Source organism: Pristiophorus japonicus, chromosome 17, assembly GCF_044704955.1.
Source record: "Pristiophorus japonicus isolate sPriJap1 chromosome 17, sPriJap1.hap1, whole genome shotgun sequence".
NCBI lineage: Eukaryota > Metazoa > Chordata > Chondrichthyes > Pristiophoridae > Pristiophorus > Pristiophorus japonicus.
In genome coordinates, this window is record NC_091993.1 from 124,859,000 (window position 1) to 125,147,357 (window position 288,358).

Below are 288,358 nucleotides of genomic sequence, written 5' to 3' on the forward strand. Positions count from 1 at the left end.
TAGGGGGGGTAGTGCTGGTCAGGCTAATGGGACTCAAGGTAGACAAGTCCTCTGGTCCTGATGAAATGCATTCCAGGGTATTAAAAGAGATGGTGGAAGTTATAGCAGATGCATTCGTTATAATCTACCAAAATTCTCTGGACTCTGGGGAGGTACCAGCGGATTGGAAAGCAGCTAATGTCACGCCTCTGTTTAAAAAAGGGGCAGACAAAAGGCAGGTAACTATAGGCCAGATAGTTTAACACCTGTAGTGGGGAAAATGCTTGAAGCTATCATTCAGGAAGAAATAGCAGGACATCTAGATAGGAATAGTGCAATCAAGCAGTATGGATTCATGAAGGGGAAATCATGTTTAACTAATTTACTGGAATTCTTTGATATAACGAGCATGGTGGATAGAGGTGTACCGATGGATGTGGTGTATTTAGATTTTCAAAAGGCATTCGATAAGGTGCCACACAAAAGGTTACTGCAGAAGATAAAAGGTACACGGAGTCACTGGAAATGTATTAGCATGGATCGAGAATTGGCTGGCTAACAGAAAGCAGAGAGTCGGGATAAATGGGTCCTTTTCGGGTTGGAAATCGGTGGTTAGTGGTGTACCACAGGGATCGGTGCTGGGACCACAACTGTTTACAATATACATAGATGACCTGGAAGAGGGGACAGAGTGTAGTGTAACAAAATTTGCAGATGACACAAAGATTAGTGGGAGAGCGGGTTGTGTAGAGGACACAGAGAAGCTGCAAAGAGATTTAGATAGGTTAAGGGAATGGGCTAAGGTTTGGCAGATGGAATACAATGTCAGAAAGTGTGAGGTCATCCACCTTGGGAAAAAACAGTAAAAGGGAATACTATTTGAATGGGGAGAAATTACAACATGCTGAGGTGCAGAGGGACCTGGGGGTCCTTGTGCATGAATCCCAAAACGTTAGTTTGCAGGTGCAACAGGTAATCAGGAAGGCGAATGGAATGTTGGCCTTCATTGCGAGAGGGATGGAGTACAAAAGCAGGGAGGTCCTTCTGATACTGTATAGGGTATTGGTGAGGCCGCACCTGGAGTACTGTGTGCAGTTTTGGTCACCTTACTTAAGGATATACTAGCTTTGGAGGGGGTAGAGACGATTCACTAGGCTGATTCCGGAGATGAGGGGGTTACCTTATGATGATAGATTGAGTAGACTGGGTCTTTACTCGTTGGAGTTCAGAAGGATGAGGGTGATCTTATTGAAACATTTAAAATACTGAAAGGGATAGACAAGATAGAGGCAGAGAGGTTGTTTCCACTGGTCAGGGAGACTAGAACTAGGGGGCACAGCCTCAAAATACAGGGGAGCCAATTTAAAACCGAGTTGAGAAGGAATTTCTTCTCCCAGAGGGTTGTGAATCTGTGGAATTCTCTGCCCAAGGAAGCAGTTGAGGCGAGCTCATTGAATGTATTCAAGTCACAGATAGATAGATTTTTAAACCAATAAGGGAATTAAGGGTTACGGGGAGCAGGCGGGTAAGTGGAGCAGAGTCCACGGCCAGATCAGCCATGATCTTGTTGAATGGCGGAGCGGGCTCGAGGGGCTAGATGGCCTACTCCTGTTCCTAATTCTTATGTTCTTATGTTCTTATATGGAGTTAGGTTGCAGATCAGCCACGATCTCATTGAATGACAGAACAGGTTCGAGGGGCTGAATGACCTATTCCCTTTCCTATGACATGGTTATTATGCGAAAGTTGCCTCCATCAGGGAGTCGAATTCACAACAGCTGCTGTGTATGTCCATGTACTGTGATATTTAATTCAAGTCTGGCCTCATCTCACCAACAGTTATCTCAATCTGCCTGCGGAGAGATGAAAGCACAGGTGTGAACCACATGAATGTCCAGTTCAGCTCAAAACAGGATATTGTTACACTTCTGGGCTCATGCTATTGTATAGTTAGAGTTTGCCACAACTCAAACTCGTTACATCCAGACCGTTTATGGACGGGACGAGCATCACAGTACCCAAGAATATTACATATGACATACACACAGACACGGGCCATTTGGCTCCATGAGCTTCTGCACACCATACTTCATATAACCCTACCAACATAACCTATTCCTTTCTGTGTCATGTATTTAGAATAGATGCAATTGAGACACTTGATATTTGCCTGAACCACTCCATGTGGTAGCAAGTTCCACATTCTAACCAGTCTGGGTAAAGAAGTTTCTCCTGAATTCCTCATTAGATTTATTAGTGCCCATCTTGTATTTCTGAACTGCCTCCAACGCAAGTATATCCTTTCTAAATATGGAAAGGAAAACTGCATGCAGTACTCCAGGTGTGGCCTCACCAATAACCTGTATAACTGTAGCAAGACTTCCCTGTTTTTATACTCCATCCCCTTTGCAATAAAAGGGAAGATTCCATTGGCCTTCCTGATCACTTGCTGTACCTGCATACTATCCTTTTGAGATTCATGCACCAGGACCTCCAGGTCCCGCTGTACTGCAGCACTTTGCAACTTTTCTCCATTTATATAATAACTTGCTCTTCGATTTTTTTCTGCTAAAGTGCATAACCTCAAACTTTCCAACATTATACTCCATCTGCCAAATTTCTGCCCACTCACTTAGTCTGCCTTTTGCAGGTTTTTGTGTGCCCTCTTCTTTCACTGCTTTTCCTCCCATCTTTGTCTCATCAACAAGACACTCGGTCCCTTCATCCAAGTAGTTAATAGATTGTAAATAGTTGGGGTCCCAGCACCGATCCCTGCTGCACCCCAGAGATCCCCGAGGTCATCCTTCAGCCTTCTCTTTTCTAGCGAATAGAGTCGCAGCCCGTTCAATATTTCCTGATGGTTAATAACCTCAGTTCTGGTATAATCCTTGTAAATCTTTTTCTGCACCTTCTCCAATGCTAGAATATCCAAGGCAAGATCCTAAACATGCACTACATTAATAGCAATTCGGGTGAGGTATATAGCAGCCAAATCTTGAGATTGAGAGGAAAGAAAACCACACGAACATTAGCAATTGTGGTACAAATCGCTGCAGGTTTAGAGTGGTAAACCTGCCGTTCCTTAGACACATTATTCAAAGGTGGTTGAGTGTAATAGTACGACGAGAAACAAACGTCAGCCTAAGCAGAACCTTTCAGCCCAATTGGAATAGATTCATGAACTTGTCCACTTTATTTGTGAATTCACAATAAATCTTAGTCAGTACAATTAGAAAACTTTAAAAAGATAAACTAGACATCCAGAGTGATATTCCAATTAGACATGGCAGACAGGACGCCAAGAAATGAAAGGTGATCTTAGCGAAACATAAGATAATGAGGGGGCTTGATAAGGTGGATGCAGAGAGGATATTTCCACTCATTGGGGAAATTAAAACTAGGGGACATAGTATCAGAATAAGGGGCTGTCCATTTAAAACTATGAGGAGGAATTTCTTCGAGGGTTATAAAGCTATGGAATTCCCTGCCCCAAAGAGCTGTGGAGGCTGAGTCATTGAATATATTTAAGGCGGAGATAGACAATGTTTTTTTTTTGAACGATAAAGGGAGTCGAGGGTGATGGGGAGCCGGCAGGGAAGTGAAGCCGAGTCCATGATCAGATCAACCATGGTCTTATTAAATGGCAGAGCAGGCTTGAGGGGTCAGGTGGCCAACTCCTGCTCCTATTTCTGATGTTCTTATGTCAAGATTGAACAGTCCTCAATAAAATAGTCAGCCCAGTATTGATGTGTCACTGGAATATCTATTAGAGATAGCAAAGATGTATGATAGACATTACTTCTGCATCTTATCGGAATTTAGCCCAATATTGGATTAGTAATGGTATGGGAGGCTTAAAGAAAAAAATTGTACTCAAGCCAATATATTTTAATATTGTGTAATGCTGTTAGTTCATCTTCCATAATCCACAAATTGCCCCCATCACAAGGCCATTAACTGCTGTATTGCTATTTTAGCGCAAACAGAATGGTTACATAGCATGGAAGGTGGCCATTCGAGCCCATGTCGACTCTCAGCTAGTCCCACTCCCCCGCCTTTATCCTGTAGCCCTGGAAATGTTTTCCTTTACTTATCCAACTCCCTTTTGAAAGGCCGTGCATTCCAGATCCCAAGCACTCGCCGAGTAAAAAAGTTTAATTTCTTACCTCACCTTTAGTTCTTCTGCCAATCGCCTTTAAATCTGTGTCCTCTGGTTCTCGACCCTTCCACCAATGGGAACAGTTTCTCTCGATCTACTCTGTCCAGACCCCTCATGATTTTGAACACCTCGATCAAATCTCCTCTCAACCTTCTCTGCTCCAAGGAGAACAACCCCAGCTTCTCCAGTCTATCCACGGAACTGAAGTCCCTCATTCCTGGAATCATTCTCGTAAATCTTTTCTGCACCCTCTCTACGGCCTTCACATCCTTCCTAAAGTGCGGTGCTCAGAATTGGACACAGTACTCCAGTTAGGGCCGAACAGCATTTTATACAGGTTCATCATAACTTCCACACTTTTGTACTCTTATACCTCTATTTATGAAGCCGAGGATCCCGTAAGCCTTTTCAACTACTTGCTCATCTTGCCTTGCCACCTTCAACGATTTGTGCACATGTATCCCCACCCACTCACACCAGGCAACACAAAATCTATAGCACTACAGGGTGCTCATCACATTTGTCCTAAAAGTCTTAGTGGAAATTTCACAGAACATTAAAATCTTAGCGACAGCACTGGTTCAGAATGAAATTTCATCAAGGATACTGAAGTTGGAACAATTTGGAGGTGTAAAAATGTTGATCTATTTACTATAAACTGCATTCGAGACAAACTTTCAAACTCACGCCCCCAAATTCAAAGCCTACTGCATTTCAGGAAAGCATGCAGCTGAGAATTAAGCCCAGCATTGTCTGTGGGGAAGGAGGCACACTGTGCATGCAGCACACCAGTGCCAGAATCTCCAAGGGACCCAGATCCTAGAGTGAAACATCCTGCCATATTCACAGTGCAACACTGACGTACATTTTTGGTTACGGACCGAGAGCTGGTAATTGGGATTACACTGGTTAACCTCTTGTTGACCAGCGCAGATGTAATGGTAAGTACTGCAGGGAATCGAATACGGCCAGGGCGATCTCCTGGACTAGTTTCGACCGCCTGGATGGGTCGGAGAGGAATTTTACCAGATTTTTTCCCCCCCCCCCAAATTGACCTGGGTTTTTAAAATCTGATTTTTGCCTCTCCCAGGAGATCACATGGCTCCGGTTGGGGTGGTGTGTAGAATGTTTCAGTATAAGGGATGTCGCAGTTGTGTGGGGGGGGACTGGTTGGGATGGGTGCGCTTTACCTTTCTGCCATTGTTCATTGGTTTATCGGTAACCTTCAGGGGCTGCTGACCGAGGGCCATAAGGCTCTTTGTCGGCCGGCGCAGACACAGTGGGCCGAAATGGCCTCCTTCAGCGCTGTAAATTTCTACAAAAAATAAACCTAGATTGGAAGGGAAACAAATGAGACCCAGGAAGCCAGTTTAGAGTTGGTTTAGTATAATATATTTCAGCTTTGAGAGAGACATAGAAATCAGCTTTCCACAGTTTTCCTATAAAAGACCCATTTTTCCAAAGCATTATGCACAAAACATCTTTAATCAGAATACAATTGTATAGTGAAAGTAAGGTGATCTTGTAACTTCCCAATATAAAACGGAGTCACAATGACCAAAAGTAGATGTTAACTGTTGGGATAAGTCCATCAAGGATCAAAATGGACTAAAAATGTCAAAAACTATCATCGAACTATTAGTGCTTGATAGGGAGAGGTGCAATGATAAAAGGCCAATATGTAATCAACTCTTAATTTCACTGGCAACTTCTACAACATTGGAAATGTGTCCATGCTTTTTTTTGTATAATCATACAACTAAACTCATATCATTAAATCCACATTGGCTATAACCACTATGCAAAAAGGTGAAAATACTGTCTGTTCAAGCGATGCACATGGCAAATTTCAGGAACAGTATGTGCAAACTGTCGTCTGGAGATCTCTTTAAATCAAAGATATAAAAACGGGTGAAGCCTCTTCAGATATGTTAATTTTTTTTTTGAAATTGGAATGCTGGCATTTCCAATTAGGCAACAGTTCTTCATACCTGGAAAATATCAAAAACAGCACAGCTCGTCACGCACAACCACAGATTCACATTTAAAACAAACAAGTTTAATAGAGAGAACACGAGACATAAAGGAGGAGTAGGCCACACAGCCCCTCGAGCCTGCTCCGCCATTTGATAAGATCATGGCTGATCTTATAACTCAACTCCACTTTCCCACCTGATCTCCATATCCCTCGATTCCCCTAGAGTAGGTCTTGAATATTCGCAATGATTCAGCATCCACAGCCCTCTGAGGTAGAGAATTCCAATGATTCACAACCCTCAGTGAAGAAGTTCCTCATCTCACTCCTAAATGGCCGACCCCTTATCCAGAGACTGTGCCCTAGTTCTAGACACTCCAGACAGGAGAAACAACCTCAGCATCTACCCTGTCAATCCCCCTCAGAATCTTGTGTTTCAATGAGATGAGATCACCTCATTCTTCTAAACTCAAGAGTAGAGGCCCAATCTACTCCATCTCTTTTCTCTCATCCCAGCAATCAATCTAAAAAAAAAGAGATTAGACACAACCTCGTAAATGCTGTCTGCACTGGTTAATTCATCGGAAAACTTAGTAGCTTCAACAACCAAGATCACCACAGCATACAGAAGTGGGAAAAGGGACTCATTTAAAATAAACTTTTGGTGTCCGGTTTATATATTAGACATTTACAAACACCTCACTCAAAAACAGTGTCCAAAATGATCACAATCTTGATAGCGGGCCCGGGCTGCTAATTAAGAATTCTTCATCAAGTCTCCGAATGGATGGCCAATGGTCAAAGGTCAGGCAGAACTGGTTGAACCAGTAACTAAATTCAAGAGGAACTGGATGGATAGTTGGCAGAGAAAACAACTGAGGGTTACGAGAGACATGAGAATTTTTGAAGGATTAGACAGAATGATAGTGTTTTCCTCTGACCCTGAACACTCCCACACAAATACTAATACCAGAGAAGCTCTAGTTATCCAGAGTGCTTGATACAGCTGGTTCCTGTCGAAGGGGAGGGTTGGTCAATCTGAAGCGGTGGTAAGATGGAGCCAGTGGTAGTGGGAGGGCTAACACAAACAAACAGCGTTCACTTTGTTCTTTGCAGCAAGTTAAACATAGGAAGTTGTTCATATGATCAGGGCGTTTACATACTGCTACATGTCAAAACACCGATCAGCCTAATCACTGGATCACCGGAGATCAGCAAACTGGAATTAAGAGTTAATTCTGAACCAGCTCTGAAAATCCAATCAGGAATTTTATACCACTAACCTCACCAGGATACGATACAGTTTTGAGATGTACCAAGTTATTCAAAATATGTCTACAGGAAGTGACTAGAAAGCAGAGGGCGCTGCACATCACAATATGAACTGTAGATAAAACACATTCTTGCTTCTGACTTTTCTTCAAGGTCTCTGTGCAGTGCTACATTTTAATCAAAGCACGAGACCAGTGACACAGCTCAAATTCACACCAGTTATGCAAAAAGTGGCAAATGTATTCAGCACATAAGTCAAAAAAAGGACAGAACATGGCCTAGATACATTAATAGTACAGCACCACCATTATACAATGGCCCAACACTCCGATCTCTGCCCTCCTCCAACTCTGGCCTTTTGCACATCCCCAATTTTCCTCACCCCACCACTGCCGGCCGTGCCTTCAGCTGCCTGGCTCTTAACTCTGGAATTCCCTCTCTCAACATCGCTGCACCTTAAAGCTGCTTCTTAAAATCTCTGACCAGCTTTTGGTCACCTGTCCTAATATCTCATGTGATGCGGTGATAATCGCTTCTTGGGACATTTTACTACGCCAAAGGGGCTATATAAATGTGGGTCGTTGACGTGGATAGATTCAGCTAGTTTCGCTATGGTCAGCTGCCGTACCAAGCATGGTACACAGTGTGCCAACATTTGCTAGCTTCTGCGACACAGGACATTTCACCACTGTGTCTGGGAAAAATCATTTTCAATACTGTCAGCTTAGTTCAGCTGGTGGTTCTCTCTCCTCTGAAGGTTGTAGGGCCAAGCTCATGCAATGACTGGAGTGGGTGAGTACACAGTGCAGTACTGAGGGAGTGCCGCACAGTCACTTTGGGCCCCAATCTGGTGGATTAAGTGGACAATGAAAACCCCTTGGCACTATTTTAGAGAGCAGGGAATTCCGTCCAGTGCCCTGGACAAGAATTAATTCACCATGGGCTGCTTGGGTGGGGGGGCATATATGTAGGCAAACAGATCAGCCATTTTCTTTGCACTGCAGTGACTACACCTCAAAACAATCCCTTGTACGTGAAGCACTCCAGGGGGTCTGGGAGACAAGTTTCTCCTTTGTTATTTGAATAGAATTTCAATTTTGACATTCTATTCTGCCTCAACTTGCCAGTGCGAAAATTGAAGTAGATTCCTTCAAATGAAGCATAAAGCAGTTTATACCAGGAACTAGTATTCGAGCACTGTGCATGAAACACAATGTACCCTTTTACAGCCTCCCAATCTCCTTCGGTCTGGCATAATTAAAAAGAGAGAATACGCCAGCTCTGTCAGCCGGTGTGGACACGATGGGCTTAAATGGCCTCCTTCTGTGCTGTAAATTTCTATGTTTCTACATCTGGGAGAAACACAGTAAGCCAATCAGCATCAAAAAAGGCAGGGGGGGGGGGGTACCTTCATCAGAACTGGTCAAGTGCTGTTCCAGAAGGTACAGTACGAGTGATCTGTTCCTCAAACAGTTCTTGGTGTTTGCTCTGACCCCTGGACCTGAAGCCTAGACAGCAGCATAGCCAATCGAGAACCCACCCGGTCAAAAATAAAAAGTTGAAATGAACTGAAATTTTGCAAAGTGAAGAAGAATTGCAGCCAAAGCTGTGCCCCCCACACAAACAACATTGCATGGTCATAGTTAGACAAGAGTTATTCCAACAGTAATCCCTGGTGTGATGAACAATGACCCCAATACATCCTCACCTGGCTCAGACCTGCTGCATAGCAGAAGTTTAAAGCAGCATACATTGGGATTTCTTCTTTTTACACTTTTCCACCGGCGCTTTCCTATTGATCTGTCTGACCAGGTCATAAAAGATCTGCAGAGAGGAAAACACATTTTGTTTTGTACACAAACAAGATTGAGGATGGGGGCAAGGTTTCACTCCAAACTCTATGATGGGGCAAGGTGCTGCACATCATTTTGCCGTATAACGAGGCGGCAGTGTAGAAACACTTCATCTAAGCAAAATCAAGGCGTCCTTCCTACGTTACCACAGTGACCAGACTTCTAAACTATCTCATCGGCTCAGATGCATTTAGAAACAAACCAGTCATGAAAAGCACTAGATAAATGCAAGTCTTTCTTCGGATCAATAACCTGTTAAGTGGCAACTAACACATTTTAAAAGATGATTTTACCTGAACTACCTACTTGACATTTCTGAAGTAACACCCCTATAATGTTGGAGAGCTCTATGATATGGTATACATAGATTTCTAAATAGTTGAAGAGCGCAAGGGAGAGCACGTGCAATGGCAATGGGGGAAATGATGTTGGTCTTGGGAGATGTCTCAGGGATTAGGCTGGAAGCTCTATGTTTGCTTATTGACAAAAATAACTTCGATAATTTTATGTGGTAGATCTGCAGTCGACACTAAACTAGGGGGCAAGGAATCTGATGAAGCATCCAAGTAGCTACAGAAGGGCCTACACAATATTTGCAATGGAACAGACCTGTGGCAGATGAAATGCAATATGTCTCATCCTCCACACTGGAAGAAGCAATGGGGAACATGAATGGTGAGGAATTAGTTACAGAAGTTGAAAGTGATCTGGGAATGATAGCTGGCTTTACGTAGACCACAGAGTCATTGCAAAGTGATGATTAAAGTTAAAGAATATATTACCAAGTTAGTAGAGGCTTCCATCCTAAAGCTGAATAGTGCTGTGGTCAGGCTGAGCCTTACCAGTGCTCACCCAGATTGAAACAGCCAAGCACTGCCAGCCGAGGGGGCCCCACAAGATTGTTCCTGTGTTGTCAAAGGAAAGTTTTTTAAAAAAATTCCCGAAAATTATTTCGGATCACCCAAGTGTCGTAAGATTCTGAGGGGGATTGACAGGGTAGATGCCGAGAGGTTGTTTCCCCTGGCTGGAGAGTCTAGAACTAGGGGTTAGGGTCTCAGGATAAGGGGTCGGCCATTTAGGACTGAGATGAGGAGGAATTTCTTCACTCAGAGGGTGGTGAATCTTTGGAATTCTCTGCCCCAGAGGGCTGCGGATGCTGAGTCGTTGAGTATATTCAAGGCTGCGATCGATAGATTTTTGGATAGTAAGGGAATCTTGGGATATGGGGATAGTGCAGGAAAGTGGGGTTGAGGTCGAAGATCAGCCAGGATTTTATTGAATGGCGAAGCAGGCTCAAGGGGTAGCTCAGAATCATTATGTTCTTACTCAAATGGAATGGAAACGGTTAATCCAGGGAATTATTTGAAGATCCAACTGTTGGATAAAGGGGACAAAAGCACAAACAGGAAAGAGGCAAATTCAGGACGAGTGGCAAGTAGTACGGAGAAGGCAAAAGGTGCCATCATCTTGCCCAAGAATGGGAACGGCAAGGCAAGCACAAACTCACGCATTTCCAGTACATGCCACACAACACGAGAAACACTTAATCAGCATCACCCACATTATGCCATGCTGCGTCAAACCATGGCACTCTAGCACAAGACCGTACACATGGAGGTCAGCTTTACCAAGTTCACATTAAAATATATTGCACCCTTCGACTAAAAATAGTTTGTGAGCTTGCTGCCCAATGGCTGTAAAGGATACTCTGTACTGGAGAAGGCAGCAGTCATTCACCTTGTACCTGATGGGAACTTAAGGACATATAGTGCTCAATGCACTATAATCATAAATGTTGTGCCAGGGTGAAGTTTTCTGTCTGCACGGTTAGTGTAAGGAGACAGTCACTGGGGAATACAGTGCCTTCCATTGTGCGCACCAAGTGTCAGCAGTAAGCACTCCCAGGCTAGGTACAGCATGGTTAGATATAAAAAGTGAAGCTCCCCTTTCTCCCCCCACCCACCTATGTGCCCTAACCCAACCTATTGCACCAGTGTGACAATTCCCCATTTCTCACATCGTCCGTGCTCTTTCCTCTCGGAATGAGATTACCAATGACCCCAAGGAACAATTCTGGACCGAGACCAGCCAAACTCACTTCAGAGTGAACCGCAACACCCTGGTGTGGGCATTTGACCTTACCTCATTAACATTGATCTTTGACTTTGCAGAGGACTCTAAAAAGGCACAGTTGTTCCATTGTCTTGCTAGGTTCTGGCCCTGTTCTTTGCCCACTACTCGCTCATCTTCCAAGTCGCATTTGTTGCCGACCAGAATCATGGGAACCTGGAGAGAAATGCAAGCACCGTCAGGCTATTGTTACTAATGAGGCAGAGACTCGGAGGTGTCAAATTTCAACATCCAAAATCCAGAGATTTATATCACATCAATTTTACCGATCTGTACGATTTGGTTAATGGGTGAAATTAAAAGCCGAATGCTCTATACTCTACTTACTGGAATACTCCCATCCCAATGGCCTTCAATTCTAAAGAAGAAGTGTCAGAGATTCAAAGCTATGGTGGATGCCTAAATGACCAGACTCCCATCAGACGCAGCAAGCCCCATGGTATCAACTAAATTACTTGATTTTTCTCTTTTTTCCAAATTAGAATGTGAAATTAAGGAGGGAGTTGCATTTATTTTAACTGGAAATCTTAGCACTAAGTTTCCCAGAACAAGGTATCCAATTACCACATAACTCAATAATCGCATCACCAATTAGATGGCTGGTGAAATAGGCCAACATTCCGGCAAACCTACATTAACAGACGGCCTGTTCCTGAAATGACTGCAGTGGAATTGCTGCCTGGTTTCTCCAACGTGAGTTCGTTCAGGCACTGGAGAGACATTCCGATCAATTTTGCTCATACCAAAGCCTTGGTTATTGCAACACAAGCACCTCACAGTTGCAGCACTAATTGGTTTGGGCAAGCTTCAGTCATAAAACGTCAAGCCTTGTATCCATTTACTGAGAACAGCAATCCAAAATTTAGATGAGGGTTTGCATCGCCGGTCTACAGCACAGCGTGGCAACCTTCCTAGATAAGTCGTCCCACTGGCTTGAGCTTACAAGGGTTCTAATGAGCTTCTGTGGACCAGGCAGTGAGTTAATAAATCTCCGGGTACATGACCATTCCCGAGAGAACAGGCCTCTCCTGATTTACGACGACTTGAATATGGATCAAAATCTCTTGGCACGAAACTGCCATTAAGGCTAAAAACTGGTACCAATTTAAAACAACACATTTCTCATGATGAAATCTTGGATGTGGGTTGCATGAATGCTGCATTTATTGCCCATCCCCAATTGTCCAGGAGGTGGTGGTGATGCCATTTCCCCGTGAACAACTGCAGTCCGTGTTGCTGATGATCCCTTGATGGCCATTCAATATTGGGATTGCGTTCTGCAGCAATTGATTTACAACTGAACGGAAGCTGGCGAGGCCACTTCACAGTACATCAATAGTCAATTATATACTGTAGACTGGAGTCACCTGTAGGTCAGAGGGCTGGGGCAACAGATGCAGTTCTCTATATGAAGTTAGTAAACCAGTTGGAGCTTTAATGATAATCCAGCAAATTTCGTGATCTTTTATCTTGCTTCTAGCCCATAAAATATCAAATTTATTGAATTAAATTTAACTGGTCATAGTGGGAAATGTACTGATGGCCCCTGGGTTATGAGTCCAGTAATCATTATGCGGTCACACGTTTTCCTCCCCCAAATTGAATTTTTTTTTTTAATTAAAAAGCACTGTCACTTTAAAATGGAAGGTAGGAACACAAACAAATTTTAATATATAATTGAAAGATTTTTGACTCCAGTAAGAAAAATGGTTAGAATATAATACTTTTGGATGAGATGCTAAAGCAAAGCCCTGTCTGCTCTCAGGTGAACGTAAAAGATCCCATGGCACTATTGTGATATGGGGAATGCCCCTTGGTGTCCTGTTCAATATTTATCCTTTAATCAACGTCACTAATTATCCAGTCATTATCACATTGCTGTTTGTGGGAACTTGCTGTGCGCAAATTGGCTGCCACGTTTCCCACATTATAAGTGACTACACTTTGTTTTAATACAAGGTAGTTCATTGGTTGTAAAGTGCTTTGGGATGTCAGGTGGTTGTGAAAGGTGCTTACAATAGCTAGAGGGTATACACTGCACGTTGAATATCTGCATGGAGATTTTGGATTTCCACCAATACAGCATTGCAGTATAATTCCAGAATCAGGGCTCGAACCTGCCTTCAGACTGATACAGTGCGAGGCATTTCCTGGGGAGAGGATGGAGTCACCTTGCATTGCTCTGCTTTGACACCATCCAGTGCTTTGCCAAACCGATAAGGTGCTGGATAGTCAGTCAGGGCGAGCTTTAAAACTTGCCTTACCTCAACTCTAATATCGCGAGCAGGGACACTTCCTTCCCCACTCAACATTTAAATCTCTAGCTGTTGGGACACAGTTCTGCAGCACCAGCTAAATCCATGACCTCTACCACCTAAAAGGACAAAGTGCATGGGAACACCACCTCCAAGTTCCACTCAAATGTCACACCATCCTGGCTTGGAAATTTATCGGCCAGTCATCGTCACTGGGTCAGAATCCTGGAACTCCCTCCCCAACAGCACTATGGGAGCACCTTCACCACACGGACTGCAGCGGTTCAAGGCAGCGGTTCACCACCACCTGCTCAAGGGCAATAAATGTCGGCCTTGCCGATGCCCACACCCCATGAATTAATTTATTTTAAACTCTGCACCTATAGGTGCTCAGACACGTGCAAAGTTTTCTTCTATACAGGACAGCTAAAGTTCCAGCTAGGCAGGAGCCAAGTGGTGCAAACCAAGTTCATCCTGGCTGGAACCTGAACTGCAGTGACAAAGCTCCCTAAATATACTCTGACAAACAGAATAGGAGGAACTGGACAGCAAGGCAAAAACAGGTAAAGTCTTTGTATTTGTTTCTTGCATGTAATTACAGGAACCTCGATCACTAGTACATTTTTTCAGCATTACTGCACAAACTGAAAACTTACATAACCAGTCGAGCCGTGGGCAGGTCTATGGCATAAGCCAGCACAATGAACAGTTTTAAAACAGCACGTATGAGTCAACATTTCAAGATTTTTCCTTAATCTGTTTTGCTGCACTTTAATCCCATGGAAGATTTAAACAATAATAGCTGTATCACTTTTTAGATACTTCATTAAATGGAAATTGAAAGAGAGGCCTGTGATTTGTGCATGGGTCATTTTCTACAAATAAAAAAATCCTTTGCACAGCCGCTAGGATCAGCCCTGTGGCAGATCCTAAATAGTTCACTTACTTCATTTGCAGAGTTATGGGGATAAAGCTCGGGTGTGGGACTAAAATGGACAGCTCTTTCAAAGAGCCAGCATACACATGACAGGCCAAATGGACCCCTCTGGTAAAGACTACAATTTAGATGCCAAGAGGTTGTTTCCCCAGGCTGGAGTGTCTAGAACTAGGGGGCAGAGTCTCAGGATAAGGGGTTGGCCAAGACAGAGATGAGCAGGAATTTCTTCACTCAGGAGGGTTGTGAATCTTTGGAATTCTCTGCCCCAGAGGGCTGTAGATTCCGAGTCTCTGAATATATTCATGGCCAAGATCGCTAGATTTTTGGAGACTAAGGGAATCAAGGGATACGGAGATCGGGCGGGAAAGTGGTGTTGAGGTCGATGATCAACCATAATCTTCTTGAATGGCGGAGCAGGCATGAGGGTTTGTATGGCCGACTCCTGCTCCTAATTCTTATGTTCTTATACTGGAGCCTCTCTCAGACTTGAAGAATTGTGTAACCGAGCCCTTTATAAACAGATGTACAATTTTGTTAGTTGTGTCGTGGAGGAAATCGCCTTTCACCCCAGTCCAACACATAGCGAAAGCTCATCCTCTTTCTCCCACCCCACCACGAACAGATCAGATATTATAGCTGATGCAAGAAGTGAACTCAGTCACCAGTCAGTCAATATCTACTCCTTTCGAACAGTCACTGCGTGCATCCGGTAATTTTAAACTTCCCTAATCACATCTAAAAAAATCAAACTGCTTTTTGATTTTAATCAGAAACTGAAATGAGGAAGTTGGCAGAATCTTTGAAATGTGTAGACCAAGCCAATGTCCCAGCTCTAAGTAACCCAGTTAAACCCATCCCGAAATCTTTTCAGAAATGAACATTTCAAAACAAAATGTAAAAATGCAAACTGCACCGTATTCCAACAAACTTTACTCGTTCTGGATAAAATAGTCAGCTTGGCAGAAAGCGGTGATCTTTATGAAAAAAATGACAATTATATCAAAATATACTTTAAATACACCAAGCTTCTTCCAGAATTCCAAGTCAGTCAACAGCAGAGCTAAATCTCTGGTGACTACATTCCATTTTAATCTAAGAGCAGATTGACACATGAAGCAGTAGTTTTTAAAGACCACATAATTCAACCAGTGATTTAATTGTGCGTTAGGATAGACGAGACTAAAATGCAATTCTCCATAATGTATGCTAACATATCAAACTCTCAACTTGCTCCAAAGACTGCCATTTAAAATTGCCTCTTGCATCTCTGTCAGAGATACACACTGCATTATTTACAACTCGAGAACCAAGAACCAGTTTAGTGTCAGCTGTGGCTCAGTGGGCAGTAGACTCCCCTCGGAGTCAGAAGGTTGTTGGTTCAAGTCCCACTCGAGCATACAAAAAAAAAGAGGCTGACACTAGTGCAGTGCTGAAGGAGCCCTGTCTTTCGGATGAGACGTTAAACCAAGGCCCCATCTGTCCCCTCAGGTGATCGTAAAAGATCCACTGCCACTATTTTGAAGAGCAGGGGAGTTATCCTCGGTGGTCAATATTTATTCCTTAATCAACATAAAAACACATTATCTGGTCATTATCACATTGCTGTCCGTAGGAGCTTGCTGTGTGCAAATTGGCTGCCACGTTTCCCACATTACAACAGTGACTATACTCCAAAAGTATTTCACTGGCTGTAAAGCATTTTGAGACGTCCAGTAGTCATGAAAGGAGCTGTATAAATTCAAGTCTTTCTTTCAAGTCAGCAAGAACCTCCTTCTACCTCAGCTTCACCATGCTGTTTGCATAGATCTGCTCAACTTTTAAACTAAATGCAGTAAATGAGTGGACTATGAGATGTACAGCTGGCAAGATTGCTTCAGTCCTTACTTTTAGGAAACCTTACCTGCCAAGAAAGCCACACAGACAGCACAGTTCAGAGAACTTTGTGTTACTAGTTTTTACTCATTGCCCTAATTAGAGTCAAATAGGACAGGATTTGCACACATTCTACCAGCAGACTTACCACAACAAGAGCTACAAATGATTCACAATATTCAAAGGGCTGACTGAACATCCATACATATTACTCTTCAATTGTTCCATTATAAAATCCTATATCCATCATCATCATAGGCAATCCCTCAGAATCGAGGAAGACTTGCTTCCACTCTTAGCATGAGTTTTTAAGTGACTGTACAGTCCAATACGAGAACCACAATCTCGGTCATGGGTCGGACAGATAGTCGTTGAGGGAAAGGGTGGGCAGGGAGCCTGGTTTGCCGCACGCTCCTTCCGCTGCCTGCACTTGGCGACGATACTCAGAGCTCAGCGCCCTCTCAAATGCACTTCCTCCACTTTGGGTGGCCTATGGCCAAGGACACCAAGGTCAATATAGATAATCTATATCCATATAGATAACGGAGACTGCCTTTGTAAACTATCACATCAGCCAGGGCAGCTGCAGCACCTATACGGGCGAGAGAGCAATTATAGCATTAACAAGTTAGCATAGGCAGGCTCCATCAAAGTGGACACAGGAAATTTATAATGGTATTCAAACCGGACATTAAAATGGCAACTGAATTGTGTTTTGAAAGTTTGCTCAAAGGGTAAAATTCTGAATTCGCGGCCTCTACGGGCGCACAGTGCGAAGCGCATGTCCTAAACCCAGAACTTGATCGGTCAAGAATCTTGTCAGACCCACCGCATCCGAAGGAAAAATGGCCTCCGTGGTCGGAGAGTTGCTCAGCAAATGCCCTTCAAAGAGCTGTGGAAGCTGGGACATTGAATAAATTTAAGACAGAGATAGACAGTTTCTTAACCGATAAGGGGTTATGGGGAGCGTGCAGGAAAGTGGAGCTGAGTCCATGATCGGATCAGCCATGATCGTATTAAATGGCGGAGCAGGCTCGAGGGGCTGTATGGCCTACTCCTACTCCTATTTATGTTCTTATGTAAATTCTTACACCTGGTAAAAGCAGATACAAGGCCTGCTTTGACCAGTGTAGGAGCTTTAAAAAATATATAATGTGATCACTCATTTATATATTAAAAACCCTGTCCATTGAGGCAAGTTTATTTTTAGCCCTGTTATAACTTTTAATTCAAAAAAATAAATTGTATAATATTTAATTAAATTGCATTTTAAATAAGTAATGTGGTTTTTTTTTTTAAATGTATGTAATGTGTGTGTCTATTTATGGCAGCTCCATAGAAACAGAACTCACCAAAAGTAATAATGGGAATAGCCCCATTTTGATGGATCACGTGGGTCAGCCCACATGATCCCAGCGATGCGTACGAACCGCTCACGTCCCTGGGGTAGGTGGACCTCTACGCAGGCCTATACATACATAGAGGCCCCGAACTAGAGGTGTCCGAACCTCCGGGACCAGTAGGTACTTCCGTAGAAATGCTTGCGGTCGGCGGCAGCCGCCTGTGGGAAGCAGACTGCAAATTCTGGGCCAATATTTAACCGTATCACATTAACCAATTAAAACCAACAGTGTAGGATTTGCAAAAAGAAGAACACGCAAGAGCCACGGAATAGGAGGACACGATGCCTCAAGGTCTTGAGCCACACCATGTCTGATCTCAGAAACTCGTGCATCACCTAGCAATAGGTTAGGCAGTGACACTGGCAGAAGCTTGAGAGTTAGTCACCCTCCCAATACAGGAGAAATAAATCCACGCAGAAAAGCCAGCAATTCAGCATTGCCAATACAGACCCCTGTCGGGGCACAGATCAGGTTTTGCAGCTGAATTAAGTTAGTCAATAGTTGGCTCACTGGCAAACTGGCCCCATCAGGACAATCATAAAATGGAACAATCCTTACCAAAATATCGAAGGACTAAGAAACTGATACACTCTGCCTGCAGCTTTGCTGTCAAATATTAATACAGCCACTGGAAACAATTATTACATTAGTGATTACACTTCAAAAGTACTTAACTGGTTATAAAGCATCAAGGTTATGAAAGGAGCTAAATGAATGCAAGTCTTTAAGAATGTATCCCAATGTCACATGAAACAATTCACCTGGAGACTAACTGGATAATGCAAAACATGGAGTTATCTTCACCGGTGACGTGACCGCTTCATGCCCTTGATCTTTGGAGGCATCGTAGAAAAAGGCTTCTCAATCAGGGGAATCCGCCTCTCTCCTCCTCCCTCCCCCGAGGGGTCCACCAGAGAACGTCCAGTAACTCTGGGCAGGATCTATCTGGGGAAGGCCGTGGCTGGGGGGGGCGGGGCTTTGGTCAGGTCGAGGGACCAATCGCAGGGGAGGTTGCAGTTGGGCAGGTTCAGAGTTCAATGTCCCTGTGGGATGGTGGCAGGTAAATGCAGCCTGGGACTGGGGCAGACAGTGCAGGCTTGGTGAGGGTCCCTGGCTGCCTGACTGGTTTCATTGGGCCATGCGCTGGATACAGAGTCCGTGGCCCCAGCTTGGCAATTCAGAAACCCTTACTGGGAAGCTCCAGTAACTGAATGTTTGACTGGAACGCTGCACCTTTCCCTGCGCCCACCCAAAAGATACTAGTTTAGATAAAGGCGACAGGAAATTTGATCCATTGTACGGAAGCGTTTCTGGCCTTGGAGTTTGTGTGTAAATACAGAATCCAATAGGCAAACTTACTCCCCATCACCATGGAACCCCAAGGATTTTTTTTTTTTAGGGGGGGAAGCAGAGAAAGAGTCGCAATCCATTCCTACAGTGCAAACGCAGTCACTTCCTGCAGCAAACGAGAGAATAACCTGGTCTCCATTTACAGTGCAGTGTAAATTAACCAAGGTTCAGCAGAAAAGTCTTTTGGCATTACAATTATTGCAGAGGTCTGCACCCATTGAGCAACAATTGTGTACGAGTCAAAGACATACACATTAAACTATGGAATCTTTCTGCACAAGAACATAATAGGAGCAGGAGTAGGCCATTCGGCCTAGTGAGCCTGCTCCGCCATTTAATGAGATCATGGCTGATCATCAACCTCAACTCCACATCCCTCGATTCCCCATGGCTCCAAAAATCTCTCAGCCTTGAATATATTCGGTGACTCCGCATCCACAGCCCTCTGGGGCAGAATTCCAAAAATTCACAACCCTCAAGAAATTCCTCCTCATTTCAATCTTAAATGGCCTACCCCTTATCCGGAGAATGTTCCCTTCGTTCTAGACGCTTCAGCTAGGGGAAACAACCTCAACATCTATCCTGCCAATCCCCTTTAGAATCTTGTCTGTTTCAATGAGATCACCTCTTATTCTTCTAAACTCCAGAGTATAGGCCCATTCTACACAATATCAAAAGACAGCCCTTTTATCCCAGGCATCAATCTAGTGAACCATTGCACCGCCTCCAAGGTAAGTAAATCCTCCCTTAGATAAGGAGACAAAAACTGCATACAATACTCCAGGTGTAGTCTCACCAAAGCCCTGTACAATTGTAGCAAGACTTCCTTACTCTTATATGTCAATCCCCTTGCAATAAAGGACAACGTGCCATTTGCCTTCCTTATTGCTTGCTGTACCTGCATGCTAGCTGTGTTTCTTGCACAAGGACACCCAAATCTCTCTGAACATCAACATTTAAAAGTTTCTCGCCATTTAAAAAATATTCTATTTTTCTATTCTACCCACCAACGTGAATAACCTCACATTTCTCTACATTATACTCCATCTGCCACCTAATTGCCCACTCACTTAGTCTATCTATATCCCTTTGCAGACACTGTTCTCGTGTCCACATAAGGAGCTAGACTGCAGAGTCTTACTGTATTTGGAATAAATGATGGGACTCTGCTGGTGCAGTGTTACGAAGCAGAGCTTATGAATTGAAGATAAATAGTGCCTGGTTTGCCTTCATCAGCACAATATGACACCGTCAAATTAAAATAATTTATATCTGTAAACTGAATTGGACATTAACTCAACATATATCTTATACTGCATGTGGACTGAATGTACAAAACTGGTATCTTTCACTTGGTTGTACAATACAAACAGCACCCTTTGAAACTGCCATGTTATAGCACTAACACTTAATCAAAGCCTTCCATGTTCATTTTATGATTGTTCTAAATCTTGACCGCTTTTGTTTTTAATGATGCGACACCAGCAATGTTGCCTCTGATTTTTTGGGTGCACAGTCCCTTTAACTGGCTGCGTGGTCCATTTAAAATTCCATGCATGCGTGGGTTCCATTTAAAAGCCGGCAAGCTGGCTGCATGGGACCTCCAGAGCACTGCACGGTCACACATCTTAAAGGGAACACTGAATACCAGTCAACCTACCTTCATGAACTCACCAACTACTTTTCACAAGCATGCAGCTGTCTTCTGTGACTGCAAGTTCCCACAAAATGAAACCTCAGTTTTAATAAGACCGAATAGAAGTGGTCAACACATTGCATGAACTCGAAGATGGGACTTAGTTTAGAAAACGAGGGGGGAATCTCCCCATGACTGCCTCTGCATCAATTTAAGACAGATTTGCAAGAGTTAATACTACTGTACAGTTATACTGTACAGCATCTGCAGTCATTAGAAGGTGTATGTATAATCCAGTCTGAGCTACACTAACTTGCTAGCAATGTTATTGCCAGCATCATTTGTTTCACACACCTGGAAGCTCTTTGAATCTTAGGATATGCTAATGTCATGTCAATAAACACTGCCTTGAATCTTAGGATATACTAATGTCAGTAAATACTGACTCACCAAACCTTATATCTGGTAGAATTCTGTGCCTTTCAAAATTACAGAACTGTTCAAGTATCAGAACATTTTGGGCGGGGAATGAGTGACACTGCATTCTCTACTGGACCCTGGGAATATTGCAGTCGTAAGATGCAAAAACCAAAGTACTAAAGTTTTATCAAGGTAATGCACTAAAATCTGGTCTGGAAGTTGGATCTCTGTGGATGGTTTTATGCCCTTATAAATAGAACACATAGGCAACAGAATGCAATTTATACACCCCTTTTGAAACCAAATACACATGCAAAGCACTTAAGATATAGCCCCATTCTTCGTGATCAAACTTTTTCAAAACTGGCACCTGCCGTGGAAACAAAGCCACCACCACAAGTTCCTGGCACCCGTCGGCACAACCTAGAAACCTACACAATGCTAGTAAATGAAAGGTGCAGCTCATCCTGCAGGGCAGATGATTACAATATTGTGCTATGAAAAGGTTAAAAGGCTATCAGAATCTACTGTCATTCCTCCCAGAAGGATAGGAACAGCTATAGCTCGTATCCACAATGGAAGAGTTGCTGCTGCACTCCAGTGAAATGGCACCCAATGGGAATGGTTCCTCCGTCAGAAGGTTGTGGGTTCAAACCGCATTAGAGTTGAATACATTATCTAGGCTCACACTCCAATGCAGTGTCTAGGGGGGTGCTGCATTGTTAGAGGCGGCGCTCATAGGAGCAGCATTCCTGAGACGAGCAGCATAATTAAATTCTCGCACTGGAACAAACGTTACCATGTTTAGAACATGGTGTGGATGGGCTGAATGGGCACCTCCTGTGCTGTACAGTAGCATTGTGAACAGTGAGTGAAATAGCATTCAAATTTACAATTTAATTTGAAACCGAACTAGTACAGAAGTTCCAGAGCAGTGTCGGTAGGGAAGGAGAGAAGGCTGCCACACTGAAGAACTGCTTCGTGGTACTAAGAGGCGGCTTGCAGAGCTAATACATCTGGCTTACAATTACAGCACAAGGAGGCCATTCGGCCCATCGTGCCTTTGCCAACTCAGTGATCCAATTAGTCCCACTCCCCATAGCCCTGCAAATTTTTCTTTCCAGTACATAGCCACTTCCCTTTTGAGAGTTACTATTGAATCTGCTTCCACCATCCTTTTCAGGCAGTGTGTTCCAGATCATAACTCACCAAGTAAAAACATCTCTCCCCCGGGATTATTTTGCCAATTATCTTAAATCTGTATCCTCTGGTTACCGGCCCTCCTACTAATGGAAACAGTTTCTCTATCTACTCTATCAAAACCACTCATCATTTTGATCACCTCTGCTCAAAGAACAATCCCAGCTTCTCCAGTCTCTAAATTCCTGCTAAATTTCCTCTGTACCCTCCCCCAAGGCATGGCTATCCTTTTCAAAACGTGGTGCCCAGAATTGAGCACAATACTCCAGTTGGTTTCACCCATGCATCCAGACCAGAGCGACTTGGTAATGGACCCAATAATGCTGCTGTGCAGTGAACAGCAGGAACGGTGTGTGTAAGTCAGTGACTTGCCCTGTGACCCCATTCTGTGGAGTGGTGATTGGGGGAGGGGGGTTAACAAAGAGAGGTTCCAAGTTGTTAGTGCCCATTACACAGAACGAAAAAGCGTTTGAGGCCAACCGTATGAGGGAGCTAAACATACACAAGGCTAAAGCACCTTGGGTGAGTGACCATATACCAGTATCAGTTCAACCCCCTTGCAGAGCAACTCCAAGCCAGTTCTCCCAATGACATTAGCACCAATTCTCCTGGATTGCTGCCTTTGCCGCTAGGTACCTCACATGCACAGAAATTTAAAGGGCTCACGCAGTAAAAGAAACCGGCCGCAGAGAACGGCTTATTGGGAACATTGATTAGCACCTTATGGTTTTGAAAGTTTAAAAGAATGAATAAGCTGAATCAATTACCAAGGAACCAGTGTTAACATCTTAATGGCGAGCGATCCACAATATTCCATTTGTTTTACACAAACTGTGGCAGCGGAGCGTATCGGTTTGTTTAATGAAGGTTTAAGGAGGCAGGTGCTAGAGGAAATGGAGATTGTGTTTTCTGCCCACAGTAATGCTGGCAATCAAGGAGATTTTTTTTTTTTTTTAAATGCAGAAACCAAGCTCGTACAACCAGCCACACAAAGGCAGATGTTCACAGTAGAGTATCAGCATCAAAGCACTTTGCAGTCACAGAAGACCCGAGCCCACTCCAGGGCAAATTTCCGACAATTAAAATAAAAACCATTTCCCTTGGGCTGCCCATCATCAAATTCTCATCCTGTCCCATGGAATTTCGGTATTGGTTTTCATGAAATTTTTTACATGAACAAAGATGCAATGTCTGGCAGAGTGTAAAGGCTGGGCTAAGGACACCCTTGTGTAATTAAAGTTTCAAGAGTTAAATTTGGACAGCCGAGTTTTACTTGCACAATCTAATTTAAACGTCACTGACAATCTACAAGGGACTTCCCCTTTTCCACTTGAACGGTCTTGCTGAACGAGACTGCAAACTGAATAGATTTTAGAAATGTGCTGAGATTCAGCCTAATACATCAGAGAGAACAGTCCATTCACTTTTCTCGCCACACAAGCACTTGAACAAAATTAGCTGCTTGTAACCACTGGGCAAACGTGAGGTTTATATTTCATCAGATTTAGGAGCAAGACCAAAACTGGGATAGAGGAAAGAGGAGAACAGTACAAGTTTTAGTGCGGCAGCTTCGAAATCAATTGTGCGTGCAACATGAAGGCATGCGCTCGATTAGCATCAATACTACACAGAAATAATGGAAGGACTTGGTGGATTCTTTAGATTCTCCGAGGTTTGCTCACAAGCAAACACAGCATGCCTCCTCTTGATTCACAGAACTTGCAATGTCCCAGTTTTATCTGTTACAAATACATTCTTGAGGAAACCAAGATCTCTCACAGGCCCAAGTGTCAGAGGTAATGCATTGCTTCACATTTCATAACTGCGCAGCTAGGCTCACACTGCTGTTGAGGGATACAGGAGATAATTACACGGGACAGGTGATTCAGCCCAACCAGTCCATGCCGGCATTTATGCTCTACTCGAGCCTCCTCCAGTCTTTCCTCATCTAAATCTATCCACACAACCCTCTATTCCCTTCTCCCCCATATGCTTGTCCAGCCTCCCCTTAAATGCATCGATACTATTTGCTTCAACCACTCCGTGGTAGCGAGTTCCACATTCTCACCACTCTCTGGGTAAAGAAGTTTCTTCTGAATTCCCTATTGCATTTCTTGGTGACTTATCTTATATTGATGGCCTCTAGTTCTGCTCTTCCCCACAAGTGGAAACATTCATTCTGTATCCTCTCTATCAAAACCTTTCATAATTTTAAAGACCTCTATTAGGTCACCCCTCAGCCTTCTTTTTTCCAAGAGAAAAGAGACCCAGCCTGTTCATCCTTACCTAGTAATCAAAGATAGGCACATTTTTGATTAATACATTTTTGGGGGGCATTGAGTGATAAAATATTTGTGTTGATAGGGAAAACTAGGTTAAGAGGAAATTTCCTCCAGTGAATATATGAATTTAATTATTAAATGCCAAACCGAATCACTGATGAATCTTTCCTGAACACTACTTGTTGAATGTTTCTTGCTTTCTGCTGCACTTTGACAACCATTAGCCTTTTATCCATTAACTCCTCTTCCTGCCTCTTTCCAGGCTCTCTTTCTCCCCCCCCCCCCCCCCCCCAAAGAAGGACATTAGAAGTGACAAAGCTAGAAAGTTCAGAGGAGCACTGATGGTAGTAATGATTTTAAAATGGAGAAAGGCCAATGGCTCTCGGCGAGAGTGAGCTGGAGATATGTGAAAGATGGGTTGCCCCTCAGACTCGTTTTCTTGTATCCTCAGTTTAGGAAAGGTGCTAGTGTTGCCTTTCCACATGTCTCCTGCGACTGAAGTGTAACACTCTCAACGCCACTATTATTAAAGCTTCTGCCAAGAAGCTAGTTTCCTCATTCAGCACAAACACTTATTTTCCCATCGAGAGCTCTTAACTCTGAAGGCCAAGCCGACTAGAGGCTGGACTACAGCTCCCACATGTGGAAAGGCAACACTAGCACCTTTCCTAAACTGAGGATACAAGAAAACGGGTCTGAGGGGCGACCCATCTTTCACCGATAACCTCCAGCTCACTCTCGCCGAGAACCATTGGCCTTTCTCCATTTTAAAATCATTACTACCATCAGTGCTCCTCTGAACTTTCTAGCTTTGTCACTTCTAATGATGTCCTTCTTGGGGGGGGGGGGGGGGGCTGGAAAGAGGCAGGAAGGAGTGGAGTGAGAGCGCAAGCAAATACAAACATTACATGCCATAATTCTGGTGGTCCTCGAACTGTCAAAAGCTTACTCTTATGAAATTTCAATCCACATCCACAACAAATCCAGAATGATGCAACCCGAGCCAGCTTACATTATTTTAATAAATTCTCGACTCCTCTTGCAGTAAGGCTGTGTGGAAATGAAAACTGGCGAATACATCCCTTTCTCCTTATTTAAAAAAATAAAGCTGGTCGGAGTTATTTTACCAACACGGAAGAAATTCTGGAAGGTACTGGCAACAAGATGTGTTTGGAGGTAGGAGGCAGAACCAGAGAGATTTCAGTGTGGTGCTTGCGGATCAGAAGCAGACGCAGAATCTGCATTCCAGTACTTTTAGAAGTTTAATACCAGCCCGGGCATCTATGCAACCAAGTTTGGAGTTTGATTTTTATCAAAAATTACTGGTTGTGGTGGGGTGAGGGGGTGTGGGCAAACAAGCTCGTTGCATTTGAAGTAATAAAACCCGTTGATTATGAAAACTTTTTCATCCTTACCATTTCAACAGTTAAAGTGGGCTTTAAGTCTGCATTCGACACTGGAGCATGAAAAAAGAAATCTAGGCTGACACACCAGTACAGTACTGAGGGAGTGCTGCACTGTTGGAGGGGCAGTACTGAGGGAGTGCTGCACTGTCGGAGGGGCCATCTTTCAGATGAGACATTAAACTGAGGCCCCGTCTGCTCTCAGGTGGACATAAAAGATCCCACGCGCTATTTCGAAGAGCTGGGGAGTTCTCTCCGATGTCCTGGGGCCAATATTTTTCCCTCAATCATCACTTTAAAAAAAAAAAAAATTCTGGTCATCACACTGCTGATTGTGGGAGCTTGCTGTGCACAAACTAACTGTCGTGTTTCTTGCATTACAATAGTGACTACACTACAAAAAGTATTTAATTGGTTGTAAAGCGCTTTGGGATGTCCGCTATGAGAAGTGCTATGTAAATGCAAGTCTTTCTTTTTTCTAAAAGGGCAAGTGATTTTTTCAAAGCTGCACGTGAGGCGTATTAGTTTCCCAAGTTTCTCTGCAGAGCAGGTAATGGGGCTGAAGGGGCAACACATTTGAATATACAGCAGCTGTGACCGATTGTGACAGAAAAATGGCTGCTGTTTGTAATGCATGAGCTGCTGATGTTCAAAGACACCCAAAGCAGGAAACGTCGACAGTGCCTCGGCCAGATGGGACACGCCCTAGTCAACTTCAAAACAAAACAGAGGCTCTGGTAAGAGCTGTGACACAGAATAGTGAATGCTATCCTATTTAAAATAAAAGGAACACCTGAACATTATAGTTCAGTTAGCCTAAAATGTTTAGCGAAAAATATTTCAGCATATTGTACGCGATGCTGTTAACGCCCCTTACAGATAAATCCGAGGCAGCATTCTCCATCGACAGAAGCAATAGATGGTGCCTCAACTAAACTGCTGGGATTCTATTGCGGCGACAACTCAACAAGGGGATGAGGGACACCAGTGACTATAATTTACTTGGATCTTCAAGAGGACACTTGATAAGGTTCCATATAAACACACAGCCCTTCTAAACAAAGTTAAACTCATGCTACTGAATAGCAAACCAGCTCACAGGACTAAACTGCCTTGGCAACACGTAGGTGGTGGTGAAGAATGGAAATGGTTGTGGAGTTGGGGGGCATGAGGGGAAGGAGGCAGTGACCACTGCAACTTCAGGGAGATCTGTTGAGTCTTTTCTTCATTCAAAAATAAAAACTGGAGAAAAACACACCCCATATTTAAAACATTTGTTGTTACCAAGCTATGTGACAATTACTTACAGCATTAAAGAACAGATGGACCGATTAAGCAGATCGCCATAGTGGATGATATCAGCAAAGTAACACACAGGGGCAGGAAACAGCAGACACGTGCACACGATGAAAGGTTGCCCTTTTGTAAGGGTGGATGTGCCTGCTATTATGAATTTGAGGTATGAATACTTCCTGCACACAACAGGAAATCTTGAGTTAAGCTCTGCTGAAAACCTGCAGCTTTCTCAGTTTTCAGATTTAGAAGACCCCCTCCATGTTGTGCGATACAAAACAAAAGCACCATCTTTTGCACAGAACAATCCCTTGGGACACTGCCAATTAACAAACAGGCCCAATAAACACATTAATTTGTATCCGAATGTGTTCTATACTTGTGGCTCATCTGGAATTAGCCGAACGAGTCTGTAATCTTGAAACACAGATTCTACACACACACACACACACACACAGAAAGCACCACAAGTGCTAAATGTTTATAAATGCCCAAACAGAAGTATGGCAAATGCCCGAGTTAGAAGGTACACTGCACTGTCAAATACTCAGTCTCATAATTTGAACAGAATATGCTGATCACAATACAAAGCTAAATATAGGAACACAGGGTAAAGCCCAGTGCAAGGTCAGCATTAGGTCGGTATTTAGGCCTTGGAAAACAATGATAGTTGCTACAAACTTAAAGTGAATTACTTTCTCCTCCTTTCCCCTTCCCCCCCCCCCCCAACCCGGAGCAGAAGAGCACATAGGCATAAAAAGCAACAGAGCCACACGCTATTTCTCCTCCACTTATTCAGCACCAGAATCAGCAGAGAACACGAGTATTCTCCCACCCGGGGCAGCTGAATTAAGTGCACCCCCACACTGGACCTTTCGTGAAAGAGAACATTAGAAGGGTCACCGGTGACTTCATCTTACTGCGACGTGGGCTGTTAACATGGCAAAGAAACACGAGAGAACCTCATGAACCTTTAAAATGCTTTCACGGGCAATTCTAAAAAAATAAATGTATCGTTTGGAGCAATGTTTCCTTAGAAAAATAAATTTGTGGTGCCCGCTCAAACTTCCTCACATGCGCAGCTTTTCCATTCAAAAGCCGGCGAGACGGCTGTGCGAGACTTTAGACAGTGGGAATATTGGTTTGGAGAGTTTAACAGTCTACCCTGATCTTCAGATACTCTACAGTTCTCTGGTCAAGCTGCCCAAGCAACTAGAACAATGAAGGAAGCAGGGGATGGGGTCAATTGGCCAATCGATTTTCCCTCTCCGCTGGGAGACCTGGATTTTATATTTGGTGTTTAGTTTGTATTATGGTATGCCTGGACTTCTCATTATGAACCACAAATATTTGGAATTACAAATACTTGGAGTGAAATCAGTTTAGAATCACAATCATTGGTCCAATTGCAGCACAGAAATGCCGCTCTGTGGCTTGCAAGAGAGCTCAAGATTAGATTGTTTCCCCGGACAACTGAAAAAGATACAAGAATGAGTTGAACCATTGCACGCAAGTCAAAAGAATCTGACCAGCATCCTGTGCTCTCCCATCCCCCAGAAACGTGGCGATCCAACTCGAGTCAGTGGCACTTCGCGTGAGTGTCAGAGGTTTATCGCGAGGGTTTATGATCGGCTCAACTAGCTTACCCACTACGTCTTTTCATTGATTCACAAGAATGTCATTAGCAGCAGGAGCAGGCCATTCGGCCCCTCGAGCCTGCTCCACTATTCAATGAGATCGTGGCTGATCTTCGACCTCAACTCCACTTTCCTGCACTGTCCCCCATATCCCTTGATATTCAAAAATCTATCGACCTCAGACTTGAATATACTCAAAGACTGAGCCTCCACAGCCCTCTGGGGTAGAGAATTTCAAAGATTCATCACCCTCAGAGAAGTTTCTAATCAGTCCTAAATGGTCAATCCCTTATTCCTGGTTCTTGACTCCCCAGCCAGAGGAAACATCCTTCCTGCATCTTTGGAATTCTCTATCCAAAGAATTCTGAATCATCGAGTTTATTCAAGGATGAGAGAGTTAGATTTTTGGACTCTTAGGGAAATCAAGGGATATGGGGATAGTGCGGGAAAGTGGAGTTGAGGTTGAAGATCAGCCATGATCTTATTCAATGATGGAGCAGGCACAAGGGGCTGTATGGCCTACTCCTAATTGTTATGTTACCTTATGCAAGAGCTGGAAATCAAATTACTCAGTTTAAAGATGGGCGAGGATGTCAGTTAAATAGTTAAACTATTTGCACCAGTTATTGTAGGTCTGCCTCTTCACTCTGGGCTGGGTCGAAATCGACTGGAAACCCACGATGAACGCAAGCCTCCCCCCCCCCCCCTAAACCCCTTGACAAGGATCTGGCCTTTTTCAATCGGCATTATACATAACTAATTCTGCCCGGCTGGATCGTGTACTGAGGCTGCATGCTTCAATTTCTCAAAGCACTGAAGAATGAGCTTAATGGAGTTGTCATTTCAGACAAAACTTGGATTTTTTTTTTTTTTTTTTTTACAGCTACTTTTGAAGGGGATTCATTGCAAGAGGGGCAGGAAATGCCTTCATGTACAGCCATTGAACTCTGCCAATTCTGAGCACTCAGCAGCAATGGTGCAATAAGTTGAGCCAGGAAATCTGCTTATATTATCCCATCAGAATACAAATACAGAAACTCTGAAACCACACCCACTTTAACCCTGCATATTAACAGATTCCAATGCTTTTCAAACTAGTCACATCCATTTAATGAAGTTGTTTTTGTAGATTAAAGTTAAATTTGAAACATTATAATAAAGTGCAGCCAAGAAACTTCTCTAAGTATCAAGTTACAAGTTTTTTGCCTGGACAGCAAGTGCTAACAAAGAGAAGGAAAAGGAACTAGAGCAATTAAATAATGAGTGAATGGAACTTGATTGAGAAATAAAAAGTAATGTGAAATGCAGATACAATTACTAAATGTGCATTATACATTTAGTCAGGATGACTGAAGTGCCAAAATGTGGAGCAAAAGTTTCTCGGTCAGTTCAAGACACGAGTTGCAATGGTAAACATAGCGTTATATGTCACAGGTAAACAATCAAGGGAGTGGCAGAGGTTGTGTGTTATTTATCAGTGAGATCAGACATAAAACCGTATACATTCGAGTTTGGAACTATATGGTTCAAAGGGAGGGACAGCGTGTTTGGAAGAGTGTTTTTGAACTGCGAAGGTGGGACTGGGGTTATTTCTCACGGAGAAGACTGGGGAAACTTGATCCAATTTGACTCGTCCCCTTCCCACCAAGGCAGGAACTCCTGTTGGGATGGGGGGTCACTGGCAGCCCTCCAGCCTGATCCTGAACTCCCTCAAAGATCGGCTGTGGGTTTTCCATCCCCGCCCAGCTGAGATTTTCCAACTCAAGGCAAACCAAAACTTGGCTGCCCGTGTCCTAACTCGCACCAAGTCCCATGTATATAAATACAAAAATTGACGACTCTTCAATTCTCAACTGCTTAAAAAGAGTCAAAAAATAAACTCCATAGGAAATAAACCTGAAATGTCTAAATATTTAAAAAAAAATATACCTGGTCAGAAACATATTATAATCCTAATTAAGTTTGTCCTGAAATTCAACTGCAGTCAAGAGGCAAAATTAAATCAAGTGTACTTACATCTTCAGTGTCCTTGACTCGTAGGATCTGTTCTCTCAGGTCCTGTAAGTCATTAAACGTTGACTGTGCGGTTATAGAATATACTAGTGCAAACCCCTGGCCGTTCTTCATATACAGATCTCTCATTGCCGTGAATTGCTCCTGCAATGGACAAGGGATAAATTTAATGTTTGATCAACTGCTGAGACCGTACATACAAATTTCTGTAGTATACACCTTATAAATCCCATTGGTCGATAGCACAGCAAAACCCAACTGGTAGAAGGAATCAAAGGATACTGGAAATTTGGAATGTGCTCAATTTGTTGCCATCTTTCTTCTAGATGTTGTATAGAGATTGATTCTTGGGATGAGAGGGTTGTCCTATAAGAGACTGGACCTATAATCTCTGAAGTTTAGAAGAGTGGGAGGTGATCTCATTGAAATATACAAGATTCTGAGGTGGATTTGACAGGGTAGATGGAGAGGTCGTTTCCCCTGGCTGAAGAGACTAGAACTGGGGAAGGGGGGGGGGGGGGAATGCACACAGGAAGAGAAAAAGAAATGGGCAGAGTCTCAGGATAAGGGGTCGGCCATTTAAGACGGAGATGAGGAGGAATTTCTTCACTCAGGATTGTAAATCTATGGAATTCTCTGCCCTCAAGGGGCTGTGGATGCTGAATCATTAAATATATTCAAGGCTGAGATTGACTGATTTTTGGACTCGAGGGATATGGAGATCGGGCAGGAAAGTGGAGTTGGGGGTCGAAGATCAGCCATGATCTTATTGAATGGTGATCAATAGGCTCGAGCTGCTGTTTGGCTTACTCCTAATTCTTATGTTCTTGCGTATCTTCACATTCTGGCTGTAAACCAACTTCATAGCCGCTCGTCCTATACAATGGGGGTTGGGGTGGACTCCCACAACCCATATGATGGGTCCACCCACACACCAGATGTGTATCCCTCTGGAGGTCAAGCCAGGTCTGTGTGGAGTTCGAGCCCTACACCTGCTGACTCGGGCAGGAATGCGGTCAGCGAGCCAAAGGCTGGCTCCCCGACTGAACCAGATCGAGCCCTCTTTGGACAGCGTATGGCTGAAGGGAATTCTGATCGTGAATGTACTTGATTTTTAACTTGTCTAAAAAAGTTAAAGCAAGCTTTAACAGTAACTTGTGACTAAAGCAGAGCGATAAGTTAGCTGCGCACATCTTAAAACTTTCACAGCACAGGTTGGCAGCTTTGGTTCTTCCTCATGTAGCAAAGTTTCAGCCCCGCAATGATGACAGCTCTCTCCACCCCCTCCCAGTCACACGGGGCATCGAGCTAAGGATCGCCCACATTCAGCTGGGAACAATTTGTGACGCTGGAAGAAAATATTTACAAAAATCTCTTCTATTTAAACTTTAGACAAGTACAGAAGTCTTTAACTCAAATGGAAAATTAAATATTAAGTGGCAATACCAAGCCAGGGTAGGACTACAGCAACGGTTCCTGATCACAGTCAGAAGCCCACAGCCAATAGCCTCAAAACTGTATTAGATCCCCTGGAAGGCTGCATGAACAACATGACTACTGCACAGCTAATAAGCAGCTTATGGATTTAACGAGACCCTAGGAAAAGGTTCTGGTGCCATAATAGTGGAGGAAATGCACATTTTAACTGCACGTGTTTGATTAAAACTTCTTTGGCCAGAGTTCCTTTTAAATGTGAAGAAAAAAAAAGTCAGAATGCAGCAACTGTTCGAATGAGGCTTGTAAGTTGGAGAGTCAGCATTAAAGCTTTGAAAAAAACCTGAAGTTGGAATGCTGCAGTGTCTGGCTTAACACCAGAGGGAGTATTGGACGCATCGTTTGTGAAGTGTCAGCAAGCTACAGTATTCTGCTAACTTCAGGTCTTGCAGCAATGTGTTCACGAAGGCTGTGACCCCAGGCCCTCCCCAAGAACAGTAGAGCCTTGAATTATCCACGAACCAGACCAGAAGTCAGGGCGGGGGCAGGTCAGGTCCAACGTTTTAGTTAAGCTGTGCTGCCGCGCAGCAGTCTGAAAGTCCCGCGCAAGCCGCTCACCAGCTTTTAAAATGGGAAAAATGCGCATGCGCAAACATTTAAATGGGCCACGCAGCCAGTTAAAGGGGCCGCGCACCCCCCCAAAAAAGATTGAGGGAACATTGGTCGTGTCATTCAACTGCTGGGCTGCAACTTCAAAAATCGGGTCTTGCCCTTCCTTCAAACCTAAATTTCATGCACAACTGCGCTGCACCGAATTCTCTGGGACAACTGGGGGTAGGCCATGCCTTTAGCAGATTTTATCTGCTCGACTGCCACTTCAGTTGGTCCTTTATCTACAACCCGAATAGCTACCGCTTTTGATCATTCACTAGCGCCGCCCCATTATGTAGAACAAGCAACTGTTTCAGCACCAGAACCCAATTCCATTGGAGTAGAGTCTAGATCCAAGAATTCTGAAGAAAATTCATTGCCTGAACACTACACTCCCAGAGAAGAGATTAAGAAAATTGTTACCTAATTATAACTTTTTGGATTCAAACATGAAGGCATTAATAAATTCAGAACTGCAATTAAAAAATATTTGGAATCCTGAATGCTCCAGAGAAGGAAAGTCTGCACCAAGGAAAATTCAAACAGAAATGGAGTTTGAGGGTTACTCTGATCTCTAGCGGGGTCTCTGTGGTCACTTAGAAGGTATTGTGATTATCGAGACTAAAGTGTCAAGATTTAGCACAACTTATTTTAAAAAAGATAAGAAAGACACTTGGGTTTGCTGGCCTTTACTGTATTATGTCAGATTATCTACAACACAAGATAATTCAACTCAAGTATACATGGAAAGGAACTATGCAGGGTATACGCTACATCAACAGATGCTCAAGACTGGCAAGAAGCAGACTCTAGTATGGTTTGTACCTGATGCAATTGCCGTGCTTCAGCTGTATTGGGGCAATCTCTCTAACTGGCTACAAAGCTTCATCTAGTTGAACACCCTGTGTCTCCATTAGCCTTTGCAAAATGAACCTTTCTAGAGACCCTCTCAAGTTGGTTAAAAATGCTGACAACGTTCATTTTAATCCGCACAACAGCCTCCTTGTAATGTAGACATGTTGCGCACATATGGCGAGGAGTAGCTAGCTATGCAGCCGAACCAGGTAGCACTTCATGGCAAGGAGCAGCTTCTAGGCCAAGGGTTAAATTACGAGGAGAGTGTACAAAAACTAGTGTTGTATGCTCTGGAATTAAGCGTAAGAGGCAATTCGATCGAAGTTTCGGATATTAGGGGGAACTGAGAGGGTAGAAGAGGAGAAACTATTTCCATTGGTTGGGAAGTCTAGGACTAGGGGGCACAGTCTAAAAATGAGACCCAGACTTTTCAGGAGTGAAATTAGGAAACACTTCTACACCCACCACACACACGTAGTAATTTCAAGCTTACCTTCCAAAACTGCAAATTGACACGAGATCAATTGTTAATTTTAAAATCAGAGATGGATAGCTTTTTGGGAACCAAAGATATTAAGGGATATGGGGCAAAGGCGGGTATATGGAGTTAGGTCACAGATCACCCGTGATCTCATTGAATGGTGGAACAGGCTGGAGGGGCTAAATGGTCTCCTCCTGTTCCTAGTGTATGCATGGTGAGGAATCGCTATGCTTTAAGATAGAAGGTCCAGGTATAGAGGCATAGCGGGTTTGCTGCAGACGCAAGTTCAAATCCCACTAGCAAGGAAAGTTATGAAATTTAATTCAGTAACTCCAGTCATTTGAGAGCTGGCATCACAAAAGCTGGTGGTTTGTTATAAAAAACTAAATGATTCATGAAATGTCCTTCAAGGACCCTCCACCTATTAGTTGGATTCTTAATGCCCAGAGACTGGAATACAAAAATCTAAGCTGACACTCCAGTGCAGTGCTGAGGGAGCCCTGCACTGTCAAAGGTGCCGTCTTTCAAATGAGACGTTAAATCGAGGCCCCGTCTGCTCTCAGGTGGATGTGAAAGATCCCATGGCACTACTTCAAAAGAGCAGGGGAGTTATCCCCAGTGTCCTGGGCCAGAATTTATCCCTCAACCAACACCACTAAAAAAAATCATCTGATCATCATCACATTGGTGTATGTGGGTACACTGGCTGCCGTGTTTCCTGCATTACAACAGCGACTACAGTTCAAAACGTACTTCATTGGCTGTAAAGCGCTTTGGGACACCCTGGGGTCATGAAAGGCGCTATACAAATGCAAATCTGGCTTTCTTTCAGGGAAATAAATACGGCTTTGCCAATGTTGCCCAATCTTAACAAATAAGAGTTAGTCAAGTTGAAGATACAATTTATCTGACCAACTTTTTAAAGATGTAACCAGATATTCACTGACTGATTACACTTTACAGGGATATCTTGGAGGGTAAACCTCATCACTAGAACAGAACGGAAGAAAGTTCCACAATGAGGGACCTGCATAACTAGCACTTTCTGCCTTTCATACCTATTCCAGCTACTGGTAATAAACTTCGAGGGGGGAGTGGGGGAAAAAAAAAGCTATGCACACGTTTCTAACTGTTGCCAGGGTTGTCATATGTATATAGTGACCAATTTATGTGAGTTGTTTGCAGACTATCCATGGAATGTTATAAAATGCAGTATAATAAAATGGCATTAAGGTGGGCAGCCACTCAAAATTTGTACGAAAGAAGATTTCTTACTGTTCCTGCTGTGTCGAGGATTTCAAGCATACACTGTTGGCAGTCTACTTCAACTTGCTGCAAAGGGAAAACAGAATAAATTTTAACCAAACCACATTTAAATGCTTAAGCAACAATTATAACAGTACCCTTGTGCATTCATAACCTAATTCCGCATAACACTCACATTGACACCTATCATAGTTGGATATGAACTGGAGTAGGTCATTCAGTCTCTTCAGCCTGCTCCGTCCGCCATTCAGATCAGATAATGGCTGGTGTGCCCCAACCAATGTTGCTTATTTTTTTGGGGGGGTGCATGGTCCCTTTAAGGGACTGCCCGGCCCATTAAAAATACCGCACATGTGCAACTTTTTGCATTGAAAAGCCGACAAGCCAGCTGCGTGGGAGATCCCAAGAACTGCATGGCCGCGCAACTTACAGGGAACATTGGCTGCAACCCCATTTACCAGCTTTTGATCTACAATCCCGAGATACCCTCGCCTTACGTATATCCGTCGATCTCAGTCTTGAACATTTCCAAATGACCTCCAGCATCTACAGGCTTTTTGGGGGAAAAGTGATCCAGATTTGCACCATCCTGTGTGAAAAAATGCCTCGTCTAATTTTAAGATTATGCCCCCTCACGACAGGGAGATCACCTCACTTCGACTCAAGCTTAAACTATATATAGTTTTAGAATACTTCGCATGTTCCGCCAAAGCTTAGCCTCGCAATTAAGACCACTGTCAGTCTACCTTACTTATGAGTCATGTCATATCTGGGTCTGTTGTAAACTAACAAACCAGATGGACATTGGTCTTATCATCCAGCAATTCCTATGTTCCTATGTGCAAGGACAGAAGGCAAATTTGTTTTGGTAGCAGTCGTATATTTTATAGCCTAGCTGTTTGCTTGGGGCAATGAATCAGGATTTTATTTTAAATTAAATATGATTGGAGATTATTTTGCACTTAAGATGAAGGACTTTGGTTGAGGAGAATGGAACAATTTCCATGTTGGGCCTCTAGCGTCAGTATCAAATATCTGGGTCAGGTTAAATACGCATGGTTAGATAGATGAGTGACCTTCAGGAGCACCCACTACTGCACAGAGATGCAATGGTTTCCCCATGTGCTACATCAGCCATCCATGCGGCCCCGAGCAAGACTGCCAATTGAAGCTCAATTAGGGCGAGGGGAGCTTTGTGCTGAGCAGTAATGTCTGCTCAATTTACGGTCATTTAGATTATATATTTACAATAGCGTGGGATCTTCAGAGACCCTTTTAATGCTGTGCCATGTCAGATGGTCACAGTCTTGCTCGGGAACGATTATTCTCCATGACCTCTAGTTACAGTAACTTCCAGATAGATCACACTGGAAATATTTCTCTTGTTTAAATCCATTATCGGTTTAAATCAATATTTATTCAAACCAGTTTCACTTCTGCACAGCAAGTCAGAAATGAAAGCAGTAAGCCCATCCGGGGGGGGGGGGGGGGGGGGGGAGGAGTTTAAACACAGTCCAATGTGTCAGATTTACTTCGACACAGTTTCAACTGAAAAAAGATTAGGAAAAGGGAAGTTAGTCGATAGGAAAGCTTTCAGAAAAATGATATAATGGGTCTACATAACTGGTATACTAGAACTGAGCGTCTGTGGGGTGACCACCATCCCAGCTGCATTTCTTTAAAATTTAGCAGGAAGTCTGTGGCTCTGCTGTCACATGCCTCTCCTGGAAGCACTGACTGGAGCTGGAATACAATCCCAAACGCACCGGCGACCTTCTGGCACTTTGCACAAGTGAAGCTTTATGCGTGAGCCGGGACATCGGGTTGCTGGAGGCTTTGGGCCACGGTGGGCACCGCTGCCAAGCCTGACCCTGCCCTCACTAAATCTCCGGCGGCCGCATGAATAATAATGAGGAACAGGAAGAGAGAAAAATCAGGTCAACCACCAGCTCAAACAAAACAGGAGAGCTGGCCGATTGTTAGCACGACTTGAAACAGAAAAAGTCCCCACTTGGTTCCCTGTATTAGAAATCACCACCATGCGATCAAATGAAAATGGTGGCACAGGATCCCATTCCAGTTCACAAGATTCAAAGACCAAGACAGACAGCAAGGGAAGGTATCTTTCCTTGCTCACTTAAAGTTCGATACGATACCCAGGCACCATATCTTCCCCTCCTCCTCCTCTTTCTCTCTCCTCTCCCACCCCCAAGAATCCTCCAATGTAAAGCATTTAGTGGAGCAGTGACTGCTTAGTTCACGGTATAGTATTGCCATACCACTCCAGGGAGCAGTACGTGCTGGAGCAGGAGTGCAATGGCAGTGAAAAGGGACGTCACCAAGATCCAGGTCGGTGATTGGAGCGTGGGCAGGTACAGCAGGAGCGGCGAGGTCAGGACGAAGGAGCAGTGAGAGATTGCAGAGCGGTGTGATCGGGGCCCAGGAGAGGAGTGAGTTCACGGTCCAGAAGAGGCAAGGGCCCGGGGCAGCGCACACTGCAATGTGCGCGCGCGCACAGGGTCCGTGCAGCAGAGTTGGTCTCCAGTCGTCCTGGTTAACCCTTGCCACTGGACCAAGACCTCGCTCGGTCAAGCCCGTGTGGTGGCTGGTATGCAACGGCCATCCCATGTTAAAAAATCCACGCACAGGCAACTTCCACCCTTCAACATGCAGTTCGGGACCTGGAATATATTAGGTCCTTCATTGAAACACCTGTGAACTTTTTGATATGGAAGCAAGTCATCCTTGACTCGAGGGACTGCCTATGATAATGATGATGCCCCGTAACCTATTTAAGGGGAAGCTAGTTAAGTACACGAGAAAGAAATGAATAGAAGGATATGCAAATAGCAATATTGTCACTTCATCACAGCAGGTTCCATGCCGGCCGCTCACCGGCTTTAACATTGCAAATACCGCACATGCGCAGAAATTGAAAGGGACCACGCATTAAAAGAAACGGGTTGTGCGGAACACAGCGCAGTTCACGGGAAACACTGGCCATTAGGATGAAAGTTGCGTGGAGCATAAATGCTGACGAGACCAGGTGGGCTGATGTCAGTGCTGTAACTTGTATTTAATTCCCTGTAATTGAGGACAGCGTGATTGAAAAACTCAACTGTAGGTCAAGTCCTTCAATCCTCAATTGCAATTTGCTGCACACCCACTTGTTCATTACTAATGACACCATTGATATATTTAGTTTTCTTGTACTGTTAAGGCTCTGCATCCCAGCCTGTGCACTGATCGAGAAGGACACAGCATGACACTAATTACAGGGAATTCAAATTGAACTGCCCTTCAATTAGAAGTGAAGGGCAATCAAACAAACAAATCATATTCTATTACTGACTACTGATAGCAGCTTACATCACCCCACCACACAGCAGTTAAGAAAGGACAACCCCTAGTTCGTTCACAATTCAGGCTCTGGGCTGTTACTCATTTTCATGGGTCAGAACATCATTTTGGAATGAAGTTAGTTATGATTCATGCCAAATTCCCTCAATTCTAGTCTGCAATATGTTAGCATAGGCTGCAGTCAGTTTTTAAAAACTGGGGCCCAGAAGAGGCAAGGGCCCAGGGACAGCATGGGCCAGCCCACACTGCGATGTGTGCACGCGCTCAGTCTGTGCAGCAGAGCTGGTCTCCAGTTAGTCTTGGGTAATCCTTGCCACTGGACCAAGACCGAGCTCTGTCAAGCCCGTGTGGTGGCTGGTGTGCAACAGCCACCCCACGTTAAAAAAATCCAAGCACAGGCATCTTCCACCCTTCACGATGTAGTTCGGGATCTGGAATATTAGGTCCTTCATTGAAACACCTGTGAACTCATCCTTTTTGGCGTGGAAGCAAGTCATCCTCTTCGAGGGACTGCCAATGATGGAGTTTTTAAAAATATGGCATAAAAAAGGGGAGCACTAATTTGGAAAAGCAACTAAAAGGTTTATACCTTAGAGGCGGAGTGGCACAATGGTTTAGGCCAGGGCTGTCCAATTGGAAATCCTGATGTGGCTAATTGCATTTCTGATTAGCAAATTTTAAAAATGAGTAATAGACAGGTGATCTCAATACTCATATTTGCATAGTGTATGGATGGGATGCAATGTACAAGATACAGAGGCTTCTCCCAGCCTTCATGCTCACACAAGCTTATACCGAGAGAGCCAAAAGGTAACTTAGTCATTGCAGCCACTCATGAATGTCTATGTGGAAAGGCTGTGCACCTACATGTACTGATACCACTACAGGGCAGGGAAGTGAAGTTGAGGCCAAGATCAGATCAGCCATGATCTTATTGAATGGCGGAGCAGGTTCAAGGGGCTAAATGGCAGACTCCTGCTCCTATATTATATTAACCACACCTCCCTCCCTCCTCGCCCCAGCACCCTCCAACCAATTCCCATCAACTCTCACCTTTCTGTAGGAGTCTTCTATTGTTGGGTCATACTTTTCAACAAATATTCCCTGAACAAACTGTACAGTCTGAAAGAGAAAAAACCCACAAAATGTCAGTACTATGTACACCAATATAAATATAAAACAGTTCAGCCCCAGCTGGAGTATTGCGTCCCATTCGAAGCACCACATTTTGAAGATGTGAAGGCTTTGGAAAAGGGTACAGAAGAGGTTTACTCGAATGGTTCCAGGAATGAGGGATTACAGTTGTGTGGACAGACTGAGAAGTTGGGGTTGTTCTTCCTGGAGCGGAGAAGGCCAAGAGGAGATGTGATAAAGGTGTTTAAAATTATGAAGAGTTTAGGTAGAGTAAATAAAGAGAAATGGTTTCCAGTGGCTGAAGGATCAATGGGGCAGAGATTTACAATTATTGGCAAACGACCCAGGGGCGACATGAGGAAAAACTTATGATGGATTAGAATTTGGAATGCACTGCCCGATAGGGTGGTGGATACAGATTCAATTGTAGCGGTCAAAAGAAAATTGGACAAATATTTGAATAATAAAAGATTGGAGAGCTATAGGGAGAAGAGCAGGAAAGTGGGACTAACTGGATTGCTCTTTGAAAGAGCCACACAGGCTCCATGGGCTGAACGGCTTCCTTCTATGCTGTACTATTCTATGATTCTAAATCAGAGCATCCTGCAGGGAAAAGGGAGAAAAACCACAAGACTGAAATGCTTAAGCTGCCGAGCCAGAAGTACCACCTATACATCCTGTCTACCAAGCACCAAAGGTGAATGGTAAACAGGCGCATTAATAATCACTGCTATAGTTATTTTTTAAAAAACAAATTCAAGGAAACAATTGTTAGAATGAAAATCCACAGAAAAGACAAAGGTCAAAACTTGATCAGCTTGCAGGTGCTGTTCTGTATGGATTGTGTTCATTATTGTAGTGGCCTGTAAACTCCAGCTGAGGTATGCATTACCAAACACACCACTAGTCTACGAGCCACATTGATTTTACTCCAAGAACAAAACAGCGATGACATTTGACAGGTAGGGGTGAAATCTCAAATCAATAGATTGGTGCCGACATGAATGATAACTGTAGGGAAGCTTCAACAGGCTGTAATGTTTTCTTTCAAAAAATAAGGCATGGCAATCAAAGATTAAACACATTGGCCTGGGTTTCCTAACTATAATATAATAGTTCCAGGAACAAGGGAATACAGTTACATGGATAGACTGGAGAAGCTGGAGTTGTTCTCCTTGGAGCAGAGAAGATTTGATAGAGGGGTTTAAAATCATGAAGGGTTTAGATTGAGTAAATAGAGAAACTGTCTCCAGTGGCTGAAGGGTCAATAATGGAGGGCAGAGATTGAAGGTGATTGGTAAAAGAACCAGAGGCGACATGAGGAAAAACATTTTACACACGAGTGGTTAGGATCAAACGCACTGCCCGATAGGGTGGTGGAGGCAGATTCAATAGCAGCCTTCAAAAAGGGAATTGGATAAATACTTGAACAACTTCAGGGATGAGGAATGAGTAAGGGAGTGGAGCTAACCAATTGCTTTTCGAAAGAGCCAGCACAGATTCGATGGGCTGTACTATTCTAGAATGCTGATGAGTAACCACCCAATGGGCCCAAGTTTCCACAAGAAAAAAAACAGGCGCCCCTCCAAGCTGGGCGCCCGTTTTTCAGCACCTACTTGCAGGTCCTCTGCGCAGCCAGCACGAGCTGTGGGGGGCGGAGCCAGGTCCCGGCACTGTTTTCAGCGCCGGGACCTCTGCACATGCGCGCTACAGTCGGCACGCAAGTGCAGTAGCTCCAGGCGCCGAACTGTGTGGGAGGGGCCCAAAGCACGCAGCCCCTGGCCACACTCACACTCACACTCACACTCACACTCACACTCACACTCACACTCACACTCACACTCACACTCACACTCACACTCACACTCACACTCACACTCACACTCACACTCACACTCAGCTTATAAATGGCTATTCAGGTTGGATTTATTTGTATAATATTTGTAGAAGTATAAATAAGGATTTATTGTAGAATTTAATGAGTTCCCCTCCCCCCCACCTCGTTCTGGGCGCCCAATTTGTAACCTGTGCCTGATTTTTTAATGTGTAGAACAGGTTTTTTCAGTTCTACAAAAATCTTCACTGGCTCCATTCTACTTTAGTTTGGAGTAAGTTGTCACTGTGGAAACTTTCAAATCAGGCGTCAGTGGCCGGACACGCCCCCTTTTGAAGAAAAAATTCTGTTCCAAAGTAGAACTGTTTTACCTGACTAGAACTGCAGAAAAAAAAAAGAGGAGAATTGCAATTGCTAAGATAGTCCATTCTCCACCAGTTGCTCCTAAAAATCAGGCGCAAATCATGTGGAAACTTGGGCTCTATGTGTCACTGTCAGGCAAATACTAAAGTCACTAAGCATTCAATAAACTCTAAGGGCAATTGGTCGCTTTTTTGTTTTAAAAAAAAAGTGATTCTCAACTATGTAAAGTTTGAAATTTAAAAAAAAACAGTGCTGGAAACACTCAGCAGGTCAAGCAGCATCTGTGGAGGGAGGAAGTAGTTAACCGTTACAGGGCAACGATTGGGAGATAGATTTGAGCGACTGAGGGGAGTTCTATGTAAAGTTTTAATTGAACAATTCAATTCAGTGCAAACTAATGTTTCTGCAAATGTCAGCCATTCTGTGACTCAGATAGCAAGGTGCACACTGATCCTTTGTGGTTAAATGGCATCAGACTGTCCACGAACTGTACTGCTGCTCTTTTCTAGGTCATTGTTGAGTTCCTTATTTATTTTTGCAGGCGTAAAAATTTTACCATATCCTGTACAAGTGCCAACACACAAAAAACGTGCGGCAATGAAACACGCAGGAGCGAGACCTGCCCGGGTATGCTGCTTCAGATATCAGACTGCCTATGGTTTCAATACAAGGCCTTGCATGCATTGGGCAAATATGGAACTATTGCACTAAGATAGGAGCAGCAATGTTCATTGGCAGGATCTGCAAAGATGCTACAGGAGCTGTCAAGGCTGGGTCCACAAAAATGTCAGGAAAATTAATTATAGAAAAAAAAGGAGTGGACCTCAATACCAGAGTGAGACACGGTCAGGTCAGTGTTGTCGGGTGACCCAAGATAGGTGCAATGAAGTTTGACTATAAATTGTACCGCACTGAAGGAATATATTAGTTCACTTCTATTTATTCAGCAGTAGTATTTCAGATCAACGAACTATTCACAATATTTAGAGCACAGTTGCCAACAAATGTAAATAGAATGGAATCCGAGCCATTTGGTGCTTACAACAGTTACGCACTACAATGCATTGAATGTTAAAACAATGTGCATCAGGCTCGGAGAAACTGCTAGGCAAATCGACTTGATCTCTAAGCAAATGATTCACGCCTGCTTCGCAAGTTAGTGATGTTTACAAACGGGTACCCAACCAGCTGTTAATGCAGTATGAACAAAGCTGAACATAGCTAACAACCACTGGGTGGATGTTCTCCGCAATCTAGGCTGCAACAGCAACATTCTTACAAATATTTTTGGTTGAAGCACCCAGGACATGTGGTGGAGTTTAACCACCATCATTGGGGTAGTATAATTAAGCTTCATTTTATTCACAGTGAAGTTCTGGCAAGGGACACTCAGGGAAAATCTCAAGATTACATCGAGCTTTAAGAATAACTAACGATGTAAACCAAACTAGTCTTAAAAAGATCTTCACGATTAAATCCTACTTGGATTGCACTGGAGTAGTATCCTTGTTCCCCCAATAACCAGGAGAGATTACAGAGTGCAACTTGAAAGCAACCACAAGTCAGGCTTATGATGTAGATGGGGAACAGTGCAGAGATTCTCAACTTTAGGAGGCATTTTGAGGGACTAAAGGGTCTCAAGAGGGACTGGACTAGATCATAAATAAATTACAGCAAATACAAAGTAGTCAGAGTAACAGAGAGAGAAGCCAATGTGGGTAACGAGAGAAGCAATATGGTGGCCAAGAGCCAAAATAGTATCAATGACCAAGGGAAGGTCAGTGTACAAAGGATATCAAACATTTCATTCCCAATACAGGAGGTAGAATTTTCAGGTTGAGACAAGAAAAGAAACGATAGACCACAAGTGGTTAGTGACCTGTCCCTGATGGACTGCTTAATGCAAGGATATTGCCAGTGAGGTTGAAAAAAAGTCAGTCACATCCTGGCAGATATCATTAGGGAATCACTGGAAACAGGACGGGAAGTGTGAGGATTGGAGAAAGGTAAAGGGAAGCAGTGCTGGAAACTCTACGCCAGCAATCCCAATATCTGCAATAAGTGGAATAATTGAGGGAATCCTTAAGGAAGGAATATTGAATCAAACCAGAAGCTGCTTCTGCCCAACGTGGCCACCACTTCATGAATGCAGGGACCACAGCCAGTGGATTGAAAACCAGCAGTGACAATAGTTTCCCAACTCCTAATTCACAGCAGTTTAGGAAAAGTCAGAAACTGGACTAGTTACCACTTACTATACTGACATGTTCCACATTAGAACAGAGTCAATGCACAAACATTACAATCCTTGGAACAGTTGGGCACTGTGTCACGATTCGCAGACTTTAAAAAAAAACATTTAGAAATCCAAAAATTTGTGTACCAAATGGATTGTGGATCTTATGTTGACAGGAAAGCAAGTGGGGGGGGGGGGGGGGGGGAAGAGGAGGAGGAGGAAAGAAAGAAAAAAGTAACAGGAAGAAAATATTCCAATTTAATTATGCAGAGGCAAAGTGCGAGTTTTATTTCAGTTAATGATCAAACTCCAATTAATGTGGAAGCTTCAGTGATGTGCTTTATCAAAGCATATTATCTGTTGTTTCAACTAAATGAAACTCATCTCAGGATAGATGTAATGAGGTATAATACTAAATAATTAATATGACTACAAGCCATACTGTCATGCCTCAAGTGCAGTTTAGTTTATTGGCACATTCTTTAAGATGCTCTGCTTATTAGCCCGACAATATTTTATTAACCAGCTTACATTTATGGAGCATTTCATATCCTCAGATTAACCATTTTACATCTAATGGCTAACTTTATGTCGTGCAGTCGCTTATGAAAGAAAAAAGTGGCAGCCGATTTGCATGTAGCAAGTTCCCACAGTCATTAAACGAATGGCCAATCGGTTTTGGCCATTTTGTTTGGGACAACTCACTTCTCTTCCAATAACATCCACCCAAGTCGACAAATGGTTCTCAAAACATTACAAGGCAATGATGTACACTTAACCATGCACATGTGCAGGTGAGGGGTCTTGACCACATTTCCAAGTCACTGGTTATGTGCAAGGATACTGGCTCATGAATGTACTGCTCAACATCAGGCACATGTCAAGAGAGTCTCAGCAGCCACTGTGGGACTGATTCAGATCAGTCCATGTAGGGCAAGACACAACCTGCTCCCCCTCAATCCCTTCATAGCAAGACTAACTGCAAGAGAACTGCACTGGTCAAGGTAAAGAAAGAAAGAGATGCATTTATATAGTGCCTTTCACAACAATCAGATGTTGCTTCAAGGGTTCTTTGCTTAAGAAGTTATAGCAACACAGTTAATAAGAACTAGTTGGTTTATTATTTAAATGGAGAAAGATTGCAAAGTGCCGCAGTACAGCGGGACAGGAGGGTACTTGTGCATGAATAAAGACAATGACTCAATTATGAAAATCCTCACCACCCTTCCTCAAATCAATAAGTTTTTAAAAAGACAAACCTTCACCTAATCAGAAGATCAATGCATGCTCAACTGTGCTTTTCAATCTTGGGATGCCCAATTGAAAAGGCAATTCCTGTTTTTTTTTCCTCCCCCAGCAAATTAAATACACAGATAAAGAAACATTCTCTCTCCCTTCTGCCCCCCCACCCCCAGCTGGTGTTGCTTACAATTCCACAAAACCAGCAGCTCTCCAGTACCTTTTTGCAGTGGCCATTCTTCATCTGCAAGCCCAGTATGAGTTCCAGCAGGCTATTCAATTGTTGGCATCATAATGGAGAATTTGTATTTGCACTCAAGATCCATCCATGCACATGCACTTCTAGTGGGGGCACAGAGATAGTCACCAAAAGCAGGGACTCACCAGTTTATTTTCCATCTCCCTAGGCCAGACTAAGAGTAGGGGTCAGCTAACTGAAGCAGAGCCCAGGGATTATTATATATTTTGTACAACTCACACAGCATTTGCTCGTGAGTCACTGGAGGAGCCTGCCAAGGCCTGGTTTTGCTTGTGTTACAATTCTAATAAAAAAAAGAAGAGCGCCATTTCCTCTTTCTTACTGCCCAGTTAGGTGTCAGTTTATAAAACACGCCCTCTTTCCATCATGTGATAAGTCCACAAGGGTAAAAAAAAAGACAAAAGTAGATGACAGCCCCGTGTCCAAAAGTTTGCAGAACGGCATAAAGTACTTTTTTTTTTAAAAAGTGGAAGTGCTTTGCACAAATTACGTGGTCGGGATTGCCTGTGATTTTCTGGTCTTAAAATCACTGACTGGCAAGCGCACAACATGCATTTATATCACGCCTTTAATGTAATACAACAGCCAAGGCAGTTCATAGAAGCATTAATATTTGACACCAAGCCACACAAGATTAGAACAGATGGACAAAAAGTTTGGTCGAAGACGTCGGAGTGAAGGAGCAACTTAAAAAAGGAGGAGCGGGAGAGGTGGAGGTTTTGGAAAGGAATTCTAGAACTTAAGGCCTATGCAGCTGAAGGCACAGCTAGCAATGATGGAGCGATGAAAATCAGGATTGAGCAAGAGGCCAGAATCGGAAGAGTGCAGATATCTGACGGTTGTAGGGATAGAGGAGGTTACAGATAGGGAAGTATTTGAAAACCAGAATGATGATTTTTTTTTTAAATTAAGATGTTGCCAGAATAGGAGCCAATGCAGATCAGCAAGCACTGGGTTGAACAAGACTTGGTGTGAGTTAGGATGCGGGCACCAGAGTTTTGGATGAGCTAAAGTTTAGAGAACTAAAAGTGAGAGGCCGGCCAGGAGAGCGTTGGAATAGTGGAGTCTGGAGGTAACAAATACAGAGATGAGGGTTTCAGCACACCGATAGGCTGAGGCACGGGCGATATTACGGAGGTGACCTTGGTGATGGCGAGGATGAGGTCAGAAACTCAGTTCAGGGTCACAAGTGGGAAAATCCCACTCCAGTTTCACTCAAAGCAACATCTGAAAAGTTACAGCTTTCGCATCCGAAATCTGGAGTTCCAAAATTCAGAATGTTCCAGAATCAGTGGTGGGAAATCCAGACACCCCCCCCCCCCGGCGGCCCGACTTCACCCGCCCCGGCCCCTCCTTCTCCCCTGGCCACCCCCTCTCCCTGCTGCTAGACCCCACCTACCTCGACCCAGGCAAAGATGTTCCAAAATCCGGAAATACCCAGAATCCAGAACGGCCTTGGGTCCTGAGGTTTCCGGACAGTCAACCTGTACTCTTATGTGGACTGGAGTAAAATGCAATTAGAAAAAGGATAATTTGAGATAGCGTGTGCTTTTATTGGTACTCACCAGCGCAGACTTCCCCACACCTCCTGAGCCGAGGACAACCAGTTTGTATTCGCGCATCCTGCGACGTTCCTAAACAGCGTCACTATCTGCAAGACAAAAAAGGGACAGCCCGATTAGAAACAAAAAGATGCAACCCACAAAACACACACATTGTGTTCGGCTTCCACAAACAAGTTAGCCTGCTTGGAAATCATCTGCATTTGCCAACATTACTGACAAACTGAACCGTTGGACACAAAAACCAAACGGAGGAGAAACAGCAGATGAAGAATGTATACTCTCCAGCCAAGCACTCTGCTGAAATATGCCAGGTTTTTAATACTTTCTGCTCATCACATATTAAAATCGACAAAATCCTAAACAAAAGTTCTGATTTTCCACATCCTTGAGCACATGTGGAAATTTGCCCTTAAAGACTGGTGAGCATTACATGTCGAGGAAGAATTGCACGCCTACAGTGCCGACTCCTGCTACCTGCCTATGAAGTTATTCTTTTGTGCCTCTCTATGGGAGAACTAGAGTCTCCAGATACTAACAATGCTGCAATGTCAAGCAGAACAGCATGCTCGATAAAATGCAGGCCACCTCACTACAAGCAGCCGAGGCCTGATTAGATGAAACTAGGAACGGCAAAGATAGGCTGCCCCAGAACTGAAATCTGATCAATGATGCCAAACTTACAAGGCTGTTGAATCAACCACGCTTCCAAACCACTTAACATTTGGTGCGAAATGACTAGCCATCTAAAAAGCAGTTAGCAAAATAAGCAACTCTGAACTGCATTTTACTGGAATTAAAATTGGAGTGGGAGGCTGAACATGAAGATGGAAAAAAAAAGACAAGTCCAAAAATTCACCCAAATATCCTGTACTTACAAGGATATTTCAAGCTAACAGCTACAGGATTATCGTGTACTTCATACCCCACAGGCAAATCACAATCACGTAAAGCACTGTCAAATCAACCATCGGCTCATACACATCCCACAAAACGCAGCATTTATGCACATGTACGAATACATGCAAGGAACAAACATCCCCAGAGTTCAAGTTATGGTCAGTACCAGAATGGGAAGAACATTGTTCATGACAGCTCTTTCCCAGAACAGCATCTGCACACATGCAGCAAAAACACTTTACTGGTGCAAGTACATCTCAGTTAAAATCTCCATCCTGTCACCTGACTGCACCCTGATCTTGTGCCCTGTTAAAACACACTCTTCCTGTCACATCGTGTGGGAGCCCACATCAAGAGCTGGCAGCCATAATCACCAGTGGCAACAGAAGATAAAATTCTGAAAGAGCCTGCTGTGCACAGAGCCTGTTCTGAAAAGAACATAATCCACTGCTTAAAAGGCTTTAAAATAATCAAACAGTCTTGACGCCAGATAAGTATGCTCCTAGGCCTAGTGGTGTCATTAGGTTTACTGAGCATATTAGTAACAATGAACTACAGGAAAGAAATATACTTAGACCAATACCCTGGAGGGGATTTGTGTGTATATAAATGCAGTGAATTGTTGTAATCTGGAATGCACTGCCTGAAAGGACAGTGGAAGCAGAGGCAACAGAAAATTTCAAAGAGAATTGGATAAATAAATAAATACTCGAGAAAATATTGTAGGGCTATGGGAAAAGAGTGGAGTGGGACTAATTGGATCGCTCTTTCAAAGTCAGCACAGGCACGATGGGCCGAATGATCTCCTTCAGTGTTTGAATATCATGACTCAATTCATCAACTCAAACTTAGACCACCACCAGCAACAGACTTATAGTCCTAGTGTCACACAAGTCTAGATAACAAGGTCGGAAGAGCAAAAAAAAAAAAATCTATAAATGCTTTAAAATGTTTTTCACTTTCAAATGGACACAGTAAAGGCATCTGACATACCCATTGTGCTGTTGATAATATTGCTAGGTTAAAGAACAAAATAAATTAAACTAGGTCACTTCTCAACCATTACCCTTTGCTTCCTACCTCTAAGCCAATTTTGGATCCAACTTGTCACTTTGCTCTGGATCCCATGGGCTTTTACCTTTGTGACCAGTCTGCCATGTGAGACCTTCTCAAAAGCTTTGGGAAAGTCCATATACACTACATTGTATGCACTACGCTCATTGACCCTCCTGGTTACCTCCTTGAAAAATTCAATCTGGTCAAACACTATCTTCCCTTAACAAATCTGTGCTGACTGTCCCAAATTAATCCTTGCCTTTCTAAAATGTAGATTTATCCTGTCTTTCAGAATTTTTTCCAATAAGTTTACCACTGAGGTTAGGCGGACAGGCCTGTAATTACTCAGCCTATCCCTTTCTCCCTTCTTAAACAAGGGTACCACAATAGCAGTCCTCCGGCACCCTGCCCGAATCCAAAGAGGACTGGAAAATGATGGTCAAGGCCTCTGCTAGTTCCTCTTTTCCTTCGCTCAACAGCCTGGGATGCATTTCATCTGGGCCTGGGGACTTATCTACTTTCAAAGCTGCTAAACCCCCTAATACCTCCTCTTACTAGGTTTATTTCATCCCGAATTTCACACCACTCAGCAGTATCTGCATTGCTCCTTTCCTTTGTGAAAACAGACGCAAAGTATTCATTAAGAACCATACCCACATCTTCCGCCTCCACACATGGTCTCCGATAGGTCCTGCCCTTTCTTTAGTCATCCTCTTGCTCTTAATATATTTCTAGAACATCTTTGGGTTTTCCTTACCAAGAATTTTTCATGCTCTCTCTTAGCATTCCCAATATCCTTTTTAATTTCAGCTCTGAATAGTCTCCAGAGATTCTACAGTATTTAGATGTCTGTATATGACATAAGCTTCCCTTTTTTTCCTTATCCTCCCCTGTAAGTCCCTAGACATCAACAGGCTCTAGAATTGTTATTTCCACCTTTTTTCTTTAAGGGCACATGTTTGGCCGGAGCCCTCCAGATCTCCTCCTTGAATGCCTCCCATTGTTCCGACACGGATTTACCTTCAAATAGCTGTTTCCAGTCCACTGTGGCCAAATCACATCTCAACTTAGCAAAGTTAGCTTTTCTCCAATTTGGGATTTTTATTCCTGGTCTATCCTTGTCCTTATCCATAACTACCTTAAATCTGACTGAATTTATGGTCACTGGCACCCAAGTGCTCTCCCACGGATACCCCTTCCATCTGTCCAACTTCATCCCCAAAACTAAACCTAAAACCGCCTCCTCCCATATTGGGCTTGTTACATAACAGACTAAAAAAGTTCTCTTGAATGCATTTTAGGAATTCCGCAACCTCTATACCCATCACATTATTTGTCCCAATCAATATTAGGATAGCTGAAATCCCCTATTACTGCCCTATGGTTTTTGGACTGCACAGAAATTTGCTGACATATTTGCTCTTCTATCTCCCTCCCACTGTTTGGGGGTCTATAGTACACTCCCAGTGTGATCGCCCTTTTTTTTTTAACATTTCAGTTCGATCCATATGTCCTCATTTGATGATCCCTCCTCACAGTTGTAATAGTTTCTTTAATCAATACTACGACACCCCTCCACACTTACTACCCCCTCCCCCTCGTCCTATCTAAAAGTCCTGTAACCAGGAATATTGAGCTGCCAAACCTACCCCTCTTTCAGCCAGGTCTCTGTAATGGCTATAATGTCATATAGTGTCCACCTGTGCTCTCAGCTCCTCTGCCTTGTTCACTATACTCCTTGCATTGAAGTATATACCATTTAGCACAGGAAGATCGCCTTGATTACTACTTACTAACCCTGGTTGCCGGTCTTACTCACTTTCTACATTCTTGCTTTCCAATTCCAGCTTTACTTCCTTCCCTAATGAATTTGTTCAGGTTCCCATCTCCCTGCCAAGCTAGTTTAAACTTTCCCAACAGCACTAGCACCCCCCCCTCCACCCAGTGAGGATATTGGTCCTGGTGCTGTTGAGATGCAACCCATCCAGTTTGTACAGGTCACATCTTCTCCAGAAACAGTCCCAATGCCTCAGGAATTTAAAGCCCTCCCTCCTACATTAATTTTCCAGCCATGTGTTCATCCTCTCTATTCTTCTACTCATTAGCACATGGCACCAGTAGTAACCCAGAGATTACTATCTTTGAGGTCCTACCCTTTAATTTTTCTCCTAGCTCCCTAAATTCTGCCTGCAGAACCTCATCCCTCTTTCTACCCATGTCATTGATCCAGATATGGACCATGACCTCTGGCTGGCTGGCTGGCTGTTCACCCTCTCCCCAGAATGCCCTGATCCCACTCTGACATCCTTGACCCTGGCACCAGGGAAGCACCATACCATCCTGGAGTCACATCTACAGCTGCAGAAACACCTCTCTATTCCAACTATTGAATCCGCTACAACTAAAGCTCTTATATTCTTTGTCCCTCCCCCAGTGTAGCGGAGCCACCTGTGGTGCCTTGGACTTGGTTCTGGATGCAGAACCATCGCTCTCACCGGTGCTCAGAAGAGAATATTGGTTGGAAAGAGATGGACTCGGGGGGGGGGGGGGGGGGGGTTTAATACTCCTGCACCACCGGCCTTTTCATCACACTATAATTTACTGTCCGTCGCAGCACACTGATCAGCACGCAGTGACAGCTCATACTTTTGAGGGCAAGAATTTTTCACGTCGGTCCATCAGAAGTGAAGTGACCACTTGCAGGTAAAACATTGACAATAGCAAGCCCTTTCCATCTGTGAAACAAGTGAATAGTGACGCTAGAGTGAAGTGTAACAAAAAGTGGCGACAACAAAACTTTGCACAACAGCCCCTTTAGCAGTAGCGACTTGGCCATCAGAGCCTCTGGAGTTGAACATCTCAACAAGTGGCTCTCTAATTGATTACTTGCATTCCACTGGGTTTGTATATATCTGGTTCTTGGTTTCCTGCACATTACCAAACAGATGCTTATTCTACAATGGACGCTTTGCAGAATTTGTACCAGCCATTTCGATAAGCTTAAATCATTTCCAAGGAAGGTCATTGAATATACTCAAGGTGGAGATACAGATTTTTGAGCAAGGGAATGAAGGTTATGGGGAGTGGGCAGGGAAGTGGGGCCGAGTCAATGATCAGCTCAGCCATGATCTTGTTAAATGGCGGAGCAGGCTCAAGGGGGTCAAAAGGTAGACTCCTGCTCCTATTTCTTATGTTCAAATGGAATGTTGGCCTTTATTGCACAGGGGATGAAGTATAAAAGCAGAAGTCCTGCTACAACTGTACAAGGTATTGGTGAAGCCACACCTAGAGTACTGTGTACAGTTTTGGTCTCCTTATTTAAGGAGGGCTACACTTGCATTGGAGGCAATTCAGAGAAGGTTCACTAGGTTGATTCCGGAGATGATGGGGTTGACTTATGAAGAACGATTGAATAGGTTGGGCCTATACTCATTGGAATTCAGAAGATGAGAGGTGATCTTAAGAAACATAAGATACTGAGGGGGCTTGACAAGGTGGATGCAGAGAGGATGTTTCCCCTCGTGGCGGATTCTAGAACTAGGGAGTATAGTTTCAGAATAAGGGGTCGCCCATTTAAAACCGAGATGAGAAGGAATTTCTTGAGGATTGTAAATCTGTGGAATTCTCTGCCCCAGAGAGCTGTGGAGGCTGGGTCATTGAATGTATTTAAGGGAGTGAAAGGTTATGGGGAGCAGACAGGGAAGTGGAGCAGAGGCCAAAATCAGATCAGCCATGATTGTATTAAATGACAGAGCAGGCCAGGAGGGGTCAAATGGCCCACTCCTGCTCCTATTTATTTTCTTACATTCTGTTCTCAAGGACTGAATGAAATAATCTGCCTCTACCTATACATTGGGCCCAAAGTTGCCCAGGAGTTGCTCAGTTTTTTTGAGCAACTTGATTTCTCTGGAGTATCTTAAAAATCCCCATTTTGCACCAGTGTAAGTGAGTAAGTTAGGATTTTTTTTTTTTAAAGTTTAGTTTTGTTCAAAAGGGAGCAATACCAGCCACCTACACCAGTTTTGGCCATTTACGCCACTTTGGATAGCTAATAGTTACTCCAAACTAACAGGCCAGCATATGTGGCCATTTGTGGCTGCACAGAAAACCCTTGGAGAATTAAGAAATCATTGCAGGTAGGTAATTAATGACTTGACTAAAGAATGTGAATAAGATCAAACAGCTATACAGGACATCATGACAAACTTCAGTCAATTTACTATACAACAGAAGCATTCATGGAAGCTTAAACTACAAAAAGAGACACAAAACAATCACAATTTTTTCAAAATATCCAAATAAAAGAAATAGAAGTACCTCCTGCTCGTAATTCTTATGTTGGAAAGTATTTATCAACAGGGTTAAAGAAAGTCTTCAGTAAGCTCATTAAAATTACTGGCTACAGAGTTATCACACCCCTCCCATCAAACTTGATGGATTTCAAAATAGACAATTCTACCTGAACCTTTGCATGGCAATGTCCTCAAGTCTTCAAGTTGTGTGTAGAATATAATGCAGGCAGCCAACAAAAGAACCAAGTGCTTTAGAAGGCAGGCTGGCTTCTCGTTACTGTGCGGCAGGCCACTAGGCCCAGGACACATCGGGTCCCACACTGCAGCATGCATCATCGGCAGGAGCTACTGTGCATGCACAAGTGCTCTAATGTGCAGGTGGAAAGCTGCCGGCACTCTTTCACACATAGGGCCCTAGCTCCACCCCCCAATGGAATCACCGTGCCACGCCAAGCCCCGGGAGAGTCAGAGCGTCCAGAATCCGGGGTCATCTTTTTGCCGCCGTTTTGAGCCTAGGAAGTGGGCGCATCTCACGTGAGTGTGCTGAGCCCAATAAATGGTTATTTAAAGTTATTTAAAAGCTTCAGCTATGGCCCAGTTGGCAGCATGCTCAGCCGAGTCAGAAGGTTGTGGTTTCAAGTCCCACTACAGAAACTTTAGCACAAATCTAGGCAGACACTCCAGTGCAGTGCTGAGGCAGTGTCTTTCAGATGAGATGTTGAAACATCTGCTCCTTAGGTGGACATAAAAGATCCCATGGCACTATTTTGAAGAGCAGGGGAATTATCCCCAGTGTCCTGGCCAATATTTATCCCTCAATCAACACCAGTAGAAGTGTTGATCTGGTCGTCACATCTGTTTGCTGTGCACAAATTAGCTGCCGCATTTCCTACATTAAAACAGTGCCTCAACTTAAACACTTGGCTGTAAAGTGGTTTAGAACACCCTATAGTCGTGAAGGGCACTATATAAATGCAAGCTCTTTATTTCAAATCTGCAGCACAGGTTTTTCTTTATGCACTAGGATTGAGCACTGGTTATACTGAACTGCTTTCGAATGTATTGTGTAAATTCTTATGAATAAAATATATTGTGAAATTAAAAAACCTCCAATTAGAATTTCAAACACATGTGTGCATGTGTAATATATAGCACAAACATGCAATTTTGTACATCGTTGAATTTTAAATATTATTTAAGGCTAGGGTTTCAAAGATGGTGCTTTTTTTTTAAAAAGCCATTTTCCGTGCAAAATCTGGAGCTCAAAATCAGGTGATTTCAATGGTCTTTCATTAAAAGTTGCAAAGATCAGGAAACCGTGGAAAAAAGTCCTCAAGAATGAATATCTCATCGATCATTACTGATATGAATGAGAAGGTGAAAGATTCCGAAAACCGGAAAGTAGGATGCTGGACCAGTGGGTGACTTGTGCGATCAAGTTGTTGCAGAAATCAGAGAACATTCACCTACTTTTGCTTGGCTTCATCAGTGTTAAAGAAATAAATACCAACTGCAAATGCTGTTGGCATTTTATCATTTATAATCTAATAGCAAATCTTAAATCAACCACAAAACACTTTATACAAAAGCCACCTTCCGAGAGAGAATTTAGGGTAAACTGTCCCATCAAGGGCTTAAAATCTAGAGCCTGTAAAAATATTTTGAAGATTTCTAAACTGGTTAAGCTTTCCACTGCAATATTTGGATTCCATTCCTGGTATGCCGATGCCTTCCCCCTCCCTGCACTGCATTGCAGAACACTTATTAGTTCCGCTTCTGGCCATTTCCTCCCATGCTGCTGGCAATTTTTTGTGCTTAAAAAAAAAGCCTTTTTATGGAAATGCATCTCCTGACTCAGAATTTCAAGCAGCTAGCAATCCTCCGCAGGGAGTCAGCACAAGATAATTTCTCTTTGTGCTCGAAATCCACTGGAAAAAACAATTCAGCTGATGCAGCTTGCAGTAAACACAGAATGGAGTGTTTACATTCGACAAGCTGAATCTTGGCTAACCCGAGGAGTACATCAGTTCAAAGGCAGAATGACATCACTCACCAATTATCTTATGCTGTACAGTAGCCTCTTGGCAAATCCTCCTCACCATGTAAGGTCATAAAACACAGAAACTGCATAAATGGAACAGGGGGGAGGGAAGGAAGAGAACACGATGTTTCAATGCCTTGTTCCTGCAGATAAATTGTTTTACCATCTTTTGGAGATTATATACAAGAACATTAAAACTACTAGTCAATCGCCGGGAGAATCTTTAGCTGCAGAGGGCAGGGGATCATTGGACCAGGCATGCAGATGCATTCAGACCCCTTTTTAAAAGTTACTCATTTTGTCCTTTTCCTTTATCCATTATACATTTCTATATCTACATTTCAAACAGAAACAACTTTAGGTAAAGTTAACATATTGCAATGATATCCTCCCACCACAGTGGGGGTTGGTTGGAGAGGGGCGCTATGGCCAACTTCTCTATCCCACTGCAGACCCAGGAATCTAAATGTCCTTTTTCCCAGTCAAGTTTTACACCTTGGGGATGGGAGGTGGTGAGCACTGCCACGTTACATCCTGTGGGTGCAAAGGCTTTTCTTTTCTATCTTTCAGTCCAGTGAGTGGGATTGTACTGACCACTGAAAGTCCAGTAAGGTCAGACGGGAGCGGAAGGCACGAGTGGGGAATGGGGGTACAGCTGGCACAAGCCTCACTTGTTGGGGAAAGATGGAAAACACGGCAGGCATCATCTTTCATTGGAGTACTTTGCCAATTCAGTGGCATAAAAATTCAATTAGGTCTTGAGGAAAACAGATGGAGGCTGGTGAGTAAAATAAACACAAGGAGGGAGCCATTTTGAAAAGCTACAGCATGTTTTTGTTAGTCACAAACTGCACTTCAAGGATTTCTAGATCCTCCTGGATGAAGGGCAGCAAGGAGCTCCCCTTTCAGAGCCAACATTAGCTGGTACTTTGATTTTACACAGCCACATACAGCTGTAACTTATGGCTTTTTCCATGGACAGCCTGACATTGGAGTTTTCATTGAGATGGTGTGTTTGGAATACAAAATGAGTGGGTTCAAAGAACACAAGAACATAAGAAATAAGAGCAGGAGTAGGCCATTTGGCACCTCGAGCCAGCTCCGCCATTCAATATCATGGCTGATCTGATCTTGGCCTCAACTCCACTTTCCTGCCCGCTCCCCATAACCCTCGACTCCCCTATCGTTCAAAGCTAACTAAAAGCTAGCACAGCCAAGGCTAATTGTATATCAAATTCCAAAATGATGCTTATTGACTACAATTTATTGCCATCATGTAGCATACAGAATTTTATTGGAATCTACTGCATATTTTCAAACAACGCCAGTAGTAATTGCAAGCAAGAATACCACCATTCATCTCGTGTGGCACAGCTGAAGCTTTGCAACACAAAAAAAATTCCTTTGTTCTCAAATGAGCCGCAAGATTCATATTTTAAAAAAAAAAGAGGGCCATCAAGGAAATGAAGTACATTAGCTTCAGGAGTAGAAATGTTTTTTTTGTTGTACATCATTTGAATTCCTTAAGTTAGAACCTGGAACACCAGGAGCCCTGGCTTGTACATCTCTTGCTTTGCACAAGAATGGGAAAATTAACCTGATCTGCTATGCTACACTTAAACCTGTTCCTCAGGTGTGGCTCAGTGGGTAACACCCTCGCTTCCAAGTCTGAAGGTTTCGGGTCCAAGTCCCACTCAATGTTTGAGCACAAAAATCGAAGCCGACAGTACTGTGTGCTGTGCTGTCTGACGAGATGTTAAACCGAGGCCCTATCTGCTCTCGAGGTGGATGTAAAAGATCCCATGGCACTATTTCAAAGAGATGGGGATTTATTCCTGGTGTCTTGGGCAATATTTATCCCTCAAATCATCACTAAAAAACATTATCTGGGTCATTATCACATTGCGGTTTGTGGGAGCTTGCCGTGCGCAAATTAACTGCCACGTTTCCCACATTATAACAGTGACTACACTCAAAGTACTTAATCGGCTGTAAAGCGCTTTGGGATGTCCTGAGGTTGTGAACGGTGCTATAGAAATGCAAGTCTTAAGTAGTTGATATGGATCTTTAGCAGAACAATCCAAAACACACATGACTAGCAACTTAACTAATGATTAGAACTGGGATGTTAACAAAGGAAGGGTGTATGTTTTTGACTGAGGTCTACCACATGGCAATGAATATAGAATGTGACAAAAAAATACATCACTCGCGACGCCATCAGTGGACCGGAACGCCAACCGCAACAAAAGCCAATTACATGCTCCCTTGGACTTCTATAGCCATTTCCAGCAACCGAATGCAATATTCCCCACCCCCCTCAGACATACAAAGCTGGACTTTATATCATGTCCAGTGAGGTGGACACTTATACCAGACAACCCTAAATAATTCTCTCATTTCAAACTGCAGGATTTTACAGACACAGTATTAGCTCAATTTACTTGGCTATATCTCAATACATGGATATTTATATAAACATGAGCGTGCCAATAACAAAGCTTATTTACAGGCGTGGGTACACAAGGTGATGTGTCCCAGAATGGATCAGTGAAGGTCATGTAAAAGGAAATCAGTCCAAAACACTAAGCTCAGAAAAAAGTGGATGGAACCTTGGATAGAATCAGGATTAGAATCCAGACTCCCTTCTGAAAGGCATCACCCATAAGCACCTTTGGGGTTTCAGGAGTGAATGAACAAATAGAACTCAACTGAATATAAAAAGGCAAAATACTCGAAGCTGGAAATCAAATAAAAACAGAAAATGCTGGAAATACTCAGGTCAGGCAGCATCTGTGGAGAGAGAAACCGGTGTAATGTTTTGGGTCGATGACCTTTCGTTAGAACTGGAAAAAGTTAGAGATGTAACAGGTTTTAAGCAAGTGCAGAGGCAGGCAAAAGGGGAGGGGAGGAAAGAACATAAAGGGAAGGTCTGTGATAGAAGGGAAGGCAGGAGCAACTAAATGATAAAAGGTGTTATGTTTTGAAGAATCTGACCAGATACTGTGAGCTCAAAGTAATGAGTGACTGTAGTCCTTTATTGCAGGTCTCCAGCGTGCCTCTCCAGCCTCTGAGGCCTCCTTATGTACAGGTGCTCCCAAGGGATTGTGGGATCCCTTGGGACTCCAGGGGATGCGCCTTCTGGTGGTGAAACAAGGTATTTACAAGTTTACAGATATAACAAAAAGGGATGATGGCGCAAGTTGAAAGGAGATGCTAATGGGACAAGTAGAGAACGCTGAGGAAAGGTGACTGAAGGTGAGTTTTGATCAATACCTGATCAAACGTGAGAAGGGAAAACAAAAAGCAACAAAAGGTAAAGAACTCAACTGAATACTATAACTACATTTTATACCATTCTTGCACACCCTGTCACCAGACGAAGAACAATTGGCTTCCAGCAAATATGTTATTTCGAATACGACATGTCATTAAAATCATAGAAATTAATGGCATAGAAGGTGGTCATTAGGGCTAGTGTGTCTGTGCCGGCTCTTGGTCCATAGCCCTGCAAGTGACAGCACTTCAAGTGCACATCCAAGAATTTTTCTGCCTCGATCATCCTTACAGGCAGCGAGTTCGACTCAAAGTTCTCAACTCCCGTCTAGCCTTTCTACCAATGACTTGAAATCTATGCCCCCTGGTTATTGACCTCACTGCCAAGGAAAATAGGTCCTTCCTATCCACTCGATCTAGGCCACTTAATTTTATACACTTCAATTAAATCTCCCTTCAGCCTCCTCTGTTCCAAAGAAAACCTCAGCCTACCCAATCTTTCCTCAGCTAAAATTCCACAGTCCTGGGAATATCCTCACAAATCTCCTCAGTACTCTTGGATTATTTTTTATGGAAGCCCCAAGTATCCACCAAAATGATCACTCAAATTTGCTGCAAGTTGGTGGTACTGGTCGATGCAGATCTACACAAATGTCTTTCATCCAGCATCTGGATTTGAATCACATTCATAAATGGTGGGATGAGAAGTCTGCTGGCTGCGCACCTTATGCCAGGTCAGTCACAGTTTTGTGGCCATGTGCTAGAGTGAAAATTTTGGTTAAAGAAAGTAAAGACTTGCATTTATATAGCACCTTACATGACATCCCAAAACACTTCACAGCCGATGACATACTTTTGAAGTGCAGTCACTGTTGAAATGTAGGAAACAGCTGCATTAGAGGGAGCAGCGTTCGGCATCCCGGCCCAGAAATCGGTGCGGTCCCGGCCTGCAAGACCATCAGCAGGTCGGGGCCATCAGAGGGAGCAGCGTGCGGTGGCATGCCACTGCAGGAGGGCAACGGCTGCGAAGTCAGGTCGCTGATTGCAGTGCGGGCAGGAGGGGCGAAGGGGCAGCAAGAGTTTATAGAGCGAAGTGACCGGGGCCCAGGAGAGGCGAGAGTCTGGGGCCCAGAAGAGGCGAGGGCCCAGGGGCAGCACAGGTCAGCCCACACTGCGATATATGCACGCGCTAGGTCTGTCTTGGGTAATCCTTGCCACTGGACCAAGACCTAGCTCAGTCAAGCCAGTGTGATGGCTGATGTGCAATGGCCACCACACGTTAAAAAAATCCACGCATAGGCATCTTCCACCCTCTAAGATGTAGTTCGGGATCTGGAATATTGGGTCCTTCATTGAAACACCTGTGAACTCATCCCTTTTGGGCGTGGAAGCAAGTCACCCTCGCTTCGAGGGACTGCCTATGATGGTAGGAAACAGCAGCCAATTTGTGCATAGCAAGCTCCCACAAACAGCAATGTGATAACGACCAGGTAATCCATTTGTGATGTTGGTTGAGGGATAAATATTGGTCCCAAGACACCAGGGATAACTTCCCTGCTCTTCAATATAGTGCCATGGGAATCTTTTGCATCCACTCGAGAGAGCAGACGCGGCCTCGGCTTAACAGAGGAGAGTGCTACCCACTGAGGCATGCTTGACACAGGAATTGAATATTTTTTTAAACATTACTGTCCCTCTATACAAAATGACAAGAATCCAAATTTACAAGGAATGAACACTCACTGCCTTCATACCCACGATGCAAGCATTTTCTAGACTACTGATGTGTTTTGGGATCTTAAAATTCAATCACTGATCAAATGCCTCGTCAACAAATTTCTAACTGCGCCTTTCTGAAAATACAAGGCCTATAGTAAGTCAATCCTGGATTTGATCCAGCAGCTCGAGGGATTTACAGAGTTTATTAAAATACAGATACAACTGGCTTGCTACCTAGCTGCAAGAGACAGATCCCAGCAGTAGTTGGGCTGAATTGCCTCATTTGTGATCAACGGTGCAATTGTTGCCTTCTACGCTATATTAAAAAAAGCATTTTTTTTTTTAAAAGTCACATTCCGTTCCAATTCCTGGAAGTACAACAAAGAATGTTTACTCGTTTTCCCACTTGGATGTGGTACTAAACCTAGCTTTTCAGAATACAGCATACGAAGAAAATGTTAATGACCAGAATATTAAAAACTTGCTAAAAGCGATTGAACGCAGCTGCATGCAGGGACACATACTGTGCTGTGCGGCCTGTATGAGGAATCATTCACACTGATAGAGCATTACCACCCGGGTAACGTGGTGTGCAGTTTCACACAACTTTAAAAATAAATGCTCATTAATAGTGCTCGAGGGTTTTTTTTTAAAGTAGCATTAGTTGCTCATAGGGATGTCCCTGAAATGCTGTGGTGCACTTCATTTATTTTCAAAAAGCAATTTCAAATTTCAGATTAGTGCAATCTACTGTCAACATTTAACTCCTTTCAAGAGCCATTGACACGAATGCAAATAATAAGTGACTCAGGAGTACATTGCCCAACGAGCCCCTTTCGGCTTACACGAGTGAATTTATTTGTATTTTATTACTCACTAGTGACACCATTTTGCCGGCTTCCTGCTCATGACTTCATTACATGCCAATTCAGAAACATTATCTAGAACAAACTGGCTAAACACCAATACACTACAGGATAATTACTGTATGTTGAATGGTCCTCACTGGAACAAACCAGAGAGGTTAAGTTTGGTCAGGATTAAGAATTCGGAGGAGGATGGGCGATGGGGTGGGACCAGATATATATGCCCCCATAGGAAAACTCCATAATTACTGGCACGTTTCAGTACAACATAAGTGGGTCACAATTGAGAATTCAGAACTCTTTCGTACAATCTTACAGCAACAGAAATAGCTTGTCAAGTCTATATTGATGTTTTTCTCCACAAGTCACTTTGTCTAATCCCCCTCTCCTGCCTCATATCCTTTACTCAAGCAATTCCCAAGTCCCTTTTAAAGAATTCATCGACCCTGCAATTCTATGTGACCGAATTCTATATTCTAACCCCCCCTTTTTCTAACTGATTATTTCAAATTTGTGTCCTCCCACTAGTTTCATTGACCAGTGAAAACATCTATTCAACATAACCCTCAATAACCTTGAAGGTTACTCCTCGACCTTCTGTGCTAGTGAAAAGAGCCCTAATTTCTGTCACTTTTATAAATACTGCCTCTCATCCTGGTAGGTCTACACTGCATCTTAAGGCTCGTGTCTTTCCTATGAATGGGTTTCAGAGGAATTGGTCATTAACCAGACAAAAATTTTAAATATGTATTCATAAGTTCTTTTCTTAAGACTAGAAAGCTTTTAAGACACAATACACCTTTGTGTAGAGTTTACTTTTAAACTTTAGACACATTACAGTTTATTTTTAAATCAAGACAAGGAGGTGATGGACCAGATCCATAAAGGCAGGAAATGCTCGAGACCAGGAAAGAAGCTGGATAAAATGGAGTCGTGGTGGTTGACAGATGTAGGTTTGGAATTTAAAAGCATCTTAAAAAGTTAGCGACAAAAGTTGTACCTGACCTTGCTGAGACCGCGCCTGAAGTTCAGCGTTTAGCTTTGCTCTCCTTATTGCAGAAAGGACGTAGAGTTCTTGGACAAGTGGATCCCTAAACTTAGGGGGCCATGTTATGATGGGAGAGATAGCCCACCCAGAGACTCAACTCTTGATAAGTGGGACTTGATAGAGATTTAACTTTTTAAAATCTTATGTAGAAATTTGATCCAGGAAGTGACAGGCAGGCAAAGGATTAGAGGACGTTGGGACACAGTTTAAAGTGAAGGTGTTAAAAGGAAAATAGAAAATTTAGGCAACTTTTTTTTTAAATGTAAGAATATGTAATAGAATCAAACAGACAACTATGGCACTTTAACACTGGCCACATACCCATTAAGGAAAAAAAATAATCGAGGGGGCTCTTAGTTCTAGAATCAGGTAAACCAGTAGGAGATTAAATGGACCAATGGTTTCTTGCCCAAACCATTACTGCATTGTAACAGATGAAGGAATGACAGAGGAAAAGTGGAGCAGAATTGATGGTTGAGAGATGAGCTACTCAGTATCCTGCTCTGGTAGCCCCAGCTTTTGCAAGCTTCTGGTCAAGTGACACCCCAAGATGGGCAATAGTGGGGACATTAAAGGGGAGCTGGTTGGGGTTTCTCTTGTTGGGAGATAATCAGTACCAGCCATTTCCCATCCAAAGCCTGCTGTAGGCTTGCATAGGCTGCTGTGTTATTGAAGAGTTGTGAATGAAATTGAACACTGGAATTATCAGCCAATACTCTAGACTGTGATGCAGAGGTCACTGATCAAGCATTTTCAGTTGCATTGTCAGAGGATGCTGCCCTGAGGAACTTCTGCAGCTATGCGCTGGGGCTACTATGATTTGCTTCTGACAACCATCTTCCTGTGTGTCAATTCTGCCAGGGCTCCTTGATGCCACACTCAACTGAATATTGCCTTCATGTCCAGGTCAACTACTCTCACCTCCAGCATTCAACTTATGTCCATGCCTGGACCAAGCTGGTGAGGTCTGAGGCCGAACGATTGGATCAATGAAATACAGAAAGGCTGAAGGCGAGAGTGAATTGGAGGAGAGAGACAAGAGGGTTGCCTGCCCAGATATGGGAACAGTATGAGCGATATGCAAAGTTGAACTTTAAGAATCTTGAGATTTGTGAAGTGGAAAAGACTGTAGTAAAGAGGAAATCTGTCATCGTGGGCAGCTTTAATTGATAGGCAAGATGTGAAAGTTCACCTGAAAACTCTGGCAGTAATGAGGCTTCAAACATTGAATAGACAAAAGGATGAGGAGTGGAAGCAAAAAATAAAAGGTGGCGACTATTGGTTAGACTCAAGATTAAGAAGACTTGAAACAAGATCATTGACCCACAAGAGGAGGGGCGAGAACAAATAATTAAAATCGGCACACTGAGGTCGAGTGCACTAAAGGCGAGCAATTTGAAGGAGGCTGACCAATATAGAAACAGAATTACAAGCAAAAGAATGAATAGGACTGGATGGCGAGTGGAATTGGTCATGGATGAAGGAAGAAACCGTGAGGGAGAGGGCAGCCCTGATGAACCTTTGGGACTGAAAGATGATTTGAGGACAGTAGATATACATGAACAGCGCTTTGCACAATGACAGACAGTTATAGGGTTCAAGATGTCCACGGTAAGGTCAGATGATCAAAAGTATTTAAACTTGCCAAGGTGAAAAAGATCATTCGAGTGTCAGCAGCAGGTTCCATAACTTTGGAAGTAGCAATGAAAGAGTGCTTGGGAGGTAGTCTGAAGGGCACAAATAATCATTGGAGTGAAGGCAAACATGCACAAGTTTCCAATGGCAGAGAGAGATTAGATTAAAAAGTACAACGAATAGCAACGGTATCTTTGATTTAAATATTCACGTACCTTGCCAAAAATGGGATCACTTTCATTTTGGTACAATTCGTCAAAGGGTAGAAGCAACCTGCCCTATTTTAATAAAGCAGAACATAGAACGAGGATTGTCTTTTTCTCTTCCCCTTCCAAGTACAATGCACCAGCCTGTCGCTAAATGGCCCACAGCAAGAAAATGCATTTAATCTGGGTGTTTACAATTGTGATTTCCTGCCAAATTGCTCATTCTGTATTACCATTGCATTCAGCAGCTACATGTTTTAGCAAATCAGCTAAAGCAACATTTCAAATGAAGTTCAGCAAATTAGTTATTAAAATTGCATCAAAAACATGCTACTTGGCTAAAACAAACCTGATTAGGTTAGGGATTTAATGTGTGACTATCGGTTGTTCTGTGGAAGCACATCTCAAGTGTATTGTGCAACCCGCTAATGTATAAAACACTACCATCCCTGATTTGATTACAGAAACACAATTGTAAAACAAGCCAGCGCTGGAGGAGGAATCTGCAGTCACAGTTCAGGCGTACTGAAGCTCTCAAAAAACAAATTCAATTGTAACGTTACATTCAGAGTTAATGCGCCACTCGGGGGCAGGGGGAGAAAGCAAATACCAATGGATTTCTCTCGGCAAACTTTGAGCTGATCAGAATGGAAAGGATTTAAATTGTCTACTTGCAATGCTTACACTTAGGACAGCTTTCTGAGGTGTCAAAATATTTAATTCAAATGACTCAATTCTGCACAATTATAATTATAGTACTTATCATACTTAATGATGCACTCATGTTTTTGTACCAGGAATAAGCAACCACTTATTTAAAAAAAGTGTTTATGTACATGTCTGTACAAATTAAAAGCAGAATCATACCTTTGAGCAACCCAAATGAAGGCTCACAGTGTAGGAGACCAGGATAGATAGAAATTGCCGAGTAGCTACAGATGTTGTCTACGGTGACTCAGTTTCAGCCAAATGTAGTAATTTGACTAGAAAACGCCTTACACACAAGTAAATGTAGTTCACATGTGCACATTTACTTAATATCCACTTCCACAACGAGTGACTCACCTCTCTACTCCCAAAGCCTCTCCACCACCTACAAAGCACAAGTCAAGAGTGTAATGGAATACTCTCCACTTGCTGGATGGGTGTAGCTGCAACACCAATACCACGGTCTCGGACAAAGCAGTCATCTTGATCAACACCCCATCCACCAGCTTAAACATCCACTCCCTGAAGCATCGATGCACCGTGGTGTGTGTGTACCCTTTACAGGATGCACTGCAGCAACTCGCCAAAGCTTTCTCTGCAGCATCTCAGCAAACCAGTGACCACCACCACCTGCTGGAAGGACAAGGGCAGCAAGTGTATGGGAACACCACCATAGCCAAGTTCCCTGCAAGTCACACACCATCCTGACTTGGGCAAATATTACAGTTTCTTCATTGTCACTGGGTCTCAATTCTGGAGCTTCCTACCCAACATCAGGATTCCTACAATTGTACATGGCCTTGGGGAGACCACACCTGGAGTACTGTGCCCAAATTTGGTCTCATCTAAGGAAGGATATACTTGCCTTGGAGGCAGTGCAACAAAGGTTCACTAGATTGATTCCTAGGATGAGAGGGCTGTCTTATGAGAAATTGTGTAGACTATACTCTGGAGTTTAGAAGAATGAGAGGTGATCTCATTGAAACATTCCATGATTCTGAAGGGGATTGACAGGGTAGATGCTGAGAGGTTGTTTCCCCTGACTGGAGCGTCTGGAACCAGGGGGCATAGTCACAGGATAAGGGGCTGGCCATTTAAGACATTAGAAAGAATTTCTTCACTCAGAGCTGAGAATCTTTGGCATTCTCTGCCCCAGAGGACTGTGGATGCTCTGAATATATTCGAGGCGAGATAGATAGATTTTTATACACTAGGGGAAATCAAGGGATATGGGGATCTGGCAGGAAAGTGCAGTGAGGTCAATGATCAGCCATGATCTTATTGAATGGTAGAGTAGGCTCGAGGGGCTGTATGGCCTACTCCAAGTTCTTATCACGATTGCAATCATCTGCCCAATGATAGTCTATTATTCAATTACTAATCTGAAATGCAATTAGCCACATTTGGATTCCCAATTAACCATATTGAATAACACTGGGATAAAAGATCTGGTAGTAAATATATGATGCCAATATACTGTATATAAAGCCACATCATAATCAAAAACATCAGATCAGACTATAACAACCAAGTGGTAGTTAAACTTTGATCGGAAAATTTTTTTTACGATTTATTGCATTGGATGTTAAATTTACGAAACTCTCAAAAAAAAATCAGCTTAATCAAAAAAAGGCTCATCTTTTTTCTTATCTGGATGAGCAAATTGTTTTTTTGCCCACAAGCCAGGCACTACAATTTTCTGCCCCAGTACCTATTAGGGAAAACTAAAATTAGGGAGCATAGTCTCAGAATAAGGGGCCACCCATTTTAAACCGAGATTAGGAATTTCTCATCTCAGAGGTTTGCAAATCTGTGGAATTCTCTGCCCCAGTGAGCTGTGGAGGCTGGGTCATTGAATATATTTAAAGCAGAGACAGATTTTTGTGTGATAAGGGAATAAAGGGTTATGGGGAACGGGCAGGGAAGTGGAACTGAGGTCATGATCAGATCAGCCACGATCTTATTAAAATGGCGGAGCAGGTTCAAGGGGCCAAATGGCAGACTTCTGCTCCTATTTCTTATGTTCTTATGTTCTATTGATCAGTTCCACTGGCCTACAAAAGTAATGTTTTCTTGTAACTGGACCACTGGTTTACTACTCTACTCAATTTATTTTACATTAACTTCCCATTTTGCTGTTCTGACACTATTCAATTTTGAATTAGACGACTATATTCACATTTATGACGCTGTTACTATTTCAGACAAAACGGATACCAATGATACAGCACAGCAATTTAAAATAATCATGCTGAAAACTGCAAATACACTGGTAGAACAGGTGCATTGACAGGGTACAGTGCTATCCCTCAGGATTTTTGAAGTGTACTGACTATTGTATAGGTAAATGTGGCAACCAATTTGATCCCACAAACAGCAATAAACTAAATGACCAGTAAATCTGTTTGTGAAGTCAGTTAACAGCCAAGTGCTGGCCAGGATATTAGGAGAACGTGTCCTCTTTCAAATTCTGGGAACTTTCAAGGTCCACCTCAGTTCAATGTCTCAATCAAAAGACTGCACCCCTGACAAGGCAGCACAAACCTCAGAACTGCACAGAAGTGTCAACTTTAATGTGCTCAAACCCTGAAGCTGGAATTTAACTCAACGTTTTAAACTTAAAACTGTTGTTTCCAACACAGACAAGCCAACACACTTGCCAGTTTAGTTAACAGAATTCACAGTATTAGTGGACTACAATTTACCAGTTAAGGCCCTCTGATGACCAGGATCAGCTTGCAAAACTGCTTAGTTGGTGCAACTCAAAGCAGGAGTGGCAGTAGCTAATTCATAAAGCGTGAAGCTGTTATTACTGCCCAAGAGACAGCCCCCATTAACACTGCTTACAAGGAAAGAATTGTGCTCAAATTCAAGTTTGGGCTTTTTAGTTTTAGTGATTAACACAATAGTTTAGGATATTAGTACTAATCATACTGCCTTGGCAGTTTTGACATGTCTCTCCCGTGCCGTGGCCTCTGGCAGAATTACTGCTACATGTACCTCTGGATCTCCATCCATTCCAGACAGTGGGATGCCTACCGAACTGGAATCATCTTCCAGACCCCGGCACAAGGAGGCAAGGAGAACATACTATTGAGACAGGGTTATCCCAGTTTCCATACAGACAAAAAAACTAATCTTATTTATTTTAACTTAGTGGACAACGCCCACAGCGGCATCCTTGAAATCTGGAGTTTTCTACATGGGGATCTCCAGACACTGGCCCACACTCCGGTACTCAGTGGTGCAAAGTGCTACAGCATTCCCAACGATGGCTTCTGGCAAAATGTCAGTAAATGTCAAGTGCTCTCAAATCACAAAGCCATTAATGAAGGGAAACAAGAGCCCATTTATAACTGCTGCAAATTTAAAATAGTGGTTTCTGGTCTTACAAAATTTCAGGAAGGTTTTCAGACAGTCACAATAGGTTAAGTTAGTATAGCCACAGAACTAAAAACATATTTTGAGCTAATATAGCACACTCAGTGCAGAATTCTCACTTACCCATAGTTGTCCTATCTCACTCTTGTCTGCTTAAAATTTGTTAATGTGGCAAAGCCAACGATAACATTCCAAGTGAATCACACAGCTTCTGTAACAATGATTTTATTACACTCAAGTCTACAAGATTTTATACATAATTAATTTGGCAGCATTAGAACCAGGTGTCTCAAACAAGTAACTAAATTGTTTATATCACTATCGAGATGATTTGTTCCAAGTGGGAGGTAAATAATAGCAGAGTGCACTGAACAAATTCCTTGGCTGCCTCAAGTAATTGCTATGGTCTTTTCATATGCACATGAAATTTAATTTGTCATTTAAAAAAAAAAATCAGTGTTGTGCAATAAAATTCAAAAAAACATCCAAAAAGTAGATAACTGTTCATCTATATGCAGCTCTACAACTGCAAGTATGAGAGAGAAAGAACGCATGCCTATTTTAAGAAGTGTACAAGGAAAAAGCTGCCTTCCTTGGAGATGAGCATATTTTTCTTGGCTTATACATTTCAAAAATTGAGCCAAACATGACTGCATAGAATAGAATGAGAACAGCACAGCAGGAGGCCATTCGACCCATCAAGCCTGTGCTGGCTCCTTGATTTCCTACATTACAACAGTGACTACATTTCAAACGTGCTTCATTGGCTGCAAAGCACTTTGGGACGTCCAGTGGTCATGAAAGGTGCTATATAAATACAAGTCTTTCTTTTCTTTTTGAAAGAGCTGTATTCATCATCATCATCATCGGCAGTCCCTCAGAGGATGACTTGCTTCCACGCCAAAAAGGGATGAGCTCGCAGGTGCTTCAATGAAGGACCTAATATTCCAGATCCCAAACTACATGTTGAAGGGTGGAAGATGCCTGTGCGTGGATTTTTTTTAATGTTTTTTTTTAAAAAAACGTTGCACACCAGCCACCACACGGGCTTAACAGAGCAAAGTCTTGGTCCACGACTGGAGACCAGCTCTGCTGCACGGACCTTATGTGCACACATATTGCAGTGTGAGCTGACCTGTGCTCTCGTCTCTCCCGGATCCCAATCACATCGCTCCATGATCACTCACCACTCCTGCATCCCAACCTTGCCGTTCCTGCTGTACTTGCCTACACTCCAATCAGCGACCTGGACCTTGATAACATCTAATCCTGTCGCCCTCTTCATAGCCACCGCTCTCCAGCAAGCTCTGCACCTTGCAGCGGCATACTCCCTTAAAGGCCCCGACCTGCTGATGGTCCTAGCAGGTCGGGGCCTTCCAACACAGTATTCCTGCAGTGGCTGCAGCAGAGCTGGTGGAACGTTGCTGACTTCCAAATGGGGGAGACCACTGATAGCCTTGAATGACTACCTCTACCAGTTGTGGACTTCGAAGGACTGGCTGTAGACTGCACCCCCTCGGCATGGGCAGCCACAGGCTGGGCTGGCAGAGGCAAGGATAATGATGGAGTTGCAGTTGTGGGAGTACAAATGTGGTCATCCTGCGAGGACAGCAGGTTCTTGCTCCACAGACCCACTGCCACTTCACCTGGGTGGTGCCTCAATAGGAGAGCTGTGCAATTAGTCCCACTCCCCTGCAAGGCCTGGATTTATAACAATTAAACGCTGCAAAATAATTTAATTGGGCTACAATAGATCTCTTTCCACTAGGACATCTAATTAGAGAGACTGCTGTTAATCTGGCACGTTAAAAAACGTCAAGGATTAAACATATATAGGTCAACAGAAAAAGCCCATGGTCATTAAAGAAATACTATGCAGGGAAGAAACAAGCACACTAATATTCCTGTACATACGGTTTTCAACGCAGCAAATGCCAAGGTACTGTACTTGCCAGTCAATTCTGAAAAGGGTACAGTTGAATGGCAGGGCGAAGGCTGGGAGATTAGGCTGGTCAAAAGCTTCTGGCATCCTGAACGGAAGATCAGCAGGCCGTCCAGCTTTCAATAGGGGAGATGAGACAAGAGCAGCTTGAACAATGCTACCTTGAATGCCGTTTGCTTCTCGAGCACATCAGTGGCCATCTCCTATAGCTGAGCACTGCTGTATAAATGAGCAAAACTTGAATACTTAACATCCCACAGATCTCTGCAACTTTAGACCCTTGCTTATAGGGCAAATAGTGAAACACTCGGCATGTGCTCTTAAACTTCAGACTCTGGGTCTAAGAATGGACGTATTGTTTGGTTTCGGAGACAGCAGCCAATAAATGCAAGATATTCACTGGTTTCAACTGGACAGCAACAAGCCGAACCAGAACAATCCAGAGATAGTCTGTGATGTGGAAAGGGCAGAGAAAGAGCAGCAGTTTGAAGGAAAGGACAATTTTAAAAAGCGACTGACTACTGTATAGTTTATGAAATTCTCCTGCTGAGCAAATTTGAGAGAAAGGGGCTGGGGGGGTTGTCAGAAAGAAGGAATGCAGGACTATTACTGCACAGATACACATTAGCCCATTTCATCACAATGTAGAAAATAAAAAAACGATGGGTGGAATTTCCTGTGGGAGTAGAAGAGTTCAATTATACCCCAGACCACTTTTAATTTGGGGAGTAATTTTACACCAGTTTTGAACTAGCATAATGGCAGGAAATGTGTGTGAGATTCGAACCTAGGGGGGAGCCATTGTAATGAGCAGAGATGCCTTCAGGGGTAGATATACAGGCAGAATGAGGAAATTAGAGTGTAGTGTAATTAGGTGCACTTGCATCAGAGTTTGCATGATCTTTTACACCAGGTACTTGCTTTATACCCGAATTACACAAGTCTTTGTGCCCAAACAGCAAATTCCACCCCTAAATAACTCTTCGCAAATCAGTTTGGACTGAAAAGCTGAGCATTGAAATGAATTGGTTCATTATATCTCTACTTGATTTCAGTTGAATCATGACAGACTTCAAAACAGGGCGAGACTCTTGGTTAAACTCTCCTACTCCTTGGGACAGAAGACGGATATGTATCCTGATGTTTCATCTCTGCACATATGCTTAAAATACCAACTTAAACTGAACAACACCTTTAAATTCACTAAGACTTGCGTAGAAAATAAATGGTACCTCAAAAAACTGTTTCCGTTACACTGTCTTAAGCCAAATACTTTTCTACTAAGAGCAGGGGAGTTCTGCCAGTGTCCTGCCCAATATTTACCCCTCAAACAACATTACTGAAACTGATAATCCAATATTATCACGTTGCTGTTTGTGGGAGCTTGCCGTGCACAAATTGGCTGCCAAGTTTCCTACATTACAACAGTCCCAATCTTGGCGATGAAAAAAACTCCATTAGCTCTGCATATTTATTAGGAGGGGGGGGGGGGGGAAAGAGAAAAAGAGGAAAAGAAAAGGAGTTTAAGGATCCAATTGAGAGTTTTTTTTTTTAAAAAGAGCGCCTGGGGTTATATTCACCCTCCTGGATGAGGAGAGCAAGAAATTGATGTGATTAAAGCCAGATATGTGCTCAAATCTCTGCAGCTTGGACTTGAGGGAGAGGAGATGCAAGCTACACCAGGGTGGGATGACGAGGACAAGAGCATGTGAATCTTTTGCTGGAGACAAAGGAGGATGAGAGACAAGGGGTTGTTGGGTCAATGAACAGCTGCAGATAATATAGGGGAATTTAAGCAGTCAGGTCTGAAAGTACCTTTGGAGGAACTTTGTTAGTGCTCCATTACAGCACTAAAGCTGAAGTAAACCCACAGACTGGCTCTGTACTTTACAACTTGGCAGCAAATAGATCACTTATTAATAATTTGTGCTAGAGTTCAACATCCTGACTCTACAGTTCAATATTATTGCCACAACTGCATGATCTCAGCTTGTATAAAAAGAGGGAAGGGAAGTTAAACATATAATGCATGAATGACCATCATTCAATCTATGGCTAAGCAGAGAGCAAATTTGACAAAATGTTTAGTGCGATAAAGAATTTTAACATGAACACACTCATCATTGATTGCTCAAACTTTTGAACGTTTTAACATTAACTAAAACCCTCCGATTAACATTGCAAGTTTGCAAAATACACCCAAATGTGTTACTGTAATGTATTACAGCTAGTTTCCCTACAATCGTAATGGAAGATACATTACTTCTGTTGCCAAGTTATGATTTTCTGCCTGGCTATAGTCCTGCCCGACAATCAGGCAGGAAAAAAAACTGAACTTAAATTCTGTAGCATAGCAAAAGGCAGATAGATGCTTGATGTCAGCCTGCAAAGAGGTAATTAACTACACAATTATTCTGAAGCATTAGTTAAAAGTTAGGCTCTAACTGGTGACCATCATAGTCATCATCATAGGCAGTCCCTCAATCAAGGAAGACTTGCTTCCACTCAAAAAAAAAAGTTCTCAGGTGACTGAACAGTCCAATACAGGAATTACAGTCTCTGTCGCAGGTGGGACAGACAGTCGTTGGAGGAAAGGGTGGGTGGGGAGCATGGTTTGCCACACGCTCCTTCCGCTGCCTGCGCTTGTTTTCTGCATGCTCGCGGCGATGAGACTCTACGTACTTAGCGCCCTCCCAGATGCACTTCCTCCACTTGGGGCAGTCTTTGGCCAGGGACTCCCAGGTGTCGGTGGGGATGTTGCACTTTTCAAGGACACCCTCAAAGCCTCCTTGATAACATTTCTTCTGCTCCTGGGGCTCGCTCGCCGTGTAGGAGTGCAGAGTAGGGCACTTGCTTAGGGAGTCTGGTGTCCGGCATACGGACAGTGTGAGCCGCCCAAGTGTGGTCAGTGCTTCGATGCTGGAAATGTTGGCCTACTCGAGAACACTGACTCTTATCAGTCAGTGGCCCAGTGGGTAAAACCCTCGCCAGAAGATTGTGGGTGCAAATCCCATTCCAGAGACTTCAGCACAAAAATCTAGGCTGACACTCCAGTGCAGTACTGAAGGAGTGGCTCCACTGTCAGAGGAGACATTTAACCAAGGCCTCATTTATCCTCAGGTGGGCGCAAAAGATCCCATGGCACTATTTCAAAGAGCAGCAGGAGAGTTCTCCCCGGTGTCCTGGGGTTAATATTTATCCTTCAATCGACACCATTAAAACAGATTATCTGGTCATCACCACAATGCTGTTTGTGGGAGCTTGCCGTGTACAAATTGGCTGTTGCATTTCCTATATTACAGCAGTGACTACACTTCAAAAAGTACCTCATTGGCTGTAAAGGGCTTTGGGACTTAGTGGTAGTGAAAGTCGCTATATAAATGCAAGTATCTCTTTCCATGCTAGTGACAGACTATTTGGTATTGTGATCATTTTAGGGTCATGGATAGACCTGTTCCCACGATGTATGATCTTAGCAGCACCAGAGTGTGTTGTTGTTCTCAGTTTGTCAGGGTGAGTCACACATTACAGCCCAGAGTTTCCTTGGAGTTACTACTTACGCTTGAAAACAGCAAATAAAGGGGCCGGATGTAAAATCCAATTCATCCCCAGACAAGCCATAATAAGAGTACTTTCTACCCACTCACGTAGGCGGGCAATTAGTGGGTACTGGCACATCAGACGTGAGGACACTGGTAATAAGCAATGGAAGCAAAAGAACAGCATTTCACAGACATGACAATGGTAACCTTCAATATTGGCACATGAACATGCAGATTAGAGAATACAGATAATAAATGCATATGAAAGTGTACAAGTCACATCACTATGTTTACTATGATTCAGTAAGTAATGCTAGGCACTTGACCTTATCAGTTATTGTGGAACGAGCTAAAGACGACGACGAAATTATATATTACCTTTAACATAGTAAAACGTCCCAAGGTGCTGCACAGGAGTGTTATCAACAGAATTTGACAGTCACATCAGGATATATTAAGGCAGATGTTTGGTCAAAGAGGTAGGTTTTAAGGAACGTCTTAAAAAGGAGGAGAGAGGGGGGAGAGTTGGAGAGGTTAGGGAGGGTGTTCCAGAGCTTAGGGCCTAGGCAGCTGAAGGCATGGCCGCCAATGGTAGAGCGATTATAAATTGGGGATGCTCAACAGGTCAGAATGGGACGAGCGTTGATATCTGAGGATTTGGAGCTGGAGATGGTTAGAGTTAGCAAGGCCATGGAGGGATTTGAAAACAAGGATGCCAATTTAAAAATCGAGGCATTGCTTAACCGGGAGCCAATGTAGGTCAGCGAGAAGTTCATCAGAACTCAATTCAATTACAAAAGTGATTTCTTCCAGCCATTCATTACTCAGCACACACTACAAAAAAAGACCAAAATTGCTCTGCTTCTAGGAATCACCATTAGTGCCAACAAAACAAAGGTCATACATTGGCAGAGGAGGGAAGGGCATCAGGCTTACAAAACAGAAGTATTTAAAAGTAGCTCAGCGCTTAAATGAAGTATACAATAGTTTGATTTAAAAAAATCTGGCCAACAAAAGTTGGACAGATCATTTCACTTTAGCAGGAAGCTTGCAAACATCTGAAGCAAAATTCTTCATCTTTGGAATTCAACAAAAGTCTCAATTCAATGCATTTAGTGGTTTGATTCTCAAGTTAGCATTAAGTATATAGTGCACAAACCTAATCTTCGCCGTGTTATTTTCATAATTTACATAAATTGCGGTTCTTCAATCCTTAGAGATTTAAGTTTGAGTTCAGGCTTTGTTTTGTCCCCTTGCTGACACTAGGAAAGAACATGGAGTGGGAAAGAAAGACAGTAAAACATGCCTGAGTAGCATACTGTATGTTGAGCCGTACAGCTGCCTTTTGGCAAGTCTACTCTTCCTAGCTTGGATTAGACAGGAAGATTTATAGCACTCTAATGTTGTTAAAACCTCTCCCCAGTTAGTTCAAAAAGGTGCTCCATTTCCCACTTAGATCACCACATAAAAATACACTCAAATGGTTACCTTGTCAGATGACAAAGATAATTTAGAATTAAGACTACCTTAAAAGCAGATCCACTTGCTTTCTCAAAGGCTCGGTTCAAGGGCAGAATCAGCAGCACCAAAAATGCATTTATATAGCACTCCTCAGCACAGGAAAAAGTGTTAAAATATTTTGAGGAAAATATAAAGGGCAGTGCTTGAGAAAAAGGAGGAGGAGGGGGGAAATGGTGAGGCCAAGATGGGGAGCTAAAGGCACGTTTGAAGAGGAAGGTAGGAGAAACGGGTTAGAGAATTTCAGAGGGCTGGAGTGCAGTGGTTCAATGAGCAGCCACTGATGGCGAAGGACCAAAGGACAAAGAGGGGTCAAAAACCAACCAATTTAAGGCAGGAGATCAGTACGGTATGGCCCAACTGGAAAACAAGGAGAATTTTTTTTTTTAATCTATCAAAGTGGCACAGGGAGCTGGTGGAGGCTGGAAAGGATGTTGGGGAAATGATAGGAGCATGAAACTTCATGCTGGTGAAGACACTGCTGTAGCATTTTGAAAGAGTTGGAGATTGTGGAGGTCAGCCAGGAGTGTGTGTGTAAGCAGGAGGAAAATGAGAGATTGTACCGAGCCATAAAGTCAAAGGTTCCAGATTCTATTCTATGTTGTGTTCACTAATCTCAGCCAGTGTTAATTGGGGACAATTGGTTTCAGCATTCCTGAAGGAGAAAGGAAAAATTATAAAGCTTCCTGCTCACTATCTGGAAAATACATTTGTCCACTGTTGGCAACAGGATTGAGCTTCACCCAGGTATGGCCCACAGGAACATTTATTCTTTAGGTTCAAAGAAAAAAAAGACAGACTTGCATTTATATAGCGCCTTTCGTGACAACCAGAAGTCCCAAAGTGCTTTGCAGCCAATGAAGTACTTTCTGAAGTGCATTCACTGGAATTTAGAAAAATGAGGGTATCTCCTAGAAACATAAAATTCTGACGGGATTGGACAGGTTAGATGCAGGAAGAATGTTCCCGATGTTGGGGAAGTCCAGAACCAGGGGTCACAGTCTAAGGATAACGGGTAAGCCATTTAGGACCGAGATGAGGAGAAACTTCGTCACTCAGAATTGTGAACCTGCGGCATTCTCTACCACAGAAAGTTGTTGAGGCCAGTTCGTTAGATATATTTAAAAGGGCGTTAGATCTGGCTCTTACGGCTAAAGGGATCAAGGGGTACGGCGAGAAAGCAGGAATGGGATACTGAAGTTGCATGATCAGCCATGATCATATTGAATGGTGGTGCAGGCTCGAAGGGCCGAATGGCCTACTCCTGCACCTCTGTCACTGTTGTAAAGATAGGAAACACAGCACACAGAAACAGCAGTGTATTAATGGCCTGAATCGGTTTTTAGTGAGGTTGATTGAGGGATAAATATTGGCCAGAACACCGGGGATAAGTCCCCTGCTCATTGAATCTTACGGAAAAAAGATTGGCATTATAAACTAGTTCTACCTTTAAACAACCGGTTTGTCTTCACCTTCCTAACTGCAGCCAGGTTAAAACACCATGGGTGCACTGATGGTAGGGATTCAATCACTTAAATCATTGCAGCTAAGTACTTCAGAGCATGGCAAACGTGCAAGGTCAGTTTTGAAGTTACTCACTGATCACATGTTAAGCTGCTCATTTATTTTTAGCAAATGAAGAACTTTGCCCAAATAGGATCAAAACAAGCCAGCCATTTTAATGATATGAACTAGTCTCAGGAAGCGGGTTTGAGCCTGCAAGACATATTCTGGCCCAGGTTTAAACAAATCACAACTCTTGCCCTAATGCTTGCAACACCAACTAACAGAAGACTCAGCCGCTCAATATCCTGCACTTCCACCACAGTGTACAACGCATTTCAACAAGATTGCTATCAAATGTGTTTTGACTGTTGACAGATTCAGGAAGAAAAGAAAATTGCCTACTTATAATAGAAATAAGATAAGCTAAGTGCATCATAAAGCAGAGATTGTTTTTAATTATTTTTCGTAATACAGATTGTTGCTGACTTTATAGCAATCTTTTCTTTTTAAAAAAAAACACATGTGGATTCAGCCCACCAAAAGTCACCCCTCAATATTCTAACTCGTCCATCAGTGCATCTAACGATTGAGTATTTCCCAATAATCTTGCTGCAACTACCCTGCCTGTTACTCACTCCAGTGAAGGCAATTTTATTTCCTTCCCTCATTTCTGTTCTAAATTTACTTTTCAGTAATTTCCATTTATGCCCTCTGGTCCTACTTTGAAGAAATAATTTAGTTTAACCTTATCGTTACCATTTAATATATTTCAATTTAATAATTGTTGTACACTACAATTACATGCTGGGACAGATAAATATTCTCTTCAAAAATGTATAATTGATTTACATCTGTTGGAATTGTTAAAGTCGGGCCCAAGGCAACTTGGAATCATACAGTACAGAGGATGGCCAATTAGACAATGACTTAAATGTGCACTTGCTGTTCAATTCCCTGTTGTCACAATTTTGGGGCAAACTTTTATGCTGACATTGATCAAAATGTTGTACATATTAATAGAAATTCTATACATACAGATGCCTGTGCAAACACAATTGCAAGCATTTACTAGGTGGAGATACTGTGGAGAGAGTTTAAACCTCTCACCTTCATTGCCATCTTGTGCAATGAACTTCACTTACCAACTGATCATGGAAAATGCCACTATTACCTCCCTTTTTAGTTTCTGTTTTCAAATTTTAATCCACTTCCCTTTTAAAAAGCAATTATGAATTTTACTTCTACCCTGATTGAGGGTTGTAGAGCATTTCATGAACAATTCACTTCATTAAAAAAAAATCCAAACTTCCCCCTTTCGATATTAAATTTATACTTGCCATTTATACTTATGTTACCAATGCAACAGTAAAAGGATCCCCTGCCCATTTACCTTCTAAAATGATCCATAATTTTCAACATCCCAAAATCACATCTCTTAACCTTCTCTATTCTAATGAAAAGAACTAGATTATGTATCATCAGTACTAAAGCCCATTAGTGAATCTCTTCACTCTCCAGTCTTGATATCCTTCCTAAAGTAAGGCACCCAAAACTGGGCATGTAAAAGCATACCTCATTCCCCACAGCTCACTGTTACAGCAAAGCAGAAGGATGCATATTTGACACTAGCCTCCAGCAAGAGGTGGTGATCTTGGTTATATGATCAGCTTTTTAACCAGAGAGGCATCAAGCACTGACCAGTCACTTTACCTTTGGAAAGGGAAGTTTGCCAGGCAGTTGACTAATCCAAGAATGTAGCAGCAGACTGAATTTGCCAATTTTGCAATAGAAGCACATTTCAAAGTTAACAGTATCATCTTCAAACAGACTTGAAGGGCATACTATTTAACCCCCACCGATCCACTGCCAGGTCAACATGGATTGGAACTATTTACTTAGCTTATTTCCCTAAACACAATATTCTTCAAAGCTTTTATTTTTTAATTTTAGTCACAGGATCTGGGCATTTTCCCAATTACCCTTGAGAAAGTGGTGGTGAGCCATCTTGAATACAATGGAGTGGCTTGCTCGGCCATTTAAGAGTGAACCACAGTGCTGTGGGTCTGGAGTCACATAGGCCAGACTGGGTAAGGACAGCAGATTTCCTTCCCTAAAAAAGGACATTAGTGAACCCGATTGTTTTTGTTTGACAATGGTCACCATTACGGATACTATTCCAGATTTAATTAACTGAATTTAAATTCCCCAGCTGCTATTGTGGGATTTAAACACATGGGTCCAGATCATCAGTCCAAACCTCTGGATTATTAGTCCAGTAACACAACCACTCTGCTACCGTACCCATGTGCAACTAAACTACATCGAGTCAAGTAAATATTATCCTAAAAATTTAAATGAAGGAAATGGAATATCAGCAAAGCCACTGATTTGCAATTTTCATTGGGGGAAATAAATCCTCAAATGTAAAAATCCTGTGTAATAAAAATGGAATCCAACTTATTCAGTCACTCCAGACAAGTGCCCAGCTGAACACAAGATTGATATTCAGCAACTTCTAAACCAATGACACCCAACTTCCCAAAAAATGAGAGTTGCATCACATCTGGAAGGGTATATTTAGGTTTTGATGCTGAACCAACCAGCTCAGTGGTTTTCCCAAAAGTAAATGAGGAAGGCAGCCAACATGTCATTGCAATCTGGACTGGAGCAGCAGAGACATTCTTTTGGATAACCATTGCAGATAGAATGACATCATTGGACATTCCTCTGCATGGGAACCTCAAGTTGCTTCCAGGATACTACATTGTAGAAGCATTACCTGTACTTTGAATCATACGCTATGGGCAATTTGAAAAACATTTGCACAAATAGTGGATTTTGAAAGCATTTTAACACAATGAGAAATAGGAGCAGGAGTAGGCCCATCATTCAATAAGATCATGGCTGATCTTTGACCTCATTCCACTTTCCCGCCTTATTCCCAATATCCCTGGATTCCCCTAGAGTCCAAAAATCTATTGGCCTCTATCTTGAATATACTCAATGATTGAAATTATCTACCACAGAGGGATGTGGTTGCTCAAAGATTTACAACCGTCAATGAAGAAATTTCTCATCAGTCTTAAAACAGCCGACCCATTACCCAAAGTCCGTGCCCCGTGGTTCTGGACTCTCCAGCCAGGGGAAACAACCACAGCATCTACCCAGTCAATCCCTCTCAGAACAGGAGAGGGGAAGTTTGGTTATGGGCTAGGGTTTTGAAATTAATACATCATTTGAAACTCGTAGCACAGGGAAACAGTCTGAGCACTTCTAAGCTGGTGAGGTTCCTATATTCATCGCTGTTCCTGCTAGAGAGAGTATACACTCAATGGAAAGTCACCGAACGACATGGATGAACACAGAAGAGACCTAGTGGGGATTAAGTATGCAATTCCCTGAAAAGTGTGAACAAAAGAGAAAGTCTTGGATTTATACAATGCCTTTCATGACCTACAGATGTCACAAAGCACTTTACAGCCAATGAAATAATTTGAGTGTAGTCACTGTTGTAATGAATAGTTAGATAAAACCATAAGGAGGCCAACAAAATCAGAGTTTTTTCAAATAAAGTACAACAGTAAAAGGAGGGAATGGTAAAATTTATACAAAACTTGTTACAGAGCAATACGTGTGCAGTTTCAGGCACCCCACTACCAAAAGATAAAGCCAGAGAGTGTGAACAGCAAATTTGGCAGTTGGAGTATAATGTTGGAAAATGTGAGGTTATGCACTTCGGCAGAAAAAAAAAATCGGAGCGCAAGTGATTATTTAAATGGAGAAAAATTGCAAAGTGCTGCAGTACAGCAGGACCTAGGGGTCCTGGTGCATGAAACAAAAGGTTAGTATGCAGGTACAACAAGTGATCAGGAAGGCCAGTGGAATCTTGGTCTTTATTGCAAAGGGGATGGAATATAAAAGCAGGGATGTCTTGCAACAGTTGTACAGGATATTGGTGAAGCCACACCTGGAATATTGCATACAGTTTTGGGTTCCATATTTTAAGTAAGGATATACTTGCATTGGAGGCTGTTCAGAGAAGATTCACTCGGTTAATTCTGGAGATGAGGGGGTTGACTTATGAGGAAAGTTTGAGTAGGGTGGGCCTCTACTCATTGGAATAAGAATGAGAGGTAATCTTGTCAAAATGTATAAGATTAAGAGAGGGCTTGACAAGGTGGATGCAGAGAGGATGTTTCCACTGATGGGGGAAGATTACAACTAGGGGGCAAATCTTAGAATAAGGGGCCGCCCATTTAAAACGGAGATGAGGAGGAATTTCTTCACAGATTTACAACCCTGAGGAATTCGCTGCCTCAGAGCTGTGGAAGCTGGGTCACTGAATATATTTAAGACAGAGATACAGTTTCTTAACCGATAAGGGAATAAAAGGATTATGGGGCGCGGGCAGGGAAGTGGACCAGAGTCCATGATCAGATCAGCCATGATCGTATTAAATGGCGGATCAGGCTCAAGGGGCCGTATGGCCTACTCCTGCTCCTCTCTATGTTCATGTTTATTAACCATGGCAACAGCAGGGATGGGAAGCTATAATTATGCAAAACTAGAACTATTTCTATTAAAACCAAGGAGGCCACAAGACAATTTAAGAAAGGATTTTAAAATTATGAAGAGTTTTGAAAGAGTGAATAAGTAAAGGCCACCTCCTCTGGTTCACAAATCAATGAATTAATTGAAAACTGGTGGTGAGGGAGTGAGAAAAGAAAGAAGTTGAGAAATGTCTTTACATGTTGGATTTTTGAAGCATGGATTGCTTGGCTACAGAGAGTGGTTGAGGCAGATATTATTGCACATTGAGAAAATTGGATGAATATTTGAAGGTTATAATACAGACTGAGGAGAGGGCAGGGCAGTCTTATTTTTTGATTATTCTCAAAAACAGCCAGCATTGATAGAATGGGCCAAATGGCCACCTCCTCCTTCTGCAAAATAAATGTTTCTATGGAATGGAGAACACAATACAAGGCTCAGTTGTCACAACAATCAAATCATCTGCCAACACTCACTTGCCTTGGCTCACAAAGAATAGCCATTTGATGGAAGTGTTGAGAAGCTAACGTCCATGGAGCCATACATCAAGAGTAAGCACCAGAAAAGGAGAATTAGCAAATAAAGTTGTAATTGTTAAGGGTATCGTGGTTGTCGCTGTTATGCCATATTCAGGTTTGTTGCAAGTACAAACCACCAACTAGATTTTAAAATGAGGTTATGGGATGGAACGCAGCCTGACTTCCTTATTTTTGTGAACACGTGGAGATTTATGATAAGGCCACCATTTCCTATAGCTAAAATAAGCAGCACATTTCAACTTTAAGGTAGACACTGAACTTTAAGCACTGAGTGCAAATTATGGAACAAATCAGAATAAATTACACAAATTATAATATAGAAATATGCCATTTGGCTCAACCAGTTGTGTGTTTGTGCTCCACTCAAGCCAGTATTCCTAATCCCATGTGTGAGCCCTGTTCCCATATTTTTTTTTTTTTAAAACCACAACCACCCATCCATAAATATTGATATGGTCCCCGCAATCACTGGCTGGGACAACTGGAGTGAGCTTGAAGCACCAGCAGGGCAAAGTGATAGAGTCCAATGGGCCTCCTGAGGGAAGGCCAGTAAGATAGTGAATCCAAGATAGAAGCAGGCCCAAGAACAGTTTGGGAGGGGACATGACATCTGGGACACTGGTCAAGACTGAAGTATGGATCAGAAACCAATAATTATTTTAATTTATTAGCCTTCTCTAACTCTTCCTCCCCCCTTCCCTGACATTAGAATGGACAGTATAAATAAAATGTAATACTTAAATGTACAATAGTTACAACTGATACTTCTCTAGATCCATGAGCCTCAGACTACGCCATGTAGGGTAAAATGGTCTGTGACTTATACTGAACCTAGTAAGCGGTCAGTTCAAGGTGATGAGCAACGGTTGACATTTAATGGGCTCTACAGAGTTGTAAAAAAATCATGCGAATTAAGGCATACATGCATTCTACACGAATAGAGAGAACGCTCAAAGGGTCCCATTAGAGGATCATACAGAAATAGGAGAAACAAAGGGAATATGCTGTTCTTTTCTATGAGCAATTTGTCCAGAAATGTTTTTAATATTTTAAAATTGTATGTAACTGCACCATTTAAAAAAAACAGCAAGAGCATTGGTTGGTGCCGACGAGAGAAAAATTCCACTGGGCTAGAAGGGCAATAGACCAAAATGGGAAATTCCAAATTTACAGCAGTCCCCTTATGGAGGTGACCAGGTTCGACATATCAAAGGCTGTTACCAGTATGTCACATTGCAGTTTGCTGTATCTGCAGTGAACAAAATTGCTGCAGTTAGAGATAAATATTTAACAGCCAATTTATTCTCCCAGCACAAAAATCGCTCCAACCAATATTGAAAATCCTGATTTTACTATGGCACTGATCCAATGTTGTTCGCGTTCATTATAACAAGGTTTGGATAAAACAAATACCTCGTCTGACCATAATACTACTTAAAGCACTGAACTGCAGTATGTTTGCTCCAAGCATAATCCTTAAAGAACGAAATTAAATTGGTGAATGTGGTGTTGGAGAGAATAGCAAAATCCCAAGATGAGATTCCGGCAAGACATGCTTGAGAAACTTTACAATAACGCAGACATTGGCCCATAATTTGCAGTCAGCGGCACAGCAACGGCATAATGGAGAAATTTGACACTCAAAAATTAAAGTTAGCTTTTCAGGGCCAGAATGTTGGTTTGGCAGTCAATACACTTTAAAACCCCAGTTACACCTATTCCAACATGGACTTAACTTTTAATGGGGTATTGAACAGCGATAGTACTGCAGAAAATCCCAAATGTGTCAGTTTCATTGATTGCCGGCTATTGGGCGGGGGGGGGGGGGGGGGGGCGGAACACAGGTCTCTGAGCAGTGAATAACTGACCGCAATTTCAGATTTCTGCGTTTAGATGCGCATACGGTCCCACTTCTGCTGGTTTCAATGTATGTGACTAACTAATCTACCATGGCAAATTATTCTCATATCAGAGCTTGATGTTCCCTACAGACACAAAAATGGGACTTCAGCACTAAAATTAATTCTGAACAAAAGTTACTGTGTAACACTTTTAGAACATAACATAATAGGAACAGGAGTAGGCCATACGGCCCCTCGAGCCTGCTCCGCCATTCAATAAGATCATAGCTGATCTGATCATGGACTCAGCTCCAATTCCCTGCCCACTCCCCATAACCCCTTATCGTTTAAGAACCTGTCTATTTTTGTCTTAAATTTATTCAATGTCCCAGCTTCCACAGCTCTCAGACAGCGAATTCCAGATTTACAACCCTCAGAAGAAATTTCTCTTCATCTCAGTTTTAAATGGACAGCCCCTTATTCTAAGATCATGCCCTCTAGTTCTAGTCTTCCCCCAGTGGAAACATCCTCTCTACATCCACCTGGTCAAGTCCCCTCAATCATATACATTTCGATAAGATCACCTTTCATTCTTCTGAATTCCAATGAGTAGAGGCCCAACCTACTCAACCTTTCCTCACAAGTCAACCCCCTCATCCCCAGAATCAACCTAATGAACCTTCTCTGAACTGCCTCCAAAGCAATTATATCCTTTCGTAAATATACGAGAGCCAAAACTGCATGCTGTATTTCAGGTGTGGCCTCATCAAAACCTTGTATAGCTGCAGCAAGACTTCCCTGCTTTTATACTCCATCCCTTAGCGGTCTCACTCCAACAACTGCCACGGTTATGAATTTGAACAGAGAATCTCTGCACAGGAGGAAGCCTATAGTGCCTGTATCAGTAACCAAAGGGTGAAAAATGTTAGCGCTACCCATAATACAGGAAAATCTTTCGCTTGCCTTTCATTGACCGTTACTTTTCCGGTTTCAAAGAATTGGGAGTTCGGGTGCCAGCAAATTCCTTAACATAAAACAGTTTCACTTAATTTGAAGGACAGAAGTTCTATATCAAAGCATAAAAGGTAGGCCAGAAGATAATACTGGATTATAAAAATTTTTTGAACTTTAGACAGAAAGATCACAGCCAGCCACTTAGTCTATGATTTAGCATCAAATCTACCACATCATATAAATGCAATAATTCACAGATTAGAATCCTTGGGGCCTTGAGTACCCAAGATCATTCAGGCCCCCTCCACCCAAAACTCTTCCTGCACCCCCACCACATCAACAGTCTATGCCTACAAGTTAAGCACCTAAACTTGCAAAGAACTGCAGAGGCCTCTAGAAGCTATCCCACATCACCTTCCTGCCCTGCTACGAAGCTCCGACAGCGTAAGCCACTCTTCCCGCTCCGCTCAATCTTCCAACCATAACCCACATACCGGTCGCACAGCGTGGGTGCCAATGCACTGCATAACTAACCCTCCCACCCAGCGCACGGATTCTCACCACCATGCACTGCAATTAACCCAACCAGCAAGCGGTGGCTAGGATCTGAGCGCTGGGAGGGGTGTTAGTTGCACCTAGTGCATTTGCACCCATGCATGCAGTTGTTCATGGTGATCCTAGAGTGTGTCCCAAATTTGGCCAGGGCACGTGTTAAAGCACCCCAACCAACCTGGTTACCCTGAAGTGCCTCAAATGTCGGATTGTGAAGATAGGATAAATAATTAAAATGCAGGCAAAAAGATACTGTTCAACCAGTAATGAAAACTGTCTAAGGCAACAAGTTCTTGTTGTTGGTTCTTTTCTTCTCTTCCTCCTCCTGGGGAAAACAGTGAAATAGCCAAGGCAGAAAGACAAGAAAAAGACTTGCATTTCTATAGCACCTTTCATGGCCACTGGATAAACCAAAGCATCTTGCAGCCAATGAAGTACTTTCTGAAGTATAATCACTGCAGTAATGTTGGAAACACAGCAGCCACTTTGCATACAGCAAGGCCCCAAAAATAGCAATGACCAGATCATCTGTTTGGTTGAGGGCTCTTCTAAATAGTGCCATGGGATCTATTACATTCACCCGAGGGGGCAGACAGGGGCCTCGGTTTAACATCTCATCCAAAAGACGGTGCTGCACTCCCTCAGCACTGCACTGGGAGTGTCAGCCTAGACTTGTGTGTTCAAGTCTCTGGAGTGGGACTTTAAACCCACAACCTTCTGACTCAGAGGCAAGTGTGCTGCCCACTGAGCCACAGCCAAACAACAAAACTCCCACTAATGAGCAGAATTTATTCACGTGGAAAGACAAACACTCAAATATTTATACAAACACTCACGAGAGCATGAGGAATGAAGTTCTAAAATAATTCAGTCATTAACTCTGCAACTGAATTAAGAAAATGGGAATAAATTTCTGCCATTAGAGACGGATATGGGTGGTTGGGGGCTACTGAGCAGTTGAGGGGAGAAGAGAAAAAAAAAGTGTGACATTACAGCCCAACGGCAGCACAGCAGTAGTTTCTGTGACCTTGCAGTATCAGTCCATCAGGGAACTATAGTGACAGCACATTCTGAAAAGGAAACCAAGGGCTCTGGGAATGCTTTTGTTTTACAGTATATTAAAGCCAGGGGCAGCCTTCATGACTCATGCCCAGGTCCAAATGGACGTGCAAGCTGAAGTTAGTGCTTGCCAATTTCATGGCTCGTGCAGCAAGCAATTAAATCAAAACGATACAGAAATGGACACACCAACCAAACCCGGCATCTTTAATCTGTGCATGCGGCCAGGAGCAGCAATTTCCGTCTTTATTCAGTCTCTAGCCTCAGACTAGCTCGCGAGAGCAGTTAGAGGGCCCCTTCCTGTTACACGGGCCTTCTTGCACACAGTCAGCACTTGAAGATATCCACTAGCCTGGTGAAAGCAAGGCTGCCCATACAAATAGTACACACATGGTAAGCAAAAGTTACAGAAAGGTTAAAACACATGAGTAACCCAATTGTACCAGATTTAAAGGTCAGTCGAGAGCCATGATTTTCATAGCCGCCAAGTATTTCAGCAGCAAGCTGTTAAGTTTCAAGAGGAATGGAATTCAAAAGCAGAGATGTTAAACTTGTAAAGAACCTTGTCCAATTGGCTCATGATTTGAGATATTGGAGTGGCAATACTGTATATATGCTGTCTATGTATTCTAGAGTCTCCAACCAGGGAAACAGCCTCTCTATCAACCCTGTCAAACTATTCAAGGAGATCACCTCAATCTTCGATACTCTGCAGAAAATAGACCCATTTTACTCTCAAAAAAGGACAACTCGCTCATCACGCAAATCAATTTAAGCAGCTTACCAGTATTTCTAAAGCGAGTGAAAATTATGGATTAGCTTTTGCACTATGGACTAACTGTTGTTCCATCCTTGCTTTATATACAAAAAAAAAAGTAATGTGTAAAGCTTAAAATTCTCAGTCTATAATATTTTGAACTCAGTACATTAATCGTCCATAATCTGTTCCCAGACAAGGCGAAAGAATCAGATACACCGGGTTTGTAACTATTCCTTCAAGCTGGCTTCGAGAATCATTTACAACACACTTCAGTTACGGGAGATTACAGGAGTACTTTATTTCTGTTAGTACTCTGTTTTAGAATCATAGAATAGTACAGCACAGGAGGCCGCCATTCAGTCCATCAAGTCTGCACCATCTCTTTCGAAGAGCAATCCAGTTAGTCCCACTCCCCCGATCGGTCCTCATATCCTTGCAATTTTTTCTCTAAGTATTTATTGTAATAATTTTAAAAGTAATAATGTGAATTAAAGAAAAAAAAGATATGTGCACCAATGTAGAGCAGCATGCAACTGAAGCAGCAATATAAATCACATGCTTCAGGACAACTGGGTAATTTAAAAATCATTTCAGTGAACTGCAAGTACAAAGTAATATTTCAGGGCTCAAAGATCAAGAATAAAGGTGATATATGCACTGCTACAGCAAATCTTTATTCAATGTATTTCTGAACATGTCAGTGCTATAAGGGAGTCACATCTATTCATGCGAACATGCAACTTCTGACAGCTCCAAACTACTGCAACAGGAGTGGTATTCTAGTGAAAATTCCAATTTCTATGGGGTGCTCTGCAGTTTACAAAGAACAAACTTGGATTTATATGGCGCTTTTTATGACCCCAGGACGTCCCAAAGCACTTTATAGCTAATTAAGTTTTTTTGTTTAAAAAAAGGGCAGTCACTGCTGTAATATAGGGACTGCCAATGATGACTGAACATGTACTTACACTATGTTTTTGTTTAACAACTTTTTCCAACTACTCCCACTACACACCACCCCTGCAAAATTTTATAAGTTCTGCCAAAGCTGCTTAATCCAGCCTGGAGGTGGCATCTGACTGCCCGAAACTGACCAACTGCCCTCCCTGAAGAAATGCATCAACCCACTGCCAACTTCCTCCTGATTAAATGGCTGCGATCACAAGACTGGTTATCATGGACACAAACCTTCGTTCCAGCAACATACTGGAGCCAGCAACTGCGGCCAATAATTTTAAAATAAAAGTTCGCAATTTAACGCAGTACAGAATGTTTTTAAGCTAAATACCCTTGATAACGTGCTGTTTCAGAAAAGGTGTACGAAATGGCACATGCCCTTAAAACCAACTAAAACACCAATCATAAAAAGGTAGCATACGAGACAATTATGTCCCCGTCTGCTCTGAGGTCGATGTAAAAGATCCCATTGCGCTATTTTGAAGGGCAGTGGAGCTCTCCCTGGTGTCCTGGCCAATATTTATCCCTCAAGTCAACATCAGAAAGATTATCTGGTCATTATCACATTGCTGTTTGTGGGAGCTTGTTGCGTGCAAATTGGCTGCCGTGTTTCCTACATTACAACAGTGATCACACTTCAAAAAGTTTCTTCATTAGCTGTAAAGCGCTTTGGGATGCCCAGAGGTCATAAGAGGGACTATCGAGATGCAAGTCTTTTTTTTCTTTTTCAGTTAGCAACTTTAAAATACAAGAAAACACATTTGTGCTTATGCTCAGTGCTCCATTTTTCTGAAAGTTTTCTGTGAAGAGCAGGAGGGCAAACAATGATCAACCAGCAGTGTAACTTTTCACACTTCCCTTCCCCACCCCACTTTTACATACTCCCATATTAGAGTCTACTGCACGCTAGAATATGAATAATTACACGTCAACAGTATCCAGAGCTCAAGGCCACCATCAGGAATCACTGGGCTCTATCCCTCTGGACCTCAAATATGGCAACTTGGAAAATGTAATGAGCGTCTCTTCGAGAGTTACTCAGCATTGAGATATTGCTTTTCTGAAGCGGTCTAGACTTAAGCAACCTGCATCGCAGTCAAATCTGCTACAATAATTGAGGATTCATCGATAGTTATTTTGCATTAAAAATCATTAACTCATGTCAACAGCTAGCCTTTTGCCCCAACTACCTGTACCACAGGCCAAATCTTCCACAAAGTTTTCATCCGAGTGGGAGGAATTTAGCAGTTAGAGCCATAGTAAAGTGTGCTTTACTTCTAGTGATGACATTTATCTCATCAGCAGAAGGAGCGTGTGGCAAACCAGGCTCCCTGCCCACCCTTTCCCTCAACAACTATCTGTCCCACCTGTGACAGACTGTGGTTCTCGTATTGGACTGTTTGGTCACCTAAGAGCTCATGCTAAGAGAGTGGCAGCAAGTCTTCCTTGATTCCGACAAAGGCCAATGATGATTTCAGCAAAATTAACATCTTAAAATCTCTCTTCCTTTCACCCCCGCCCTTCTCTCCACAACCAATACTACAGCCCTATAACCCTGTACTGGTGCCAGTATCACATGAAAAGGATAGGGTGAAAGGGAGGGGGAAAGAAAGAAAGAGAAAGAGGGCTCAGTGCTGTAGTGACAGTCACTTAAAGATCTCAATAGGTTTTCCATAACCACAAAACTATGATATAAATGGTAACCATTACATTGTAACGATCAGTGCAGTTGTAGTGATCACTGTAATGTCACTCCATTATTGAAGACAATTCCCTCAATTGTAACTCTTAAATCAGAGAATCATAGAAATTTACAGCACGGAAGGAGGCCATTTCGGCCCAGTTACCGTGCCAATAACAGAGCTATCCCGCCTAATCCCACTTTCCAGCTCTTGGTCCGTAGCCCTGTAGATTACGGCACTTCAAGTGCACATCCAGGTACTTTAAAATGTGCTGAGGGTTTCTGCCTCTACCACCCTTTCAGGCAGTGAGTTCCAGACCCCCACCACCCTCTGGGTGAAGAAATTTCCCCTCAAATCCCCTCCAAACCTTCTACCAATTACTTTAAATCTATACCCAGATTGTTAACCCCTCTACTAAGGGAAATAGGTCCGTCCTATCCACTATCTAGGCCCTTCAATTTTTTTTTTTTAAACTCACCTCAGCCTCCTCTGTTCCAAAGAAAACAAACCCGGCCTATTCAATTTTTCCTCATGGCTAAAATTCTCCAGTGCAGGCAACATCCTCGTAAATCTCTTCTAGTGCAATCGCATCTTTCCTGTAATGTGGGGACCAGAACTGCATGGAGTCTTCTCTTAGGTGGTCCCTCATATAGAGGATGACTTGCTTCCACACTAAAAAGAGATTGAAACACCTGTGAACCTAAGGACCTGATATGCCAGATCCCAAACTACATGTTCAAGGGTGGAAGATGCCTGCGCGTGGATTTAATTTCCAATCAATGTGGGGTGGCCGTTGCACACCAGCCACTACACGGGCTTGACGGAGCTCGGTCTTGGTGCAGTAACAAGGATTAACCAAGGAAGACCAGCTCTGCTGCACGGACCTAGCGCGCACAGATATCGCAGTGTGGGCTGGCCTGTGCTGCCCCCGGCTTAGCTGGACCCCGAACTCACGCCGCTCCTTCGCCCCGACCTCACCAATCCTCTGTACATGGCCTTCTTTGACCTGACAAAAGCCTTTGACAGTCAACCACAAGGGATTATGGAGCGTACTCTTCAAACTTGGCCATCCTCTGCTTACTTCATGAAGACATGCAAGCCATGATCCTGACCAACGGATCCACCACAGACCAAATTCATGTATGAACCGGGGTGAAGCACGACTGGGTCATGGCACCAACGCTCTTCTCGATCTTCCTTGCTGTAATGCTACAGCTCACCGTCAGTAAGCTTCCCACTGGAATGGAGATAATTTTCATCCCGACGTTATTATAGTTGCCTAGTTTCCTGTTGCAATGACTGATCAGATTGTCCATGTTGTTCATTAAGATGCCGATCTGCGTGCAGCTGGGCTCCTTGCCACCCATTCAGGCGATCTTGTCGTCCCGGATGTCCCTGGACAAGTCCCCTTTCTGGTTGCCCACCTGGCCAGTGAAGTGGCCGTTCCAGTAGAGTCCCTTCACCTCCCTGAGCACACGGTCTCCCACAGTGCTCAAACACTAATTAGGCCAGTTATACAGTTCAAGCATAACCTCCCTGCTCTTGTATTCTATGCCTCGGCTAATAATCTAGCACACAAGTGGGTAATGGGCTGCTAATTTCCAACATATAATGAGTAATGGGCTAATTGTGCTTAGCTTGGATCTAGATGACGACTAATGGCTGCACTGGCCATACTTAAAACAGCTGAGCCACGTTCCACTCTGAACACTCAGTTTTAAGTTCAGGGCAATAAACAGAACCACCTTTAATATAGCAATAATATTTTGAATAGCAGCAAGGAGAACCTATTTATGTTTAATGTATAAATGCTGGTGAGTGGCAGCAATGTTGCTCAACAGAAATCATGGAATCAGCAGTACACATTGGTGATCACCACCTTCTGCTATAACCACTTAGAGTGATTGTTCAAATCACCAAGAATTCCACGGTTTCTCAATTGTTTTAACTCATTTTTATAACGTTCCATCATCCCATCCCCGGTCAGTGTTCCCAAAGCATTAAGACCAAGAGGGAAACTGAGTGGCCTGTCACTAGGCCACTGTCAATGCTACTCTATAACTAGTCATGGAGAGTAGGGTCTAGGTTGACTGCTCCAGTCAGAACTCCCTTGAGGAGACACGAGACTCTGGATAATTGAGTGCAAACCCACATCCTTTCTTCTGTGAAAGTGCGTATAGTGAGGCTCAAATGTGGCACTAAATTTATGACTGTACAGATTTGGGGTTATTTATAGGAAAGGAAAATTTCTTAATAAAAAGGAAACCATATGGGAGGAAGGAGGGGAAGGAGGAAAAACTTGAACTGTACATAGCTTACAAATTAGTAAATGATGTGACATTTCAGCCACATGACACCCATTTCAGAGTACCCTTCATACTACAGGTTTGAGCTCCAAAATCTAGAGTTCCGGAATCCAGAATGTTCCGGAATCCGGACCAATCTGTGGCAGGGTCGTCCAGAAAATGTTCCGATACCTGGACTCCCCACTTCGGCAAACCGACTTCGCCCGCCCAGACCGACCTCACCCCGGACCCCCTCCCTCCCTTTTACCTCGGCTGCCGACCCCACCTATCTTTGGCCAGACAAGGAACTCGTCCACAGCGGCGAGGCCCGCTCAAACACTTCCTCGGCAGCGGGGCCCGCCCGACGACCTCATCGACCCGAACCGCTCCTCGGCGAGCACGCATCCCCCGCCGCTTTTTCTGACGTTCTGAAATCTGGAAATACCCGAACCTGGGCTGGGGTTTCCGGATTCATGATGTCAGAAACACGTTCCAAAGTCCGGAAAAACCCCAAAACCGGCTCGGCCTCGGCCCCAAGGTTGTTGGATTTGGGAGGTCTATGGCATGTCAGCTGCAACATTGTCATTCAACATGTATATTTAAATTGTACTCACATTAATAAGCTTCAGGGTTTGCAGTACTTTCCTTGTGATACTCTTAACTGATTACTTAGAATTATTTCCAGTGACAGCCCTGCAGTCACTAGTACTTCTCCCCAGTAACGAACCAACTTGCAAAAAAAGGCAAATCTATATACAGCTAGATATTTCAGTAGTGGATAAGTTATCAAATCCTCATGCATCCACCATTAAACTTTATTAAAATCCATACTAACAGAGCTGCAAACCTGTCCAGCAGAAGCTCCACTGAAATGTTTGAACCAAGAGTACACACAAATATTCACTACATCAGCTGCCTAGGACCTAAACCTCTCCACCTCCTTTAAGACGCTCCTTAAAACCTACCTTTTTGATCAAGCTTTTGGTCACCTGTCCTAACATCTCATTGTATAGCTCAGTGTCAAATTATGTTTGATCACACTCAAAGCACATCGGAATGTTTTTACTGTTAGAGGTGTCATATAAATGCAAGTTCTCATGTCCAGTCAGCATTGTCTTTTCCCATTTTGGTAACTATATTGAAGCCAGTGTCAAGCAGACAATTCTCTGTGGAATCTTTCCCAAATGATGGCACCCATCATTAGCAGAACAATTCATCAATGTGAAGGGGAAACCCCCCAAAAAATTGTACACTATAAATTTGATGAGGGAAGTGGACCGTTTTATATTGAAAGCCTCTGCTCCTCCACCCCACCCCCCCCCCCCCCCCTCCACAAACAGCCTTCTTTAAAAGAAAGGCATGCTAGAAGCTAGTGTGTGAACTTCTGGAGTTGAAAAAGATCCATTAACACTTCAAAACTACTTGTCCTACTGGCATCTATTGACAGGAACAGTAATTCATCTAATAAAATGTTTCTTGGCTTCTGGATTCAAGCCAGAGGCTCAACAGAAAAACAACACATGCACAAACCTAAACAAGAATATTTAAAGATCAGTCTTTTAGATGCATTAGTGCAGTTCCTCTTTGCATTTGAAATACCAATCGAGAGATCTGACACCGGCTATAAACTGTATAATGTATTACACAAGATCAGATAATGAAATTATAAACCACCTAAAATTCACCTTTACCAGATGGAAATCAAGCACTTCACTTGGAAACCTTGCGCACTTGACAGTTATCATCATCATAGGCAGTCCCTCAAAATCAAGAAAGACTTGCTTCCACTCCTGAAGTGAGTTCTTTGGTGGCTGAACAGTCCAATACGAGAGCCACAGACTGTCATAGATGGGACAAATAGTCGTTGAGGGAGGGGGTGGGTGGGACTGGTTTGCCACACGCTCTTTCCATTGGCTGCGCTGATTTCTGTATGCTCAACGTTGAGACTCGAGGTGCACTTCCTCCACTTCGGGTGGTCTTGGGCCAGGGACTCAGCGTCAGTGGGGATGTTGCACTTTATCAGGGAGGCTTTGAAGCTCATCTCCTCTCCCCCTGTATTTCCCTTAGAGGGAAAAAAAAAATTCCTTTTTCCAACAACGGCCCACGAATCTGAAGAGCCACAATTTTAGTGATACATTGTGTGCATTTGGCATATGCTCAACAAAAGTGCCCCTGCATGTGTTAGAGCTGGTTATCTGCCCGACTTCTTTCCTTGCCTCAGTACAATGATGCTTGATCATTGAATGAAGAGACACTTATTTCAAAGTGACTACAAATAGTGGAAATAAAATGAAGATTTTGGAGAATTACAAGCAGAAACTCCTTCCAGCTGCCATGAGGCAGCATGAGGAGCTCCAACATTTCTCCACAATAGGGAAGAATTTAAACATATGGCATCTTAACTGGTATTTTGCAATTGGCACCTTATTGGACAGGAATGGAATTTCAGAACAAACCCTGTATCCACACCAAGCCACCTGTTACAAGTAATGAATCCAGTAAATTCTAAAATTAATAGAATGTAAACTATTGCAATGTACCTGATCAAGCATGTCTCCCCAAAGGCAACAAGCTAATTCAAAAGTCACTTCACGGGAGCATTAATAAAATTCAACAGAGCCACATAAGGAGATACTCGGACAGATGACCAAAAGCTTGGTCAAAGAGGTAGGTTTTAAGTAGAGTCTTAAAAAAAGCTTGGGGGGGGGGGGGGGGGGGCGGGGAGAAAGAAGAGAGAGAGGTTGAGATTTAAGGTGGGAATTCCAGAGCTTAGGGCCTAGTCAGCTAAAGAGAAGGCTGCCAATGGTGGAGTGAAGGAAATCTGGGATGCACAAGAGATTTCAGAAGATTGTAGGAGGTTAGAGATAGGGAGGAGTGAGGCCATGGAGAGTTTAGAAAACAAGGAGAATTTTAAAATTACATAAGAACACAAGAACATAAGAATTAGGAAGAGTAGGCCATCTAGCCCCTCGAGCCTGCTCCACCATTCAACAAGATCATGGCTGATCTGGCCGTGGACTCAGCTCCACTTACCTGCCCACTCCCCGTAACCCTTAATTCCCTTATTGGTTAAAAATCTCTGATTTGAATACATTCAATGAGCTAGCCTCAACTGCTTCCTTGGGTAGAGAATTCCACAGATTCACAACCCTCTGGGAGAAGAAATTCCTTCTCAACTCGGTTTTAAATTGGCTCCCCGGTATTTTGAGGCTGTGCCCCCTAGTTCTAGTCTTCCCGACCAGTAGAAACAACCTCTCTGCCTCTATCTTGTCTATCCCTTTCATTATTTTAAACGTTTTTATAAGATCACCCCTCATCCTTCTGAACTCCAACGAGTAAAGACCCAGTCTACTCAATCTATCATAAGGTAACCCCGTCATCTCCAGAATCAGCCTAGTGAATCATCTCTGTACTAGTATATCCTTCCTTAAGTAAGGTGACCAAAAATGCACGCAGTACTCCAGGTGCAGCCTCACCAATACCCTGGACAGTTGCAGCAGGACCTCCCTGCTTTTGTACTCCATCCCTCTGGCAATGAAGGCCAACATTCCATTCACCTTCCTGATTACCTGTTGCACCTGCAAACTAACTTTAAGATTCATGCACAAGGACCCCCAGGTCCCTCTGCACCACAGCATGTTGTAATTTCAAATAATATTCCCTTTCACTGTTTCCTTCCCCCCCCCCCTCCAAAAGGTGGATGACCTCACATTTTCCAACATTGTATTCCATCTGCCAAACCTTAGCCCATTCGCTTAACCTATCCAAATCTCTTTGCAGCCTCTGTCCTCTACACAACCCACTTTCCCACTAATCTGTGTGTCATCTGCAAATTTTGTTATACTACACTCTGTCCCCTCTTCCAGGTCATTTATGTATATTGTAAACAGTTGTGGTCCCAGCACCGATCCCTGTGGCACACCACTAACCACCGATTTCCAACTCTGCTTTCTGTTAGCCAGCCAATTCTCGATCCATGCTAATACATTTCCTCTGACTCCACGTACCTTTATCTTCTGCAGTAACCTTGTGTGGCACCTTATCGAATGCCTTTTGGAAATCTAAATACACCACATCCATCGATACACCTCTATCCACCAAGCTCGTTATATCCTCAAAGAATTACAGTAAATTAGTTAAACATGATTCCATGTTGCGTATGCTTGATTGCACTATTCCTATCTAGATGTCCCGCTATTTCTTCCTTAATGATAGCTTCAAGCATTTTCCCCACTACAGGTGTTAAACTAGCCGGCCTATAGTTACCTGCCTTTTGTCTGCCCCCTTTTTTTAAAAAAAAACAGAGGAGTTACATTAGCTGCTTTCCAATCCGCTGGTACCTCCCCAGAGTCCAGAGAATTTTGGTAGATTATAACGAATGCATCTGGTATAACTTCCGCCATCTCTTTTAATACCCTGGGATGCATTTCATCAGGACTAGGGGACTTGTCTACCTTCAGTCCCATTAGCCTGTCCAGCACTACCCCGCTAGTGATAGTGATTGTCTCAAGGTCCTCCCTTCCCACATTCCCGTGACCAGCAATTTTTGGCATGGTTTTTGTGTCTTCCACTGTGAAGACCGAAGCAAAATAATTGTTTAAGGTCTCAGCCATTTCCACAGTTCCCATTATTAAATCCCCCTTCTCATCTTCTAAGGGAAGATTTACTTTAGTCACTTTTCCATTTTTATATAAAATCGGTAATGCTTTTACTATCTGTTTTTATGTTTTGCGCAAGTTTACTTTCGTAATCTATCTTTCCTTTCTTTATTGCTTTCTTCGTCATTCTGTGCTGTTTAAAATTTTCCCAATCTTCTATTTTCCCACTAACCTTGGGCACCTTATACACATTGGTTTTTAATTTGATACTCCTTTATTTCCTTGGTTATCCACGACTGGTTATCCCTTCATTTACCGCCCTCCTTTTTCACTGGAATATATTTTTGTTGAGCACTATGAAAGAGCTCCTTAAAAGTCCTCCACCGTTCCTCAATTGTGCCACCGTTTAGTCTGTGTTCCCAGTCTACTTTAGCTAACTCTGCCCTCATCCCACTGTAGTCCCCTTTGTTTAAGCATAGTACGCTCGTTTGAGACACTACTTCCTCATCCTCAATCTGTATTACAAATTCAACCATACTGTGATCACTCATCCCACGAGGATCTTTTACTGGGAGATAGTTTATTATTCCTGTCTCATTACACAGGACCAGATCGGAGATAGCTGGCTCCCTTGTAGGTTCTGTAACATACTAAGAAACAATCCCGTATGCATTCTATGAATTCCTCCTTAAGGCTACCCCATGCGATTTGATCAATCGATATGTCGGTTAAAATCCCCCATGATTACTGCCTTTTTCACATGCCTCCATTGTTCTCTTGATTATTGCCCACCCCACCGTGAAGATATTATTTGGTGGCCTATAAATTACGCCCATCAGTGACTTTTTTTCCCCCTTTCTATCTCTAATCGCCACCCACAATGATTCAACATTTTGTTCATTAGAGCCAATATTGTCTCAACTACCCTGATATCATCCTTTATTACCAGAGCTACCCCCACCTCCTTTCCTTTCTTGTCTATCTTTCCAAATTGTCAGATACCCCTGTATGTTTAATTCCCAGTCTTAGCCACCCTGCAACCACGTTTCTGTAATGGCCACCAAATCATACCCATTTGTAATGATTTGTACTGTCAACTCATTTACTTTATTTCGAATGCTGCGTGCGTTTAGGTAGAATGTTTTAGTTTTGACCCCTCCTGCAGCCCCTTTATATTCATACATATTGTCCCTTCCTATCACCTTGTGGTTTACACTTACCCCAGTGCTACTCTGCTCTGTTGCCTCCTGCATTCTTTCTTGGGGTCCCGTTCATCTGAACTCTCACCCACTAACTAGCTCAGAGCCCTCTCCTGGGTTCCGAATACTCATGGCATTGAGGCACCGAGCTTTCATGCTTGCCTTTTTATTATACTTTGACCCTTTAGAATTTTGCTGTCCAGTGGCCCTTTTTGTTTTTTGCCTTGGTTTCTCTGCCCTCCACTTTTACTCATCTCCTTTCTGTCTTTTGCTTTTGTCTCCTTTTTGTTTCCCTTTGTCTCCCTGCATTGGTTCCCATCCCCCTGCCATATTAGTTTAACTCCTCCCCAACAGCACTAGCAAACACTCCCCCTAGGACATTGGTTCCGGTCCTGCCCAGGTGTAGACCGTCCGGTTTGTACTGATCCCACCTCCCCCAGAACCAGCTCCAATGCCCCAGGAATTTGAATCCCTCCCTGCTGCACCACTGCTCAAGCTACGTATTCATCAAAATTAAGGCATTACCAGACTGGGAGCCAATGTAGGTCAGCAAGGGTGATTGGGATTTGGTGCAGGTTAGGATATAAGCTGCAGAGTTTTGGATGAGCTCAAGTTTACAGAGGGTGGGAGATGGGAGGTGGGCAGGAGAGCGTTGGAATGGTCAACGACATGGACGAGGGCTTCAGCAGCGGATGAGCGGGGGCTGGGGGGGTGGAGGGAGAGTCACACAATGTTAGAGGTGGAATTAGGTGGTCTTGGTAATGGAGCAGATGTGGTCGGAAGCTCATGACATCAAGGTTGCAAACAGTCTGGTTCAGCCTCAGACAGTTGCCAGGGAGAGGGTTAAAGATTAGCATTATATCACTAGAATTAACATTCAACACTTCCTGCACGCAACCCAATTTGCTAAATTATGGCACCACAACTTTAAATAGAAAGCAGGTTTACTTAGTATATATTGACACTAATACAACAGTAAAAACATGTCAAGCCGACAAACTCCAAATGTTGTGCTGTACACTTAACTCCCCACTGCTAGTCAGATCTATGACCATCAACTCTTCACCCCATTATATAAAGTAGAACACACTTTCCAGATTCAACTCCAGTTCAGAAGGATAAAAGCTACATACATACACATACATATACATATATAAAAAAAAGACTCCAAGATTGATCCTACTTATCAGGCTGTTCGCAGGCAAAAGGGTGGTTAAAAGTAACAACTCTCACACGGTTTGTGATATTGCTTGAGGCGTTACTAGTGTGAAACCATCTAGTTGTTGTGCTGGACACTGCAGCCAGTACAAGAGGAAACCATGATGCAACCACCTGCAGATGCAAATTTGTATTGGGCCTGAAGCAGGAAGTGTTAAAATGTTAATTAGCAAGATATAATAAAGGTTTTGAGGTGTTTGTACTTGAAAGATTTGGTACATGGGAAGGTTGGAGGTAGGGAGAGGAATCCTTGAAGAACAGTGGATTATTACACGTGTATACAGAGTTCATATTGCCCCAAAGAAAAAGGGGCAATTCCAGATTGCTTCCCTGTTTGGGTGGGGGGGGGGGGGGAAGAGATTGAATTATTATTGAGTAGGTCAATAAGGAATGAACTAATACAAAAACACACATCTCCATTCAGTGGTGTTAGTACTGCGCAACTCACTATACAAGCCCCCCCAGAGTGGAGCCAACAATAAGTTTGTCTAGTAAAATGTAGGGCATCGAAGCACTGACCACACTCGATCAGCTCCGCTGGGCAGGCCACATAGTCCGCATGTCAAGACATGAGACTCCCAAAGCAAGCGCTCTACTCAGAACTTGTCCACGCAAACGAGCCAAAGGCGGGCAGAGGAAACGTTACAAGGACACCCTCAAAGCCTCCCCAATAATGAGCAACATCCCCCGACACCTGGGAGTCCTTGGCCATAGACCGGCGCAAGTGGAGGAAATGCACTCGGGAGGGCGCTGAGCTCGAGTATCGTCGCCGAGAGCGTGCAGAAATCAAGCTCAGGCAGCGGAAGCAGCTTGCGGCAAACCAGGCCCCGATGCCCACCCTTTCCCTCAACGACTATCTGTCCGACCTGTGACAGGCTGTGGTTCTCGTATTGGACTGTACAGCCACCTAAGAACTCATGCTAAGACTGGAAGCAAGTCTTCCTCGATTCCAAGGGACTGCCTATGACGAAGGCGGCCCTAAACCAAACTAGGGCACAAGGGTCCCCGCTAGGCAAGTGCTGCCCCTAACCAGCTGATACAGCTACTCCTGTGCCAGCAAGGAAGCATTTGGATGGGTACAGATTTGGAAATGGTTAACCAAGTACTGTAACTAGCACTAAATAAAGTTAGCACATGCAAGTGGGCTGTAGTTAACAGACATAATTCAATCTATATATAATTTTTTCACCCAAACAGGGAAGCAATCTGAAATTGCCCCTTTTATTTGGAGCAATATGAACAGTATACATGTGTAATAATCCACTTTCAAGATTTTCTCTCTACCTCCAACCTTCCCATGTGTCAAATCTTTCAGGTACAAACATCTCAAAACTGCAAATGCATTTATCCTCTCCACACTGAATTCTACAGATGTTTACACACAATACTGTAGAATGGGAGGTCTGGAACAGAGCAATTTATCTCCTCCCTCTTCCTCCCCACAGAAGGTTTCCTTGGGAGAATCCTGCTGTCATTGCCAAACAGGAAGCAAAAAGATATAATTATGCACTAAAAGTGGGGTATCCAAAATACAGCTCGAGGGCCACATCCGGTCCAGGAGCCTTAATTAACTTAATTCCATTTGTGCTTATATTTCCTATGCATTAGTTTATCCAGTTTAAAGTTTGAGAGCTCGGATGCTTCAAAGGGCTGTTCTCAACACAGTTGTCTCATTGGTGGACAAACAGCTAGATCCATCTGCACCCATGATCAAATTAATGTGCACGTGCATTAATTAGGCCCCAAGTTTCCACATGATTTGCTCCTGAGTTTTTAGGAGCAACTGGTGTAGAACGGAGTATCTTAGAAATCTGAATTCTCCACATTTAGTTTGCTCCAGTTCTAGTCAGTTAGAACAGTTTCACTTTGGAACAGAATTTTTTTTTCCAAAAGGGGGGGGGTGGGGGAGTGTCCAGCCACTTACACCTGATTTCAAAGTTTTGAGAGTGAAAACTTACTCCATTCTAAGTTAGTTTGCAGTAAGTGAAGATTTTTGTACGCTCGAAAAAACCTTGTCTACACTTTAGAAAATCAGGCGTAGGAATGGCGGGGGGTGGGGGGAGGTGTTTAAAAGGAAGTTTACAAACATTAAACACTTCAGTTTTACAAATAAAAAGCCATCATCAATAACAAATTATAAATACATCAATAAATCAATCAAAAAAAAAAATTTTTTTTTTTTAAATCAAATAAAAAAAACATTTTCTACTTACCGACTGCAGCACCGGGAGCCCTCCAACAACGTGCTGGGATGCCCCCATGTGTGTGTGTCGCTCAGTCTCTGTCCGTGTGTATGTGTGTTACGACGACGAGGACGAGGAGGAGGAGGAGGACGAGGACGAGGACGAGGACGAGGACGAGGACGAGGACGAGGACGAGGACGAGGAGGAGGACGAGGACGAGGACGAGGAGGAGGACGAGGACGAGGACGAGGACGAGGAGGGAGGAGGAGGAAGGAGGAGAAAAGGAGAGAAGGAGGGAAAAAGGAGAAGGGGAGGGAGGCTGAACGGGCCGAGACCGAGACTTCGGGCAGGGCCCGTCCCCAGCACCAGATTTACAGGTAGGTGGCGTTGGGGAGGGAGGGAGGGAGGGGTGGTCGGATCCAGTCCGGGGGGGGGGGGGGGGGGGGGGGGGTCAGGTCCGGGGCGGGTGGGGAGGGGTTCAGGTGTCAGGTGTCAGGTCCAGAGGGGGGGTCCGGTCCGGGGGCGGGAAGCGGGAGTTGAGTCGGGTCGGGAGGAAGCAGGAGCTGGCCGTGGGAGGAACCTTATTCATTCGGTCAGGGCTAGGGGCTGTGTGCTTCGGGCCCCTCCCACAGTTTCGGGCGCCTGGAGCTACTGAACATGCGTACCCACTGCAGCGTGCATGTGCAGAGGTCCCGGCACTGTTTTCAGCGCAGGGACCTAGCTCCGCCCCCTACAGCTCCTGCTGCGCTGCGCCGAGGGCCAGAGGACCTGCAGGGAGGTGGAGAATACGGAGGGTTTTTTTTAGGCGCACTTTGTGGCGTGAAAAACGGGCGTCCAGGTCGGGACTGCGCCGTTCTAGGTGCGGCTCGAAAGTTGGGCCCCAACTGTTTCTACACTGCGAGAGACCCACCCTAGTGCCATTGTTCCAAGAGCAGGTTTTGCAAATCCAGCTACAAATGTTAAATTGTCAGGACTCAAAACCCAAAACGCCAAAAGACTGGATTTATCATTTGATTGCTGCCAGGATCTCCCCCAATTGCAGCAAAAAGTGAAGTCAAATCTCTCCTGAAAATTCCCCCATAAGTTGACCCAGTGCAAGACAACTGAACAGCTTCAGGGAGGAGCGGTGCATACAAGTCTTTGCCAAACTATTGTGGAACCAGAAAAACAATGCCAAAATTCAGTGTGTTATCTTTATTTAAAGAGACCCAACCAAATCTGCCCATAATTCAATATCTGAGATTTCTGGTTAGGGATACTGCTTGGCCGATCTCAAACTGCTAGAAGGGGAAATTCACTGACATCTTGAACATTAAGCTTGCAATGTACTGGACACACAAATAAAAATTGTTTTTAAAATAGATTGCTCCAGTTCTTCCCCTACGCATTATACTGCCACATGGTGGCACAGGATCCTTCAGGTACCTGTTCCAAATGGCCATTCTGCATGCAGTCTAGCTGTGATCAACTAAATTCAGTTGAGACTGAGAATTGAAGCTGGGGACCTGGTCTGTACAGCTCTGTTCCACAATGACTATCAAATGAGCCATCAGGGGAGCCAAGGTCACTTGTGACAATGGAGAAAGTGAAACATATTTGCTTCCTTCACCTAGCTAGAGATATTTTGCAGTGATCTGCTGATAAATTCCTACTATAGATTGCCACTGTAGCCATTCATCTGTGATTATGGAACAATTTTACAAGTTATTTATTGAGCTGAAATTTACTGTAGCAAAGATCTTGGAGGGTATCTGCAAGATGCTGATTTCTGCAATTGAATCAAGATTGAAAGAACAGTTCGAAGTAGATGCTACAGTACTGTTAATAAAATGGTTACACAAGGCAATTAGCCGTTAATGGTTTTATAAAAAGTTTACATTTTATACAATGTTGAATACTAAAAAACTAGAAGTTATAACCAGCTATTTGTAGAATAGAATCGTACGGCACATAAGGAAGCCATTCAGCCCATCATGCCTGTGTCAGCTCTTTGAAACAGCTTTACAATTAGTACCACTCCGCCACTCTTTCCCCGTAGCCCCAGATTTTTTCTGTTCAAGGTTGAACTCATGACCTTGTTTAACGCTGTACTGCTAAACGATGTCAAGCTACAGTTATCAGCGCAGTTTGAGGGACAACTTCATTTCAGTGTCACTGAGTAAACTGTACACCAGGCATCCTAGAATTTTATAATAAATTGCCCTTAAATGAAGGGTCTTTTACAACTCTTCCATTACGGTGCTGTATTTACTACTGATATTTAAATCCAGCTAGAATTAAATTTTATATAGTTAGTTAAAAGTTCCACTCAAGCAACGAGTCCCAGACAGACTCCATTGGAAAACCTTGTGGCAAATTCGTATCATTCCAGCACACCCGAGAAAGACAATACAAAGTTACTTGTTTACTCAATATACACCAATCAGCCAATTAATTCAAACCAAAAAAATCCACAAGCATTCTATTAAGACTGATATGAAACACTGCTAGGACAGAAACAGATAAAAGTAAAGGGATAGTTTTGCTGGAATTATATTTAAAAGCGACTTGGTTTTGATTACGAAGGCTAAGCATTTACCTTGGTACACGTGCATTCCTGCAATAAGTCTTTTACTCAACACACTGTACAAAACAACACTTACAAGATTGCATTTCAAGCAGAAACATTGCAGGGCAAGGGAAACAATAATTTGGCCAGTACATGAACTACAGTATTTTAACACCTACCTATGCATCAGTCTTACTGTTAAAATTACACAAGAAAGCAAGTCTGACCACATCATAGCTACCTACCCATATGCTGTACAACTCAAATTAATTCACTGACAAACTCCAGAACAGACCCTGAAGTATCAGTGCCATGGGAACCACAATATTCCACAAATAGCTAGTTCAAACTAAATGCAACAAACATTACAAATGTGGGTAGAGATTAATATATTGCATTCTTAGCATACTGATGGATTTTTTTTTATAGAAGCATGCGATGAGTTTTCCCTATGCATGAAATGAACCCAGCAATGTCCTACTAGAAATGTAATAATCCTATTACATTGAAAGTGAGATTATATTACCACTTAAAAACAACTTTTTCAAGTCATAATTCTATAAAGTTTTCCATTCTATCATACACAGAGAAACCCACTGAGACACACTTAAAGGGCCTACATATGAAATTAGGTGGGGACAATGTTGCATTTGATGGATTACACTAGTATCCACCTCAACCAGTCACATTTTTTTGTCTAATAAGTTCCTATTTGGATTCTTTATTGTTGGAAGCAGCAAAGGAGGGGTTAAAATCAAAGGTCAGAATATTTCTCAAAAAAAAGTCATGAGTTCAGAGACCAGACTGTGGTAGGCTCCACAAGATTTTATGGAAGACACAATAGGGCGTCAAACATGCTAAATAGTGCTATGCAAGCATCAGCTGTGGCTCAGAGGGTAGCACACTTGCCTCACAGTCAGAAGGTTGTGGGTTCAAGTCCCAACCCAGGAACTTGAGCACATAAATCTAGGCTGACACTCAGCAGTGCTGCACTTGTTGGAGATGCCGTCTTTCAGATGAGATGTTAAACCAAGGCCCCATCTGCTCTCAGGTGGACCGTAAAAGATTCCCAGCCACTATTTCGAAGAGCAAGGGAGTTCTCCCCGGTCGGTGTCTTGGCCAATATTTATCCCTCAAACAACATCACGAACAGATTATTTGGTCATTATCACATTGCAGTTTGTGGGAGCTTGCTCTGTGCAAATTGGCTGCCACGTTTCCCACATAGCATCAGTGACTACTCTTCAAAAAGTACTTCATTGGCTGTAAAGTGCTTTGAGATGTCCGGTGGTTGTGAAAGGCGCTGTATAAATGCAAGTCTTTCTTTATGGCCACATTTCAAATTATGACAGGAATCACATGCTGTTGTCAAGATCCATTATCTAGTTAATATTAATTGAGGGAATTCCAGAAGTTTTAAAGTTGTCCTGAAACAAAGGTTTGAGATTGTATTTAAGTGGGAAGCTGGTTTTACCAAAGTCAGTTTCCATCCAGGCTAAGCTTCAAACTGCAGCATGTTTCAGTTTGGGCTTCTGCTTTAAAAGCTACATATAGAACGTCAGTGGGGTCTGAGGATGTTATTTAGAATAGTGGTGTCTGCTACACAGTATATTTTTCATTTATCATTTTATTTAAATATTATACAATCCAAATCTGTCTTGATATTTCAGAGAATCAGGTGGCCACACAAGATACAATCCAATATTTGGTTTACATTGCAAGTACTCTAAATTGCAACTCCCAAGTCTCTTATTTTGCTAGCTAAAAAGGTACACTCCAGATAGTGGGGTACATGAGGGCCATTTATGGAACTGGCCGATATTGAACGCAACACAAAAAGCTAGTCTAAAAAGCACGACAGCCATTACGTCAATGTTGACATAACGAGAGTCACAATTTCTTCAGCCAACAAATCCTGTGTTTAATGTTATTTGCTTGGCATTACTGAATCACTACTTCCTGATTTACATCTACTCATTTCAAATTTGGGATCTATTATGAGCATTAGCCCTGCACCTTGGTAAGTTCCAAATCAACAATGTAAATAGTGTTTAACATGGAACCTATAAATTTGGGGCTTAAAGCCAAGAGGTCCAAGCTTAAATTTGTTGCCAAGCCATCTGAAATGGTTGGGGAAGTTGCCCAAATTGCCAGTGTTTCCCCCACTAGCAGACAATAGGAATTAAACCATCTAGTTGAAAATTTGTGTATAGCGTATTTAAACTGCTTTCAAATGGTTCTAAGGCCACTGGCGACCGATGAGTGGGTCCCACACAGCAAGCAGCAGGTGGTAAAATGTGGCAGGCTGTTTCAAGCATCTTTATTAGTTCACTGACTGCTCCTAGTCTTTCTGGGCCCAACAAATGCGTTGTTCTGGCTGCAGCACATTCTCTCTTGTGAAGTCATACCATCAGTACTTTGTACGTACATACAGTCCAGCCAGTCTGTGCATACATAACAGGCTGCAAAGTGAATCCAGTGTGTCAGAGACCAACTACCACAGTACTTGAAGAATGCAGCACATCCAGTCCCTTTCCAGAGACCTGGGCTGCAATAAAATCAGAAACTTCCTTCAGCTCATCAACCATCTTCTGACCTGGTGCCGTTCCATCACATACCAGGTAGAACCACAGCTAATATACCTGGCAAAAAAATACAAATGCAGCTCTTCAATACAGCTGAAATAAATTGCAGCTTTTATATTTCCAGATGCAGTGAGATAAAGTGTGCCTGTACTGTTGGCTGCACTTTTGTAACCAGAAGGGCCTTGCATGTATTGTATGGAAAGGTCACCATATTGCAAGAGCTCCTGGGCACTTGCAGAATGCCCAAGCACAATCATCTTTTCCCATAATACTGTCAAACTCAGCTTCCTATCAGTGCGACCCAGAAAATTTTAGCAATCACCAAAAACACTGAAAATCTGGATAAATGGTGTTAGATATGATGAAACTCAAGATACTGTACTTCAATTTAGTCTTTCATAACTGTAGTCTGCCAGTAAAAGTAAAACTCATTCAAAAAAGAAAGTGTAGAACTTGCATTTCTATAGTCTTTCACAACCTCAGGACATCCCAGAGTGCTTTACAGCTAATGAAGTACTTGAAGTGTAGTCACTGTTGTAATGTAGGAAGATAATACAAGGGCTACAAGTTAATCAGCACACTTTTCCTAGATCTGAGTATTATCTTATACAAATAGTTTGTCATAACTTTCAACTAGAACAGGGTTTCTTTTGCAATCATGCAATAAAGCTCGTGTGTAGTGACCGCCCGAGAGGATGGTGGATACAGATTCAATAGTAGCCTTCCAAAGAGAATTGAATAGATACTCAGAATAAAATTGCAGGGATATGGGGAAGTGCAGGGGAGTGAGACTAACTGGATTGCTCTCTGAAAGAGCCGGTGCAGACGTGATGAGCTGAATGGCCTCCTTCCTGGACTATTGTGCGTTTCTATGATTGCTTACAAAATAAAGCAATAGACAATGCATTTGGTTTAATATTTTTTTCTGTCAACAGAAAATACAAACTACTGTGCTGCAACCAATCCCTCAGCACAAGATCAGGTCTACAATTGCAGATTGAATGTTTGGTTTCAGAGTCCGTTTTCTGGGGCTGAGAATGAGAATGTGGAGGTGAAGCAGAGCTCCCAGGGCGAACACAAAAAAAGACATTGTTGTTTTACTCAGTCTCACACAATCAGCATCTTATAGAAATCAGTGTTCATAATACACACTATATAATAGGAGGGGGCATTGTATAAGATGCCCATGTACATCCCAGGGACTGGATCCAGTTAGGAGTATTGATACTTGGGTACAGTGGTGCTGCAGCCCATTGCAGCACTGTTAACTTATATGGAATAATTTTGGCTGCACCACTATTGGAACTTACACAAGCAGCTGGGCTATCCCATAAGCAACACATTTTTATAAATATAGCGAGCTTGGGCTTAATAAAGTCTGGGAATGTGGGCAAGACGATGGATAATAAGGAAATGCTAGACTTGTATCCATTTTCAGAGGAAAACAAAATAATACTGGTACAATGGAACCTAAAAGCAAGTCAAGGAGGAACTTGGTGGATTTATTACAGGCAAGAAAACAGTAATGGGGAATATAATGGAACTCAAGCTAGGTCATCTCAGGACCTGGTGGTTTCCAACCCAGGGTATTACAAGTGTAGGACTTCGCAAAGCACTTTACAGCCAATGAAGTACTTTTGGCCAGGCCCTGGAACATCGTGAGCGAAGGTGGGGCGAATGAGGGTACGAGGCCCAGAATAACCGATGGCCCACGGGAAGCACGGACCAGACCACAGTACGATGTGCGCGCACTAGGTCCGTGCAGCAGAGCAGGTCTCCAGTCATCCTGGTTCAACCCTTGCCACTGGATAAAGGCCGAGCTGTGTCAAGCCCGTGTGGGGGCTGGTGTGCAACGGCCACCACACGTTAAAATAATCCATGCATAAGCATCTTCCACCTTCTCAATTGGAGTTCAGGACTGGAACATCGGGTCCTTCATTGAAACATTTGTGAACTCATGTGCAAGCGAGTCATCCTCGTTTGAGGGACCTCGTATGATGATGACTACTACACGTAATAGGTGAGGAATGTATAGCTGCTTTGTCATCATTTTTCAAAGCTCTCCTAGATTCAGGAATTGTGCCTTTGGATTGGAAAATTGTAAATGTCACACCATTCAAGGCAGCGAGAAACTAGGTAACTACATACTTGTTGTATCATCAATTGTGGGAAGTTACTGGAATCTCAGACAGTGACTGGGGACTTGGGCAAGTACGAGCAGATCAAAGCAAGTTAGCATGGATTTGTGACAGGCAAGTCATGTCTGACTAATCTAGCTGAATTTTGAGAGGCAGTCACTAGTATGGTGGATAGGGACGTATCTACAGGAACTTCCACAGGCATTTAAGGTTTCACACGAGATTAGCAGATACAAGCACACAGAATTAATTAGAGGTAACCTTGTGACGTGTTGCTAATTGGTTGGGAGGCATGAGACAGTAGGGATAAAGAATTGATTCTTTTGGTAGGTTGCAACAAGTGATGTTCAAGGGATCTGTACTCAGACCTCAGCTTTTCACTATGTATATTAATGACTTGGATGAAGGAAGAGTGGAGTTACATGCCCAACTTTGCAGAGGACACTAAGTTAATACACAGGTACAAAAAGCAAAAAGGTTAATGGAATATTGGTCTATATTTAATGTGGGTTGGAATTCAAAAGTGAGGAAGTGATGCTTCAGCTGTTCAGAGCCTTGATCAGATACCATCTGGAGTAACAAAGGAAGGGGTAGAGACTAGATTCACCAGAATGATACCAGAGTTTCATCACAGGTCCCACCTGTGACAGAGTCTGTGGCTCTCGTGTTAGAATGTTCAGCCACCAAAGAACTCACTTCAGGAGTGGAAGCAAGTCTTCCTAGATTCCGAGGGACTGCCTATGATGATGATCAGGATTTAGTGTTAAATTATGAGGACAGGTTACTCAAGCTTGGCTTGTATCCCCTAGAGTTTAAAAAGGTTGAAAGTTGATCTGATCCAGGTTTTGAAATGATGTGCAATTCTATATAGAGTAGATACAGATAAACTATTGTTTTCTGGTGGAGAATCCAGAACAAGGCATAATAAAATTAGAGCCAAGCTTTTGAATGAAATCAGGAAGCACTTTTTTTTTTTTTAAAACCCAAAGGGTAGTGGAACCTGGAACTTGCTCCCCAAAAAGGCAGTCAACTGAAATTTTCTGGACAGATTGATGGACTTTTGTTAGGTAAGGGTATCAAGGGATATGGAACAGAGGTGGGTAAATGGAGTTGAACTATACATCAGTCATGATCTAACTGAACGGCAGAAGAGGCTGGAGCTGAATGGCCTGCTCCTGGTCAGCACATCTCTTAATCCTTAGCGAAGGCCCAGGACCAAATTGCTTACCCCTCAGTTCAGGAAGTAACATGCTCTGGGGAGTTGGAGAGCACCCAATATCCCTCCCCACAATACAGCCCCAAGTTTCCACATGATTTGCTCCTGATTTTTTAGGAGCAACTGGTGGAGAACAGAGTATCTTAGAAATCGGAATTCTCCACATTTAAGTTTTCTGCAGTTCTCGTCAGGTAGAACAGTTTCACTTTTGAACAGAATTTTTTTTCAAAAGGGGGCATGACCGGCCACTGACACCTGATTTGAAAGTTTCCAGTGAAAACGTACTCCAAACTAACTTAGAATGGAGCAAGTGAAGATTTTTGTAGGCTTGAAAAAACCTTGTCTACACATTAAAAAAAAAATCAGGCGCAGGTTACAAATTAGGCGTCGGGAACGAGGTGGGGGGGGGGGGGGGTGGAGGGAAGTCATTACATTCTACAATAAATCCTTAGTTATACTTATACAAATAAATCCAACCTGAATAAAAATTTATAAGCAAAGAAAAGATTAAATAAACCATGTTCCTACCTGTGTGAAAGTGCTTCAGGCAGGCCTTTCAGGCAGCGGTTTGCCGTCGGGACCGACTGACAGCTGGGGGGGGGGGGAGGGAGGCTGCAGGAAGCCGTTCGACGGCGGGGGGGGGGGGGGGGGGGGGGGAGGCAGGGAGAAGGCTGTAGGAAGCCTCATTACTGAGGCAGCCGTTTGCCGTCATGCCCGACGGACGGCAGGGGGAGAAAGCTGCAAGAAGCCTCAGTGCTGATCATGGAAGGGCAATGTGGTTTTATAAAAAAAATTTTAAAAATTGAACAGCTACAAAGAATTTGAATAGTCTCAAACAAGTGCATGTGTCCCGTTTATCACAGTCTATCTTTAATTACAGAATGCATTCCCTCACCCTCAGAAATATCAAGAAAATTAAAATACAAGCCTTTGCAAGGGTTCAATAAACAAATTTTCACTTTCTGCAGCACTTTTTAAAATGGCCGAGTGTCAATGTTTCCTTCACACTGCGCGTGCGCGAACGCTGTAATGCGCACGCGCAGCGTTGCCGGCACGAAAAAACTCATTTAAATTGTACCCGCCCCCTCCTACTTACAAAATCGGCGCGAGTGGTAGGCTCCGCCCCCTGGGCACCACGCCAAGCAAAGCGCTCGAGAATAGCGCTTTTTTTTCAGGCGCCGTTTTCGGCACGAAAAACAGGCACCCAGCTCGGAGGGGCGCCTGTTTTGCCGCGTGTGGAAACTTGGGGCCTACAAATCAAGTGATCTATAATTACTCAGCCAAGAAAACAGAAGTTAAGTTTGACTAAATATGGAAGACTGCAGCACAAGTGTTGGAGACCAACATGCAATTATGTCTATGTACCCAGAGTACATTTTACTGGCCTTGCCCAATTAGCTCAGGATGAAGCAACTCGTCTGATGGCTTATGCAGATAACCCAAGCACTTTTGGCTGACAAACACGCTCCGATTTTTGGAAATTGTCCAATTAAATAACTTATGCAACCACAGCCATTGATCAGTCCCTTTTTTTGGCCTAATCCTGACTACTGGGTATCACATACGAGAAGCACAAAGCAGCACACAGGATTGAATGACAAGCTTCACTACTTGGATCAGATGGAGAATGTTTTTTGCAAAATCTTAGTGCCACATCTATAAAAGCAGATCCTTTGGATTGTTCAGCTCGTATACAAGCATGCAGACCACTGCCACCCAAAGCGAACTAGGCTTGAAAAGTGTACATAGTGTTTGCGTCATCCAGTCCACAAACAACACTTCAATAAAGTTGTGTTAGCTGTGGCTCAGCGAGTAGAACTCTCGCCTCTGAGTCAGAAGGTTGTGGGTTCAAGTCCCACTCCAATGACGAGTACAAAATTCTAGGCTGACACTCTGCAGTACTGAGGGAGCACTGCACTGTCAGAGGCGCCATTTTTCAGATGAGCCGTTAGACCAAGGCCCCACCTGCTCTGAAAAGATTCCATGGCACTATTTTGAAGAGCAGGGAAGTTATCCCTGCTGTCCTGGCCAATATTTATCACACAATCAACATCACTAAAAACAGACTATCTGGTCATAACATTGCGATTTGCGAGAGCTTGCCTTGTACAAATTGGATGCCGCGTTTCCTACATTACAACAGTGACTAAACTTCAAAAAGTATTGGATGCAAAGCGCTTTGGGTGGTCATGAAAGGGCATTATATTAATGCAAATCTTTCTTGGTGATATCGGCCCATTTGTATTCCAACAGAAAAAAGTTTGTGTAGCTGTGCTAGAGCAAGATTGAGAACCAGGCAGATAAAGATGGCAGAGGGAAACAATTCTAATCCGGATCTCACTATTGGTCAGAAAGGACCTCACCCATGCCTTCCAAGCTGGTGATCAAATGAATCAAGGTGGCAAGAGGAAAGGAAGATAGGGAGATCCAGAGAAAGTTAGTGTGTCAATTTAAGATAGAGCTTTATTCAGTAACAATCTAACCTACCAGTCAACATCATACATAATCTAATACTCAACAGCGATACAATTTATTATCTCTCCTTACTGAATGAAGTAACCCTATAATTGCTGCACGATATTGAAACAAAATTGATTCTCTCAACTAGAAGATGGAGAGAGACCAAAAAAAAACATGCACAAACAAATACTTCATATGCTGTGGTAGGATGGGAAAAGGAGGGGTGGTTGGGGGGGGGGGGGGGGGGGGGAAGGGGGAGGAGGAGAAGAGAAAGAGTGGAGAAAGAGGGCACAATAGCAATTAAGTCAGAAATTTCACCGGCAGCCCTTTTTATATACCGGTAGTACAGTGGCGTGCACAAATACGAATCATGCAAGTACGAACCATGTAATTCCATACATGTTCAACTACTACACTTGAAGAATGTCAAGCTACCTCTACTGCACTCCACACATTAAGAGTAGTCACTTTTCAAAAACAGATTATAAAACAGATGTCTGGCAAATTAAGGGTTAGTAAAATTCTAAAATGCTTAAACATCGATGAACAGTTTTGGACATGATTAAATGACTGCCTTGTAACTTAGTGCCACCCATCTCGTACCTACATTCCTCACAGTATCCTAATGTGTGCTAAAGGTTAGAACATTAGAAAAAAGTTACTGTATCTAGTTCTACTCCAGAAACTATAGCAGTTCAGAGAATTCAGAAATTAAACTGGAAATGTGCAAGTATTTGCTGATCTCAGTTGCTGGTTCCTATCCAGATATACATATGGGAATTTTAGAACATGACTTTCAGAAGCAACAGATAAAGTAGTTACAAAGTTGTATCAATTTTGCAGTATTACACATTTTCCTACAGTATCTTACTTCAGGACAGATAATTCAGTTATCAGCAATATCCCACTTTCACTGCATTTCCTGTTTTTTTTTTTAAGATGCTAGTTAGGTCCAATTACAGTGTATATTCTCACTGCATTTTTGGGTGATAAAAGTTTATAAACTTTACTGCCACAGTAGCCTTGCAGATAGCTTCAATGCTACTGACACTCTGGCCATTTACAGTGTGGTTCCAGTCAATGCGATAACAGTTCACAGAAAAGAACCCAATTCCACTGTAGTCGAGGGCTTCAAAATAACCTCAGGAAAGAGAATTACACAAGCAACATCCGACTGAATCATTAGATAAAGGTAGTCGTAACTCTTCACTACAGTGCCTCCCACCCCAGATATACAGTTCTTCATATAAAAAAGGCACATCCCTGTTTGAGTGATTGCTTCTTAAGGTTTGTAATAAACAGGACATGACGACCAAATGTCTTCCTTTACCAACTTTGGTATTCTAAATTCATTCCCATAAATATGATCCTCAATGACATACTTGAAAATATATCACATGTACAGTTGGAAAGAATGATACCCAATAATGGGGAACATGCATTTTTCAGCAGCACCTCCCAAACCCACAATCTCCACCACCTCAAAAGGACAAGGGCAGCAGGCGCATGGGAACACCACCACTTTCCACAAATCACACACCATTCAGATTTGGAAATATATCGCCGTTGGGTCAAAATCCTGAAACTCCCTCCCCAACAGCACTGTGGGAGTACTTTCAAAGCAGACTGCAGCAGCTCACCACCACCTTCTCAAGGGGCAATTAGGAATGGGCAAATAATGCTGGCCTTGCCAGCGACACCCACATCCCCTGAACAAAAGAAAAATGTAATGAACCACAGCAGGATCCATTCCCATTTAAATCCAAGAGGAGATGAGCCATGTTATAAGCACCATGGATTTTAAATTGTGAGCCTGCGGCTCAAGAAGGGAAAAATGAGGTCATCAAGAACTTGGCGCGTACACTGGTTTAAAAAAAAAAATTCCTTACAAGTCAAATTGTAATGGGATAGACCGTTCCAAAAGCATGTGACAAAACTGAATTGGTTTTATAGCTTTTAAAAAAAAAAATAAAGACTACAGTTTTCCTTTTATAGAAATGTTCCGTGATGTTTAGTGCAACTCCTGCTGGTACAGTAAAGCTGGAGTTATAGGTTGACGCAAATACTGCCAGTTCTCTCAAGCAGGTCACACAAAAACACAAACCAAGTTCAGCCAACTCATAAAATAAGCCAACATTTTCCCTCAGTTCATCAAATGAAAATCTATTTTGCTGCATAATGGCCTCAATAATTTCCTCATCTGCCCCAAATGGTTAGATGCCAGTATTTTCAAAACGATTGCCTATATTAATTGCAATCTCTTCTGCCAGATTAAATTCTGTATCCGCAATGCATTTAATTATCTGAGCATACAAACTAAAAGCCCTTTTAGCAAAAGTAAAATGGTAGAAATGATGGTGTACATTATATAGCCTGCAAAGGTTTCATACTATAGATTTACTTCTAATTTGAACAGTACACAGATGGAGCAAGACCTTTTGAGATACCCTTTATTAAGGAATAAGCTTATTCTAAGGGCAATTGCCTTTCCTAAGTCTTGTACTGTAAACATCAAAGTATCCAAGAAAAAAAATTAGTCCTTACAGCCGGCAGGCAGTTTCCAGCAGGCTTTTTTCAAAACTGTCCAACAGTCACAGATAGATACTACAAATGTCACTGCCACAAGAACCTCATCTTGCCCACAGTATTAGGATTGATGTTTTTTTGTGCCAACCTTAGCTCACCACTTGCCTTGGAGTCAGAGGGTTGTGGATTCAAGTCCAGCTCCAAAGACTTGCGCATGTAATCCATGACAGCATTCCAGTGCAGCACTGTCAGAGATAGGCGTTACTTTCAGATGAGATGTCAAACCCAAGCCCTCAGGTGGAAGGATAGCTCCCATGGCATTATTCCGAGAGCAGGGGTATTTTCCTGAACAACATTTATCACTCAACCAGCATCACTTTAATTATCTGGTCATTTCTCTCATTGCTGTTTGTGGGAGCTTGCTGTGCACAAATTGGTTTCTGCCTTTCCTACATTGCAACAGTGGCTACACTACCAAAATACTCCACTGCTGTGAAACAGTTTAGGACATCAGGAGGTTGTGAAATAAGTTATATAAGTGCAAGTTCTTTCTTAAGGTCAGTAAATAGTGTTTGCATTTCGCTTGTTCAGACTTTGTGGTGCTCCTAGTTTTTCTTCCCCATTTTATATTTAGAACATTAAAGTAGCAAGAAACTTTTCATTATTGCCCTTGCACACATTTTTTTTTTTAAAAAGGAGGTAGCAATGCCTCATCAGGGCAAGGTTGGTATAGGACTTAGTCACTGAGGAGTGCGCAAATTGACTCATCCTCTACAGATCTTGAGTCAGTGGAGCCAGCTCTCCAACTCAGTCAGGTTTAAAAATACAAAATGTCATTTAAAGATTGGTGAATCTGCAGCCAATATAAACTTGATTTAAATACATACCCCACTACCCCACTATGTACATCATATGTACCAATATATAGCATATATACTCTACTGAAGCACCATTGTTGTGTTCTGGACTATATTGCAAATAATCCTGTTAGCAAATTGAGACTTACACTTTGTTTAAGTTTACAGCACAGGTGGCTATTCAGCCCATCGAGTCTGTGTTGGCTCTGTGCTAGAGCAATCCAACGCTAATCCTGCTGCATTGTCTGCTCTCCCCTTTAGATATAGACATATGATCCAAATAAATATTTATTTAACTTGCCCGCAAAAGTCTGCCTCAACCACTCCCTGCAGCAAAGCATTCATGCTCCAACAACCTGATGCGCACGCAAACAAAACGTCTATTCTTCCTCTGTAAATTTTATATTGATAAACTCATCACTTGACTCCCCAACCAGACAGTAATCATTTCCCATCAAAACCCTTTATAATTTAAGAAAAAACATCAATCTCCTCTCCAGTGGAAATATCACAACCCTATTCTCAGTTTCCCATCCCAGGCCCACCTCGGTGAATCTACTCTGTACAGTACAGAGTCTTTTTGAAAATGGGAAATCCCCTCTTCCAAAAACTGCACACACAACTCAAACTGTGGCCTAACCAACATATTGTACAAATTTACAACTTTACTTAGGCACCTTACATCCCCCATATATAAAATCCAAACTGCTTTTTTTTTTAAATATATTTAAACAGCAATATCTGCCTTCTCATTCTGAAACAGATAACCATTCTTTGCAACGGGTAAGTTCCTCTCCCCTCATCAGCTGTCAACAACACCAGATCTCTCCCAGCTCTTGTGGCACGGGAGGGGGGTTTCCTGATCACTGCATCACTTCCATCACCCAACACAAACCACCCGTGTTATAATTGGAAAGGAGTCTTCTATCTAATTAATGCAGGCAGTTTTGTGGCATCAACTAAGCACTAACCTGCCTGAACATGTAATCGTTACGTAAACCCGCTTCAAACTATGAAAGCAAGCTCAACACAAACTCAACTCGCACCATTTACTTTTTTCTCTATGGGGCAACAACAGGAAGTTAAAAGATTTGCATTTAGTTACTGCCAATTAAAAATCTAGTCTCCATTTTAAAAAATAGTAAGTACATGTGCATCTATTAGTTTGCAGATTTAACTCATGTACAAGTCAAGTCCTTAGAACATAGGAAAAGATTATATAGAATCCCACCCCTCCCCCTAACAAAAGTAAAATGGAGAGGTGGTGGTTGTAATGACAGATCCCTGCACTTGAATCCACTCACCCACAGCTGCCTGGCACGTTCCTGGAAACGGTGAAAACATTACAAAATAGCCAGAAGGTTCAGGAATTTTTAATAAATCAGATGCCATGAAGTAGAACTTGTTCTGACTCAAGGCCCTACAGCTCTCTGCATCAAACAGGAAGGAGGTCACAGTATTTCAGTTTCCAGCAGGGAGGCCTTTGGGTCAGATCTGCTGGAGAACTTGCAACTCCAATTCCAAGAGAGACACACACACAGAGACGCGTTTTTTTCCTAAAGGATCATAACAGCAGCAACAAAAAATATTCCGGCAACATTCTTTTTTAACTCTTTTGGTTTGAGAGAGAGACTCCAATGGTGATCAGGTCAAATTAGGGAATTCTTTTTCAATATTCAACACTTATCCTACATGGCTGGTTTATGAACATTTTTAAGACAGGATAATTTGATATTCGTTCTCCCACAAAATGATCCTTTGGCAGGGGATAGAAACCGACAGTTCCTATAGAAGCTGATCCAATGCTCCCACCGAATTCAGTGGATGTCAGGCATGGTATAATAGTCAGGTCTCGTTCTCCTGCATTGCTCAAAAAGGTTGCAGTGCCTCGAGATGGCAAGTGGCCAGTTGGTAAAAGCCAGAAATCTGTTTGCATCCTAGAAAGCAATATTTGATTCCTAGACTGGCTGAGGGAAGAAGGGTGAATGTGTGCATATTGGGGGAGGGAAAAGCAGTGCTGGAAATTGGGGAACTTTTCCAAATCCTAGTAGAGGGTAGGGTTCAAACATCTCTAGGTCCAACAACAACTCAGATGCAGAGTAGAAAGACTTGCATTTATATAGTGCCTTATGACCAGCTCAAAACATTTAACAGCTAATGAAGTACTTTTGGAGTGATCAGTTTTAATATGGGAAATGCAGCAGCTAATTTGCCACAAACAGCAATGTGATAATGACCAGATAATCTATTTTTGTTATTTTGATTTAAAGATAAATTTTGGGTAGGACACTGGAATAACTCCCCTGCTCTGCTTCGAAATAGTGCTATGGGAGCTTCTATGTCCACTTGAGGATAGACGGGGTTTTGGTTTAACGTCTTATCTGAAAGATGGCACATCCGACAGTGTGGTACTCCATCAGTACTGCTCCTCTGACTGTCCAGCGCTCCCTCAGTACTGCACTGGGAGTGTCAGCCTAGATGTGTGTGTTCAAGGCTGAGGAGTGGGACTTGAACCCACAACCTTCTGACTCAGAAGCAAGTGTGCTACCCACTAAGCCATGGTTGACACTAGTAAAGTTGCTCTTCCTCATTCCCAAAAAGCTTTTCCATAATCCTAACTTGTGTTCTCTACTGAACCATTAAGATTGCAAACCAATCAGTCCCACATCAAAAAGTAAATTTACAAGCCATTTTACTGATACCATTTTCTTTCCAACAGAATGGTACCAAAAATAAGGCACGTGGAATTGTTATTTAAAGTATAATCCCATTCATTTCAGGTCCTGCTCATGCAAGATAATGGATTTTCCCCAAGTGAGAAAAAAAGTGGAACCTTATGCAATCACACGGGGCAGATATTCCAATACTCTGGCTCCAGGCCAGCATTGCAGATTGGAGTCCAGATACTTCCCCATGGAAGAGGATAGGGCAGTGTTAGAGCTAACCCCAACCTTGGGCTCCCATTGGCAACAGGTTCCAGTGTCACATTGGAAAGACCAAGAAAAGGATCTTGAACAACTTGCAATTACACAGCACCTCACCACATCATTCAGAAAGGACCCAAACGCTTTACATACTAGAACACTGATGCCACAGCCCTTTTAGACACAGCAAGTTCCACAAACAGCAAGGAGATGAATGACCAGTTAATCTACTTTTGGTGGTGCTGGTTGATATAAGAACATTGGTTAGAGAGAATACATCCATCTTCAGATATCATAGGATGTTGAAACTATGAAAGCATACAGATCCTCAGTTGAACATCTCATCTGAAGGACATCACCTCGACCAATGCTGCACTCCTTCAGTAAGACACACACAAATGTAATTCTGGATTATCCACTCAAATTCTGCCTTGAACCCATAACCTTCTCAGTTAAGGACTGTTAGAAGCACCCTCGCCAAGTTGACTTGTTTAATAAATATGGGTCAGGGAGGAAAATCGGGAGGAAAAGTTCCTACCACATTAATGTGAAGCATTGTTTTTGCCAAATTTATAGGTGTTAAAAGTGTAAATTTCACTCTTTGGAAAGCGATCAATGATTGTTTTCATAATTTGAAGGTCACCATTACAGATATGCAGGGGCCTTACATATGGTTAAAGTAAATATTTTGTACAGGAAAGGCACTATTTTGAAAGGGATGTGGAGCAATTTTGCACACGTAGCTCACTCAACTGAAGACCATGTTGATCTAATGCTTGCTAGCTATACTGACAGTGAACTTAACATCCCACATGGTTTTGCTCAAAATCCAATGAATACAGAAGACTCCACATTCCAAAAATAAGCATGCATCACTGCTGGAAGTACTGCAGTTATCTTTTTATAAAAATAAACCCTCAAACAGCTCAGGTTATTTTGAGTACAAAGTAATAAGTTGACCCTTGAAACAGAGTTGAAGTCTGAATCAAAACGGGATGGCTACAGTCCAAATTAAAATCATGATACAGAAATGTTCATCACACATGGTGCCTGTCCTGTGCACAGGTAATGTGGGCTCGTGTTCTTTTGGAGCATATTCCTCAACTAGGATCAAAATTCCTGCTTCCATGCCAAACATTCGCAACTAGACTACTAGGCATCTCAAAATATTCACCTCCCTTGAGGGATATGTTTAAATATTTTGAGATTTAATATCTTCTCAATAAAAAAAGGGACACACTTGATATTATCTCCACTGGAAGACTCGGGCTGATTGATAAGGGGGCAGGGCAGGAAATGGTAAGAAAAATGTACAATGGCAACTGAATAATCCTCACAAAAAAGTAATTTCAATAGACAAGTGGCCAATATCAAATTAACAACTTGTATTTATATAGCGTCTTTAACGCAGTGAAATGTCCCAAGGCGCTTCACAGGAGTGGAGATAAAAAGGATGCTGACACCGAGCCACACAAGCAGAAATTAGGGCAGGTGACCAAAAGTTTGGTTTTAAGCAGCGTCTTGAAGGAGGAAAGAGGTAGAGAGGCAGAGGTGTTTAGGGAGGGAGTTCCAGAGCTTGGGGCCCAGGCAACAGAAGGCACGGACACCAATGGTTGAGTGATTATAATCAGGGATGCTTAAGAGGACAGAATTAGAGCACTGTAATTTTTTTTTGGGGGGAGGGGGGGGGCGAGTTTGTGGAGCTGGAAGAGATTAGAGATAGGGACAAAAAGGACACTGTCTCCAATTTTTCCCCTTTTGCCTTGCATTTTTTGTAAAGATGGTGACAATTCCATACACAGATCTTCTGAAATTTCACCCAATCCCACTGCCAACTAGCCATTTTCATTCCCACAGGCAGAACCTCTAGGCTATGTAGCTTTGGCAGGGGAGCAGGGAGGAAAGAATTCACACCCCATCGCAACCCTCTTTCCCAACTTTAAATGCAAATATTTTCAGCATTAAAAAAAGATGCCAGGGAGGAATACAAAGCAACTCTGGCCTATTTCCACTCCCCTCTCTTCGCTCACGATCTCTACTCCAAGATCTCTGCTCTATCCTCCTGCCAGTCCAGCTAACTCAACAGAGACCATGAAATAAACCTGGGGACTGCCGATTATTTTTAACATGTCCAGAGGATGTGGAATGCCCTTACAGACGTCAGGAACAGTGACAGGAAATGGAATTCTGCCAAAAGTAGCATTGAACAAATATTTCACATGTAGGAACAAATTCGACAAAAAATCCAAAACTCCTACCAATAAAACATCTGCTACAAAAACAAGCATTTCTGCAAGCCCAGCATTCCCCCACCTACCTACCTATACTCCACATATTTTCCCAGCGAACCATCAGTCTTAGTGTTCTCTACAAAAGTAGTCAGTCAAAAAAGTTGCTAAAATCTTCTAAACAAACCATCCACATTAGTCACTAGAAAATCATTTTAAAAAAAGGACTACCACAAAAAGTACTAGGACTTGAGTTTACTGAGCAAAATCTCCCAAGCTTTACACTGAGAAGTAGGGGCAAGACAAGAGATAGGTTTGGAAGAACCATTTAAAAAAAGACAGATGAAGTAACAGACAGTTTAGAAGGGAGTTAAATAGAGTAGAACTGACAGCCGATGATGGCTCTAGTGGGGTGGTGAGCAGGTTGAATACATAGGAGGCCAAGGTGGTAAGACAAAGGTCATGGATTGAAGGAGGTTGCAGAGGTAAACTCAGGCAAAGCTGTGGGAAGGGGAGGGAAAGAGATTTGTAAATAAGAGCAAGGGATTTTTAATTTAATGACCTGGGGACCAATGGTCAGCGAGCACAGAGGCAACAGGAAAGCAGGGACTGATGCAAACTTTGGGCAAGGTGAAGTTCGTGCAATGTGGAGCTCAGGAGGAAAGCACAGCAGAAAAAGCCTGAAGGTAACGTAGGTGTAAATAAGGGTTTCATCGACAATGGTAAGGGACGGAGGAAGACAAGCAAGCCCTCGAGCTGGCAACACCACAAAAGAAAGAATCAGGAAAAATGCCTAGGCTTATACTCCACCCTGTACCCCACAATTACAGAGTTGAAATTGTTGCGCAATTTTAAAATGCTCCAATTCCACAATAAAGGCCTTATGTTAAAACAGGAAATGCGCAAGACGCAGAGATCATAAACAGCAGTATGCTTCTTCCCAGTTAGACTTAAGGTTTAATTCCCACACATACATGCAGTTACGACGAAAGCAGGAAGCTTGCACTCTTTGCAGTGAGACAAAACATGCCGCGTTCAGCATCTCTCGGGTTAGCATTCTGTCCAACAACCAGTCAGTTTTTTAATGCCAGTAACCACCAACCAGCATTTTCTGTGCTCAATTTGGCAAAAAGGGGCATGAACTTTACATTACAATTCAATCCATTAAAAAGGCTCTGAAGCTCATCTTGCACAACTCTTCTTCTAGTCGAGAAATAAGTTGACTAAAACAAGTCATTCATTCCGCTTAAAACTGCTGTGATGAAACACGGTCCAACCATACACAATCCCGCAGGGCTGTCAAAGGTTTACCTAGTTTTTGAAACTTCTTTCAAACCAGGCAGACGTTGCTCTGTGTTGTTCTTCCGGTGTGGCAACAGCACTCTTCAATTTGTCAAAAAGCAACCGTTTCTTTTTAACTGCAGTGACATCATATTTACTCAATACTTGAACCAGAAGTCATCTCTCCTTGTAGTGCACCACTACTTGTAGAAGGCAGAGAAGCAGCGACACAGGCAGCTCAGTCTTGTACAACACATTAAAAGTTTAAAGTTAGTTGACTCCAAACCATGTTTGATCTCATCGGGTTGGATAATTTGCACTAACTAATCCAATAATCACAAAACAATCTTATGCTCATGGAGGCTTTCAATCTTAAAAGTAGATGCTCACTATACAGACATGTTAAACTCTCCAATACACATCCAAATCTAACGCTCTGCACAGTCTAAACAGGAATGCTCAGTTCACATTAAGAGCTCAAGAGAGGCAGAATTGATTTAATTTCATTTGAACTCGTAACACTGAAGGAAACATCACTACAGCACTAGTTTCACAGTACTGTCGCATGGTAGAATGTACAGCTACTAGCGTGGTACAAAAGTTAATAGAACAAAAATCTCACTATGCCAACAATCACGGCATTACAAGCTCCAACCACGAGTACTCCAACTCTAGTGCAATACAAGTCAAAATGCTCTGAACACAGCTCAACACAAAAATCGGTAGTTGCAGTTTCAGGTATTGACCCAAGTTCAGTAGATGTATGAAAATTTCACACTTACCATTCTGCTTACTGAAATCCTGCAAGAACACTGCCCATCACAACTGCAAAATGAAAACGCTTCTAAGGTGAAGAAACCAGCCATGTTTCAAAGTTCAAAACACCACAGCTTTCGTGGGAGCAGTGACTTACAAAGCACTACACAGAAGCCCGTATCACAAGGGACTCCTTAAACAAACATCACAGAATAAGGAAGACGAGTCGGGAGCCAATCAGCACACACAATGCTCACAGGTAGGAGTGAATTGCTTACAATGCACCACACCTTTTAAATAAGGATCATCACCTGCACCAGGTCTGGAGTGCTGGGCTAGTTACAATAATGTGGTGGGGGACAGCAGTCAGAAAAATCAGTTATAAAAAAAAGTACAAAGGTTTGCAGAAATCAAAGGAAGGGCTGGAAATACACAGGTCAAGCAGTTTTGCAGATCCTGACTTCACTCCTGTGTATTGCCAGTATTTTGCTTTTATTGCAGTTTCCAGTCTATTTCAGATTTCTAGCCCTGCCAATTTTTCAAAAAACCTCCCTTCAGTCAATGACCAGTTATAATTTTATTATATACACTTAAAAACACAATTTACTCAGGATTCAACTCTCCCTTCATAACCACAGGTTAGTGCAGATCCACACAATGTAAATCAGCATTCATTTCTGATAGCCCTTCATATTCTCAAAAGAGACAAGTCAGATTAAGCAATTAAAACAAGCCAATTCAGTGCTTCAGATGATTTGCAAAAACAGGATCTCTCAAAGCACTATAAGCTACAGCAATAAAACATTTGCTACTTAAAATCAGAGGCTGATGTATTTCACATTAAATATCATTTGAAAAGTCAAGTGCAGAATTGGATCACAGGAGAGGTACATTTATACTAAAAATTGAGATGAATCAGCTCTGATCTTCCTCTCTAAATAACCAGATATGTATTTCCACCATTGCTGTCTGTCATCAAGTTTACTTAGCATAGCAGTGACATCCAAAAACAATACACAAATTAATTGATTTGCATACTGTGGCACTTCAGGCAAGATCACTTCAATGCACATGCACGTTGGATTCCCAGAGATGGGCACACAAGAATTGCTTACACCACTCAGCACCAGAATCATGAATCCAAGAGGGAAATAAGAAACTGGATCTACAAGTATGAGAGCTGGATTTGGTGTAAATATCATTAAACCCAACCCAAACAAATGCCTGCCAGCATAAAAGCAACTTGAACACCCAGCACCAGAGGCCAATGCCCATTGTTACTCCACCCAGGTACTGCACAGCTCTCCGCCAGTTTACCCTTTTCAGGTCAGGGGGGCAGAGTAAAAAGGTTTCACAGGCTCATTATGTCTGGTTGCTGATTTTTTTTTTGCAGCTTGTAGATTTACTTCTCCCCTTCAAAATCAAAGCAGATACAGGAGCTTTCACACTGGCATCTTTTTTGAAATGGCTCCTGCCTGGGCATAACTACTTCAGTAGCCCACACTCAGGGCTGGTGCCAGTTACACCAGGATGTGTTTTAGGGGCAAACAGGCCCTCACCCCCAGGCATCATCACTGCACCACCCCCCCCCCCCTCCACCCCCAATCATGGGCCAACCACACCTTCACCCCAATCCTGGGTCAAACCCACCACCACCCTCATCACCACCCCCCCATATCCTGGGTCAAACCCACCACCGCCCTCATCACTCCCCCCCCTATCCTGGGTCAAACCCACCACCGCCCTCATCACTCCCCCCCCCTATCCTGGGTCAAACCCACCACCGCCCTCATCACTCCCCCCCTATCCTGGGTCAAACCCAACACCGCCCTCACCCCCCCCCAATATCCTGGGTCAAACCCACCACTGCCCTCACCCCCCCCAATCCAGGGTCAAATCCACCACCGCCCTCACCAGGGTCAAACCCAACACCGCCCTCACCAGGGTCAAACCCAACACCGCCCTCACCAGGGTCAAACCCAACACCGCCCTCACCAGGGTCAAACCCAACACCGCCCTCACCAGGGTCAAACCCAACACCGCCCTCACCAGGGTCAAACCCAACACCGCCCTCACCAGGGTCAAACCCAACACCGCCCTCACCAGGGTCAAACCCAACACCGCCCTCACCAGGGTCAAACCCAACACCGCCCTCACCAGGGTCAAACCCAACACCGCCCTCACCAGGGTCAAACCCAACACCGCCCTCACCAGGGTCAAACCCAACACCGCCCTCACCAGGGTCAAACCCAACACCGCCCTCACCAGGGTCAAACCCACCACCGCCCTCACCACCCCACTCTCCCTGTCCAGGGTCAAACACACCACCACCCTCACCCCTCTATCCTGGGTCAAACCCATCACCACCCTCACCCCTCTATCCAGGGTCAAACACACCACCACCCTCACCCCTCTATCCAGGGTCAAACACACCACCACCCTCACCCCTCTATCCAGGGTCAAACACACCACCACCCTCACCCCTCTATCCAGGGTCAAACCCACCACCGCCCTCACCCCTCTATCCAGGGTCAAACACACCACCACCCCACTCTCCCTGTCCAGGGTCAAACACACCACCACCCTCACCCCTCTATCCAGGGTCAAACCCACCACCGCCCTCACCACCCCACTCTCCCTGTCCAGGGTCAAACACACCACCACCCTCACCCCTCTATCCAGGGTCAAACACACCACCACCCTCACCCCTCTATCCTGGGTCAAACACACCACCACCCTCACCCCTCTATCCAGGGTCAAACACACCACCACCCTCACCCCTCTATCCTGGGTCAAACACACCACCGCCCCTTAGTTCAACCCCACCGCCCTCACCTCTCCCGCGGGTCGAATCCACCACTGCCCCCAGACCCCACCCCGCGGGCCGGCTGCGGATGCCCTGTTCCCCGCCTGGGGCTGGGGGGGGGGGGGGGGGGGGGGGGGAAGGAAGTGCAGCTGACCCCAGAGCTCGGTCCCCGGACGGGGCAGGAGTGGGTGCGGGGCGGGGCGGGCAGGAGCCCAGCTCCCCGGGCCCAGGGTCATGGGAGGGGGGGGGGGGGGGGGGGGAGCCCAGACTCTGCCCCAGCCCACCCTCCGGGTGTCGGGGCCTCACCAGCCCCGGTACGAGGCCAGCCTTTCGCCGTGGCCGGGAGCCCGGGGCCTGGGTGTGAGGAAGGCGGTGGCTCCAGCAGCGGGCGGGCGGACCCCGGCCCCCTATACCTCAGCACCCCACGTAGCTCGGCCCCCGGTAACGCAGCCCGCCGCGGTGGCCTGGCCCCAGTCCCCGACGCCCGGTACCTCAGTCCGTGCCGTGCCGTGCCGTGCCGTGCCGGGCCTGCCGCCTCTCTCAGTGCCGGGCCGCTCGAGCTCTCTCTCCCAACGTCACCGCAGCCTCGCTCTGGCGCGCCTTAAAAGGGAAACGGCTCTTAAAGCGGCAGCGGCCCCACCGAACCCACCCAATCACACTCACCCACTCACAGCCAATCACACTCACCCACTCACAGCCAATCACACTCACCCCACTCACAGCCAATCACACTCCCCCCACTCACAGCAAATCACACTCACCCACTCACAGCCAATTACACTCACCCCACTCACAGCCAATCACACTCACCCACTCACACCCAATCACACTCCCCCATTCACACCCAATCACACTCACCCCACTCACAGCCAATCACACTCACCCCACTCACAGCCAATCACACTCACCCACTCACAGCCAATCACACTCACCCCACTCACAGCCAATCACACTCCCCCCACTCACAGCCAATTACACTCACCCCACTCACAGCCAATCACACTCACCCACTCACACCCAATCACACTCCCCCATTCACACCCAATCACACTCACCCCACTCACAGCCAATCACACTCCCCCACTCACACCCAATCACACACACACCAGATCACACTCACTCACACCTAATCACACTCACTCCACTGACACCCAATCACACTCACCCCACTCACAGCCAATCACACTCACCCACTCACAGCCAATTACACTCACCCCACTCACAGCCAATCACACTCACCCACTCACACTCAATCACACTCCCCCATTCACACCCAATCACACTCACCCCACTCACAGCCAATCACACTCCCCCACTCACACCCAATCACACACACACCAGATCACACTCACTCACACCTAATCACACTCACTCCACTGACACCCAATCACACTCACCCCACACACGCCCAATTACACTCACCCACTCACAGCCAATCACACTCCCCCACTCATAGCCAATCACACTCACCCCACTCACACCCAATCACACTCACACCAGATCACACTCACTCACACCCAATCACACTCACCCCACTCACACCTGATCACACTCACCCCACACACACCCAATTACACTCACCCACTCACAACCAATCACACAAACACCAGATCACACTCACTCACACCCAATCACACTCACCCCACTCACACCTGATCACACTCACCCCACACACACCCAATTACACTCACCCACTCACAACCAATCACACTCACCCAACTCACACCCAATTACACTCACCCCACACAAACCCAATCACACTCATCCCACTCACTCCCAATCACACTCAGTCACACACAGTCACACTCACCTCACTCACACCCAATCACACTCACCAACTCACACCCAATCACACTCACCCCATTTGCACCCAATAACACTCACCCAATCACACTCACCCAATTCATAACCAATCACACTCACATCACTCACACCCAATCACAGTCACCCCACTCACACCCAATCACATTTACCCAATCACACTTACTCACTCACACCCACTCATACCCAATTACACTCACCCAATCACATTCACCCAATTCATAACCAATCACACTCACATCACGCACACCCAATCACACTCACCCAACTCACACCCAATCACACTCACCCCACTCACACTCAATCACACTCACCAACTCACACCCACCACACTCACACCCAATCACACTCACCCAACTCACACCAATCATATTCACCCCACTCACACACACTCACAGTCATCCACTCACACCCAATCACAATCACTCACTCACACACACCCAATCACACCCACTCACACCCAATCACACTCACCCCAGTCACACACAAGCACACTCACCCAATCACACTCATCCAATCAAGCACACCCAATGACACTCACTCACTCACATGCACTCACGCTCACCCAACTCATATCCAATCACACTCACCCACTCACACACAATCACACACACCCACTCACACTCACACTCACCCAACTCACACACTCACACTCATCCAACTCACACACACTCACACCCAATCACACTCACCCCACTCATGCCAAATCACACTTACCCAACTCAAACCCAAACACTCTCACTCACTCACACCCAATCACACTCAACCCACTCTCACCCAATCACACTCACCCCACTCACACCCAATCACACTCACCCAACGCACACCCAATCATTCACACCCAATCACACTCACCCAACTCACACCCAATCACACTCACCCCACACAAACCCAATCACACTCATCCCACTCACACCCAATCACACTCAGTCACACACAGTCACACTCACCTCACTCACACCCAATCACACTCACCCAACTCACACCCAATCTCACTCACCCAATCACACTCACCCAATTCACAACATATCACACTCACATCACTCACACCGAATCACACTCACCCAACTCACACCCAATCATATTCACCACACTCACACCCACTCTCAGTCATCCACTCACACCCAATCACAATCACTCACTCACACGTAATCACAACCACTCACACCCAAACACACTCACCCCAGTCACACACAATCACACTCACACCCAATCATACTCATCCGACTCACACCCAATCACAATCACCCAATCACTCACACCCAATCACACCCACTCACACCCAATCACACTCACCCCAGTCACACACAAGCACACTCATGCAATCACACTCACTCACTCACACACATTCACACTCACCCAATCACACTCACCCAACTCACACCCAATCACACTCACCCAATCACACTCATCCAATCAATCACACCCAATGACACTCACTCACTCACATGCACTCACGCTCACCCAACTCACATCCAATCACACTCACCCACTCACACACAATCACACTCACCCACTCACACTCACACTCACCCAACTCACACCCACTCACACTCACTCGCTCACACTCATCCAACTCACACACACTCACACCCAATCACACTCAACCCACTCATGCCAAATCACACTTACCCAACTCAAACCAAACACTCTCACTCACTCACACCCAATCACACTCAACCCACTCTCACCCAATCACACTCACCCAACTCACACCCAATCACACTCACCCCACACAAACCCAAAATACACTCATCCCACTCACACCCAATCACACTCAGTCACACACAGTCACACTCACCTCACTCACACCCAATCACACTCACCCAACTCACACCCAATCTCACTCACCCAATCACACTCACCCAACTCACACCCAATCACACTCACCCCACTCACAACCAATCACACTCATGTCACTCACACCCAATCACACTCACCCTACTCGCACTCATCCAATCAATCACACCCAATGACACTCACTCACTCACTCACACGCACTCACGCTCACCCAACCCACACCAAATCACACTCACCCACTCACACACAATCACACTCACCCACTCACACTCACCCAACTCACACCCACTCACACTCACCCACTCACACTCACCCAACTCACACACACTCACACCCAATCACACTCATGCCAAATCACGCTTACCCAACTCAAACCCAATCACTCTCACTCACTCACACCCAATCAAACTCATCCCACTCTCACCCAATCACACTCACCCCACTCACACCCAATCACACTCACCCAACTCACACCCAACCACTCACACCCAATCACACTCACCCAACTCACACCCAATCTCACTCACCCAATCACACTCACCCAATTCACAACCAATCATACTCACATCACTCACACCCAATCACACTCACCCAACTTACACTCATCCAATCAATCACACCCAATGACATTCATCACTCACTCACTCACACGCACTCACGCTCACCCAACTCACACCCAATCACACTGACCCACTCACACACAATCACACTCAGTCACAAACAGTCACACTCACCTCACTCACACCCAATCACACTCACCCAATCACACCCAATCACACTCACCCACTCCCATCCAATCACACTCACGCAACTCACACACACTCACTTTCACCCAACTCACTCCCACTCACACTCACCCAACTCACACCCACTCACACTCAAACTCGCACACAATCACACTCACCCACTGTTACCCAATCACACTCACCCCACTCACACCCAATCACACTCACCCAACTCACACTCACTGCACTCGCACCCAATCACACTCACCAACTCACAACCAATCACACTCACACTACTCACACCCAATCACACTCACCCAACTCACACTCAATCACACTCACCCAATCACACCCAATTCACAACCAATCACACTCACCCCACTCACACCCAATCACACTCACACAATCACTCACACCTAATCACACTCACTCACTCACACCCATTCACACTCACACACTCACCCAATCACACTCACCCAACTCACACCCAATCACAATCACCCAACTCACACCCACTCACACTCACTCAATCATACCCATCCAATCACTCACACCCAGTCACACTCACTCACTCACACGCACTCACACTCACCCAACTCACACCCGATCACACTCACGCACTCACACACAATCACACTCGCCCACTCACACTCACCAACTCACACTCACCCCACTCACGCCAAATCACGCTTACCCAACTCACACCCAATCGCTCTCACTCACTCACACCCAATCACACTCAAACACTCTCACCCAATCACACTCACCCCACTCATACACAATCACACTCAGCCCACTCACAGACAATCACACTCACCCAACTCACACCCAATCACTCGCACCCAATCACACTCATTCCACTCACACCCAATCACATCCAATCACACTCAGTCACACACAGTCACACTCACCCCACTCACACCCAATGACACTCACCCAACTCACACCCAATCACACTCACCCAATCACACCCAATCACACTCACCCAACTCACACCCAATCACACTCACCCCACTCGCACCCAATCACACTCACCAACTCATACCAAATCACTCTCACCCCACTCCCATCCAATCACACTCACGCAACTCACACCCAATCACACTCACCTACTCTTACCCAATCATACTCAGCCCCCTCACAACTAATCACCTTCATCCAACTCACACACACTCACTTTCACACAACTCACTCCCAGTCACACTCACCCAACTCACACCCACTCACACTCACCAAACTCGTACCCAATCACACTCACCCAACTCACACCCAATCACTCACACCCAATCACACTCACCCAACTCACACCCAATCACTCACACCCAATCACACTCACACAACTCACACCCAATCACACTCACCCCACACAAACCCAATCACACTCATCTCACTCACACCCAATCACACTCAGTCACATACAGTCACACTCAACCCACTCACACCCAAACACACTCACCCAACTCACATCAAATCACACTCACCCAATCACACTCACCCAATTCACAACCAATCACACTCACATCACTCACACCCAATCACACTCACCTCACTCACACCCAATCACACTCACCCAATCACACTTACTCACTCACACCCACTCATACCCAATTACACCCACCCAATCACACCCAATCACAATCACCCAACTCACACCCAATCACACTCATCCCACTAGTAGCCAATCACACTCACCCAACTCACACCCAATCACACTCACCCCACTCACACCCAATCACACTCACTGCACTCGCACCCAATCACACTCACCAACTCACACCCTATCACACTCACCCCACTCACACCCAATTACACTCACCCAACTCACACCCAATCACATTCACCCCACTCACACCCACTCACACACATTCCACTCACACCCAATCACAATCACCCAATCACTCACAACCAATCACACTCACCCAACTCACACCCAATCACACTCACACAATCACACTCACCCAATCACACCCAATCACACTCACCCAACTCACACCCAATCACACTCACCCCACTCGCAGCCAGTGACACTCACCCAACTCACACCCAATCACACTCACCCCACACATACCCAATCACACACATTCCACTCACACCCAATCACACTCAGTCACACTCAATCATACTCACACAACTCACACCCAATCACACTCACCCCACTCACACCCAATCACACTCACCCCACACAAACCTAATCCCAATCATCCCACTCACACCCAATCACACTCAGTCACACACAGTCACACTCACCTCACTCACACCCAATCACACTCACCCAACTCACACCCAATCACACTCACCCAATCACACCCAATCACACTCACCCCACTCACAGCCAATCACACTCATCCAATTCACACACACTCACTTTCACCCAACTCACTCCCACTCACACTCACCCAACTCACACCCACTCACACTCAAACTCGCACACAATCACACTCACACACTGTTACCCAATCACACTCACCCCACTCACACCCAATCACACTCACCCAACTCACACTCACTGCACTCGCACCCAATCACATTCACCAACTCACACCCAATCACACTCACACCACTCACACCCAATCACACTCACCCAACTCACACTCAATCACACTCACCCAATCACACTCACCCAATTCACAACCAATCACACTCACCCCACTCACACCCAATCACACAATCACTCACACCTAATCTCACTCACTCACTCACACCCATTTACACTCACGCACTCACCCAATCACACTCACCCAACTCACACCCACCCAATCTCACCTAATCACATTCACCTAACTCACACCCAATCACACTCACCCCACTCACACCCAATCACACTCAGTCACACACAATCACACTCACCCAATTCACAACCAATCACACTCACATCACTCACTCCCAATCATGCTCACCCAATTCCACCCAATTACACTCACCCCACTCACACCCAATCACACTCACCCCACTCACACCCAATCACACTCACCCAATCAAACTTACTCACTCACACCCACTCATACCCAATTACACTCACCCACTCACACCCAATCACACTCACCCCACTCACGCCCAATCACACTCACCCAATCACATTCACTCACTCACACCCACTCACACACAATCACACTTACCCAATCACTCACACACAATCACACTCACCAAACTCACATCCACTCGCACTCATGCACACACCCAATCACACTCTCCCAATCACTCACACTCAATCACACCCAGTCACTCACACCCACTCACAAACCCAATCTCACTCACTCAATCACTCACACCAAATCATACTCACTCCCTCACACCCACTCACACTCACCAACTCTCACCCAATCAGACTCACCCCACTCACACCCAATCACACTCACCCAATCACACTCACCTCACTCACACCCAATCACACTCTCCCCACTCACACCCAATCACACTCATCAAACTCACACCCAATCACACTCACATCCAATCACACCCACCCAATCACTCATAACCAATCACACTCACACAACTCACACCCAATCACACTCACCCAATCACACTCACCCAATTCACAACCAATCACACTCACAGCACTCACTCCCAGTCACACTGACATCACTCACTCCCAATCACACTCACCCCATTCCACCAAATTACACTCACCCCACTCACACCCAATCACACTCACCCAATCACACTCACTCACTCACACCCACTCACACCCAATCACACTCACCCAATCACTCACACACAATCACACTCACTCACTCACACCCACTCGCACTCACGCACACACCCAATCACACTCTCCCAATCACTCACACACAATCACACCCAGTCACTCACACACACTCACACTCATGCACACACCCAATCTCACTCACCCAATCACTCACATCAAATCACACTCACTCCCTCACACCCACTCACACTCACCCACTCTCACCCAATCAGACTCACCCCACTCACACCCAATCACACTCACCAAACTCACACCCAATCACACTAACATCCAATCACACCCACTCAATCACTCACAACCAATCACACTCACACAACTCACATCCAATCACACTTACCCCACACAAACCCAATCACACTCATCTCACTCACACCCAATCACACTCAGTCACATACAGTCACACTCAACCCACTCACACCCAATCACACTCACCCAACTCACATCCAATCACACTCACCCAATCACACTCACCCAATTCAAAACCAATCACACACACATCACTCACACCCAATCACACTCACACCCACTCACACCCAATCACACTCACCCAATCACACATACTCACTCGCACACAATCACAATCACCCAATTCAAAACCAATCACACTCACACAACTCACACCCAATCACACTCACCCCACACAAACCCAATCACACTCATCTCACTCACACCCAATCACACTCAGTCACACACAGTCACACTCAACCCACTCACACCCAATTACACTCACCCAATCACACTCACCCAATCACACCCAATCACAATCACCCAACTCACACCCAATCACACTCACCCCACTTGCACCCAATCACACTCACCCAACTCACACCCAATCACACCCACGCAACTCACACCCAATCACACTCACCCCACACAAACCCAATCACACTCATCTCACTCACACCCAATCACACTCAGTCACACACAGTCACACTCAACCCACTCACACCCAATCACACTCACCCAACTCACATCCAATCACACTCAGTGACACACAGTCACACTCAACCCACTCACACCCAATCACACTCACACAACTCACACCCAATCACACTCACCCCACACAAACCCAATCACACTCATCTCACTCACACCCAATCACACTCAGTCACACACAGTCACACTCAACCCACTCACACGCAATCACACTCACCCAACTGACACCCAATCACACTCACCCCACACAAACCCAATCACACTCATCTCACTCACACCCAATCACACTCAGTCACACACAGTCACACTCAACCCACTCACACCCAATCACACTCACCCAACTCACATCCAATCACACTCACCCAATCACACTCACCCAATTTACAACCAATCACATTCACCTCACTCACACTCAATCACACTCACCCAATCACACTTACTCACTCACACCCACTCACACCCAATTACACTCACCCAATCACACTCACCCAATCACACCCAATCACAATCACCCAACTCACACCCAATCACACTCACCCCAGTTGCACCCAATCACACTCACCCAACTCACACCCAATCACACTCACCCCAGTTGCACCCAATCGCACTCACCCAACTCACACCCAATCACACTCACCCAATCACACTTACTCACTCACACCCACTCATACCCAATTACACTCACCCAATCACACTCACCCAATCACACCCAATCACAATCACCCAACTCACACCCAATCACACTCACCCCAGTTGCACCCAATCACACTCACCCAACTCACACCCAATCACACTCACCCCACTCACACCCAATCATACTCACTGCACTCGCACCCAATCACACTCACCAACTCACACCCTATCACACTCACCCCACTCACACCCAATCACACTCACCCAACTTACACCCAATCACATTCACCCCACAAACACCCACTCACACTCATCCACTCACACCCAATCACAATCACCCAATCACTCACACCCAATCACACTCACTCACTTACACATAATCACACCCACTCACACCCAATCACACTCACCCCAGTCACACACAATCACACTCACACCCAATCGCACTCACCCCACTCACACCCAATCACAATCACTCAATCACTCACACCCAATCACACTCACTCACTCACACGTAATCACACCGACTCACACCCAATCACACTCACCCCACTCACACCCAATCACACTCACCCAATCACACTTACTCACTCACACCCAATCACAATCACCCAACTCACACCCAATCACTCACACCCAATCACACTCACACAACTCACACCCAATCACACTCATCCCACACAACACCCAATCACACTCATCTCACTCACACCCAATCACACTCAGTCACACACAGTCACACTCAACCCACTCACACCCAATCACACTCACCCAACTCACATCCAATCACACTCACCCAATCACACTCACCCAATTCACAACCAATCACACTCACCTCACTCACACTCAATCACACTCACCCAATCACACTTACTCACTCACACCCACTCATGCCCAATTACACTCACCCAATCACACTCACCCAATCACACCCAATCACAATCACCCAACTCACACCCAATCACACTCACCCCAGTTGCACCCAATCACACTCACCCAACTCACACCCAATCACACTCACCCCACTCACACCCAATCACACTCACCCCACTCACACCCAATCACACTCACCCAACTCACACCCAATCACATTCACCCCACTCACACTCATCCACTCACACCCAATCACAATCACCCAATCACTCACACCCAATCACACTCACTCACTTACACATAATCACACCCACTCACACCCAATCACACTCACCCCAGTCACACACAATCACACTCACACCCAATCGCACTCACCCCACTCACACCCAATCACAATCACTCAATCACTCACACCCAATCACACTCACTCACTCACACGTAATCACACCGACTCACACCCAATCACACTCAGCCCACTCACACCCAATCACACTCACCCAATCACACTTACTCACTCACACCCAATCACAATCACCCAACTCACACCCAATCACTCACACCCAATCACACTCACACAACTCACACCCAATCACACTCATCCCACACAAACCCAATCACATTCATCTCACTCACACCCAATCATACTCAGTCAAACACAGTCACACTCAACCCACTCACACCCAATCACACTCACACAACTCACACCCAATCACACTCACCCCACACAAACCCAATCACACTCATCTCACTCACACCCAATCACACAGTCACACGCAGTCACACTCAACCCACTCACACTCAATCACACTCACCCAATCACACTTACTCACTCACACCCACTCATACCCAATTATACTCACCCAATCACACTCACCCGATCACACCCAATCACAATCACCCAACTCACACCCAATCACACTCACCCCACTTGCACCCAATCACACTCACTGCACTCGCAGCCAATCACACTCACCAACTCACACCCTATCACACTCACCCCACTTACACCCAATCACACTCACCCAACTCACACCCAATCACATTCACCCCACTCACACCCACTCACACTCATCCACTCACACCCAATCACAATCACCCAATCACTCACACCCAATCACACTCACTCACTTACACGTAATCACACCCACTCACACCCAATCACACTCACCCCAGTCACACACAATCACACTCACACCCAATCGCACTCATCCCACTCACAGCCAATCACAATCACTCAATCACTCACACCCAATCACACTCACTCACTTACACGTAATCACACCCACTCACACCCAATCACACTCACCCCAGTCACACACAATCACACTCACACCCAATCGCACTCATCCCACTCACAGCCAATCACAATCACTCAATCACTCACACCCAATCACACTCACTCACTCACATGTAATCACACCCACTCACACCCAATCACACTCACCCCACTCACACCCAATCACACTCACCCAATCACACTTACTCACAATCACCCAACTCACACCCAATCACTCACACCCAATCACACTCACACAACTCACACCCAATCACACTCACCCCACACAAACCCAATCACAATCATCTCACTCACACCCAATCACACTCAGTCACACACAGTCACACTCAACCCACTCACACCCAATCACACTCACACAACTCACACCCAATCACACTCACCCCACACAAACCCAATTACACTCATCTCACTCACAACCAATCACACTCAGTCACACACAGTCATAATGAACCCACTCACACCCAATCACACTCACCATACTCACATCCAATCACACTCACCCAATCACACTCACCCAATTCATAATCAATCACACTCACCTCACTCACACTCAATCACACTCACCCAATCACACTTACTCACTCACACCCAATTACACTCACCCAATCACACTCACCCAATCACACCCAATCACAATCACCCAACTCACACCCAATCACACTCACCCCACTTGCACCCAATCACACTCACCCAACTCACACCCAATCACACTCACCCCACTCACACCCAATCATACTCACTGCACTCGCACCGAATCACACTCACCAACTTACACCCACTCACACTCACCCCACTCACACCCAATCACACTCACCCAACTCACACCCAATCACATTCACCCCACTCACACCCACTCACACTCATCCACTCACACCCAATCACACTCACCCAATCACTCACACCCAATCACACTCACTCACTTACACGTAATCACACCCACTCACACCCAATCACACTCACCCCAGTCACACACAATCACACTCACACCCAATCACACTCAACCCACTCACACCCAATCACACTCACCCTATTCCCATCCAATCATACTCCCGCAACTCACACCCAATCAAACTCATCCACTCTTACTCAATCACACTCACCTCACTCTGGGCAACCACACTCACCCAACTCACATCCACTCACACCCAATCACACTCACCCAATCACTCACACATGATCACACCCACTCACTCACTCACACCCACTCACACTCACGCACACACCCAATCGCACTCTCCCAATCACTCACACACAATCACACCCAGTCACTCACACCCACTCACACTCACGCACACACCCAATCTCACTCACCCAATCACTCACACCAAATCACACTCACTCCCTCACACCCATTCACACTCACCCACTCTCACCCAATCAGACTCACCCCACTCACACCAATCACACTCACCTCACTCACACCCAATCAGACTCACCCCACTCACACCCAATCACACTCAACAAACTCACACCCAATCACACTCACATCCAATCACACCCACCCAATCACTCACAACCAATCACACTCACCCAACTCACACCCAATCACACTCACCCCACTCACACCCAATCACACACATTCCACTCACACCCAATCACACTCAGTCACACACAATCACACTCACCCCAATCACACGCACCCAACTCACACCCAATCACACTCACCCAATCAGACTCACCCAATCACACCCAATCACACTCACCCAACTCACACCCAATCACACTCACCCCACTCGCACCCAGTGACACTCACCCAACTCATACCCAATCACACTCACCCCACACATACCCAATCACACACATTCCACTCACACCCAATCACATTCAGTCACACACAATCACACTCACCCTACTCACACCCAATCACACTCACCCAACTCACACCCAATCACACTCACCCAATCACACTCACCCAATTCACAACCAATCACACTCACATCACTCACTCCCAATCACACGCACCCCATTCCTCCCAATTACACTCACCCCACTCACACCCAATCACACTCACCCAATCACACTCACTCAATCACACCCACTCACACACAATCACACTCACCCAATCACACCCAATCACACTCACCCAAATCACACCCAATCACAATCATCCAATCACACACACCCAATCCAACCCAACTCGCACCCAATCATACTCATCCTCTCACACCCATCACACTCACTCACACCCAATCACGCTCACCCACTCGCACTCACCCAACTCACACCCAATCACACTCACCCACTCACAACCAATCACACTCACCCATTCACAGCCAATCACACTCACCCAACTCACAACCAACTCACACCCACACCCAATTCAGACTCAACACCAATCACATCCATAGCCAACTCACACTCACATCCAACTTATACTCACATCCAGCTCACACTCACAGTTCACCCACTCTCACACTCCCAAACACAAACTCACTAAACACATACACTCACTCACACATTTAACAAACACCAATCACACTTATACACACACACTCTACTCAAACCCACACTCACACCCACATTTAAATTACACACACCCAAACTTACACACTCTGACCAAAACTGTCACTCACCCTAAATCACATTCACCCAAACTCACACTCACCCAAACTCACCCTCACCCAAACTCACACACACACCATCGCACACACACTCACCAAACACACACTCACAAACCCAAACACACACTCTCTCACTCACATCCAAACTCACATTAACCCAAACTCATACTCACAAACACTCACAAACACACTCACCCCCAAACACAAACTCACACTCACAAGCGCACAAACTCACTCACACACAAACTTCATTCACACGCTCACCAAACTCACACTCAAACTCGCACACACTCTATCTCACACACAAATGAACAAACTCACACACATAATCACAAATAAATTGACACACAACTCATTAACACAAACCCAGAATCAAACACACATACACCCTAACTGACACACACAAATGAACAAACTCACACTCAATCACAAATAAACTCACACCCAACTAATTAACACAAACTCACACACACTCCCAACTACTTAAGAACAAGCTCACACCCAAACAAACAAGTTCACGCCCAGTGAGGGAGCGCTGCACTATTAGAGGTGTCGCCTTTCGGATGAGACATTAAACCGAGGCCCCGTCTGCCCTCTCAGGTGGACATAAAAGATCGCATGACCACTATTTTGAAGAAGAGCATGAAAGTACTCCCCAGCATTCTGGCTAATATTTATCCCTCAACCAACATCACTAAAAAAAAGATGATCTGGTCATTTATCTCATTGCTGTTTATGGGATATTGCTGTGGGAAAATTGGCAGCCATGTTTACTTCATTACAACAGTGACTGCACTTCAAAGGTGTTTCATTTGCTGTAAAGCACTTAGGTTCTTGTAAGGTCATGAAAGGTGTTATATAAATGCTTGTTTTTCTTTGTGTAAAGGTGCTATATAAATGCAAATTGTCGTTGCTGGTTGCACCTATGTTTCTCAAATAAACATACGTGCACGCACATACAAAGCCTGAAGAACATAATGTACAAACACATCAACACGCAAACAATAGCCAAGGGCTGAAGACACTTTCCGACCGCTGTAGTGCTGATGACCATCAATGCATGGGCCCACTCAAGATAAACATACCTTTTATTAAAGAATCCAGTACACCTCCCAATCTGCCGCTGGTTCCAGGAGCTCTCAAGCTTGGCTACGAGTAAGCACACACTGAGTTAGATTCAGTGCACCTGCAGGCTGACGTCAGGCAAGAGAGATGTCATTGAGTCAACAGTTTGCTTTGGAGGCAGTTCAGAGAAGGTTCACTCGGTTGATTCCGGGGATGAGGGGGTTGACCTATGAGGAAAGGTTGAGGAGGTTGGGCCTCTACTCATTGGAATTCAGAAGAATGAGAGGTGATCTTATCGAAACATATAAGATTATGAGAGGGTTTGACAAGGTGGATGCAGAGAGGATGTTTCCACTGATAGGGGAGACTAGAACTAGAGGGCATGATCTTGGAATAAGGGGTCGCCCATTTAAAACTGAGATGAGGAGGAATTTCTTCTCTCAGAGGGTGGTAAATCTGTGGAATTCGCTGCCTCAGAGAGCTGTGGAAGCCGGGACATTGAATAAATTTAAGACAGAGATAGATAGCTTCTTAACCGATAAGGGATTAAGGGGTTATGGGGAGTGGGCAGGGAAGTGGACCTGAGTCCATGATCAGATCAGCCTTGATCATATTGAATGGCGGTGTAGGCTCGAAGGGCTGAATGGCCTATTACTGCTCCTATTTTCTATGTTTCAATGTTTCTATAATGGGCGCTAAGTTGTCAATCTCACTCAGAGAGCCATAGGATAGTTGATGCAAGAGATATGAAAATATTACACTGTTCAAAATATTGAAGCATTCCTGAGAACCCCATTCTAACTTCTGGGAGTCTCAGCCATCGAAGGAAAACTGCAAAAAGAAAAACAACTACATGTATATAGCACCTCATCACATTGGAAGTGTAGTCACTGTTCATGAAGAAAGACTAGGCTTATATTCACTGGAATTTAGAAGAATGAAAGGGGATCTCATAGAAACATATAAAATTCTGACGGGATTGGACAGGTTAGATGCAGGAAGAATGATCCCAATGTTGGGGAAGTCCAGAACCAGGGGACACAGTCAAAGGGTAAAGGGTAAGCCATTTAGGACTGAGATGAGAAGAAACTTCGTCACTCAGAGAATTGTGAACCTGTGGAATTCTCTACTGCAGAGAGTTGTTGAGTCCAGTTCGTTGGATATATTCAAAAGGGAGTTAGATGTGGCCCTTACAGCTAAAGGGATCAAGGGGTATGGAGAGAAGGAAGGAATGAGGTACTGAAGTTGCATGATCAGCCATGATCATATTGAATGGTGGTGCAGGCTCGAAGGGCCGAATGGCCTGCTCCTGCACCTATTTTCTATGTTTCTATGTTTCATCTCAGGAATCAACCTTATGAACCTTCTCTGAACTGCCTGCAATGCAAGTATATCCTTCCTTAAATAAGAAGACCAAAACTGTACGCAGTACTCCAGGTGTGGTCTTACCAACGCCCTGTACCGTTGGAGCAGGACTGTAAATCTTTGGAATTCTCTACCCCAGAGAACTGTGGATGCTCAGCCGTTGAGTATATTCAAGACAAAGGTCGATACATTTTGGGGAACTAAGGGAATTAAGGAATATGGGATAATGCAGGAAGGTGCAGTTGAGGTAGAAGATCAGCCGTGATCTTGTTGAATGGTGGAGCAGGCTCGAAGGGCCAAATTACCTACTCCAGCTCCTATTTCGTATGTTATTATGTTCTTAGGTTCAACTGAGCCAAGTTGATGCAGCCTATTATTGAAGGCAAAAGAATTTTTTCAAATCAATATACAGCAACAGAAAAAAAATACAGTTAAGTCAACACATAGAGGAAGGAATACAGAACTCTGATGTGGACCACCTAGAATCTGGAAAGCCCACTTTGAAAACCTATGGTGTCGGGAGGCATCTTCTGAGTCTGGTGCTCAGGTGCTTTGTTGGTGCAGTGCTGAGGGTGGTTTATTCTGCATCCAACTGTTTTATATCATGAGACCAGCCACGATCTAACTGAATGGAGGAGCAGACTCGAAGGGGTAAATGGCCTCCTCCTGTTGCTGTGCCTGGCCTGACAGAACTGGATGCTGACAATATATGCTCAAAATGGAAAGTGTCCCCATTTCCCATTGCTCACCGTGGTAATGTCGATGAAGGAAATAATGACATTTTGGAGGGGGAGAAAGGACTTGCAGCTTAGAGGCATCTAAGTGATCAAATATTCCGCCAAAAGATGTGACTCTGCCTGGAACCAGATGATTGCATCTTGAAGCGTTTGAAACATAGAAACATAGAAAATAGGTGCAGGAGCAGGCCATTCAGCCCTTCTAGCCTGCACCGCCATTCAATGAGTTCATGGCTGAACATGCAACTTCAGTACCCCCTTCCTGCTTTCACGCCATACCCCTTGATCCCCCGAGTTGTAAGGACTTCATCTAACTCCCTTTTGAATATATTTAGTGAATTGGCCTCAACTACTTTCTGTGGTAGAGAATTCCACAGGTTCACCACTCTCTGGGTGAAGAAGTTTCTCCTTATCTCGGTCCTAAATGGCTTACCCCTTATCCTTAGACTGTGACCTCTGGTTCTGGACTTCCCCAACATTGGGAACATTCTTCCTGCATCCAACCTGTCCAAACCCATCAGAATTTTAAACGTTTCTATGAGGTCCCCTCTCACTCTTCTGAACTCCAGTGAATACAAGCCCAGTTGATCCAGTCTTTCTTGATAGGTCAGTCCCACCATCCCGGGAATCAGTCTGGTGAATCTTCGCTGCACTCCCTCAATAGCAAGAATGTCCTTCCTCAGGTTAGGAGACCCAAACTGTACACAATACTCCAGGTGTGGCCTCACCAAGGCCCTGTACAACTGTAGCAACACCTCCCTGCCCCTGTACTCAAATCCCCTCGCTATGAAGGCCAACATGCCATTTGCTTTCTTCACCGCCTGCTGTACCTGCCTGCCAACCTTCAATGACTGATGTACCATGACACCCAGGTCTCGTTGCACATGTTTGCTCAATTGTCTTTTGGGATCAGGGAGAAATTTCATTTTTAAAGTGATAAAGGGATTCGATAGGGTAGATACAGAGGGGACGATTTTGATCAAGGCCTCTGTCCGCCCAAGAGCCGCCCAAAGTGCCGCCATAGCCGCCGAGGTACCGGACGGTACTGTGGGCGGGGTTTTCATGGCCGAGGTCCCTCGAAGGTCGGCAGTCAGCAAATGGACGACATACCCCGCCAATCTGGGAGGCAACAGGAGGGAGGTCTCGTTCTCGGCGGCAGAGACGCTTGCCACCCAAGTGCCGCCGAGAGTGGAGTCGGGTCCACGGAGGGTCGAAGACCTGAAATAAAAAATCATCAGTAAAAAATAAAAATACTATCGGAAGTCCTTCAGGGGGCCCCATCCAGGTAAGTCGCCGTGGAAACGTTTAAAATTCTGACGGGTTTGGACAGGTTGGATGCAGGAAGAATGTTCCCAATGTTGGGGAAGTCCAGAACCAGGGGTCACAGTCTAAGGATAAGGGGTAAGCCATTTAGGACCGAGATGAGGAGAAACTTCTTCACCCAGAGAGTGGTGAACCTGTGGAATTCTCTACCACAGGAAGTAGTTGAGGCCAATTCACTAAATATATTAAAAAGGGAGTTAGATGAAGTCCTTACTACTCGGGGGATCAAGGGTTATGGCGTGAAAGCAGGAAGTGGGTACTGAAGTTTCATGAATGGTGGTGCAGGCTAGAAGGGCTGAATGGCCTACTCCTGCACCTATTTTCTATGTTTCTATGTTTCTATGAAATTTAAAAAAAAAAAATCACTTTTTTTCAGGTTCTTCATATTTACCGTTGGGGTCAGACCAGCCTCCAGCCAGCGGCCCGCCCCCTGTGCTGCCGCTGGCTCCCGCCCGCAGAAATCTGGGAGCTCGGCGGGCGGGAGCTCAGTTGCGCCACTCGGCCGCCCGCTGACGTCAGCGGGCGCTTCCCGGTGCCTCTCCCTTCCCGCCCGCTCCAGGCCACCCCGAAAGTGGCACTGGGCGGATCTGCAGGAGCAATGTCGGCGGCAGCGGGCAGTGAGTTGATGAATTTTGGCCCCAGAGAAACTATTCCCTCTGGGAATCCAGAACAAGGGGGCCACAATCTTAACATTAGAGCTCGGCCACTCAGGAGTGAAATCAAGAAACACTTTTTTGCACAAAGGTTGTGGCAATCTGGAACTCTCTCCCCCAAAAAGGTTGAAATTTTTAAGACAGATCGATAGACATTTATTGGGAAACAATAGCAAGGAATATGGAACAAAGGCAAGGAAATGGAATTGAGGTGCAGATCATCCATGATTTAATTGAATAACGGAACAACTGCGAGGGGCTGAATGGCCTCCTCCTGTTCCTATCACATAACCCACCCTGTCTCCCACATCAACTCAATTTACTTCATCATATAATATGTTTGCAAACCAGCAGATTAATAATTGCTAAACACCTTTTTATGAAGATGCTGCTGCTTTAAAGAATGAGTTAGGAGGAGATTGTGATGTGCTACTGAGGGACGAATGGCTCAGTCATACCAACGGGACATAACAGGAAGTGATAGCGTTAACATGATAGGCTTATCTCGTATTATAGAGGAGCTACATTATGTCTCATCTTGTGCTTTCCATTGTAGCTTGCTGTCAGGAGGAGTTATCCTGTGGAGCTTCAATCGTGGGTAAATGCCACTGTTCAATCAATGGTTCTTTATATTTATTTCCAAAAGAGGTCAGAAGCTATTGAATTGCCATGGTAATAGTGGTCATTGAAATGAGTACATCAGCTGATGGGCTTGGGTTCATATCCAGGATTTCCAATGCATGGAGTTCCCGACCTTGGCTGGGTTACCAGTAGGAGATATTCTGACAAAGACAGGACACCTCTATTTGCTTGGGAAATAGTACGCATCATGGGTGAGTGGGGGGTCCTAAAGTAGCAAAACTGGAGAACTGGAAGAGAAGATTAACGGACCATTCCGGGCCATCGTGGGGGTCTGCCACTTCACTGAAATTTTTTAAAAATTCATTCTTGGGATGTGGGCCAGCATTTATTGCCCATCCCTAGTTGTCCAGGCTTGATACAACAAAGTGGCTTACTGAGCCACTTCAAGGCGTAGTGGGACTGGAGTTGTGGTGTTTGCAGGCACTCTAGTAATTGCACTTGAACTGTTGTGCCCTTAGTCAATTTATTGCAGCTCCTGAATGAGGGTATGTAAGGTGAGGTCCCTTTTGTACCTGGTCACCTGCAGTGTACAGGTGACCTCTAGGTCTCCACCAGTTGCACCCTCTGGTGGTACAGGCATATTGTATACAGTGCGAAGATTCATTCATTGGTCTTATGTAACTGTATATTGAGTATACAGGAGTCACATATAAGCCAGACTGGGTAAGGATGTCAGGTTTCCTTCCCTAAAGGACATCAGTGAACCAGTTGGGTCTTTACGACAATCTGACAGCTTCACGGTCACTTTTACTGACACCAGATTTTTAAAAACTGAATGCAAAATTCATAATGTTGGGATTTGAACTCCTGTTCTCTGGATGCCCAGGCATCTGCTTTACCAATCCAGTAACAGCAGCACAGGCAGCCCCTTGGAATCGAGGAAGACTTGCTTCCACTGAGTCCTTAGGTGGCTGAACAGTCCAATACGAGAGCCACAGTCCCTGTCACAGGTGGGACAGACAGTGGTTGAAGGAAAGGGTGGGTGGTGAGTCTGGTTTGCCGCACGCTCCTTCCGCTGCCTGCGCTTGTCTTCTGCATGCTCTCGGCGACGAGACTCGAGGTGATCAGCGCCCTCCCGGATGCACTTCCTCCACTCAGGGCGGTCTTTGGCCAGGGACTCCCAGGTGTCGGTGGAGATGTTGCACTTTATCAGGGAGGCTTTGAGGGTGTCCCTGTAACGTTTCCTCTGCCCGCCTTTGGCTCGTTTGCCATGAAGGAGTTCCGAGTAGAGCGCTTGGTCGTCCAGTAACATAACCACTGCACGACCACACCCCCGGTGAATATGAAGTATATGATTGTGGAAAGGCGGTCGAGTTTAGTTCACCATTTTGCTGCAGTTACGACCTCCTTGAGTTCCTTGAGTAGGTGATCATTGATCATCTCCAAACCGGGATGTGGATTTATATAGCGCCTTTCACGAACACCGGACGTCTCAAAGCGCTTTACAGCCAATGAAGTACTTTTCAAGTGTAGACACTGTTACAATTTCTGCGGTCTGGAAGAGTCCGTGTTCCATGTTTATGTTCAGTGTGTGAGGTTGCAGCCCCTGTTCCAATATTTGAAGGGGCTGCTCCTCAAATTCTGGCTGCACTTCAGTCCCACGCTCTAGATCTTTGGGCACCCTGTGCGGAGGGGAGCGGGCAGGTCGGAGGGCCTCCTCGTAGGACTGCTCCTGGACATGGCCAAGAGCGCCATCAGCCGGTCCAGGCAGCGGACGGTCGAGGGGGTCGTTCAGCCCGACTGCCTGCCTCTCTTCTGCGGTTACGTTTGAGCCAGGGTGTCCCTGGAGATGGAGCACGCGGTGTCCACCGGTACGCTCGCGGCCTTCCGTGAGAGGCGGGCACCGGATGGACTGGAGTGCATCATCACCCCCGGCAACCAAATGTTAATTTGACCATAGTTTTTCAAAAGCATAATTTGTTTATTTGTCGGTTTTAGTGTCTCTTTAACAAGGGAACACTTGATTTAAAGTTTACTTTAAAATAGTTGTAATGTAGGAAACATGGCAATATGCGCACAGCAAGCTCCCACAAACAGCAATGTGATAATGATCAGATGAACTTTTTTTTGTTATGTTGATTCAGTGATAAATATTGAGGGAAAAATATTGGCCATGACACCGGGAATAACTCCCCCACTCTTCTTTGCAATAATGCCATGGGATCTTTTACATCCACCTGAGAGAGCAGACGGAACCTCAGTTTAACGTCTCATCTGAAAGACGGCACCTCCGGCAGTGCAGTGCTCCCTCAGCACTGCATGTGAGTGCACTAATTATAGAATCTTTCACAACTACTTCTCTCCTAAACTCATGGCTCGTGACTCACTTTTATTCATGGGTAACCCTTTGATCTGCAATGCTCCAGTTTTACTCTTGCACCCTCCGTAAATGTGAGTTTAACCAAAACTCGGCTGTCCTTTTCCGAACTCGCAACACGTCTCGTTTGGCCATCACCCCCTGTGCTCGCTGACCTACATCGGCTCCCGGTCCAGCTAGGCCTCCATTTCACGTTGAGGTACAACTAACCAAGCGAAAACTAAACAAAGTTCACAGGCTGCACTGTACCCACGTAATCCCAGAGGTTATGCAGAGATAACTTCTGATGGTTGAATGCGATTTGTTTTTAATCCATGTACCCCGTTTAAAAACAACTCAGCCACGATCTAATTGAATGGCGGAATTGCAAAATGACTTTTAACTTAGAAATTTGCAGTGTTATGCAGTTAGGCGGGACTAATGCTGATCATATATACACCCTACAGGGAACAGAGGTGAAGCCAATGGTGAAAAGAGAGATCTGGGTGTAACTGCGAATCAATCTCTAAAGTTTCAAGACCATTGCCGTGAGGCTATAGTTAAAGCAAGCAGGAGTTTAGGTTGCATTTCCCGGCCTAATTTTGATCGCCTAAACGGGTCGGGGAGGAACTTCTCAGAGTGTTTTCACTAATTGGCCTGGGATTTTTATCTGTTTTGTTTTGCCTCTCTCAGGAGATTACACGGCTCGGGGCGGATGGGGCCTGAATAGACTAGGCCTACATTCTCTAGAGTTTAGAAGAATGAGAGGTGATCTCATTGAATCATACTAAATTCTTACAGGGATTGACAGGATAGATGCAGGGAGGATGTTTCCTCTGGCTGGGGAGTTTAGAGCCAGGGGTCACATTCTCCGAATAAGTGGTCGGCCATTTAGGACTGAGATGAGGAGAAATTTCTTCACCCAGAGGGCGGTGAAACTTTGAAATTCTCTGCCCCAGAGGGCTGTGGCGGCTCAGTCATTGAGTATATTCAAGACAGAGATCCCTAGATTTTTAGATATTAAAGGAACCAAGGAATATGAGGATCGGGCGGGAAAGTGGAGTTGAGGTTGAAGATCAGCCATGATCTTATTGAATGGCGGAGCAGGTTCGAGGGGCCGAATGGCCTGCTCCTGCTCCTAATTCTTATGTTCTTATGATGCGTAAGGCATCACAACGATGTGGGACAGGCTAGATGGACCAGTAGGTCACTTCCTGTCCGTTATTTTCATATAGGGAACAGGCTTGAGGGGCTGAATGGCCTACAAGTGTTCCTATATTCCTGTACACTGGAAAGTGTGTCCATGTGTAGATGTCAGTTAAAGGCAAGGGATCAGTCCGATTTGTGACGTTCCCTTTGGTGAATAACCTGTCAACATTCACTGTCTAGTGGTGGGGGAGGGGGCAAAGGGTGGTTTGTGACACGATGGCCAAACGCCAGTCACTGCCTTCAGAACATAAATGGAAGCAAATTGGAAGTTAAATGCTGCGTGGGATCTGTCAGACTGACAACGGCTGCGGGGCAGTGACCTCTGGAGAACAGTGCGTAGCTCACGGGTCCAGTGACAAACACCCTCTTCCAAACTCGCAATTTTATCTGCCTTTTCAGAGATACAAATATATATATATATCGTACCGTGCAGATGTTGTGGGAAGAAGGGAGAGGGAGGAAGTCGGTTGAAATCATCAGCAGTAATCAATCACTCTGAGAAAAGGACACAACAACCACATCCTGACAGAGCAGATATCACATTGTCAGTCATGCAGAGGAGCCATCGAGAATGTGAATTCAAAATCCAAATGGGAGGGTGGGGGGAGGGGGACGGGTTGGGTGATGCGATGTGTCAGATACTGGCTCTTCACCTCTGGGACCTGGGTTTGAAATTAATAGAATAATTAGGGCTAGAAATTCGGTCGGTTAGCGCCTCCCGTTAGCGTCCCCAGACTGGTGCTAATGGGGCGCTAAGCCCCTCCCGCCCAAGCGCCGTGCTGTCAGCTCCTGCCACGAACTTCAGCGAAGGTTTAGCGGCGGCACTGACCGTTTGCGCTGTGCTCGCTAGCCCCGCCCACTGGGTGACGTCCTCGAGTGTGCCACACCCTCGTAGCCCCGTGTTTGCAAATTTGGCTCTCTCGCCTGCCGTAGCGCCCGGCGCTGAGACCACAGGGGAAAAGCAGTCGGTCTGGCGAGCCCGGGGCCACGTCGCCCGCAGTGCAAGGTTAGCGCTGAAATTTCACCTTTTCAACTTCTATTCATTTGTTGCGGAGGTGGGGAAGTGAGGGTGAGGGTTGTTGCATTTTTCAACAGGATTTTTGTTTCATCTTCAGGTGCCAGCATGCCGCCATCCTAGTCGCAAAAAAATGGATTCGGCCCCCCGCGCTATCGCTCCGTTTTAAACTGAGATGAGGAGGAATTTCTTCTCTCAGAGGGTTGTAAATCTGTGGAATTCTCTGCCCCAGAGAGCTGTGGAGGCCGGGTCATTGAATATATTTAAGGCGGAGATAGACAGATTTTTGAGCGATGAGGGAGTCGAGGGTTATGGGGAGCGGGCGGGGAAGTGGAGCTGAGTCCATGATCAGATCAGCCATGATCTTATTGAATGGCGGAGCAGGCTCGAGGGACCGAATGGCCGACTCCTGCTCCTATTTCTTATGTTCTTATGTTCATTGGCACCCGAGGAAGTGTGTGGAATGCTTCTGTTAGTGCTCCACTCCCCTCTTGGGCCGATACAACTGAATATCGCACTTTGAGGCGGTAGATATCGCCCGTCACTAAAGGTAGCGCCCCAACACCATCACCACCTCAAAGCGGGCAATGCCGAATTTCTCATCCTTTTTATTTTTGCTGGCCATAAGGTCCCTTCATCAATCGATGTTTGGGACCTCAATTTAGTTTGTAATGGCGATGAGTCACCCCCCCACACACCCCGCCCACATACAAGAGCAGGGAGGTTATGCTTGAACTGTATAAAACACTGGTTAGGCCACAGCTAGAGTACTGTGTGCATTTCTGGCCACCACATTACAGGAAAGATGTGATTGCACTAGAGAGGGTACAGAGGAGATTTACGAGGATGTTGCCTGGACTGGAGAATTTTAGCTATGAAGAAAGATTGGATAGGCTGGGTTTGTTTTCTTTGGAACAGAGGAGGCTGAGGGGAGACCTTATTGAGGTGTATACAATTATTAGGGCCCTGGATAGAGTGGATAGGAAGGACCTATTTCCCTTAGCAGAGGGGTCAACAACCAGGGGGCATAGATTTAAAGTAATTGGTAGGAGATTTAGAGGGGATTTGAGGGGAAATTTCTTCACCCAGAGGGTGGTGGGGGTCTGGAACTCACTGCCTGAAAGGGTGGTAGAGGCAGAAACCCTCACCAAGCACAAAACTACTTTTAATTCAGCATAAATTGACACTAAATTGGCAATCTCACTGGGAAAAAAATTACAGGATGGCTGGTGGTGGATGGGGAGAAGAGGAAAAATGACACACCGGTACTGCAGTGGGTGTTCATAGAATCATAGACATTTACAGCACGGAAGGAGGCCATTCGGCCCATCATGTCTGCGCCGGCCGACAAAGAGCTGCCCAGCCTAATCTCACTTTCCAGCTCTCGGCCCGTAGCCCTGCAGGTTACGGCACTTCAGGTGCACATCCAAGTACTTTTTAAATGTGGTGAGGGTTTCTGCCTCTACCACCCTTTCAGGCTGTGAGTTCCAGACCCCCACCACCCTCTGGGTGAAGAAATTTCCCCTCTAATCCCCTCTAAACCTCCTACCAATTACTTTAAATCTATGCCCCCTGGTTGTTGACCCCTCTGCTAAGGGAAATAGGTCCTTCCTATCCACTCCATCCAGGGCCCTAATAATTGTATACACCTCAATAAGGTCTCCCCTCAGCCACCTCTGTTCCAAAGAAAACAAACCCAGCCTATCCAATCTTTCTTCATAGCTAAAATTCTCCAGTCCAGGCAACATCCTTGTGAATCTCCTCGACACCCTCTCTAGTACAATCACATCTTTCCTGTAATGTGGTGACCAGAAATGCACACAGTACTCTAGCTGTGGCCAAACTAGTGTTTTATACAGTTCAAGCATAACCTCCCTGCTCTTGTATTCTATGCCTCGGCTAATAAAGGCAAATATCCCGTGTGCCTTCTTAACCACCTACTAATGTTTAAGAAGGGAGAAAGGGATAGGCTGAGTAATTAAAGGCCTGTCAGCCTAACCTCAGTGGTGGGAAAATTATTGGAAAAAATCCTGAAACACAGGATAAATCTACATTTGGAAAGGCAAGGATTAATTAGGAACAGTCAGCACGGATCTGTTAAGGGAAGATCGTGTTTGACTAACCTGATTGAATTTTTTGAGGAGGTAACCAAGAGGGACGATGAGGGTAGTGCGTAGGATGTAATATATATGGACTTTAGCAAGGCTTTTGATAAGATCCCACATGATAGAATGGTCATGCAGGTTAAAGCCCATGGGATCCAAGGCAAAGTGGCAAGTTGGATCCAAAATTGGCTTGGAGATAGGAAGCAAAGGATAATGATTGATGGATGTTTTTGTGATTGGAAGGATGTTTCCAGTGGGGTTCCACAGGGCTCAGAACTGGGTCCCTTGCTTTTTGCGGTATATATCAACGATTTAGATTTGAATATAGAGAGTATGATTAAGAAGTTTGCAGATGTGTTTCTATGTTTCTATGTTTCTATGACACTAAAATTGGCCGTGTGGTTGATAATGAAGAGGAAAGTCATGGGCTGGTCAATCAATCTACTGGTCAGGTGGGCAGAGCAGTGGCAAATGGAATTTAATTCAGAGAAGTGTGAGGTGATGCAATTTGGGAGGGCTAATAAGGAAAAGGTAAACACATTAAGCGTTAGGCCACTTAATAGTGTAGATGAACAAAGGGACCTTGGAGTGCTTGTCCACAGATCCCTGAAAGTAGCAGGCCAGGTGGATAAGGTGGTTAAGAAGGCATACGGAATGCTTGGCTTTATTGGCTGAGGCATAGAATATAAGAGCAGGGAGGTTATGCTTAAATTGTGTATTACTTTGGTTAGGCCACAGCTGGAGTTGTTATGTCTATGGTGCACTTATGAATGACTCCACGAGGCAATGTGTTGTACTTGAACTGTAGTGACCTTGGTCCTTCATTTCCAAACTCCAGAGTGAGGCACAAACGTGGTGTGCAGCCTTTTATAGGGGGCCCTGCTACGGGTCTCCGCCAGTTGTACCCTCTAGTGGTGCCAGCATGTATGTACATGGTGTGAACCTTATTGACAGTACATCAGGTAACCAAGTCTCCATCTTATACAATCTCACAGTGACTACACATAGAGTACATCCATAGTCAGCATTTACAACATCACTCTCCCACAAGTCCTTTGTGCCAATGGCCTTTGTACTATGTGCTCTGGCTTAGCTCTCCCCAGACTTAAGTGCCAATAGCCCTTGCACCTTGGCTGTGCTTTGGCTTGGCTCTCTCCCTGTTAACCCCCAAGTCCTTTTGCCACAACATTGGGTAGTGGTTATCAGTTTGGATGGTTCGATGATGCGGTGGACGTTCCAGTGGGTTCTGGGTGTGATCCATGTGTGTGTCCATGGCTACATACATCCACCCCCCCCACAGCAAAATCATGCAGCAGGCCCATTACATTAACATACAGGATCAGACACAGTGCAAGTACAAAGAAAGGAAGAAAAAAAAATTTTTTTTCAGTTTGTATTGTGGCACCTAGGTTCCGTTACATTTTACGGTCGTGCCAGGATTGGATAGATTGCATTCATCGTTTAGTCATGGTCAGCACTGAGGACGCTAGTTCCAGAGCAACCGGACAGGGTGCTAGTCGTCTGATGGCGGTGCTGCGGCCCCTGCTAGCGGGTTGGACTTCGTTCGCTCACCGAACCAGGACTCAGGGCCTTTGCTGTTGCCTAGTGATGTGTGTAGCCTCCCTGTCATCCTTTGAGGGCTGCAGAGTCTTATGCCTGCTCTCTCATGGTGTTGGGAATCTGGCTGTTCCAGGTCCTGTTTGGCGAACTCGTTGGCCCTGACCTTTCGCTCCCAGACATGGGGTCTGGGGGCTGCGCCGTTTCCACCCGGGTGGTGGGCAATGGCGGCCGACTGCGCGTATTAGCACCGTTTTCGTGTCCAGGTCCGTGGTGAATGGTGCCATCGGGTGCCTGCAGCGTGGGATAGACCTGGGGCAGGGTATCAAGCTCTACGCCTTTACCCTTCCAAATTCGCTCACTTGCTACTCCAGGAGACATTCTATTCCCGGCATCTCACAACAGCATTTGGTTCTTTGCATTCGGATTGGTACTGACATCTCGCAACAACATTCTGTTCACAATCTTAATCGGTTTGTTACATTGATTGCCATGCATACAATGTCTCTTTAAGTTCAGTTGAGACTTTACGAGAACCCTGCTGGCTTTACCCCAATCAGGTCCTTTGTTAGACACCATGTGTTGGTCCCTCAGCGTTGCACCTCGTGGTCTGGCCGCGGCCATCTATTTTTCAGCCACACTGCTCCTCGCTGCAGCAGGGACGCCATCTTGCCTCAACCCTCGAGGTCGACTGCCTTGATCCTTCTCTCCCGCGATTCTGCCACAAACGCTGGAAGGGTACCTGTGAATTCGATCTTCCTCCCCAGGAGTCCTGCCACTGGAGCCGGGAAGGTATTTTTAGATGGTTCCGGTCGGATCATTGCCACGCACTCATGATGGACGGTCTGTGCCTCAGGTGCTGCGCTGGCCTGTTCTCTGGTGCCTGGCCCAAGCGAAGGTGAGGTTTTGCTCTGCCTCTGAGCACGGAGGACATCGATTGCTGGAGTGCAGAGGTCTTCCCATTTCCACTGGATCGTCCCCATCCACCTTCTTCCGAGTAGTGTTGGGCCATCACCTGCAACAATCCACAGAGGTAACTTGTGCACCACGCCATTATGGATTATACTTACATCTGCACTACCAAGGACTGGGATCAGCTCCTTGGTGTAGGTGCGCAACTTTTCCTGCACTGGAACCAGCTCAGGTCGTTTTTCATTCCACAGCCTCTTGAAGGCATCCTGGCTCATCACTGACTGGCTCGCTCCCGTGTCCACTTCCATGAAGACTGGAACGCCGTTTATCTCGACTTCCATCTTCACTGGAGGACAATCGGTGGTGCAGGTATACACTCCATACACTTCTCCTTGGGGCTGAGCTGCCTCTCTGGTCAAATTATCATACTCCCTGCTGGATTCAAAGTCATCTATCGGTTCCTCTGCTAGACGGTGAGTTGTATTTCTTTTACACACACGCTGGAGGTGGCCCTTCGTGTTACAGGCTTTGCATACATACTCAGCAAACCGACACTGGTGAGCCCTATGGTTTCCTCCGCAACACCAGCATGGTACTACTCGATTAGCACCCCTCGGCGGACTCTGAGTTCTGGAACCCTGAGGTCTGTGCTCTCTGCCCTGGGCAGAGCCACGTTCGACAGTCTTGCCTGTGAAAGACACCATTCTGTGTACAGTACTTGCCGGGTTTGAGTCCACAGGCTGAATGATTTGCTTGGTGCTGTAGGTCGAGGTCATGAACACCTGACTGATGCTGATGGCTTTCTGCAGGTTGACTGTGGTGTCGGCAGATAATAGCTTGTGAAGGAGGCCCTCGTGGCCAATTCCTATAACGAAGATGTCTCGCAATGCTTCGTTGAGGTGCGTGCCGAAATCACACGGTGCCGCAAGTCTCCTGAGATCGGCAGCATCTTTTGCAATCTCCTGGCCCTCAGGTCTGCGGTGCGTGTAGAATCTGTGCCTGGCCATGAGGATGCTCTCCTTTGGTTTAAGTTGGTTGCGAATGAGTTCAGTCAGCTCATTGTATGTCTTATCCTTGGTCTTCATGGGTGCCAGCAAGTCCCTGACGAGGCGGTAGACTTCGGGCCCACAACTGGTCAGCAGTATAGCCTTGCGCTTCTCTGCCAATGTGTCCGTTTCCCCTGCCAGGTCGTTTGCCACAAAATATTGCTCAAGCCTTTCCGTGAAGGCATCCCAATCTTCATCCTCTGTGAAGTATTTTAGTGTGCAGAAGGTAGCCATGATCCTGTGAAAGTCCTTATTCTCGTCGCCAGTTGTTATGTCTACAATGTACTTATGAATGACTCCACAAGGCAATGTGTTGTACTCAAACTGTACTGACCTTGGTCCTTTATTCCAAACTCCAGAGTGCTGTACAAGCATGGTGTGCAGCCATTTATACAGGGCTCTGCCACCAGGGCAGGAACCCCCCGGTCTCCACCAGTTGCACCCTCTAGTGGTGCCAGCATGTATGTACACGGTGTGAACCTTATTGATAGTACATCAGGTAAACAAGTCTCCATATTATACAATCTCACAGTGACTACACATAGAGTACATCCATAGTCAGCATGTACAACAGGAGTACTGCGTGTAGTTCTGGTCGCTGTATTATAGGAAGGACGTGATTGCACTAGAGAGGGTGCAGAGGAGATTTACTAGGATGCTGCCTGGAATGGAGAATCTTAGTTATGAAGACAGATGGATAGGCTGGGTTTGTTCTCATTGGAACAGAGGAGGTTGAGAGGAGACCTCATTGAGATGTACAAAATTTTGAGGGGCCCGGACATAGTGGATAGTAAGGGCCTATTTCCATTGGTGGAAAGGTCAATTACGAAGGGGCATAGTTTTAAGGTGATTGGTGGAAGGTTTAGAGGGGATTTGAGGGGGGGCTTCTTTACGCAGAGGGTTGTGGGGATCTGGAACTCGCTGCCTGGAAGAGTGGTGGATGCAGAAACCCTCACCACTTTTAAGAGATGGTTGGATGGGTAATTAAAGTGCTGTAACCTGCAGGGTTAAGGACCCAGAGCTGATAATTGGGATTAAACTGGATGACCTTTTGTTGGATGGCGCAGATATAATGGTAAGTACTGCAGGGAATCGAATACGGCCAGGGTGATCTCCTGGATTAGTGTCGATCACCTGGATGGGTTAGAGAGGAATTTTCCCACATTTTTTCTCCCTGGGTTTTTATCTGGTTTTTGCCTCTCTCAGGAGATCACATGGCTCCGGTTGGGGTGGAGTGTAGAATGTTTCAGTATAAGGGGTGTCGCAGTTGTGTGAGACGGACTGGTTGGGCTGGGTGCTCTTTGCCTTTCTGTCATTGTTCATAGGTTTATGTGTAACCTTTAGGGCTGCTGACCAAGGGCCGTGCGGCTCTTTGTCGGCCGGCATGGACACGATGGGCCGAAATGGCCTCCTTCTGCACTGTAAATTTCTATGTTTCTATGTTTCTATGTTTTCTACCTGGCCTGCTACCTTCCTGGATCTGTGGACATGAACTCGGTGTTCCTCTGAGCTTCAGGCTGATGGCACTGTAGCGGAAGCTCTAATTCCTGTACTGACTCTGAAATCAAAATGAACGAGATGCAAACTTCAGAAAAAAAAATGGGAATCCAAATGAGAGGAGCAGCATTTTTGTGTGGGTGTCGCTTGGCGCCCCCATTTCACAAGAAAATAAGAATTAGGAGCAGGAGTAAAGAAGGATAGAAAGACTTGCATTTATATAGCGCCTTTCACGACCACCGGACGTCTCAAAGCGCTTTACAGCCAATGAAGTACTTTTGTAGTGTAGTCACTGTTGTAATGTGGGAAACGCGGCAGCAACTTTGCGCACAGCAAGCTCCCACAAATGGCAATGTGATCATGACCAGATCATCTGCTTTTTGTTACGTTCATTGAAGGATAAATATTGGCCAGGACACGGGGGATCTCTCCCCTGCTCTTCTTCGAAATAATGCCGTAGGATCTTTTACGTCCACCTGAGAGAGCAGACGGGTCCTCAGTTTAACATCTCATCCAAAAGATGGCACCTCTGACAGTGCAGCGCTCCCTCAGCCATACGTCCCCTCGAGCCTGCTCTGCCATTCAATGAGATCATGGCTGACCTTCGACCTCAACTCCCAAGTTCCCGCCCGATCCCCAAATCCCTTGATTGCGCTAGAGTCCTCACACAGTTGTGCTATATGGGAGGGATGAATCTCCTCTGGTTTTAGCTCAGATTCCAACTTGATGATTAAACTTGTCGAAATCTTCTGAGTGCATCAAAATGCAAATATCAACGTAAGTGCTTTGGGTTTGGCTTCCAAATGAGATGGATCCTCTGCCTTTAACTGACATCTACACATGGCGCTCAAATCTGGCACCAAGCTTATGGTCGACAGGGCTGTAGTGATACCTGCTATGTATGTAAACATTGTAACTGTGTAAGATTTGCCACCAGAGGGCGCAAATGTTGGAGGCCCAAGGGTCACCTACACAACTCGTGCAAGGTTGTCTGCCAAGCTGCTTAGGCACTCTGGAGTTGTATCAAAGAGACTAAGGTCACATCAGTTTTAGCTCACATCAGTTTTAGCTCACAGTACTCAGTCTTGTGGAGTTCTTCCATACTTAACAATACCTGTCCTCCTGTAGGTAACCTGCCCCAATATCTCCTTTTGTGGCTCGGTGTCAAATTTTGATCCTGTGAAGCACCTTGGGATGTGTTACTACGTTAAAGGCGTTATATAAATAAAAGTCATTGTTGTTGTATATAAATGCAATGTTTTGCTTATTGCCAGTTGCCTTCTTTTACAATTAAAACCTGATATTTTCTGATGCTCTGGACCAAATTTGCGATCTTCTCTCTACCACATCCAAAGTTTAATTAGATCCATTGTAAAGTGAATAGGTTTCATGACGCATCGTTATATTTCTTTACGGGCTGTAAACTGATTGAGCTTCAGCTGTCCGCAGTGCGTGTGTCGCCTGCTTATTGTTTTGGTATACGGGTGCAGAATGTTTGTACGTCAAACATTTCCTCAAATGAAGTAACAGGAATGAGAGGACTTGCATTTATATAGCGCCTTTCATGCCCTCAGGACATCCCAAAGCCCTTCACAGCCGATGAATTGTGTTTAAAGTGTTGTCACACAGCAGGCAACAAGGTCGCATGCGTTGCGATGAGGTAAATGACCAAATCATCTCTTTTCAGGGTGTTAGTTGAGGGGTAGATGTTGGCCCAGAGGACGCCTCCATTCACGTGAGCTTTCTCATCCACTTCGATTCAGTCGTGGCTTTCAAAAGGGATTTGGATAAGTACTTGAAGAGAACATATTTGCAGGGCTATGGGGAAAGGGCAGGACGAGTGGGACTGGCTGAGGTGCTCTTGCAGAGGGCCGGCACGGGTTCGACGGGCCGAATGGCCTCCTTCTGTGCCGTAACCATTCTGTGATTCTAGAGCAGGCAGGCAGGGCCTCAGTTTAACATAACCCTTTAGTGCTGCACTGAGTTAGCAGTTTAAGTTCTGGGAGGTGCATTTGAACCCTCAACCTTCTAACCCAGAGGTGAGTGTGTGACCCACTGAACCACAGCTGACAGGGCTCCTCCCATATGAATTTAATCGGAGGAATAAAACAAAGAAATTTCAGTCAGTCAGCTCATTGGAAATCGAACTCTTACGAAAAATGTAACTGTTCCCGGTCTTTAGCCGATCTCTGCCGAGTGTGCTCCAATTGGCCTCAGTGTCTTTGGGCCAGAGAGAGGGACAAAGAGCCGGGGGGAGGGGTGGGGGTGGGGTGGGGTATCCCGGTTTGCCAACCAGCAACTCCTGCTGGAAAATGTACAGATGTTGAGTGAGGTCAGGATCGGTTCCAACTCCGACCCTCTCCAGGATCCAGCAACTCGAAGCATGACCATTCGGGCAAGGTGCTGGAGGGTCACTGCTGCCCCAACACTGCTGCCCGTGTCCTAACTCGCACCAAGTCCCGTTCATCCATCAACCCTCGCTGACCTTCATTGGCTCCCGGCCCAGCACCGTCTGGAATTTAAAATTCTCATTCTTGTGTTCAAATCCCTCCACGGCCTCTCCAGTCCTTATGCCTGTAACCTGCAACCTTCTGACGTAAGAACATAAGAAACAGGAGCAGGAGTCGGCCATTTGGCCCCTCGAGCCTGATCTGCCATTTAATAAGATCATCATCCTCATCGGCGGTCCCTCGAAACGAGGATGACTTGCTTCCACACCAAAAAAAGGACAAGTTCACAGGAGTTTCAATGAAGGAACCGAACTACATCCTGAAGGGTGGAAGATGCCTGTGCGTGGATTTATTTAACGTGTGGTGGCCGTTGCACACCAGCCACCACACGGGCTTGACAGAGCTCGGTCTTGGTCCAGTGGCAAGGGTTAACCAGGACGACTGGAGACCAGCTCTGCTGCATGGGCCTAGTGCGCGCACATATCGCAGTGTGGGCTGGGCCCGTGCTGCCCCTGGGCCCCTTGGCCCCAAACTCGCGCCTCTCCTGGGCCCCGATCACATCCCTCTACAATATCTCGCCGCCCCTTCGCCCCGACCTCGCCGCTCCTGCTGTACCTGCCCACGCTCCAATCACTCCTGGACCTTGATGACGTCTCTCATCACTGCTGTTGTACTCCTGATGTGGCTCGCGCTGTACCTTGCCGTGGTACGCCACCACGCTGTCCATGGCTGCCGCTCACCGCTCCTTTTATGGCCCCGACCTGCCGCTGATGTTCCCTCGCAGGTCGGGGCCTCCAGGCTGCCCATGGCCCCTGCTCGCCGCTCCTTTTATGGCTGATCTGATCATGGACTCAGCTCCACTCCCTGCCCGCTCCCCATAACCCTTCAGTCCCTCCTCACTCAAAAATCTGTCCAGCTCCGCCTTGAATATATTCAATGACCCAGCGTCCACAGCTCTCTGGGACAGAGAATTCCACAACCCTCTGAGAGAAGAAATCCTCATCTCAGTTTTAAATGGGTGGCCCCTTATTCTGAAATATGCCTCCCAGTTCTAGATTCCCCCACGAGGGGAAACATCCTCTCTGCATCTACCCTGTCAAGCTCCTCAGAATCTTATACGTTTCAATAAGATCACCTCTCATTCTTCTAAACTCCAATAAGTATAGGCCCAACCTACTCAATCCTTCTTCATAAATCAACCCCTTCCTCTCCAGAATCAACCTAGTGAACCTTCTCTGAACTGCCTCCAATGCAAGTATATCCTTCCTTAAATAAGGAGATCAAAACTGTACACAGTACTCCAGGTGTGGCCATCTCTACATTCCTCCAATTCTAGCCTCTTGTACATCTCTCATTTACTTCCCACCACCATTGGTGGCTGTGTCTTCAACTGCCTGGGCCCCAAGATCTGGAACTCCCTGCCTAAACCTCTTGGCCTCTCTCTCCTCCTTTCGATGCTCCTTAAAACCTACCTCTTTGACCAATTTGTTGGTCGCCTCTCCTAATATCTCCTTACGTGGCTCGGTGTCAAATTTTTGACAGTTAGCGCTCCTGCCTAGCACCTTGGGACGCTTTACTACATTAAAGAAAAAAACTGCGGACTGCAGGAAGATAGCAATGAACTGGTCAGGTGGGAAGAACAGCGGCAAATGGAATCCAATCTGGAGAAGTGTGAACGAATGCATTTGAAGAGGGCTACCAAGCCAAGGGAATACACATTCAATGGTAGGACACTGAGAAGTGTAGAGGAACAAAGGGACCTTGGAGTGCAGGTCCACAGATCCCTGAAGGTGATTAAGAAGGCAGACAGGATACTTACCTTTATTGGTCGAGGTATAGAATACAAGAGCAGGGAGGTGATGCTTGAACTGTATAAAACACTAGTTAGGCCACAGCTGGAGTACTGCGTGCAGTTCTGGTCACAACATTACAGGAAAGAAGTGATTGCACTAGAGAGGGAGATTTACAAGGATGTTGCCTGGACTGGGGAATTTTAGCGATGAGGAAAGATTGGGTAGGCTGGGTTTGTTTTCTTTGGAACAGAGGTGGCTGAGGGGAGACCTTATTGAGGTGTATAAAATTATAAGGGGCCCAGATAGAGTTTATAGGACGGACCTATTTCCCTTCACAGAGAGGTCAAGAACCAGGGGGCATAGATTTTAAATAATTGGTAAGAGGTTTAGAAGGGATTTGAGGGAAAATTTCTTCACCCAGCGGGTGGTGGGGGTCTGGAACTCGCTGCCTGAAAGGGTGGTAGAGGCAGAAGCCCTCACCACATTTAAAAAGCACTTGGATGTGCACTTGAAATAACCTACAGGGCTACGGACCAAGAGCTGGAAAGTGAGGTTAGGCTGGATAGGTCTTTGTTGACCGGCACGGACACGATGGGCCGAATGGCCTCGTTCCGCGCTGTACATTTTTATGCTTCGATGAAGGCGCTGCATAAATGTAAGTTGTTGTTGTCGGGAGGAGAGGAGATCATCATTGGTATAAAAAATAAAAATAAGGCTCCTTGTTAGTGGAAGGAACCACTGAAGGCAGAGGCTGCAGGTACACATTAGAAGCGAACGCATTTAGAATTATTCTTACAGACTTACCGGTGCATCAAGGACCCTGTCGTACGTGGTCCTCTATCCACTGAATCAATTAAAGCTATGTGCAAGCTGTGTCTGTAGGCGTTTCCCACAGAGGCAGCCATCCCCACTGCCTGGGGTTCTGTGCTGACGAACACTGAGGTAATCCATTTGAATTTTGTTCTATAAAATAACATGTACTGTGTCTTGGAAGGAGCAGTGATTAGAGCAACATGACCTCTGGCCTCCCATTGCTGAGCGACCATACAGCCTCTCTGTTGCCAAACGGGGAAACATGAAGGAATCAGGTTATTAACTTTCCTGTTTGAATCAGCTCAGGTCCGTGGAATGCGGGATTTGTTAAGCCTTCAAAGAGCAGGTTACTGGGTTGAACATGTCCCTACTTTTATTTCTATTTTAAAAGAAAGACTTGCATTTATATAGCGCCTTTCATGGCCTCAGGATGTTCCAAAGCGCTTCACAACCAATGAAGTACTTTTCTTTTAAAGTGCAGTCATTGTCATAATGTCGGAAACACGGCAACCAATTTGCGTACAGCAAGCTCCCACAAACAGCAATGTGATAATGACCAGATAATCTGTTTTAGTGCTGTTGGTTGAGGGATAACTATTGGCCCCAGGACACCGGGGAGAACTCTCCCTGCTCTTCTTCACAAAAGTGTCATGGGATCTTTTACATTCACCTGAGAGGGCAGACGGAGCCTCGGTTTAACGTCTCATCTGAAAGACAGCACCTCTGACATGGATAGCAGGAGTTACCAGGTATCTGTCCAGAATGTCCTTCGTCATGTGGTAAACCGAGATGGTAAGTGCAAGTAGACTATTCAACTACAGGAAGGCATCACAGTCAGCTGGTGCTGATGATATTGGACTGATAACCTAAAGTTGTGTGTTCAAATCCCACCGTGGCAAGTTATAAAGTCCAGTTCAATAATTCTGGTGATTGGGTTGGTACTGGAAAAAATAATCATGACATTTGATGAATTGAGGTAAAATCCTAACTGTTTCACTCCTACTCAGTCTGTCCTACATATTATCCAGTCCCACACTATGTCCTCGGAAGTGGCCTGAGTGGTTTGCACAATTGTCACATTAGCACAACTAGGGTTGGGCAATGAAAGAAAGATTTATATTTATATAGTGCCTTTCACGATCTCAGAATGTCCCAAAGTGCTTTACAGCCAATGAAGTACTTTTGGAGTGTAGTCACTGTTGTAATGTGCGAAACACAGCAGCCAATTTGCGCACAGCAAGCCCCCACAAACAGCAATGTGATACTGACCAGATCGTTTTTAGTAATGTTGGTTAAGGGGTAACGATTGGACAACTCCCCTGCTCTTCTTCTAAATAATGCCATGAGATCTTTTATATCCACCTGAGAGGTCAGACTGGGCCTCAGTCTAACATCTCATCTGAGAAAGACCCCCTCCAACAGTGCAGCGCTCCCTCAGCACCGCTCTGGGAGTGTCAGCCTAGATATTTTTTGGTGTTCAAGTTTCTACATTGGCTCCCGAACTCACCACCATTCTGGTTCGAGAGGCAAGGGTGCTACCAACTGAGCCACAGCTGGCCCGTAGCCATGGCTTACACATTCAACGTGACCTGCCAACATTGCCCACATCCTGAGGACAATAAAATTGCCCCATTCTGTTGCTGACCAATCACAGCGATTAATCTCTATCAGTGAGTCTACACCAGACCCAGACACGAGGTGAGAAAAAACCCCAGTGGGGGACAGCTTTGGGAACCAGAGACTCAAAGTCCCCTGTTCCTCCCGAGCTCGCTACACTTCCCACACGGCACGGCTCACGGTACTCACATACTCCGTCCCAAAATGGTATTTTCTGAAAGAAATCTTTCGAATTTGCATTTGATGAATCAACACTAACTGCTTCCACCATCTCCCTCGGGAGCCGGTTCCACTACATTGATCGCTCGTTTACTGAAATATTGTTTCCGCAGATTAGTTTTGAATTTGCCCTCCTTCGAGCGCAGGCTGGGTCCTCTGGTTCTATTGTTCCGACCAAGGTGAATCAGCTTGCCTTGGTCGACATTATCCAGTCATATACCTTCTGGCATATATGGTTGCGTACATCATCAAATGGTCCCCTCCTCCAATCAGCAATTGTGGCACAGGGGCTCAGTGTTTGGTTGTGCCATATGAAGCCAAAACGACAATAAGTGCAGGTTCAGGTCATTTTCTACCTGCATCCATTGAGAAGCCGAGACATCTGGGTGAAGGGTCCAAGGCCAACGCATGGGATTAGAGTGTAAGAGTAAAGACATCTTACTACAATTATACAGGGCACTGGTGAGGCCACACCTGGAGTAATGTGTGCAGTTCTGGTGTCCTTACCTAAGGAAAGACATACTTCCCTCAGAGGGAGTGCAACGAAGGTTCACTCGACTGGTTCCTGGGATGGGGGGATTGTCCAACGAGGAGAGACTGAGTAGACTAGGCCTATATTCCCTAGAGTTTAGAAGGATGACAGGTGATCTCATTGAAACATGTAAAATTCTTACAGGGTTAATGCTGAGAAAATGTTTCTCCTGGCTGGGGAATCTAGAACAAGGGGTCACAATCTCAGAATAAGGGGTCAGCCATTTAGGACTGAGATGAGGAGAAATGTCTTCACTCAGAGGATAGTGAATCTTTGGAATTCTCTGCCCCAGAGGGCTGTGCATGTTGAGTCGCTGAGTATATTCAATACAGAGGTCGATAAATTTTGGGGAACGAAGGGAATTAAGGGACATGGGGATAGTGCAGGAAGGTGGAGTCGAGATAGAAGATCAGCTGTGATCTTTGTAGGCTCAAAGAGCCAAATGTCCTACTCCTGCTCCTATTTCTTATGTTCTTATGGGAACCAGAGAAGTTGAAAGCAGTAGGAGTGAAGATGGGGCAAATCGGGAAGTAATGGTTAGACCATAGATCATCATCGGAAAGCTTTCAGGTTCTGGAAAAATATGAGTTCGAACAGGAAACAGTGTGATGAATCAACATAGTGAGCAAGCAAGGAGGTGGAATAATGCAGCATGCTATATTTTTAGCTTAGGAAGAAAAGGGGAGTGGGTTCAGAGCAATCAAATATAGTAATTTTCATAAAATCTATGGCGGTTGAAAAAGGAAGAAAGATTTGCATTTATATAGCGTCTTTCATGATCTCAGGATGTTCCAAAGTGCTTTACAGTCAATGAGGTACTTTTGAAGAGTAGTCACTGTTGTAATATGCGAAACACAGCAGCCAATTTGCGCACAGCAAGCTCCCACAACAGCAATAATGACCAGATAACGTGTTTTCGTGATGTTGGTTGAGGGTTAAATATTGGCCCAGGACACTGGGGAGAACGCCCCTGCTCTTCTTCAAAATAGTGCCGTGGGATCTTTTACATCCACCTGAGAGAGCAGACATCTACTTTGAAAGATGGCGCCTCTAACAGTGCAGCGCTCCCTCAGCACGGCACTGGAGTGTCGGCTTACATTTTTGTGCTCAAGACTCATGGAGTGGGATTTGAACCCATGACCTTCTGATGTAGAGGTAAGCCACAGCTGGCACTGAGAAGGAGATTGTTTAATACGTGAAGGTCGAGGGTTACAACTTATATTTCTGTTTCTGATCTTATTTCACTTCCTGGACATGTCAAGCATTTTCTAGTTGCATTGCCAATTGCGATCTGCTCCTCTGAACTGAGAACTGTGGCCATCCAGACCTGTTAGGTATACAGTTCCCCACGTGAAGTAAGTTGTAACTTTCATAACCTGCACTATACACAACGCTCTGGCCCCAAAAGACCAGATGCGCTCTTGTTTCTGGGTAGGCACTGTGGGAGGGGGTGCCTGGGGGCATTCGCCTGACAGGGGTGAGGTGCGAAATCTCAACACCACCGTGATTAGCTTTCAGACAGTCAGAGTAGCATCAACGGCGCGACGCATGGTGACACCATCCATGTGGCTGAACAACAACAAAAGTGGGGCTTAACTCTATCTCTGTAACCTCCTGCAGTCCTACAAGCAACAACAACAACAACAACTTGTGTTTATATAGCACCTTTAACATGGTCAAACATCCCAAGGTGCTACAATGCAATGTTATGAAAAAAACAATACATTTGAGCCACATAAGTAGAAATTAGGGCAAGTGACCAAAAGCTTGGTCAAAGAGGTAGGTTTTAAGGAGCGTCTTAAAGGAAGAAAGAGAGGTAGAGAGGTGGAGAGGTTTAGGGAGGGAGTTCCAGAGCTTGGGGCCCAGGCAGCTGAAGGCACGGCCACCAATGGTGGAGCGATTATAATCAGGGATGCTCAAGAGGGCAGAATTAGAGGAGCGCAGATATCTCAGGGGGTTGTGGGGCTGGAGGAGATTACAGAGATAGGGAGGGGCGAGGTGAGTTCCGCAGAGGGAACAGTGGATCGCGGATACACCGGCGGGAGGGGGGTGGGGGGGGGGGGGGTAGGGTGCAGGCAAGGGGGCTGATCGGGAATCGATGGGCCGAATGGTCTCCTTACATAAGAACATAAGAAATAGGAGCAGGAGTAGGCCATACGGCCCCTCAAGCCTGCTCCGCCATTCAATAATATCATGGCTGATCTGATCATGGACTCAGCTCCACTTCCCCGCCCGCTCCCCATAACCCTTTATTCCCTTTCATTCAAAAATCTGTCTATCTCCGCCTTAAATATATTCAATGACCCAGCCTCCACAGCTCCCTGGGGCAGAGAATTCCACAGATTTACAACCCTCTGAGAGAAGAAATTCCTCCTCATCTCAGATTTAAATGGGCGGCCCCTTATTCTGAGACTATGGGGAAGACTTTCCCTAAAGGCCCTCAACTCCCGATTGTCCACTGAGAAGCACCGCTAATGTTTGGTGAGAAAAGCTGGCAACAATTTCCATTTTAATGTTTAAAGTAAGTGAAAGTAATCGCTTGACGAAAAAAATGGGCGTTGCATACTCATTGTCGGCGGTTTCTCGGTGGGTAAGTGGAAAGTTAGCAACATGGGCCGTCTTTACGGGAATGGACGGTAAGTAGTCAAATTTAGTCCGAGGCTGCGATTGGGCCGAGAGAGCGGGGTAAACTTAAAAGAAAAAATTTTCATTAAAAAAATAAAAAAAACGTACAAAGCATTCCCAAGACAGTTTTAAACCTACTCGCCATATTAAAATTTTAAATAAATAATTAAATAACCTTTAACTTACCTTCCTTTGCAGGGTCCCCCCTTACCGCCCGGTTGAAGCAGTGTTTACAGGGCGGGTCTCTCGCCGATCTGGACGCTGGCGGTTGAGCCCAAACTTACGCCCCGGTGGTTGTTCTCGGCGTTGCACGTGGGCGGCCTGGTCCCAGCAGGCGACTCCAGATGTGGGTGTTAATGCTCAAAATCTTACCTGGAAACTCCCGCCGGGCGAACCACTGAGGAAATCGCTGACAAAATATAATAAGAATTAGGAACAGGAGTAGGCCATCTAGCCCCTCGAGCCTGCTCCGCCATTCAACAAGATCATGGCTGATCTGACGTGGACTCAGCTCCACTTACCCGCCCGCTCCCCGTAACCCTTAATTCCCTTATTGGTTAAAAATCTATCTATCTGTGACTTGAATACATTCAATGAGCTAGCCTCAACTGCTTCCCTGGGCAGAGAATTCCACAGATTCACAACCCTCTGGGAGAAGAAATTCCTTCTCAACTCGGTTTTAAATTGGCTCCCCCGTATTTTGAGGCTGTGCCCCCTAGTTCTAGTCTCCCCGACCAGTGGAAACAACCTCTCTGCCTCTATCTTGTCTATCCCTTTCATTATTTTAAATGTTTCTATAAGATCACCCCTCATCCTTCTGAACTCCAACGAGTAAAGACCCAGTCTGCTCAATCTATCATCATAAGGTAACCCCCTCATCTCCGGAATCAGCCTAGTGAATCGTCTCTGTACCCCTTCCAAAGCTAGTATATCCTTCCTTAAATAAGGTGACCAAAACTGCACGCAGTACTCCAGGTGCGGCCTCACCAATACCATATACAGTTTTGGCATGACCTCCCTGCTTTTGTACTCCATCCCTCTCGCAATGAAAGCCAACATTCCATTTGCCTTCCTGATTACCTGCTGCACCTGCAAACTAACTTTTTGGGATTCATGCACAAGGACCCCCAGGTCCCTCTGCACCGCAGCATGTTGTAATTTCTCCCCATTCAAATAATATTCCCTTTTACTGTTTTTTTTCCCAAGGTGGATGACCTCACATTTTCCGACATTGTATTCCATCTGCCAAACCTTAGCCCATTCGCTTAACCTATCTAAATCTCTTTGCAGCCTCTCTGTGTCCTCTACACAACCCACTTTCCCACTAATCTTTGTGTCATCTGCAAATTTCGTTACACTACACTCTGTCCCCTCTTCCAGGTCATCTATGTATATTGTAAACAGTTGTGGTCCCAGCACCGATCCCTGTGGCACACCACTAACCACCAATGAAGCTAAAAGTCTGTCCCTGTGTCCCTTAGTTTTAGTCTCCCCTATGAGTGGAAACATTCTCTCTGCATCCACCTTGTCGAGCCTCCTGTAGGGGGTGGTGGATCTGTCAGCTTGCCTCCCTGACCCAGAGTGGCTGTGAGTTGCTCCCACTCCCAGGTTCTCGAGCCTGGATTTATTCATCAGGGTGTGATACAGTGCCGCAGACAACTGTTTTGTGCAAAGAAGGTTTGGGTTTTATTCAAGAAAGCAAACAACACAAATACACTCCAATAAACCTGTAAAATCTTACAAAATGATTCTAAACAATGGGGAATGTCATGTTTGTAATCTTCACACAACTGTAACCTTTATGTAACAACACTGCACACTGTATACACTGAAGTAATGCACACCTTGGCCACAGAGGGTGAACTTGTGGGAGACACTCCTCACCTGGTCATGCAGGTATATAAAGGGAGGTCCCACGGAGGGTCATCAAGTCTTGGTCCTGGGAATAAAGGTTCAGATCACATAGTGACTTTGTCTGCAGTACATGCCTCGTGCGATTCTATAGTAAGGTGTAAGGACACCACATTTGGCAACGAGAAACGGGAATCAACGACCCACGAGAATGGCCACCGGTAGCACAGAGGAACAGTACTGTGTTGGTGAGGACTGGGACAATTTCGTTGAGAGGCTCCAGCAGAGCTTTGTCACGAAGGACTGGCTGGGAGAGGAAGCGGCTGGCAAGCGGAGGGCGCATCTACTGACCAGCTGTGGATCCAAGACTGATGAAAGACCTGCTCGCACCCAAGAAGCCGGCGGACAAGTCTTTTGAAGAGCTCAGCACTCTGATCGGTAAGCACCTCAAACTGGCAAGCAGTATACACATGGCCCGGCACTGGTTCTACACACACCGGCGTCGGGAGGAGCAAAGCATATCGGACTTCGTTGTGGACCTTCGGCGCTTGGCCAGCCTCTGTAAGTTGACAGATGCCTGCAGGGGGGAGATGTTAAGGGATTTCTTCATTGAGGGCATTGGTCATGCCGGTATTTTCAGGAAGCTTATTGAGACCAAGGACTTGACTTTGGAAAGGACAACGTTGATAGCTCAGACCTTCATGGCAGGGGAAGAGGAGACCAAGATAATTTACATGCGCAGCCTTGGTTCCAACATGGCGATGGAGCAGGGAGTTAACATTGTAAACGAGATTCAGAACCTCGCAGGCAGGCAAGGGCAATTCGACACCGCCCAGTCAGCAACAGGCTCTAGGGTGGGCCAGCAACAGAGACAATGGCAGGGGGATCGGCAATTCACGCCATCACAAGGGACAATGCGTCCCGAGATGGGACCATTGACACTCAGCAACAGAGTGCTCAGGAGTAATCAAAGACACAATCTGAGAGGAATGCCTGGTAACAGTTCCTTTGTTCACAACAAATCTCAGCTCATGCTGGAGGTGCAGTGGCAGACATGCTGTGAGAACCTGTAGGTTTCAGCAATTCATCTGCAGAAACTGCAACTTCAGTGGACATCTGGCCAGAATGTGCAGAAAGCCCAAAGCGAGGCTAGTTTATGAGGCAGAGGAACCAGACGAGGGGTCTGCAAGGCAGAGTGATGCTTGGGGCAAAGCTATGGATGCTGAAGTCCAGTGGGTTCATGTGGCAGACGTCCACAGCTCGTATACCAAAACGCCACCGAAGATGATGAAAGTTCTATTAAATGCATCCCGGTACACATGGAGCTGGACACAGGAGCCAGCCAGTCACTTATGAGTGCCCAACAATTTGAAAAACTCTGGCCACTCAAAGCTAACAGGCTCAAACTGGAACGCATTGACACGCAGTTATGGACATACACCAGAGAGATCATCCCAGTACTAGGCAGTGCAAACTTGGTGGTCACACACAACCAATCGGAGAACCGGCTGCCACTCTGGATTGTCCTGGGGAATGGTCCCGCGCTCTTGGGGAGGAGCTGGCTAGCCGAGATGAACTGGAAATGGGGGGATGTGCACGCCATTTCATCTGTGGAGCGAAGTTTGTGCTCACAGGTTCTACAGAAGTTCGAGCCACTTTTTCAACAAGGTGTCGGGACTTTTAAGGGCACCGAAGTAATGATACGCATCACCCCGGACGCCAGACCAGTGCACCACAAAACCAGAGCTGTGCCGTATGTGATGCATGAGAGAATTGAGAGTGAGTTGGACAGGCTGCTAAGGGAGGGCATAATTTCACCTGTTGAATTCAGTGACTGGGCAAGCCCCATCGTTCCTGTGCTTAAAACAGATGGCTCGGTCAGGATTTGTGGCGACTACAAGGCCACCATCAACCGAGTGTCACTGCAGGACCAATACCCGCTTCCGAGAGCGGAGGATCTTTTTACCAAGCTGGCAGGTGGTAAGCTGTTCACCAAGTTGGACCTCACCTCAGCCTACATGACTCAGGAACTGGTTGAAGAATCCAAACTTCTGACCACCATCACGACGCACAAGGGGCTATTCGTTTACAACAGGTGTCCGTTTGGCATTCGGTCAGTGGCCGCTATCTTCCAGAGGAACATGGAAAGCTTGCTTAAATCCATCCCTGGAACAATCGTATTCCAAGATGACATCTTAATCACGGGTCGAGACACCGAGGAACACCTCCACAACCTGGAGGAGGTGCTACGCCGACTGGACCGGGTAGGCTTACGACTAAAGAAGTCCAAGTGTGTGTTTTTGGCCCCAGAGGTTGAGTTTTTGGGCAGGAGGGTTGCTGCAGACGGGATCCGGCCTACCGACTCCAAAACGGAGGCGATCCGTCGCACACCCAGGCCCGGCAACATATTGGAGTTGCGTTCATTTCTGGGACTATTGAACTATTACGGGAACTTTCTGCCGAACTTAAGTACATTGCTGGAGCCGCTACACGTGCTCCTGCGTAAAGGTTGCAATTGGTTTTGGGGGGACTGTCAGGAACAGGCTTTCAATCGGGCGCGGAACCTGCTTTGTTCTAATAAGTTATTGACCCTGTACGACCCCTGTAAGAAATTGCTTTTGCCATGCCATGCGTCATCCTATGGGGTTGGGTGCGTGTTGCAGCAGAGTAATGATGAGGGCCAACTCCAACCTGTGGCTTATGCCTCCAGGTCGCTCTTCCAAGCAGAAAGGGGGCACGGGATGGTTGAAAAGGAAGTACTCGCATGTGTCTACGAGGTGAAAAAGATGCACCAGTACCTTTTCGGCAGAAGGTTCGAGTTAGAAACAGACCACAAACCGTTAACATCCCTGTTGTCCGACAGCAAAGCCATCAATGCCAATACGTCAGCTCGCATACAGCGATGGGCTCTCACGCTGGCTGCGTATGACTACACCATACGGCACCGGCCAGGCACCGAAAATTGCGCTGACGCGCTCAGCAGACTCCCACTGGCAACCACTGAGGGGGCGTCGGAGCAAAGCGCGGAGTTGGTCATAGCCATTGAGGCTTTTGACACCGCAGGCTCCCCCATCACAGCCCATCAGATCAAAATCTGGACCAACAGAGACCCCCTCCTATCCCTGATAAAGAAATGTGTCCTGACTGGGGATTGGGCGCCCGCACACGGAGCGTGCCCTGAAGAGGTCAGACCGTTTCACAGACGGATGGACGAGCTCTCCTTCCAAGCTGACTGCCTACTATGGGGCAGCTGGGTAGTCATGCCCCAGAAGGGCAGGGAGGCATTCATCAGGAAACTCCACAACGAGCACCCAGGCATCGTGCTAATGAAGACCATTGTCCGGTCACATGTATGGTGGCCAGGAATTGACGCAGACCTGGAACACTGGGTTCGCAGGTGGACGACGTGTGCTCAGCAGGGAAATGCCCCCAGGGAGACCCCACTCAGCCCGTGGCCCTGGCCCACCAGGCCATGGTCACGCATTCACGTAGACTACGCGGGCCCGTTCATGGGGAAAATGTTCCTGATTGTTGTCGATGCATACTTGAAATGGATCGAGTGCATCATATTGAACTCGTGCTCGACATCCACCACCGTGGAGAGTCTGCGTACGGTCTTTGCGACCCACGGCTTGCCGGACATCCTGGTTAGCGATAACAGCCCGTGTTTCACTAGCTATGAATTCCAGGAGTTTATGTCGGGTAATGGTATCAGACATGTCAGGACAGCACCGTTCAAGCCGGCTTCTAATGGCCAGGCGGAACGTGCGGTCCAAATCATAAAACAGGGCATGCTTCGGATTCAGGGACCCTCCCTTCAATATCGCCTATTGCGCCTCCTGCTGGCCTATAGGTCCCGCCCGCATTCGCTCACGGGAGTCCCACCCACGGAATAATCATGAAACGCACGCTTAAAACGCGGCTGTCCCTCATTCATCCTGCCCTGTCAGACATTGTTGAGGGCAAGCACCAGTCCCAAATCGAGTGCCATGATCGCAACTCAGTGGGGAGATGCATAGAAATCGATGACCCTGTATTCATTCTCAATCATGCTTTGGGACCCAAGCGGCTTGAGGGTACTGTAATTGGCAAAGAGGGGAATAGGGTCATAGTGGTCAGACTTATCAATGCCACAAACATCTGGACCAAGTAAAGAAAAGGTTCAGCATGGACACTGAGGAACCTGAGGAAGATCATGAGATGTTACCCATATCACTGCCAGAGAACGAGCAACAAGTACATTCACCAGCATGCACAGTCCTTGCGGCCAGCCCGGACAGGCCGGAATCACCTCAGGTGACAGAGACGCATGCCAAGGCTCAACCACCAGAGTCCCAACTGCGGCGCTCCACGAGAGAGCGTCGACCGCCTGAAAGACTCAATCTTTGACCCAAAGACGTTGAGTGGAGGTGATGTCATGTTTGTAACCTTCACACAACTGTAACCTCTATGCAACAACACTGTACACTGTATACACCTGAGTAATGCACACCTTGACCACAGGGGGTGAACTTGTGGGAGACACTCCTCACCTGGTCATCCAGGTATATAAAGGGAGGTCCCACGCAGGGTCAGCACTTCTTGGTCCTGGGAATAAAGGTACAGGTCACGTAGTGACTTTATCTGCAGTACATGCCTCATGTGATTCTATAGTAAGGTGTAAGGACACCACAGGGAATACTTTATTTCAGGTAAAAAACACAACAGAAACACCTCCCACCTCCCACTTGCTCTCTAACTAGGTCAAACTCTAGGGTTCCAGGTATTCATGCTCACCAAATCCTTCCTTTGCAGCTAGGGCTGTTTCGTGGTTTCGGGGTTCTTTGGTTATGGCCGGTTTGCCTTCTCTGCGTATTGAAGCCAGTTGGGTTGAGTCCGCTGATGTGGTTAGACGCGTTTTGGATTTATCTCTGGTGAGTACCCAATTTCCTTTATTAGCAATAGGGTTTTAAGTTCTTTAGGTAATTTTTACCCGTTGGAGGGTCTAAGTCTACCACGTCAGTTGGTAGTGATGTTCCACTGATTGGTTTTTGACATTCTTTTCTTGTTGTTCTGAAGTGCTTGGTCAGAAAAGTTTTCCCGTGATGGTCAGAACAGTTCTTCCTGTGATGGCCAGAATAGAGTAGTTCTCTTGGTACGATAGGCCCTCAATTATACTCTGAGAGGCTGCTTAATCTTCGCACCAAATCTAACATTTCTTTTATTTGAGATTTGCTGCCCAATTGATTTTAAGTGGTCTTCTTTGTATAAGTTTTGGAAGGCTAGCTAACTAAAACTTGATTAAATGTTTTAATCTGGCGTTGATAGACTTTGGGATTGTGATACCCCGTATTTATGAGCTGACGAACTCTTGTCCATTACATAGAAACATAGAAAATAGGTGCAGGAGTAGGCCATTCGGCCCCTCGAGCCCGCACCACCATTCAATAAGATCATGGCTGATAATTCACCTTAGTATCCCTTTCCTGCTTTCTCTCCATACCCCTTGTGATAGCACTGCTTTGGCTTTGGGAAGTCTGGGCTGAGCCAGATATTTCTATGCATGTTGAAAAAGGTGTTGGAATATGTATGTGATATTTGGGTTCTATGAGTGGGGTGGATAATGTTTCTTCCCTGGTCGATTGTTTCAATGCTAATGTTTTCTGGGAGCCTGGCTATGGTTAAACAGCTCCCCCAGACAATCTGATTAGCTACAAAACCCAAATTCTAAATCCCACCCCTCTGTCCCTGCAGCTTTTCCCCATAGGCCCAAACATCCCAAACTTGGTTAAAACTCGTAGATTTCTTCCATATACATTTTAGGATCCCAAACTTTCTGTTTAATAGGTCCAAATCGAATTTCCTTTTCAGTGAGTCCAAACACTGGGGGGTTTCCACGAATTTTGGAATCTTACACCCTCATTATACGTTTCAATAAGATCATTCTTCTGAACTCCAATGTGTATAGGTTCAACCTACTCAACCTATCCTCATAAGTCAACCCTCTCATCTCCGGAATCAATCTCGTGAACCTTCTCTGAACAGCCGCCAATGCAAATATATACCTCCTTAATTACGAAGACCAAAACTGTACGCAGTACTCCAAGTGTGGCCTTACCAATACCCTGTACAGTTGTAGCAGGACTTCTCTGCTTTTATACTCTATCCCCCTTGCAATAAAGGCCAACATTCCATTTGCCTTCCTGATCACTTGCGGTACCTGCATACTCACTTTTTGTGTTTCATGCACAAGGACCCCCAGGTCCCTCTGTACTGCAGCACTTTGCAATTTTTCTCCATTTAAATTATAATTTGCTTTTCTATTTTTTCTGCCAAAGTGGATAACCTCACATATTCCCACATTATATTCAATCTGCCGAATTTTTGCCCACTCATTTAGCCTGTCTATATCCCTTTGCAGATTTTTTGTATCATCAGCCAACTTGGCTACATTACACTCAGATGGATGGTGTAGAAAATGGCAAAAATAGCCATAGAGGTGTAGCAGTAGGGTCATTGCCTGAGGCTGCGGGATATTGCTCGGACAGTGTAGAGGGCTTTACTCTGTATCTAACCCGTGCTGTACCTGCCCTGGGAGTGTTTGATGGGACAGTGTAGAGGGAGCTTTACTCTGTATCTAACCCCGTGCTGTACCTGCCCTGAGAGTGTTTGATGGGACAGTGTAGAGGGAGCTTTACTCTGTATCTAACCCCTGTACCTGCCCTGGGAGTGTGTGATAGGACAGTGTAGAGAGAGCTTTACTCTGTATCCAACCCATGTTGCACCTGCCCTGGGAGTGTTTGATGTTGGAAGGGGATGTCTGAAGTGGAAAGAGCTCCTTTCCCCAAGGCGAAGATTCCTCAACTTAATGAGGAAAAGTCGGCCGGTGTAGAAGTCTCCAGTTTTGTCCCTTCCTTTACTGAGGTGATGACTGTTGTTGGGGTATGATTCCATGGATCGTAGCTGCCCTCATATACTTTGCTCAAGTGTACGGTACCCGTGTGTGAACCTAGATACTGAGAATCACCTGGCAATTCAACTGTGGAGGCATCATATCCAAGCTAAATTTATCTTTAATTGAAAGTTACGCACCCTTGCACTTTCTGATAGGGTTGACTGGATAGCAATCGGCTGCACCAATCTAGGCTGATTGTATTACTTCTCTCTTGCCTTGGGTACTGAGGCCAACTTCAGTTCCCCAACTGCTGCCCTGGCTGAGACCAGGCGAAGCTGCAGGATGCACCGTACCAACCTGTCAAGGCACCTTCGGCGGCACTGCCCAAACCCGTGGCCTCCATGACCTAGATGGACAAGGGCCGCAGGGTTCATGGGAGCACCGTAACCTCCAGGTTCTCCTCCAAGTCACACACCAACACAACATGGACATATATTGGCCATTCCTTCATCGTCGCTGGGTCAGAATCCTGGAACTCCGTCCCTAACTGAGGGAGCATCTTCACCACACGGACTGCAGCGGTTCAAGAAGGAGGCTCACCCGCCATTTTCTCAAGGGGCAATTAGCGACGGCCACATCCCGAGAATGAATGAAAAGAATGTAACGCTGCCATGCTGATGGGTGAGAGGGAATATCCTTGAGCCGGACAAACCCGGAAGGTCCCAGGTCCAATCCTAGATCTGTTCTGCATGCGCTGATCCTGGGTGAAGCAGTGATAGGGACATTATAATCACCCACAGCACCCTGAGCTAAGGAGGAGAAAGAAAGAAAGACAGAAGAACTTCCACGTAAAGAAAAATAAAATATATTTTTGCATTCATATAGCGCCTTTCACGACCACCAGACGTCCCAAAGCGCTTTGCGGCCAATGGAATAATTATTGAAGTGTAGTCACTGTTGTAATGTGGGAACGCGGCATTCAATTTGCGTACAGCAAGCTTCCAGAAACAGCAATGTGATGATGACCAGATAATCTGTTTTAGTGATTGAGGGATAAATATTGGCCCCAGGACACCGGGGATAACTCCCCTGCTCTTCTTCGAAATAGTGCCATGGGATTTTTTACATCCACCTGAGAGAGCAGACGGGGCCTCAGTTTTGCATCTCATCCAAAAGACGGCACCTCCGACAGTGAAGCACTCCCTCAGCACTGCACTGGGAGTGTCAGCCTGGATTTTTGTGCTCAAGTCCCTGGAGTGGGACTTGAACCCACAACCTTCTGACCCAGAGGCGAGAGTGCTACCCGCTGAGCCACTGACTGAGAAAGATCAGCTTAGGTTCTTGGTCCTGATCATTATCCAGCGACCCCCTACAGGGAATGAGCGTGTATAGATGCCGGGGTAAGGACGGCATCAGATTCTGCTGCGATTCGCTCCACAGGCGAATAACTCACTGTCAAAGCTCCCACACAGTAGAATGGCTACTCAGGCAGGAAGTCGATGCCTTTGCAAAGGCGGGAGAGGTGAACTGTTCAAACAAAGGTCACTCGGTATTTACCACGGTACAGACACAATACTTCGCACCCACATTACAGTCTGCATCAACCTGATACTGAAACTGTTTCACACTGACACAAGCTGCGAATAATTGCATAAAATTTCAAGGAAACTGTTCAAGTAAATTAAATACAAGGGTCACCACTTTGTAATCTAAAACTGTACATTCCGTAACATCGTCAGAACACTGCTATTAAAATAACGAACTCAAAGAGCTGGTTCGGTAAATACCCAAAGGACGCTAGCGATGGGACTCCCACATTCAAACCTCATTACCACCTCTTAGTACTGGATTCATGTTGACTTCTGTAACGTATGCACCCCCTTGCCACTGGACCAAGACCGAGCTCTGCTAAGCCCGTGTGGTGACTGGTGTGCAATGGTCACCCCACGTTAAAAGAATCCACGCACAGGCATCTTCCACCCTTCAAAATGAAGTTCGGGACCCGGAACGTCAGGACCCTCATGGACATGGATCTGTGAGTATGCTCACAGGCTTGTAGAGCTGTTCCATTGTGAGTGGCTTAGCCAGTCATGTGATGTTCACAAGACTCAATAAAACCCCAGTCAGCTGGGTCTGTGTCATCCACGATGAGGTGTGCAGTTGTGAGCCCAGTGGATGAACTGGTAATGTGCAGTGTGATTGTTAAACCTTTGTTAGCAACAACAACAACAACTTCTATTTATATAGCGACTTTAACGTAGTAAAATGTCCCAAGGCGCTTCATAGCAGTGTTAAAAGACAAAACAAATAAATTTGACATCGAGCCAGAGAAGAAGAAATTAGGGCAGGTGACAAGAGAGAGGTTTTAACGAGCGTCTTAAAGGAGGAAAGAGAGGTAGAGAGAGGTGGAGAGGTTTAGGGAGGGAGTTCCAGAGCTTGGGGCCCAGGCAACAGAAGGCACGGCCACCGATGGTGGAACGATTATAATCAGGGATGCTCAGGAGGGCAGAATTAGAGGAGCACAGACATCGTGTGGGGCTGTGGGGCTGGAGGAAATTACAGAGATAGGGAGGGGCGAGGACATGGAGTGAGGATGAGAATTTTGAAATCGAGGCGTTACTTAATTGGGAGCCAATGTAGGTCGGTGAGCGGGACTTGGTGCGAGTTAGGACATGGGCAGTCGAGTTTTAGATGACCTCACGTTTACGTAGGGTAGAATGTGGGAGGCCAGCCAGGAGTGCATTGGAGTTGTCAATAAACAAACTAGTTCTTAATAGCAATGCGTTGCTATGAATTCTTAAGCAAAGCACCCATGAAGCAAATACATTCCAACTTCCATCCAAATCCCAGTGATGACCTGTGAGGTTAACTCTCCAATAATTCATTATGTGCACGTTACTCAGCATTTTTTTTATTTTGGCAACAACCCAGGAAGTGAAACGTACGAGGGGAACTCTCCGTGATGGCAGTGTTTCAGCTAAAAGCTGCCCCAGAGGAAGAGAGCGGCCATGCCGAGAGGGTTTGATACTAATGTACTATATTTGGCGAAGTACTGGGGCGTTGGCCAGCGCTAAGAATAACACAGCCATCCGCCCTGAGTGGGAGTGCAGCTATAGCAACAGCAGCCATGGGACAAACAGGGCGAGTGGGAACGGAGGCCACTGCAGCCAGAACGGCGTGAGTGACACTACAGTGTTAGCTTGGCTCAGTGGGCAGCACTCTCGCCCCTGAGTCAGAAGGTTGTGGGTTCAAGTCCCACTCCGGAGACTTGAGCACAAATATTCTAGGCTGATGCTCCGGTGCAGTGCTGAGGGAGTGCTGCATTGTCGGAGAGGCAGTGCTGAGGGAGTGCTGCATTGTCGGAGGGGCAGTACTGAGGGAGCATTGCACTGTCAGGGGGCAGTACTGAGGGAGCGTTGAACTGTTGGAGGGGCAGTATTGAGGGAGCGCTGCACTGTTGGAGGGGCAGTACTGAGGGAGCACCGCACTGGCGGAGGGGCAGTACTGAGGGAGCACCGCACTGGCGGAGGTGCAGTCTTTCAGATGACATGTTAATCCGAGGCCCTGTCTGCTCTCTCAGGCGGATGTAAAAGATCCCATGGCACTATTTCAAAGAAGAGCAGGGGAGTTATCCCCTAGTGCCCTGGCCAATATTTATCCCTCAATCAACATAACCAAAAAACCCAGATTATCTGGTCATTATCACATTGCTGTGTGGGAGCTTGCTGTGTGCAAATTGGCTGCTGCGTTTTCCATATTACAACAGTGACTGCACTCCAAAAGTACTTCATTGGCTGTAAAGCGCTTTGAGATGTCCGGTGGTTGTGAAAGGTGCTATATAAATGCAAGTCTTTCTTTCTGTATGAGAGAGCGAACACCAGCAGATTGTTCGAGCTCAATCTGTGAGCTGCACTCCCAGGCTGACCTTATAGTCCCCAATTCCCACACCAGCCATTCTATGACCTTTTTGAGTTGAGATTGGCAATTTGTTGCCACATTAGGATGCACTCAACGGCCTCAGTGTCAGAGCAATGGAGCCCACAGTCCACGCCAGCACTAAAGATGTAGAATGAATCTGACCCTGGAGAGGAAAAAAAACTTGCATTTCTGTAGCAGTTCACACCACCCCAGGTTGTCCCAAAGTGCTTTACAGCCAATGAAGTACTTTTGAAGTGTAGTCACTGTTGTAATGTGGGAAATGCGGCAGCCAATTTGCGCACAGCAAGCTCCCACACACAGCAATGTGATAATGACCAGATAATTTGTTTTTGTTCTGTTGATTGAGAGATAAATATTGGCCCCAGGACAACTTGGAGAATTACATAAGAACATAATAACAAAAGAAATAGGATCAGGAGTCGGCTATATGGCCCCTCGAGCCTGCTCCGCCATTTAATACGATCATGGCTGATCCGATCATGGACTCAGATCCACTTCCCTGCCCGTTCCCCATAACCCCTTATCCCCTTATCAGTTATGAAACTGTCTGTCTCTGTCTTAAATTTATTCAATGTCCCAGCTTCCACAGCTCTCTAAGGCAGCAAATTCCACAGATTTACAACCTTCTGAGAAAATAAATTTATCCTCATCTCACTTTTAAATGGGCAGCCCCTTATTCTAAGATTATGCCCTCAAGTTCTAGTCTCCCCCATTAGCGGAAACATCCTCTCTGTATCCACCTTGTCAAGCCCTCTCATAATCTTATACGATTCAATAAGATCACCTCTCACTCTTCTGAGTAGAAGCCCAACCTACTCAACCTTTCCTCATAAGTCAACCCCCTCATCTCCGGAATCAGCCTAATGAACTTTCTCTGAACTGCCTCCAAAGCAAGTATATCCTTTCTTAAATATGGAAACCAAAACTGCATGCAGTATTCCAGGTGTGGCCTCACCAATACCCTGTATAGCTGTAGCAAGACTTCAATGCTTTTATAGTCCATCCCCTTTGCAATAAAGGCCAAGATACCATTGGCCTTCCTGATCACTTGCTGTACCTGCATCCTAACCTTTTGCATTTCATGCACAAGTACCCCCAGGTCCCGCTGTACTGCGGCACTTTGCAATTTTTCTCCATTTAAATAATAACTTGCTCTTTGATTTTTTTTTCCTGCCAACGTGCATGACCTCACACTTTCCAACATTATTCTCCATCTGCCAAATTTTTGCCCACTCACTTAGCCTGTCTATGTCCTTTTGCAGATTTTTTGTGTCCTCCTCACACATTGCTTTTCCTCCTATCTTTGTATCATCAGCAAACATGGCTATGTTACACTCAGTCCCTTCTTCCAAGTCATTACTATAGATTGTAAATAGTTGGGGTCCCAGCACTGATCCCTGTGGCATCCTACTAGTTATTGATTGCCAACCTGAGAGTGAACCATTTATCCCAACTCTCTGTTTTCAGTTAGTTAACCAATCCTCTATCCATGCTAATATATTACCCCCAACCCCATGAACTTTTATCTTGTGCTTCTTCAAAACAGTGCTATGGGATCTTTTACATCCACCTGAGAAACATAGAAACATAGAAACATAGAAAATAGGTGCAGGAGTAGGCCATTCAGCCCTTCGAGCCTGCACCGCCATTCAATAAGATCATTGCTGATCACTCCCTCAGTACCCTTTTCCTGCTTTCTCTCCATACCCCTTGATCCCCTTAGCCGTAAGGGCCATATCTAACGCCCTCTTGAATATATCCAATGAACTGGCATCAACAACTCTCTGCGATAAGGAATTCCACAGGTTAACAACTCTCTGAGTGAAGAAGTTTCTCCTCATCTCAGTCCTAAATGGCCTACCCCTTATCCTAAGACTATGTCCCCTGGTTCTGGACTTCCCCAACATCGGGAACATTCTTCCTGCATCTAACCTGTCCAGTCCCGTCAGAATCTTATACGTTTCTATGAGATCCCATCTCATCCTTCTAAACTCCAGTGAATAAAGGCTCAGTTGATCCAGTCTCTCCTCATATGACAGTCCAGCCATCCCGGGAATCAGTCTGGTGAACCTTCGCTGCACTCCCTCAATAGCAAGAACGTCCTTCCTCAGATTAAGAGACCAAATCTGAACACAATATTCCAGGTGAGGCCTCACTAAGGCCCTGTACAACTGCAGTAAGACCTCCCTGCTCCTATACTCAAATCCCCTAGCTATGAAGGCCAACATACCATTTGCCTTCTTCACCACCTGCTGTACCTGCATGCCAACTTTCAATGACTGATGTACCATGACACCCAGGTCTCGTTGCACCTCCCCCTTTCCTAATCTGCCGCCATTCAGATAATATTCTGCCTTCGTGTTTTTGCCACCAAAATGGATAACCTCACATTTATCCACATTATACTGCATCTGCCATGCATTTGCCCACTCACCTAACCTGTCCAAGTCACCCGGCAGCCTCTTAGCGTCCTCCTCACAGCTCACACCACCACCCAGTTTAGTGTCATCTGCAAACTTGAAGATATTACACTCAATTCATTCATCTAAATCGTTCATGTATATTGTAAAGAGTTGGGGTCCCAGCACTGAACCCTGCGGCACTTCCTAGTCACTGCCTGCCATTCTGAAAAGGACCCATTTATCCCGACTCTTTGCTTCCTGTCTGCCAACCAGTTCTCTATCTACGTCAGTACATTACCCCCAATACCATGCGCTTTGATTTTGCACACCAATCTCTTGTGTGGGACCTTATCAAAAGCCTTTTGAAAATCCAAATACACCACATCCACTGGTTCTCCCTTGTCCACTCTGCTAGTTACATCCTCAAAAAATTCCAGAAGATTTGTCAAGCATGATTTCCCTTTCATAAATTCATGCTGACTTGGACCGATCCTGTCACTGCTTTCCAAATGCGCTGCTATTTCATCCTTAATGATTGATTTCAACATTTTCCCCACTACTGATGTCAGGCTAACCGGTCTATAATTACACGTTTTCTCTCTCTTTCCTTTTTTAAAAAGTGATGTTACATTAGCTACCCTCCAGTCCATAGGAACTGATCCAGAGTCGATAGACTGTGGGAAAATGATCACCAATGCATCCACTATTTCTAGGGCCACTTCCTTAAGTACTCTGAAATGCAGACTATCAGGCCCTGGGGATTTACCGACCTTCAATCCCATCAATTTCCCTCCTAATAAGGATATCCTTCAGTTCCTCCTTGTCACTAGACCCACTGTCCCCTAGTACATTCAGAAGGTTATTTGTGTCTTCCCTCGTGAAGACAGAACCAAAGTATTTGTTCAATTGGTCTGCCATTTCTTTGTTCCCCATTATTAATTCATCTGAATCCGACTGCAAGGGGCCTACGTTTGTCTTCAGCAGACAGGACTTCAGTTTAACATTTCATCTGAAAGACAGCACCTCCGACAGTGCAGCACTCCCTCAGCACTGCACTGGAGCATCAGCCGAGAGGTTTGTGCTCAAGTCTCCAGAGTGGGACTTGAACCCACAACCTTCTGACTTAGAGGCAAGTGTGCTGCCCACTGAGCCACAGGTGAGCAATGAATAAAAGTCCTTGGAGGGGATAAGCCCAGAGTAATATCAAAGCAAGTATACTAATTGCAAGTACACTAATTGCAAGTATACTCATTCTTTGCACCACCTTGAAAGTCTTTAAAGCTAGCTGGTTTAAATGGTTAGACAGTGCGAAATTTCCTGCCTAGTGTGCACTCTCTCACACAAACACACACAGTTCCGATTTCAGTGGCCTCCAATCTCACTTACCCTGTTTGTCCTGTGGCATTGTTGCTGCAGCTGCACTCCCCAGTGTTGTCTAAACATTGAAGAGTCAGTGTCAGCCGCGATTCAGTGGGTAGCACTCTCGCCTCTGAGTCAGGAGGTTGTGGGTTCAAGTCCCACTCAGGAGACTTAAGTCCATAATCCAGGCTGATGCTCCCAGTGCTGTACTGTCGGAGTTCAGCCTCTGAATGTGCGCAGTCATATTCACCATCTTCACTGAGGCGTACGAAAGCATGGTCCTTACTCTAAACATCCATAAGACAAAGGTCCTCCACAGCACTGCCCCCCAGTCATCAAGATCCACGGCGTGGCCCTGGAGAACGTGGACGACCTCCCATACATCGGGAGCCTCTTATCAACAAGGGCAGATATTGAAGACAAGATTCAACACCGGCTCCAGTACGCCAGCGCAGCCTTCGGCCGCCTGAGGAAAAGAGTGTTCGAAAATCAGGCCCTCAAATCTACCACCAGCTTCATGATCTACAGGGCTGTAGTGATACCTTCCCTCCTGTATGGCTCAGAGACATGGACCATATACAGTAGACACCTCAAATCGTTGGCGAAATACCACCAACGATGTCTCTGCAACATCCTACAAATCCCCTGGGAGGATAGACGCAGCAACGTTAGTGTTCTCGATCAGGCCAACATCCCCAGCATCGAAGCACTGACCACACTCGACCAGCTCCGTTGGGCAGGCCACATTGTTCGCATGCCTGACACAAGACTCCCAAAGCAAGCGCTCTACTCGGAACTCCTTCACAGCAAATGAGCTCAAGGTGGGCAGAGGAAACATTTCAAGGACACCTCCCTGATAAAGTGCAACATCCTGGGAGTCCCTGGTCCAAGACCGCCCTAAGTGGAGGAAGAGCATCCGGGAGGGCGCTGAGCACCTCGAGTCTCGTCGCCGAGAGCATGCAGAAATCAAGCGCAGGCAGCGGAAGGAGCGTGCGGCAAACCAGACTCCCCACCCACCCTTTCCTCCAACCACTGTCTGTCCCACCTGTGACAGAGACTGTAATTCCCGTATTGGACTGTACAGTCACCTGAGAACTCATTTTTAAAGTGGAAGCAAATCTTCCTCGATTCCGAGAGACTGCCAATGATGATGATGACTGTCGAGGTGCCGTCTTTCGGATGAGATGTTAAATCGAGGCCCCTGTCTGGGGTGTAAACGATCCCACGGCCACTATTTACAGAAGAGCAGCAAAACTTCTCCTGGTAACCTGGCTGACATTTGTCCCTCTACCAACACCTAAAAAAAACCCAGATGATTGTTCATTTATTTCCTTGCTATTTGTGGGAGCTTGCTGTGTACAAATTGGGCGGTATGTTTCCTACATTACAGAAATGACTCTTCGGATGTACTTCATTGGATAGGAAGCACCTTGGGAACATCCTGAGATTGTGAAAGGCGCTATAGAAATAACATTTATTTCCTTCAAGGCCATCTTCTGGCCCAGTGATAGTTGATCTTTGGTGGAGTGGGATTCTTGACCCTTACCCCAGCTCATTTCCTGGGGTCAAGGTAAATCAGAGAGGGGCACATGAACCACTTACAGAGCTGTTGGGGGTGCTCGCCTCTGGCAGAGGGTGTGATGGGAAGGGGAAATGCTCTGATGCGTTGTTACAATATAGCACAACTAGGAGTGCCAGACAATGGTAAAGAAAGAAAGTCTTGCATTTATATAGCACCTCAGACGACCACTGGACGTTGCAAAGCGCCAATGGAGAACATTTTGAAGTGTAGTGACTGTTATAATGTAGGAAACGTAGCAGGCAATTTGCGCACAGCAAGCTCCCACAAACAGCAATGTGATCATGACTAGATAATCTGTTCTCTGTTATGTTGATTGTCATCCTGGTGAATCCTTGCCACTGGACCAAGACCTCGCTCTGTCAAGCCCGTGTGGTGGCTGGTGTGCAACGGACACCACACATTAAAAAATTCCACACACAGGCATCTTCCACCCTTCAGGATGTAGTTCAGGTCCATCATTTGAAACTCATCCTTTTTTGGCATGAAAACAAGTCATCCCTGTTTCAGGGGACCGCCTATGATGATGATGATGAAGGGACAAATATTGGCCAAGACACCAGGGATAACTGCCCTGCTTTTCTTAGAAATAGGATCTTTTATGTCCACTTGAAAGAGCAGACTTGGTTTAATGTCTCAACTGAAAGCAATGCAGCACTCCCTCAGCACTGCACTGGGAGTGTCAGCCTAGATTTTTGTGCTCAAGTTCCTAGAGTGGGACTTGAACCTACAACCTGCTGACTCAGAGACAAGTGTGCTGCCCACTGAGCCACAGCTGACACTGTCTTAACAACTAAGAACATAAGAATTAGGAGCAGGAGTTGGCCATTCGGCCCTTCGAGCCTGCTCCGCCATTTAATGAGATCATGGCTGATCTTCTACCTCAACTCCACTTTCCTGCACTATCCCAATATCCCTTCATTCCCTTACTATCCAAAAATCTATCGATCTCTGCCTTGAATATTCTCAAAGACTGGGCCTCCACAGCCCTCTGGGGCAGAGAATTCCAAAGATTCACCACCCTCTGTGAAGAAATTCTTCCTCATCTCAGTCCTAAATGGCCAACCCCTTATTCTGAGACTGTGGCCCCTGGTTCTAGACTCCCCAGCCAGGGGAAACATCCTCCCTGCATCTACCCTGTCAGGCCTTGTAAGAATTTTGTATGTTTCAATGAGATCATCTCTCATTCTTCTAAACTCTAGAGAGTATAAGTCTAGTCTGCTCAATCTCTCCTCATAGAACAATCCCCCCTCATCCCAGGAATCAGTCTGATGAACCTTCGTTGCACTCCCTCTATGGCAAGTATATCCTTCCTTAGGTAAGGAGACCAAAACTGTGCACAATACTCCAGGTGTGGTCTCACTAGGGCCCTATATCATTGCAGTAGATTAAAATTCAACATTTTAAAATGGGGTAGTGAAAGGTATTAGTGAAAGCATCCCTTTAAAATGTTAACTGCACTCCCTCACAGCCCACAGCATCACTGGACACGTTGGAATCGTTGAGTTGGGAGGGAATGAAAGCATGAATGAGGGTTTCAGCAGCAGATAAGCTGAGGCAGAGGCGGAGACGGGCGATATTAGTGAGGTGGAAGTCGACGGACTTTGTGACAGAGAGGGCATGGGAGTCAGGAGCTCAGCCTGGTTCAGCCTGAGACAATGGGCAGGGAGGGGGGTGGAGTCAGTGGTGGGGGAACGGAGTTTATAGTGGGGACCTCGGGTTTAGTCTCAATGTTTAACTGGAGGAAGACTGGACTGGCGGACAAGCCAACTGAGAACACAGAGGCATTGGTGGAGAGAGAGTCCTCGATGGCATCAGTGTAAGTTCCTACATTACAACAGTGACTACACTTCAAAAGTACTTCATTGTCTGTAAAGCGCTTTGAGACATCCTGAGGTCATGAAAGGCACTATATAAATGCAAACCTTTCTTTTTGTTTTGTTTATGTGAATGCTGTCCTTGTGTCTGCAAACGATGTCACCAAGGTTCAGCTGGAAGAAGAACAAAAGAAAGAATTGCATTCATATAGCACCTTTCACAACCTCAAAGCGCTTTACAGCCATTGAAGTTGTTTTTGAAGTGTAGTCACTGTTGTAATGTGGGGAACGCGGCTGCCAATTTGTGCACAGCAAGCTCCCACACACAGCAATACGATAATGGCCAGATAATCTGTTTTGGTGATGTTGGTTGAGGGATACATTATTGGACAGGACATCAGGGATAACTCTGCTGCTCTTCTTCGAAATAGTGCTGTGGGATCTTTGATATGCACTGAGAGAGCAGACAGGGCTTCAATGTAACTACTCACCCCATAGATAGCACCTCCAACAGTGCAACACTCCCTCAGCACTAGTCTGGATCTATGTGCAGAAGTGGGACTCGAACTAATAGCACTACCCACTGAGCCACGGCTGACATTTCTGTCAGTCTTAAATGCCTGCACTAAATCTTAAATGAAGCAGTGTGAGTCTCACTCTGCTTGGACTCAACGTCACCCACACTACAGGGTAAATTAAGTGGATGGTAAAGCAGAGGCAGCTTTCTAATGTACCCCGACTTACACACGAGACCCTGGCGGTGGTATTGGGCTCACGTAGTTGTCAGTGTCAGCCGTGGCTCAGTGAGCAGCACACTTGCCTCTGAGTCAGAAGGTTGTGGGTTCAAGTCCCACTCCAGAGATTTGAGCACATAAATCTAGGCTGACACTCCCAGTGCAGTGCTGAGGGAGTGCTGCACTGTCGGAGGTGCCGTCTTTCGGATGAGATGTTAAACCGAGGTCCCGTCTGCCCTCTCAGGTGGATGTAAAAGATTCAATGGCACTATTTCGAAGAAGAGCAGGGGAGTTCTCCTTGGGGTCTTGGGGCCAATATTTATATCTCAACCAACATAACAAAAAAAGCGGATTATCTGGTCATTATCACATTGCTGTGCGTGGGAGCTTGCTGTGTGCAAATTAGCTGCCGTGTTTCCTACATTATAACAATGACTACACTCCAAACATACTTCAGTGCCTGTAAAGGGCTTTGAGACGTCTGGTGGTTGTGTAAGGTGCTATCTAAATGCCCCCTCCACTCCTTGTAACTGCAGCGACAGGGAAAATTGAAAGCACTTCCCAGCGATGGTGCTGTTATAAATCTATGCAGAGTTATTAAGATTGTGGGAGGAAGAAAAAATATAAATCACTTGTATAAAACACGAATGCCAATGAGAGAGCTGTCACAGATACTAATGCAAGGCTTGCAGAAGAGCTTTCTCTGTCACAGGCTTGCAGAAGAGCTTTCTCTGTCACACAGGAGCAGTTAAAGGTTCATAAAAGCAAGTAAGAAAACACATTACATCACGAAAGACGGAACGACCTTTTAACATTGCAGTCAGAGTGTGTCTCCTTGGGAATAATTCCTTTGGACTAATTGCTGCTGATTTGCCCTCAATACAAAAAGGGAAGATTGCAGCTTTTTACACGCGCTGAATACTTAACCCGGATTATATAACGGTGTGCGCGATTGCTTCCTTTGTCTTTGTGCTAGAGTGGCGGAGGGAACCACCAGATTGAGCACTGCTAAAAACCCATCTGTTGGTCGCTGTGGTGAACAACGTGCTGGGGGGAAAGAGTAAAGAAAGATATGCATTTCTATAGCGGCTTCCACGACCACCCGGATGTCCCAAAGCGCTATACAGCCAATGAAGCACTTTTGAAGTGCAGTCACTATTGTAGTTTAGGAAACGCGGCAGCCAGTTTGCGCACAGCAAGCTCCCACAAACAGCAATGTGGTAACGATCAGATCGTGGCCCAGAAATTGCGGTCGGAGGCTTCCTGCAGGCGGACGCCTCCGACCAACATTTGTTTAACGAAAGTACCTGGTAGTCCCGGAGGAACGTAGACTTGCGCTCCGAGACCTCCATTCACTGTCCAGCACAGGGGCCCACGTATTCCAGGAGCCTGTGTGCTGCCTGGACCGGATCGACCAGTGAAAATGGTGTCACCCCATTCACAGTGATAGTGAGTTCCGTTTGTACGGAGGTCACTGTTACTGTGATTCGGAATACTCCGAAAGCACATAAACATTTAAATAAATACGAAAGACACTTCACATATTTAAAATTAATTGAAATTGAATTAACTTAAATGTTTTAGACATAAAAATGTTTTTAATATGTTTTAATAGGCGTAAACATAAACTTACCTTTAGGGACAGGGTTCTTAATATAAAAATAATTGATAACATTTTATTTTTCTATCTTTTAAAACTCTTGCGCTGGCCTGCTTTTACCTGGTGTAAGGGTTTGGAGGACATTGGCTGGGCAGAAGTCGACCAAATCTCCCTCGCGAATGTCCTTCTCCCGGGGATGCGTGCGATCCGTCAAAAGACATTTCGACAGTTCGCGAATGCTGGTTCTCGGCGCTTACGCACCGCGCGCCGAATACCGGCACTTGTGGGGCCTCTACGGGCGCGTGTGCACTCCGTACGTACCCCGGAGAGGCCACGATTTACGGCCCCATCTGTTTTACTGATGTCGATTGAGGAATAAATATTGCCCCAAGACACCAGGGAGAACTCCCCTGCTCTTCTTCGAAATACTCCGTGTGGTAGAGAGTTCCACATTCTAACCACTCTCTTGAGTAAAGAAGTTTCTCCTGAGTTTCCACGGCACCGTTTTGAAGAGGAGCAGGGGCATTCTCCCCGATGCTCCGGCCAGTATTATCCCTCAAAAACAAATGATCTGGTCATTATCACATTGCTGTTTGTGGGAGCTTGCTGTGCACAAATTGGCTGCCGCGCTCCCCACATTACAACAGTGACTACACTCCAAAAGTAGCTCATTGGCCGTAAAGCGCTTTGGGACGTCCTGAACCCATGAAACGTGCTGTATAAATATAAGATCTTTTTTTTTGCTTGTTGGAGTATAATGTTGGAAAGTGTGAGATCATGCACTTTGGCAGAAAAAAACTCAAAGATCAAGTTAATATTTAAATGGAGAAAAATTGCAAAGTGCTGCAGTACAGAGGGACCTGGGGGTCCTGGGGCATGAAACACAAAAGGTTAGGATGCAGGTACAGCAAGTGATCAGGAAGGCCAATGGAATGTTGGCCTTTATTGCAAAGGGGATGGAGTATAAAAGCAGGGAAGTCTTGCTACAGTTATACAGGGTATTGGTGAGGCCACACCTGGAGTGCTGCATGCAGTTTTGGTCTCCATATTTACGAAAGGATATACTTGCTTTGGAGGCAGTTCAGAGAAGGTTCACTCGGTTGATTCCAGGGATGAGGGGGTTGACTTATGAGGAAAGGTTGAGCAGGGCCTATACACATCGGAATTCAGAAGAATGAGAGGCGATCTTATTGAAATGTATAAGATTATGAGGGGGCTTGACAAGGTGGATGCAGAGAGGATGTTTCCACTGATAGGGGAGAGTAGAACTAGGGGGCATGATCTTAGAATAAGATAATTTAAAACTGAGATGAGGAGGAATTTCTTCTCTCAGAGGGTTGTAAATCTGTGGAATTCGCTGCCCCAGAGAGCTGTGGAAGCTGGGACATTGAAGATATTTAAGACAGAGATAGACAGTTTCTTAACCGATAAGGGATTAAGGGATTATGGGGAGCGGGCAGGGAAGTGGACCTGAGTCCATGATCGGATCAGCCATGATCATATTAGATGGCGGAGCAGGCTTGAGGGGCCGTATGGCCTACTCCTGCTCCTATTTCTTATGTTCTTAAGGTCTGAGAAGTCGCACTGAAGGTGGCAAAAGAATGAGACAATATTGTGAAAAAAGAGCTGTTTCAGTAAATAAGTTGCTTTTACAGGAAGCCCTTGATGCACATGTTGCTGATGATAAGTTGCAGAGGGGACTTCATGACCAACAGAATCATAAAAAGGAAGTTAATTTCTGTCACGATCACAAAATTGCATCTTATCCAATTTCTGCTTCCTTTTGCTGACTGTACTCTGGTTATTAAAAGATCCTGGCAGAAGCTGTCAGGCTGGCTCAGTTGCTGTAGGTTAGTGTACGACTGGGACACGTGGGCCAGAAGGTCCCACGTCCATCTCCTGGTCGGTGCTGAGTTAACTCTGGGGGCAGTACAGATGTTCTAATCGGTGTCAGCACCCCTGGGCATCCCACTGTAGGCATCTAGGCTCATGCAGCCGTGCCTGGTCTCCAGTCGTCTTGGACCCCCTTGCCACTGGGCCAAGCTCTGCTAAGCCTGTGCGGTAGCCAGTGTGCAATGGCCACACCACGTTAAAAGAACTCACGCACAGGCATCTTCCACCCTTCAAAATGAAGTTCGGGACCTGGAACATCAGGACCCTCATGGACAACTCCAACAGCGGCCGGCCGGAACGCCGCACCGCCATTGTTGCCCGGGAACTTAAGCGCTTCGACGTCGATATCGCCGCCCTAAGCCGAGACCCGGCGGGCAGGGGAAGGTCAGCTCAAAGAACAAGGTGGAGGTTACACCTTCTTCTGGAAAGGCAGCCCTGGGCTGAAGGAGGCTAACATCAGGCAGAGTCCCAGTTGCTGCTTACCATGCACCAACCCTTGCTGTGGACATTGAGTGAGAAGTGTTGCTGGGGCTATCCGCACAGTGTGGCTCAGAGGGCATCACTCTCTCGCCTCGGCGTGAGCAGGTTGTGGGTTCAAGGTCCACTCCAGGCACTTACACACATAAATCTAAGGGGTAAGCCGTTGAGGACCGAGATGAGGAGAAACTTCTTCACTCAGAGAGTTATTAACCTCTGGAATTCTCTACCGCAGAGAGTAGTTGATGCCAGTTCGTTAGATATATTCAAGAGGGAGTTAGATATGGCCCTGACAGCTAAAGGGATCAAGGGGTACGGAGAGAAAGCAGGAGAGGGGTGCTGAGGTGAATGATCAGCCATGATCTTGTTGAATGGTGGTGCAGACTCGAAGGGCCGAATGGCCTACTCCTGCACCTATTTTTTATGATTCTATGTTTCTGATACTCCCAGTGCAGTGCTAAGGGAGTGCTGCACTGTCGGAGGTGTCGTCTTTCAGATGAGACGTTAAACCGAAGCCCCGTCTGCTCTCTCAGGTGGACGTGAAAGATCCCATGGCACTATTTGAAAGAAGAGGAGGAATTATCCATGGTTTATCCCTCAATCAACATAACAGAAACAGATTGTCTGGTCATTATCACCGTGCTGTTTGTGGGAGCTTGCTGTGTGCAAATTGGCTGCTGCGTTTCCCACATTACAACAGTGACTGCACTCCAAAACTTACGTATTGGCTGTAAAGTGCTTTGAGACGTCTGGTGGTCGTGAAAGGCGCTATATAAATGTAAGTGTTTCTTATGTCATCCTTTATTGTCAGGGCTACCTCCCACCCCTGCCCCCCACACTCCCCCACTCCCCCACTCCCTCACCCCTACTCTGCTTTTCCATTCAGCTTGTCTTTTCGAAACCTCAAGTACCCTGGAATATTTAGTTCCCAACCTTGGTCACCTTGCAACCAAGTTTCTATAATGGCTATTAGATCAAAGCCAATTACCTCTATTTGTGCCACTAGTTCATCCAGCTTGTTATGAATGCTTTGTGCATTCAAATAAAGAGCCTTTAATTTTAATTTTTTACCATTATTCCCTGCTCTCTTCTTATTCTCTGATGCACTATTACCGTTAAACTCGCTGTCCCTTCCTATCACACTCTTATTTTTGCCCAAATCGTTACACTGTTCCGTTGCCTTGACTTTTCAGTTTAGATTTCTAAATTTTTCCTCACCTGACCCCCTCCCTCCTTTTTAGTTTAACGACCTTTCTGCAGCCCTAGTTATTTAATTTGCCCGTGTCACTGGTCCCAGCCCGGGTTAAGTAGAGCCCGTCCCGACAGAACAGCCATGATCTTAATTTTTTTTTAAATAGGGGCAGGACTCGGCCATTTGGCCCATCAGGCCATTCAATAAGATCATGGCTGATCTGATCATGGATTCAGCTCCACTTCCCTGCCCGCTCCCCATAATCCTTGACTCCCCTATCGTTCAAAAATCTGTCTATCTCCACCGTAAATATATTTAACGACCCAGCCTCCACAGCTCCCTGGGGTAGAGAATTCCAAAGAAATTCCTCCTCATTTCTGTCTTAAATGGGTGCCGCCTTATTCTGAAACTATGCCCCCTAGTTCTAGATTGCTCCTTGAGGGGAAACATCCTCTCTGCATCTACCTCAGTATCTTATATGTTTCAATAAGATCACCTCTCATTCTTCTAAACTCTAATGAGTATAGGCCCAACCTGCTCAACCTTTCTTCATATGACAACCCCTTCATCTCAGGAATGAGCCTCGTGAACCTTCTCTGAACTGCCTCCAATGTAAGTATATCCTTCCTTGAATAAGGAGACCAGAACTGTACGCAGTACTCCAGGTGTGGCCTCACCAATACCCTGTACAGTTGTAGCAGGACTTCTCTGCTTTTATACTCTATCCCCCTTGCAATAAAGGCCAACATTCCATTTGCCTTCCTGATCACTTGCTGTACCTGCATGCTAACTTTTCGTGTTTCATGTACAAGGACCCCCAGGTCCCTCTGTACTGCAACATATTATAATCTCTCCCCATTTAAATGGTAATTTGCTTTTTTATTTTCCTACCAAAGTGGATAATCTCACATTTTCCCACATTATATGCCATCTGCCAAATCTTTGCCCACTCACTGAACCTAACTATATCCTTTGTAGATTCTTTACGGCCTCTTCACAACTTGTTTCCAACCTATCTTCGTATCATCAGCAAATTTGACTACGTTACACTCGGTCCCTTCATCCAAGTCATTAATATAAATTGTAAATAGTTGAGGCTCCAGTACTGATCCCTGTGGCACCCCACTAGTTACTGTTTGCCAACCGGAAAATGACTCACATATCCCGACTCTCTGTTTTCTGTTAGTTAGCCGATCCTCTATCCACACTAATATATTACCCCCAACCCCGTGAGCTCATATCTTGTGCAGTAACCTTTTATGTGGCACCTTATAGAAGGTTTTCTGGAAATCCAAATGCACCACATCCACTGGTTCCCTTTTATCGACCCTGCTCGTTACATCCTCAAAGAACTCCAGCAAATTTGACAAACATGATTTCCCTTTCATAAAACCATGCTGACTCTGCTTGACTGTATTTTGATTTCCTAAATGTCCCGCTATTACTTCCTTAATGATGGACTCCAGCATTTTCCCAATGACAAATGTTAGGCTAACTGGTCTATAGTTTCCTGCTTTCTGCCTCCCTCCTTTCTTAAATAGGGGTGTTGCATTTGTGGTTTTCCAGTCTGCTGAGACCTCGCCAGAATCCAGGGAATTTTGGTAGATTACAACCAATGCATCCACTATCTTTGCAGCCACTTCTTTTAAGACGCTAGGATGCAGGCCATCAGGCAACGGGCGGTTGAGGGGTTCGTTCAGCCTGACTGCCTGCCTCTCTTCTGTGACTACATTCACGCCTGGGTGTCCCTGGAGACGGAGCACGCGGTGTCCACCGGTACGCTCGCGGCCTTCTGCGAGAGGTGGGAACCAGAGGGACTGGAGTGCATCATCACCCCCGGCAACCGAATTTTAAATTGATTTAGCAAGGTTCCCAGTTGATTTCTAGTGCCCTTACTGAAAGGGGTTATTTGATTTAAAGCTCTATTTAAAATAGTTGTAGTGCTGTTGCATTGTGAGCGTCTTAGCCAGTCACGTGATGTCCACAAGACTCAATAAAACCCCAGCCAGTTGGGTCTCGGTAATCCACGATGAGGTATGCAGTTGTGAACCTGGTGGATGAACTGGTAATGTATAGTGTGATTGTTAAACCTTTGTGAATAAACCAACTAGTTCTTAATAGCAATGTGTTGCTATGAATTCTTAAGCAAAGAGCCCATGAAGTAAACACATTACAGTGGGAGGGGAGGGATGTGGTGAGCTGGCCAGAGACTATATTTTGCTTCCTGTGTGATGAGACACAGGGACCATAGACTGGGAAAGTCCCAAGTTCAAACCTTGGTCATGTTTCTAACTCAACAATAGGCAAATTGACTGATAGCACAGTGTGATTATCAATCCATGTTAACCCTTCACTTCCCTGCACCTCAATGGCACATTTCAAGTATGCAGACTTAAATGAAGGGACAGTGGCAGCATGGATACCAAATTGGCAAAGAATCAGAAAGTAAAGAGTAACGGTGAACGGTTATTTTTCAGACTGGAGGGACGTATGGAGTGGTCCTCCAGAGGTCGGTTTTAGGACCACTGCTCTTTTCAATATATATTAATGACCTGTACTTTGGTATACAGGGCATCATTTCAAAGTTTGTAGATGACACGAAACTCAGAAATCTAGTTGTCATGTAAGTACTTTTGAGATCACTAGCCACTAGATGGCGTCACTGTTGGAGGCCATTGGGCTGCACGCACGTGTGTGCATCCCAAGTATAAAAGGCCAGCCATTTTGAATATTGGTCACTTTGGGCCTTAATACAGCAGAGCCAATGTTATACTTCTTGGAGTTAAATAGTACTCAGTCTAACAGTTATTGCATACACAACTGTAGTAAACTGTGAGGAGAACACAGACAGACTGGTAAAATGGGCAGACACATGGCAGATGCAATTTAACGCAGAGAAATGTGAAGTGATGCATTTTATTAGGAAGAATGAGAGGCAATATAAACATAAGGGTGCAATTTTAAAGGGGGTGCATGAACAGAGAGACCTGGGGGGTATATGTACACAAATCGTTGAAGGTGACGAGGCAAGTTGAGAAGGTTGTTAAAAACAGCATAGGGATCCTAGGCTTCATAAACAGAGGCATAGAGTACAAAAACAAGGAAATTATGCTCAAACTTTATAAATCAGTTTTGAAAGGATGTCAAGTCCTTCGAGAGCATGTAAAGGAGATTTACCAGAATGGTTCCAGGGATGAGGGACTTCAGTTATGCCAGAGAGACCGGAGAAGCTGGGATAAAAACAGAAAATGCTGGAAATCTCAGCGGGTCAGGCAGCATCTGTGGAGAGGAAGCAGAGCTAACGTTTCGGGTCGATGACCCTTCATCGGAATCCGCTGAGATTGCCAGCGTTTTCTGTTTTTATTCCAGATTCCAGCATCCGCAGTATTTTGCTTTTGTACTGGAGAAGCTGGGGCTGTTCTCCTGAGAGCAGAGAAGGTTAAGGGGAGATTTGATGGAGGTTTTCAAAATCATGAAGAGTTTTGAGAGAGCAAATAAGGAGAAGCTGTTTACAGTGGCAGGAGGGACACAGAATTAGATGATTGACAAAAGAACCAGAGGTAAGGGAGCAGGATATTTTGACACACTGAGTTGTTGGAATTCACTGGCTGAAAGGACGGTGGAAGCAGATTCAACATTAACTTTCAAAAGGGAATTGGATAAATACTAGAAGGGGGAAATTTGCAGGGCTAAGAGAAAAGCACAAAGTGAGGTAGGACTACTTAGATAGCTCTTTCAAAGAGCCGGCATAGGTACAATGGATTGTTTCTGTAAAGCATCACTTTATATTTTCTTGAATGTGCAACAAGACCCGGACGACATTCACGCTTGGGCTGATCAGTGGCAGGTAACATTCGCGGCATACAAGTGCCAAGCAATGACTATCTCCACGAAAGGAGAATCTAACCATCTCCCTTTGATATTCAGCGGCATTACCATCGCTGAATCCCCCACCATCAACAACCTGGGGGTCACCATTGACCAGAAACTTAACTGGACCAGCCGCATAAATACTGTGGCAACAAGAGCAGGTCAGAGGCTGGGTATTCTGCGGCACGTATCTCACCCCCTGACTCCCCAAAGCCTTTCCATCAACAAGGCACAAGTCAGGCGTGTGATGGAACACTCTCCACTTGCCTGGATGAGTTGCAGCTCCAACAACACTCAAGAACCTCGATATCATCCAGGACAAAGCAGCCGCTTGATCGACACCCCATCCACCACCTTCAACATTCACTCCCTCCACCACCGGCGCACGGTGGCTGCAGTGTTTACCATCTACAAGATGCACTGCAGCAACTCGCCAAGGCTTCTTCGACAGCACCTCCCAAACCCTGACATATGAGGAGAGACTGGATCAACTGGGCGTTTATTCACTGGAGTTTAGAAGGATGAGAGGGGATCTCATAGAAACGTATAAGATTCTGACGGGACTGGACAGGTTAGATGCGGGAAGAATGTTCCTGATGTTGGGGAAGTCCAGAACCAGGGGACATAGTCTTAGGATAAGGGGTAGAAACATAGAAACATAGAAAATAGGTGCAGGAGTAGGCCATTCGGCCCTTCGAGCCTGCATCGCCATTCAATGAGTTCATGGCTGAACATGCAACTTCAGTACCCCATTCCTGCTTTCTCGCCATACCCCTTGATCCCCCTAGTAGTAAGGACTACAGCTAACTCCTTTTTGAATATATTTAGTGAATTGGCCTCAACAACTTTCTGTGGTAGAGAATTCCACAGGTTCACCACTCTCTGAGTGAAGAAGTTTCTCCTCATCTCGGTCCTAAATGGCTTACCCCTTATCCTTAGACTGTGACCCCTGGTTCTGGACTTCCCCAATATTGGGAACATTCTTCCTGCATCTAACCTGTCTAAACCCGTCAGGTAGGCCATTTAGGACTGAGATGAGGAGAAACTTCTTCACTCAGAGAGTTGTTAACCTGTGGAATTCTCTGCCGCAGAGAGTTGTTGATGCCAGATCATTGGATATATTCAAGAGGGAGTTAGATATGGCCTTTACAGCTAAAGAGATCAAGGAGTATGGAGAGAAAGCAGGAAAGGGGTACTGAGGGAATGATTAGCCATGATCTTATTGAATGGCGCTGCAGGCTTGAAGGGCCGAATGACCTACTCCTGCACCTATTTTCTGTGTTTTGATGTTTCTATGACCTCTACCGACTAGAAGGACAAGGGCAGCAGGCGCATGGGAACACCACCACCTCCACGTTCCCCTCTGAGTCAAACACCATCCTGACTTGGAAATATATCGGCCGTTCCTTCATCGTTGCCGGGTCAAAATCCTGGAACTTCCTCCCTAACAGCACTGTGGGAGCACCTTCACCACACGGACTGCAGCGGTTCAAGAAGGCGGCTCACCACCATCATCTCAAGGGGCAATTAGGGATGGGCAATAAATGCTGGCCTTGCCAGTGATGCCAGCGAACAAAATAAAACTGAACTGCGAAACAAAATAAGCCAAATTTGTTTTGACCTCATTTGTTAACATTCTCAAGTTTCAACCAATTCAGTAGAAGGGTCATCGTAAGGTCATCAGCTTCCATTTCCTCAGTTATATTTGCTTATTTGAATATTTGTTCAACTTTGCTGACAAGAAAAGAAACATTTTGAATTTATACAGCACCTTTCATGACCTCAGGATCTCCCAAAGTGCTTTACAGCCAATTAAATACTTTTGAGGCCAAAGCAAAATGCTGCGGATACTGGAATCTGGAATAAAACACTGCCTCTGACAGTGAACGTCGCCCTCAGTTCTGCACAGGGAGTGTCAGCCTAGATTCTCTGGAGTGCGACACTTTGGAAGTGTACTCACTGTTCATGTACTGACATATGCAGAAAGACTGGATCGACTGGGCTTATATTCACTGGAATTTACAAGAATGAGAGGGGATCTCATAGAAACATATAAAATTCTGACAGGATTGGACAGGTTAGCTGCAGGAAGAATGTTCCCGATGTTGGGGAAGTCCAGAACCAGGGGTCACAGTCTAAGGATAAGGCGTAAGCCATTTAGGACTGAGATGAGGAGAAACTTTTTAACCCAGAGAATTGTGAACCTGTGGAATTTTCTACCACAGGAAGTTGTTGAGGCCAGTTCGTTAGATATATTCAAAAGGGAGTTAGATGTGGCCTTTATGGCTAAAGGGATCAAGGGGTATGGAGAGAAGGCAGGAATGGGGTACTGAAGTTGTATGATCAGCTATGATCTTATTGAATGGTGGTGCAGGCTCGAAGGGCCGAATGGCCTGCTCCTGCTCCTATTTTCTATGTTTCTAAAACACAGCAGTCAATTTGCGCACAGCAAGCTTCCACAAACAGCAATGTGATAATGACCAGATAATCTGTTTTTGTTATGTTGATTGAGGGATAATTATTGGCCAGGATACCGGGGATAACTTCCCTGCTCTTCTCCAAGATAGTGCCCTGGGATCTTTTACATCCACCTGAGAGAGCAGATGGGACTTTGATGTAACATCACATACAAAAGACAGTGCAGCACTCCCTCAGCACTGCACTGGGGGTGTCAGCCTGGATTATATGCTCTCGTCGCTAGAGTGGAACACTTGGAGAATTCCTCGGCTCTTACTGTGAATTGTGGCTGCAATGGGATCTTTTACAAACACCTGAGAGAGCTGATGGGGCCTCAGTTTAAAGTTTAATCTGACAGTGCAGCACTCCCTCAGTACAGAATCTGAGTATCAGTTTAGATTATGTGCTCAAGTGTCAGGAGCAGGCTTTGAACCATGTCTGATTCTGACGTAGAGGCAGGAATGCTAACCACTGAGCCATGGCTGGCACCTACTTAAAGCCATGCCCATAGAGTCTAGGTCACAGTTAGCATTGTGGTGTGATAAATATCTCCATAGCCGACACCGACAGCATGAGTGATAACATGGAGATATTGATCACATCACATGGCTGACTGACATAGTTCATGAATTTTACAGTAACTATGAACGATGGAATTTCCCCCGTATATATTGAGATAGGAAACCGAACTGATGTTTGCCTTAAACAAATTCAGTTTGATATCCCCAACTATTTGTCTTTAATTGAACAATATTTATTTTAAATTGTTTGTGTGCACTGTTGGATTTAGACTGGTGAGTAGTGTCGGCAATGCCTCAGTGGGCAGCACTCTTGCCTTTGAGTCAGAAGGTTGTGGGTTCAAGTCTCACTCCAGGGACTTGAGCACAGAAATCTAGGCTGATACTCCCAGTGCAGTGTTGAGGGAGTGCTGTACTGTCGGAGGGTGAGAGGGTATCGTCTACCCTTTCAGGTCGATGTAAAAGATCCCATGGTACGATTTTGAAGAAGAGCAGATGAAGTGTCCTGGGGCCAATATTTATCCCTCAATCAACATCACTAAAACAGATTATCTGGTCATTATCACACTGCTTTTTGTGGGAGCTTGCTGTGCGCAAATTGACTGCCGCGTTTCCCACATTACAACAGTGACTGCACTTCAAAAGATCATCGTTGATTGTAAAGCGCTTTAAGATGTCCGGTGATCATGAAATTAAGTGCAGTCACTGTTGTAATGTAGGAAACACGACAGCCAATTTGCGCACAGCAAGCTCCCACAAACCAGATAATCTGTTTTTTGTTATGTTGATTGAGGGGATAAATATTGGTCAGGACACCGGGGATAACTCCTCTGCTCTTCTTCAAAATAGTGCCATGGGATCTTTTAGATCCAACTGAGAGAGCAGATGGAGTTTCAGTTTAAAGTCTCATCTGAAAGACAGCACTTCCTCAACACTGCACTGGGAGAGTCAGCCTAGATTTTTCATACTCAAGTCCCTGCAGTGGGACTTGAACCCACAACCTTCTGTCTCAGAAGCAAGCATGTTACCCACTGAGCCACAGCGAGATATGGGTGTAGATTTTAGCATCACCTCCCCAACCCCAGCAGGTGTCAATCAGTGCAGGGCGAACGCTCGAGCTGCCAACCGAGGCGAGAGGTATTCCTGGAGGTTTGGTCACATGACGTCTTGCCTCCCAAGACCCTCGCTCCCCGCACCCGCCATTCTTTTGACAAGGTCCCACACAAGAGATTGGTGTGCAAAATCAAAGCACATGGTATTGGGGGTAATGTACTGATGTGGATAGAGAATTCGTTGGCAGACAGGAAGCAGAGAGTCGGGATTAACGGGTCCTTTTCAGAATGGCAGGCAGTGACTAGTGGAGTGCCGCAGGGCTCAGTGCTGGGACCTTACCTCTGTATAGTATATATTAATGATTTAGATGATGGAAATGAGTGTAATATCTCCAAGTTTGCAGATGACACTAAACTGGGTGGCGGTGTGAGCTGTGAGGAGGACGTTAAGAGGCTGCAGGGTGATTTGGACAGGTTAGATGAGTGGGCAAATACATGGCAGATGCAGTATAATGTGGATAAACGTGAGGTTATCCACTCTGGGGGCAAAAACACGAAGGCAGAATATTATCTGAATGGCGGCAGATCAGGAAAAGGGGAGGTGCAGCAAGACCTGGGTGTCATGGTACATCAGTCATTGAAAGTTGGCATGCAGGTACAACAGGCGGTGAAGAAGGCAAATGGTATGTTGGCCTTCATAGCAAGGGGATTTGAGTATAGGAGCAGGGAAGTCTTACTACAGTTGTACAGGTCCTTGGTGAGGCCCCACCTGGAATATTGTGTTCAGTTTTGGTCTCCTAATCTGAGGAAGGACGTTCTTGCTATTGAGGGAGTGCAGCGAGGGTTCACCAGACTGATTCCCGTGATGGCAGGACTGACATATGAGGAGAGACTGGATCGACTGGGCCTGTATTCACTGGAGTTTGGAAGGATGAGAGGGGATCTCATAGAAACATATAAAATTCTGATGGGACTGGACAGGTTAGATGCGGGAAGAATGTTCCCGATGTTGGGGAAGTCCAGAACCAGAGGACACAGTCTAAGGATAAGGGGTAAGCCATTTAGGACCGAGATGAGGAGGAACTTCTTCACTCAGAGAGTTGTTAACCTGTGGAATTCCCTACCGCAGAGAGTTGTTGATGTCAGTTCATTGGATATATTCAAGAGGGAATTAGATATGGCCCTTGTGGCTAAGGGGATCAAGAGGTATGGAGAGAAAGCAGGAACGGGGTACTGAAGGAATGATCAGCCATGATCTTATTGAATGGTGGTGCACGCTCAAAGGGCCAGATGACCTACTTCTGCACCTATTTTCTAGGTTTCTATGTTTCTATGTTGCCCAACACGTCCATCCTCACGACACCCCACCCTCCCACGCCAATGAGAAAGGTGCTGTTAACGAAGCTTTGGTGAGTTGCTGCAGTGCATCTTGTAGATGGTGCACACTGCAGCCACGGTGCGCCGGTGGTGGAGGGAGTGAGTGTTGAAGGTGGGGGATGGGGAGCCGATCAAGCGGCTGCTTTGTCCTGGATGGTGTCGAGCTTCTTGAGTGTTGTTGGAGCTGCACTCATCCAGGCAAGTATTCCATCACACTCCTGACTTGTGCCTTGTAGATAGTGCAAAGGCTTTGGGGAGTCAGGAGGTGAGACACTGACCGCAGAATACCCAGCCTCTGACCTGCTCTTGTAGCCACAGTGTTAATATGGCTGGTCCAGTTAAGTTTCTGGTCAATGGTGACCCCCAGGATGTTGATGGTGGGGGATTCAACATTGGTAATCATCATAGGCAGCACCTCGAAATCGAGGAAGACTTGCTTCCACTCTAAAAATGAGTTCTCAGGTGACTGAACAATCCAATACGGGAATTACAGTCTCTGTCACAGGTGGGACAGACAGTGGTTGAAGGTAAGGGTGGGTGGGACTGGTTTGCCGCACGCTCCTTCCGCTGCCTGCGCTTGTTTTCTGCATGCTCTCAACGATGAGACTTGAGGTGCTCAGCGCCCTCCCGGATGCACTTCCTCCACTTAGGGCGGTCTTTGGCCAGGGACTCCCAGGTGTCGGTGGGGATGTTGCATTTTATCAGGGAGACTTTGAGGGTGTCCTTGAAACATTTCCTCTGCCCATCTGGGGCTCGCTTGCCGTGTAAGGGTTCCGAGTAGAGCGCTTGCTTTGGGAGTCTTGTGTCGGGCATGCAGACAATGTGGCCCGCCCAGCGGAGCTGGTCGAGTATGGTCAGTGCTTCGATGCTGAGGATGTTGGCCTGATCGAGAACACTGACATTGATTGGTAATACCGTTGAATGTCAACGGGAGGTGGTTAGACTCTCTGTGTACTTTCCACTTATCAGCCCAAGCCTGGATGTTGTCCAGGCCTTACTGCAGGCGGGCACGGATTGCTCCATTACCTGGGTTTGTACTGAGCTAGCTGATCTTAGCCTGAACAGCAGTCAAGCACTATAATTAGCCTCACTCTAAACTCAGATACAGAAAGAACAATTGTATAAGACTGCCAGTGACTGTGGAACTGGACTCCAGCAAGCCTTGAATATTGTGTACAGTTTTGGTCTCCTAATCTGAGGAAGGACATTCTTGCTATTGAGGGAGTGCAGCGAAGGTTCACCAGACTGATTCCCGGGATGGCAGGACTGACCTATGAAGAAAGACTGGATCGACTAGGCTTATATTGACTGGAATTTAGAAGAATGAGGGGGGACCTCATAGAAACATATAAAATTCTGACTGGATTGGACAGGTTAGATGCAGCAAGAATGTTCCCGACGTTGGGGAAGTCCAGAACCAGGAGTCACAGTCTAAGGATAAGGGGTAAGCCATTTAGGACCGAGATGAGAAGAAACTTCTTCACCCAGAGAGTGGTGAACCTGTGGAATTCTCTACCACAGAAAGTTGTTGAGGCCAGTTCATTAGTTAGATTCAAAAGGGAGTTAGAGCGGCACTTATAGCTAAAGGGATCAAGGGGTATGGAGAGAAAGCAGGAATGGGGTACTGAAGTTGCATGATCAGCCATGATCATATTGAATGGCGGTGCAGGCTCTGAGGGCCGAATGGCCTACTCCTGCACCTATTTTCTATGTTTCTATGTTTCTTAGAGGCTAGATGCTGAGAGGTTGTTTCCCCTGGCTGGAGAGTCTAGAACTAGGGGGCACAGTCTCAGGATAAGAGGTCAGCCATTTAATACTGAGGTGAGGAGGAATTTCTTCACTCAGAGGGTTGTGAATCTTTGGAATTCTCTGCCCCAGAGGGCTGTAGATGTTCAGTTGTTGAGTATATTCAAGGCTGAGATCGGTAGATTTTTGGACTCTGGGGGAATCGAGGGATATGGGGACCGGGCGGGAAGCTGGAGTTGATGTAGAAGATCAGCCATGATCTCATTGAATGGCGAAGCAGGCTCAAGGGGTGTATGGCTGACTCCTGCTCCTAATTCTTATGTTCTTATGTTGTAACTTTAATTAGAGGAAAGGTGAAAATTGTGGGGGGAAAACTCCTTCTGGAAAGAGCTTGGATTGTGAACAGGATTAAAGGTCTTAAAGCTAATTTAAAAAATGATGGTGAAATAGTCCATGGGAACTAATAGCTCGTGTGCATGAAAATATCATCTGGGGAAATGCACAACATAGACCGTGAGTTATGGTGCAAGTTTCTTTGATTTGGAGTCACAGAGAAACGTTTTCAGAACTTCCCGTTGGAGCAGTAAGTAAATTGAGTGGAGACCATAAACGCAGAGAAAGGGACACACCTTGAATTTAAACAGCCTTTAAACGTCCATCTCCTAAAGTTCAACGAGAAATAAACTGGCAGTGAGCAGTGACTACGGTCAGTGAGTATACTTTACGCTGTACCAGAACTGGTTCAGTAGTATGAGGGTTATGGGTTTGTTACCAGACATGGCGATGTTTTACACAGCTCTTGCGTGGATGCACACTGCTGAGAAGGTTGCTTTTAAATTCAAAAAAGAGAAAAGGAAGATATGCAGTTCTAGCGCAACTTTCACAGCGTCCCGAAGCCCTTTACAGCCAATGAAGTACTTTTGGAGTGTAGTCACTGTTGTAATGTAGGAAATGCAGCAGCCAATTTGCGCACAGCAAGCTCCCACAAACAGCAATGTGATAATGACCAGATAATCTGTTTTAGTGATGTTGATTGTGGGAAAAATATTGGCCAGGACACTGGGGATAACTCCCCTGCTCTTCTTTGAAAAAGTGCCCTGGGATCTTTTATGTCCACCTGAGAGGGCAGACGATGTTTAATGTCTCATCCGAAAGACAGCATCTCCGATAGTGCAGCACTCCCTCAGTACTGCCCCTCCGACAATGCGGCGCTCCCTCAGTATTGCCCCTCTGACAGTACGGCGCTCCCTCAGTACTGCCCCTCCAACAGTGCGGCGCTCCCTCAGTACTGCCCCTCCGACAATGCGGCGCTCCCTCAGTACTGCCCCTCCGACAGTGCAGTACTCCCTCAGTACTGCCCCTCCGACAATGCGGCGCTCCCTCAGTACTGCCCCTCCGACAGTGCAGTACTCCCTCAGTACTGCTCCTCCGACAGTGCGGCGCTCCCTCAGTACTGCCCCTCCGACAAATCTCCAAAGCAAAATGCCAAATTAATTTTGATCACGCTCCTGTGAAATGGGTTGGGACGTTTTACTACATTAAAAGCGCTATATTAATGCAAAATGTTGTTGTTCAAGAATTAAAATATTATGGGAATGAAAATGAAGAATCCACAATCAATGCCGCGGAATAAAATAATCTCTTGCTTCAGCCGAGTGACTTAGGCACAACAGAAACAAATTGGTCGGCAGCTTGACCTGTGGTTAACTTGAAATGACTAATTAATAATTCAGTTCTTCCAATTAACTTGATGCTAAAACTGAAATGAGTCCGAGATCAATGAAGCACTGGGAAATGACCTAATCACCTCAGCTCAGCTTGTTGTCTTCTTGAAATATTCCTTCTGGCACTCCTGATGGTGCACCATACGTTGACCACCCAGCCGTGAAAATGAATCACCTAGACCACGACAACAACAACTTGTATTTCCATAGCGCCTGTTATGTAGTAAAACGTCCCGAGGCGTTTCATGGGAGCGTTATCAGACACAAATTTGGCGCCAAGTCACGTTAGGAGATATTCGGGCAGATGACCAAAAGCTTGGTCAAAGTGGTAGGTTTTAAGGAGCGTCGTAAAGGAACAAAGAGAGGTAGAGAGGTGGAGAGGTTTAGGGAGGGAGTTCCAGAGCTTGGGGCCCAGGCAACAGAAGGCACGGCCACCAGTGGTTGAGCCAAGGAAACAGAGGAATAAACCTGGGATTTGATAGGGTAGATATGGAAAAACGATCTGCTCTGGTGGGGAAAATCAGGAAATGTGGGACATTGCCTTAAAATTCGAGCCAGGCTGTTCAGGAGCGGAAACAGAAAGCATCTTTTCAGCCATGGAGTAATGGAGACCTGGAACTCTCTGTCCCCGAATGGCTGTGGAGGTTGGGGGACAATTGGAGCTGAGAGCAAGACGGAGAGCAGTAGATTTTTGCTCTGGCAAAAGAACCAAAGGCGACAGGAGGAAAAACATTTTCATGCAGCGAGCGGTCGGGATCTGGAATGCGCTGCCTGAGAGGGTGGTGGAGGCAGACTCAATCGTGGCTTTCAAACAGGAGTTAGATAAGTCCCTGAAGCAAAAAAATGTCAGGGCTACGGGGAAAGGTTGGGGGAGTGGGACTGGCTGAGGTGCTCTTGCAGAGAGCCGGCACGGGCTCGACGGGCCGAATGGCCTCCTTCCATGCTGTAACCGTTCTGTGATTCCATGAAAGGATTATGGATGGAGCAAAGGTGGGAAAATGGAGTTGAGGTACAGATCTGCCGTGATCTCATTGAGGGGCTGAATGGTCGACTCCTGCTCCTAATGATACGACACACCCCTGGCAAGCAAGATGTCTCGCTTCAGTCGTCAAGTATAAAAAGGATACAGAGGCACGGAGGAAGGTTCAAAAAAGATTTACAAGGAGGATACCAGAACTGAGAGGTTAAAACTATCAGGAAAGCTAGGGGCCTTTGCTCTAGGACAGAGAAGGCTGAGGGGGTGACCTGATAGAGGTCTACAAGATTATGAAGGGTTTTGATAGAGTAGACATAGACGTAGAGAAGATGTTTCCACTTGTTGGGGAGACCAAAACTAGGGATCATCAATATGAGAGAGTCACTAACAATGTCCCTGTAAACCATGGGCCGCACAGCACTGCAGGGATCCCACACAGCCCACTTGCCGGCCTTTGAATGGCCCACACAGCAGCAAACATAATTACAGGTAACACTGGTCAGTAATAAATCCAATGGGGAATTCAGGAGGAACTTCTTTACCCAGAGAGCGGTGAGAATGTGGAACTCGCTGCCACAGGGAGTGGTTGAGGCAAATAGTATCGACGCATTTAAGGGGAAGCTGGATAAACACATGAGGGAGAAAGGAATAGAAGGATATGGTGATAGGGTGAGATGGAGAGGGGTGGGAGGGGGCTGGTGAACATAAGAACATAACACCATAAGAATTAGGAACAGGGGTAGACCATCTAGCCCCTCGAGCCTGCTCCGCCATTCAACAAGATCATGTCTGATCTGGCCGTGGACTCAGCTCCACTTACCCGCCCGCTCCCCATAACCCTTAATTCCCTTATTAGTTAAAATCTATCTATCTGTGACTTGAATACATTCAATGAGCTAGCCTCAACTGCTTTCTTGGGCAGAGAATTCCACAGATTCACAACCCTCTGGGAGAAGAAATTCCTTCTCAACTCGGTTTTAAATTGGCTCCCCACTATTTTGAGGCTAGTCTCCCCGACCAGTGGAAACAACCTCTCTGCCTCTATCTTGTCTATCCCTTTCATTATTTTAAATGTTTGTATAAGATCACGCCTCATCCTTCTGAACTCCAACGAGTAAAGACCCAGTCTACTCAATCTATCATCATAAGGTAACCCCCTCATCTCCGGAATCAGCCTAGTGAATCATCTCTGTACCCCCTCCAAAGCTAGTATATCCTTCCTTAAGTAAGGTGACCAAAACTGCATGCAGTACTCCAGGTGCGGCCTCACCAATACCCTGTACAGTTGCAGCAGGACCTCCCTGCTTTTGTACTCCATCCCTCTCGCAATGAAGGCCAACATTCCATTCACCTTCCTGATTACCTGCTGTACCTGCAAACTAACCTTTTGGGATTCATGCACAAGGACCCCAGGTCCCTCTGCACCACAACATGTTGTAATTTCTCCCCATTCAAATAGTATTCCCTTTTACTGTTTTTTTTCCCAAGGTGGATGACCTCACACTTTCAAACATTGTATTCCATCTGCCAAACCTTAGCCCATTTGCTTAACCTATCCAAATCTCTTGTGTGGAGCATAAACACCGGCACAGACCCGTTGGGCCCAATGGCCTGTTACTGTGGGCTGGATATCCATCGGGTTTGCGCCACTGTTAGCGCCCCATAGGAGGCGGTAAAGGGTCTGGAAATGATGTCTGCCTGGACGGCTAGCTTCCAGCACCCCGCCGGCAAATTCGGTGCCGGTTTTGTGGGGGCGCAGAGCAGTATCGCCCGGGAGTGCCGCGCACTCCCCCGGTATCATCCCAGTCTCAACATTTGTTTCGCGCTGACCCCGTAGCGCGCCGTAGACAACCCGCCCGAGAAACCGGGCTGTCCGAGCTGTCCCGGCGGCAGTGAGGGAAGGAGTTACTGCGTGAGGCAAGTGCGATTGTTGTCTCTTTGCGGTTTATCTTTATTTGGGGGTGAGCAATATATTGGGAATGCTTTTTGTGCCGACTTATTTTTCCCAGGGAGGCCTCTCTCAGGGCACTCCGAGGCCGGCTCGTTAGCTCGGGATCTTCCCATGCTCAGCCGGCCTAGCGCCCAAAGAGCAGTGTGGAACGCCTCCCTTAGCGCTCCGCCCCACACTCAGGGAGCAACCGCGGAATTTAGTGGCTGCCGTCGCAAATGATTTCCCGGCGCTAAATTTATCCACCGTCCGACATTACCGCCTCTAAAAACCCTCACCCGAAAATCTAGCCCATTGTAAGTTGGCTCTTAAATTCCCTTGAGGGGGGGTGTGGATTTGTCCCCACTCCCCTGCATGACATGGAAAGACACTAAGGGGCCGAATTTGATGAAGGCCCCCGCCCGCCCAAGTGCCGCCGATGGCCGCCGAGGTACCGGACGCTACTTTGGGCGGGATTTTCATCCACCGAGGTCCCTCGAAGGTCAACGGGCAGCAAATGGACGACGTACACCGCCGATCTGGGCGGCAGTGGGCGGCAGTGGGTGACAGTGAGCGGTAAGGCCATCAATTTCGGCCTCAAAGACTTTACGATCACGATGAAACCAGCGACAACAACCAGTGAACCGGCCGTTTCGCTGACCACTGGGTGTCACCATTTCTGGCCGAGGGCAGAAGGGGAAATCCACTGGGCCGTTCTCGGTGCCGGTGGTTATTCTAGAAACTTCCTGCAGCTGTGTTGACACCAAGGTGACTGTTGGATGTTTGCCCTGATGGAAGTGCTGACCAGGAAATTCTGATTTAATTCTTTGAGAGGTGCATATTGAATAATCGCATTAACTGCGGCACTTTAAAGGATTTTTCTTTCAATTCCCTTCTGCTTAATTTCCTTCAAGTTAATTTGTCAAAATACGTGCTGCCTACATTTTAAATGGCTCGAATTTGCAAACGATGGACGAATGGCAGTCGATATTGCTTTCGTACTCACAGAATCTTATAGCACAGAGCAGGCCATTCGGCCCATCGTGCCTATGCCGGCTCTGTGACAGAGCGATCCAATCAGTCCACTCCCCCCTGCTCTTTCCCCACAGCCCGGCACATATTTCCTTTCCAAGTACAGGGCTTTATTCAATTCCTGTTTAAAAGTTACTATTGAATCTGCTCCCACCGCCCTTTCAGGCAGCGCGATCCCGATCACAACAACTCGCTACGTAAAAACATTCTCCTCCTCTCCACCTCGGGTTCTTTTGCCGATTATCTTTAAGCACTTGTTTCTACGATTTTAAGAGGGGCGAGTTACCGCCAATGCTCCCTTTTAGCTACGTGGCTGGGCAGGGCTCTGGAAGTCCCACACAGCCGACTCATCGGCTGTTAAATGAAATATATCAGCCGTTCCTTCATCGTCGCTGGGTCAAAATCCTGGAACTCCCTCCATAACAGCGCTTATATTTAATGGAATTTAGAAGAATGAGAGGGGATCTCATAGAAACATATAAAATCCTGATGGGATTGGACAGGTTAGATGCAGGAAGAATGTTCCCGATGTTGGGGAAGTCCAGAACCAGGGATCACAGTCTAAGGATAAGGAGTAAGCCATTTAGGACCGAGATGAGGAGAAACTTCTTCACTCAGAGAATTGTGAGCCTGTGGAATTCTCTACCACAGAAAGTTGTTGAGGCCAGTTCATTGGATATTTTTCAAAGGGGAGTTAGATATGGCCTTTATGGCTAAAGGGATCAAGGGGTATGGAGAGAAAGCAGGAAAGGGGTACTGAAGTTGCATGATCAGCCATGATCTTATTGAATGGCGGTGCAGGCTCTGAGGGCCGAATGGCCTACTCCTGCACCTACTTTCTATGTTTCTATGCTGTGGGAGCACCTTCACCACACGGACTGCAGCGGTTCAAGAAGGCGGCTCACCACCACCTTCTCGAGGGCAATTAGGGATGGGCAATAAATGCCGGCCTTGCCAGCGACGCCCACATCCCGGGAACCAATGAAGAAAGAATGCCCGGCTACAGCCAAATTCAGGGCCATTATTTTTGAGCAGTTCTGTATCCTCTGAGGTGTTGGCTTGGGTTGCGTCAAATAAACTGGACCAATCACAGCCAGGTGACAGGTATGCTTGTACAGAGTCAGGTGCTCAATACCAACTGCTCTACATTGTTTGCTGTTTATTTTGGCAGTGTCTTACTGTTTAACATGAAACGCTGTATCCATGGTGACGGATGTACAGGGGCCGGTGAATACCAAGAGCTGGAAAGGCTGGCACACCTCAGCTGATTGAATAGAAAGACTTGCATTTCTATAGTGCCTGTCACGACCACCGGACGTCTCAAAGCACTTTACAGCCAATGAAGTACTTCTGTAATGTGGGAAATGCGGCAGCCAAATTGCGCACAGCAAGCTCCCACAAACAGCAATGTGGATAATGATCACAGTGTTTCAATGATGTTGATTGAGGAATAAATATTGGGCCAGGACACCGGGGAGAACTCCCCTGCTCTTCTTCGAAATAGTGCCGTGGGATCTTTTACATCCACCCGAGCGAGCAGATGAGTCCTCGGTTTAACGTCTCCCTCAGCACTGCACTGGAGTGTCAGCCTAGATTTTTGTGCTCAAGTCCCTGGAGTGGGACTTGAACCCACAACCTTCTGACCCAGAGGCGAGTGTGCTGCCCACTGAGCCACGGCTGACACTCGCTGTGTTAGTCATCAAATAAACTAACCCAGGAGCAAGTAAAATAAGAATATAGGGAACTTTCAAAAGAGGAAACTGCCTACAGGTACAACAAGCTCCGCCCCCCCCCCCCCCACTGCCTTTTTGGGGGTGATCTTTCCTACATCTCACCACATCCCTCAACCCTCTCTTTCTACATCGGATCATTAGGAGCAGGAGGAGGCCATTCGGTCCCTCGAGCCTGCTCTGCCATTCAATGAGATCGTGGCTGATCTGTACCTCAACCTCATTGACCCGCTGTTTCTCCATGTCCCTCGATAGCCCTTACCCAACAGAAGTCAGTGATCTCAGTCTGGACAGCTCCAATTGTCCCCCAGCATCCACAACCTTTTGGGGGAAGTGAGTTCCAGATTTCTACCACCGATTCCTGGGAAAGAGTCCTTCCTGATTTCGCTTCTTAGCTCGAATTAAGCTCCATCGGCCTAGCTCTAATGTTAAAATGATCTCACATGTTCTTGTTTTCCCCCCCATTAGAGGAAATAGTTTCTCTGTATCTACCCTGTCAAAGCCTTTCAAACACGTGGGTCTGATCACCCCTCAATCTTCGATACTCAAGGGAATACAAGTTCACCCAGTCTCTGCAACTTATTGAAACATGTAAGATATTGAGGGAGCTCGACAAGATGGATGCAGAGAGGATATTTCTACTCATAGGGGAAACTAAAACTAGGGGACATAGTCTCAGAATAAAACTGAGATGAGGAGGAATTTCTTCTCTCAGAGGGTCGTGAATCTGTGGAATTCTCTGCCCCAGAGAGCTGTGTCATTGAATATATTTAAGGCGGAGATAGACAGATTTTTGAGCGATAAGGGAGTCAAGGGTATAGGGAGCGGGCGGGGAAGTGGAGCTGAGCCTATGATCAGATCAGCCATGATCGTATTGAATGGCGGAGCAGGCTCGAGGGGCCAAATGGCCGACTCCTACTCCTATTTCTTATGTTCTTATGTTTAACCTGCCCACATAATTGAACCCTTTGAGCCCCGCTATTGTTCTGGTCAATCTGCGCTGCACCCACTCCAACACAAGTATATCACACTCATAAGCCATTATTAGCTCTTCAGTTTCATCTCAAGAAGCCCTTATATTCTTAACTAGCCCACATCCTTCACTAATTGGTTTGTAAGTGGCATTCACATTGATCATTCAATTCGAAGTTAAATCATCAGTGAATTTTTACAAATTAATTCCTGGGATGTGGGCCTCGCTGGCAAGGCCGGCATTTATTGCCCATCCCTAACTGCCCTTGAGAAGGTGGTGGTGAGCCGCCTTCTTGAACCGCTGTAGTCTGTGTGGTGAAGCTGCTCCCACAGCGTTGTTTAAAAACTGAATGGTTTGCTAGGCCACTTCAAAGGACAGTTAAGAGTCAACCACGTTGCTGTGGGACTGGTATCACACACAGAGATGCAGGGAGGATGTTTCCCTCTGGTTAGTCTAGAACCAGGGGCAGAGTCTCAGGATAAGGGGCCGGCCATTTAAAACTGAGACGAAGAGAAGTTTTTTCACTCAGAGGATTGTGACTCTTTTGAATTCTCTCCCCCCAGAGGGCTGTGGATGCTGAGACGTTGAGTATATTCAAGGCTGAGATCGATAGATATTTGGACTCCAGGGGAAATCAAGGGATATGGGGATTGGGCGGGAAAGTGGAGTTGAGGTCGATGATCAGCCGTGATCTTATTGAATGGCGGAGCAGGCTCGAGGGGCCTCTGAAAGACAGCACCTTGGACAGTGCAGCACTCCTGCAGCACTGCACTGGAAGCAACAGCCTAGATTTTGTGTTCAAGACTTTGAGCGGGACCTGAACCGTCTGACTCAGAGGTGAGAGCGTTACCACTGTGCCATGGTTAACACATTATCCGAAAATTATGGTGAAATTTGCACCCCTGCAACCCCTGATTTCCCCCCAGTTTCCATTTTGCACTCATGAAATACAAACGTTTTCTCCTCGGTCTCCTCCGTGGTATGGAACAGCCTCTGAGAAGGAAAGAAAGAAAGAAAGAAAGACTTACATTTGTATAGCTGCTTTCATGAACTCAGAACTTGTCAAAGCGCTTTACAGCGAATGAAGTACTTTTGAAGTGTAGTCACTGTTGTAATGTGGGAAACGCGGCAGCCAATTTGCGCACAGCAAGCTCCCACAAACGGCAATGTGATAATGATTAGATTATCTGTTTTGATGTCGGTTGGGGGATATATATTGGCCCAGGACACCGGAGCGAACTCCCCTGCTCTTCTTTGAAATAGTGCCTCTGGCTACCTGTTTTTTGAGTCTCAAAGGTGAAGGCAGAGAGAACGAATGCCCTGTTCCCTGAAGATTTAGGGCTGGATTTTCAGTATTCTGCTGCCCCTGTTAGCGGCCCGGAGAGACAGCAATGGCGGCGGTGAGCATTTCCGTGCGGGCATCCATCTTCCAGCGCCCTGCCGGAACGTTCGGGGCTGGGTTTGCAGGAGGGGGCGCGCGGAGCATTACCGCCCGGGAGAGGCGGGCCGGTGCGCAATGCCCCCTGGTGGTGACACCGGCTCGATATTTGGTTGGCTTCCAATCCGGAGCGCCCCATGGCGCCCCCTAGTGTGAACGCCTGTGGAAGCGGGCTTGTTCCGAGCTGTAGCGGCCTCAGTGAGGGAAATAACGTCGACCTGAGATAAGTGCGATTGTTTATTTTTTTTATTTTTGCGATTTATGTTGCGGTAGCGCGAGTTATTTATTGGGAATGTTTTTGGTGTTTTTTTCTTTAGATTTTTGTTTTTTGTCCCGTGGCCTCTCTCAGGACGCTCTGAGGCCCAGCTGTTTAGCTCGGGATTTACCCTTGCTCAGCCGGCCTCGTGCCCTGAAAGAGGTGTAGGACGCCTCCCTTAGCGCTCTGCCCCACACTCAGGGCCCAGCTGATGAATTTTGCGTCGCCAGGTGTAAACCATTTTCCGGCGCAAAGTTTACCGCCCTTCGGGGTTAACGCCGCAACAAAGGCTCAACCGAATTTCCAGCCCTTAGAGTTTGAGAAGGTTTTCCTTTTGTGTGGAAGGGAGATTGGTTTAACTTATCCCGCCACCCACAAAGGGCTCGCTGGCAGAAGTTGCATGAAATTCATTGGAGCCTTGTTGAGTTATTGGGCGATGGCCAGCCTCCATCAATTTATAATCCGCTATTGTTTTAACTTATTTACGTTGCTTAGTGAATATATTCCACAGTGACATGTTTCAGCAAGGGAGGGATATATTTGGAATTGTCTTATTTTCTCAGCTCATTCTGTGCTAAGCATCGGCCGGGCAGCACAGTCAGAAACTCTGGGTGGGGAAGGGGTGGGTTCTGAGGGCGACAACTTTACCCACATTTTATTATGCCATTGGGTCATGTGCCCCACCCCCGTCCCGGCACCAAATCCCAGAATTTTCCTGATGTCCTCCCACCAAATCTAGCCCTGGGCCGGCTGAGGTTTGTACCTCCAGTTAAATCAAATCAGAAACCAACACAAAGGGACAGATTTGACCCCCAAGATGAGATTCCGGGGACACATCCGCGCCATCACGAGCAGGGGCTTTTTCCGCCTCCAACTCCATCCCCGCCTTGGCTCATCCGCTGCTGAAACCCTCGTCCATGTCTTCGTTACCTCCAGGCTTGACTGTTCTTATGCACTCTTGGCTGTCCTCCCACGCTCTGTCAAGCCCGTGTGGTGGCTGGTGTGCAACGGCCACCACATGTTAAAAAAATCCAAGCGCAGACATCTTCCACCCTTCAGGATGTAGTTCTGGACCTGGAATATTAGGTCCTTCATTGAAACACCTGTGAACTCATTCCTTTTTGGCGTGGAAGCAAGTCATCCCCGTTTCGAGGGACTGCCTATGATGATGGTGATGATGGATGATGACCCTACGCAAACTTGAGGTCATTCAAAACTCTGCTGCCCGTGTCCTGTCTCGCACCAAGTCCCGCTCACCCATCAGCCCTGTGCTCGCTGACCGACATTGGCTCCGAGTCTGGCAACACCTCAATTTAAAAATTCTCATGCTTGTTTTGAAATCCCTCAGTGGCCCTCGACCCTTCCTTTCTCTGCAATCTCCTCTAGCCCCACAACCCTCTGAGATGTCTGCGCTCCTCTAATTCTGGCCCATTGAGCATCCCTGAATTTAATCACTCCACCATCGGTGGCCGTGCCTTCAGCTGCCTGGGCCCCAAGCTCTGGAATTCCCTCCCGAAACCTCTCTACCTCTTTTTCATCCTTTAAGACGCTCCTTAAAACCTATCTCTTTGACCAAGCTTTTGGTCATCTGCCCTAATATTTCCTGATGTGGCTTGGTGCCAAATTTTGATTGATTCCGCTCTTGTCAAGTGCCTTGGGACGTTTCACTACCTTAAGGATGCTATATAAATAGAAGTTATTGTTGTTGACAGACTGAAGAAAGTGGTCAGTAGATGGATGAAGAGGTGGAAATGGTGTTTCAGTTTATACACAAAACTAACCTGCATTTATACAATGCCATTAACAAAGCACTTCTTCACACAAAGGCTATTGAAACTCTGGAACACTCTGGCCCAAAACGCTGTCGAGGCTGGAGGTCGATTGAAAATGTGAAAACCGAAATGGATCGAATTTTGTTGGGCAAGGGTATTATGGAACCAAGATGGGTTAGATGGAGTTAACGTACAGATCCGCCACGTTCTAATTGATCGGTGGAACAAACTCGAGGGGCCAAATGGCCTCCTCCTGTTCCTATGTCACTAACTACCAAAATACATCTAATAGCAGCACCTACTGGTGAATCAATTGGCACAGAATGTGGAGCAGGTTCCGCTGTGCTTGAGTCTGCTCGGACAGCCGTACTGACTGGTCAACTCGAGGTGGGTGAACGTGTCTGACACTCCGCTGGGATGACGTGCTTTGTTGATGGGGGGGCGGCAGGGCGTTGGACAACGAGCACACTCTTTGATGAGTTGCTCTTTACACGTGTAACGCTCTTCATTCCGAACATCATCGGTGGTCCCTCGAACGAGGATGACTTGCTTCCACAAGAGTTCACAGATGTTTCGATGAAGGACCCGATGTTCCGGTCCTGAACTCCAATTGAGGGGGTGGAAGATGCCTGTGGGTGGATTTTTTTAACGTGGGGTGGCCGTTGCACACCAGCCACCACACGGGGCTTGACAGAGCTAGGTCTTGGTCCAGTGGCAAGGGTTGAACCAGGACGACTGGAGACCAGCTCTGCTGCACGGATCTAGTGCGCACACATATCGCAGTGTGGGCTGGCCCGTACTGCCCCTGGGCCCTCGCTTCTCCTGGGCCCCGTACCCTCATTCGCCGCACTGTGGGCCGTCCCGACCTGTGTGAGAACACCAACACAGGTTGGGGCTATAAATAGAGCTTGAGCGCCGGGCCCTGGAACATGGTGGGCGAAGGTGCGGCGAATGAGGGTCATTCCGAACACAAGACTCACGAATGACCAGCGATAACTGGGACTGGGGGCCCACCTCCCTCAACGTACAGCGGGTTTCGGGAGCTTCCCTTGCTCTCTGATCCATCATTCTATAACGTCACAGGTTCTACCAAGTTAAGAAACGCAGTGCCATCCCTTCTCGTGGCAGTGACCTATATTTAGATTCCTACAAACAGTGCTCCAGATAACAACAACCTATATTGCTGCCTCTTCCCTGCGTTCAACTCCAGGTTAAATAAAATAAAATATCACGGGGCTGGAAATTGATTGGTTTAACGGCACACGTTAGCGTCCGAGAGGGGGCGGGCAATGTTTACCGCCCGACAAGGGGCGCTAACAGGCCACTCAGCACCTCCCGCCAGAGCACTGTGCGATGGTTTAGCAGCGGTGCTGTCATTTAGCATTGCGCACTCTGGTGCCGCCCATTTGGTGATGTCACACGCGTGCAACCGCGTTCACCAACCTGACCGCTCTCGCTTGCCGTAGCGTCCGGCGTTGCTCCCGACGGGGACAGCAGGCTCCGCAAAGAGGATCCTGGGGCAATGTCTGGAGGTCTGACCCAGTAAGGGTTCAGATTGCACTTTTTTTTACAGTTACTGACCTGTCTGACCTCTAGAAGACGTTTCTTCCATTTCCCTGATGTTTTTGCCTGGTCCGCCTCACCTCCCCTTTAGGCGCTGGTATCCTCTCGCCTCGACTTCAGTCACGTTACCGCACCGTTAGCGCCCGAAGAGGAGTGTGGAACGCTTCCCTTACCACTCCACTCCCCTCTTGGGGCACCAGTACTGAATATCCCGGTTGGAGGCGATAAACATCGCCCGGTGCTAAAGTTAGTGCCCAGGCAGTATCACTGCCTCAAACCAGCTATAATAAATTTTTAGTCCCGCATCTGTGAATCAAATGGGCGCAATTCATGGAGAATTCAATGTTATTATTCCCCCACTACATATTCTCCCTCCTCCCCAGAGAACCCTGCCTCTTGCTGGGGGGGGGGGCGGGGGGTTGTGGGGGACTGGGGGTGGAGGGGATCCCACTGGTGCTCTTTGACCTCATGTCAGTCGGACATCATTCTTCGAGTGCGACCTTCGGCTTTGAGCATCAGGAGGCTATTTGATTGGGGCGAAAGGGGTGGGGGGGAAGGAGAGGGGGGGGTGATGTGGGGGGGGGGGTGAGGAGGGGAGGCGAGAAGGGAAGGGGAGAGGGAGGGCGTGGGTAAGGGGGGAGGGGGGAGGGGAGGCCGGTGAGGTGGGAGGGGGAGGGGGTGGGTGACGGGGGTGAGGGGTGGGGCGAGGGGGTGGGGCGAGGGGAGATGGGTGAGGGGGGAAGGGGTGGGGCGGGGTCGCTGGGCTGCAATGAGAAACAGGACACCGAGCTGACTCTTCTCCTCCCTGGCCCAGGCGAGAACGAGCCCTCCAACTGCACCTCTTCCCCCCCAACACCTGGGGTCAGCTAACGCAGCACTGACCGTCAAACACAGACAAAGAAATATCAAATGTAAAATAAAAACAGAAAATGCTGGAAATTCTCAGCAGGTCAGGCAGCGTCTGTAACGTAACCTCTGTATATGTTATAAGGACATAGTACACCCTGCATATTATAAAGAATAGCACTCAATATATATTAAGGGAATGACACACGCTGTATATATTATGGGAATATAGGAAAAGGAGGAGGCCATTTAGCCACTCAAGCCTGTCCCGCCATTTAATGAGATCATGGCTGATCTTTGAGAGGTATGTTTTAAGGAGCATCTTAAAGGAGGAGAGGGATGAAGAGAGATGGAGAGATTTAGGGAGGGAATTCCAGAGCTTAGGGCCCAGGCAGCTGAAGGCACGGCCAGCAATGGTGGATTAAAATTGGGGTTACTCAAGAGGGTAGAATTAGAGGAACGCAGAGATCTTGGCAGATTGTGGGGCTGGCAGAGATTACAGAGATAGGGAGGGAATAGCATACCCTGCTTATTATAGAGAATATCACTCACTATACATTTTATAGAGACAAAAAACTCCAGTAAAATGGAAACCACGTGTTTGGAAATGTGGGCGGTTCACTTTGCTCGCTGTGAGAAAGACTCAAATCTGCCCTGTGGAGTTTGTTGTTGTTAAAGAGAGATCAGTATGGCAGAAAATTCTCAATGTTTCTGATTCTGAAGTGGCCCAAGGTGAATCGGTCACTATGGTGATGGTTTCAGGTACCAGCGTATTCGGACTAAGAGAAGTCACGAGGAATTCTCACCCAAAAGACTAATAAGTTTGTAGAACGAGTGACTCAGCAAGGTGACTGGGGTGGGTTGTACCAAAGGGTTCAAGAGGCAATAAGGTGCTTCTCGAGAGAGGGAAGAGTTTGAGGGATATTGTGAGCGATGAGTGGGTGAGGTTCGACGTATCAAAAAGGGATAGGTTAGGTGTGGGCCATAACCTTCTCTTGTTCTGAGAGATCTTTGTATTTCTATGTTGCACAGTTGTTTTTGTAATGTATGCACCTGTGAGTATGCTAAGGTTTGTAAAGCTGTTGAATCTGGATGAGTCCGGGTTCTACATATATGTTAAATGTGTCAGGTTGCAGCCCCTCTTCCAATATTTGAAGGGACTACACCTCAAATACTTGTTGCACTTCAGTCCCACACTCCTGAGAGAAACATAGAAAATAGGTGCAGGAGTAGGCCATTCGGCCCTTCGAGTCTGCACCACCATTCAATAAGATCATGGCTGATCTTTCACCTCAGTACCCCTTTCCTGCTTTCTCTCCATACCCCTTGATCCCTTTAGCCGTAAGGGCCATATCTAACTCCCTCTTGAATATATCCAATGAACTGGCATCAACAACTCTCTGCGGTAGGGAATTCCACAGGTTAACAACTCTCTGAGTGAAGAAGTTTCTCCTCATCTCAGTCCTAAGTGGCTTACCCCTTATCCTTAGATTATGTCCCCTGGTTTTAGACTTCCCCAACATCGGGAACATTCTTCCTGCATCTAACCTGTCCAATCCCGTCAGAATTTTATATGTTTCTATGAGATCCCCTCTCATCCTTCTAAACTCCAGTGAAAACAGGCCCAGTCAGTCCAGTCTCTCCTCATATGTCAGTCCTGCCATCCCGGGAATCAGTCTGGTGAACCTTCGCTGCACTCCCTCAATAGCAAGAACATCCTTCCTCAGATTAGGAGACCAAAACTGAACACAATATTCCAGGTGAGGCCTCACCAAGGCCCTGTACAACTGCAGCAAAACCTCCTTGCTCCTACACTGAAATCCCCTAGCTATGAAGGCCAACATACCATTTGCCTTCTTCACCGCCTGCTGTACCTGCATGCCAACTTTCACTGACTGATGTACCATGACACCCAGGTCTCGTTGCACCTCCCCTTTTCATAATCTGCCGCCATTCAGATAATATTCTGCCTTCGTGTTTTTGCCACCAAAATGGATAACCTCACATTTATCCACATTATACTGCATCTGCCATGTATTTGCCCATTCACTTAACCTGTCCAAGTCACCCAGCAGCCTTTTAGCGTCCTCCTCACAGCTCACACCGCCACCCAGCTTACTGTCATCTGCAAACTTGAAGATATTACACTCAATTCCCTCATCCAAATCATTAATTATATTGTAAAGAGCTGGGGTCCCAGCACTGAGCCCTGCGGCACTCCACTAGTCACTGCCTGCCATTTTGAAAAGGACCCATTTATTCCGACTCTCTGCTTCCTGTCTGCCAACCAGTTCTCTATCCACGTCAGTACATTACCCCCAATACTATGTGCTTTAATTTTGCACACCAATCTCTTGTGTGGGACCTTGTCAAAAGCCTTTTAAAAGTCCAAATACACCACATCCACTGGTTCTCCCTTGTCCACTCTACCAGTTACATCCTCAAAAAATTCTAGAAGATTTTTCAAGCTCTTTGAACATCCTGTGCGGAGGGGAGGGGGCAGGTTGGAAGGCCTCCTCGTAGGACTGCTCCTGGGCATGGCCAAGGTGGCCATTAACCGGTCCAGGCAGCAGGCGGTCGAGGGGGTCATTCAGCCCAACTGCCTGCCTCTCTTCCGCAATTACGTTCGCGCCCGGGTGTCCCTGGAGATGGAACACGCAGTGTCCACCGGTACGCTCGTGTCCTTCTGTGAGAGTTGGGCGCCAGAGGGACTGGAGTGCATCTTCACCCCAGGCAACCAAATTTTAATTTGATCTGTTTAGTGTCTAAAGTTTAATTTGTTCATTTGTTGGTTTTGGTGCCCCTTTAATAAGGGGGCATTTGATTTACAGATTCAACTGAAATATTGTAGAACTGTTGAGTTGGGAGTGGCTTAGCCAGTCACGTGATGTTCACAAGACTCAATAAAACCCCAGCCAGTTGGGTTCGGGGGATCCACGATGAGGCAGGTGATTGTGAGCCTGGTGGATGAACCGGCAATGTGTAGTCTGATTGTTAAACCTTTTGCTCATAAATCAACTAGTTCTTAATAGTTGCTATGAATTCTTAAGCAAAGAACCCATGAAGCAAGTATATTACAGATTTCACTGTGCCACGAACAAGTCCAGCTGCACTGCTCTTAAATGTTTAAGTCGAATCATGTTTCATTATTTATATTGAAGCTAAGTGAGTCATGTGTGGCTGGGTGGTCCTGTGCTGGGTCAGTGACCTGTTACCTCTGAGCCTAGTGCGATAGAATGAAAGATTCCTCCCTGATAGGGCTTCGGTGGCACCCTGTGAATTTGCACCTCTTGGGGCTGTTCAATGAGACATACAAAGGCTGGGTGACAAGGGAGTGGGCGGTGCAGCTTGTTACAGCATTGACCTTTTCAACTCTGGCCCGACTCCAACTCCAGCAGATGGGTGAAGATCCCACCTCTGATAGCTGGAGAGCATTGGGAGGAAACTGCCTCACATCTAACACCTGGGCTCAACCATCACAGAACTTAGCGGTGGGGCTGACTGCACACACATTCTGAAGCCTGAGAGAAATTAACATGTCTGTAACATAACCAAGAGCAATCAAAGCTCACGATTGAGACTAGTGAAACTGGGATTGTTCTCCTTGCAACAGAGAAGGTTAAAGGGGAGGTTTAATAGAGGTGCTCCAAACCATGAGGGGTTTTCATAGAGTAGATAGGGAAGGAACTGTTTCCATTAGCAGGAGGGGCAGTAACGATAGCTACACAGATTGAATTAATTGTTAGAAAAGCCAAGGGGAGATGAGGAGAACGTTTTTTACATTGTGAGTTGTGAATGGGGATCACTCTGCCTGACAGGACGGTGGGAGCAGAGTAAAAATAATTTTCAAAAGAGGAATTGGATAAATACTTGAAAGAAAAAAAGAAAGACTTGCATTTCTATAGCACCTTTCACGACCACCGGACGTCTCAAAGCGCTTTACAGCCAATGAAGTACTTTTGGAGTGTAGTCACTGTTGTAATGTGGGTCAAGCAGCAGCAAGCTGCCACAAACAGCAATGTGGTAATGACCCATATACTCTGTTTCAGTGATGTTGATTGAGGGATAAATATTGGCCCCAGGACACCGGCGATAGCTCCCCTGTTCTTCTTCAAAATAGTGCCATGGGATCTTTTACGTCCACCTGAGAGAGCAGACGGGGCCTCGGTTTAGCGTCTCATCCGAAAGAGGGATGAAGGAGTTGAAGGGAAATAATGCAGGGCTGCGGGTAATGAATGAGAGCAGCGGAGCTAATTGGACAGCTCTCTCAAAGAGCCAGTACAGGCGTGATGGACCGAATAGCCTCCTTCCATGTTGTTATGCTTCTATGATTGATTCCATCTCATTGGTGCCAAGCAAGATACAACATGATGCCTTCGGTCTGGTTATGGTCTTGGCAAAGATAGCACAGGCAGAATGCGTCCAAAACCCTGACCAGTGCCGAGCTGCGATTGTGAAGGGCGGGTCTCCGCTGTTATTAATTAGATTTCGAGCTCGTTGAATGCTACACTGATGATCATCGATGCAGAGAGTCAGACATACGTAGCTTGTGTTATCGCAGAACAGGAAACAGATGCACTCCGAAGAAAGGATGCAAATGTTGCAAGAATTATTTTCTGTTACAGCCCATGTGGCATTAATCTTTGGAGCAGAAGCTCTTTCTTGAAGCAGGAGATCTTTCTGGGAGGTGTCCCACCTCCCGCACCATCACCACCTCATCATCATCATCATAGGCAGTCCCTCGGAATCGAGGAAGACTTGCTTCCACTCAAAACGAGTTCTCAGGTGACTGAACAGTCCAATACGGGAATTACAGTCTCTGTCACAGGTGGGACAGACAGTGGTTGAAGGAAAGGGTGGGTGGGGAGTCTGGTTTGCCGCACGCTCCTTCCGCTGCCTGCGCTTGCTTTCTGCATGCTCTCAGTGACGAGGCTCTTCCTCCACTTTGGGTGGTCTTTGGCCAGGGACTCCCAGGTGTCGGTGGGGATGTTGCATTTTATCAGGGAGGCTTTGAGGGTGTCCTTGAAACGTTTCCTCTGCCCACCTGGGGATCGCTTGCCGTATAGGAGTTCCGAGTAGAGCGCTTGCCTTGGGAGTCTTGTGTCGGGCATGCGGATAATGTGGCCCCGCCCAATTGAGCTGAGTGAGTGTGGTCAGTGCTTCGATGCTGGGGATGTTGGCCTGGTCGAGGACGCTAACGTTGGTGCGTCTGTCCTCCCAGGGGATTTGCAAGATCTTGCGGAGACACCGTTGGTGGTATTTCTCCAGCGACTTGAGGTGTCTACTGTACATGGTCCATGTCTCTGAGCCATACAGGAGGGCGGGTATCACTACAGCCCTGTAGACCATGAGCTTGGTGCCAGATTTGAGGGCCTGGTCTTCAAACACTCTCTTCCTCAGGCGACCGAAAGCTGCACTGGCGCACTGGAGGCGGTGTTGGATCTCGTTGTCAATGTCTGTCCTTGCTGAAGGTAGGCTCCCGAGGTATGGAAAGTGGTCCACGTTGTCCAAGGCCGCTCCATGGATTTTGATGACCGGGGTGGGGGGGGGGGGGCATGCTGTGTGGCGAGGTCAGGTTGGTGGAGGACCTTTGTCTTATGGATGTTTAGTGTAATGCCCATGCTTTCATATGTCTCAGTGAAGATGTTGATGACGGCTTGGAGTTCAACCTCTGGATGTGCGCAGACGCAAGTGCGTCAGCGTACTGTAGTTCGATGACAGAGGATGGGATGGTCTTGGATCTAGCCTGGAGGCGACGAAGGTTCTATAGTTTAGTTCCACTCCAGCGGGGAGCTTGCTGAGTGTGAGATGGAGCATTGCTAGGAGGAAGATCGAGAAGAGGGTTGGCGCGATGACGCAGCCCTGCTTGACCCTGGTCCGGACGTGGATTGGGTCTGTGGTGGATCCGTTGGTCAGGATCACGGCCTGCATGTCGTCGTGGAGCAGGCGGAGGATGGTGACAAACTTTTGGGGACAGCCGAATTGGAGGAGGATGCTCCATAGACCCTCGCGGTTAACAGTGTCAAAGGTCTTTGTGAGGTCAAAGAAGGCCATGTACAAGGGTTGGTGCTGTTCCCTGCATTTCTCTTGCAGTTGTCGCGCCGTAAAGATCATGTCCGTTGTACCCCGTAGTGGACAGAATCCGCACTGTGACTCTGGGAGGGGCTCCTCAGACAAAGGGAGAAGATGGTTGAGGAGGATTCTAGCAATGACTTTCCCAGTGGCTGACAACAGGGAGATTCCTCTGAGGTTGCCGCAGTCGGACTTGTCCCCTTTTTTAAAGATGGTCACGATTACGGCATCTCTGAGATCTCCCAGCATGCTCTCCTCCTTCCAGATGAGAGAGATGAGGTCATGCATTGGAGCCAATAGTGCCTCTTCACCACAAATTTAGTGCCTCCATCGAGGATTCCATCTGCTCCTGATGCCTTGTTGTTCTTGAACTGACTTTTTCTACCTTGTGCAGGGCTGGGTTTTGCTGAGGTGGTGGCGGGTAGCATGCTGCGGGATGGAGTCATGGACACTCATGTCAAAGGCAGAGTCTCAATTAAGGAGATCTTCGAAGTGCTCCTTCCAGCGGGCCCTGACCTTGATGAGTCGAAACCCACAGGGCTATGGACCAAGAGTTGGAAAGTGGGATTAGGCTGGATAGCTCTTTTTCAACCGGCATGGACTCAATGGGCCGAATGGCCTCCTTCTGTATCATAATTTGTCACCAATTCTATGAAAGAAGGCTCAGATTCAGTGGGGAATACAGACCCATCTCCGGCCATCTCTTGTCCTGCCCAAGCCTTTCATTTCCACTCTAGTTATACACCATTGGGTCCCTGCTCTTGTTGTCGGACCCCGATTGCAACCTTCAAGGAGAGTTGGTCGGAGTATATACAGCGCCCGCCATGGCTCCAAGCGTTCGATTATGGGAGTTGCCAACTCCCCAGCACTGCCTTGGATTCTACAGGAACTGAAGATTGATCGTCTGGTCGCTTCTGAAGGCAAGCCCAAGAGAAAAATCATAGGGGCAATAAAAAAACCAGTGTGCCTTTTCTCATTATCTTTGAACCCTTTCATTTATTAATGATAAAAAAAATATTGGAGCTGGAAAGAAAGGCTGTTTGATTGGAGGTGCGAGGTCATGTGATGAAACCTCCAGGAATATGTCCAGCCGGAGTTGGCAAGTCCACTAGCGAGCCAAACTAGAAGTTCTCTCCACCTCCGCTTCTAGAATCTAGGGGAGCGTCTTTGATCTGTCACTCACGGGGGGAGAGCTCCCTCGCGGGGAGGACATCCCGGGTTACTCATGTGTCTGGAGACGCCGGGTTGTTGAATCACTCCTGTTTTTCCTAAATACGCATTTCTAACAACAACAACTTGCATTTATATAGCGCCTTTAACATAATAAAAACATCCCAAGGCGCTTCACAGTAGCGTTACCAGATAAAAGTTGACACCGAGCCATTCGGGGAAACTAGCACTAGAGGGCATAATCTTAGAATAAGGGGCCACCCATTTAAAACTGAGTTGAGGAGGAATTTCTTCTCTCAGAGGGTTGTAAATCTGTGGAATTCGCTGCCTCAGAGAGCTGTGGAAGCTGGGACATTGAATAAATTTAAGACAGAGATAGACAGTTTTTTAACCGATAAGGGGATAAGGGGTTATGGGGAGCGGGCGGGGAAGTGGAGCTGAGTCCATGATCGGATCAGCCATGATCGTATTAAATGGCGGAGCAGGCTTGAGGGACCATATGGCCTACTCCTGTTCCTATTTCTTATGTTCTTCTATAAGGAGATATTAAGACAGGTGACCAAAAGCTTGGTCAGCGTGGGAGGTTTTAAGGAGCGCCTTTCTGGAGGAAAGAGGTATTAAGATTTTAATTATTTGCAGAAATAAATCTTTGGAATTCTCTACCCCAGAGAGCTGTGGAGAGCTGGGTCATTGTATATGTTTATGGTGGAGATAGACAGAGCGATAAGGGAGTCAAGGGTTATGGGGAGCGGGCAGGGAAGTGGAGATGAGGCCAAGATCAGATCGGCCATGATCTTATTAAATGGCGGCGCAGGCTCGAGGTGGCCAAATGGCCGACTCCTGCTCCTATTTCTTATGTTCTTATGAGTGAGAAGCAGAGAGGTTTAGGGAGGGAGTTCCAGAGCTTAAAGTGCAGGGAACTGAAGGCACGGCCACCAATGGTGGAGCGATTGAAATTGGGGGATGGACAAGAGGCCAGAATTGGATGAGTACATAGATCGCGAAGGCTGGACAAAGTTACAGAGATAGGGAGGGGCTGGGCCACGGAGGGATTTGAAAGCGAGGATGAGAATTTTTTTAATAGAGGCGTTGCCAGGCCGGGAGCCAGCGTAGGTCAGCGAGCACAGGGGTGATGGTGTGACCTTGCACACACGGAGGGAATGATGGCTGAAAGAGTTCCGGGATGGCCAACTCTTACGCTGTTTGTTCTTTGGTCTCTTTGGCAGAGCCATCCAACTGACGCATTAGTTCCTGCTCGTTTCCACCCCCTCGACAGTCAGCATTCTTTCACTAAAATTGTGACATTCCTTGGCATTTGTATATTTTTAATCCCCTGATACGTTGTTTCTGTTTCCTGTACAGGGGTAGGCAGCGTTTTAAGATTTTAACCATTGGCAGAAATGAAAGGCCCCACTGCATGAAAGATAAACACAGGGGAACTCCTGCAGAGGTCGATGGGCAGGAAATGGACACCAGCTGCAGACAATAAATACCTCTTAGCATCAGGGGCCTGTTATTTATTTTATATTCCAACCCCCCCTCCCCGTTCGTCCCCTTTGCTTTGAATGTTCTCCCTTCTCCCCTCAGGGGCTGGCTCCTGCTGGGATGCTGTTCCATGCGGAGGCCACTGTGCCCCAGGACCACACCAGAGCCGCTGCCGAGCCGCGACGGTGAGTGCCAGCTGACTATTCGACTTTGGGCGGCATCGCAGACAAGCCGGATGCCGTCCTTCCGTGGTTGGAATTCGATCCCCGGCCTAGCTGAGGGAGTGCTGAAGCCATTTGGTAACTTGCCCAAGCAACTGTCCTGGCACGTTCCCAGCACGGAGAGGATGTTCCTTCCCACGCCTTCCTGGTCTGCTCCCCCTCAATTGTCGCTCTTGTCCCTGAACTTTCCTCATCGCCTGGGCTCGTGCTCGGACTGCAGCCGTTTCCCTGGTTCCAGGCCATTCCCTGAAGCCTGGTCTGCGTTATGCTGGCCCTCCAACATGAAATGGCCCAACGAAACCTCTTCTTGAACAGGGGGTCCCGATGGAGAGACTCTGTCTTTAAAAGGGGTCTTGATGACAAGTCCTAACTCGCACCGAGTCCCGCTCACCCATCACCCCCTGTGCTCGCTGACCATTGGCTCCCAGTTAAGCAACGCCTCGATTTCAAAATTCTCATCCTGGTTTTCAAATCCCTCCATGGCCTTGCTCCTCCCTATCTCTGTAATCTCCTCCAGCCCCACAACCCCCCGAGATGTCTGCGCTCCTCTAATTCTGCCCTCTTGAGCATCCCTCATTATAATCATTTAACCATCAGTGGGCGTGTCTTCCGTTGCCTAGGCCCCAAGCTCTGGAACTCCCTCCCTAAACCTCTCCGTCTCTCTACCTCTCTCTCCTCTTTTAAGCCGCTCCTTAAAACCAAACTCTTTGACCAAGCTTTTGGTCATCTGCCCTAATCTCTTCTTATGTGGCTCGATGTCACTTTTTTGCCTTATAATACTCCTAGAATACTGCGTGCAGTTTTGGTTTCCATATTTAAGAAAGGATATACTTGCTTTGGAGGAAGTTCAGTGAAGGTTCACTAGATTGATTCCGGAGATGAGGGGGTTGACTTATGAAGATAGGTTGAGTAGGTTGGGCCTCTACTCATTGAAGTTCAAAAGAATGAGAGGTGATCTGATCGAAACGTATAAGATTATGAGGGGGCTTGACAAGGTGGATGCAGAGAGGATGTTTCCACTGATGGGGGAGACTAGAACTAGGGGGCATAATCTTAGAATAAGGGACCACCCATTTAAAACAGAGATGAGGAGGAATTTCTTCTCTCAGAGGGTGATAAATCTGTGGAATTCGCTGCCTTAGAGAGCTGTGGAAACCGAGGCATTGAATAAATTTAAGACAGAGATAAACAGTTTCTAAACCAATAAGGGAGTAAGGGGTTATGGGGCACGGACGGGGAAATGGAGCTGAGTCCATGATCGGATCAGCCATGATCATATTAAATGGCGGAGCAGGCTCCAGGGGCCGTATGGCCTACTCCTGCTCCTATTTCTTATGTCCTGTGAAATGCCTTGGGACGTTTTGATGCGTTAAAGGCGTTATATAAATACAAGTTGTTGTTATTGTTGTTGTATCTCTCTTTAAAAGGGGTCATGATGGCGTGACTCCCACTTTAAATGAGACCCCCCTCTTCAATAGGGGCTTGAAGGGCCTTCTATTAAAGGGACCCTGACAGTGAGAGAAAGGGGTGAAATTTGCCTTCGCCGATATTTGATGGGAAAGAAAGACTTGCATTTATATAGCGCCTTTTACGACCACTGGGCATTTCAAAGTGCTTTACAGCCAAAGAAATACTTTTGGAGTGTAGTCACTGTTGTAATGTGGGAAACACGGCAGCCAATTTGCGCACAGCAAGCTCCCACAAACAGCAATGTGATAATGGACAAATAATCTGGTTTTGTTATGTTGATTGAGGAATAAATATTGGTCCCAGGACACCGGGGATAACTCCCCTGCTCTTCTTCGAAATAGTGCTGTGGGATCTTTTACATCCACCTGAGAGAGCAGATGGGGCCTCAGTTTAACGTCTCATCTGAAAGATGGCACCTCCGACAGTGCAGCACTTCTTCAGTACTGCCCCTCTGACAGTGCAGTGCTCCCTCAGTACTGCCCCTCCGACAGTGCGGCGCTCCCTCAGTACTGCCCCTCCGACAGTGCGGCGCTCCCTCAGTACTGCCCCTCTGACAGTGCGGCGCTCCCTCAGTACTGCCCCTCCGACAGTGCGGCGCTCCCTCAGTACTGCCCCTCCGACAGTGCGGCGCTCCCTCAGTACTGACCCTCCGACAGTGCGGCACTCCCTCAGTACTGCCCCTCCGACAGTGCGGCGCTCCCTCAGTACTGCCCCTCCGACAGTGCGGCGCTCCCTCAGTACTGCCCCTCCGACAGTGCGGCGCTCCCTCAGTACTGCCCCTCCGACAGTGCGGCCCTCCCTCAGCACTGCCTTGGAGTGTCAGCCTAGATTTTTGTGCTCAAGTCCCTGGAGTGGGGACTTGACCCCACAACCTTCTGACTCAGAGGTGAGAGTGCTGCCCACTGAGCCATGGCTGGCACTGCGAGGTAAGTGGGGCAAGATATAGAAAGAGCCACCGAATCTCTGTCGCCCAGTTTGTGCAATCAGCAACGGCCAACTTCATCCGCACTCTCTCTTCAAAAAAGAATTCCGATCTGTAAAAGGGATGTTGGTGCCCAGGCCTGATCTTTCATGATATTGGGAGGCTCCCTCTTTAGGGTCCCAGTCCTGAACTTCCCTTTTACAGGACGCTGTTCGGTTTCAGTAATGTTTACTTTTCTCTCGTTGCAATTAGTTGAAGAAGCGAGCTGTCTGCTTCTCTGGCTGAACCCCTCAGTTAGGGCGGGGACAGGAAAGGAATCCTCAGGAGACGAAGGAACAGCCAAATCATTCTCTGTATTTCCCCCCGCCTTAGGCTCAACTCTGGCATCTTGCCTTCTGCATGACCATAACCGGGGTCATATTGTTCCCCCTTCCATTCCCCCACAAAGACTGTCAGGATTTCTTTGCTGTGTATTTACAATCATGTAACCAGTACCAGACAACTCCCATGTTACCGAGTATGTTACTCAGTGTGTCTGCTCTCCATGTGTGAACCTGGACAGTCAGCGGTGCTCATAGTGTCAGCTGTGGCTCAGGGGTAGCACTCTTGTGCCTGGGCTGGAAGGTTATGGGTTCAAGACTCACTCCAGGCTGAGGGAATGCTGCACTGTCGGAGGAGCAGTCTTTTGGATGAGATGTTAAACTGAGGCCCTGTGTTCTCTCTCGGGTGGATGTAAAAGATCCCACAGCCCTATTTTGAAGAAAAGCAGGAGAGTTCTCCCCGGTGTCCTGCCCAATATTTATCCCTCAATCAACATCACTAAAACAGATTGTCTGGTCATTATCACATTGCTGTCTGTGCGCAAATTGGCTGCTGCATTTCCTACATTAAAACAGTGACTACATTTTTTTTTAAAGTGACTGTAAGGTGTTTTGGGACATCCGGTGGTCATGAAAGGCGCTATAGAAATGAGACTTCACTCAATGACCACTCAAGCTCACTTGAAGTTGGAGACACTGGGCAGGATCAAGGACTGAAAGAAAAAACTAAAGACTTGCATTTATATTGCGCCTTTCATAACCTCAGGACTCCTCAAGTGCTTTACAGCCAATGAAGTACAATGAAGCAGTCTCTGTTGTAAGGTTAGAAACGCGGCAGCCAATTTGCGCACAGCAAGCTCCACAAGCAACAATGTGATAATGACCAGATCATCTGATATTGGTTGAGGGATAAACATTGGCCAAGACACCAGGGACACTCTTCTTCAAAATAGTGCCACGGGATCCACCAGAGATATCAGACAGGACCTCGGTTTAACGTCTCATCCAAAAGACAGCACCTTCGACAGTGCGGCGCTCCTTCAGTACTGCATTGGAGTATTAGCTTGGACTTTGTGCTCATGTCTCTGAAGTGGGACTTGAACCCACAACCTTCTGACTCTGAGGCAAGGGCTACCTACTGAGCCACGGCTGACACTCAGAGGTGTGAGTGCCAAGGGCTGGTAGAATCAGGGATATATTGGGATAAATGTTTGCCTTTTCATGCTCCTGGTGCAGGAATTGCATATCTGACATATTCCTGGAGCCTGGAGCCCTCCGCTGGGTGTCTGAATGATAAATGTTTACTCCGTTCACTCCTTTCTGATGCCCCGAAGAAAAGCAGGAGCTCAATGAGTTCGGAAGAAGGTTTCCTTAATCCAGTGCTTTGGCATTTCAATACACGGCAACACTGCTGTGTCTTTCATGGGGCTAACATTTTCAACACGCCACCAGAATGCCCCTATGTCCTAACATGCACCAAGTCCCACTCACCCATCTCTGCCTGTGCTCGCTGATCTACATTGGCTCCCGGTCCGGCAACGCCTCCATTAAAAAAATTCTCAACCTTGTTTTCAAATCCCTCCATGGGCCTCGCCCCTCCCTATCTCTGTAACCTCCTCCAGCCCCACAATCTCCCGAGATCTCTGCGCCCCTCCAATTCTGGCCACTTGCCCATCCCTGAGTTTAATCGCTCCACCATTGGCGGCCGTGTTTTCAGCTGCCTGGGCCCCAAGCTCTGGAATTCCCTCCTGAAACCTCTCCACCTCTCTACCTCCCTCCCTCCTCCTTTAAGATGCTTCTTAAAACCCACCTCCTTGACCAAGCTTCTGGTCCTCTGTCCTAATATCTCCTTTGTGTTGATAATCACTCCTGCGAAGGGCCTTGGGTCATTTCACTATGTTAAAGGTGCTATATAAATGCAAGTTGTTGTCGAGGTGAACAGCATGGGTGCCTTTAAGGGGAAGCTAGATAAACACATGAGGGAGAAAGGAATAGAGGGAGATGCTGAGCGTGGAGCATAAGCATCGGTGCGGAGTCGATGGGCCGAATGGTCTGCTCCTGTGCCGGAAATTCTACGTAATTCCAACTAGCACAAATAACCCGATACCCTGTATAACAGATTCTGACAAATCCAGGAATAGAAGCAGAATGTTCCAGAACAAAAGAGGGAAACTTTTAGGGGAATAACACAAAGAGGAAGAGGTTAAAATGTCCAGAAAGCCTGCCCACAGCATCAAAGCTTTTTATATCTCTGGCGCGCATTGTTCTGTAAAGGGACATGATGAGCTCAAACGTTGCAATAATAGTTTCCCCTGAAGCAATCTCTGAATTCTCTGTCATTTTTTACTTACAATTCCCTTTTGGATGAGCAGATATAATAAGAACTGAGCGTTTTATTAGGAACAGGAAGGGACTGTTCAGGCAAAGCAGTTAGGTTTAGCCTCAACAAATCTGTCCCTTTTCTCAAACCCACCTACGCACCGTCACAAACAAATCTCTCAATCCCTTAAATTAAAACAGGCAACTGCTGGAAATACTCAGCAGGTCAGGCAGCACCTGTGGAGAGAGAGCGACAGAGTTAACGTTTCGGGTCGTAGAATCCTCACAATCATAGAAAATTACAGCACAGACGGAGGCCGTTCGGCCCATCGTGTCCGTGCCGGCCGACAAAGAGCTACCCGGCCTAATCCCACTTTCCAGCTCTGGGTCCGTAGCCCTGCAGGTTACGGCACTTCAAGTGCACATCCAAGTACTTTTTAAATGTGGTGAGGGTTTCTGCCTCTACCACCCTTTCAGGCCGTGAGCTCCAGACCCCCACCACCCTCTGGGTGAAAAACACTTTTCCTCAACTCCTCTCTAATCCTTCTGTCAAAGGTCGTCAGAACTGGGAAAAGTTAGAGATGTTGCGGGTTTTTAAGCAAGTGCAGAGGCAGGGAAAGGGGGGAGGGGAGGGAGGGCAGAACAAAAGGGAAGGTCTGTGATAGGGTGGAGGGCAGGAGAGATTAGAGAGACAAAAGGGATGATGGTGCGAGGCAAAAGGAGATGGTAATGGGACAAGTAAAGAAACAAAAGATGGGTCTAGAGGGGATGTAAATGGGAATGGCTGCCTTGAATAATGGGGGCAGAGGGGGTTATGGTCTGACATTGTTGAACTCGATGTTGAGTCCAGACGGCTGTGAAGTGTCTAATCGAAAGATTGGGTGCTGTCCCTCGAGCTGGCATTGAGCAACATCCCTCAATCACTTCTAGTTCCAGAAACACACATGATGCCTCTGAATCCCTTTGTACGTCAATGGCCTCTGGCACTTCATGTAAATAGACGTTCCCTCTGACTTCCCCGTTTTCTCCTAACTTCCTCATTGTTAACAGGTAACTTCTGGTACATTTTTCCTTTGTACCAGGATGTGGGCGTTGCTGGCCATCCATAATCGTCCCTTGAGAAGGTGGCAGTGAGCCGCCTTCTTGAACCGCTGCAGTCCGTGTGGTGAAGGTGCTCCCACAGTGCTGTTAGGGATTTTGACCCAGCAACGATGAAGGAACGGCCGATATATTTCCAAGTCAGGATGGTGTATGCCTCGGAGGAGAATGTGGAGGTGGTGGTGTTCCCATGCGCCTGCTGCCCTTGTCCTTCTAGGTCATGGAGGTCACGGGTTTGGGAGGTGCTGCCGAAGAAGCCTTGGCGAGTTGCTGCAGTGCATCTTGTAGATGGTACACACTGCAGCCACGGTGCGCCGGTGGTGGAGGGAGTGAGTGTTGAAGGTGGTGGATGGGGGGCCGATCAAGCGGCTGCTTTGTCCTGGATGGTGTCGAGCTTCTTGAGTGTTGTTGGAGCTGCACTCATCCAGGCAAGTGGAGAGTATTCCATCACACTCCTGACTTGTGCCTTGTAGATGGTGGAAAGGCTTTGGGGAGTCACGAGGTGAGACACTGACCGCAGAATACCCAGCCTCTGACCCGCTCTTGTTGCCACAGTATTTATGTGGCTGGTCCAGTTAAGTTTCTGGTCAATGGTGACCCCCAGGATGTTGATGGTGGGGGATTCGGCGATGGTAATGCCACTGAATGTCATGGGGAGACAGTTAGACTCTCGCTTGTTGGAGATGGTCATTGTCTGGCACTTGTGTGGCGCGAATGTTACTTGCCACTTATCAGCCCAAGACTGAATGTCGTCCAGGTCTTGCTGCATGCGGACACGGACTGCTCCATTATCTGAGGAGTTGCGAATGGAACTGAACACTGTGCAATCATCAGTGAACATCCCCACTTCTGACCTTATGATGTCAGGATGGTCATTGATGAAGCAGCTGAAGATGGTTGGGCCTAGGACACTGCCCTGAGGAACTCCTGCAGCGATGTCCTGGGGCTGTGATGGTCGACCTCCAACCAGCACAACCATCTTCCTTTGTGCCGGGTATTTCAGTGATTTGCCTAAAATCAGTTTTTGCCAATTCATCTCAATGAGGTGATCTCAAATTCTGCTATGTCCTGATTCCATGAACCTTTTCTCATAACCTACATTCCTGATGTAGACATGTCAGCCAATCAGAGTCAGCAGATCCCCTCGTCCCTGGTCCTCACCATTGCACAATTCCAGTGCTGATGGCCTGAATTACCCCTCCCCCGTTCCCCTCCCACCCCTGCACCCCTGCCATGCCTCCAGTGTACAGTGCCACCAATGTAGACAGTCAGTGCTGGCAGCACACCTAGACGAAGAGTGGGACCTGTGCATTGTATTTAGCAATGGACTCAGGTAGGGTCGGACGGTGGGCTGGGGGTGGGGGTGGGGGCGGGGTGCGGTGGGAATAGATATCAAGGGGAGGGGGAAATGCATGGGATGGCCGGCAGAATTAAAGGGGAGGAGAGGGGAAGGGCGCAGATTGCAAGGGGGGGGGGCATGAAGCAGAATGTTAGGGGACGGGAGAGGGAAGAATTGAAGATGGAGGGGAGGCCAAGGGGGAAGTGGATGGGGAAGAGAGAGACTGAAGTGCACGTGAAGAAAAGAAGAAAAAGGGCACAGCTGTGACTGGTGACTTCGGGGCGAGGGGGAGGAGCTGGGAGTGGGACTTTAGGTCGAGGGAGGGTGTGGTCCCAGCAATAACTGAGGGAGGGGCATAAAGTGTCAGCATGAATTCTGGAAAGGAAGTACCAACTCACATAGGCTAAGTAGGTGGGAGGAATAGAATTGGGAGAGTTGAGAAAAGTGCATGTGTGAGGGTGGGGGAGAGGGATGGGGTACAGTGTGTGTGAGGGGGGCATGGTGTACAGTGTGTGTGAGGGTGGGGGGGGGGTTGGATGGGGTACAGTGTGTGTGTGAGGGTGGGGAGTTGGATGGGGTACAGTGTGTGTGAGGGTGGGGAGTTGGATGGGGTACAGTGTGTGTGTGTGGGGGGTTGGATGGGGTACAGTGTGTGTGTGAGGGTGGGGAGTTGGATGGGGTACAGTGTGTGTGAGGGTGGGGAGTTGGATGGGGTACAGTGTGTGTGTGTGGGGGGTTGGATGGGGTACAGTGTGTGTGAAGGGGTGGGGAGTTGGATGGGGTACAGTGTGTGTGTGAGGGGGTGGGGAGTTGGATGGGGTACAGTGTGTGTGAGGGGGTGGGGAGTTGGATGGGGTACAGTGTGTGTGTGAGGGGGTGGGGAGTTGGATGGGGTACAGTGTGTGTGAGGGGGTGGGGAGTTGGATGGGGTACAGTGTGTGTGTGAGGGGGTGGGAGTTGGATGGGGTACAGTGTGTGTGAGGGGGTGGGGAGTTGGATGGGGTACAGTGTGTATGTGAGAGGGTGGGTTGTTGGAGCAATAGACCTCCCCATCCAATTTCTGCCTATTTTATGTTGCTATGCTGCCCAATTTCAGGAGGTATAGCAGAGGCAGACCCAGACCTTGATATCTCGCTCCGTACATTTTCCTTAATGATACAGCTTTGAGAGGGATCTTGTGTATATTCCTTGCCCTGCCAATCAACATACATTCACATTGATATAATCATAGAACCATGGACTAGTGCAGCACACAAGGAGGACATTTGGCCCATCAAGTCTGTGACAGCTCTTTCAAAGAGCATTCTAATGAGAATTTTCCCCCCTAAAAATCTATCGATCTCAGCCTTGAATATACTCAATGACTGAGCCTCCACTGCCCTCTGGGGTAGAGAATTCCAAAGATTCACCACCCTCTGAGTGAAGAAATTTCTCCTCATCTCAGTCCTAAATGGCCGACCCCTTGTCCTGAGACTGTGACCCCTGGTTCTCGACACTCCAGCCAGGGGGAACAACCTCTCAGCATCTACCCTGTCAATCCCCTTCAGAATCTTATATGCTTCAATGAGATGAAATCACCTCTCATTCTTCTAAACTCCAGAGAGTATGGGCCCAATCTACTTCTACAGGAACAATGTGATTCTCTCATGAAAATAGTTGTCTCCAACCATTTTTTTATTAGATGTACCCTCTTAACTATATCTGAAATCATATAGAAAAAAATGAAAGACCTGCATTTCAATAGCACCTTTCATGACCTCAGGATGTCCCAAAGAGCTTTACAGCCAATGAAGTACTTTTGGAGTGTAGTCACTGTTGTAATGTGTGCAACGCAGCAGCCAATTTGAGCACAGCAAGCTCCCATAAACAGCAACGAGATAATGACCGGATAATCTGTTTAATGATGTTGATTGAGGGATAAATATTGGCCCCAGTACACCAGGGAAAATTCCTCTTCAGAATAGTGCCATGGGACCTTTTACATCCACCTGAGAGGGAAGACAGGGCCTTGGTTTAACATATCATCTGAAAGACAGCACCTCTGACAGTGCAGCACTCCCTCAGCACTGCACTGGGAATATCAGGTGTGTGCTCAAGTCCCTGGACTGGGACTTGCAGCCACAACGTTCTGATTCAGAGGCAAGAGTGCTGCCCACTGAGCCACGGCTGACAGCTACAAAACTTAATAGCGGAATCTTCCTATCTTTTTGATACGAGCCAACATTATTGTGTTCCTAACACAGATGAGGCTGCACACAAGGAGGTTAAAGTAACAATGACCTCAATCTTTAATAAGACACTCCAGGGTGAGGAACAGGCCTTAGGGGCCGGCTTATATACAGTGCTCCCAAGGAATGCTGGGATCCCTTGGGACTTCAGGGGATGCGCTCCCTGGTGGCGGAACATGGGAGTGCATGCTTTACAGATACACAACATCACTCCCCGCCCAAAGTCAAAGTGAAAACTATTTACAAGGTGAGGCGGTCGGGAGCCTTTCTTTCCCTGGTGGACCTCCTCGGTACAAATGTCTGTTCTGGTGTGTTGGCTGTGCTTTCGCTGGGCTGGCGTGTTGTTGGCCCTGCAGGGCTGCTGGGTGAGCCTGGCCTTGCTGGGCTGTTGGGCGTGATGGGTTCAATTCCTGGTCCGGGGTGGTGTCGTTGATCCTTTGGGTGTGTGTTGTGGGCTCGAAAAAGGTGGTGTCTGCTGTGGGTTGTTCAGGGCAGTCTGTGAACCGCAGCCTCGTTTGGTCCAGGTGCTTTCTGCAAATTTATCCATTGTCTAGTTTGACTACAAACACCCTATTCCCTTCTTTAGCTATCACCGTGCCCGCGATCCACTTGGGACCATGTCCATAGTTTAGCACAAACACAGGGTCATTCAGATCAATTTCCCATGACACAGTGGCGCGACCATCGTTTACATTTTGTTGCTGCCGCCTGCTCTCGACCTGATCATGCAGGTTGGGGTGAACCAGTGAGAGTCGGGTTTTAAGTGTCCTTTTCATGAGGAGCTCAGCCGGGGGCACCTCTGTGAGTGAGTGGGATCTCGTGCGGTAGCTGAGCAGTACTCGGGACAGGCGGGTTTGGAGTGAGCCTTCTGTGACTCGTTTAAGGCTCTGTTTGATGGTTTGTACATAAGAACATAAGAATTAGGAACAGGAGTAGGCCATCTAGCCCCTCGAGCCTGCTCCGCCATTCAACAAGATCATGGCTGATCTGGCCATGGACTCAGCTCCACTTACCCGCCCGCTCCCCGTAACCCTTAATTCCCTTATTGGTTAAAAATCTATCTATCCGTGACTTGAATACATTCAATGAGCTAGCCTCAACTGCTGCCTTGGACAGAGAATTCCACAGATTCACAACCCTCTGGGAGAAGAAATTCCTTCTCAACTCAGTTTTAAATTGGCTCCCCCGTATTTTGAGGCTGTGCCCCCTAGTTCTAGTGTCCCCGATCAGTGGAAACAACCTCTCTGCCTCTGTCTTGTCTATCCGTTTCATTATTTTAAATGTTTCTATAAGATCACCCACTGCCCGCTCTGCCTGCCCATTGGAGGCTGGTTTAAACGGGGCCGAGGTGACATGTTTGATCCCATTGCAGTTCATGAATTCTTTAAATTCGGCACTGGTGAAACATGGCCCGTTGTCACTGACCAGTATGTCAGGCAGGCCGTGGGTGGCCCTCAGGCTTTCAATGGTGGCGGTGGTGGTGCTTCCTGGCATTACTTCACATTCAATCCATTTTGAAAAAGCATCCACCACCACCAGGAACATTTTACCGAGAAACGGGCCCGCATAGTCGACATGGATCCTCGACCATGGTCTGGAGGGCCAGGACCACAAACTTAGTGATGCCTCTCTGGGCGCGTTGCTCAACTGAGCACATACGCTGCATTGCCGTACACAGAACTCTAAGTCAGAGTCGATACCGGGCCACCTCACATGGGATCTGGCTATCGCTTTCATCATTACTATACCCGGGTGTGTGCTGTGGAGATCCGAGGTGAACTTTTTTGGTAGCACTACGCGGTTACCCCACAACAGACAGTCTGCCTGAATGGACAGCTCGTCCTTTCGCCGCTGGAACGGCTTGATTAGCTCTTGCATTTCAACAGGGATGCTGGTCCAGCTCCCATGCAGTACACAGTTGTTTACTAGGGACAGCAGAGGATCTTGGCTGGTCCAAGTCCTAATCTGGCGGGCCGTGACAGGTGATTTATCATTTTCAAACGCTTCCATGACCATCAACAAGTCTGCGGGCTGCGCCACCATCAACAAGTTTGCAGGCTGCGCCATTTCCACCCCCGTGGTGGGCAATGATAGCCGACTGAGAGCATCCGCACAGTTCTCGGTGCCTGGCCTGTGGCGGATGGTATAGTTATACGCTGATAGCTCGAGTGCCCACCTTTGAATGCAGGCTGAGGCATTAGTATTTATCCCCTTGTTTTCAGCGAACAGGGATGTGAGGGGCTTGTGATCGGTTTCCAGCTCAAATTTGAAGCCAAACAGGTACTGATGTATTTTCTTTACCCCGAACACACATGCTAATGCCTCTTTCTCAATCATGCTGTAGGCCCTCTCGGCCTTAGACAAGCTCCTGGAAGCATAAGCGACAGGTTGCAATTTCCCCGCAACGTTAGCTTGTTGTAATACACACCCGACTCTGTACGACGACGCATCACATGCTCGCACAAGTCTTTTACACGGGTTATACAATACAAGCAGCTTGTTGGAGCATAAAATGTTTCTGGCTTTCTCAAAAGCTATTACTTGTTTTTTTCCCCATACTCAGTTCTCACCTTTACACAATTACACATGTAGGGGCTCTAAAAGGGTGCTTAACCCCGGTAGGAAGTTACCAAAATAGTTGAGGAGTCCCAGGAACGACCGCAGCTCCGTGATGTTCTGTGGCCTGGGCGCGTTCCTGATAGCCTCTGTCTTGGCGTCTGTGGGCCGAATGCCGTCCGCCGCGATCTTTCTCCCCAAAAACTCCACTTCTGTTGCCATGAAGACGCATTTCGACCTCTTCAGCCGCAACCCAGTCGCTGGAGGACCTCCCCCAGGTTTTATAGGTACTCGGCGGTGTCCTGGCCCATGACCAATATGTCGTCCTGAAAGACCACCGTGTGTCGTACCGACTTGAGTAGGCTCTCCACGTTTCTCTGGAAGATCGCTGCAGCCGACCGAATTCCAAACGGGCATCTGTTGTAGATGAACAGTCCCTTGTGCGTGTTGATGCAGGTGAGGCCCTTCGAAGACTCCTCTAGCTCCTGCATCATGTAGGCCGAAGTCAGGTCTTGCTTGGTGAACGTCTTGCCTCCTGTCAGTGTCGCAAATAGGTTGTCTGCCTTAGGTAGCGGGTATTGGTCCTGCAGCGAGAAACGATTAATAGTTACTTTATAATCGCCGCAAATCCTGACCGTGCCGTCACTTTTGAGTACTGGAACAATCGGGCTGGCCCACTCGCTGAATTCCACTGGGGAGATGATGCCCTCGCGTTGCAGCCTGTCCAGCTCGATTTCCATTCTCTCCCTCATCATGTGAGGTACCGCTCGCGCCTTGTGGTGAATGGGTCATGTCTCTGGGACCAAGTGGATCCATACCTTCGCCCCGGAAAAGTTTCCAATATCTGGCTCAAAAAGGGAAGGAAATTTGTTCAGAACCTGAGTGAATGAGGCCTCATCGACATGTGATAGCGCTCGGATGCCATCCCAGTTCCAGCGGATTTTGCCCAGCCAGCTCCTTCCAAGCAGTGTGGAGCCATCGCCCGGGACAATCCAGAGTGGCAGTTCGTGCACCGTGCCCTCGTAGGTGACCTTGACCATGGCGCTGCCCAGGACAGTGATGAGCTCTTTGGTGTACGTTCTCAGTTTCGTATGGATGGGGCTCAGGGCTGGTCTGAATGCCTTGTTGCACCACAGTCTCTCAAACATCTTTTTACTCATGATGGATTGGCTAGCGCCAGTGTGCAGTTCCATGGCTACGGGTAAGCCATTCAATTTTACGTTTAGCATTGTAGGTGGACATTTCGTCGAAAATATGTGCACCCTGTGTACTTCAGCATCTGCCTCCTCTCTGAGGCTCGAAATTGCTTTGATTCACCATGGACCGATCTTCCTCTGCCATGTGGTGGTTAGCAGGTTTTGCAGAGCTTGCAGCTCGTTTGCATGTTTGTTGGAGGTGCCCCATTGTTCCACAGCTCTTGCAAACATACCCTTTGAAGCGGCATGAATAGGCTGAATGGAAGCCTCCACAACGCCTACAAGGTGTGAATTGCCTTGCATTCATCCTTTGTTGGGGACTCTGAGTCATCTGGGTCACCTGAGGCCTGCTGGCAGTTGCAGACTCGTGGGTTCTGCCCTGTACATTTCTGCTCGCAAACACAGTTCCAGTTAATTTATGAACATTGCTAGCACTTGTGTGCTGGGAGATTTGTTTGGTGTAATCACTGGTGGACTTAAACACCTATGCTATTGCAATGGCCTTACTCAGGGTCGGTGTCTCTACAGTCAAAAGTTTTCGTAGGATGGTCTCGTGGCCAATACCCAGTACAAAAAAGTCTCTGAGCATTTGCTCCAGGTAGCCATCAAACTCACATTGTCCTGCAAGTCGCCTTAGCTCGGCGACGTAGCTCGCCACTTCCTGACCTTCAGATCGCTGGCACGTGTAGAACTGATACCTCGCCATCGGCACGCTCTCCCTCGGGTTAAGATGCTCCCGAACCAGTGTACACAGCTCCTCATACAACTTATCTGTGGGTTTCACCAGAGCCAGAAGATTCTTCATGAGGCTGTAGGTCGGTGCCCTGTAAACCGTGAGGAAGACCGCTCTCCTTTTTGCAGCGCTTTCTTCTCCGTCCAGCTCGTTGGCTACAAAGTACTGGTCTAGCCATTCGACATAGACTTCCCAGTCCTCACCCTCCGAGAACTTCTCCAGGATGCCCACAGTTTGCTGCATCTTTGCGTTGGATTCGTATACTCGTCGCCAGTTATTGTGTTCCTAACACAGATGAGGCTGCACACAGGGAGGTTAAAGTAACAGTGACCTCAGTCTTTAATGAGACACTCCAGAGTGAGGAACAGGCCTTAGGGGCCGGCTTATATACAGTGCTCCCAAGGGATGCTAGGATCCCTTGGGACTGCAGGGGATGAGCTCCCTGGTGGCGGAACATGGGAGTGCATGCTTTACAGATACACAACAAACATTACCACCTCGAACTATACCATCAAAAATTGATCCACTCATTGCCCTCTCTGGGCAAATTGGCTGATGCATATGCCTCCGTCTTTCGGATGAGATGTTAAACCGAGGCCCCTAGGAAGCACCTAGGAATTGCGCGTCTGAGCAATTCCTAGGTGCTTCCTCGATAGTGAGCCTGCTGTGTGGTCACGGGGTAAGGGAACCAGGACAATGGGGCTGAGCGTCCAAACTGAAAAAGCATCAAAGGTAACAGCTCTATGTGAGGGATGGGACAAGACATCTCTCAGATACAAATGTGTGTTTTTATTTTCTGCCTCTGTCGCTCGGGGACATCAGCTTCAGTCTGTGCTGCCTGAAATGATAAATACAGTTGCCTACTTAGAGAGCACTCATCATTCATAATACTTACCCTGATGGTACTTACCGTACTTGCCAGAAGTCGACATAACCATTGAGAGTGTTTTCCAATTGTCATGTTGTTGATAAATTGCACTTACATTTACCATCAACAGTAATCGTCGTGGACAGTATTTACAGGGCTGAGTCATGACAGCGCTTATTATCAGCACTCCTGACTGATGGCGGTAATTCACTTTGACACCAGCTATCTGTAGAGTTCCATAAACATAGAAATGTAGGAACATAGGAACATATAAACATAGGAACGAGCAAATGGTTTATGCACAGCTCCATCATGGCAAACGAGCCAAATGTGGGCAGCGGAAGCGTCACAAGGACACCCTCAAAGCCTCCCTGATAAAGTGCGACATCACCACTGACACCTGGGAGTCCCTGGCCGCAGACCGCCCGAGGTGGAGAAAGTGCATCCGGGAGGGCGTTGAGCTCTTTGAGTCTCAACGCAAAGAGCGTGAAGAGGTCAAGCGCAGGCAGCGGAAGGAGCAGCGGGACAGGGTCTGTGGCTCTCGTATGGGACTGTATAGAAGCACCAGAGAACTCACTTTGGGAGTGGAATGTCTCCGCTAGCCTATGAGGATGAGGATGAGACGAACCGTAGGAACAGGAGGGGTGAGGCACAGTCTGGCTTGAGCTGTTGCACCATTCAATGAGATCATGACTGAGCTGTAACCTGGGTCATTGAATATATTTAAGGTGGAGATAGACAGATTTTTGAGCGATAAGGGGTTATGGGGAGCGGACGGGGAAGTGGAGCTGAGCCCATGATCAGATCAGCCATGATCTTATTGAATGGCGGAGCAGGCTCGAGGGGCCAGATGGCCAACTCCTGCTCCTATTTCTTATGTTCTTTTGTTCTTATGTTGTTTAAAAGCTAATACTTGAGGGTTCAACATTCTCAATCTGTTTCCTGTGTTTTATTGTCAAAAATAACATCTCATCCTTGTTTTCAAACTCCTCCATGGCCTCGCCCCTCCCTATCTCTGTAATCTCCTCCAGCCCCACAAACCTGCGCTCCTCCAATTCTGCCCTCTTGCACATTCCCCGATTTCCATCGCTCCACCATTCGTGGCCGTGCCTTCAGCTGCCTGGGTCCCAAACTCTGGCACTCCCTCCCTAAACCTCTCCGTCACTCTAACTCTCCCTCCTCCTTCAAGACGCTCCTTAAATCCTACCTTCATTGGCTATAAAGCGCTTTGAGACGTCCGGTGGTCGTGAAAGGCGCTATATAAATGCAAGTATTTCTTTCTTTTTACCTCTTTGTTCAAGCTTTTGGTCACCTGTCCTGATATCTCCTTATGTGGCTCGGTGCCAAATTCTGACTAATAACGCTCTTGTGAAACGCCCTGGGATGTCTTGCTACATTAAAGGTGCTATATAAATGCAAGTTGCTATTTTTGTTGTTGTTGTAACATCTCTCCTCGATGGGTTACCACACGAATCTATCCAGTTTCCTCATTGGCAGCGGTAATGTATTTGCTTCTCAGGTTCTTTGCTTAAGAATCAATAGCAACACGTTGCTATTAAGAACTAGTTGGTTTATTAGCAAAGGTTTAACAATCACACTACACATTACCGATTCATGCACCGGGCTCACAACCACCTGCCAAAAAATGAATCAGCCAAGTTTCCCCACTCCTGATCCTGATCTGGTGACTCCTGCGGGAAAGTGCATGTGGGATCAGACTTGGCCCGTGATGCCCTCCAGAGCCAAATAACCAGGACTCGCACATGGGCGAGGAGCTCAGGGACAAAGTGCCCATGGAACTCGGAGAGCCAGTGCACTCTAGTTCTTTGCGGATATAACGAGTAGGGTGGATAAGGGAGAACCGGAAGGCATTCGATAGGCTGCCACAAAAGAGGTTACTGCAGAAAACAGAAGTTCACGGGGTTGGGGGTAATATATTAGCATGGATAGAGAATTGGCTAACTAACAGAAAACAGAGAGTAGGGATAAATGGGTCATTTTCCGGTTGGCAAACGGTGACTAGTGTGGTGCCGCAGGGATCAGTGCTGGGTCCTCAACTATTTACAATCTATATTAATGACTCGGATGAAGGGACCGAGTGTAATGTAGCCATGTTTGCTAATGATACAAAGATGGGTGGGAAAGCAAATTGTGAGGAGGACACAAAAAATCTGCAAAGGGATATAGACAGGCTAAGTGAGTGGGCAAAAATTTGGCAGATGGAGTATAATGTGGGAAATGTGAGATTATCCACTTTGGCAGAAAAAATAGAAAAATAAATTTAAATGGAGATAAATTGCAAAGTGCTGCAGTACAGAGGGACCTGGGGGTCCTTGTACATGAAACACAAAAAGTTAGTATGCAGGTACAGCAAGTGATCAGGGAGACAAATGGAATGTTGGCCTTTATTGCAAGGGGGATAGAGTATAAAAGCAGAGAAGTCCTGCTACACCTGTACAGGATATTGGTGAGGCCACACCTGGAGTACTGCGTACAGTTTTGGTCTCCGTATTTAAGGAAGGATATACTTGCATTGGAGGCAGTTCAGAGAAGGTTCACTAGGTTGATTCCGGAGATGAGGGGGTTGACTTATGAAGATAGGTTGAGTAGGTTGGGCCTCTACTCATTGGAGTTCAGAAGAATGAGAGGTGATCTTATCGAAACATATAAGATAATGAAGGGGCTCGACAAGGTGAATGCAAAGAGGATGTTTCCACTCATAGGGAAAACTAAAACAAGGGGGCATAGTCTCAGAATAAGGGGCCTCCCATTTAAAACGGAAATGAGGAGGAATTTCTTCTCTCGGAGGGTTGTGAATCTGTGGAATTCTCTACCCCAGTGAGCTGTGGAGGCTGGGTCATTGAATATATTTAAGGTGGAGATAGACAGATGTTTGAGCGATAAGGGAGTAAAGGGTTATGGGGAGCGGGCAGGGAAGTGGAGCTGAGTCCATGATCAGATCAGTCATGATCTTATTGAATGATGGAGCAGGCTCGACGGGTCAGGTGGCCGACTCCTGCTCCTATTTCTTATGTTATGTTCTTACTCAAGGGAGGAGGGGAGAAAAGTGTAAGAATATTAAGGACTCTGCTCGGGCATGTATGATCAAACACGCAATGGGCTGGATTTTTGGTTCGTTGCTGCCTCTGGTTTCGCCCCGGAGGGGCAGTAATGGCGGCGGGAAGCATTTCCGGGTAGACGGCCAGCTTCCGGTGCCCTGCCGGGACATTCGGTGCGGGGTTTGCGAGGGCGCGGGGTGGTACCACCCAGGGGAGGCGAGCCAGTGTGCAGCGCTCCCTGGTCGCGACACCAGCTGGAAATTTGAAATTCGCCCGATCCGTATCACCCTCCCCCCCCCACAGCGCCCTCTAGTGGTAACGCCTGGGAAAGCGGGCGGTCCGAGCTATGGCGGCCACAGTGAGGGAAGGAACTTCGACCTCAGGTAAGTGCAATTGTTTGTAATTTTTGTAATTTTGCGATTCATGTGGACGTGGCGTCAGCAAAGTATTGTGAATGTTTCTGGTGGGTTATTTTTCCAGATTTTTATTTTACAGAGGCCTCTCTCAGGGCGCTCCGAGGCCGGCTGTTTTGCTTGGGATTTTCAGTTGCTCAGCCGGCCTGGCGCCCTGAGAGACATGGGGAACACCTCCCTTCGCGTCACACTCCACGCTCGGGGCCCAGCTGGTGAATTTTGGAGCTGGAGACACAAACCATTTCCCGATGCAAAGTTTACTGCCCCGCCTGGGTTAACACCGCAACAGAGACGTGACCCAATTTCCCCCCTATTCACAAAAGCTACAAGTTATTGTAACTTTCCGCTCGTTGATGTAACGTGTGGCCATCTTGCAGTTGTTTTCCCCAGTGCTGTCTCTGACTCATTCCCGTCTCACACACTGATCTGTCGTTCACTATCAGAAGACCCAGAGCATATTCATTCAGAAAGTAAGTCTTGCTGAATCACATCCACTTCCTGGGTACAGACATGCTGGGAAACAACGCCGCTATCTTGTGATCTTCAATTGTGAGCGGTTCAGCCTGTGCTGCAGCGAATGCGAGGGGCTGGGGACAGATGGGAGGGGCTGGGGACAGATGGGAGGGACTGGGAACAGGTGGGAGAGGCTGGGAACAGGTGGGAGGGGCTGGGGACAGGTGGGAGGGGCTGGGGACAAGTGGGAGGGGCCAGGGACACTTGGGAGGAGCCAGCAGGTGGGAGGGGCTGGGGACAAGTGGGAGGGGCCAGGGACACTTGGGAGGAGCCAGGGGCAGATGGGCGGGACTGGGAACAGGTGGGAGGGGCTGGGGACAGGTGGGAGGGGCTGGGGACAAGCAGGAGGGTCCAGGGACACTTGGGAGGGGCCAGGGGCAGATGGGCGGGACTGGGGACAGATGGGAGGGGCTGGGGACAGGTGGGAGGGGCTGGACAGGTGGGAGGGGCTGGGGAACGGCCAGCAGGCTAGTCACAGGTCGTGTCTTACCCCAGCAACAACAACGACTTGCATTTATATAGCATCTTTAACCTGGCGAAGGAAACATCCTCAGGTGATTCATGGAGTGGGCAAGGGAATCACGAGAGAGCTCGGAAGGAAGGAAGGGAGGGAGAGAAAGAAGGGAGGGTGGGAGGGAGGGAAAGAGGGTAGGGAGGGAATGGAAGGAAGGAATTGCATTTATATAGCACCTTTCACAAACACACCAGCTATCAATTTGTGCACAGCTAGGTCCCACAAGCACCAATGAAATAATGACCCGGTCCAGGGATAAATATTGACCAGGACACCAGGGAAAATTCCCCCGCTCTTCTTCGAAATGGTGCCATGGGATCTGAGAGAGCAGACGGGGCCTCGGTGTAACATCTATTTCGAAAGACGGCATCTCCGACAGTGAGACACTCCCTCAGCACAGCGCTGGGAGTGTCCACCTGCATTTTGAAGAAAGTGATCTCACGGAAAAAGGAAGAAAAATAGTGGAAATGTTTGTGGGGCTGTGTGTCGGGGGAAGTGGAAGACGAGTGACGGAGAGGGAGGGGAGAGTGCGGAGGCATGTGCTGTCCATTTAGTTGCCTTCACAGGTGCGAGACAGATGTCCTATCTCATCATCGAGTCTAGATAGGATTCGGGTCCTCAGTACTGATGGAAAAATGTTTCCAAAATGTAAACACGTGCGTTGTTTTGGCTGGCTTCACTGAGACATTATGTGTAAGGAAAGGTTCTCTGATGGCTCAGATTCTGAAATGATAGTTTCTGGATCCGATCACAGTCCCTCGCACAAGGTGGTCGGGTCCTAGCCAGATGCCAGTCTTCAGTGAATGGTCGCTTCCCAAAACCAGATGGAGGACGGAGCAGTGGGAATATCGGCTTTAAAGGAAGCGTCTGACCCGCTGAAATACATGTTAGTCCCTTCAACAGCTCACCACCCAGATAGACTTGGACAACACGTGGCTGGCTTGTTACTTTTAGCTTCTTCCCTTCTCTCCTGAAGGAAATGGCTTACGTTAGGGTCATCATCATAGGCAGTCCCTCTGATCGAGGATGACTTGCTTCCACGGCAAAAAGGGATGAGTTCACAGGTGTTTCAATGAAGGACCTAATATTCCAGATCCCGAACTACATCCTGAAGGGTGGAAGATGCCTGTGGGTGGATTTTTTTAACGTGGGGTGGCCGTTGCACACCAGCCACCACACGGGCTTGACAGAGCTAGGTCTTGGTCCAGTGGCAAGGGTTGAACCAAGGCAGCTGGAGACCAGCTCTGCTGCACGGACCCAGTGCGCGCACATGTCGCATGTTAGGGTATAGCTCCTTGGATCTCCTCAACTACCTCACCCATTCTTTACACATATCTACAATTATACGGCAGTCGCTGATAAATCCAATGGGGAATTCAGGAGAAGCTTCTCTACCCAGACAGTGGTGAGAATGTGGAGCTCGCTGCCACAGGAGGGGTTGAGGCAATTGTATCGATGTATTTAAGGGGAAGCTGGATAAACACAAGGGAGAAGAGAATAGAAAGAGATGTTGATGTGGTTCGAAGGAGTAGAGTAGGAGGAGGCTCGTGTGGGGCATTGACCAGTTGGGACGAATAGCCCCATTTCTGTGCTGCCAATTTTATTTAACTCGATGTAACTAGAGGCCGGATGTTCCGGTCTCATGCGCTCCGTTTTTGCGCCCCGGAGCGGCGGCAATGGTGGCGGTGAGGATTTCTGGGTAGACGGTCAGCCTCCAGCGCCCCGCGGGGATTTCGGGGTCGAGCTTTGCGACGGCGCGGATCAGCACCGCCCGGAAGAGGTGCGCCCGGTGTACAACGCCCCTGACTCCCGCCCGACTCGAACGCTCCGCGGCGCACCCCCGCAGTGACCGCCTGGGAAATCGGGCGGTTCAACGATACCGACGGCAGAGAGGTAAGTAATGTCTAAGGTAAATGTGATTGTTGTTACTTTTAATTTCTCTGGGAGCGCTCCCGGCCCGGCTCTTTAGCTCGGACGTTTCCCACGCTAGCGCCCAAGAGAGAGGTGTACAATGCCTCCCTTAGTGCTGCATCCCACACTCAGGGCCCTGCTGCCCAATTTTTCTGACTGAGGCGCAAACTGTTCACAGGCGCAACCATTACCGCCCCGAAATCAGCAAAGCCGAAAATCCCACCCACAATGTGAGTTTAGCTTGGTTAGTCAACCATGGCGGGCACTTCATCCAACCCTACTCTTGTCGTCACCAGTAGTGATTCACTCAATACCTATCAGGAATAAGGACGCTGGAAGAATGGAAAGAACTTGAATTTACATAGCGCCCATCCTAAAACCCTTTACAGCCAATGAATTACTTTTGGAGCGTAGTCACTGTTGTAATGTAGGAAACGCGGCAGCCAATTTGCGCACAGCAAGCTCCCACAGGCTGCAATGAAATAATAACCTGGTGTCCTGGTGAATATCTATCCCTCAACCAACGTCACCAGAAAATGATTATCTGGCTATTAAGACATCGCTCTTTGTGGGAGCTTGCTGTGCTTAAACTGGTTGTTGCGTTTCCTACATTACAACACTTTTCAAAATTGACTGTTAAGTGCATCGGGACGTCCTGACGTTGTGAAAGGCAATATAGAAAATGCAAGTCTTTCTTTTCTACACATACAACCTCAATCTATTGCTCCAGAATTTCCTGAAACCCTAGGGTAAAGGCGCCACCCTCTGGCGACAGGAAGCGATGAGTGATTTTGTCCAGTAATTTATAGAGGCCAGTTTGTCGAGCAGTTTGCCGATAAATCCCCAGGGCCTGATGGACTGCATCCCAGAGTACTTAAGGAGGTGGCCTTGGAAATAGCGGATGCATTGACAGTCATTTTCCAACATTCCATTGACTCTGGATCAGCTCCTATCGAGTGGAGGGTAGCCAATGTAACCCCACTTTTTAAAAAAGGAGGGAGAGAGAAAACAGGGAATTATAGACCGGTCAGCCTGACATTGGTAGTGGGTAAAATGATGGAATCAATTATTAAGGATGTCATAGCAGCGCATTTGGAAAGAGGTGACATGATAGGTCCAAGTCAGCATGGATTTGTGAAAGGGAAATCATGCTTGACAAATCTTCTAGAATTTTTTGAGGATGTTTCCAGTAGAGTGGACAAGGGAGAACCAGTTGATGTGGTATATTTGGACTTTCAGAAGGCTTTCGACAAGGTTCCACACAAGAGATTAATGTGCAAAGTTAAAGCACATGGAATTGGGGGTAGTGTGCTGACATGGATTGAGAACTGGTTGTCAGACAGGAAGCAAAGAGTAGGAGTAAATGGGTACTTTTCAGAATGGCAGGCAGTGACTAGTGGGGTACCGCAAGGTTCTGTGCTGGGGCCCCAGCTGTTTACACTGTACATTAATGATTTAGACGAGGGGAGTAAATGTAGTATCTCCAAATTTGCGGATGACACTAAGTTAGGTGGCAGTGTGAGCTGCGAGGAGGATGCTATGAGGCTGCAGAGCGACTTGGATAGGTTAGGTGAGTGGGCAAATGCATGGCAGATGAAGTATAATGTGGATAAATGTGAGGTTATCCACTTTGGTGGTAAAAACAGAGAGAAAGACTATTATCTGAATGGTGAAAGATTAGAAAAAGGGGAGGTGCAACGAGACCTGGGTGTCATGGTACATCAGTCATTGAAGGTTGGCATGCAGGTACAGCAGGCGGTTAAGAAAGCAAATGGCATGTTGTCCTTCATAGCGAGGGGATTTGAGTACAGGGGCAGGGAGGTGTTGCTACAGTTGTACAGGGCATTGGTGAGGCCACACCTGGAGTATTGTGTACAGTTTTGGTCTCCTAACCTGAGGAAGGACATTCTTGCTATTGAGGGAGTGCAGCGAAGGTTCACCAGACTGATTCCCGGGATGGCGGGACTGACCTATCAAGAAAGACTGGATCAACTGGGCTTGTATTCACTGGAGTTCAGAAGAATGAGAGGGGACCTCATAGAAACGTTTACAATTCTGATGGGTTTAGACAGGTTAGATGCAGGAAGAATGTTCCCAATGTTGGGGAAGTCCAGAACCAGGGGTCACAGTCTAAGGATAAGGGTAAGCCATTTAAGACCGAGATGAGGAGGAACTTCTTCACCCAGAGAGTGGTGAACCTGTGGAATTCTCTACCACAGAAAGTTGTTGAGGCCAATTCACTAAATATATTCAAAAAGGAGTTAGATGTAGTCCTTACTACTAGGGGGATCAAGGGGTATGGCGAGAAAGCAGGAATGGGGTACTGAAGTTGCATGTTCAGCCATGAACTCATTGAATGGCGGTGCAGGCTAGAAGGGCCGAATGGCCTACTCCTGCACCTATTTTCTATGTTTCTATGTTTCTATGAGCAGGATGCCAATGATTGAAATGGTGCATTAATTAATTTGCCGACTGGCCAACATATTCGCCAACAAAAGTATGAAAAGAATTCACTAAAGAGTTGATGCTATGAATTCGTGCATTCAACCACAGCTTCAACGCCATGGGGGCTTCTCAGCGATTTGGGGCAGTGGCCAATGAGCTACCTGAGCTACCTGAGCCCTAAGCTCTGGAATTCCCTCCCTAAACCTCTCCTCCTCTCTATCTCCTCCTTAAAGCCAACATCTGTGGCCAAGCTTTTCATCACTTGTCCTAATATTTTCTTATGTGGCTCGGTGTCAAATTCTGTTTGATAATCGCTTCTGTGAACTGCCTTGGGATGTTTTACTACAACAACAACAACCTGTATTTATATAACACCTTTAACATAATAAAACGCCCCAAGGCACTTCACGGGAGTGTTATAAGTTAACAATTTGGCATCGAGCTACATAAGGAGAAATTAGGGCAGATGACTAAAGCTTGGTCAAAGAGGTAGGTTATAAGGACCGTCTTAAAGGAGGAGAGAGAGGTAGAGAGGTGGTGAGGTTTAGGGAGGGAGTTCCAGAGCTTGGGGCCCAGGCAACAGAAGGCACGGCCACCAATGGTGGGGCGATTATAATCAGGGATGCTCAAGAGGGCAGAATTAGAGGAGCGCAGAGATCTCGGGGAGTTGTGGGGCTGGAGGAGATTACAGAGATAGGGAGGGGGCGAGGGCCATGGAGGGATTTGAAAACAAGGATGAGAATTTTGAAATCAAGGCGTTGCTTAACCGGCAGCCAATGTAGGTCAGCGAGCACAGAGGGTGATGGGAGAGTGGGACTTGGTGCGAGTTAGGACATGGGCTGCCGGGTTTTAGATGATCTCAAGTTTATGTAGAGTAGAATGTGGGAGGCCGGATGGGAGTGATACGTTAAAGGCAAATTGTTGTTGAATTTGCCAAACAGGGCAAAGGTCATCCAACAACATCTCCGTGGCTGCATCCTCAGATCATGGAATAGCCCCTTGCCCTAAAACATCGGGAAAGCATTCATACGTTAACATGGTATTTTTGGCTGTAGTTTGCTATCGGTGCAGCCATGAACATTTTCACCCCCTGTTGGGGTGATAAGCGTGCAGAACCAGGCCGTTCAGGGGATGATGTTAGGAAGCACTTCTTCACACAAAGATCAGTGGGAATCTGGAACTCTCTCCCCCAAAAAGATGTTGAGGCCAGTGGTGGGGTGGTCGATTGAAAATGTAAAAACTGAGATCGATAGATTTTTGTCGTGTGAGGGTATTAACGGTTACGGAACCAAAGGCGGGTAGATGGAGTTAAGACACAGATCAGCTATGATCTAATTGAATGGCGGAACAGGTTTGAGGGGCTGAATGGCCTCCTCCTATTTCTGTGATGTCAGCCAGGGTAAGTTTAATTGTTTATCATTTGATTGTAATTCCCTAAAAGAAAACTGAATAAATCACGAAGAGGTCCATGGGGAAGATTCACGGACAGAAACCAACTCACCAAGGCTTCTTCAGCAGCACCTCCCAAACCCGAGACCTCTACCGCCTAGAAGGACAAGGGCAGCAGGCGCATGGGAACACCACCACCTCCACGTTCTCCTCCAAGTCCCACACCATCCTGACTTGGAAATATATCGGCCGTTCCTTCATCGTCGCTGGGTCACAATCCTGGAACTCCCTCTCTAACAGCACTGTGGGAGCACCTTCACCACACGGACTGCAGCGGTTCAAGAAGGCGGCTCACCACCACCTTCTCAAGGGGCGATTAGGGATGGGAAATAAATGCCGGCCTTGTCAGCGACACCCACATCCCATGACAGTTTTTTCTCAATGTCTGGAAGATCAGGCCATTGAATTGGAAATCAATCTGCATGTTGGAAGCTGCTCTATTGCTATGTTAGCTGATGTGTTGCAGTTTTCCCAGAGAATCTCTGGGTTAAATAAATGTTCCAACAGGTCTCGTGGAGAATGCAGCTCTTCCATCTGGATTAGTTCTTTCAGTCTCAGGGACCTGCTTCTAATTATTGGAGATAAACACTTGGGTCAAACTAACTCATTTGTATATTTTTTCCCTTAAAAGGGGCTCTTTGCAGTCTCTCTCGCTCTCTACTTTATGACTAATACTAGAATCGACATTCCTCCCAACTTTCCATTCTTGCTCCTGCTGAGTTATGACTGCAAGATCTCACACACACTTCCCGCTCCCTGCACTTTGCCCACAGTGTGGATATCAAGATTCGCCTCGCCATTTCCCACTAACTCCTTTCCCCTCTCCTCACCAGGTGGGACCCCTACATTTCCTTCACACTTCCCTCCCTGACACAAGAGCAAGCGTGTCCACTCATGGGGAAGAGCATAACTAGAGGCCATCAGTGTAAGACAGTCACCAAGGAATCCAATGGGGAATTCAGGAGGAACCTCTTTACCCAGAGAGTGGTGAGAATGTGGAACTCACTGCCACAGGGAGTGGTTGAGGCGAATAGTATCGATGCATTTAAGGGGAGGCTAGACAAGCGTATGGGGGAGAAGGGAATAGAGGGTTATGCTGATAGAGTTGGATGAGGAAAGACGGGAGGAGGCTCGAGTGGAGCATAAACGCCGGCATGGACTGGTTGGGCCGATTGGCCTGTTTCTGTGCCGTATGTTCTATATAATCCTATATAATTGGCAGACGATTAAAACCTAAACGCACTCACTCCAGGCAAAATTTCCAGCGGGACACAAAACGGGCAAGGTTTGATTGGCCGGCCGTTATAATGAAAGAATTTGCATTTATAACGCGCCTTTACGACCACCGGATACCCCAAAGTGCTTTACAGCCAATGAAGTACTTTTAAAGTGTAGTTACTATTGTAATGTAGGAAACGCGGCAGCCAATTTGCGCACAGCAAGCTCCCACAGACAGCACAGTGATAATGACCAGATCATCTGTGTTTTTGTGATGTTGGTTGAGGGATAAATATTGACCCCAAGTTGTCCCAAAGTAACGTCCTGCGGAAGAGCAAAATTAGAGAGCGGGATAACTCCCCTGCTCTTCTTTGGAATAGTGCCACGGGATCTTTTACGTCCCACTGAGAGAGCAGACGGGGCCTCGGTTTAACGTCTCATCCGACAGACTGTACCTCTGACAGTTCAGCGCTCCCTCAGCACTGCACTGGAGTGTCAGCCTAGATTTTGTGCTCAAGTCCCTGGACTGGGATTTGAACCCACAACAACAACAACAACAACAACTTGAATTTTTTTAACGCCTTTCATATAGTAAAACATCCCATGGTGCTTCACTGATCCACGCCTGACAATAGAAGTGAAACCGGTCTATATCGGGCGGCAGTCAATCTGCAATCGCCCGTTTTTGGTCCAGGTCGATGTTGGAAGTTTCGGTCTATGTTTTGATTTTGATTCTTAACTTTAAAATGAGAGCGAGGCTGTTCAGGAAGTGATGTCAGGAAGCACTTCTTCACGCAAAGAGTGGTGGAAATCTGGAATCTCTCCCCAAAAATCTGTTGTATTTGACAGTGTCGGCTGTGGCTCAGTGGGTAACACTCCTTCCTTTGAGTCAGAAGGTTGTGGGTTCATAGTCCCACTCCAGAGACTTAAGCACATAAATCTAGGCTGACATTCCAGTGCAGTGCTGAGGGACTGCTACACTGTCATTGGTGCTGTCTTTTGGATGAGATGTTAAACTGAGGCCCTGTCTGCTCTCTCAAGTGGACATAAAAGATCCCATGGTATTATTCAAAGAAGAGCAGGGGAGTTCTCCCCAGTGTCCTGGGGTCAATATTTATCCCTGAATCAACATAACAAAAACAGATTATCTGGTCATTATCAAATTGCTGTTTGTGGGAGCTTGCTGTGTGCAAATTGGCTGCCACGTTTCCCACATTACAACAGTGACTACACTCCAAAAGTACTTCATTGGCTGTAAGGCACTTTGTGACATCCGATGGTCGTGAAAGGCGCTATATAAATCCAAGTCTTTCTTTTTGAGACTGGGAGGTCACTTGTAATATTGAAAATTAAGATGGATAGATCTTTGTTAGGCAAGGGTATTAAGGGTTACGGAACCAAGGCGGATAAATGGAGCAAAGATGCAGATCAGACACGATCTCACTGAAGGGCGGAACAGTCTCGAGGGGCTGAATGGCCTCCTCCTGTTCCAGTGACACCCATATCCCGAGAATTAATTAGAAAAATACATTACTTTAGAGCGGGCCTTGCCAGGGCTTCCCACACACCCAGCGCGCATTAACAAATAATGAGTCACTCGCTTCACAAAACAAAGGGAACAAATTTGGAAAACAAAAATAGAGATGATGTTGAGATAAATAAATAGCATGAATCTCTCCCTTTTTTGTCTGGTATAATACAAGCTCTGTGTGTCCTTCCCTTTGGAGAGCTGTACAATTGAAAACAGGAAGCTTTACAGGAACGACACTTGTGGTCAGATTGGGCTCATTGCCCGGAGAGATGATTTACCCCGAGGAACCGGTGTCTATAAATAGGATTGTACTGTTGCTATCCAGTCCCTGCCCCCACACCAGCCGACAAGCTGCGTGATAAAATGTTTCCTCATGGCGCCGCTGGTTCTGTTGCCAATCATCTTAAACCTGTGTACCTCTGGTTACCGACCCTGCTGCCACTGGAATGTTCCCAATGTTGGAGAAGTCTAGAACCAGGGATCACAGTCTAAGGATAAAGGGTAAGCCATTTAGGACCGAGATGAGGAGAAACTTCTTCACCCAGAGAATTGTGAACCTGTAGAATTCTCTACCACAGAAAGTTGTTGAGGCCAGTTCGTTGGACATATTCAAAAGGGAGTTAGATGTGGCCCTTACAGCTAAAGGGATCAAGGGGTATGGAGAGAAAGCAGGAATGGGGTACTGAAGTTGCATGATCAGCCATGATCATATTGCATGGTGGTGCAGGCTCGAAGGGCCGAATGGCCTGCTCCTGCACCTATTTTCTATGTTTCTTATTTACTCCATCAAAACCCGTCTGCTCTCTCGGCTGGACGCAAAAGATCCCATGGCAATATTTCGAAGAAAAGCGGTAGGCCACTTAATAGTGTAGATGAACAAATGGGAGTGCAGGTCCACAGATCCCTGAAAGTAGCAGGCCGGGTGGATAAGGTGGTTAAGAAGGCATACGGAATGCTTGGCTTTATTGGCTGAGGCATAGAATACAAGAGCAGGGAGGTTATGCTTCAATTGTATAATTCTTTGGCTAGGCCACAGCTGTAGTATTGCGTGCAGTTCTGGTCACCGTATTATAGGAAGGACATGATTGCACTAGAGAGGATGCAGAGGAGATTTACCAGGGTGCTGCCTGGAATGGAGAATCTTAGTTATGAGGACAGATTGGATAGGCTGGGTTTGTTCTCATTGGAACAGAGGAGGTTGAGAGGAGACCCCACTGAGGTGTACAACATATTGAGGGGTCTGGATATAGTGGATAGCAAGGGCCTATTTCCATTGGTGGAGGGGTCTATTACGAGGGGGCATAGTTTTAAGGTGGTTGGTGGAAGGTTTAGAGGGGATTTGAGGGGGGCTTCTTTACGGAGAGGGTTGTGGGGATCTGGAACTCACTGCCTGGAAGGGTGGTGGATGCAGATACCTTCACCACATTTAAAAGACGGTTGAATGGGCACTTAAAGTGCCGTAACCTGTAGGATTACGGAACAAAAGCTGGTAATTGGGATTAGACTGGATAACCTCTTGTTGGCCAGCACATACATGATGGTAAATACTGCAGAGAATTGAATATGGCCAGGGTGATCTCCTGGACTAATTTCGATCGCCTGGATGGGTCAGAGAGGAATTTTCCCAGATTTTTTTTTCCCAAATTGGCCTGGGTTTTTATCTGTTTTTTGCCTCTCCCAGGAGATCACATGGCTCCGGTTGGGGTGGAGTGTAGAATGTTTCAGTATAAGGGGTGTCGCAGTTGTGTGGGGTGGACTGGTTGGGCTGGGTGCTCTTTGCCTTTCCGTCATTGTTCATTGTTCACAGGTTTATCTGTAACCTTCAGGGCTGCTGACCGAGGGCCGTGTGGTTCTTTGTCGGCCGGCGCAGACACGATGGGCCGAAATGGCCTCCTTCTGTGTAAATTTCTATGTTTCTAAGGGGAGCTACATTGCATTACATTGGATATACAGCACAGAAACAGGCCGTTCGGCCCAACCAGTCCATGCCGGCGTTTATGCTCCACTCGAGCCTCCTCCCGTCTTTCCCCATCTAAATCTATCAGCATAACCCTCTATTCCCTTCTCCCCCATATGCTTGTCCATCTCCCCTTAAATGCATCAACACTATTCGCCTCAACCCCTCCCTGTGGTAGTGAGTTCCACATTCTCACCACTCTCTGGGTAAAGAATTTTATTCTGAATTCCCCATTGGATTTCTTGGTGACTATCTTATATTGATGGCCTCTAGTTATGCTCTTCCCCACAAGTGGAAACACTCTCTCTGTATCCACTCTATCAAAACTGTTCATAATTTTAAAGACCTCGATTAGGTCACCCCTCGGCCTTCTTCTTTCAAGGGAAAAGAGACCCAGCCTGTTCATCCTTTCTTGATATGTAAACACTCACATTTCTGGTATCATCCTTGTAAGTTCTCCCTGGTGTCCTGGGGCCAAGATTTATCTGCAATAATAGTAAAAGCTTTTACCGATATATAAAACGGAAGAGAGTGACTAAAGTAAATGTTGGTCCCTTAGAAGATGAGAAGGGGATTTAATAATGGGAAATGTGAAAATGGCTGAGACCTTAAACAATTATTTTGCTTCGGTCTTCACAGTGGGAAGACACAAAAACCATGCCAAAAATTGCTGGTCACAGGAATATAGGAAGGGAAGACCTTGAGACAATCACTATCACTAGGGTGGTAGTGCTGGACAGGCTAATGGATCTCAAGGTAGACAAGTCCCCTGGTCCTGATGAAATGCATCCCAGGGTATTAAAAGAGATGGCGGAAGTTATAGCAGAGGCATTCGTTATAATCTACCAAAATTCTCTGGACTCTGGGGAGGTACCAGCGGATTGGAAAGCAGCTAATGTAACGCCTCTGTTTAAAAAAGGGGGCAGACAAAAGGCAGGTAACTATAGGCCGGTTAGTTTAACATCTGTAGTGGGAAAAATGCTTGAAGCTATCATTAAGGAAGAAATAGCGGGACATCTAGATAGGAATAGTGCAATCAAGCAGACGCAACATGGATTCATGAAGGGGAAATCATGTTTAACTAATTTACTGGAATTCTTTGAGGATATAATGAGCATGGTAAATAGAGGTGTATTTAGATTTCCAAAAGGCATTCGATAAGGTGCCACACAAAAGGTTACTGCAGAAGATAAAGGTACACGGAGTCAGAGGAAATGTATTAGCATGGATCGAGAATTGGCTGGCTAACAGAAAGTAGAGAGTCCTTTTCGGGTTGGAAATCGGTGGTTAGTGGTGTGCCACAGGGATCGGTGCTGGGACCACAACTGTTTACAATATACATAGATGACCTGGAAGAGGAGACAGAGTGTAGTGTAACAAAATTTGCAGATGACACAAAGATTAGTGGGAAAGCGGGTTGTGTAGAGGACACAGAGATGCTGCAAAGAGATTTAGATAGGTTAAGTGAATGGGCTAAGGTTTGGCAGATGGAATACAATGTCGGAAAATGTGAGGTCATCCACCTTGGAAAAAAAAACAGTAAAAGGGAATATTATTTGAATGGGGAGAAATTACAACATGCTGCGGTGCAGAGGGACCTGGGGGTCCTTGTGCATGAATCCCAAAAAGTTAGTTTGCAGGTGCAGCAGGTAATCAGGAAGGCGAATGGAATGTTGGCCTTCATTGCGAGAGGGATGGAGTACAAAAGCAAGGAGGTCCTGCTGCAACTGTATAGGGTATTGGTGAGGCCACACCTGGAGTACTGCGTGCAGTTTTGGTCACCTTACTTAAGGAAGGATATACTAGCTTTGGAGGGGGTACAGAGATGATTCACTAGGCTGATTCCGGAGATGAGGGGGTTACCTTATGATGATAGATTGAGTAGACTGGGACTTTACTCATTGGAGTTCCGAAGGATGAGGGGTGATCTTATAGAAACATTTAAAATAATGAAAGGGATAGACAAGATAGAGGCAGAGTGGTTGTTTCCACTGGTCGGGGAGACTAGAACTAGGGGGCACAGCCTCAAAATACGGGGGAGCCAATTTAAAACCGAGTTGAGAAGGAATTTCTTCTCCCAGAGGGTTGTGAATCTGTGGAATTCTCTGCCCAAGGAAGCAGTTGAGGCTAGCTCATTGAATGTATTCAAGTCACAGATAGATAGATTTGTAACCAATAAGGGAATTAAGTGTTACGGGGAGCGGGCGGGTAAGTGGAGCTGAGTCCACGGCCAGATCAGCCATGATCTTGTTGAGTGGCGGAGCAGGCTCGAGGGGCTAGATGGCCTACTCCTGTTCCTAATTCTTATGTTCTTATGTTCAAACAGATTATCCGATCGTTATCACATTGCTGTTTGTTGGAGCTTGCTATGTGAAAATTGGCTGCTGCGTTTCCCACATTACAACTACACTTCAAAAAATACTTCATTGGCTGTAAAGCGCTTTGGGACACCCTGAGGTCATGAAAGGTGCTTGATAAATGCAAGTGTTTCTTTCTTTGACGTGACAAAGCAAATTCATGAATTAGGATCGATATTCCAAGTTGGGAACCATCTTTTCCAGCTACTTCAAGTTCTCAGTTGAAGCTTGTCCCTAATCTAAATCTCTAGAAGCGATTATCAGTGTCTGACAGCCATTGAGGTAGAGTGTTAGATTAACTTTGCTTGTTGGGAAGCCAATGAGGGGTAAGTATCCCGCCCTCATTGCCTGAGGCTCAGTGTTGGCACACACCTGGAACTCTGTCGCAAAACATTCCTCGAGGAAGCTTGGGTTGCTCCCTTGCGCTAAACACCAGCTCTCCCTTCGTCAATAAGGAGATGTAATCAAGGTGTTCAAAATCCTGAAGAGTAAATAAGGAGGAAGTGTTTCCATTGGCAGAAGAGTCGGTGACAGATTGTAGATAATTGGCAAAAGAACCAGAGGCGACATGCGGAAACAATGTTTTACACAGAGAGGAACGCGCTGCCTGAAAGGTCGGTGGGAGCAGTTCAATAGTAACTTTCAATTGGACAAATACTTGAAGGGGAAAAAATTTACAGCGCTGTGGGGAAAGAGCAGGGGGAGTGGGACTAATCGGATCGCTCTTTCATGGAGCCGGCACAGGCACAATATGCCCAATGGCCTCCTTCTGTGCTGCCTCATTCTATGATTTTAAGAACTCTTAAATAAAGTCTAACCTTGCCCAAGAATTCAGTCCTGGTGCCATATCTGATCAATGTGTTGCAGGTCCTCTCTCACACATCATGGATCATGCCTGCAACCTTTCAGCTCTCCACGGTAACTGTACCCCAATGGTCCATCACCCTGGCAACGTGTGCTCCCTACAGTCGAAATCCACCATCCCTGAACGCTGTCGATCATCGTTGCACCCTCATTGAATTGAAATCTTGCGATTCATTGCACCGTTGCCCCCGATCATTTATTGCATCCTAGGGCGTGAGGAAGGCGGCGATTCCTGACCTTCCCGTTCCCTTTCTCCTACAATATGTCAATTTACAAACCCAAGCGTACCGCCTGCTATCTCTGGATGGCCCTCATCTTCTGCATTCCAGAGGAAATGGAGTACGAGAAGAAGCTTGCAGGGAACATTAAGACGGATTGCAAAAGTTTCTATAGATATGTAAAGAGAAAAAGGTTAGTAAAGACAAACGTAGGTCCCCTGCAGTCAGAATCAGGGGAAGTCATAACGGGGAACAAAGAAATGGCGGACCAATTGAACAAGTACTTTGGTTCGGTATTCACTGAGGAGGACACAAACAACCTTCCGGATATAAAAGGGGTCGGAGGGTCTAGTAAGGAGGAGGAACTGAGGGAAATCCTTATTAGTCGGGAAATTGTGTTGGGGAAATTGATGGGATTGAAGGCCGATAAATCCCCAGGGCCTGATGGACTGCATCCCAGAGTACTTAAGGAGGTGGCCTTGGAAATAGTGGATGCATTGACAGTCATTTTCCAACATTCCATTGACTCTGGATCAGTTCCTATGGAGTGGAGGGTAGCCAATGTAACCCCACTTTTTAAAAAAGGAGGGAGAGAGAAGACAGGGAATTATAGACCGGTCAGTCTGACATCGGTAGTGGGTAAAATGATGGAATCAATTATTAAGGATGTCATAGCAGTGCATTTGGAAAGAGGTAATATGATAGGTCCAAGTCAGCATGGATTTGTGAAAGGGAAATCATGCTTGACAAATCTTCTGGAATTTTTTGAGGATGTTTCCAGTAGAGTGGACAAGGGAGAACCAGTTGATGTGGTATATTTGGACTTTCAGAAGGCTTTCGACAAGGTCCCACACAGGAGATTAATGTGCAAAGTTAAAGCACATGGAATTGGGGGTAGTGTGCTGACATGGATTGAGAACTGGTTGTCAGACAGGAAGCAAAGAGTAGGAGTAAATGGGGACTTTTCAGAATGGCAGGCAGTGACTAGTGGGGTACCGCAAGGTTCTGTGCTGGGGCCCCAGCTGTTTACACTGTACATTAATGATTTAGACGAGGGGATTAAATGTAGTATCTTCAAATTTGCGGATGACACGAAGCAGTGTGAGCTGCGAGGAGGATGCTATGAGGCTGCAGAGCGACTTGGATAGGTTAGGTGAGTGGGCAAATGCATGGCAGATGAAGTATAATGTGGATAAATGTGAGGTTATCCACTTTGGTGGTAAAAACAGAGAGACAGACTATTATCTGAATGGTGACAGATTAGGAAAAGGGGAGGTGCAAAGAGACCTGGGTGTCATGGTACATCAGTCATTGAAGGTTGGCATGCAGGTACAGCAGGCGGTTAGGAAAGCAAATGGCATGTTGACCTTCATAGCGAGGGGATTTGAGTACAGGGGCAGGGAGGTGTTGCTACAATTGTACAGGGCCTTGGTGAGGCCACACCTGGAGTATTGTGTACAGTTTTGGTCTCCTAACCTGAGGAAGGACATTCTTGCTATTGAGGGAGTGCAGCGAAGGTTCACCAGACTGATTCCCGGGATGGCGGGACTGACCTATCAAGAAAGATTGGATCAACTGGGCTTGTATTCACTGGAGTTCAGAAGAATGAGAGGGGACCTCATAGAAACGTTTAAAATTCTGATGGGTTCAGACAGGTTAGATGCAGGAAGAATGTTCCCAATGTTGGGGAAGTCCAGAACCAGGGGTCACAGTCTGAGGATAAGGGGTAAGCCATTCAGGACCGAGATGAGGAGGAATTTCTTCACCCAGAGAGTGGTGAACCTGTGGAATTCTCTACCACAGAAAGTTGTTGAGGCCAATTCACTAAATATATTCAAAAAGGAGTTAGATGAGGTCCTTACTACTAGGGGAATCAAGGGGTATGGCGAGAAATGGGGTACTGAAGTTGCATGTTCAGCCATGAACTCATTGAATGGCGGTGCAGGTTAGAAGGGCCGAATGGCCTACTCCTGCACCTATTTTCTATGTTTGTATGTTTCTATCCCCCTGATTGGTTCCCAGCGGGCACCTTGGCACCGAATCTGCGGTCCTGGCAGTGCTCGTCGTCATGCTGCCTGTAAAACTGACCGCGACATTGGCCATTGGTGCAGACGCAGGCGGAAATCGTAAAGTTGCAGCCAATCAGTTGACTGCTCCTCCACAGGCTGCGCTGTGGCCCCCCGCTCACTACCTCCCCCCCCCCCCCACGGTACCCCCCTCCTCGCTGTGCCACTCCCCGCGGTGTTCCCCCCCTGCTGTGACCTTCCCTCCTCTCCCCCCCTCCCCGCTGTTCCCCCCCAACCGGTGTGACCCGCCCCCACCTGCGGTGCCCACCCTCCTCTCCTCCCTCCCCGCTGCGCGATACCCCCCTTCCCTTTCCCCTTCCCCTCTGTGCCCCCCCCATGTGCCCTCCCCGCTGTGCCCCCTCCCCACTGTGCCCCCCTCCCCACTGTGCTACACTCCCCTACCCCCTCCCCGCGGTATCCCCCTCCCCTCTGTGCCCCCCACCACCCCCCCCCCCGCTGTGCCCCTCCCTGCCGTGACCCCCCTCCCCACTGTGCCCCCCTCCCCACAGTGCCCCCTTTCCCTCTCCCCTCCCGCTGTGCCCCCCTCTCCGTGGTGCCCCCCCCCTCCTCCGCTGTGCCTCCCCCCCCCCAACCCCCCACTCCCCACAGAGCCGCAATCTGTGCAATCACCACATCAGGGAAACTGATGGAAACATCGTCTCTTCCGCAGTAATTGCATCGTTAAAGTCCCCACTGAAAGTTAGACCCAAAGGGATTAGGTGCAACTGGGGCTTTAACAGTGTATTGACTGGTAAACAAAGGTTAAGAGCCTGGAAAACTAATTTTAATTTTGTGCAGTGTGAAATTTGTCCATTCTAATAAAAATTAAAAGTTTTAAGAAACTTTAAAAAAATGTTTAAATTTTTTGTTAGTTTGTCCATCTTTATCTCAGGTTTGCCTTTTCCTCCATGTGAGAGCCCCGATCTTTCTTTCCCTCTTTTGATCGATTTAAAAAAGTTAGAATGTTAAGAGCTTACTCACTTCCTTGTTCGTAGTCTGTGAGAATTCTGCCTTTTGATTGGTTGCTTAGACAGCCTGTTGACGTCACAGCTGCTCGCGTACTGGAATCCCCACTGCAGTCCGCTGAGCTAAATCGAAGGTTGGAAAGGCTGAAGTTCTCGACACAGGGCTGGCGAGATCCTTGAGTGGCCTGTACTTCGGTGCCAGCAGAGAATGCCCTCGTTTCAACACCGATTGCAAATTCGAGCCATTTGTGTGTGTGTGCTGTTATGCATTGAGGCCTGGGGTCACCAGACACCAGAGGCAGCTACTGTCGGAGGTCATCGGGCTGTATGTGCGTGTGCGGGGTCACGGGTGTATATAAGCGTGGGTACTATGTCACGCGGGTACTTTGGGCGCGAATAAAGATGGATCAGGTTTACGCCTGACGCAATTTACAGCAACAAGACTCTTGAGCCATTACATGTGCGTACAGGATTGGACAGGTTAGATGCAGGAAGGATGTTCCTGATGTTGGGGAAGTCCAGAACCAGGGGTCACAGTCTACGGATAAGGGGGTAAGCCAGTTAGGACCTTCTTCACTCAGAGAATTGTGAACCTGTGGAATTCTCTATCACAGAAAGTTGTTGAGGCCAGATCATTAGATATATTCAAAAGGGAGTTAGATGTGGCCCTTACGGCTAAAGGGATCAAGGGGTATGGAGAGAAAGCAGGAATGGGGTACTGAAGTTGCATGATCAGTCATGATCATATTGAATGGTGGTGCAGGCTCGAAGGGCCGAATGGCCTACTCCTGCACCTATTTTGTAAGTTTCTATGAAGAGGGGATAAAAGGGATAACTTTGCTGTGATACACTCCACATGTAGAATTACACAGAAACAGCCGATTTGGCACAACTAGTCCGCGCCGGGGTTTATGCTCCACACGAGCCTCCTCCCACCCCTACTCCATCTCACCCCATCTGCATATCCTTCGAGGATATATATCCTCCTTCGAGGCTCACGGATGCCTTTGTGACTTCCAGACTTGGCTATTTCAACGCTTTCCTGAACCCACGACCTTCTGACTCAGAGGCTAGAGTGCTACCCACTGAGCCACAGCTTGCTCTAAGCCATGGGGTATGGTAGTCTATGTTGCTGGCCCAATTACCCAGATACCTGGACTAATGATCTGGTGACGTGAGTTCCAATCCCACCACGGCAGCTGGGGAATTTAAATTCAGTTAATTAAGTAAGTCTGGAATTAAAATTTAAAAAAATCTAGTAGTGACCATGAAACTCCTGGATTGTTGGAAAAACCCAACTTGTTCGCTAATGTCCTTTAGGGAAGGAAATCTGCCGCCCTTACCCGGTCTGGCCGATATGTGACTCCAGACACACAGCAATGTGGTTGACTCTTAATTTCCCTCTGAAATGGCCCAGTGAGACACTCAGTACCAAACCACTTCGACAAAGTCAGCACTGTGGGAGCACCGTCACCACACGGACTGCAGCGATTCAAGAAGGCGGCTCACCACCACCTTCTCAAGGGGCAATTAGGGATGGGCAATAAATGCCGGCCTCGCCAGCGACGTTCACATTCTATATTTTTCTTAACTCCAGATCGTTATTCTACAGTGCTGGGTCTGTCTCAACGCATGTTGAGGTCACAGCGTGTTCCTGACTGCAAGAAATTTCAGCTCAGGGTCCGGCCGCCTGGAATGGTTGGGTGGGAGGTGCTGGGTTTCCTGCTCCAGCCGACAATATCCTCCTTGTCTCTCCTGCTGCTTTGTCTGCTCCACGTAGCTTTTGAGGGTAGCTCCGCTTGAGCTAAACCAGAGCCTCCAGCCGGCCACAGAGATTGTACCTATCTCACTCATTGTTAAACTGTTGATGTTGTCAAAACTCCAGCGATACCAGTTAAAGGGATGGTGTCCCCTTAGGGCTGTAAAACTGTTTTCTTTATTCCTTCACGGGATGTGGGTATCATTGGCAAGGCTGGCATTTATTTACTATCCCGAATTGCTCTTGAGAATGTTGTGGTGAGCTGCCTTCTTGAATCGCTGCAGTCCGTGTGGTGAAGGATCTCACTCACTACTGCCCCGCCGACAGTGCAGCGCTCCCTCACTACTGCCCCGCCGACAGTGCGGCACTCCCTCAGTACTGCCTCTCCGACAGTGCGGCACTCCCTCAGTACTTCCTCTCCGACAGTGCGGCACTCCCTCAGTACTGCCTCTCCGACAGTGCGGCACTCCCTCAGTACTGCCTCTCCGACAGTGCGGCACTCCCTCAGTACTGCCTCTCCGACAGTGCGTCACTCCCTCACTACTGCCCCGCCGACAGTGCGGCACTCCCTCAGTACTGCCTCTCCGACAGTGCGGCACTCCCTCAGTACTGCCTCTCCGACAGTGCGGCACTCCCTCAGTACTGCCCCGCCGACAGTGCAGCACTCCCTCAGTACTGCCCCTCCGACAGCGCGGCACTCTCTCTGTACTGCCCCTCCGACAGCGCGGCACTCTCTCTGTACTGCCCCTCCGACAGTGCGACACTCCCTCAGTACTGCCCCTCCGACAGCGCGGCGCTCCCTGAGTACTGACCCTCGGACAGTGCGGCACTCCCTCAGTACTGCACCACGAGTATCGGCCTGGATTGTGTTCTCAGGCCCCTGAGGTGGGACTTGACCCTACGCCCTACCGACTCAGAAGTGAGAGTGCTGCCCACTGAGCCATGTTGACGTGCAAGGGCCAACGCTAGTGTAGGCCCAGAACTCTGCTTTATCTTACAACCATCAGTTTCCATAATACAACATTTTTTGGAGGGGGAGGGAGAAATGTTACATTCTCTTTAAGAGATTGTCAATGGTGTTTTGAATCTGTGAGTAACCTATCACAGTGCAGTGGGACAGCAGAAACCAGCTGCTGATAAACCCCTGTGTTGGCCTCTGAAAGACACACAGGCAACAGGAAGAGAGATTACGGAGCTTGGGCTCCGCTTTTTCGAAACGCTCCCCTTGCGGACTCCAGCAGAGCGATGGTTTCAATCACGATGTCCCGTAGCAACTTTCCTCTCCCTCCGTTATCTCTCCATCCCCTTCTCCTGAAGACGACGACTCCTCACTGGGTGCGGGTTCCTCGGGCCCCACTCGCCCGCCCTGCACCTCGCGCCCCCCACCCCCCTTCCCCGCCCCTGCCGACCGGCCATTCCTTATGTGTGAGCAGCGGGTGTTATTCCAAACCCGCCCTGGTCCCGTGCCCTGCCACCGGGAGTCACTGGATAGAACATAAGAACATAAGAATTAGAGGCAGGAGTCGGCCACAAGGCTCCTCGAGCCTGCTCCGCCATTCAGTAAGATCATGGCTGATCATTGACCTCAACACTTTCTCGCCCGATGCCCATATCCCTCGATTCCCCAAGAGTCCAAAAATCTATCGATCTCGGCCTTGATTATACTCAAAGACTGAGCATCCTCAGCCCTCTGGGGCAGAGAATCCCAAAGATTCACTGGCCCCTGAGTGAAGAAATTCCTCCTCAGCTCAGTCTGACCCCTTACCCTGAGACTGTGCCCCCTGGTTCTCGACACCCCAGCCCGGGGGGAAACAGCCTCTCAGCATCTACCCTGTCAATCCCCCTCAGAATCGTGTGTGTTTCAATGAGATCACCTCTCATTCTTCGAAACTCCAGCAATAAGACTCGAGAGCTGAAACCGCAGGCTGATACAGGTACAAAAAGTATATGTCAGAGGCTAGTGCAATGCTGGCCTGTAGCACTGAGGGGCTGGAAATCAAAGGCTGGAAGTCCTGCTCCGGTTGGACAGAGCCTCGGTCAGACCACATCGGGAGTCACTGCGTCCAGTTCTGGGCCCCGCCCCTCAGGAGAGGTATATCGGCCTTGGAGGGAGCGCAGAGCAGATTCCCCAGAATGATACCGGGGCTCAACGGTTTAAATTACAAGCGCTAGCTCTGCCTAGTTTTTGACCTGTTTCAGATCGGGGTCCTATCACAGGCTTTAGGCCATTGCTTTAGTGTATGCAAGGGACCCAACGCCTGTTTCAGGATGCCTTAATAACACCCAATCCAAAGTCGCATTTGTTGTCGTTCCTGGGGGAATATGGCGCGGAACATAGCTCCCTGAAATTGGTCGGCATTTGTGCCCGTTTCACACAAACTTATTTCTGCCCCTTGGCAATTTAAGGGCAGAAATTGTGAGGCCATTCAGCCGTGAGTCAGTGGGTAGCACACTCACCTCAGATGGGGCCTCAGTTTAACGGCTCTTCCGAAAGATGGCACCTCTGACAGTGCGGCACTCCCGCAGTACTGCCCTCCGACAGTGCGGCGCTCCCTCAGTACTGCCCCGCCAACAGTGCGGCGCTCCCTCAGTACTGCCCCTCCGACAGTGCAGTACTCCCTCAGCACTGCCCCCCCGACAGTGCGGTACTCCCTCAGTACTGCCCCCCCGACAGTGCGGTACTCCCTCAGTACTGCCTCTCCGACAGTGCAGCACTCCCTCAGTACTCCCCCTTCGATAGTACAGTGCTCTCTCAGTACTGCCCCTCCGACAGTGCGGCGCTCCCTCAGTACTGCCCCTCCGACAGTGCGGCGCTCCCTCAGTACTGCCCCTCCGACAGTGCAGTACTCCCTCAGCACTGCCCCCCCGACAGTGCGGTACTCTCTCAGTACTGCCCCTCCGACAGTGCGGCGCTCCCTCAGTACTGCCCCTCCGACAGTGCGGCACTCCCTCAGCACTGCCTCTCCGACAGTGTGGCGCTCCCTCAGTGCTGCCCCTTCGATAGTGCGGCATTCCCTCAGTACTGCCCCTCCGACAGTACGGTATTCCCTCAGTACTGCTCCTCCAACAGTGCGGCGCTCCCTTAGTACTGCCCCTCCGACAGTGCGGCACTCCCTCAGTACTGCCCCTCCGACAGTGCGGCACTCCCTCAGTACTGCCCCTCCGACAGTGCGGCGCTCCCTCAGTACTGCCCCTCCGACAGTGCGGCACTCCCTCAGTACTGCCCCTCCGACAGTGCGGCACTCCCTCAGCACTGCCCTGGAATGTCAGCCTGGATTATGGGCTCAAGTCTCTGGAGTGGGAATTGAACCCACAACCTTCTGCCTCAACAACAACAACTTGCATTTGTACAGCGCCTTTAACGTAGTAAAACATCCAATGGTGCTTCACAGGAGTGTCATCAAACAAAACGAGGCACATAAGGCGATATTAAGGCAGGTGACCAAAAGCTTGCTCAAAGAGATAGATTTTAAGGAGCATCTTAAAGGAGCTGGAGAGGTTTAGGCAGGGAAATCTAAAGATTCGTGCCCTAGCTGAAGGTACGGCCACCGATGGTGGAACGATTATAATCAGGGATGTGTAGAGGCCAGAATTGGAGGAGCACAGAGACCTCGGGGGGTTGTGGAGCTGGAGGAGATTGCAGAGATAGGGAGGGGCGAGGGCCATGGAGGGATTTGAAAACAAGGATGAGAATTTTGAAATCGAGGCATTGCTTAACCGGGAGCCAGTGTAGGTCAGTGAGCACAGGGGGTGATGGGTGAGCGGGACTTGGGACACAGGCAGCCGAGTTTTGGATGAGCTCCAATTTACGGAGGGTGATATGGGGGTGTGCTCGCTACTGAACAACAGCTGGCACAATTGAATATAAATTATAAGTGACTTGCATTTCTATAGCGCCTTTCACAACCTCAGGACATCTCAAAGCGCTTTACAGCCAATGAAGTATTTTAGAAGTGTAGTCGCTGTTGTAATCGCGACAGCCAATTTGCGCACAGCAAGCTCCCACAAACAGCAATGTGATAAGGACCAGACCGCTGTTTTAGTGATGTTGTTTGAGGGATAAATATTGTCCCCAGGACACCGGGGATAACTCCCCCGCTCTTCTTCGAAATAGTGCCGTGGGATCTTTTACACCCACCTGAGAGGGCAGACGGGGTCTCGGTTTAACGTCTATGTATTTTGTAGTCTCTTGAACACTCCTTAGTTCAACTTAACTCCAGTTATTTGGGAGATCTCAGACAGCCATGTGGAGCATAAAATGATGTTCCTTCACAGACCCTCTCTCTCAATACAGCTCCCTATACCTCCTAGCTAGAGGGCACTATACATTATGTCATTACACCTTTCCTTTCATAAGAAACAAAAATCAATTAAACTTAGCTTCAATATAAACGGGTAGTTAACTTCTTATGAATACATGTATTAAACAACTACAAGTTTAACAAACAACAACAAAAGTCTTGTCTTATTCATTCTTTATCCAAGTGTCCAGTATCCATGATTCCTTATTTCTGTACATAGTGCTCCAGGTCGTTTGGTGTTGTGTGGATTCTGGTTGTTTCAGAGGTGTTCTGTGCACTGATCGCTGTAGTCCCTTTATCAGTGCTCTGAGGGGAAATAGCAGGTGACATATCCCTGTTTTCACGGGTTGTTGTTGAAGTGCTGTTTCGCGAGTTAGTTGGCTGTGTAGTCAACGGATCGTGTGTGGGTGTCACTGAGCTCTCTGGAGTTTCGATGAATGTCTCAGCACTCTTTCTTAGATGTTTCCTATTTCTGCGATACTCACGGCTACCTTCTGTAATGACCTGATATGATCGAATGCCGAGTTGTTTCTGAACCTGAGCTTTTTGCCACTCTTTGCTGTCTCTCGTTTGTTTGAGTCTCACGGTTTCTCCTTCCTGCAGTGTAGGAAGTGCTGTAGCACCTCCGTTGTTGTAGTGAGCTGGTTTGGCATGGTTCCTTTCTTTGTTGACGATGACATCCTATACGATTCTTGGTTTGAGTGGTTCGTTTGCGATTGGGATGTTTGTCTTTGTGCGGTGACCGAGTAAGCGTTGTGCTGGTGAACTATCAAGGCCTTCAGTTGGTATGTTTCACCAGATGAGAAGGTTCATGTAGAAGTCACCACAGTCTTCTTTTGTCTTCTTGATTAACCACTTTGTGAGCTTAACCGCGTTCTCAATCTTTCCGTTTGTGGATATTCTGGTGAGCTTGTTGCATGATCGAATCCATATTCTGTGGCAAAGTTTGTGAACTGTTGTGCATTGAAGGGAGGTCCAGTGTCGGATTGAACCTTGTCTGGAATACTGTGGTTAGAGAAGTGTTTCTTGAGGTGTTTGATGATGACAGTGGCATCTTTCTTTCCATGCAGATTGTCTATCTCGAAATAGTCTGAGTAGTAGTCCACTGTGCATAAGTAGCCTTTGCCATCGAGTGTGAATCTGTCACAACCAATCTTTCCCCACGGTCTCTGAGGGAGGTTGTGACATATCAATGGTTCTTTTGGTTGGCTCGATTGGTAGGTGTTGCATGTTTCACACTTTGAAACATAGCCTTTTATGTCACTGTTCAGTCCTGGCCAGTGAACGGATTCTCTGGCTCGTCGAAGAGTGCTCTCGAGGCCAGTGTGAGCAGCATGAAGTCGTCTTTGAAGACTATGTCATCCTGTGTCGTGAGTGTGTCACGAACTTTGCAGTATGCATGCGTTTCAGGTGGGCATTGAGGTGTGGTCTCTGGCCATCCCGTTGTGATTTGTTGTATGACCAGTTGTAGTGTGGAATCGCTTGCAGTTGGGCGTTGTATGGTAGTCAGTCCGTGTTTGGAGAGTGGGAGAAAGTCCACCATGTGGATGCATTCCACTGCAATTTCTGTCAGTGATCTCTCCACGTTTTCGAGGTATGCGCGTGAGAAGGTGTCTGCTAGGTACATTTCTTTTCCTGGTTGATACTTTATTTCGACATCATATTGGTTGAGCCGAATGAGCAGATGTTGTAGTCGCTTGGGTGCTACAGATAACGGCTTGCGTCGTATAGCAACCAAAGGTTTATGGTCTGTCCATAACGTGATCTTTCGACGGTGTACATATTGATGGTTTTGTTCCATTCCGAAGACTTGAGCAAGCAGGTCCTTTTCGATTTGAGAGTATTGCGCTTCTGCTGGAGTGAGCGCTCGACTCGCGTATGCAATTGGTTGTCCCTGTTGCAGAAGGACGAACCCAAGACCCTGGCTCAAAGCATCTCCTCGACCTTCGTTTGCAAGTTTGTGGTCAAAGTACCTGAGCACCGGAGAATCTGTCACGTGTTGTTTGATAGCTTCAAACACTTTGTCTTGTTCTTCAGTCCATTTCCAGACCGTGTCTTTATGAGTAGGCTGCCGCAGAGGCTCGCTGAGGTCTGAAAGATCTGGCAAGAATTTTGTGAGGTACTTTGTTACGCTGACAAATCGTTGTGCACCTGCGACATCCTGCGGTTTCTGCATTTCATTGATTGCGACCACTTTGCTTGGGTCGGCTTTGAGTCCATCACTAGACAGTACGTGTCCTATGTATCTCACTTGAGAGCTCTTGTATTCGAGCTTATCGAAGTTTAGTTTGATGTTTCGCTCTCTGCATCTCTGCGTGAATTTGGGTAAGTTTGCGTCATGATTGTGATTGGCCTATTTAAGTGTCTCACTGTTTCCAGTGAGATCTGCAATCTTGTAGGCTCCATCTAGATCCTCGAGGTTCTGGTCTAGCTTCTGCTGGAAGATTTCTGGGGCAGGACTGATGCCAAATGGCATTCTATTATGTCGATATTGTCCCCATTGAGTCTGGAAGGTCGTGAGGTAGGAGGACTCTGTGTCTAGTTCACATTGCAAGAAACCCCCCTTGCAGTCTGCTTCAGTGAAGACCTTTACATTTGACATCTGTGGCAGGAAGTGTATAGTGTCCACGTTTCAGGGCAATGTTCAGATGTTGACAGTCGGTACATACTCATATCTTTCAATTTGGTTTTTGTACAGTCACTAGACGGGATACCCAGTCCGTCAGTTCAACAACTTTTGTGATGATTTGTCGATTGTCCAAACGATCGAGTTCCTCGATCAGTGTCTGTTTGATCGCTATCGACACCCGTCTGGGTGGCATTACCGCTGGTGTCGCTGATTCATTAAGTTCAAGGTGAACTATCCCTGGCATGTGTCCAAGTTCCTTAAACATATCCGGATACGCATTGTGGACATCAGTTTTTGACACGACCGCCATGTTTGCCTTGTGCGATTCGCGTGGTTCATTTACCACCGCGATATTCTGATGCTGCACTTGTATCAGTTGTAGCTGTTGAGCAGTGCAAGAGCCAATCAGTGTTGCACTTTGACCCTCAATGATCACAAAGGGCACAATGTCCTTTCGCTTGTTCTTTGTATTTTCCAGTGGCACATTACAAGGCCCTACCACTGGAAGGGTTGCATGGTTGTCATATAGTGACAGTGTCATCTTAGATTCTTTTATCTTTAAGCCTTTTGGTAAGTATCTAAGAGGTAGCACATTGCATGTGGCCCACAATCTATTTACATGTTTACCATTTGAGCCTTTAATGGAGAAGGTAGCCATAATCTTGTTAGGATACTTCCTGTCAGCTTTGTCCTTGATTGTGCGATCAACTTTGCCAAGCATCTTTAGTCATGACTTCAAAATCAAAATCATAACTCTCTTCATATTGTGCATGAACTTTTGGCTTGCCCTTATATTTAGGGTTATGTGTAGACTTCTGCGTTGATCCACTCTGCCTACACTTTTGAGAAAAGTAATTTCGTTTGCCGCAACTTGTGCAGGTCTTCCCAAATGCTGGGCATTTAGTTATTGACAGCTCATGTCTTTTGCCACAATATCTGCAATTGTTCGTGAACTCTTTGTCTGTGAATTCTTTCTTTGTGGGTTGGGGTTTCTGTCTGGCAGCTTTGATATCCTCAGAGTCTGTTTTAGTGAGCTTCATGGATTTCATTTGCGCAACTGTAGCCTCTGTAGCTTCACAGAGCGTCACACATTTATCGAGTGTTAAGCTTGATTCTTGCAACAGTCTCTTACGCAGAGTGTTATCAGATATTCCACAGACTATGTGATGAAATCATCCCTCAAATTGCCGAAATCACATGACGATACTAGCTCTCTCACTTTCACAAAATATCTGTGGAGTTTTCATTCCTTCACAGACCTTCTCTCTCAATATACAACATCGCTAGATCTTGTTACAGTCTCATCCGAAAGACGGCACCTCCGACAGTGCAGCACTCCCTCAGCTCTGCACTGGGAGTGTCAGCCTAGATTTTGTGCTCAAGTCCCTGAAGTGGGACTTGAACCCACAACCTTCTGACTCGGAGATGAGTGTGGTACCCACTGAGCCACAGTTACTAAATATTACATATCCTGTGGAGATTAATGCTTGTAGTGGAATACAAGGCGATAAACTTTTCTTTTTGAAAGATAGAAAGACCACCAAGCCAGTACTGCACAGGCCCAACGGAGCCCAAACTGAGCTGTGATTGGGCGCGAGACCAGACAGTGAAACAGAGGCAGCTCTCCATGTTAGAGAAATAGTGCCATCTGCTGGCGATCTCTCAAATTGTAGCTCTGCACAGTTAGGACTTTTATAAAAAGGTATTTTAATAACTGCACCTTCCTGACACAACTCCACCTGAGAGTTGAGGAAACATAAAAGCTGGTCACCGTGAGGGAAGAGAATCATCGCTACTTTAGACGGAGGCTGTGGTTCCACTCTCTTGTTAACCTGCCTGCTTGTCAATTTATAGTAATGATTTAGACTTTGGAATCAAAAACACAATTTCTAAATTTGCGGATGACACCAAACTGGGGGGATAGTCAATACTGAGGAGGACTGCAACAAATTACAGGAGGACATTAATAAACTTGCAGAATGGGCCTATAATTGGCAAATGAAGTTCAACACAGATAAATATGAGGTATTAAATGTTGGTAGGAAGAATAGGGAGGTCACTTATTACTGGGAGGGTGCGGGTCTGGGTGGGGTAGAGGAACCAAGGGATCTCGGATACAAATACACACATCACTAAAAATTGCAACAGGTTAGCAAGGTCATAAAAAAGCAAACCAAGAACTAGGGTTTATTTCTAGAGGGATAGAATTGAAAAGTAGGGAAGTTATGCTAAACCTGTATTGAACCTTGGTTAGACCACACTTGGTGCACTTCGTACAGTTCTGGTCACCATATTATAAAAAGGATATAGAGGCACTGGAGAGGGTGCAGAGAAGGTTTCCCAGGAGGATACCAGAAATGCGAGGGTATAATATCAGGAAAGGATGAACAGGCTGGGTCTCTTTTCTTTTGAAAAGAGAAGGCTGAGGGGTGACCTAATAGAGACTTTAAAATGATGAAAGGTTTTGATAGAGTGGATACAGAGAGAGTGTTTCCACTTGTGGGGAAGAGCATAACTAGAGGCCATCGATATAAGATAGTCACTAATAAATCCAATGGTGAATTCAGGAGAAACCTCTTTACCCAGAGAGTGGTGAGAATGTGGAACTCACTGCCACAGGGAGGGGTTGAGGCGAATAGTATCGATGTATTTAAGGGGAGGCTGGACAAGCGTATGGGGGAGAAGGGAATAAAGGGTTATGCTGATAGATTTAGATGAGGAAAGACGGGAGGAGGCTCGAGTGGAGCATAAACGCCGGCATGGACTGGTTGGGCCGAACGGCCTGTTTCTGTGCCGTATATCCCGTGTAATCCTCTGTAATAAGCCACAGAAGTTAGAAGGTCCCAATTCAACAACAGCTTGCATTTATATAGCGCCTTTAACATAGTAAAACGCCCACATTGTTCGCATGCCAGACACGAGACTCCTAAAGCAAGTGCTCTACGCGGAGCTCCTTCACGGCAAACGAGCCAAAGGTGGGCAGAGGAAACGTTACAAGGACACCCTCAAAGGCTCTCTGATAAAATGCAACATCCCCACCGATACCTGTGAGTCCCTGGCCAAAGACCGCCCTAAGTGGAGGAAGTGCATCCGGGAGGGCGCTGAGCACCTCGAGTCTCGTCGCCGAGAGCATGCAGAAATCAAACGCAGGCAGCGGAAGGAGCGTGCGGCAAACCTGTCCCACCCTCCCCTTCCCTCAACCACTTCTGTCCCACCTGTGACAGGGACTGTGGCTCACGTATTGGACTGTTCAGTCACCTAAGGACTCACTTCAGCAATGGAGGCATGTCTTCCTCGATTCCGAGGGACTGCCTATGATGATGATCTTCACTTTCGCCTCCAAAACAGATCGGGCGAAAGTTCAGCTCTCACACCTCGATGACGGAACTCGATGGAACGCTCGTAGACTGATCCCAATTCACAGGCCAATAGACCAGCAGGGTGGAACAGAGGCACTGTTCTGTTTCCCAACCGAAAACCTCGAGCAAACACCGCAAGCTCTATGCCGGTCTCAACGTATCAGAACGCGGCCTGGCTATCTCAAGCACTTTGTCTGTTCACAGACTGTGTTTTCAGAGGGGAAAATATAGGGCTCGACTTTCGGCACTTCATCATCCATTTAGCGCTGAGATTCAGGCTATTGCCATATTTGATGAAAAGTGGAAACTAGCGCCCAATTATGGCCCATTTATCGCCGGCCCAACTTTCGGCACACAGCAATGAGCTGCATCGCCCGGCCTATTTAAAAAAAAATATGATGTAATCTTCGTGCAAGACCCAGGATACTGTTTATAATGGACTAGTGCCCGATTATGGCCCAGATTATCGCCGAGCGCTATTTTCGGCATTTGCCGAAAGGATCGCTCACCCAAAAAGACGCTGAAGAAAAGCTTCACTCACCTGACTTTAACTTGGCACAACGGACGTCATTTTGTAACTCGGAGGATCTTTAAGTGTTGAAGTGTTTGGGAGGAGAAGCAATACATGAGGGATTTTAAGGGCCAATCATCTAATCACATTTGTATTTGTTGAGGATACTTTAAGAAGCGAGATTAGGGCATTTATAATGATTTATAGCGATGGGGCCTGTACTTTCTCAACCAGTATTGATCACTAATCACATGATGCAGAACAGAGATGGGAGAAGGTTTATTGAAGAGCATCATGTGCCCAATCAAAGAGGTGGCAGACTGCTGAGGAGGAGGAAACATTACACCCAACGCATTTACAGGGAAAAGCGATCACACCTGGACTTGTCCGATAACACATGCGTTAGGAGGCTGCGATTCCAAAAGGAGGTCATCAGTGAGATATGCCAGCTCATCAAGGGAGATCTGCAGTCTACCAGCACCATCAGGGCCACACTGTCCGTTGAGGTTAAGGATACTGCGGCACTTTCCTTCTATGCATCGGGCTCCTTTCAGGCCTCAGCTGGCGACGTTTGTGGTATCTCTCAGCACGCCACACATTGCTGCATTCGACAGGTGACTGAAGCCCTTTACACACGCAGGATGGACTTTATAAGCTTTCCTATGACCAGGGAAGCACAGACTGAGAGGGCTTTGGGGTTCTCGAGAATAGCAAACTTCCCCAAGGTGCAGGGAGCAATAGGCTGTACACACATCGCCCTGCGAGCACCTTTACAGGATGCAGAGGTGTTTCGGAACCGAAAGGGATTCCACTCCCTGAATGTGCAGCTCGTTGTCGGCATCAAGCAAATAATCATGGCAGTAAATTCAAATTTTCCAGGCATCATCCATGATGCACACATCTTGCGTGAGAGCACTGTCTCTGACCTGTAAGAGTCAGCCACAAGGTCACGGTTGGATGCTGGGGGATAAAGGATATGGCTTTGCCAGCTGGCTCATGACCCTCTGCATAATCCCCAGATGGAAGCTGAGAAGCACTACAATGAAAGCCATAACGTTACACGCAATGTTGTCAAAAAGACAACTGGAGTGCTGAGCAGCGCTTCAGATGCCTGGACCACTCAGGAGGCAGCCTACAATACCACCCTGAGCAGGTTGCTGAGTTCACTGTGTTGTGCTGCATGTTGCATAACCTAGCTATGAGGAGAGGACAACAATTGCCAGGTGGGACCGCCGGTCCACCTCAGGAGAGAGGGGAGGCGGAAGAGGAGGACGAGGAGGAGGATGACGAGGACCTCGGGGAGGACAATCAGCCTGACAATGAACCCATGCCCCCCGCGCCCCCCCCCCCTCCCCTGCAACACTGGAAAAGCCCCGTGGTAGCTACGCAGCTGCAAAACTGTTGCATCAGCAGCTCATAAATGAACGCTTTGCGAGAAGTTACATTGGTGACAGTTACAGTTACGTTACGTTACATCCTTGCCTGGCCATGGCCATTGTTTCCAACCCTTGTATTGATGTTTTACCTTATTTATAAGAAGACACTTCAGGACAATTGTAAAGTTCAATAAAATGTTTTAATAATTTAATAACTTATTTAAAATATTTTTTTAACAAACTATGTATAAACCCCACCCCCCAGCAGTGAACAACATTTTGAAACAACAATATAACGAGAACAACCTCCCAGCATCCCCAACAATCAATAATGAACACATTTTAAAAAATAATAATAAAAGAATAATATACGCCCTCCCCCACTCCCTATCTGCGGCCACGCTTCTCTCCTCTAACTTGCCCCCCCCGGTCGTAACCCCCACTTTCCCACTCAATCCCCCAGTAACGGGACCAAGACATCTTGCAGCAGAGCACCTCAAGGCTTGCTGGGGGGGGGAGGGGAGGTGGTGAGGGGGTGGGTGACATCGGCAGAATGACCTCAGTGGATCGAGGAGAAGACGTTGGCGAAGAAACGTCTTCTGAGTCAGAAGGAAGTTCTTCCTCCTGTCTCGCATCACAAGGGGAGGTGCAACGAGACCTGGGTGTCATGGTACATCAGTCATTGAAGGTTGGCATGCAGGTACAGCAGGCGGTTAAGAAAGCAAATGGCATGTTGGCCTTCATAGCGAGGGGATTTGAGTACAGGGGCAGGGAGGTGTTACTACAATTGTACAGGGCCTTGGTGAGGCCACACCTGGAGTATTGTGTACAGTTTTGGTCTCCTAACTTGAGGAAGGACATTCTTGCTATTGAGGGAGTGCAGCGAAGGTTCACCAGACTGATTCCCGGGATGGCGGGACTGACCTATCAAGAAAGACTGGATCAACTGGGCTTGTATTCACTGGAGTTCAGAAGAATGAGAGGGGACCTCATAGAAACGTTTAAAATTCTGACGGGTTTAGACAGGTTAGATGCAGGAAGAATGTTCCCGATGTTGGGGAAGTCCAGAACCAGGGGTCACAGTCTAAGGATAAGGGGTAAGCCATTTAGGACCGAGGTGGAGCTGAGTCCATGGCCAGATCAGCCATGATCTTATTGAATGGCGGAGCAGGCTCGAGGGGCTAGATGGCCTACTCCTGTTCCTAATTCTTATGTTCTTATGTTCTTATGTGAGGAGAAACTTCTTCACCCAGAGAGTGGTGAACCTGTGGAATTCTCTACCACAGAAAGTTGTTGAGGCCAATTCACTAAATATATTCAAAAAGGAGTTAGATGTAGTCCTTACTACTAGGGGGATCAAGGGGTATGGCAAGAAAGCAGGAATGGGGTACTGAAGTTGCATGTTCAACCATGAACTCATTGAATGGTGGTGCAGGCTCGAAGGGCCAAATGGCCTACTCCTGCACCTATTTTCTATGTTTTTATGTTTCTATGTAGACCTGTAGTCCTTTATTTGCAGCTCCTGAGTGCAGACAACAAGCTGTGAGTTCCCTTTTATATTGGGTTACCTGCCGTGTGCAGGTAACCCTTAGGTCTCCAGCAGCAGCACCCTCTGGTGTACAGGCAAGGTGTGTACAGTGTAAGGGTACATTCAGTGTGGCATAACAGTGTTACAGACATCACATAGTAAACAGGCATGCATACACAACAATACTCCCCCCTGAGCATTTTTCATATCCTATTGTCATGACCAGGGGAGGTGATCAGTGGTGGGCTATGGGAGGCTGTGGTGAGGGTTGTGTGGTTACCAGGTGTGACCCCTGTGCTTGAGGCTGGCCTCTTACGTTTCCCCTCTCTCACACACAGACCATGTGGGTGTCACTGTTGTGGGATCCCTCAGGGAGGTAGCCACGGCAGCAGTGGGCGGTGTGTATACTCTGTGATGTGGGCTGGTGGGCAGGGCCACAAGACTGGGTGGGCTCTTTGTCCACCAATTGGGATGAGGGTCAGGTCATCCCAGGGTTTGCCAGGGAAGCTGGAGGGTATTGGCCTCTTGCTCCTGGTGTTGGCCCGGGTGGCCAGGGGCTGTAGGGCTGGTCTGGTGCAGGTTGCCATTGGTGGTGGCTGGGCTGCCCATTGACCACTGTCCCTGTAGTGGGTCTGCTCCCACTGCCTGTGTGTGTGTCCTGCAAGGGGCATCACATTCATTCTAAAGGTCCAGACTATATGGTCAGGTAGCCTGCTGGATCTGGGGGTCTCCCACAGGGGGATTTCATTGGCATCGGCATGGTCCCTGTAGGATCCAATGTCCTTTGGCAGTGTCCTACCGGTATACATGACACCTTGGCTCTGATCACACATAGTCGAGCCTGCATTATACATTCTAGCATTTGCATCACTTTTGGGTGTCCTGGTTTCAACAGGCATGGTTACATTAGGCATTTCACAATCTCTATCATTACTGTTAAGCATAATAAACTTGTTCTTAACCTTACTGACACCTGCATTCATCTCATTAGTCACATTAGTTAAACCAGCATCACAATTCATGGTTACATTGCATACATTTTCATACTTGCACCCTTTAATCGCATCTTTAGCTTTAAAGTCCGTCTACTCAAATAGTTGGAACTTCCCCTTTAAATGTCTTTGGTTACCGTTCTTCTTTAAGGGAGCCTTCAAATCCGATTGGCCGCTCGGTGTCATGTGATGCTCCTCCATGCTCACTGGTGGCATGGCGGTGGCCATTTTGATTACAAGTGTTTCTCCTTGTGCTGCTGGTGCTGCAGCCATTTCCTGGCTTTCCTGCAGGAGGGCTGTGGTGGTCTTTTCTTCCACAAGGCCCGGTTCATCCAATTCCTGCCCAGCAGCGTGGGACCATCGCCAGCTACAATCCACAGGGGAAGTTTGTTCAACACGCCGCCCTCGGAGACCTGGACCTCTACATTGCCAACGATTTGAATGTTACCTTTGGTATAGGTGAGCAGCTTTGCCTGGACAGGAGACAGTTTTGGTCGAGTGGCAGGATTCATCCAAATTCTTTCAAAGGTCATTTGGCTCATCACAGACTGGCTTGTCCCTGTGTCGATCTCCATGGAGACTGGGACCCTGTCGATGTCCACTTCCATTGTCCACGGAGAACTTCCGGTGGAGCAGGTAAAGATTCCATACTCTTCTTCCAGGGTTTGAGCAGCTTCACCTTCATCTGTGTCGGAGCCACGGTGATCAGCCAACACATCAGAGACGCGGTGAGTACAGCCTTTTCTGCACATTCTCTGAAGGTATCCTTTCTCTTTGCAGCCTTTGCATGCATAGTCTTTGTAGTGGCACTGGTGGGCCCTGTGGTTTCCTCCACAGCGCCAGCACGGGGCCATCCGGTTTGCCCCATGTGGTGGACTGAGGGTTGCGGGACTCGGGGCAGCATTTCTGCCTTTAGAAGTGTCCATGCGGTGTACTGCGCTCGCCGGTTTAGAGTCCTGGGTCAGTATTCACCTGGAGTCGCCGGCCGAAACCATGTAGGCCTGGCTCACTTGGATTGCTCTCTGCAGGGTGACCATGATGTCAGCCGAGAGCAACTTGTGCAGGAGGCCTTCGTGGCCGATTCCGATCACAAATATGTCCCTTAGGGCTTCATTAAGGTGGTCGCCAAAATCACACGGTGCTAGTCGTCTTAAGTGTGCAGCATACTTGGCAATTTCTTGGCCCTCAGGTCGCCGGTAAGTGTAGAACCGGTGCCTGGCTGTGAGGATGCTTTCTTTCGATTTTAGTTGTTCCTGTATGATTGTTACAAGTTGCTCATAGCTCTTGGTGGTTGTCTTCTCCGTGGCAAGTAAGTCCCTGACGAGACCGTAGATGGTGGGCCCACAACTGCTAAGCAGGATGGCCCTGCGTTTGTTCGGTAGTGTGGCCGGTGTGTCCCCATCCAGGTCGTTGGCTATAAAGAAATGTTCCAATCTTTCCACAAAAGCATCCCAATCCTTCCCCCTTTGTAAATTGCTGAAAGTTGCTGAGGTTAGACATGTTGAGCGTGTAGTTCGTGACCTCGTATTCCCGTCGCTAGTTGTAGTGTATGTAGGCACCTTTAGTAATGACTCCACGAGACAGGGTGTGTTACTTAAACTGTGTAGACCTGCAGTTCTTTATTTGCAGCTCCTGAGGACAACAAGCTGAGTTCCTTTTTATACTGGGTTACCTGCAGTGTGCAGGTAACCCTTGGGTCTCCAGCAGCAGCACCCTCTGGTGTACAGGCAAGGTGTGTACAGTGTAAGGGTACATTCAGTGTTGCATAACAGTGTTACAGACATCACACAGTAAACAGGCATGCATACACAACACAAGGCATCATGGCAACACCCTCGCTCCAAACACTGACACCTGCTTCACTATGTCATCGTCCGAGCCAGGGATCGCAAGGATGTGCGCATCACCTGGCCATGACAGGAGCTGACGACTGCTGGACGGACCACCGCCTAATCCGATCCATCATCGACCTTAACATAGCCCCAAAGCAGAGGGGACAGCAGAAGCAGTGTCGCAAAAAAGTTAATGCCGGGGCACTGAGAGACCCAGCTAAGTGAGCCCTATACAGCCAGCGCCTCACAGCCAATCTGGCGTGCCTTGATGACCCTGAGATGCTGAATGCCCACAGTGCTTGGTCTGCCCTCCAGGCCTCTATAACCAGTGCCTGTGAAGAGACACTTGGTCACTCAACCAGAAAACACCAGGACTGGTTTGATGCAAATCGTCAGGAGATCGAAGAACTAATAGATCGCAAGCGCAAAGCATTTCTGAGCCTCAAGCAACAACCCAACTCGGGAGCTGCAAAACAACATTACAGACGGCTCAAGGCTCAGGTCCAACAAAAAACCCGGGACCTAAAGAACAGGTGGTGGATGGAGAAAGCACAGGAGATACAACAAGTGGCCGACAGCCACGATATGCGAGGATTCTTCACTGCAGTCAATCCACCTATGGTCCAAACTCCCAAGGCCCCATCCAGTCCTGGCCAAGAACAGGGAAACACTCATCAAGGACACCGAGGCTGTCAGGGCCCGATGGAAGGAGCACTTTGAAGATCTCCTCAATCGAGACTTTGACTCGTGTGTTCTCAACTCCATCCCGTAGCATGCGACCCGCCACCAGCTCCGTGAGACTCCAACGTTCCACGAGGTAGGCAAAACCATAAAATAGCTCAAGAATAACAAGGCTACGGGAGCAGATGGAATCCCTGCTGAGGCGCTAAATTATGGCGGGAGGCGCTGTTGGTGCGGTTACATGACCTCATCTCTCTCATCTGGAAGGAGGAGAGCATGCCGGGAGATCTCAGAGATGCAGTGATCGTGACTATTTTTTAAAAAGGGGACGTCCTACTGCGGCAACTACAGGGGAATCTCCCTGCTATCAGCCACTGGGAAGGTTGTCGCTTGAGTTCTCCTCAACCATCTTCTCCCTGTGGCCAAGGAGCTCCTCCCGGAATCACAGTGCGGATTTTGTCCCCTATGGGGCACAACGGACATGATCTTTGCAGCGCGACAGCTGCAGGAAAAATGCAGGGAGCAGCGCCAGCCCTTATACATGGCCTTCTTTGATCTTACAAAGGCCTTTGACCGTGAGAGTCTATGGAGCATCCTCCTCCATTTCGGATGCCCCCAAAAGTTTGTCAACATCCTTCGCCTGCTCCACGATGACATGCAGGCCGTGATCCTTACCAACGGATCCATTACAGACCCAATCCACATCCGGACCGGGGTCAAGCAGGGCTACGTCATCGCTCCAACCCTCTTCTCAATCTTCCTCACCACCATGCTCCACCTCACAATCAACAAGCTCCCCGCTGGAGTGGAACTAAACTACAGAACCAGTGGGAAGCTGTTTAACCTACGCCGCCTCCAGGCCAGGTCCAAGATCACCCCAACCTCTGTCGTTGAGCTGCAGTATACGGACGACACCTGCGTCTGCGCACATTCAGAGGCTGAACTCCAGGATGTAGTTAATGTATTCACTGAGGCATATGAAAGCATGGGCCTTACGCTTAACATTCGTCCTCCACCAGCCTGTCACTGCCGCACAGCACTGCCCTCCAATCGTCAAGATTCACGGCGCGGCCCAAGACAACGTGGACCATTTCCCATATTTCGGGAGCCACTTATTAACAAAGGCAGACATCGATGCGTAGATTCAGCATCGCCTCCAGTGCGCCAGTGCAGCCTTCGGCCATCTGAGGAAAAGAGTGTTTGAAGACCAGGCTCTCAAATCTACCTCCAAGCTCATGGACCACAGGGCTGTAGTAATACCCACCTTCCTGTATGGATCTGAGGCATAGATGATGTACAGAAGGCACCTCAAGCCGCTGGAGCTATATCACCAACGATGTCTCCGCAAAATCCTGCAAATCCCCTGGGAGGACAGGCGCACTAGCATCGGTGTCCTCGACCAGGCCAACATCCCCAGCATTGAAGCACTGACCACACTCGCTCATCTTCGCTGGGCAGGCCACACATAGTTTGCATGCCAGATACGAGAGTCCCTAAGCAAATGCTTTGTGCGGAGCTCCTTCATGGTAAATGAGCCAAAGGTGGGCAGCGGAAACATTATAAGGACACTGTTATGTAATGATGTGTGTATCGTCCCAGTACCTTAAATGTAATGTAAGTACTATGCCACACCACAGAGGGCGCTGCGGTGGGAAACCCTGGTAGTACCTGCAACAAGGGCTATATAAGGCTGACCACCACTTACACCAGACCGTGTGGAGTCAGTGATTTGTGTGCTACATACACCACAGATACCCTCAAAGCCTCCCTGGTAAAGTGTGACATCACCACTGACACCTCGGAGACCCTGGCCGAAGACCGCCCGAGGTGGAGAAAGTGCATCCGGGAGGGCGTTGAGCTCTTTGACTCTCAACGCAAAGAGCGTGAAGAGGCCAAGCGCAGGCAGCGGAAGGAGCGCGCGACAAACCAGCCCCACCCACCGACGAATGTCTGTCCCACCTGTAACAGGATCTGTGGCTCTCGTATCGGACTGTTCAGCCACCAAAGAACTCACTTTGAGTGGAAGCAAGTCTTCCTCGATTCCCGGCCTTTTGGCTAAGATCATGCGTAACTGACCCGACAGGGGAGTAACCATGACCCCAACGTGGTTCTCCCTGGATCAGGAAGGTGATTCTCCTATGCTTTTTGGAAATAGGAGGTGGGTGGGGTGGCTTGACCCATCCACCTCCATGGCACGAACCTGGTATTGCAGTACTTCCCGGAACGGTGCAGTGGCTCTAGGCCTTTTGGCTAAGAGCATTAGCGCAGAGTGATCCTTGATGTGTGCAAGGTGACCTCTGGCGTTTGTGATTTGACAAAGAATTGGAAAGATTGGCAACGAATTTTTTAAAAAAGTCTTCCTCGATTCTGAGGGACTGCCTATGATGATGCTGGTTTGGGGACACCATTTTGGGTGTTGCTATAAAGGACACAGTTAAGTTATTTTACTCTTGGTTCAGTTAGTCTGTTTAGTTACATACACAACATACCCTGGGAGTGCGTCAATATTTAGAGAGGACCCTGGAAGCGTGTCTGTATTTCAGAGTGTCCCTTGGTGTGTATCAGTATTTATATGGGGTCCCTGGGAGTGTGTCAGTATTGTACCCCAGTGTTATACAGTGACTGACCTGTATCCACCAGTACTGTACCCCAGTGTTATACATTGACAGACTTGTACCCCAATGTTATACAGTGACCGACCTGTATCCACCAGTACTGTACCCCAGTGTTATGCAGTGACAAACCTGTACCTACCAGTACTGTACCCCAGTGTTATACAGTGACAGACCTGTACCCACCAGTACTGTACCCCAGTGTTATACAGTGACAAACCTGTACCCACCAGTACTGTAACCCAGTGTTACACAGTGACAGACCTGTACCCACCATTACTGTACCCCAGTGACAGACCTGTACCCACCAGTACTGTACCCCAGTGTTATACAGCGACAGACCTGTATCCACCAGTACTTTACCCCAGTGTTATACAGTGACAGATATGTACCCACCAGTACTATACCCCAGTGTTAGACAGCGACAGACCTGTACCCACCGGTATTGTACCCCAGTGTTATACAGTGAAAGACCTGTATCCACCAGTAATGTACCCCAGTTTTATACAGTGGCAGACTTGTACCCTCCAGTGCTGTACCCCAGTGTTATACAGTGACAGACCTGTACCCACAAGTACTGTAACCCAGTGTTATACAGTGACAGACCTGTACCTACCAGTACTGTAGCCCAGTGTTATACAGTGACAAACCTGTACCCACCAGTACTGTAGCCCAGTGTTATACAATGACAGACCTGTAACCACCAGGACTGTACCCCAGTGTTATACAGTGACAGACCTGTACCCACCAGTACTGTACCCCAGTGTTACACAGCAACAGACCTGTACCCACCAGTACTGTACCCCAGTGTTATACAGCGACAGACCTGTACCTACCAGTGCTGTACCACAGTGTTAAACAGTGACAGACCTGTACCCACCAGTACTGTACCCCAGTGTTATACAGTGACAGACGTGTACCCACCAGTACTGCACCCCAGTGTTAAACAATGACAGACCTATACCCACCAATACTGTACCCCAGTGTTATACAGTGACACATGTACCCACCAGTACTGTACCCCAATGTTATACAGTGACAGACCTGTACCCACCAGTACTGTACCCCAATGTTATACAGTGACAGACCTGTACCCACCAGTACTGTACCCCAGTGTTATACAGCGACAGACCTGTACCTACCAGTGCTGTCCAACAGTGTTAATCAGTGACAGACCTGTACCCACCAGTACTGTACCTCAGTGTTATACAGTGACAGACGTGTACCCACCAGTACTGCACCCCAGTGTTAAACAATGACAGACCTATACCCACCAATATTGTACCCCAGTGTTATACAGTGACACATGTACCCACCAGTACTGTACCCCAGTGTTATACAGTGACACATGTACCCACCAGTACTGTACCCCAGTGTTATACAGTGACAGACCTGTACCGACCAGTGTTGTACCACAGTGTTATACAGTGACAGACCTGTACCCACCAGTACTGTACCCCAGTGTTATGCAGTGACAAACCTGTACCTACTAGTACTGTACCCCAGTGTTATACAGTGACAAACCTGTACCCACCAGTACTGTACCCCAGTGTTATACAGTGACAAACCTGTACCCACCAGTACTGTACCCCAGTGTTATACAGTGACAAACCTGTACCCACCAGTACTGTAACCCAGTGTTATACAGTGACAGACCTATACCCACCATTACTGTACCCCAGTGACAGACCTGTACCCACCAGTACTGTACCCCAATGTTATACAGCGACAGACCTGTATCCACCAGTACTTTACCCCAGTGTTATACAGTGACAGATCTGTACCCACCAGTACTGTACCCCAGTGTTATACAGCGACAGACCTGTACCTACCAGTGCTGTACCACAGTGTTATACAGTGACAGACCTGTACCCACCAGTACTGTACCCCAGTGTTATACGGTGACAAACCTGTACCCACCAGTACTGTAACCCAGTGTTATACAGTGACAGACCTGTACCCACCATTACTGTACCCCAGTGACAGACCTGTACCCACCAGTACTGTACCCCAGTGTTATACAGCGACAGACCTGTATCCACCAGTACTTTACCCCAGTGTTATACAGTGACAGATCTGTACCCACCAGTACTGTACCCCAGTGTTACACAGCGACAGACCTGTACCTACCAGTACTGTACCCCAGTGTTGTACAGTGACTCACCTGTACCCACCGGTATTGTACCCCAGTGTTATACAGTGAAAGACCTGTACCCACCAGTAATGTACCCCAGTTTTATACAGTGGCAGACTTGTACCCTCCAGTGCTGTACCCCAGTGTTATACAGTGGCAGACCTGTACCCACAAGTACTGTAACCCAGTGTTATACAGTGACAGACCTGTACCTACCAGTACTGTACCCCAGTGTTATACAGTGACAAACCTGTACCCACCAGTACTGTAGCCCAGTGTTATACAATG

The 288,358-nt window shown here is 46.3% G+C and overlaps 1 protein-coding gene and 1 pseudogene across 2 annotated transcripts; one reads left to right on the top strand and one right to left on the bottom strand.

Moving 5' to 3' along the window:
- Nucleotides 1–5,507: 5,507 nt before the first annotated feature.
- On the bottom strand, nt 5,508–126,684 carry rap1aa (RAP1A, member of RAS oncogene family a). Of its 2 annotated transcripts, XM_070859243.1 has the most exons (9): nt 126,574–126,679; nt 56,045–56,115; nt 47,747–47,832; nt 40,170–40,238; nt 35,766–35,822; nt 31,073–31,213; nt 11,381–11,524; nt 9,094–9,209; nt 5,508–6,129 (listed from the first exon to the last, which is right to left on the bottom strand). In XM_070859243.1, exons 3-8 carry the CDS (start codon nt 47,801–47,803, stop codon nt 9,123–9,125), a joined length of 555 nt encoding a protein of 184 aa, XP_070715344.1. In that variant the 5' UTR covers nt 47,804–47,832; nt 56,045–56,115; nt 126,574–126,679; the 3' UTR covers nt 5,508–6,129; nt 9,094–9,122. The 2 variants fall into 2 exon arrangements, with proteins under 2 accessions (XP_070715344.1, XP_070715343.1); XM_070859242.1 differs by lacking the exon at nt 56,045–56,115 and having other exon boundaries at nt 126,574–126,684.
- Nucleotides 126,685–285,359: 158,675 nt separating this feature from the next.
- LOC139228362 (U2 spliceosomal RNA) lies at nt 285,360–285,561 on the top strand (annotated as a pseudogene).
- Nucleotides 285,562–288,358: the final 2,797 nt, after the last annotated feature.

Bases quoted from the DNA above. Each gene is read 5' to 3' on its own strand.
- rap1aa (XM_070859242.1), bottom strand. From the start codon at position 47,803: ATGCGCGAATACAAACTGGTTGTCCTCGGCTCAGGAGGTGTGGGGAAG. The intron at 31,214-35,765 runs GTAAGAAATCTT...TGTCCATTGCAG, and splicing joins TCCTCGACACAGCAGGAACA to GAGCAATTCACGGCAATGAG. The intron at 9,210-11,380 runs GTAAGGTCAAAT...TCCTCTCTGCAG, and splicing joins CAAAGATCAATGTTAATGAG to ATCTTTTATGACCTGGTCAG.